Source organism: Amphiura filiformis, chromosome 18 (assembly GCF_039555335.1).
Source record: "Amphiura filiformis chromosome 18, Afil_fr2py, whole genome shotgun sequence".
Classification (NCBI taxonomy): domain Eukaryota; kingdom Metazoa; phylum Echinodermata; class Ophiuroidea; order Amphilepidida; family Amphiuridae; genus Amphiura; species Amphiura filiformis.
In genome coordinates this window covers 20022183-20253150 of record NC_092645.1, presented here as the reverse complement: position 1 = coordinate 20253150, position 230968 = coordinate 20022183, and the positions used below count along the sequence as shown (strand labels likewise).

Here is a 230968-nt window from a genome sequence, read left to right as displayed (position 1 = left end):
TGTCCTCTTTAGACAAATATGTAAAACTCATTTTCGACCTGGGTCGACATGTGACTCATTCCCCTTGATTATGTCACATACAGTATAATACAGCTTTTGTAAGAGAGAAAGTTTGTAATGAAGAATTGAGAAATATTGCAACAGCTAAACAATCACCGTTTAATGCTCTGGGTGCTAGCCAGAGCATGCCATAGAGCTTCAACATAAAGTCTAGAGTTTTGAGATATTTTCTCAAAATATCAAGAGCTATCTCAAGAACCACTGAACCAATACTAGGCTTGTTTGTACTCATTTTAATGCAATTTTCATGCTGGTTCCAAATATGGTAATGAAAATGAACAATTCTCAAATTGTTGATTTTTTAAAGAAAAATTTGAACATGTCGTCTGCAGTCAACACCCGCGTGAAGAGGGTTAAGAATGCTAAATTTGCTTTAAAATTGAAGAAAAAAATTTGAAAACAAAATCATGCTATAAAGTCAAAATTAAAAACAAGTAAATATGTTCTTTTATAATTGTATATTAATTATGTTATATCAATCAGTAGTTAGTTATGATTGGAGATCTGTCGAGTTAACATCGTATTATGGTTACATAAATATTAAATATTACTTCTACAACTTTACATCTGATTCCCTGTTTGATTCATTTATATATCGGTCATAATATATAAGTCTAATAAAACTCAACCATCATCTACCGCCTTGTAGACAACACCCAGGAAATTTAGCGCTTACAAGCTAAACCATATCTACTGACTAAAGAATGCATTATCAGATATGGTCATTTCTCAGCTCACCTACATCAGTTATTGGGGGTAAAACGTTGATTGCGGCAAATCTAATTATTCAAGATTTTAAGACAAGCGAAGTACTTAAGAATTGGCAAAACACAAGAAATTGCACGCACAAAAATTACAACATTGACAGTACTATAATTTTGCATATTTGTACTTTATGGATGGTGGTTCTTAGACTTGATGTTTCTGGAAGAAATAAAAAATAGAGGTATCAACTGACCAACCTTGTCTTTTTACCTGTCTTGGACTCAAGTCTAGATATACTACTAATCATGCTATGTACCTACAGGCCATTGCAAACTCATAGTTTATATATCCATGCCCATACATTCACATAAAGCCAGCCCATGCAGCAATCCTACAGAACCGATGCAACCTTCTCGACTCACACATGACGTACTAACTAATAGTACTGACTGCACCGTGCACTGGTGGTCGCTGAGTGATAACTTTGGCATCACTTTGTCGTGTTTGGCCAATCCGCTTGTCGCGTGCCAGCTATAGGCAGGTGTTTAGCAACATACCGTGTGTGGTGGACTTATCTATCGCAACGGGGCATCATTTCTGCTAGCCCGGTGTATGTATTACTGGTCTTTTCCGTGTTTATTTTACATGGAGCGTCCTGTTTTTTAAGAGCTTTTTACGATATTGGCTGTGAACTAGAAGCAGTGGAGTTCGTCTTTGCTATGTTTGACTTTGTGTCTGGATGATGTCGTTTGCTTGGTACTAGAGGGGACCACAAGTGGAAGACTTTTATTTGTTTGTTTGTTGGATAACTTGTAATTCTTCTCCAGTAATTTGTGATGGACTTTCCAGTGACAAGAAAGGTGGGTGATATTGATATATACTAAAGGTGTGAGTGAGTCCCGGGAATTCGAGTCCCGCCCGAGAAGCCTATGACAGGAAATTCCCTGCCCGGGTACCCGAAATTCAATGCATTTTGAAATCATTAATATTAAAAACACAAAACAACATGCAACTTTTTTTTAGGTCAACCATGAATGATCGTAGCATTTAGGTCTAGGTCCTGGGACACTACAAAACCGAAAAATAAATAACAACAAAAAAAAAATTCTTTTTTAAAAATTGTTTTTAGATTTTTTTTTTTTACAATGCGCCGGGTACCTTGGCACAAAATTACCCGAAAATCACACCCCTAATATATACGTGATTGTATGTAAATGGTGTTTGATATTGTGACTAAAGACTTGTGCATGGTACGAGCAAGGTGAGTGGAGGACTAGTTTGTTTATTGGATATCATGTAATTCATCTTCTGTAACTAATGTGGATGCGCTGACGAATATTTATAAGGTGGGTGGAAATGTTGAAAAATCATAAGTCCATCTTTGTTTGTGATTTTGTTTAGGAAAAGAAGTAAAATATGCATAATTTTTAAAGTGATTATGCATCTTACAAGAGCAAACAAATTTGCCACCTGGCATAGAAATTGACCTAGCTACAACCCTGCAAGCAAATTGGACAAAAAGCTTATTTGAAGGGCCTGCCCAATTTTGTGCTTATTTTTGCATTTTTCTCAAAAATTATAGCGCATTGGTGACAAGTAAGATATGTATATTATAGGGGCAAGGACTACAAGTACTGCACTGGAAATTTTATTTCAGCACAGGTAACAGTTGTGGAGTTACAGTCAAAAATGAGGGAAAACCAATATTTGATCAATAAATCAATAACTACTTGCCTTGAGTTGCTGAATTTTCAGTGCAGTAGTTGTAGTCCTTGCCCCTATAATATACATATCTTACTTACCACCAATGCGCTATAATTTTTGAGAAAATGCAAAAATAGGCACAAAATTGGCCAGGGGTGTAGTACCCCCTTAAGGAGAATTTACTCCTCCAATTTCTCAAAAAGTGAAAATGCTGTCTTACATACAGGCCATTTATGGTGATTGGTCACATATTTGCTCACAAAATATTGCCAAAATTGAGAGAATAAACGATGAGAATTTATCTTTTTACTATCCTCAATGCGGCAGAGAGGTTCTAAGGCAGGTCCAATATTTTGAGTAGTGGATGCCAATGCAACTGACTGCTTAGTTAAAAATGATTGTAATAACTATTTCATTTATCAAAAAATAAGTTACTGTCATGAAAAATCTTAACTTCAGTTGCACGTACAATGTACTGCGATGGAGTGCATGTATTACGCATTTGGCCTACAACGTGCTACAAATACGACCGAGTGTGTTCTGCAACGGCGCGACCGCTGTCGTCTATCGCCTCGTAAATGACACACAGGAACCAATGAAATTTAGCGCTTAGAAGCTAAACCACACCTGCTGACTAAGAATACATTACTTTTAGTCATATCAGCTCAACAACATCAGTTAGGCCCCCAAAAAAATTGTTTGTTTGTCCTCCACAGCTTTAAAAGAGGACATGCGGGCGGGCGGATTTTATTTTTTTAATTTTTTTTTTTTCGGATTTGGCGTATTCCTGGACCTAGCTAGAGCTAAATGCTACAATCATTCATGGTGACTTAAAAACAACAACATTTTGTTTCTTAAATATGCAGTTAAAGTTATGTGTTCATGTCATAGTCTTTTAATGATTTCAAATCCAATGTATTTTGAAGTCACTAAAAATAATAGACTATGACATGAACACAAGTTATAACTTTGCATATTGAAAATGTTTTTGGGGCTTTTTTTATTTTCATCCATGAAAGATCTTAGTATTTAGCTCTAGCTAGGTTCAGAGATACTCCAAATGTGAAAAAAAAAAATTGAATTTTACTTATTTTTATTTTTAAAAAATTGAAAAAAAAAATTTGGTCAGGCCTTAATCTGAGGAGGCAGTGGAGGACAAACAAACAATTTTTTTTTTGGCATTATTGGGAGTAACACTCTGATTGACAACAAATCTAAATATTCTTGTGTTATAAAAAATGCTATGCTCAAACAAAGCAAAGATTTGGTCAGTATAATTAATTTTTCTGATTTCAGGAAGTTGCCTTTGAAAAAAATGTCTGGTCTGATCGATCTGGTTATTTTGCTTAACAATAGTTTATTTCTGCAGGGTTTAGGAAATGAATCAAGGAAGCCACTGGTCACATTTATATTTCCATATGTATTGTAGTTATTGAGTTATGACAAATAATAGGCCAAAACAAAAGTTTTTGCTATTTCCCCCTCCAAGGAAAAACTATATTCATACCGTAAAACCCCGTCTACAAGCATATATTGTGCTTCTGATGAAAGCTACATTACTCCAGTCGCCATTATGGAGTTTGAGCAAATAAATTACGGATCCAAGCATATACAAACAAGTATTATTTTAAGACCGATCTATTGTATTGGTATATTAACGCTTGCTTCGAATTACTTAAGCTTTTATAAAAAACACTATATATGCTTGTAGACAGGGTTTTACGGTATTCATATTTTATTCATCAATCATATACATTAAGCATAATTTGATAAATATAATAATAAATAAAAGTAATAGTAAATTGTAAGAATATTTACAAATTGTATGAATGAAACAATGTAGTATATTGCAGAACATGATATGAAATCAGTTACAAGATATAATAATATAATTTTAACATATTTAAACGCGAATGTAGGCATACAAAATATATTACAATTTACAAATCAAATGTGTTTAATACTTTAATCAAACATGAGGATTAAGATGATGACTGATAAGGTCCCTGCTAAACACGGGAGCAGGTGGTGGAGGGACCTCTTGCACACGGGGGATAAAACCCATTACAATGAGCCTTGGGATCTCACATATTGAGATTCCTTGTGAGTGCATGTGAGGGGTCAGACGTTTGAATCCCAGGGATTCCAAGTGACTTCTTTCATCTTCTCTCCTTTTTTTATTCTTCTTTCCCTTACGTTAGCAAAAAAAACCATGGTTAGGGTCAGGGTGACTGATGAAGTCCCTGCTAAATGCAGAGTGTGGGGGTGTAGGGACCTCTTGCACATTGGGGAAAAGTGAAACCCATTACAACGAGTCTTGGGATCTCTCATATCTTTTTTTATATTTCTCAATATTTGAGCACAAACACCGCTAGCTCAGATTCAGCTCTGACTTGCTTTAACACTTTTATACCAACTGATAAATCAGAAGGAGTTAACAAACTTGGAATTTGTTTTCTTCAGATCAACTGGACTGTAACTATTGGCCAAAAATTATTCAAACTAGAAGAAGACACAATTACCGCAGAGAACAGAAGTCCAGTACACAAGTTCCACTACGTGCATTATTTATTTGTAATTTTGGCCGACGACACCGACATTAATCTGAAAAACATCAAAGTTGCATGAAATTGTAATTGGTTCGTGCTGTTTAGACTATAGACTAGCTATATCACAATAAAACAAATCCAGCTCTGAAAAAGGACATTAGATATATATTGTCCATCCAGTATTTTGACAACATTTTTGCTTCTGATACAATTTTACTGCTTTGTGCCAGAAGTGGGTAAGTGCAATAGCTGCCATGTGAAATCTGGCAATTAACAAAGAGTATACTGTAAAAGTGGAAATTTTCGTGGTACATTAATTTTAGCGCTTTTCATGTGCAACACAGCTACCGCAAAAATAAAAACACACGAATATATATTCTTTTAATGTATAGGTCAATGTAAGAAAACTCAAAATCGTGAAATTAAAAACAAGCAAATGTAGTTCAAAATTGGCAAAGCGCATAAAATTACACATGCGAAAATTTACAGTATTGCTGCCCTGTGAACATTTTGGAATTTACACACAGTATATTTTGCTCTTCTACACATGGCAGCTACACATGGCAGCTATTGCACTTACCCACTTATGGCACTGAGCAGTCGACATGTGTGTTCTTATTTTATTTCTGCTGGTATTGCATTACAAGGGAGACTAACCATGCCCATGGCTTTTTTGCTATCGGAAGTTATAGAAGAAACAAAAAAGGAGAGAAGATGAACAAAGAAGTCACTTTGTACCCACAGGAATCAAACCTCAGTCCGCTAGCATGCCACGCAGAAGATCACCAGCCTCTCAGGAGGATAAGAATCATTACATTGCGGCCCTCTTCCAGGACTCGATGATGCGCCATGTTTAATTCAAAATAACACCAGTTGTCTTCTACAAATCGTGGTGAGAGTATTATAAGAATTTTGCGGCTTCTCATTATATGAAGAGACAGTTCACCAAAAATTGGTCTCCCAGCGTGTATGTCTCTGGTCTTAAGACAAAGTCTGAAAGGTTCCTCTCCTTCCTTGACATTGGGAAGAAGTTCTCCATCAACCCAATCTTCATCGTCTATATGGTATGGAACATATGCATCGTATCGAGGGACACCATTCTCATCATCATCATCAATACGCAGACATGCCAACTAGTACGGTTTCACCGTATTTTGTACGGTAAAACGTGATAAATACGGTAGTACGGTCACCCCCAAAAAATACGGTATTCCAGAATTTTGACCAAAATAATAAAATGTTGTGTCTTAAAAAGATAAACAGCTGCAAGATTAGACTACCGACTGAATTGCTGGTATCATTTGACCACTTTCTTGGTCTGTTAAAGTGGTTGCCTACATCGTTTTTCTCTCGACTTTCGGTGATGCATGCACATTAAAAAATTATTATTTAATAGGCCGACAAGATGCTTTCCGAAATAATTTTCTTCCGACTTGCAGATTTTTCATGCACATTAATGTTTTTTATTATCCAGCTAATGCTATGTCTTCTGAAGGTATTTAGTCAACTATTTAGCTCTATTGGTGCAAAGAATAAGCATAAAAGAAGGTTTCCGACCTCCTTTTACTTCCGACTTTCGCACCATGCATGCACATTAAAGAAATATTTAATAGGCCTACAAGATGCTTTCCGAAATAATTTTCTTCCCACTTGCAGATTTTTCATGCACATTAATGTTTTTTATTATCCAGCTAATGCTATGTCTTCTGAAGGTATTTAGTCAACTATTTAGCTCTATTGGTGCAAAAGAATAAGCATAAAAGAAGGTTTCCGACCTCCTTTTACTTCCGACTTTCGCACCATGCATGCACATTAAAGAAATATTTAATAGGCCTACAAGATGGTTTCCAAATAATTTTCTTCTGACTTGCAGATTTTTCATGCACATTAATATTTTTTTATTAACCACCTAATGCTATGTCTTCTGAAGGTATTTAGTTAACTATTTAGCTCTATTGGTGCAAAAGAATAAACCTACAAGAAGGTTTCGGACCTCCTTTTACTTCCGACTTTCGCACCATGCATGCACATTAAAGAAATATGTATAGGCCTACAAGATGCTTTCCCACTTTGTTTATTCAGATTCAGATGATGATGATCAATGATTTTCTGAACTTGAAAGTTTTAACAAAGCATGCTTCTAACAACATTAGAAGTGACAAAACCCAATTTGTTTGGTCTACATACTTTATCCAACTTTGTGAGGTCAAAGGTCACATACAAGGTCAAAGGTCGACTGAGGTCACCAAATCTGTTAAAAATTAATTTTCAACTGTGCATCATATATCCGAATTCAGCTTGATCAGTTATGTAATTTAGGAAATATGACGACTTTAAGATGGCCGCTTTCCATGTAAAGTATAGCAAAGTAGCACTTTCAATGAGTGATAACTCGTAAAGGAAGCATCTTTCTGTATTGATTTATTACTTTGATGGAATGGTTCTTTGGTATTGCCAAATTTGATTGCAAATTTGTAAAGTGGGCCCCTGGACCCGGGCCGTTACGTGCTCGGTCACACAAGTGCTCCCTCTCAATTATGTGTTCTACTTTTGGAGTTTCTGGGGTTGGCAGGTATGCAAAAGGTACATATTTAAAAATACGGTTTTAGGGTGCAAAATACGGATTTTTGTTCTTCTGAGTACGGAAATCTGGATTTCAAAGTTGGCATGTCTGAATACGGTCATCATCGTCATCATTGACAAGAAAGTGTTGTTGGTTTCTTCTGTTGACAAGCAAGAAGAATCTGTACTTAATGTGCCAGCGATATCATGCAGCTACCACAACAACTAATACCAATGCAGCTATAGCACAAGTAATGCCAATAGAAATATGTTGTAAGAAGTGTGATTCACAATCACCTATGTTAACCTCTGTTATGCTAAAATCCAGTTTTGATCCTGGGAAAAACATTTATAATCACCAAGCAGATTGTGTTGAAGATGAACCATATTGTCTGTAAAAACCCAATTCCTTAATGCTTCCACATTGCAATCACAATGAAGAAATCACTGTATTGAATGTGAAAAGGTATGAAGCATGATCTGAATTTTTTTGATTTGATATCATTTTTATCTGCTATCTACAGTAGATAGCAGGATCAGTAGAATTGGCCTATTCTAGTTGAAATCCATGTGTGAACTTTTACAGGGAGAATGAATTAGAAATGGGGTTACCTGAATGGGTGACTCCATTTGAAATCTACAGTCCTGTGTGAGAGATTAAGGTTGTGTCTTCCGCATGGGGGTGTGTGGATATATACTGGAATAGCCCATCGGAATAAAATGAGTGATTATCATACCATCAAGTAGTTTCCTGTGTTTTCATTGGATAAGCACCCCAATTGACTGACATGATATATCTCGTATCATACCTGTTGAGCGCATCACATGCGGGTATCTACGCACCGGATCATGTTATTAAGGACATATGCATGCACGGTTCTGCATGACAACTCACACAGCAACAATTCTCGCATTTCACAATACGATGCCCCTCCCCCTTCAAGCATTGTAAAGATCTCATTAATCTTATAATAATTGCTTTGTCTCTGTGTTGTTCTTTTTAGTTCTAGGAGTATTTGCAAGTAAACTAATCCAACAGAGGACTTAATTTGAACCAATTCTTACCCCGCATATATGTTGAAGCTCAGGGGACATGCCACCCACCCCCATGAGCATTGTAAAGTTCTGATCAATCTTTATAATAATTGGGTTTTTTTTCTCTGTGTTGTTCTTTTCAGTTCTAGGAGTATTTGCAAGGAAACTAATCCAACAGAGGACCCAATTTGGACCGTTTGTTGCTCCGCATGTGCCAAAGCTTGAAACAACACCCAATAATTGCACACTCATATACAAGGTAAGTCTAATGATACTGTAATAATACGCAAAGACAGCGGATGGAAAATAGCATGGTATCCTTTTGAAGTCAAGGGGTCATTGCAACATCTTTTCACAAGTTGTTGCGTGACTTGGGATTCAGTAAAAGCAGAGTGAAATGGCTGTGCAAAATGTGAAGCAGCTGAATCTTGTTCAACATGAGTGAATTGAAGTAGTGGAGTAGACTGAAGACCAAGGGTGAAATTTAGCGGGAGACGGGAGCTGTTTGCCCCCCAGAAATTCTGCAATGGCCCCTCAGTCCATCTCATTTGTAGTTGACCAGGGGACACTTTTCCCACAAAACTGGCCCCCTGGATAGTGAACCAAAAAGTATCAAATTCAAAGCAACTAGTGCTTATTTAACCCATCCAGCATATCTTTATTTTTATTGGCCCCTGGTAATGGAAGTGGCCCTTGGTTCAAGCTCTCTTATTTTCACCCTTGCTGAAGACACTAATCAGTGAAGGGGTGAATAGTCTGACTGAACCATCATGTGGATATTAGGGTTAACATTTTGTATGAAGAAATGTATCGAGAAATTCATCATATCAAGACCAGTCAAAACTTAGGGTCTGGATGTTTCATCAACCATTTGTTGATTTCATCGCTGTTTTGGAGTGCTCTGTTATCTTGATCCAGCAAAACTCAGAGTTTGAATAGCATCATTATCTGTGTCAAAGTTCTTGTGCAACACAGGATCGTATAGGTGTGAAAGTTGATAGGCCCCCTCATCTCTGTTCGAAACAGAAACACTGCTGGTGAAATCAACTGATGGTTGATGAAACGTCTAGAAACATAAGTTTTGACTCGGATAAACTACAGACCGGATTAATTTATTAAAGAATTCGACATTTTAAATGCTATGCCCAGTATTTCATCATAAATGATGATTTATATTCTTGACGGTAGTTCCATTCATAATACACATTTAGTGGCTAAGATACGGCCCGAGATATGGTCACTTTTTTATCTTTTTGTAAGCAAGGCAGCACATATAGTCTGATGAATTTTGAACCTTCAGGTGACTTGTCATGAACTTATCATTTCATTAAGCAAGCAGCTCTTTTAACATGAACTGCCCCTGCACTCCCATAAATCTGTAAAAGGTCTGCTTTTTCTGGAAAAATATAGCAAAATTGGGCCAAAAATTGGCCAGAATGTAGATTTCTCTTGAAAAAGTCTGCATTTTGAAAATCCCACTCGTGAAAAATTGTGGCTACAAGCCTGACTGTCCAGTTTAAGGTTTGCATTTGCCGTTCCTAACCTTAAACGTCAAAATAAAAATCTGAAGAGGTGTTCCAAAATGATGCTACAGAGTTATTTAAGGGGGTACTACACCCCTGCCCAATTTTGTGCCTATTTTTGCATTTTTCTGAAAAATTATAGCACATTAGGGACAAGTAAGATATGTATATTATAGGGGCAAGGACTGCAACTACTGCACTGGAAATTTTATTTCAGCACAGACAACAGTTGTGGAGTTACAGTCAAAAATGAGGGAAAACCAGTATTTGATCAATATATCAATAACTACTTGCTTTGAGTTGCTGAATTTTCAGTACAGTAGTTGTAGTCCTTGCCCCTATTATATACATATCTTACTTGTCACCAATGTGCTATAATTTTTGAGAAAAATGCAAAAATAGGCACAAAATTGGTCAGGGGTGTAGTACCCCCTTAAAAAATATAATCCAAGCATTTGGCTATTTTAGTTGAAATCCATACACCCCCATGGAAGACATGAATTTCAAATTGGGCTACTTAAATGGGATAGCTCCATTTGAAATCTACACCCCCTGTGTGGGGAATAAAGGTCATGTCTTCCATAGGGGTATATGGATTTCAACTGGAATAACACAGTTTTGAAATCACAAGTGTACATACAATCAATGTGTATAAACCATCAGGCCTGTGCATGACTCTCAGCTACGATTATGAATTGTGCGCATTGCTGGCATTGTATTGAGCAATCTGCTGGGCTTCAAGTCGGACCAACATGAACTTTTTGTGTCCACCAGACAACGGTATCATGTTTCTGTACGGACAATCTATAATAACCTTCCCCCAGCTTTAGAGAGCCGACGAAAGGAAGTTGAAAAGGTTGAATGTTGGGGTAGCTATAAGTTTTTTTGTCAACTTAATATTGAGAAAGTTTTTCTTTTGCAAATGGCCCGAGGTGTTATTCTTTTCTTTCTTTTTTAACATATTTGAAGAAAGGATTGAGAATAAATATAAATGTGTAAAATGTGAAAATTGTATAGCCAGTATGAGATATGTATCGTTGCATTTTATAGCTACGAGGCATTCGTGGTATAGATTTTGTACATTCCTAGTTTGCCGCAGACATTATGGATAAAGTCCAGTTTCAAAAATAGCCGTTTACAAATTTTAACAAGTGTACATTTCAATGGGAAATGAGGTCATGGGTGTTCATTGAATTGATTTATAAAGATTCTCTTGTGTGCTATTTATTATTATCATCATTTTAAATTTTGAAAAGTGGCAATTTTATTTCATTCAGTAGTTATATTCATTGACAAAAATCTTATGGAATGTTTTAACATTCCTTAAGATTTTTTTATAAAATTTGTTTTTTTAAAATATAATTTAAAATTGTTTTAATTATGTTTTTAAAAATAAGCGTTTTTATTTAGTTTTTGAAAAGTAAGTGATGTTTCGATAATAAATGTGGTCAATATTCTGCATTATTTCAGGGACTTCCTTTTAAGGAGAGTGAGAGCAATCACTCTCTAGTATTCTCTCCTTAAATCTGATATAGCAGAGTCATTTTTAGCTCTCCTTAGTTGATCATTATCTCCTTACATTCTATTGTAAATGCTCTAAACAGATCTCTTTGAAGGCTTGAGAAGAGCTATTTAATGCTCTCCTGCAAATTCTAAAAGACAGTTCCTGTTATTTTGTCAGCTGATTTGATTTCTTGTCAATATTAATTTGACTAATTAATTTTTAATTATTAATTAGTGCCCTGAGGTTTGACATTTGCCCGAACCTTTCAGTCTTTAACACTACAGGTATTGTTGGTCGAAGCAGCCAAAAAAAAATCAATTTTCATTATTTGAATCAATATATTATTGAAAAATAACACTTTGGTGTTTTGCAAAAGTTCATTCTACAAATCGTATACTTTGCAAACTTGCTTAATTTATTGTTGTTAATGAGTTATGTACGTTTTACAAAAGTGTTGTTGTTTCAGCCCTCTTAACAACGTAACTCAAGAACCACAGAACCTATAAAAGTACATCTGTAATATTTTAATTCTTCTACACGCTCGCTATGAATTGAGCAATGCAGTTTTTCCCAGAGCTCACTACCATTCGTAAGATGCTGTGAACTACCAAATCACAACAGTTTAAAATAATTAGTAACCTTAAGCCACTTTAGTTAAAGCCTGAGTCTCAAAGCTTGTGAGAAATTGAAGCCTAATGCAGAATGCATTTTTTTTTTCTTTTTTTTTTAATATATATTTTTTTATAATGTCAGTACATGCTTTGGTACAAGCATTTTGTGCAAAATATTCAATATTTGTTGCAGATGTTGGAATAGTAGACAACACTGCTACATCATAATTCTCTTCTGTTGAAAACTTCAAAACATGTTGAAAACTTGAAATCATATAGGAATTTGAGTTTTATTTTCTCCTTTTTGTAAAAACATATAAATAAATAAATAAATAAATAAAATACAAATAAAAATATGAATTTCTTGATTTTCAAAGAGGATTTTACTACTGTGCATGACAATTTATGACATTTTTCAGTAGATATCCACGAACAAAGCTTATTCCCAAAATTTCAGTTGATTCCGATTTTGCGTTTGCGAGTTAAGCATGATTATGTGTATTACACTGCTCCATAGGCCACTGTTGTAATTTCGTTTTGGTATACCAAAATTTGGCGATATTTTTGCTAAACGAATTAATCTGCAAGAAATTGTTGGTACATAAACATTATGTAGCCAGAAGTATCCAATGGTATAAATATCTCAACTTTTTTTGAGAAAAGTGGGGGGATGAGGCTGTGGATCACGAAATGCCCTTTTAATTAAGATGGCCTTAACTGAATAGCACATACTTTGGTAAATTGTAAAAGAAAGTATCTTCCTCTTATTGTCTTCACAAGTTACTTCCTTTTATAATATAAAGAACAAAGTTTCACAAAGCTGTTGCAAAATGAAGTAACATGTCGGTGTAGTAAACATTAGATGCACCCTTTTAGGGTCCCTGATATCATGGTTATTTTAATAGAATACAGTTTGGACACAAAAAGCCGACTGCTCGGTGCCAGAAGTGGGTAAGTGCAATAGCTGCCCTGTGAACATTTGGCAGTTCACACACAATATATTGTACTCATCTACACATGGCAGCTATTGCACTTACCCACTTCTGGCATTGAGCAGTCGAAGTATCCATTTCTTTTTATTGATAAATTTTTTTATGACTAATGTCCAGTTTTGAAACATTTTTTTATGTTTCAAAATGGACAGAAGAAATCAAATCCAGCCGTCATATATGAATTGATTTTCAACTATTGTTGATTTAATGAAAATTTCTCATTTTTAAAGCTGCAAAAAGTGTCCATTTCATTACTTTAATGAAAAGGATGATCAAGGATGTGTCTATTTAGTATCAGTTATGAAAAGGAGCTGCAGATTTTAGTGTGAATTTCCAAATCGGCCAGAAGAAGGTTAAAGCTACTACTATCAAATCAAATCAAATCTATACACATTGATTGCTTGTATGATGAAAAAAAAATCACCCTTTTCATTTTAAAAAGTGTCAACTTCCTATATCATGTAAAAAGAGGAAAAAACATGAATAAGCGGTCAATAAAAACCAAGAAATACTAGCATGAAGATTATTGGAAATTCTAGTACACCCGTATTCGGGCACTAAGTCCGGCCGGCATTAACCGACCAATGGTCTTGGAAGACCCTGAAAAGAAGCACTTCATGCCCGAAGCTTGACCCACCGGTCACCGTTGGTCTGGTGAAAAACGTCTTAGTATGAAAAAATATTGCAATGAGTTTTATTTGATTTGTGGAAAGCCCAGTCCGGCCCAATCGTCCAATACCCTCCCGTCGGCCAATTGGCAAAATCAACAAGACGCCATATCGCAGTTCTATAACACAGTGGTGAATCAATAGGAGTGGACATAGAAGCAGTGACAATAAGATGGCCTAAGGGTGCTATGATGTTGGCTTCTATGTCCATATGTATAGTGAGAGATGAAACTTAGCTCCTAGTCTTTGTGTAGGTATTTTACTCTTTGTTCACTTTTTGAAACTTTTTATGGTTGGTTGTTTGGGATTTTTTTCAGGGTTTTGGGTCATTTTAAGTGTTGATTTGATTGAAAGCTGGTGTGGATTTGAATGGAAGTGGCTAGTTATAGTCTTTTGTGTGTGACTTGACTCTTCTTGTACCTATAGTTAGGCTTATTATTATTACAGTGTTGCAGGGGTCTTTAAAACAGTATAAACATATTTTGGTTGTGGTCAAAATGTTTTAATAATTTAAATGTCAGGATATATAAGGGTCATGAAAATGTTTTTTATACCTTTTATATGACAAAGCACTACAACAACGTTTCTAAAAAATGTTGTCAACATGTTATTGTAAAACAATTTTGGCAAACATTTTTGGCATATATTTTGCAAATATTAAGTTAGAATGTTTTGCAGCAAGTTTTCAAAAATAACCTTATCTAATACCCTTTATCAGAGATGTCACATTTCCGGATTTATCCGGATTTCCGGATTTTGGGGATTAAAAAAAAAATTCGGATTTTCAAAAAAAAAAAAAAAAAAAAAAAATTTTTTAAATTTAAAAAAAAAAAAATTTTTCGCTTTTGGAGTGGCCCTATTGTCTTATCTTTCTGCTTCACATATATCAACATCAGCCATATTGTCCATGTAATAAAGCCAAAAACTTTTTTAAGAGTGTCTCTTGTACATAAAAGTATAGGAAACTGAAAACTTTAAAGCATGTTTTCTGGAAGAAGGAAGCACTTTTTATTAAAAGTGTAGAACAAGCCAGGAGCTTTGAACTGTTCTTTTTACCCTCTGAAATGGCCTTTACTGTGGTGCTAAATGTGCAGAAACCATCTGGCTTCGGGGGGCTTCGACCCCTACCGGGGCTTCGTCCCTGGACCCCACGGGGCCCTTAGCGGGCCCCGGACCCCCGGCCAGAAAGTTAGCTTGAAAGCTTAAGCTCACTCTTCTGCTTCACGCCATAAGTTCAGGATTTTTTTGGGTCAGCCTGTGACATCTCTGCTTTATATAACCCAACACAGGGCCGTATTAAGGTGAAAAAATGTGGTTCTGTGGCCATCAAAATCTGGGGCGTCCAAAATGCAAATATCGCCAAAATTGGAACAAAGCTATCAAGGAAAAACATGACAAATTTCTCAAAAAGTGGGGCAGCCATGACCACCCCAGCCGCCCGCTTGCTACGTACGGCCCTTCCCCGACATTTCAATGTTTTCTGCAAAACATTTTGTGTCTGTTTGGTAGGCAACATTATGTCATCTTCCATCAAATGTTTGATGCCTCCGTCAAATCATACTAGTATCCATCCTGATAATATTGTCAAATCATTTCATCTATAAATGCCCTCTTTAAAATCTAGAATCCTACTCCAATATGATCTTATAAATTATAACCCCATGGGCACCACACTTCATGTACTCCATTTCATACAGTACCTCTGATTGATTAATTAGGCCAAAAAAAAAAGGTTCGTCTCAAAGCTTGCACGCGCGTTTGTAAAATCCCACGATTTGACAAAAAACAAATGCGGAAATTTTTTTATTTCAAAAAAAAAAAAAAAATTAAAGTTTTTTCCAGAAAAAAATCGGCGAAAATCAGATTTTTTTCTCAAAACACCATGAAAAAAAGTCGGGAATAAAAAATGTTAAAAAAATCGCATTTCGCATTTGTTTTTAAATTTCTCGTGAGCTTTGAGACAAATCTTTTTTTGGGGGGGGGGCCTTACATGTTTTAATCATCAGAGTAACCAATCAAAAGAGAGCTTTCAGTCCCACTTAAATTTCTTACCATGTCTCTGATTGGTTCAATCATAATATAGCCCTCTTTGCAACCAATCCAAATAGTCAATAGAGGCAGATAATCTAGCTGGTAATTTAGCCAGTAAGAATTATTACCATTCTTACCATATCTCTGATTGGCTCAATACATAATATAGCCCTCTTTGCAACCAATCAAAATAGTTCTTAGAGGCAGTAATTTTACCAGTAATGCCAATGGGGATAATAATTTTGACCATTCTTACCATGTCTCTGATTGGCTCAATACATAATCATAGCCCTCTTTGCAACCAATCAAAATAGTTCTTAGAGGCATTAATTTTACCAGTAATGCCAATGGGGATAATAATTTTGACCATTCTTACCATGTCTCTGATTGGCTCAATACATAATATAGCCCTCTTTGCAACCAATCAAAATAGTTCTTAGAGGCAGATAATTTTACCAGTAATGCCAATGGGGATAATAATTTTGACCATTCTTACCATATCTCTGATTGGCTCAATACATAATATAGCCCTCTTTGCAACCAATCAAAATAGTTCTTAGAGGCTGATAATTTAGTACCATATGGATAAGAGTGTAGGTGGATCTCTATTTTCAAAATCTACTGATGTTGGATGTCGGAATCAGCGAGACTTATAACAAGTATTGGTCACACAACAAAGTTACTTCACTAGCAGACTGAAGCATACAAATAGTTTGAAGTAATGGTATAAAAGTACTTGGCTATATATCACGTTTCTCCTCAAATTTGCTCTCTTGAAACCTACTCGAAACGGACTTGATTTGTAAGTTAGATGCAAGCTTTGCTGCATGACTGAAAAGCGCAACGCTGCATACCATCGTGCCCAACACCTCTTGAGAGGAATTGAGTGTTGCTATGGTAGTGCTGATTTGTTGACTGTGTGTGTGGACAATTGGGGTAATTCCATTTAAAATCCATACGCCCCCTGTGGAAGATTTAGTCAAAGTGTTCCACAGAGGGAGTAAAACTTTCAAATAGAATAGACAATTGGGTAACTTCCATTTGAAATACACACTCCTGTTGTGGAAGATATAGGTAAAGCTGTAAATAGGGGAGTATGGGTTTCAAAATCATTAGCCCTATCCAATTCCATTTGAAAAACATACTCCCTCTGTGAAGGACTATTCTTAAATCGGAGCGATTACTGAATAAGGTGCAACTCTACTAGTCTTACTACAAGACTGCCTTACCCCGTCCCTAAACTCTGTAAACAAGGACTGGACTCTAGTCTAGCAAGTTGTACCCTATTCGCTTAAACTGAACCCTTAAATCTACAGATTTCAAATGGAACAGCCCATTATGGGGTATGGTATGAAAAGAAGCTGTGTCGCTCAATGGTGTTTGATCACTGCAATTCAGGATATCCATATTGTAGTAAAATCATTCAGAGATGCTGCTTTATAGAACGGTGGAGTACCCTATTCAACTTTTGCACAGAATAACCTTTGCAGCCATATCACCTTTATGAATTCGTCGGTCGCAACACATAGTGGCGTATGTGAAGGACAAAATACGTTTCTGATCAAAACAATTTTGAAGGATATGCTACTAATAACGGAGTCGATACTTCACTGTTATCTCTCAGTGACCCGATTTCATTTGTAATTGAAGTTTAAGGTTTAAACTATTAAACTATATCTTTATAGTTAATAAGGAATAAATATTATAGGATAATAGCTAGCTCTAAACCTATACGCCACTATGTGAAACGGAAAATTTTGAAAATCACTCTACGCCACTATGTGTTGCGACTGACGAATTGTTGGTAGGGTAAACTGGTATCAATTGGTACACATGGGTGAGGTCAAAGGCAATAGGGGTGAAGAGTGTTGCCCAAGTACACAACTGATAACACTTTTCTAAAGGATTATAGAATTACCACTATCTCACAAAGCTTGCTACCAAATTGAACCTCTCAAAAATGGCTTCTATATAGAAGACTAAAACAAAACAAAATCAATGTAACTCCAAAAATGACTTGATTCATCTGACAAAAAAGACTGACCAATACTGCTCTGAGCATGCCACCTATGTGAAAGCATTCATGCTCCGTGCACCTGTCGTGCTGTATGATCTCACCCTAAAAGTTAAACAAACCATTACTTCATTTCTTATATTGCTACACAAATACAAAAGGAGGGGAAAGGGAAATGGCTGGCATTTGGAGTGAACAGTAAGACCTGATGGCTACTTTGGACCATATTGAACGAGATTAACAGTGAAAAGGTATAGAGAACCATAATAATATCATTCTCCGTGGCATAGCTCGATGGCCTACATTTGACCCTCTACACAAGGGTGTGGACTGCAGACGACAAGTTTAAAAAAAATACAATTTCAAAAGTTTCAGAACTACATTTTCATCACCATATTTGGAATCAGCATGAAAAGTGCATTAAAATGAGTACAAACAAGCCTAGTATTGGTTTCAGAGGTAGATAGCTTTGATATTTTGAGAAAATAACTCAAAATTTGGGACTTTTTATGTTGAAGTCTATGACTAGCATGCAGAGCATTTTAACATGCAAATCTCAAATGTTGCTTGACCTCAACTTGTTTGGTATAAGTTTTTAATACCCCACATATTCAGAGGTCATTTTGTGAATGTAGTAAGCATATTGGATTATGGAACTGTGACTTGGCAGATGAGTTTGTTTTAGATGCTAGCGTATTGAGAGCGGGACTTATGTGTGTTCAATATATCCTATAGTAAGATAAACACACACCGGGTTATATGCTATGTATCACTATGGTATTGTATAAAACACAGTGGTTTCACCCCAAAGCTATAAGTCACAAATGCTTAAAAATGTATTAAAAAATTTGGACAACATGTCTCGGATAACATAGCTGGCAAACACATTTTGTCATAAAGCAATTCATGTGAGCGTGCGATGAATGGACTGGGAGTATAGGATGAAGAGGAGACCGGTATTGATGCCTATGGTAAAAACTGATGCCCATCTTTTTTCAATAGGGGATGGTGTGCGAAGACTAAACATATAATATCGGCGGAGATTCTTGCCCTTTCTCTCTTCTTGGTCCAACAAAGTGGTCAGCTGTAACTCGAGCCGTGGCTGGAGCCAGCTGCCGTCGAGTTGATAGCGGTCTACTGTTCTCGGACGATACCCTTTTGAATAAGCGCGATAATGTGATACCCGGCTCCTGAGATTTCATCCGTGGAGCGACACTGCTGCAAATTGATCATGGCCAAACTACTTGATTTTCTATCTTTCTTTCTTAGGGAGTTAGAGCTATTCCTGTTGAAAACCATATACCCCCTATGGGAGATATGAACTGATTTCCCACAGAGGGGGTGTAGATGTCAAATGGAGTCACCCATTCAGGTAACTTCATTTCAAATTCTCACTCCCCTATATGGAAGAAGAATGTCATGTCTTACATAGGGGTGTAAGGATTTTAACTGGAATAGCCCAGTATGAAAATCAAGAATGAAAAGACTGGTTTTTGTGTGCCCTGTTAGGGGTGGGATGTTTAGTGGGTGTATATTTATGTTGGGAGGGGATGTGTTTATCTATTTATACTATTTATGTGTGAATGTGTATGCATAATGCACCGTGTAGTTTTATAATATATCTGAACCCTTAAAATCCACACTACCCCCGTGAAAGATTTAGGAAATATCTTCCATGGGTGATGTACAAATATCAAATTAAATGAATACATTAACAGCTCCATTTGAAACTCACATTCCCTCTATGGAAGATTCAGGTTGAATCTTTCACAGAGGATGTATGAAATTCAAATGGATCTGCCTAAAGTGTTCATTCCATTTGAAATTATGTGCCCTCTGTGGAAGATATTTCTAAAATCTTCCACAGGGGTAGTGTGAATTTTAAATGGAATGACCCATGATGGTGTGTGACAGTACAAGTTTGAGACCCTTTTCTGTTTTCATGGTAAAATTGAGTAACTTGCTGCTAAATGTCCCGGACTACCCATACAAAACTTAGGGAGCTAATCCTGGCTGTGATGGATAAACTATGATGTAGGGTTCTGCACCTGTATAGAACTGCATTTTCTGTAAAGTGCAATAATCTTAAGTAATTGCAGTACAGTCCCGGTCCCCGCACTCCGTGCATCCGCGGGTATTCATGCTTGTCGGTGAACTTTAAACACCCCTTTGCATCTCATTTCGCGAAGTTTTTAGGGGAAAAACACACCTTTTTTTAGCGATTTCGCGAATTATTTGCCCTTCGACAATACCCCTATTTTCGCTAAAACGCGAATGATATTTCTAATATACTTTTTTCTGGCAGAAACGCGTCGGCTGCTCGATGGAAATACCCTTTTTTTTCAATTTCGCGAACACATGGTTTGAAAAAACACCCCTTTTTTGTGTGTTTCGCGAATCGCGTTTCTTCATCTGAATACACCCCTTATTTCGCAAAATTTTCGACGAGCATGAATACCCGCGGATGCACGGAGTGCGGGGACCGGGAGTACAGTCCAAACTCTCTTATCTGGAGCTCTTTTATATGGATCTCTCTGTTATCTAGAGCTCTGTCAGAAATCATCAAAATGATTTGACACCTTAATTCCATGCTCTGAATTATATCTATATTGCATAGAGCGCTGGAAATACTATCTTTTAGTGTTATTACCCCATGTTGAAATCATCTGTTGTTGTCCCAATTTCAGTGCTTGGGACAGTCAATGCAGAATTACATGTAATAATACCCTTATAATCTGGATTTTTCACTTACCGGACAATGCTTGGTCCCATCATGGCCGGATAAAAGAGGTTCATGTAGGACTGTATATTAATCTGTGGCTTTTAAAAACAAAACAAAATTGAAAATAACAACAAAATTTATGCATGAATAATATTGTAGGGTTGCATGACTAAATCGCCAGTGGTCGTAGTCGTGACTATTAGCGTTAGTTGCGACTTTGACTATGATTTTCTGATAGTCAATTTAAACGACAAATGCCGACCATCGTGTCCTCGAGATATATTAAACAAGACAACTATATTACATATGTGGCAAACCGATCGCTTGGCATTCATACAAATGTTGCTGAAATTGTTTCTTATGTGTAAGTTTATCCATAGGCAGACCTGACCGGTGCATAGTCGTATTTGCCAGCAGTTAGATTAAGGGGGTACTACACCCCTGTGGAAAATTTGTGAATATTTTTGCATTTTACTCAAAAAATAATAACACACTGGTAACAAAAGTTATGTATATTATTGGGGCAAGGAATCCAATTACTACACTGAAATTTCAGTGCCTCAAGACAAGCGGTTCCGTATATATGATAGGAAATGAGGTACATCCTACCGGTACCTTATTTCTTATCATAAATACCGAACCGCTTGTCTTGGGTCACTGAAATTCCAGTGTAGTAATTGGATTCCTTGCCTTATAATATACATAACTTTTGTTACCAGTGTGTTATTAGTTTTTGAGAAAAATGCAAAAATAGACACATTTTTATCAAGGGGTGTAGTACCCCCTTAATCCATCAAGATCCATGTGCGGTCAGTGTGCAAATTTTGTAATATCTGTTTCAATACCCTGTGTCTTCCGGCATCATTCATTCTTACAAAATACCAATGTTGATTTTGGGCATGAAAATAACATTGAGATTTACTCACATTTTTGACCTCCAAATAGTCATCAATAGTCGACTAGCCATGACTATTTGATGTAGACTAGGCGACTATTAAGAACTTACAATGAAGTAATAGAAGGATGTGTAACTTTTGGTTTCAGTATTATCATCATTTCTCATTAATAATATTCATATACCGTAAAATGGGGTAACTTTGGACACTTTTCAGAGTTTTAAATCACTGCTTCCAAACATTTGACCGACCAAAGTTACCCCGCTGACCGAACCCCATTTTACGGTACATATTCTTTCTTTTCACTTGATATTTCTGTAATTTTGCTCTCATGCTCAATTCTAGATTCTCCATAAATATCATTGGGCTGTTTCAGTTGAAATCCGGATGAAACACCCCCTATGGAAGACATGACCTTAATCTCACACACATGGGTGAAGATTTCAAATGGAGCCATCCATTCAGGTGACCCCATTTGAAATTCACACTCCCTGTGTGGAAGATTAAGGTCATGTCTTCCATAGGGTGTATGCATTTCAAATGTAATAGGTAATTCAAAAGTAAAAGCCTATACTGTAGTATACTTTACTAATTTCTAATTTTACAACCAGAAGAGGACCAAGAAAGGTCATTCCACCCTGGCTACCAAAATAGGTACATAAGCCATACCATCCGAAAATGGGGAAATTAAATTTGTACAATTATTTTCTCTTTATTAAATCGGAAGGAAGTTGGAAATCTTTTAGTACAAACAAATGGAATGTGTGTTCTGCACAGTGCTGTGTATAGTTGGAACTGTTCGTTCCTTGTTAGATCTTTCCGGACTTTGGAAGCCTGCATTTTGTATTGTATAGGTTTGTATTATGATTGTGATCGGGATTGTGTGCGTGCATGAGTTTATTCTGTCATCATACTACTCGCTCAGAGAAGATATCTTGCATTTCCCATAATGCATTTCTCCCATTTTCAATTTTCTATAATGATTTGCTAGTGCAGCATGGGTCGATAGTGATACGTACCTCAATGAACATATCTTGCACAATATGTATATTTCTTGACTATCGACTCATGTTTAGCCAGTACACCAGGCACAAAAAGAAACTCGTCAGTTATAATCATCCTTGCTGTTCAATAGCTTGATAATTTTGGATTATTCTGAAATATACATTTTGTTAATTGGACTTTGCTTTCTCATTTAACACCCTGTTCGTGAAAAACGAACAAGAATTTACCAAGATATGCGCCTCCAAAGCCTCAAACCCCAAAATCAAAAGTTGCATTTTCAACAATTTTCAATGGGAATGCATCGTTGTATTGCACACAAGCACCACGGGCCAATCAATAAAGCACACAGTGTAAGAGGCACAATTGAATCGTTAAAATTGTAACTTTTCATTTTGGGATTTGAGAGTTTGGAGGCGCATATCTTGGTCAATTCTTGCTCAGTGTTTACGAACAGGGTGTCAAATGAGAAAGAAAAGTCCAATTAACAAAATGTATATTTCAGAATAATCCAAAATTATCAAGTTATTGAACAGCAAGGATGAATATAACTGACGAGTTTCTTTTTGTGCCTGGTGTATATTCTCAATATGAAAACAACGCAAAGTAATGGGAGTGTCATTTGAAATGACAGTGATGCATCATGTTGCAAAGGATTATGGGAATGGTAAGACATCTTCTCTGAGGGTAACTGTTAAAGCGCGTATGTAGAAAGAATGTAAGAAAAATGTTACAAAATGTATGGTTTTATGAATTAGTGCATAAACACTGCAGTTGTGTTTGTTTTTATGTTTGTTTCCCTGTACAAAAGAATCTGACCCCAGTTTTGTAAATACCAGAAAAAGATTTTTTTTTTTTTGCAAAATTTTTGACATCCTGAAATGTTTTTCAACAGGTCCAAATTTCTGCACATTTCTTTTAATTTCAACCTGTTTTGGGCCTTTTTAGCCCAATTTCACACACTTTTTCAGGTTTTTTCAAACACTTCAGGATTTTTCATGGATGATATTCTCATGCTTGAATAGCCCAATTCACACTTTCTTGGGCTATTTATTAAGCTATTCAGTAATTAGGCATGTATGTTTTGGCTATGACCTTTAAAAAAATTTTATAACAAAATGTCCTACACAACATAGGGAATGTTGTATACAATTTTCCTGTGAGATATGCCAAATTTAATATAGTGATAATATCTCACTTGAAAGTATTACATGGATTATGAAACTTAACTTATCTCATTTTGTCAAAAATGGCTGATCTGCCGGTATCATCCGAACAACAATTTTATGCTCAAGTTAAAAAAACACCAGTTGTGAATGCTTGGCAACTTGTTCAGGTAAAAAGACTTGATACAGAACACTAATAGGTGTTTAGGTCAAGAAAATTGAGACTAGGTTTTTGAGTGGCTCTTTATAAATACCACTTTGACTAGTTAGTAGCTTCAGGACACTCTATGTCCTGACTATGACCCTGTCGTTATTACCCCAAATGACAATTATGCTGCGTATGGATGGTGTTGCCAGAAATTCCTTCCAAAGCTATTGGGGTTGATAGAGTGGAACCCTGCACTGTGAGAATTGCTCATCTACTTCTGCATGTGCATTATGTGTATGTCTTACATGTCGGAAGGGGGGTTAGAGGGATATACTAAATTACCATGACCCTTTCGTTATTACCCCAGTTGACGATATGGGTGTAGATGGTGTTGTCAGAAATTTTTTTCAAAGTCAGGTATGATAGTTTGGAAACCTGTGAGAATAGCTCATTTTATTTTACATGTACATTATGTCTTACTCTATAAGGGGATGGGTATGGGGGGGGGGGGTAGAGGGAATATACTACAACCCTGTCGTTATTACCCCAAGTGATGATGTGTATAGAAGGTGTTGCCAGAAAAGGGGCATCAGGTATGATGGTTTGATGGAAAGCCTGTGAGAGTTGTAGTGCATCTTTTTTCTTCTGGGGGAAATGGGTTGGGTTAGAAGGATTATACTATGACCCTGTCGTCATTACCCAAATGACTAATTATGCATATATAGATGGTGTTGCCAGAAATTCTTTCCAAAACTAAAGTATGGTTTGATAGAGTGGAAGCCTGTGAGAATCGCTCATCTTCGTCTACATGTGCATAATGTCTTACTTGTCGGGTGGACGATATGTGTAAAGATGGTGTTGCCAGAAAATCTTCTCAAAAGCTAAGGTATGATGTTTTGATAGAGCCTGTGAGAATTCAGCTATTCATGTTAAAATTATCCATACACCAACTATGGAAGATTTGTCCTTAATCTTCCACACAGGGAGTGTGAATTTCAAATGTGGTTACCTAAATGGGTGACTCCATTTGAAGCCTGTGGAATGTCAGTGTCCATAAGGGGTGTATGGATTAATTTGGTTTTCAACTTGAATAGCCTGTTGCTCATCTTTATCTACATGCATCTATTTACACTGGAGAGGATATTTTGGAGATTTATCTGAAGAAGGTGCAACCTAATGCAATAGACAGATACCAAGAGTGAGCCCAATCGGGATGGTTTAACACCAATCTGGCAACACTGTACCCAGACTGATAATCTGGTGGAATTCTGATTGGCTAGCCAGGATAAAACTGGAGCTGCAGCAATGGATTCATTCATGGGATAGCTATTCACTGATTGATTGACTGGCAGTGCTATAGGGTCAGTCCATGTCGAAACAGATTGAGTGTACACCCACCCTCTTGGATTTTGCTCTCCTTTGGCTCAGGGGTACCTTTCATGGATCCCTAGGTGAGGTCACAAGAAAAAATTCAAATTCCATTTCGTTTGCGAATGGCGGGCAATCAAAGTTTGGCGACCTCGACCAAAAATGTGAATTTAAGGGGTCCAAATGACAAAGTGCTCTCTTTGAGGGGCACTTTCTTCTTAATTGAATCAGTTGTGATCCTCTTTTTGAATGTGGCCACTCACTGGCTGTGTCTGAAATACCTAATGCCAAAAAAGATAGATTTCGAATTTCGTTGGGATTTCAGAGGGGTCAAAATCAGCACTTCGTACTGTTCAATCAAATTATCTTGATTTTGAAGGACCCATGATAATGTCACAGTGCACTTATAGGTCCTAATTATGTTCAGAATGGATTAACCATATGCCAATGTCTATGAGCAATTTAAAAAAAGAGAAATTTCTAGACCCCTACAGAATTTTAGGCCACCCTAAAGTGGTTCAGCCACAAATGGCACTTAAAGTCGGCAAATTTTGACCCCTAATAACTTTAGGTGTACACCAGATATGAATTTCTAGTCTTTTGCATCTGAAAGAATGTAGTTTAATGTTACTAGGAACATCAGATTTGTTTTGTATTTTTTGCGTTTTAGTATTAAGTTGACGCTTTCAAAAATAGTCATTTTTGCCTAACATACCATGCATACAGGATACGGTACAAAATGCCAATTTTAGTATGATATTTTTTATATTTTTGATCACTTTATAGCCATTTGTATTATTTATCCTGATATTTCAAGTTGCTCTTGAGTCAAGTAATAAGAAAAAACTACTTTCTAATCCTCTGTATGGATTTTTAAGGGGGTCAAAAATGCACTTCCCGGCAACGATGCACATGCAAAGTACAGGTTATGGGGTCAAATTTTCAGAATGCTCCCAATTATGTCAAGTAATATATCAAATTACTCGTATGGTCATGAGGATTCCAAAAATGTATAGTTTGTTATGTGTCAGACCTTTCAGGAGGGCGCTATGACGAAATATGTTCTTAGGTTGACGACCTTTTTGTAAGTATCAAAACACAAAAAATACAAAACAAATCTTATGTTCCTAGTAACATTAGACTACATTCTTTCAGATGCAAAAGACTAGAAATTCATATCTGGTGTACACCTAAAGTTATTAGGTGTCAAAATTGCAGATTTTAAGCGCCATTTGTGGCTGAACCACTTTAGGGGGCCTAAAATTCTGTAGGGGGTCTAGAAATTTCTCTTTTTGAATTGCTCATAGACATTGGCACATGGTTAATCCATTCTGAACATAATTAGGACCTATAAGTGCACTGTGGCATTATCATGGGTCCTTCAAAATCAAAGATAATTTGATTGAACAGTATGAAGTGCTGATTTTGACCCCTCTGAAATCCCAACGAAATTCAAATCAATCTTTTTTGGCATTAGGCATTTCAGACACAGCCAGTGAGTGACCACATTCAAAAAGAGGGTCACAACTGATTTAATTAAGAAGAAAATGCCTCTCAAAGAGAGCGCTTTGTCATTTGGACACCTTAAACTCCCAATTTTGGTCAAGGTCGCCAAACTTAGATGGCCCGCCATTCGAAACGAAATTGAATTTGAATTTTTTCTTGTGACCTCACCTAGGGGTCCATGAAAGGTACCCCTGAGCCAAAGGAGAGCATAATCCAAGAGGGTGGGTGTACACTCAGTCTGTTTTGACATGGACTGAGCCTATACCTGTCTCTCTGGGCACTTAAGGGCATACAGAGGATTTTCGTAAAGGGAATTTTTGCCGGATTTCTACTATTTTGGTAACTCAGTTTCGATGAACTACATATAAGTACTGTTTTTGCTGAACCATGAAATGGTATCAGCCTATAAGAGTGAATGTTACTAGCTTACTTACTAGCTTACTTACTAGCTTACTTACTAAGTTACTAGCTTACTTACTAAGTTACTAGCTTACTGACTAACCATTTGGTCAGAAATGAACATATCTCTAAATGCCACGAAGAAGGTATGACCCCATGAGTGGTGTCATATGAAAGAGGAAAACATAAAGAATATAATAAAAATATTTCCAAACGTCGGAGGTCATCCAGGGTCACAGGGGTCAAAAAGGTCATTTTAACTGAAATTGCTCCGATTGAGCTTAAATTTAAATGCAATGATCCTTGTGACATTCTAAACATGTTTCAAACAATTAAAAATTTATTTAAGGTCATTAAGGGGTCATAAAGGGGGTCAAAGGTCAAGGTTCTCAAAATGCTCCAATTGAGCTGAAATTTAAATGCAATGATCCTTATGACATTCTTAACATTTAAAAAATATTTTAAGATTCATTTAAAGTCATTAAGGGGTCATAAAGGGGTCAAAGGTCAAGTTTTCCAAAATGCTCCGATTGAGCTGAAATTTAAACGCAATGATCCTAGCTATGACATTCTAAACATGTTGAAAATATTTTAAAATTCATTTAAGGTCATTAAGGGGCAATAAAGGGGTCAAAGGTCAAGTTTTCAAAATGCTTCAATTGACCTGAAATTGAAATGCAATGATCCTTATGACATTCTTAACATGTTTTAAATATTTTAAAATTCATTTAAGGTCATTAAGGGGGGTCATACAGAGGTCAAAAGTCAAGTTTTCAAAATGCCAGCTTCTCACGATCAAGGTATATTAAAACGGCAATTAATGAAACAGTCTTATTAAAATTAATACTATCCTGCACAGTATTGCTGCTTGATCAGATCGTCACAGTCATCCGCCTAACTTACCTTGTGCCCTTGCAAAGGCACAGTTGCTCTAGTTTATTTTATATTCTTTACTTTTCCTCTTTCATTAACACCACTCGGTGGTCATACCTTCGTAGCATTTCAAGATTATGTCCATTACAGACTCCGGGTGACAGTGGTATAGGCCTACCACAGTATACTGCCAAAGCCACATGGTTCAGCTATGGTGCGGTTATCGCTCTAGTTTATATGAACTGATAGCTATTAATGGTTCTTTTGTGGGATACATTTCACTTGTCTGACCCTTCGGAACAGATCCTTCTAGGATCAGGGGTGGGGAACACTTAACACAAATGACCATACAGGTATGCTCTCCTGGAAAGACCTTTGATTTTGGACTGCACGGATCCAAAAGACCACTGAATTCCCTAAAAACCCTGTGATTTTGCTAATATCACTATCAGCTCTTAAAGACCCCCAAATTGCTCATTCCTCGCATTTCTGCTTGTTTTTTCAGGCAATTTTCACCCAGAAAGCCAAATAAGACCCTCCGTTTACAAGTACACCGTCAGCTCCCAAAGATCCCACCATCTCCGAATTCTGGAGGAACATTGTCCTGTACGTCAGAATGGTCCACTTTTGGGAACAAAAATTAGATGTTGTTATTTTCATTATGTATTTATCTGGATCCAAGTTTTTATAAGTGGTAGTAGACAGAATATAATCTTACCCTTCCCAGAATCCTTTGCAACATGATACATCACCTTAGTTCATCAAATGACACTTCTATTACTTTGTCAGGTTCATATTTGTTTTCAAGTTGAAAATAGACTGGCTAAACATAGGTTGATAGTCAAGAAATAAACATAATTGAAGCTCTGGATGGGCTCTGCTCATTGAGGTACCTTTGTCACTATCGACCCATGTTGCACTAGATAGCAAATCAGTACAGAAAATTGAAATGGAAGAAATGCATTGTGGGAAGTGTAAGATACGTTCTCTGGGTAGTAGTGGTGTGAAGGTTCATGGTGATGCTTTTAGTGGTTAGGCCTACAGTTTAAGTGAATTTTTGTTTCTAGTTTTAGAGCTATGCAAATTACTTTTTTTTCATTGTACTTTTGGCCTCTTTTTGGTAGGGGGCTGCTGCAATGTAATAATATCAAATACATTTATACAAACCCTGTTAATACTTAGAAAAAGATTTGTAGAGTTGAAAAATTGAATATTGTGACTATTTTTACCCAGTCTAATTTGTCTTAAGACCAATTTATAAGTGCATCCACAGACCCAGGGAGGGGCCTACCAGCAAATTTACATAAATCTGCATATTTTCTAACCCACCTGCCACAAATTTCATATCCAATTTTAACTCACTTGTGCTTTTTAAAAACAAAGGCTAGCGTAATGTTTGTATTTTCAAACCTCACAACTATGCCATGTAGGTTTGACATTAAAGATAACAGCGGGCCATGTATAAGAATAAAAGATCGGGGTACTTACTAGGGTTCACAACATGCTCATCTATCTGGGCAAAGTTATTTACCCCAATACATTTGTACATTCATTGAATGACCTTTGAAAAACGTGGGTACAAAAACTCATACTCTGCAACTTGAGGTCAAATTTTAAACTGTGATTGTTTAATTGAGATTATTGAACTTTGCCATTGGAATGAGGCCATTGTGGTCTATAGTACTTGACACCTTGTAGTGGTCAACTTGCGACACCTTGTTTGACCAGCATGTGTGAAGGGGAAAAATGACACATGAACAGGGCTCTTGGCATGTTAGAAGTGTTTGGCCTATAACTAGGTGACATGTTCACCTCATAATGTTAGCAAGTTATCCGGCTTGCGCAAGATAGGCGTATCTGTACAGAGATGGACTAAAGCTGCTGTGTGTGCTACATCAACATGGTCAAAGTGACAAGTCTTCTTTTGAGAGGAAATAGATAAAAAAAAGAGAATGAACGGAAGGAGAGAAGATGAGATGAAAGAAGAGAAGAGAAGGAGAGTAGAAGGAAAAACAAATTTTATTCTTAAGAGAGGATGGCACAGACACAGAAAAGATATCGTACCCTTCCCAGAATCCTTTGCAACATGATATATCATCTCATTTCATAAAATGACACTCCCATTACCTTGTTTAGGTTCCCATTGTTTTCATTTTGAGAAAAGACTGGTTAAACATGGGTTGATAGTCAAGAAATAAACATATATGGCAGATCTGTTTATTGGGGTACATTTCGTCACTATCTACCCATGTTGCACTAGATTGCAAATCAGTACAGAAAATTGAAATGGAGGAAATGCATTGTGGGAAGTGTAAGATATCTTCTCTGGTTAAGACATTTAAAGTGAGAGGAGAACAGGGAAGGATGGGAGGAGAGATGGAGCACAAAGGAAATAAAGGAGAGAAAGTGGCAGGAAAGAAATGAGATGAAAAGAAGAATGCAAGAGGAAGAGAAGAGAGGAAGGAAGAAAAAAATGACGAGAAAGGACAAACGAAAGGACAAACGAAAGGAATTGAGGGGATTGAAGAGAAGTAGAAATGCAGAGAGAAGGAAGAAGAAGAGAAGAGCAAATAAATAAACATTAATTTTCACCAGGTTTGCCGTCGCAAATAATAAAGGAGACAAGGAGAAAAAGTGATCCCGCCTGGGAATCGAACCCAGGACCTCAGATTTACGAGACCTATGCCTTAACCACTTGGCCACGGGAGTTTCATGATTAGGCTGGTTGAAATTCGAACCCATAAGCGGTCACTTAAACTTATCTCCTCCCCGCAAATTTGCGACGGCGAACCTGGTGAAAATTAATGTTTATTTATTTAATTCCCGTCGATCATGCCACTGTTTTTCCGAGAAGAGCAAATGTTAGGATGGAAAATAGACTTAAATGAGGACTAGAAAAAGAAATGAAAGGAGCAGTGGAGAAATAAACGAGAGGGATAAAAAAGGAGAAGGGCATAGAGAAGAGGATACTACCCTCATCCCAAAAGGGAGGTGAACATCCACTTCTGCTCAAGGACAAAACTAAACAGTATAAATGATAAGGTATCATCGGAGAATGAAATACATCTGTTTAATTCAGAGAAGAAATACACTCCCATCAATGTACAGAGCACATCCAGATCTTGCAAAATGTGTTTCTTGACCATCGACCCCATGTTTAACCAATCTTTTCTCAAAATGAAAACAAAGGGAACCTGTACAAAGTAATGGGATTGTTATTTGATGAAATGCGGTGATAAATCATGTTGCAAAGAATTCTGGGAAGGGTAAGTAAGATATTTTTTCTCTGTTTAATATGTTAAAAAAATGTAGACGTACTTATACTGCCTTAAAACTGTCAAAACGACAGTACATGTAATGAACAGGGTGTAAAACAAGTAAGCAACAACATGAGCTGTACAAATTAGCTGAAGTCATTCATGTAGATGGACTTGACGGTCTGATGAAAAGGACGGGACATTTTGCTTCTCGGCTGGCCGTTGTAATATCACACTGACCACTTGACCCCCTCTTACACTTAATTCTGACCACTTAGAAGTGAACAGCTTTGATTTCTTAACACCTCCAAGTTTGTAAGCATTGGACGGTCGAGTTTTTATGCTCACTAGGTCAGGAGCGTACTTAGGGGCTGAGTATTTGCCGTAAGAAAAGTTTGTTTAGAGTTGCTGTGTGATTGCACTCGCCTAAGGCAGTCTAGACTAGCTAGCTAGCCGACCAGAGATGAAGCTCAGTGTTGAATGAATACTTATCTATTGGACGACGGAGATAATTAAAGTTGCGCAAACCCGCGTCATATGATTGTCAGTATACTTCTTTGAAGTTTAGAATCGCTAAAATCTCAACATTTTAGTGAGAAATTTTGTTCGAGTCATCTAGACTAGCTAGTTATAGTCTATGTATAGCGTTGAATGAATACCTTGTGTTGGATGACAGAGATAATTAAAGTTGCGCAAATCCGCGTCATATGATTGTCAGTATATTTCTTTGAAGTTTAGAATCGCTAAAATCTAAACATTTTAGTGAGAAATTTTGTTCGAGTCATCTAGACTAGCTAGTTAACTGTCTAAAGGTAAAAGGTATAAGGTTGAATTAATACTTTGTGTTGGACAACAGAGATAATTAAAGTTGCGCAAATCTGCATCATATGATTGTCAGTACAGTATACTTCTTTGAAGTTTAGAATCGCTAAAATCTGAGCATTTTTGTGAGGAAATTTTGTTCGGGTTATCTAGAATAGCTAGTTAGGCATCCAAAGATGGAATACTTTGTGTTGGACGACAGAATTAATTAATGTTGCACAAACCCGCGATATATCTTAGTATACTTTTTTCAAAGTTTTCAATCGCTAGATTTTGAGCATTTTAGTTAGGAAACTCTGTTTTGGTCATCTAGACTTAAAAGCTTGTTAGCTGACCAAAGATAAATGTATAGGGTTTGATGAAGGCTTTGTGTTGGACGGAAGAGATAATTCAGGTTGCGCAAACCCACGTAATATAATTGATGGTATTATACTCCCTTGAAGTTACAATCGTTAAATTCAGAGCATTTTAGTGAGGAGATTCTGTTTAGGTCATCTAGACTAGCTAGTTAGCCAGCCAAAGATAAAGGAATAGCAGCGAATGAATAGTTCATGTTGGATGACGGAGATTATTAAAGTTGCGCAAAACCTGCGTCATATGATTGTCAATAAAGTTGCACAAACTGCGCCATATGATTATCAGTATCCTTCCTTGAAGTTTACAACTACAAAATTGATTTGATTCTTGTTTTTAACTTGTTTAATATTGTCAATGCATTGTTGTTGTTGCCATTATTATTTTTACTTGATTGAACTTGCATATAGTGACTCAGGGTGGTGGACTGGTCTGCGTTTTGCCGGCTCCTTGTTTTTGCTCAGTTTTCTTTCTCCCGGCTCGGTATAGATAATCGATTTTGTGCAAACAGGCGTCATATAATTGTCAGTATACTTCTTTGAAGTTAAGATCTTTCATACCCTGTGTTTACAAGATTTCAGAAAAGTCTTCCACAGAGGGAGTATGTTTTTCAAATGGATTTGCTAGGGTTAAACATTGTGAAACCCATACTCCTCATGTATTATGGCTCACAACTGGCATGAGTATTTCTAATTGAAGTTACCCAGTTGTCTATTCTATTTGAAACCCATACTCCCTCTGTGGAATACTTTAGCTAAATCTTCCACATGGGGAGTGATGATTTCAAATGGAGTAGCTCATCTATTTATTTTCGTTTTAAAGCCAGCGTTAAATTTGCAATGCACGTCCACTGCTCTCAATTCACACACATAAAAAAATCACCAGTGGTTGCTTCCACTTCCCGTAATCTCCCGACGTTAAAAATTCACCCACTCAGGGGCAAAAATATAAATGACTAATTAGCCTCTTTACAACCATGAGAAGCAAGGTTGATTATATTTTTCTCGCAAGTCTGAGCACTCGTCAAGTGCTGTTCAGGATAGAAGTGGTTTCCCGCGGACATTAGTGTGTATAGCAATATTGTAAATTACACATTCAAATCAAAAAATTCTTGAGCTCCTATCATCTGTCATCCGTCTCATGTCTGCATCTTCACTAGTTCCATTTCATTTACATTTTCTCATATTCAACTTATCAAACATTATCTTGGGGATTCTTTGCCTGTCTTTCTGTCTATGTGTCTGTCTTCCTGTTCTCTCTGTGTCTTTGTCTGTGACTTTTGGATATACCGTAAAATTCCATCTACAAGCATATCTCTAAATGAGTATTATTTTGATGAAAGAGACAAATGGCAGACACTTTCCACAAAAACACTAAACTGTTATTCAGATTTCCTTTTACAAATTAAGCGTATTGCTTGCCGTCCAGCTGCCAGTATTATTTTGCACATGGTCCAATGCACACGCCTGATGTCGCGCACGTATACGCGATGGTTAATTTGTAAAAGGGAATCTGAATAATACTTTACAATAGATTGGTCTTCCAATAATACATGTTTGTACAGCTGCCTGTATCAGTAATATAGTTGTTCAAACGCCAAATAATGTTTTTGTGGAGGATGTCTCTCTTTCGTAAAAAAAAAACCCAAAACCAAAAAACAAATAAACACTCATTTGGAGGCATAATGCTTGCAGTTCTCTCTTTTCAAATAAAAAATTTGTTTTTCCTCCCATCTTCGTTTCATGCTGGATTTGACGTAATGGACATTAGGACCATGCCAGACAAGTTCAGCTCAGTGTTTATTGTCCGAACACTGTTTATTATTGCACAGTCTCTTGAAGCCGCAGTTAGGTGTTTATTAAGACGTTTGTGAGAGCTTAGTCTACCATTTTTATAAATCAATGTTTGGCATCTAATGTGGTCTAGTTGTTAACCTCATATGTGACTGGACACCACAAATCAGCCGTAAAGTCGGCCCCCGTCAATTTTGTTTTATTTTGTGTTTAGAAAAATATATCATAAGCTTTAAAATGGTATATCATTTGACTTCAAACGATATCCAGAAGCGGGGTTATGGTTTGTTGAACGCTGTTCCTTCAACAAAATTGTATCTTTTTTCGGTTCTACATGTGTCTCTTTTTCCACATTTCTGGTATTAAATACCAAACAGTCATAATTGTGTACATCCATATCAAAACGATGCACTTGTCTGCTGCTACATGTGTCTCATTTTACTTAATAGCTAGGAATAAATACCAGGCTCATCTCAAGTGGAAGTCACTTCAAATCATCCCCAAGTCAAATGGTTTAGGAATACATAGAACATATCTAAACTATGTTACTGGAGGGATGATTTGAAGCGACTTTTACTTGGGATAAGCCTGGTAATTATTGTTAGCTTTTATGTAAAATGAGACACATATAGCAGCCGCCAAGTTAAGCGCATCATTTTGATATGGATGTACACAATTGGTGGTCATTTCAAATCATCCCCAAGTCAACGAGGTTCAGGAATGTCCTCTCATTGTTAATTGTTGGTTATAGATACCTAGACAAAATACAATGCTTTGTTATCCACCAGTGACCACTTGAACATGATTTAGCCAAAGCAAACAAAGACAAGAACTATTTAAGGATTCTATAGAAATAGGTAGAAGCTTGTTATCCTCTTCAGCAATAGGATTATTGATTGGTTTAAACAGTGTTTGATGAGATATTTGTCACACCGAATTGAAATACCTATGAATTCGACCTTCGCACATTTTACACTGTAACTGAATACAATTTGCGGAGTTTACGGCTCATTCGTAGTGTCCAGTCACATATGGGATGGTGACAGAAACAGGCAATTTGGAAAAATACCATGGATTCTACTTGGAAGACCAATTCATATGTGTGCAAACATTACCGTACTAGTCTTGATTCAGCAGTCTTCGAGATAGCTTATAGAACTTATTACATCCACTTTACCAATCAGCAAATCAATTGTGTTTTTTTTTTCGATAAGGTTTTCAAAGACACTGACATAAGTCGTAATTTGTTACGCATATATCACAGGTGAAAAGTTGAGTTAGTCTGGGGTTGTCTTACACTATGGACCACGATGGCCTCATCCCAATGGCATTGTTCAATAACCTCAATTAAACAATCATTGTGCAAAATTTGACGCTGTTGTAGAGTATGAGTTTTTGTACTCAAATTTTCAAAGGTCATTCAATGAATGTACAAATGAATTAGGGTTAAAGAACTGCGCACTGATGAATGACCTTGTTGCGGATCCTAGTGTTAGTGGCTGACTGGCTGGTCAGATAAACCCTCCCCTCGTTAGGCAACTAAAACACAGCACAGTGGTTAAACTCAGACAGGCACGGGGATATGCTCATCTACCATGGCACAGTTCTTTAACCCTAATATCATTGTACACTCATAAAATGACCTTTCAATGCAATGGGTACAATAACTCATACTCCATAAGCTTACGGCCATATTTTGTGCTGTAGTTGTTTCATAGAGGTTTATAGAACTGAGCCTTAGGGATGAGGCTATTGTGGTCCATAGGCAGGATAGTCTCTCATCACCAGAGTCATTACGGTAAATGCGGCATTAAGCTATCACTGTCTTCTTTAGACTAAACACCAAGGTGCGGTAATAGTGGAGCAATGCTGGGTTGCCAGGTCCATTGTTAATACACACACATCTAAATATTGAATTGAGAGTGATTTTTGACATGGAAGATAAAATTGCAGTTAGCATGTTGGTTTCAGTCAGGGGTCAAGTTCAGTTAGGGGTCATTATGGGTAGGTCATTTATAAAAAAATTCAACACACACACTGATCATCAAATGGCACTTGATTTGGACCCAAGTTTCATATAGGGTGCACATATTGCAGGTTAAAGGTCATGTAGGAATCTGTTGGGTGTCATTTTGCCAAAAAAGTTTAGAATTAGACATACTGTCTACCTCTTATATTGAAAACATGTTTGGTCACAAGAACCCCTGACCCTGTTTAATCAGTATAATGCAGTTTGGGGTCATACATGTCACACTGGGGTCATTTAAGGTAATTCAATTATGGTACTTTAACCTCTCAGATCACTGGGACTGTTTGGCCATAACTTGACCATGCACAAATCTACTGTCAACCAGAAATAAGAGCTCATTTATAAAGCTGTGTAGTATGGCTCATGCCAGCAGGTTTACCATACAGGATATTTGCCCCCAATATTGGGTGCAGAGAAAAAGTCATCCAATTTAGCAACCAGCGCCGTTAGGGAGGACATCTTTCGAAAATATGTACACCCTTATGAAAATGCCGAGCACATTTTGAGCTTGTATACGAGCTTGTTATGAGCTTGTTATATATGCTCGTTCAGAGCTTGTTACGATCAAAAAAAAAGCTCGTAATGATCAAGAAAAAGCTCGTATTTGAAACAGAACGAGCTTATTTTTGAAACATTACGAGCTTGCATTTTGATGAGCTTGCAAATTACAAGCTCGATATTGGAACTGATGAGCTTATTTTGGAACAAAACGAGCTTGCACCCCAAGCGAGCTGAAACAAGCTCGCAGTTTCATTACGAGCTAATATATGCTCACAAATACGAGCTTGTAAATTACAAGCTCAATTTTGAAACAAAACGAGCTTATTTTTGAAACATATCGAGCTTGCAACATTTGTGAGCTGGAAACAAGCTCGCAACAGCAATTTCTATCGAGCTTACACAAGCTTATAAATGTAAGCTCACAAGCTAACTTGTTAACGAGCTTGTAACAAATGCAAGCTTGTTTCAAGCTCAATTGAGCTCCATATCACAAGCCAATATTCGTAATTTCTCGATTGTTGTCTTTTTCAAAAATCACATTCTGGCTAATATGCAGGTCAGCTGATGGGCATCCTGTTGTCAGGTCAAAGGGCTTCATGTGGTCCTACACCTGTAGGTATATTATGATGTTTAAAAAAAAATTGTGATTGACTATTGTAGTTGCAACAATAACAAGGTAAACAAACATCTGTATAAAGTTAAAGAACATTTAATTTAAAGAACATTTAAAAGGTACATCGAAATACAAAAAAGAGTAGGTGCAATATGCAACCTTTCAGTGCATCACCTACATGACTGATGTACATTTCCAGTTATTGAAATGTTTTTATGATAAAACTTAATAAATGCTTATTTTGCACTAAACTAAACCTATACCTACATTGTGTTTTTAGTTGATATATTCTTATGTGCAGTGACAGATAAAGCTACAGTATCTCAAGCTAGTTTGGGTGTGTAAATCCCGGGTGTAAATGCACTGGGTGTGAAAATTTAAGATATTTGTGTACAAAGTATAGGCCATGTGGGCAAAATCTGGGTGTGTATTTACAAATTTGAGTGTGTAAAACACACTCCCTACACGGCTGGCTGCCTACGCCCTTGCATCCAACGACCGACCTCGTTGAATTCACAGTTATGCCCGTACTGATACATGTGACACAGCTAAAATAATCCACCGGAAATCAGGGATCATAAAAACGTTTAAAAAAATCAAAATAAGGAAGTCAGTAAACTCAATGGCGAGCGGTGCGAATTTTGTCAGCCATACATGCGTGGGCGTGGTGAACAGAACTAGGGCATCCTCGGCGATCCTGACTTTTAGACCACCCGAGCTAAATACTTAGGTTAAAACCGCTAATTTATCAAATTAAACTTTCTCAAAAAGGTTTTAACTTGCTTTCAACTGTACACACGCATACCTGTTATTTCGTCCGAACATTACAAGCTTTATTTTGTTCCAAAATTCACGCTTTTATAGAGATATTTTTGACGTTAAGGGGGTACTACTGCCCAATTTTGAGTCTATTTTTGCATTTTTCTCAAAATTTAGAGAGGATTGATGACAAGTAAAATATGTATATTATAGGGGCAAGGTCAGGACTACAACTACTGCACTGGAAATTTTATTTCTGCGCAGACTTTCATCAAAAAGATTCTGCTAGCAAAATTCCCCCAAAAATGGTGTTTCTAGATCTTAGTCTCATGATGATAGCAGCTTTTTTAATGGAACTGCTATTTATGGAACTGCTATAGGCCTATGGTCAAGTGAAGAATAGAAAACATATTTATGTAGGTTTCCTTGACCATGTGACCAGCCTGTACCAATCTGTTCTTTTAAATTTCTATGTAAATATGCATTGTGTTTGGGTCCCGGTCTAGGCGAATTTGGCTGGCTATAGCCAAAATATTAAATTCTCGATCATGAGAGCCAACTTGGGTACGCACAGTTATTTACGCCGAGCGTACTACGCAAATACCGGCGCTTACGGCGCAAACACAGCTTTTGAGTATTGACCAATCACACGGTCGTTGCTGGGCAAGGTCAAGGTTCGGTCATGCAGGTCGCGCGATCGTGTTATTCTATGGAAAGTACATTGACGCAGAAGGTGCATCCTCTTATGATCGAGAAATTGTTATTTTGGCTATAGCAAATTAGGTTTGCCTCTCATCATCATCATGCTCATACCTACTTTTGACCTTGTTTTTTACCCCATCATAATTTCCTTCATTCTGGTTCTGGTTGAGTCGGCATTGCCAGACATGCTGTAGTGCTTCACCAACTTCGCGGTCAAAGGTCTATGCGCATTTAATGGCGTCAAGCGTCATGAAAAGAGCTAATTAATGAAGATTATTTTGAACATTTCCCGAAGCCCTGCCCTCAAGCATTTATCGAAGCCCTGCCCTCTTTCCACATGTTAAAATAAATGATGTTTCCAATACATTTTAACCTTGACTCCAAAGTGTTTGGCACCTTTTAACCATGATGTAAAACTAAACCTTGATGCAAAAGTAAAAAGTTAAATACCGTGCACAATGCGTGTAGTCCTTTTCACATGTTTATTTGGGTGGTCTACTAATTCAGGATCGATCGCAGCATTCTCTCAGTTTTCTTCTCCATTTTCCTTCATCTTTTTTCTAATCTGTCTCCTTCTTTTCTCTATCTTACCCTTCTCTCTCTCTTTCCATGCCCCCCTCCAGCTCTGTCTTTCTCATACCCAACCAATTTTTAATACATGACCAAAGGTGCCAAGGCTGACCAATTCGGCAGTTTTCTTGCGACTTCGTAATTTCAATTTAGCAAAAAAACCCTTAACATACACCTTACTTTTACATATTTAGGCAATCGTGTGATTCTTAAATGTCTCGTTAACCATTCCTTTTAAAAATACTCTACACACACCTGTAAATTGGTTGAATTTATGACAAATGCTCTTCAAAATAGTCACATACGTGCGTCGGATTCCATAAACTTCCTATGCAAATCGTTGCTAAGGCTTGTGCGCATGCGTGGAGGTTAACTTGTCGGCTCGTTCTAAAACTAAGATCTTTCAACATAATATATTTGGTTAGTAATCTTTTATAATGTACAATTGTTGTTTTAAATATTTTTTTTTTTCGCATTTAAATATATTTTTATGTCAAAAATTGTGGCAGTTTTTGTTTATTGTAAATATTTTTTTCAGCTGTAAAAGATTTGTGACAATGCCAAATTGAAAATCCAAGATGTCAGCGCCCAGTACTGTTGAAAATATTTTGAGCCAATTCAGGTTTGTATATATTGTAAACTCACATTTTCAGGGAAGGTAATGAAATGATGAGTGTTTAAGTAAGAGCTCCTGTACTGGAGCTTGTGTCAATTTGAGAATGAATGCACCATTCATTAATTTAAAGACAGCTGATGTCGAACTCAAGTAAGCTTAAGCCTTAAAATTGAATTGTGATTGATCATGTGATAAACAACAACTTTTTTTTTTTTTAAATGTTTTGTTGCATTTTTAGATAAACAACAACTTGTTGAATTTGAAATGATGCTTAGTACAGGGAACCCCCGGTCCCGGCACTCCGTGCAGCGCATCCACAGATATATAGATATTCATGCTAGTCGGTGAAAAAACACCTTTTTTTAGCGATTTCGCGAATTATTTGCCCTTCGACAATACCCCTTATTTCGCTAAAAAATGTTAATACATATATTGGAATTAAAAATGTAAAAAGTGATGTGATGACAGCTATGTCTATATGAATCATTCAAAGGAGAAATTGTCACTATCAAGTACAACATTTATGAGCTTACACTTTTACAAGCTCACAAATTATCATAGTAGAAATTTTACAAAAGTACAAAATTTACGAGCTTGTATGCGGTCATGCGAGCTCACATCAAATTTGCAAGCTCACAACATGTTTTAGAAATATGAAGTACAAAATTAATGAGCTTGTATGTGCTCATGCGAGCACGCGCCAAATTTTTGAGCTTACAAATTTAATAGAAATTTTACTTAAAAATGTACAAGCTTGTGTGAGCTCACATGTAAAGTTTATGAGCTCATGTGTGCTCGTGCAAGCTCACATATAAGAAACGAGCATTTTGAGCTCGTAAGGTTTGTGTGGGCAAGATCGCAATTGACTACTTGTGCTCGTAATTTGTTTGTATTGTGAGCTCGTGTTCAGTAAATATGAGCTCGACCTTTCGACCTCACGAGCTTGAAGGAGCTCAATGTTGCTTACACAAGCAAAATCAATCACATCTGAGCTCAAAATAAGCTCACTCGAGCTCGAAACAAGCTTATTCGAGCTTGTTTTTATGATTACATTTTCGTAAGGGCATTGGCGTTTGTTGACGTAGGGGCCAGCAAAGATTGTAATTGGTCGGTAACAAGTCTGGGCCCGCATACACATGCTCATTTATGAGAAGGTAAAAATAATTGTCCACTGCGTCCACGACGATGATATTCAACCCCTCAAGGTATAACAATAAGCAACCTTGTTCGTGGAACTTGTCTAAGTCGGTGCTTGTGTCATAATTTTTCAAGACAAATCTTTCCTCATTAGCCATGGAAGAAGTCTATGAGTTATCTATTGCTGTAAAGTGTTGTGTTTGCTGTAGACTTGATCAAGGCTTTGTTGGTAAGTGCGTTTGTAACATGATGGTGTCGCGAGTATTGTATACCTTGTAAAGCCCTCTTGTGTATTGACCCACTGGTACATTGATTGTATAGTTTAATATCATGAGAAACGAAAAGTGTACAATGTCATTTTGTCGCTTTTGGTTTTACGTAATGTAACCGTTTGACCAGTGCTGACCGCATTTGATCAAATGTCGCAAAAGATCCGAGGCTGGACGGTGAGAATGGCCAGGTTTATTGGAAACACAAACTTCTTTTGGCCAAATTTTGGTCACCGACCAGTTTTACAAGTAAACGGTTGCTAAAGTAGTTTTGGCCAATATTGAAATTGGCACGTATCTGTAAGGCATATTCTTAACCTTTTCAGTGTGTACATTGATTCCAGGCAGAAGGTTAAATTTTTTCAACAAAATTTTTCAAAAATGTCAGAAATTTACATTTTGATGTCTATAATTGAATTCTACACAAGAAATGCCTTCAGATGAGTCCAAACATGCCTAGAATTGGTTGAGCGGTTTTCTAGATATTTTCAGATGAATATCAAGAAATTTGTCATCTTTACAGTGTGTTACATGCATTTTATATAGCTGCGTGGAAAACATTAATTAAGCATTAAATGGAGAGGTTTTCTTTTGAGTGTCTATAGTTGCAAACCATCAGTATGAGTTTGTTTATTACGGGATTGATGAAGTAGTCGTAGCGGCGTGCGGCATGGCATGCAGCCGACCGGATAGGGAGTGATAAGAAGAAACTAATTAGGGTTTGAACAAACCACTGCAAGCTATGTGTTGAGAAGATGAACAGGACATTGCCATGTCTTGGCAACAAAGTTTTCTTAGGGGGCGTCATGAGTTAAGAAGTAATTGATTCTTTTGCTTTAGAAATTTGTGAATGTTTTTGTTTTTCTACTATTGTTTATTTATTTATTTATAACATTCGGCCTAAGCCAGGCAATGTCTTTTTAAATTTTAGTAGGAGGAGGGGAAGACAGAGGAGAAGGAAGGAGAGGAGATAAGAGAAGAGATGATAGAGAGGGAAAGAATAGAAAACAGATGAGAGAGGATGGAGAGGTAAGGGTATGGATGAGGAGAGGGAATATGGAGATTATGATAATGACAAGAGACCATAGGAGCCATGACATGCTCATCTATCAGGGTGCAGTTCTTCAACCCGGACAACCCCAATACATTTGTTTATTCATTGAATTATGTGCGACCTGAAAATTTGGGTACAAAAATTCATACTCTGCAACTTGAGGTCAAATTTTGCACTATGATTGTTTAAAATGAGGTTTTTGAACTATGCCATTGGGATGAGGCCATTGTGGTCCATAGTGAGAGCATATGAATGAAAGGGGCGGTGGAGAGGAGGGAGGAGGGGAAGAAAATGGGGAAGTGATGTTGGGGTGTGGAAATTAAATGAAGGGTGAGAAGAGTAAAAATATTGAAGGAAGCAAGGGGAGAGAGAAAGAAGAGTAAAGGAAAGGGAGGAGAGAGCAGAAGGAGTGTAAAGAAAGGGAATGGATGAGTGGTTACAGATGAGAGTGGAATAGTACCATAGCAGTGTGCGGCATGGCATGCAGCCGACCGGATAGGGAATGATGAGAAGAAACTAATTAGGGTTTGAACAAACCACTGCAAGCTATGTGTTGAGAAGATGAACAGGACATTTTGAGAAACAAAATCTGAATCTGAATGTCAAATTTTTCTGGAAAAAATTTAAAAAAAAAAATTTTTTTTGTGGAAATAAACAAAATTCCGCATCATTTTTTTTGTTAAATCGCGAGATTTTACAAATGCACGTGCAAGCTTTGAGACAAACCTTTTTTTTTCCTTTATTTTAAATGTTAAACATTAACCTTTGAGCAGTATTCCAAAATAAAACTCCATACTTAAATTGACCGAATATAAGCCAACTTCAGAATCATATCCCTGTATTAACAGAACGATGTGATTGTTTCCTATATAGTATCACAGGTCGTACCTTTTATAGCTCATGTAAACAAGAATGTTCCAAGGGGTATATGTCTGGGCCCTATTAACCTTTGCAACTAAACGACACAACACTAATAGCTGTAAGATTATAGGCTAGATTCAATTTAAACCTATCGGTGCTGATGTTTGATGGTACAGTCAACAAAATTGTACAAAAAATGATCAAGTTTGTGTTTTCTTATTTTCATGGATAAATGGTTACTTGCAAAAATGCATTCAAATGAGTACAAACATGCCTAGTATATTAGTATTTTGTTCAGTGGATCTATCAAATTAAATAATCTTAATAGCGGCTTAAGTGGCCGTAAACCTATCCGGGATGATGTTCAGCGGCGCATTCAACAAAACTCTATAGAAAAATTACTTAATTTGTGTACATCGTGGAACATACTCTTTGCGTGACTGTGCGTAGTAAGCTGTTGTAGGCAGATAACCTCGCAATATGGACGCGTAGAGTATCGCTGTACGCTCGTGTAATAGCATGATTAGTCGCGGAGTAACTAGCGTGGTCGAATGTTCCACGTTGTTCACAAATTTAATAATTTTTCTATAGCAATTTTTAAAAACATTTGTATACCCTTATGAAAATGCCGAGCACATTTTGAGCTTGTATACGAGCTTGTTATGAGCTTGTTATATATGCTCGTTCAGAGCTTGTTACGATCAAGAAAAAGCTCGTAATGATCAAGAAAAAGCTCGTATTTGAAACAGAACGAGCTTATTTTTGAAACATTACGAGCTTGCATTTTGATGAGCTTGCAAATTACAAGCTCGATATTGGAACTGATGAGCTTATTTTGGAACAAAACGAGCTTGCACCCCAAGCGAGCTGAAACAAGCTCGCAGTTTCATTACGAGCTAATATATGCTCACAAATACGAGCTTGTAAATTACAAGCTCAATTTTGAAACAAAACGAGCTTATTTTTGAAACATATCGAGCTTGCAACATTTGTGAGCTGGAAACAAGCTCGCAACAGCAATTTCTATCGAGCTTACACAAGCTTATAAATGTAAGCTCACAAGCTAACTTGTTAACGAGCTTGTAACAAATGCAAGCTTGTTTCAAGCTCAATTGAGCTCCATATCACAAGCCAATATTCGTAATTTCTCGATTGTTGTCTTTTCCAAAAGCACATTCTGGCTAATATGCAGGTCAGCTGATGGGCACCCTGTTGTAAGGTCAAAGGGCTTCATGTGGTCCTACACCTGTAGTTATATTATGATGTATAAAAAAAAATTGTGATTGACTATTGTAGTTGCAACAATAACAAGGTAAACAAACATCTGTATAAAGTTAAAGAACATTTAATTTAAAGAACATTTAAAAGGTACATCGAAATACAAAAAAAGAGTAGGTGCAATATGCAACCTTTCAGTGCATCACCTACATGACTGATGTACATTTCCAGTTATTGAAATGTTTTATGATAAAACTTAATAAATGCTTATTTTGCACTAAACTAAACCTATACCTACATTGTGTTTTTAGTTGATATATTCTTATGTGCAGTGACAGATAAAGCTACAGTATCTCAAGCTAGTTTGGGTGTGTAAATCCCGGGTGTAAATGCACTGTGTGAAAATTTAAGATATTTGTGTACAAAGTATAGGCCATGTGGGCAAAATCTGGGTGTGTATTTACAAATTTGAGTGTGTAAAACACACTCCCTACACGGTTGGCTGCCTCACGCCTTTGCATCCAACGACCGACCTCGTTGAATTCACAGTTATGCCCGTACTGATACATGTGACACAGCTAAAATAATCCACCGAAATCAGGGATCATAAAAACGCTTAAAAAAAATCAAAATAAGGAAGTCAGTAAACTCAATGGCGAAAGGTGCGAATTTTGTCAGCCATACATGCGAGGACGTGGTGAACAGAACTAGGGCATCCTCGGCGATCCTGACTTTTAGACCACCCGAGCTAAATACTTAGGTTAAAACCGCTAATTTATCAAATTAAACTTACTCAAAAAGGTTTTAACTTGCTTTCAACTGTACACACGTACCTGTTATTTCGTCTTAACATTACAAGCTTTATTTTGTTCCAAAATTCACGCTTTTATAGAGATATTTTTGACGTTAAGGGGTACTACTGCCCAATTTTGAGTCTATTTTTGCATTTTTCTCAAAATTTAGAGAGGATTGATGACAAGTAAAATATGTATATTATAGGGGCAAGGTCAGGACTACAACTACTGCACTGGATATTTTACTTCTGCAGACTTACATCAAAAAGATTCTGCTAGCAAAAAAAAAAAAAAAAAATGGTGTTTCTAGATCTTAGTCTCATGATGATAGCAGCTTTTTTTAATGGAACTGCTATTTATGGAACTGCTATAGGCCTATGGTCAAGTGAAGAATAGAAAACATATTTATGTAGGTTTCCTTGACCATGTGACCAGCCTGTACCAATCTGTTCTTTTAAATTTCTATGTAAATATGCATTGTGTTTGGGTCCCGGTCTAGGCGAATTTGGCTGGCTATAGCCAAAATATTAAATTCTCGATCATGAGAGCCAACTTGGGTATACGCGCACAGTTATTTACGCCGAGCGTTTCACGCAAATACCGGCGCCACGGGCGCAAACACAGCTTTTGAGTATTGACCAATCACACGGTCGTTGCTGGGCAAGGTCAAGGTTCGGTCATGCAGGTCGCGCGATCGTGTTATTCTATGGAAAGTACATTGACGCAGAAGGTGCATCCTCTTATGATCGAGAAATTGTTATTTTGGCTATAGCAAATTAGGTTTGCCTCTCATCATCATCATGCTCATACCTACTTTTGACCTTGTTTTTTACCCCATCATAATTTCCTTCATTCTGGTTCTGGTTGAGTCGGCATTGCCTAGACATGCTGTAGTGCTTCACCAACTTCGCGGTCAAAGGTCTATGCGCATTTAATGGCGTCGCGTCGCGAAAAGAGCTAATTAATGAAGATTATTTTTGAACATTTCGGAGCCCTGCCCTCTTTCCACATGTTAAAATAAATGATGTTTCCAATACATTTTAACCTTGACTCCAAAGTGTTTGGCACCTTTTAACCATGATGTAAAACTAAACCTTGATGCAAAAGTAAAAGTTAAATACCGTGCACAATGCGTAGTCCTTTTCACATGTTTATTTGGGTGGTCTACTAATTCAGGATCGATCGCGCATTCTCTCAGTTTTCTTCACCATTTTCCTTCATCTTTTTCTAATCTGTCTCCTTCTTTTCTCTATCTTACCTTCTCTCTCTCTCCTTTCCATGCCCCCCTCCAGCTCTGTCTTTCTCATACCCAACCAATTTTAATACATGACCAAAGGTGCCAAGGCTGACGAATTCGGCAGTTTTCTTGCGACTGTAATTTCAATTTAGCAAAAAACCCTTAACATACACCTTACTTTTTACATATTTAGGCAATCGTGTGATTCTTAAATGTCTCGTTAACCATTCCTTTTAAAAATACTCTACACACACCTGTAAATTGGTTGAATTTATGTGACAAATGCTCTTCAAAATAGTCACATACGCATCGTCGGATTCCATAAACTTCCTATGCAAATCGTTGCTAAGGCTTGTGCGCATGCGTGGAGGTTAACTTGTCGGCTCGTTCTAAAACTAAGATCTTTCAACATAATATATTTGGTTAGTAATCTTTTATAATGTACAATTGTTGTTTTAAATATTTTTTTTTTCGCATTTAAATATATTTTTATGTCAAAAATTGTGGCAGTTTTTGTTTATTGTAAATATTTTTTTTCTAGCTGTAAAAAGATTTGTGACAATGCCAAATTGAAAATCCAAGATGTCAGCGCCCAGTACTGTTGAAAATATTTTGAGCCAATTCAGGTTTGTATATATTGTAAACTCACATTTTCAGGGAAGGTAATGAAATGATGAGTGTTTAAGTAAGAGCTCCTGTACTGGAGCTTGTGTCAATTTGAGAATGAATGCACCATTCATTAATTTAAAGACAGCTGATGTCGAACTTGAAGTAAGCTTAAGCCTTAAAATTGAATTGTGATTGATCATGTGATAAACAACAACTTTTTTTTCTTTAAATGTTTTGTTGCATTTTTAGATAAACAACAACTTGTTGAATTTGAAATGATGCTTAGTACAGGAACCCCGGTCCTGGCACTCCGTGCAGCGCATCCACAGATATATAGATATTCATGCTAGTCGGTGAAAAAACACCTTTTTTAGCGATTTCACAATTATTTGCCCTTCGACAATACCCTTATTTCGCTAAAAAATGTTAATACATATATTGGAATTAAAAATGTAAAAAGTGATGTGATGACAGCTATGTCTATATGAATCATTCAAAGGAGAAATTGTCACTATCAAGTACAACATTTATGAGCTTACACTTTTACAAGCTCACAAATTATCATAGTAGAAATTTTACAAAAGTACAAAATTTACGAGCTTGTATGCGGTCATGCGAGCTCACATCAAATTTGCAAGCTCACAACATGTTTTAGAAATATGAAGTACAAAATTAATGAGCTTGTATGTGCTCATGCGGCTCGCGCCAAATTTTTGAGCTTACAAATTTAATAGAAATTTTACTTAAAAATGTACAAGCTTGTGTGAGCTCACATGTAAAGTTTATGAGCTCATGTGTGCTCGTGCAAGCTCACATATAAGAAACGAGCATTTTGAGCTCGTAAGGTTTGTGTGGGCAAGATCGCAATTGACTACTTGTGCTCGTAATTTGTTTGTATTGTGAGCTCGTGTTCGTAAATATGAGCTCGACCTTTCGACCTCACGAGCTTGAAGGAGCTCAATGTTGCTTACACAAGCAAAATCAATCACATCTGAGCTCAAAATAAGCTCACTCGAGCTCGAAACAAGCTTATTCGAGCTTGTTTTTATGATTACATTTTCGTAAGGGTATATTTGCAAAATGCATCCAAATGGGCTCAAACATGCCTAGTATAGTAGTAGTTGTGCAGTGGATCTTTCAAATGATATAACCTTCATTCCCAGCCTTCATTAAGCGGCGGCAAGATCAATTTCCCCCAGAACGGAAACCTTCACATCATATAGGCTTGAAAAACATTAAAATTGATCTTGATAGGTAGATTGCATGGTTAGATGTGTACACTTACATCATACCAATTAGGAGTAATTTTACTCATTTGCATCATGAAGATGTCGTGACCTAATCAAATTGGTTAGAAATCTTAGAAACAACAAGTTGAGTGCAGAAAATGATGTGTCGAATGTGTGCACATCAGTGTTGTAGCCTGGGAGAGGGTGGGGGGGGGGGGGAGGTGCCCTCTGTGGAACATGAAATACTTTGCATTCACCATCAACTGTTCGCTCAGTAGAAACATGCTGATAATTGTCAAATCAAAAATAACCAAATAGAAAAGGTTTTAAAGGCAGATCCAAGTAGAGCATGACCTGGTGGTGTTTTTGCTCAAATATTGAGACAAATAAAGCTGACGCACAAGAGTAATGGTATTGGTTCTATAAAAGCGATCCCAAGGCTTGCTATAAAGTGTGTCATATCCATCCCATGTGCATTTTTTTTGAAGAACCACAAGGCATTTGGAAATATAAATGTGATTATTGGCTTCCGTAACACCTTGAGAGCTACCTGCCAATCTAACATTGCCCCTGATTGGTCAATTATGTGGTATCTTCACTTTAATCACCAATCAGAATGGAACTTTGCAAATGATTCACCCCAATTTTTTTGTGTGATGAAATTATTCTAACAATGTTGCTGATTGGTCCAATTGGTAATGAAAACTTCTTTTTGGCCAATCGGCAGGTAGTATTCATGGGGTTAAAAGGCTCAAATTTGAAAAATATGGTTCCTAACATCCCAGTCACCTTAAACTTGGCAAAAAATTGTGTCATACATCAGATGATCTAATATGCATCTATCTCTGAGAGGGCAAATATTCAAAAGAACCGTGTCTAGCCGAATATTGCCCCTATACCTGTAACACCAATACTACATGTCGACTGCCAAGTGCCAGAAGAGGGTAAGTGGGTAAAAGCTGCCATGTGTTGCTCTGAGTATAATTGTGTGTGGATTGGCAAATGTTCACAAAGCAGCTATTTGCTTTTACCCCCTTCTGGCATTAAGCAGTCGAATTGTATTTATGATGAGTCAAAATGACCTCAATTCCAGTGGCATAGTTCAATAACCTACATTTAATAATCATAACTCAAAATCCGACCTCCAGGTTTGTAAATATGACTGGTAGTACCCTGGTAGTTCATTCTATATGAGTGTACAAACACAGTGGGTTGAAAACTATGCCCAAACAGATGAGCTTGTATGAGATTCTAGCAATGTGTATCGAGTAAGCTGTAGTTAAGGAGGTTAACCTTGCCCGTGTGTATCAAACGGGGAGAATTAGGCCCGAATTAGGGAAATGGTACCGCCGTTAGATCCCAGGATATGGAGGAGAGCGTCGCTTGATTAGTCCTGTTTTCTTGTGTCATTCTTGGTTCTGGCTGTTAGAGTTGATTATGAGATAAATCACGGTGCTTGTGCAATAAGCTTATAAAATGGGAGAATTAAAGTAACAGGTATACGGAGAGAAGATGTTAGAAAATGAAGAGAGAGTGTGTTCTTTTTTTGGGGGGGGGAGAAGAAAGGAGGGGTAAAGTGGCGCAAAAATTTGAAAATTTACATGTAAAAAAAACTGGAAAAAAGTAATAATAATACAAATTATAGGAGAATTAGAGTTAACAAATATGGAGAAAAGAAGTTAGAAAATGAAGAGTGTGCTGGGGGCAGGAAGGAGGGGGCAAAGGAAGGAGTACATTTTAGGGGTACAGAAATCTGAAAATTTGCAAGTAAATGAAAATTGGAACAAAAGTATAATATAAATATAAATTCTGAAATTAGTTTATAGAGAAATTGGAATAATGCATGATGGGAAGGTATGATGGGCAATTCCATTTCAAATCCATACACCCTGTATGGAAGACATGACCTTAATCTTCCACACAGGGAGTGTGAATTTCAAATGGGTTTTCCTGAATGGGTGACTCCATTTGAATTCTACACCCCCTACGTGGGAGATTTAAAGGTCATGTCTTCCATAGGGGGTATGGATTTCAACAGGAATAGCCCAATCTAGTTTGAAAGCTGGTATCACATTACTGTCATAGTCGCTTACGTAAAATATTAGTTTACGCCATCGGACCCTCGATAAATCAAACTAGAAAGAAGAAATTAAACAAATCAGGAGAAAAAATGATGCAGAAAAAAAACGTTGTTCATTTGAGTAGGCAAGCACATGATGAGGTGCTCAAGTTACGTCGCGGTGGTCATTTGACAATCAGCGACGTGTTATGGGCATTAAAAACGATGAGCAGCACGATGATGGATTAGAGATTACTTGATATTTTACAAAAGTGAAAAGATAATGTGATTTGTCATTCTCCAAAGAGAGCCTTGTTATAAGGATAGGGTTGTGCTTCGATGGCGATGAGCGACTGGATTATTTTGGAGTTTTAACAGAAATGGTTTAGTCTCAATTTACGATGGATAAAGTATTGTCTTTTGATGGAGATGTGTTTGTGGAGTGACCCATACTTAAGTTAGTGGTAAGTTGATAATTTTGTAGTCGCCAGACGAGAGGAAATTTTTCGATTTTTTTTGTCTGGGTTTTTTTATTGTCTTGTCTCATCTCATCTCATCTCATTTAGACTTATCTTGTCTCATTTCATTTCATTGACCTAATTAAAGAATGGACGCTAATTAAGTCAATGCAGTAATTACAAATGTGTACATCTGTATCAAAGCATGCACTTGTTGACTGCAAACATGCATCTCTTTTTACATAATAGCTAGGAATAAATACCAGACTCATCTCAAGTGGAGATCACTTCAAATAATCCCCAAATCACATGGTTTAGGAATACAGGGAACATTACTTGTGACTTGGGGATGATGATTTGAAGGGAATTTCTTTTGAGACGAAGACGAGTCTGGTATGTAGTCCTGGCTATTTTGTAAAAAGACATAGTGTCTATTTTTGGGGGTTGGGGGATGGGGGTGGTAAATGGGGTTTTTTTTTTGGGGGGCAACATTTTCCATAATTGGGAGGCATTTTCCCACAGTGGCGCCACCACTGTGGAAGAACACAAATGTGATCACATCAGAGGACTTGGAGAACACTAAATGACAATACAAGCCATGTAACATATTCTCTTCATATCAAGTTTTACAATGGCTGTCACTAACAAAAGTCCTGTCCACACAGAGGGCTATTTGCTCGAGCAACACGTTGCTGGAGCACAGACTCGGGGAAATCTGCCGTCTGGACGCTTTCGAGGATTCCAGTCCTCAAGTTTTTCCCCAAATTTATCCCCCAGAAATGTAGGGGATTTCACAAGTTCTCCGAGTGATGCTCAAGCTCTACTGCCGTGTGAACGATTGATTTTGTAATTCTTGAGCACTGAGCTTGACCTGTGACCTACTCATTGCACGATTGCCGTTTTTTTTTAAATTATCTATTCTTATATCTCCGATTTCATTCACTTTATATAGCCTACATCTCTTATATTTGATTTCAATTTTCAAATACCAAATTAATTATCTACCAATTCCAACTAAAGCTAATGAATTAATTACTTATAAACTTTTTGCCTTCAAAGTTTCATCTAGGCCTATAACATACTTCTCTGTCTTATTAATTCCCATTAATTCATACACTTTTAGTGTCTCTGAATGCAGCGACTGGATCCAACCCCATTATGATTTAGCTTCCGGTTGTAATTCTTGAGCTGAAGTCATCAGGCATTGCGAAACTCGAGGATTACACTGGCCTCGATGGAGTCGTGTGGACGCGCACCCGGGGATTGACTTGGGGATCGCAATCCTCGAGCACGCCGATCCTCGAGGATTCTTCGACCGTCTGAATACGGCTTATGACAAAGTTTGTGTGCAAATGTTAAGGCTCAAGGTCACCCATTGAATATCACTTTAATAGACTGAGCCCAGATAACTTGTCCATTATTATATTCTTCTCTGTACATGTATTTTAAAAACATGTCAAGGTTTCTAGACCAATATGCCAGATTCTAATTTTGTCTAAAAATGCTTCTTTTTCAGACAAAATAATACAAAAATAATACTATTTTCAATTGTGACTGTCAAAATGCATATCCTTTGCAGGTAATCCCTACTGTAGGCGAAGGTGTCAAACCTGCAATTAAAACTGCTGATTTGCCATTGGCAATGGACTATGGAAGGATTTTGTGTGGAAATCTTGCAATTTGATGACAGATATTTGAAATAGATTTAGATCCTGTCAAAATTATGGAAAATATTTTGACCTTGAATTTGATTGTGACAAAGATTTTGCAATATTATGTATTCAAGTTATTCTATACCTGAGATGAATATAACTAAAAGAGATAGGAAGCATTCAGGCAAGGCACTTTTACCATTGTCCACTGTGTACCATGTTTTACGTGGTATCATTATACAAATACCTCAATTAATTTCTTCAATTAAATTGTCACACTTTCTATTGTGCAATCACTAAAAGAACATGCTCAGTACATGCACAAACATTCAATTCTTAATATGAAAAAATTCAAACTCTTAGGTTGCATTAATTTGGCAGGAATTGTTACATAAAATGAGCCAAAAATCGAGAAATAATGTAAAGAAGTTTACATTACATTTTGACATAATTTAATGAATTTTGACCCATTTTATGTATAAATTCCTGCCCAATCAACGAACACTGAGTCCAATAGACTGGCAGACAGAATTATAGCCAGACAGACAGACAGACAGACAGACCGACAGACAGACAGATCCCCCAATAGTCAAACAAACATTTAATATCAGTACCTTTTGTATGGACACTTTCCCTGTAAACTGATATCCAAACTACATTTGTACATCCATAAAAACCAATTAGGCTTCATGCAGGCTTTATCCCCCCATGTCATACTGACAGGCTCAATTTGTCGTATCCAAGCGATTATGTGACCGCAAGACGGACGATTTGCGCTCATTTATGCAATGTGACCTGACGCCCTGAGCTTTGTCGTGCAGTCATTATGATCACCTTGACACAGAGTAGTGCATGATCTTGAAGATCTTATGAAAGGGGAGATTTTGGCTAACATTCTTAGTGGTTCTTAAATTTCTTTTAACATACTGTTTATAACTTAAAAGATGAAAGTGAAATATAATAACGGTATGCAGGCACATGAATACAGAGGTGAGAGCAGACACAAAGCTTTAGCCAAATTTTGAAACTTTATTCAATTTTCTTTTATAACTATAAGTGTAACTTATGTGTTAGCCTTGATCAAGGCTTCCTCCTTGCTTTTTCCCTATTCATGCTCTTCATAGGACCCATGTATAATCAGTGGTAGAAGTAGGCCTATCATATACTGGACTCTCTCAAATTTGTAGTCAGGTCAGATTTTTTGTGTAGGAGCTGGCAACATGTGAGCTAGGGAGGAAGCATGCCTTGTGGGCATGGTGGGCATTTTGCTCAAACTCAAAATTATGTCAAATAAATTTTTACAAAGTTATGATCATGATGAATAATTATTTCGAAAGAATAACTTCAAAATTTTGTAATAGAAATTTTTGGAATACATGTATGTATGTGGCAAAGCTTCCAAGAATTTTACATTCACTAACTATGGACGCCAAAGGACTTGAAGCAAGTCTACTTATGTGTCAGTGATGTGAACAATGGTTCCAATTTTCAACCATAACCATGGTCAATCTGAGCCATGTTTTAGTCATGGTTTAAGCTATGGTTTAGAAATTGGTACCACTGTTTAACCCCCGGGTTTAACCCTAGCCAATCATGCTTTAAACATGGTTTAACAGGGTTCAACCATGGTACTTTTGCCAAGGCCATGGCTCCCAGAATTTTAACAACAGAATGGTTATACACAAACCCCCCCCCCCCCCCGTTTAATAATTCTCCTGATCATACCCCTCCCTCTGTCCTGGTAATCATATTAAATCATTGTGCGAAACTCAAGTCTTCTGGTAACCAAAAAGATGCTGAATAAATGAAGTTTTTTTTGTCATACAATCACATGACTGCTGCAGATTTTGACCCAAAAAAAAGCATTCAAAAGTTTTATTTTGTTAGGTATGAGTATACACAATCAAGGATCACCTACATGAAAGCAGGGATGAGGCATGCCATGATGTCAACCTTGGTATTGGCAGCTATGTATAGGATAATGGCATGATTAGAGCGTGAGTGGGTAAGAATGGCTGAGCGCGAGCGCGCCATTCTTACCACTCACGCTCTAATCCGCGCCATTAACCGACTTAATACACACCTATGACGTCATGCTATTGTTTTACCGCTCCATTATTTTTCACGAATGGAGTGTTATTGAAATAGGTTGCTCTTTACAAATTGATCAATTACTCATTGATGCCGGACAATACACTAATATAATGATCGTACTAAATTTTAGGTGCGAGTGCAAAAATAGTCCGACTCAGCTTTATGTAAAATTTCTATAGAAATACCCATCATATCACGATCCAGGTGTTTAGTTCAAATCATCCGTAACCACCTTCTTGAATTATAAAGATTTAAAATGTTTGTTACACAAATTGAATAAACGTAGATTCGTAAAATCATTAAAGTGATTAGACCATCAATAGTTCTTTATGCCCACTTCTAATGTATTAACTGTTGAAGTAGTTGCGTTTAGGTCTCTATTTTGCATAATAAGGAAAATTGGCAAAAGGTCATATAGCATGTATAGGCTCATATGAAATGGTCATTACAGTTGTCAACCTCAAGAAAACTACACCTATCGCTATACCTGAGCAATGATACTCTTCTCTGTGAATCGAAGTTTACGATTTTGGAACAACCATGCAATTATGGACACTATTGTTTATCATGGATAATTTTGTGATGGAATCATTCCGAGGATATATATCGTTGATTCGCAGCAGAAGGACCAAAATCAGGTACGAAAAGGTACGAAAATTTTAAATGTACTACAACACATTTTACCTAGGCCTATTATTGTCCTTGAACTTTGTCGGCAAAAACAAAACAAACTTCGCCGCCTTGACGCTAAATAAAAGCCACCTCAACTTCCAGTCCCCTTCCGAAATCAAATGGAGCGTCCCTAACATTGTAATATTTAAGTACCGTAAATGGGGGTAACTTCGGTAAGCGGGTAACTTTGGTCGTTCAAATATATTTTTAAATGGTCATATTTCCGTACAGCAATATTGTTTTTAGTCATATTTGGTCTCAATTTGTTAAGAAATATATTTGGAAGAAGTCGCTCATGTCCAATTTCTTTGAAAGTTACGAAAATATTGGCATTTTTGACCAAAAATGAGCATTTTCTTACATTTTTTTCAGACAAAATAAAAATCGATATTTGTGAGCAAGGATGCGTGCTTGCTTAATTTTGCATGGGGACAAATGTCACAAAAAACAAAACCTTGCCCATATACAGCGAAGATCAATTTTTTTCATTTTCTTTTCTTCATGGAATGTAATACTCTGACCAAAGTTGCCACAAATGCGGGGTAACTTTGGTCAGGCTATTTTCAACCCCTAGGGCACCCTTTCAAAATTATTCAAAAATCTTTTTCAACTTCAAGGTGTAGAAGGGAACCCTAACGTCATAAAAAAGAGATAATTAGAAATATATTTGGTTTTGTTTGGAAGCAGTGGTTTAAAAACTCTGAAAAGTGCCCAAAGTTACCCGCTTTTACGGTATCGGATAGGCCTACTGATCGATGTAAGTAAATATTCAAGCATGCCAAAATACCATCAGATGAAACATCAGATATACTAATGACAAATAAAAATTATACAGAAAATAGACCTACTGTGGCTTTTATCATTATTAAACATGCCCGAAGAGAACGATTTGAAAATAAACAGATTCATAGGCCTAAATACATTGATACAGAATGTGTATTATGTATATGTAGCAATGTTGCCCAAAATATGACAAATTATTATGTAGGGCCTAAGCCACTGAAAACGTATAAAAATATAAAGAAGGAAAAAAAATGTTATAAAAAACAGTAAGCGTAGAAAGAAAGGTCCAAATAAATAAAAGTAAAGGCCTACAAGTAAAGCCTAAGTGAGGGTAAAACACATCTTGCATAATAAGTACAACGTACTTAGCCAACAATTTAACCTGCCCGCTTTGATCTTGACTTACTTTTCACAGATTGCATTGTAAGGGCTCGGATAGCGGCTTTTACGTATTTTGTTTGTGGCACCTAAGAGCAAATCAGACACATCCTTCTGATATCAAATAATTTAGATTTTTATTAAATTAGCGATACAATACACATTTTAAGGCAAATTATTAAAAATTGATATTTTTGAAATTTAACAGTCCTCAAAGTAAATTGTATAAATCTAACGATATGCAGTAAATAGTAGGAAGTTGGGTTGAACAGCCGTCAATCATATGAAAATTGTGACCTTCATTATTAAAGATATAGATTTTTTCCTCAAAACACTAAAAAATGTAGGTCTTTTTGGAAACAAATGTTTAAGTTCTATATGAAAGGTCAAATTTTCAATTGAGTCGGCTTTTCATCCCAGCTACATAGGCCTATAGTTTAATTACATATCATTAGATTTATAAAGTTTACTTCGAGGACTGTTAAATTTGGAAAAATATAAAAAATATGAAATTTTAATAATTTGTATTATATCTCGAATTTCACGAAATCAAAATTATTATTATTATTAGATATAGGGACAATCCTCGTATTCAGCATGCAATTCGATATGTCTGATGTGCTCTCAGGTCCCATGACAATACTGTGCAAATGTTGCTATCCGCTTCCTCAATTTATTGTATTAATGAAAATCATTTTCTTCTTGTTTTTCAGTATCATTGTTTTGCATGAATGAAGTGATGATAACAATACAAGCACTTTTCGCAAATACTTGCTTTTCAAAAGTGCAATTGATATTAACACTACATTCGTAAATGCCAGTACTTAAAAGAGAAAGGCATTTACGAATGGCGTGTTATTGTGATCATCGCCCATTCGTGGAAAATAATGGAGCGGTAAAACAATAGCGCGACGTCATAGGTGTGTATTAAGTATTAGTCACATAGTGCCATCATTGATGATGTTGTCATTGATGGTGAGTAATACCACCAGTTTGTGTCCCCAGTAATGTTTGTGTGAAAAGAATTTCCTTTGAAAACAATCAAACATAGAAACAAACAAACAAAGTTTGCACACATGCTCAAAACAATTCAAGTGCATAACAATAGTTGAAGGAGAGTGATACAGATCTGGCATGAACAGTGGCGTAGTTTGGGCCAACATATTGGGGGACACCAGGTCTGATGGGGGGGGGCACAAGCTGTTTTTTGGCAATATTACTCTGTGATTTTTTTAATTTTGCAATCGATTGGGGGGGGGGGACGTGCCCCTATGACACTATGCCACTAGTCCTGAAGTACAGACTCTGAACTGTATCCCACTTACTCCCCATCTTTCAATGTTGGAGGGTCCCACAGACCTAGTGACAAAAGGGCTTTGTCCGGCATTGTATGGGGGGGGGGCATTGTATGGGGGGCAGGGGCAGAGATTCACAAAGTATACCAACACTTTTTCCATGATTGTACTCAGGAACAAACATTGCCAATTACAAAAATGTTTGTTACTGTAATTTTGATAAATAAAAAATGATATAGGCCTACGCAGTGCTTCGCACATTGGAAGAGAACAATCAAGAACTTCAGGTGGTATTAATTTTGGGGTGGGGTGGGGTAGCTTGCGTTAAAGAGGAGTCATATTTTGTAAAAAAAAAATTAATTACCAAATATGACAGTTGATGCTTATTTTGCCAGTTAGTGTGAATTTTGATTCCAATTGTATTTAAAGGTTTTACATAATTATAGGTAGCAAATTTTATATTTGATGCAGTATAGAATTTTAAAGAGTACGAGCTTAGGTAACAATTTTGCCATTAGTCATTTGATTTTCAAGGATGTTGTCAAATACATATTGAGCTGTTTTATTTGAATGTGTCCCTATTTCAAATGCCCTTTGACAGCTTCACTTAGTTCAATCATCTGCATTCAGCATTGTCATCTGAAATGTTGATCCCATATTCAATCTATGATTGCAGGTGATGAGTGCAACCTGCTTGTAGTGCAGGACGATATATTCAAAAGTAACTCAGGGCTCAGTGGCACAATTAGAACTTATGTCCACTCCAGTATAATGTGTGAAGAGAGGAATTATTAGAATGATATTGATGGATCAGTAGCACAATGATCTGCTGCATGAATAATTACATAGATAACACAGGGCTCAGCAGCACAAGGACTTATGTCCACTTGCCAACCCTCTATTGAATATAGTACAAAGACCCGGCTCTACACAAATGCACAACATTTGTCAAGTATGCAGAATTCGGCAGTCCATCTAGGTGGTGCAGTTATGCTCAATTATATTCGCTCGCAGGCCATGGGTGGTCAAGCAGTGAGACATGTTTTGACCGATCTTTTTGTACTAGCTTGAGATATTGAAATTTAACAGGCAGTCAAAGCGCATGGACATATAGGCACAGAGAGAGGGGGAGGGAGGGAGGTAAAAGGGAGTATGTACATGGGCAACAAAGATTCTACATGCATATTCAAAACCCTTTTTTTTTTTTTAAACTTATGTGAGTTCTGCTTGTAAGTTGTGACTTGTAATCATCCTGAAGATCAAGTATTATGTATGAAGTGTAATATTATTTACAGACATCCAGACAGATTTTGCAACAAAGTAGGTTGCCCCATAACATTTTGTGTGATTATTAAAATAGATAAGTAGGCTGCTCCTCCCTTTGAGGTTAGTGATCATACAGACTGTTGTCAGATGATCATTTGACAATGATCTCTGTTAGGGGCAGTCTATAGACCACTTGACATCACTGTTTATCAACAAAGGAGAGGGACTCGTCTGTCGATATGCTTGAACGAGCCACTACACTGTTCAATGGCTTTCTTGTACTATATGAAATGTGGCGGGCGATTTAAAATGCATGTGCCCTTAGCAAACTACGATGCGTACGCATACTGCAGGGCAAAGAACAATGGACACTGCCATAATGCGCGCGCATACTGCCGGGCAATGACATCACAGGCCAAGTGGTCTATAGTGAACGGCTCTTCAGATCCACCACTTCTTTACCTTTCTCTGTTGACAAAGGGTGGTCTTTAGTGAACGCTCTTTTCAGAGCAACCAAAACTTTTACATTAGCAGATAGGCAAGATCTGCTTGTTCTCTATTGACAAGGGCCAGTCTTCAGTAAATGGCTCTTTTTAGAGCCATCAGTAGGCAAGGGGCAGCCTATATGTCTCATTCTTATGTACTTTGCCTGAAGAAGTCAGAGCTACTTCTGATGAAAGCTGGACAGTTCTAAACTTGTCTGATGGCAAACCTGTGAAAAACTTATCTAATTGTTATAAACTCTTGTCCTAAAAGCCTATCCCACAATTTAACAGCCATACAGTTTATGCAGAACAAAAGACATCTAAATTCTGAAGATATTTACAGACACCCGGCCAGAAAAAAGACATCATAGTCATAGTATAACCCTCAATAAAGAAAGAATAAATAGCTATATTATTAAGGCGACAGAGGCATAGCCAAATAAATGTGGAGAGAGAGAGAGAGGGGGTGAGGGTGAGAGAGACATTTGGGACAGACAAACTGGCAAAGAAAATGTGAGAATATAGTCACCGAGAGTGACAAAATCTATACTACGAGCTAACTTATACATGTATCTGCGTCCTACATTGAAACCCCATTGTTTGCAGACCAGAAGTGCCTGTATATCTATCCACTTCATTTTTTCTTGTAATCATCTTAATGCCATAAGTGTAATTTATCTTCCGGGGTCTCTGTAAACATGGTGAAATCTTGTTTGACCTACTTTTATCTATCCTCTATGCATGCATCTTCATTTGGTGGCACACCACTGATAAGAAAACCCAGTAATTTAATGTGTAGTGTTTTTACCTCAGTGTTTCTATAAACCTGTATTCAACTGCATAAATATGTGATAATTAGGCATATTCTCTTTATGATTATTGCATGAAACTTTATTTTACGATTATGCAATATTTGCACTTTTATTAACCCTAACGGGAAGTTAACCCGGAAGTTAAAGAAGAAACAAAAAAGGAGAGAAGATAAACAAAGAAGTTACTTGGTACCCTCAGCGAACCTTGGATCCTCACATGCCAAGCACACGATCATCGCCTGGTAGCCACAGGGGTTTCACTGGCCTGGTCAGCGATTGTGTCTTTGTATCACATGAGAGTCATGCCTGCACAGTGGTTATCCTTGTGTTATTTTGTGGTCTCTACCCGTGTTGTTGATAAAGGTTATGTATTGTATCACTAGGTTATGTTTTTATCCATAACATATTCAAAAAACAAAAATTTTAATGTATTTTTTAGCTTGAAATAATTTAGATCACATAAGGTCATCTCCTTCTGCTGATCATCTACTGTAAGTGGCTCAGGGAAACCTGACTGGTTTTCTTCATAAGTGGTGTGTCTCCTTGGCTAGCCAAGATGGGTGACTAGCCAGTTGCTTGTCTGGTGTGACAGGACTGTGCAAGAAAGACATGTTGGAATAGACACACAGCTGTATCAAATTATGAATTGTGAATAACAGAATGGTGTAAGCACAATGGCTGCCCATTGAAGAGATTCATCACAAATTCAAAAGTCGGATTAAAATGTTTTCATAGTAAAATTTCAAGAAAAACTGGCCTGTTTTCCAAAAATTTTTGGCAAAACTGTATGGAAAACAAGTGAGTTTTTTGTGAAATTTTACTTTGAAAACTTTTTATGGGTGCCTGTTTTAATAAACTGTACCATTTGTTAATGATAAAGTGTAATGTGATTTCACATTAGTTTTGTGAAAAGTAACAGGTTGTCTGATGCAAAAAGCAAGGAGATATTGAACCATTTTGGGGTGACACACAGGTACAGATCCGAGGGGGGGGGTCTGCTCCTGGCAGTAGGAAAGGGGAACCTCTTTCTTTCCTGTTTGAAACGAGCTTGGTAGCATCAATTGAATTAGGTCTGATCTAGTCTTTATCCCTAACCCCACCAACCCCAAAAAACTCAATTCACTAAGCAACTGAAAGCGCAGGTATCCCACATGCTGGATTGCATATTTTACATGTGGGTATAAAAATGTCGTTTTGTCAAACCGTGGCAGCTTCGGTCTGAGCCTATACAAATTCTGTACCAAGCCTATCAACTGTTTTCTTAATGTTCCTTTATGCTAGTTGTAATACCATTAGGCAGCTCTTACATCTACCCATGTCTGATATGCAATCAGATGTTGTCCTCAATACACAACCATGTGGATAAAATGATCAGTATTATTATTTCATTATTTTACAAGATGGAAATATTGCAATGACCTTATAGAGATGATGATGATGATGATGAAGTGTGGCAATAACAAACACAGTGCTGCAAGATTAAGTTTCTAAAAGTTACTACCAGTGACATAGCCAGGACTTTATTGGAGGGGGGAAAAGGGGGGAGACAAGACTTCTAATAGGGGAGGCACTTAGCAGCTGCCGAACGAAGACATTGTACACATTTCATGAAAATTAATGAAGCTCGAACAAAGCTATTAACACCCGGCTATTATTAAAGCCGGCGAAGGTCACTTGTCACATGATCAATTCCCTTTGTTGAACTAAGCGAGCGTACACATTACAAAACTAGCTTCGTCAAAACAACCTTTTTAGCTTCATTGAACGAAGCAATTTTAATTTTCGTCAAAAGAAGAAAAGTGCGTACACATTATAGGAAAAAACAATTTTTAATCTTCGTTTGAGGTTCATCGAAAGAAGAAAATTTTCTAATGTGAACAGGGTCTATATCAGCATATTAGAATAGTATAAAGATACCCTTAAACTTGAGGTTGTATATTTCTGGTCAGTGGTCACCTTGAACCATTGTCCAGCTGTTTGGTCAGATGGTGTGTCAAGTCCGATTTAGAAACAATTGTTGGTAAAAATAGGTGCTTTTTGTTGCTTCCATCAATGTGAAGGACACTGGGCTTTCAAGTATAGGATTCATTTGGCTGTCAACAGGACCAATATGATTTGATATTAATGCTGTGAATATTTGTGTCAACTTTTGACTGTAATTCACTGCCTCTTTCACACTATGGACCACAATGGCCTCATCATAATGGCATAGTTCAGCAACCTCAATTAAACAATCATAGTGGACAATTTGACCTCAAGTTGCAGAGTATGAGTTTTTGTACCCAAATCTTCAAAGGTCATTCAATGAATGTGCAAATCTATTGGGGTTAAAGAACTGTGCCTTGATAGATGAGTATGTTGTGGATCCTAGTGTCAGCCACAACAACAGTTTGATAATAATCTGAATTGGGCTATTCCAGTTGAAATCCATACCCCCTATGGAAGACATGATCTTAATCTCCCAGACAGGCAATGTGGATATCAAATGGAATTGCTCAGTCAGGTAATTCACACTGAGCCTCTCAGTGTGGAAGATTAAGGTCAGGTCTTCCATAGGGGTGTATGGATTTCAACTGGAATAGCCCCTTGTAGGATAGGAAATAGATGCATTTTCACTGAGAGCTATGTTTTACAAGGTGTTCCAATAAAAATTGCCGCCAATATTTTTATTTAGCTTTTTGGAAAAAAACCCAGAACTCTGCATCCTATGTTTTACAATGTGCTTTATGCCATAAAATGTAGGCCTACAGCGCGGTGTGAAGGGTATATTCCAAATTTATTCTGAAAACACTATATCAGGAATACATCTTATGTGATATTTAATTGATTTGTATTTTGGAAGTTCTTAATCACAATTAAGCCAAGATGGGGAAAGTAGCTATGGTTTTAAGATCATCGCCCTTTGGTGCAAGACCGGGTGCAAGAGGTCCTGGGTTCAATTCTTGCTTGGATATTGATTAATAGTCAAAATCAGGATCAATTCAGGAGTCTGCTCTCTCCATTGTTCATGTAGAATAAAGTTTTCTAACGTGAAACAGTAAGAAAACAACTTTGACCCCATGCGGAACGGTTCCGGGTCATCGGGTCAATTTTTCCCGGGGTTTTCCTGACCCTATGACGCTATTGGGCTTTGACCTATCAGAGCTGCTCTTTCATATCGCTAGGTCGCCATATCCGGGTCAGAATTTTTCCCGGGGTTTCCATGGCTCTATGACGCTTTCGTGCTTTGACCAATCAGAGCTGCTCTCTCAATTGCGCTAGGTCGTCATATTCGGCGATTTAATTTATTGCATTATTGGATTCCAGTCAGGATAGACGGAAATTTTTTTACTAAATCATGAGAGCACTCCATCCTTTGGAGGCGATATTAAGCCTTCAGTTTCATGTACAGAGTCATACCTGTTTGTACACATATCTCACAGGTGGAAATAAGTCGCCCTTTGGAGTCTATCTTGGGTTATCTAGGATTGTTGGAAAGTACTGAATAACAATTGTACTGAATAACAATTGAGCCAATATTTTGAGGTAAAGAATGTAGCATTTACATAATCAGAATTATTTTTGAAAGAATCTTATTTGCTGGGTCTTTCTTTTAAGGATACTTTGTTCAGAAAAGAAGGAAGTAGTATATGCAGTCATCAAGATTATGATAAAAACATTGAATCATATGACCCAAAATAAATAGCGCTCATGGTCGTAGGTTTTGAGAAAGAAATCACAGAATTTAGGTTTATAGATAAATTATGTTTTTGTTTATTATTATTTCCCCCAAAATTATCATATTAGCAGTTAGTCCTGTGGTCAAAATAAATGCCTTTTTCAATTTCTTTATGTTAATACATAAAGAGACAATGGTCAGGGACTGTCTTTTGGAATTTACAGGAGAGCATTAAATAGCTCTTCCGAAGCCTTCAAGGGGAGCTGTTTAGAGCATTTACAACATAATGTAAGGAGAGAATGGTCAACTAAGAAGTAAAAATCACTCCTATATCAGATATAAGGAGAGCAGTAGAGAGTGATTGCTCTCGCTCTCCTCAAAAGGCAGTCCCTTCAGTGGTGTGTTTGTGCATGAATGAAGATTTGAACCAAGCCAATTCAAAATGAAAATTATATTTTCGTCTATAGCCTTAAACAGTATTTTTTGCTAGGTAAATATGAAAAATTGGTTTTCTGTCAACCTTGCTCTTGTTTCTACTACCCCACCTTACTCATACAATCACAAAACAACAGAACACTGACAAAACTTGAGTCATGTGATATGGATTTTGGCAATAAACTTTTATCACAGTCTGTCATTACAAAGTTCTGTATTCACACTTTGTACATGTCGGTAATGAACTAAGCCTGCTTGTTATGGTGTAAGATATCATACCTGTAATTGGTAAGGTGGTTATCAAGAGCAGTGGTTAGTGTGTATACGTTTGAACTTTGGCAATGTTATGAGGCTGAGGCTATTCAGGGTTTGTATTTGAAATGGGGAGTGGAATAGGGTTACCGAAGAATTTGTTAGGCTAAATGATTGGTGAAAGGCTAAACATGTAAATCAAGTGTAAATTGTTTATCATAATTGAAGCTATGTTTGATTATTTTTGAGAAAAAAAGATTCAACTATCAATATGCAATCAGTCAAGATTTTAAACTGCAAGTTAACTCTCTCCACTTGGATGTGGACTGCAGACAAGTTTCAAATTTTGTTTTAAAAGATAAAAAATTTCAGAATTCAAAACAGCGTGAAAAATGCATTAAAATGAGTACAAACAAGCCTAGTATTGTTTCAGTGGTTCTTAAGATAGCTCTTGATATTTTAAGAAAAAACTTTGATATTTTATGTTGAAGCCTATGGCTAGCACACAGAGCATTAAGATAGTTGTATTGGGCTGTTCCATTTAAAATCTACACTACCCCTGTGGAAGATTTTGGAAATATCTTCCACAGGGGGAGTATGTTTTTCAAATGTAATTGGTTGGAGTTAATCATTATGAAACCCATATTCCCCCTGTATCATGGCTTTACCTATATCTTCCACAGCTGGAGTAAGTATTTCAAGTGGAAGTAACCAAATTGTCTATTCTATTTAAAACTTATACTCCCTCCGTGGAAGACTTTAGCTAAATCTTCCAGTACAGGGGTAGTGTAGATTTTAAATTGAATAGCCCATTGTTTAGCCAAGGGACCAGGCCTGTACGCAGGATTTCATTTGGGGGTGTTGATTTTGAAAAAGTGGACTTTTTTCCAAGGGGAAGGGCGATTTTGTGAAAAGTAGACCAAATTTGGACCTTTTTTGTCCAAAAAAGCGTAAAAAACCTGATTTTTTCAATTTTCTGAAATTTTGGGACTTTTTGTATACTTTTCCAAATTTGGGAGGGGTTTGCGCACCCCCCCCCCTGCGTACAGGTCTGCAAGGGACAGAAAAAACTCAGCAGAGTCATGCAGAAAGCCGCCAGCTGAGTCCAGCAGCAGCTGCGCACATCCTGGTATTGGTAGTACATGTAGTACTGTATACTGTGACAAGGGCAAATTATATTCCAGGGCAAATGTAGTTATTGATATTTTTGGTAATTGATAGAAATAGGATAATTTATTGAAAGATGGGTCTTGCTATTTCAATCACCAAATCATTTAATGTTGAAAGAATGAAAGTGTGCTGTAATACATTGATATAGAAGAACACATATAACATTCTGGCTTGATGATGGCTATTTGATCTCTTGATCAGATTTTAATTATTGGAGAGATAAAATTGATGGGAACTGTTTTCTTATCATCACATTTCTGGAGCAATGTGACCCAATACAAGTAAACCTTTTAAATCTAATGATATATACTTAAGGGCTCTGGTATGAGCGTTTGGAGAGTATATTTTTTTGGACATGATAGCACATTAGACATCGAATTGCATTCTGCATATAAAGAATGTCCTTCTGATATCACATATTTTGATTTTTTTTTAATTTGTGATATAATACCAATTTTATGACAAATTATTAAAATTTGATATTTTTTAAATTTTTGATATATGACAGTCCTCAAAGTAAACTTTATAAATCTAATGATATATACTTAAAGTGTATGTAGCTGGGATGAAAAGCTGATAATCAATTGAACATTTGACCTTTCATATTGAAGATAAACATTTTTCCCCAAAAGACCTAATTTATTTTTGGTGTTTTTTGGGAAAAGTACATATCTTCAATACGAAAGTTCAAAATTTTCAATTGATTGTCAGCTTTTCATGCCAGTCATTAGGTATTTATAAAGTTTACTTTGAGGACTGTTATTATCAAAAATATAAAAAATAACAATTTTTAATAATTTAGTCAACTATATTAGTCTTACGATGGAAGTATTAGGAATTGCTATCCGATTCCTGAACTTGGTCTTGTTAGAGCTTTATATTCATTACTAAGCACGTTCCTACAGTAGGAACGTGTTTGTTTGATCCTAACTCCTCCCTTCTATATTAGGAACAAGGTGACCATCCCACTTACGCTATCGGATTTATCAAAATATCGCAGACACATGACCATATTCTTGTTCTATTTTTGTAGCTGGGATTCTGAGACTAGTTTCCTTCCGGCATTTTTATGTCAAACTTGGGAATCAAACGCCATAGTTACATGTGTCTCCAAAATCATCTTACAAAAGTTGGTTCTTTGATGTTTTAGCAAAAATAAAGTTATAGAGGCGGCCATCAGTTTAGGCCACATTTCATCACTACCGGTATTTACACTCCAAATTTGCCTGTTGCATTACAACTTTCAAAGTGGTGCAAAATTGTGATCAACTTTATAAACAATAATGCATTCTATTGCATATGGTACTCCTTTGGGCTATTCCGGTTGAAATCCACACCCCCTCTGGAAGACATGACCTTAATCTCCCACACAGTGAGTGTGAATTTCAAATGGGGTTACCTGAATGAGTGACTTCATTTGAAATCTATACCCCTTGTGTGGGAGATTAAGGTCACATCTTCCACAGGGGGTGTATGGATTTCTATTGTAACAGCCCAAATGCTGCTATAGGCCATAATTGATTGTATCAACACATTATAAAGCCTTAGTAGGAATGTGTTTTTGTTTGATCCCAACCCCTCCCATCTGTAGAGGAAAAGCATGGACGTATAACGTGATATCGCTTGATCAAAAGTTGCAGATAAGAATTTATGTGAATGCAGTCAAGTGACCGAGACACATGACTACACTACGTTTCTATTTCTGTAGTTGGGTTCTAATATAACGGACACTGGGATCTACAACAAGCTCATCCAGCAGTTCAAAGTTCTTTTAACCTGTATATGCATCTACACTCATGAAATGACCTCTTCATATCTTGGGTACAAAAACTCATACTCCAAAAGAAGAGGTCAACTATTGAGCTATGGTTGTTGAATGTAGGTTATTGAACTTCGTGATTGGACATGAGAGTATGATAGCATGATTTCCCTTTGACACTTTATATGTCAAAGTTATGACTCAAACCTTTAGCCAAACACAGGCGAGCTCCACGTCTAAATATAGCCCCTCCCCGGTTTCTCTGCACTGCAGGTGGAAGTAGAGCTATTTCGAGACTAAAATATACTATTTAAGGAAATTTCTAATTTAGAAATTGAAATAGGCAAAAATACGATAAGAATGCTGTAAGCCGATGGGGACGACCTCGACCTGGGATCTTTTAGGATGTTGTAAGATTTCTGGCTGGTTTCCAGGGTCTTTTACGATGAGCGCAGCTGGGAAGTTTTGTTATTGTCAAGATGAAGGGGCTCGTAACATGGGACCAATGAAACGAGCAGCGGAACATGACAAAAGAAATAGGGAAAATTGAAATTATGGAACTTGGGCTGAAGTTTGGGAGCAACCTTTAGAATAGGGTATCCATCCCTAACCATAATGTGTTATTTCATTTGTAATCCATATACCCCCTATGGAAGGCATGACCTTAATCTCCCACACAGGGAGTGTAGATTTTAAATGGAGTCACCCATTCAGGTAACCCAATTTGAAGTACACATTCCCTGTGTGGGAGATTAAGGTCATGTCTTCTATAGGGGGTGTATGGACTTAAAATGAGATAATTCAAATCTAACCGTAAATGCCTACCCATAACCTCAAAAAACATAGCCCTAACCTAATATTTTAATCCAAACGTAACTAGAATCCTAAGCCTAAACTCTTAAAATGATCTACTCATTTTTGAATAGAAACTTCTCAAATTTGACAAGGGAAAGTAGTCGGATGGGGATATTACAGATTTTTCTTCAAAATGAACAAATTTCTTTTCAAAGTGATTCAGATATTCTCATCAATATGAAAAGAAACTCATCAAATTTGAAAAGATTGCCTTGTTATTTTAAAGAATGAATAGGTTCTTGTCAAAAATGAATAGAATCTTATCAAAAAGTACCAAAAAATAAATCTAGTAGTTTGTCTTGTCAGAGGGGAATAAAATAGAATCTTGTCAAAATGAAATGGGTAATCTTGTCAAATAATGAGTTGGGGATCTTGTCAATTTGTCAGTTACTTGTTAAGATAAAATGGAAACTATTCATTTTGATAAGATTGTCGGTTCTAAGTGATAATATATCTAGTCAAAATGAACAGTATATCTCATCAAAACGAATAGTTACGGGATCAAAAATAAATGAGTAGGCCTATAGGGATTCTATTTTTTTTTAAATGAAAAAATGAATAGTACAAATATTAGAGCGTAACCCTAATCTCTTAATTGTATATAAAGTTCTGTAACTTTCAATCGTCATTACTTCTCTGTCATTAAAGTCTGGGCACTAAGATTGACATAACTATAGGGGGCAGCAAACCACTTTGATTTGCAATGTGGTATATAGTTGTTAATGATCACTGTGGTTAATGATGTTGGCCTGATGTGACTGAAGCATTCATGCCCCCATGCTCATGTGGTGTTGTCGACGAAAGATATCGCGAAGTTTCAATGTATTGAAAAATATCAATGTTTTTGCAATATTGGCTTATCAATGCTTTTAATATATTAAAAGGGCATTTCGTGATCCACAGCCTCATCCTCCCACTTTTCTCAAAAAAAGTTAAGATTTTTATATCACTGGAAACCTCTGGCTACATAATGATTTATGTACAAAAAATATCTTGCAGATTAATTCGTTTAGCAAAGATATAATGAAATTTGAACGAAATTACAACACATTGTCTATGGAGCAGTGTAATACACATAATCGTGCATAACTCGCAAACGCAAAATCGGAATCAACTGAAATTTTGGGAATAAGCATTTTCCGTGGATATCTACTGAAAAATGTCATAAAAAGAGGATGCTAGGATCACGAAATACTCCTTTAATTAACATTAAAAACTTTAAATCATTCAATTGTCAATGTTCTTGATATGAAAAGGGAATTAAATAACACTTCATACTTTCTTGATTAATAAAGGGGACAAAATTACAAACAAATCAGTGAAATAGCATTGTTAAAAGTGACTGGTATGTCCCATGATTCGTATGATTTTAAAGCTTTGAAGTAAAAAATTTAAAATATGTTATATTTCAAAAAGTAATTTTGTTGACTTTGTGCACATTATGGTAGAGCACTTCAGAAATATTCAATGTAGTCGATGTTTATGTTTTATTTCATTGTCAATGCCATGGCCAATGTTTTGTTTTTGTTTTTGTTTTTTTGAACATCGCAACACCTTGGAACTTGTTATATTAAGAAGTTGTTCTTTGTGGGATTACACTTTGGTTCTACTAGTAATTTGAGACCAAGGCTCCCGCTTTCAAAAACTCGTGACTACTGTTAAACCTGGTTTCGAAATGCGGCGTTTGAACTCATTTTAATGCAATTTTTATGCCGATTCCAAATATGGTCATGAAAATGTACATTTCTGAAATGTTTGAATGTAACAAAAAAAATTGAAACTCGTCATTGCAGTTGACACCCTCATGGAGAGAGTTGAACAGTTTAATATGGAAAGTGGTCCCTTTGTTAACCTTTCGTTATAATTTGGATCTTCTTGGACATTATTACATTTGAACAAAATCCCCTTTTAGATTTTACTTCTTGTTTGTATTCTAATGCTAATAATTAGTCTAAACATACAAAAATAATGAGAAACCTACCAAAAAGAAGCAATATGCTCTTTCTGCCTCAAAATTATCAAAAACTTATTGAAACGGACAAAAAATATGTCTGTCAAGAAAAAATTTACAAAAATGTGCCAATAATCCAATACTGATAGTTAAAGACACTTGAAAATCAGACATTTACACAGAGGGTCTCCTGTTCTGAAATCCAATGCTGAAGAGAGTAACAACAGGATTACGTATCAGGACTGTACGGAGATGAAAATTGTTTGTTTTAGCCCCGAGTCTTTTATTTCGGTGTTCAACAAGTACTGAACGAAGATGCTACCGTAGTTGACCTAGATAAAATGGATAGAGTCAACCAGGTTCAAGTGTGTGTGTATATGAGTGTGATAATACTGTGATTTGATAGACTTTGGACAAGTCTATTGGTGTACCCTGAGTTTAACAAGAATTCCTTTAAAAGGGAGCTGTGGCATGGTAGTTCTGATTTGATGCATTATCTTCAAAATATTTAAAACAAGAATTCCTTTAAAAAGCCTGACCTAGATAAATGGATAGAGTCAACCAGGTTCAAGTGTGTGTGTATACGTATATGAGTGTGATAATATGGTGACTTGATAGACTTGGGACAAGTCTTTTGGTATATAGGAGTTTACAAGAATTCCTTGAAAAGGGAGATGTGGCACAAGTAATTCTGATTTGGTGCATTGAATCAACTTATAGATCTTCACAATCTTTAAAACAAGAATTCCTTTAAAAAGCTTGACCTAGATAAATGGATAGAGTCAACCAGAAGTGTATGTGAGTGTATGTGATAATGCTGTTGACTTGCTGGTAAGACTTGGGACAAGTCTTTTGGTAAAGGAGTTAAATAAGAATTTCAAATAGGGAGTAATTCTGATTTGGTGCTAGTGAATTGGCCATCTTCAAAATCTTTAAAAGGTAGATGCAGTAACATTTGAACGTGTCTAAAGGCAACTGAAGAACTAGTCCATTTGTGACATCATGTCTTGTTTATTTTCTTACATGGAATAAATTGTTTACCTAAACCAGCCAAAAGGCATGTGATGTCTGGTTCTTTGGATGCCTTAAGTTGGTTTTGTAACATGGTAGGCCTAATTTTTGTTTTCAGATGCAGTAAATCATGTACCTGATCAGATTTACAGTCTCAAATAATTTTAGTTCAAAAAAGTTATGAAGTGTGTGTTATTTTGATTTGGTGCAGTGAATCAAGTCATACATAATTGCCTGAATTGATATTGTCTTAAAGGGGGTCTCCGGCAATCATAACATTATACCTTATATGTTAGAAAAATAATTATCAAGCACGAATCATATGGTTTTATTTAAAATAAACTCGTATTGACCATAAAAACTAACAAAAACAGTCGGCTCTCAACACGCGATATTCAAAATTCCTGCACTGAAATAGTTTAAGTGCAATGACGTAATAATTGTTTGTGCTCAATTGTCGTCAGCCTTCATTGTATACCGACGTCATTGCACTCCACAATTTTGGTGCCCAGGAATTTTGAATATCGCGTGTTGAGAGTCGGATGTTTTAATTCGTTTTTATGTTCACTATGAGTTTGTTTTAATTAAAACTATGTGATTCGTGCTTGATAATTATTTTTCTTTCATATAAGGCATAATGTTGTGATTGCCGGAGACCTCCTTTAAAGTTTATAAAAGAATTCCTTTGAAAGGGAGGTGTGGTAATGACATATGTGTGAATTATGTTGATTCTGTTCATAAGAAAAGGGGGGAAGAAATTCCTCTCTATAATGCTTGGTGAGTCAAAATGTTAGAAGTGTGGTAGTTGGGAAACCTTTCATGAAGTGAGTCATAGCCACATGATATGAATACTTCCAGCTTTTTAACCTAAATGGATTGCTAAAGGGAATTACTATCAGGTAGTCCCTTCCTGTGTCCAAAAATAGGCACTCAGGGGAATCCCCATATGGGGATACCCCACTCTTGTAATAATACATTACCACAATACTCAAGAAGAAATGTCATTTTTTCTGTAGCTTATGTAGCAGTACATTATATTTTGCCATGCCACAAACTATGAGACACATGTTCCATTTTCCCCCTAACCACCCCCACCCCGTCCCCATTTGCGAAGAATACCCCAAGTGCTTCAAAACATTGCATCAACCTCCAACCTTCACACCTCAAGACTTGGCCAAGACTAGCAATGCAAAATCAACTAGTTAACAACGGAACACGATGAATGCGGTCAGTTGCTCGCTCTACATATGTAATGCTCACTGCTATTTCAAGAAACCAAAACGTCAGCTACTTGTTGCCCTCCTTCCATGTGATATTCTGCTGAAAATAAACTCTAACATTTTTTGTGTGTGGTGAATGAAAGGAAAAAGGAAGGGGGTAAAAGCATCACGTCGTGAGAAGTGAATAATGGGAGACGGAGCCTTAGAGTTTTAATGTGTGTTGTTTCCTTCAATGGGTGTGCTTGTATATTAAAGTACTGCATTTCCTTCCTATCGCATTTTTCAGTACACGGCTCGTTTTTTGTGCTCCTATGCTAAAGACAGGGCAGTAAGCACTATGGACCACAATGGCCTCATCCCAATGGCATAGTTCAATAACCTTCATTAAACAATTATAGTGCAAAATTTGACTTCAAGTTGCAGAGTATGAGTTTTTGTACCCAAATTTTCAAAGGTCATGTAATGAATGTGCAAATGTATTTGGGTTAAAGAACTGTGCCCTGATAGATGAGCATGTTGTGGATCCCAGTGAAGGTGGTTCTTTGGAAGTTCTACCATAACTTGTTACCAGGGAAAATATTGTACGCTTCCCCATAATGCATTTCTCCCACTTCAATTTTCTGTACGGATTTGCTATCTAATTCAACATATGGGTTGATAGTGACAAAATGTACCTTAATGAGGGCGAGATGGCCGAGTGGTTAAGGCGTTGCACTGCCGGCCGGGAGATACGATCGACGAAGGTTCGAGCCTTGGGCTTGCCTTAGGTGAAAATTCTCTTCCCTCCCAAAAAGTTTCTATATGGTCGGGAATCCTTCAATTAAGTTCTGTTAATTAATTTCAGAATTTAATTGAAGAATTGCGTCTCACCCCCATACACTGCTTAGCACGTGCAGATATAGGTAGTGTATGTGCTTCGTCCATGATTCGGAAGTCACGTAAAGCCGTTGGTCCCGTGCACAGGAAGAGTCAAACCCTGTGCACGTTAAGTGTCAGAGCTATTCGAAAAGAGAAGGGGGACCATCCCCGGTTCTGATATCTGCAAATTCAATCCTAGGTTCCAGGATCGTGCATAGGTAAAAAAACTGTGCACGTTAAGCCCATGCGATAATACTCAATTTGAGGTATGCACATATTTAGTAAGAAGAAGAACAGAGCACATCCAGATCTTGCAAACTAAGTTTACTTCTTTACTATTGACCCAGGTTTAGCCATTATCAATATGAAAACAAAAGGGAATCTATGCAAAGTAATGGGAGTGTTATTTGATGAAATGAAGCGATGTGTATCATGTTGCAAAGGATTCTAGGAAGAGTAAGATATCTACCATAACTTGTTACCTGGTCCCACGAAGACGGAAACAGGTCAAAAATGTTGCCTTGCTTTATTGACCAATCAGGACCCGTAGTGAGGTTGGAAAACATTCTTAGTGAAAATTATGGCATGGGGAAATGTGCGGCAGATTCAGAATGCATTTTCAGCCATTTTGGTTTATTTCATGGTTATAAGAAATGGTGTTTTTTTTTTCTCTACTAAGTGCTAATTGTTCTTTGTTTTTTAGCAATATGTTTTTTGAAAATTTACCTAAAATTTGTCAAATTTGGGCCTTTTTCATCTAATTTGGTTTAAAAACTGGTAGTTTTCAGAGTCCCAGTTGCACATCAGTGAGATGGACGAAATATCAAATTGTGTGAGTAAAAGCAATTTTGGTTTTGACAAGCAAAGTTAAGAATAATATTTTATCTGCTTATGTGTATTTTTCTTCCCTTTAAACTGTTTATGGTTTGAAAAAAAAAACCCATATTTTTTATACCTTGCGGGTTTTTTCACATAACATTTGAGCAATTGAGACTTTGCAGTATCTTATAAAGGACTTAATAATTAGTGAAAGAAAGTGCATCTGATATCCAAATTAACCATGTAACACAATCATCAGCCCATACAAAGTTTGTATATAAACCACCTGTTAAAGGGGAATTGCCACAAGGAATAACACACTGTATTCTATACACTATGGACCACAATAGCCTCATCCCATTGGCATAGTCCAATAACCTCAATTACATTATTATAGTGCAAAATTTGACCTCAAGTTGCAGAGTGTGAGTTTTAGTACCCAAATTTTCAAAGGTCATTCAATGAATGTACAAATGTATTAGGGTTTAAGAATTGTGCCCCTGATAGATGAGCATGTAGTGGATCCTAGTGATAGGATTTAACATACAAACCTCCCCTGAATACAAATTTTTACGAAAAATTTTAAGCCGATCTCAAGAACCGCTGATCCGATACTAGGCTTGTTTGTACTCATTGGAATGCATTTTGTGTGTAGATGTTAAATATGGCAGTGACTTGGTTCAATTTTGAATTTTTTTTGAAAAGTTGTGAAATTTTGAGTTGGAAGCGTATTTTGATATCTAAGACGAAGGGTTTAAAAGTGGGGTATCATGATTGATATTTTAATATTATAGGATGATTAAACATGAATTGATGTGTGGGATTTGGGGATTCTTCATTGTCCAAATTCAAAGTAAGGTAACTAGATCTTGACATGATTGGAGATATAAGCTTAAGGCAGGTCGGAGGGCAGCGTGATCTATAGGAACATTTGCCAACTTTCTAGAAATGCTCTGCCAAGCTGTAAACACAACAAATGGTATCTCAGAAGATGTTTCTGCATATCAGAGAGCCAAAAATAGTTAATTTCTTTGGAAATTAAGAGAAATATGGACCTAGTAAATAAAGGAATTGATGAAAATATCAGTAAAATATGGTGTTTAATGCTTCGACTTTTTGTTGAATTACTTTCAAAAGAGCCAGTATTTGTGAAATTAGCTTAATTTTTGCAAATGGCATTTTCCATCTTTTCAGTTTTCTACTGATTTAAAGAAAGAAATTATGTTTTCCGTAAAACAGAAAACTTGTCACTTTAACCCTCTCCACGTGGGTGTCGATTGCAGACGACAAGTTTCAATTTTTTTTAAATTAAAATTTCAGAATTGTAAATTGCATGTAAAATGCATTAAAATGAGTACAAACAAGCTTAGCATAAAATGTAGGCCCAGTACACAGCACATTAAATGCCATTGTAGTGTTGGACACACTCTACGATAATTTATCTTCCATTATTGAAACATGCTTTTGCACTCAGAGAAGCAAGTCTAGTAGCAGACACACTTAAGCATTATGCCATCAATGCTATCATTGATACATGTTGCCCAGAGGATAATTTAAGCCTTTCCCATCCATCACTGCATAAATAGCGCCACCCGGGAGCGCCACAAGTCTACGCAGAGAAGAGCAGACATTCAAAGTCAAGGTCAACGCTGAAAATTATAATAAACTCCTTTAATTCTTAATTAATTTAAAGGTTTAATTGATTTTGTGTGCACTGATTTGTAATGAGCAAGCAATTTGAAAATCAGCAGATCTAAAAATTATGTCATAGAAAATAATTGTGTACTAAAACACTTGCAAAGGATTATGGGAAAACAAAGGATCATGGGAAGACTACAAATCATCTTATTCTCATATGGCCATTGCACTATTGAAGCCATGCAAAACGGGAACCCATCCCCTCTAGCCGTGTATCCGAATTTGTTAAATATCCTTTATCAGACTATTATATAATTGCAATCAAATTAATTTTGGATTTGTTGTTATCCGTCACCAGACGAGGCAATCAGCGCCCTCGGGGCAGCCATTTTTCCGGGACCGGACAATAGCTGTCAAATTTCTCCAATGGTGAAATTTGCGAGACGATGATATGAATGCAGGAAGACACCTGCAATGGGAAGGTAGTCTCTGCATCGCATTGGGTCCATTGCAAAGGTCAAGTTATACTAATGTTAGTCTCTGCATCGTATTGTGTGGATCATTTTTTTAATGACAACACGATTTCATGCTGCACACTTTGAGTCTGGAAAATTTGTCTATTTACGGTGATGGGTGACAAAGACCAAAATGACAGTTGTCATTTCTATAGATATGTATTTCAACAGATTTGAAACATGAAGTGAATGGTGAAGGCTTTCTTCAGTGTAAGTTTGTCTTGCCCTTATACCAATGGCTTTAATATAAGGCAAAAAAAAAAGGTTTGTCTCAAAGCTCGTGCGCGCATTTGTAAAATCGTGAGATTTGGAAAAAGAGAAATGCAGAATTTTTTTTTATTTTAAAAAAAAATGGTTTTTTACTTTTTCCAGAAAAATTAGCGAAAATCAGATTTTTTCTCCAAATACCATGAAAAAAATAAATAAAATAAATCGCATTTCGCATTTGTTTTCAAACCACTTGTGAGCTTTGAGACAAACCATTATTTTTTTTGGCCTTAATGCTCTGTGTGATGGTCATAAGCTTCAACATAAACCGCCTATGTTATCTCAAGAATCACTGAAACAACACCAAGCTTGTTTGTACGGCAATTTTCATGCTTATTCCAAATATGGTTATGAAAATGTGCAATTCTGAAATTTTGTAATTCTTAAAGAAAATTTGAAACTTGTCGTCTGCAATCGACACCCGCATGGAGTGATGTAAAAATTTGAATTCTCATGGAGGGAAATTGAAATTAATAATACAAAATGTGACCGTACAGACGAATGAGCCGTAAATGTCCTCAATTGTATTCTGAGTTACAGTTAAAATGGGCATGAAGGTCGTATTCATAGGTACCTCAATTTGGTGCCACGTGTACCTCATTTAATGAGATACACGTAGCACCAAATTGAAATACCTATGAATATGACCTTCATGCCCATTTTACACTGTAACTCAGAATACAATTGAGGACATTTACGGCTCATTCGGTTGTACGGTCACAAATATTTCATGGCAAGATTAGAATAATGGCTGCCATTAAGAAATCAGGATTAGGATTATCACAGAGAAGATTTCTTACCTTTCCCAGAATCCTTTGCAACATGATACATCCCCACATTCATCAAACTCGCATTACTTTGCACAGGTTCCCTTTCTTTTCATGTTGAGAATAGACTGGCTAAACATTGGTCGATTGTCAAGAAATGAACATATTTTGCAAGATCTGGATATGCTCTGTTCATTGAGGTCATCACTATATCCTCCCATCTTCACTTGATAACAAATCAGTACATAAAATTGAAATGGAAGAAATGCATTTTGGGAGGTGTAAGATATCATCTTTGGGATTATCATATTTAATTAATTCTCCTCCCTAATTAGCAATCCATACATAATTTTTCAAGTTACAACTGTCTGAGCACCCCGTTTTCCATGCACTTGAACAACTAAATTCCAAAATAAATTTCGAAATAAAATAACCATCTCAACTTTTCGGGCTTCCATTAGAATGATTTGGCCCAGATATGTTTGCATTGATTTATGTGTGTAAAAATGACAAACATGTCATCATTTAAGTATAGGATAATGGCCAAGGATTAGAGCGTGAGTGGGTAAGAATGGCTGAGCAGCGGGCGAAGCCATTCTTACCACTCACGCTCTAATCCGCGCCATTAACCGACTTTCTTAATACACACCTATGACGGCGCGCTATTGTTTTACCGCTCCATTATTTTTCACGAATGGAGTGTTATTGAAATAGGTTGCTCTTTACAAATTGATCAATTACTCATTGATGCCGGACAATACACTAATATAATGATCGTACTAAATTTTAGGTGCGAGTGCAAAAATAGTCCGACTCAGCTTTATGTAAAATTTCTATAGAAATACCCATCATATCACGATCCAGGTGTTTAGTTCAAATCATCCGTAACCACCTTCTTGAATTATAAAGATTTAAAATGTTTGTTACACAAATTGAATAAACGTAGATTCGTAAAATCATTAAAGTGATTAGACCATCAATAGTTCTTTATGCCCACTTCTAATGTATTAACTGTTGAAGTAGTTGCGTCATGTTGCGTTTAGGTCTCTATTTTGCATAATAAAGAAAATTGGCAAAAAGGTCATATAGCATGTATAGGCATGGTATAGGCTCATATGAAATGGTCATTACAGTTGTCAACCTCAAGAAAACTACACCTATCGCTATACCTGAGCAATGATACTCTTCTCTGTGAATCGAGTTTACGATTTTGGAACAACCATGCAATTATGGACACTATTGTTTATCTTGGATAATTTTGTGATGGAATCATTCCGAGGATATATATCGTTGATTCGCAGCAGAAGGACCAAAATCAGGTACGAAAAGGTACGAACATTTTAAATGTACTACAACACATTTTACCTAGGCCTATTATTGTCCTTGAACTTTGTCGGCAAAAACAAAACAAACTTCTTACGCCGCCTTGACGCTTGAATAAAAAGCCACCTCAACTTCCAGTCCCCTTCCGAAATCAAATGGAGCGTCCCTAACATTGTAATATTTAATTACCGTAAAATGGGGGTAACTTCGGTAAGCGGGGTAACTTTGGTCGTTCAAATATATTTTTTAAATGGTCATCTTTCCTTACAGCAATATTGTTTTTAGTCATATTTGGTCTCCATTTGTTAAGCAATATATTTGGAAGAAGTCGCTCATGTCCAATTTCTTTGAAAGTTACTGAAAACATTGGCATTTTTGACCAAAAATGAGCATTTTTTACATTTTTTTCAGACAAAATAAAAATCGATATTTGTGAGCAAGGATGCGTGCTTGCTTAATTTTGCATGGGGATAAATGTCACAAAAACAAAACCTTGCCCATATACAGCGAAGATCAATTTTTTCATTTTCTTTTCTTCATGGAATGTAATACTCTGACCAAAGTTGCCCCAAATGCGGGTAACTTTGGTCAGGCTATTTTCAACCCCTAGGGCACCCTTTCAAAATGATTCAAAAATCCTTTTCAACCTCACGGTGTAGAAGGGAACCCTAACGCCATAAAAAAGAGATACTTAGAAATATATTTGGTTTTGTTTGGAAGCAGTGGTTTAAAAACTCTGAAAAGTGCCCAAAGTTACCCGTTTTACGGTATCGGATAGGCCTACTGATCGATGTAAGTAAATATTCAAGCATGCCAAAATACCATCAGATGAAACATCAAATATACTAATGACAAATAAAATTATACAGAAAATAGACCTACTGTGGCTTTTATCATTATTAAACATGCCCGAAGAGAACGATTTGAAAATAAACAGATTCATAGGCCTAAATACATTGATACAGAATGTGTATTATGTATATGTAGCAATGTTGCCCAAAATATGACAAATTATATGTAGGGCCTAAGCCACTGAAAACGTATAAAAAAAAAAAAAAAAAAAAAAATGTTATAAAAAACAGTAAGCGTAGAAAGAAAGGTCCAAATAAATAAAAGTAAAGGCCTACGAAGTAAGCCTAAGTGAGGGTAAAACACATCTTGCATAATAAGTACAACGTACTTAGCCAACAATTTAACCTGCCCGCTTTGATCTTGACTTGCTTTTCACAGATTGCATTGTAAGGGCTTGGATAGCTTAATGCTTTTTACGTATTTTGTTTGTGGCACCTAAGAGCAAATCAGACACATCCTTCTGATATCAAATAATTTAGATTTTTATTAAATTCGCGATACAATACACATTTTAAGGCAAATTATTAAAATTGATATTTTTGAAATTTAACAGTCCTCAAAGTAAATTGTATAAATCTAACGATATGCAGTAAATAGTAGGAAGTTGGGTTGAACAGCCGTCAATCATATGAAAATTGTGACCTTCATTATTAAAGATATAGATTTTTTCCTCAAAACACTAAAAAATGTAGGTCTTTTGGAAACAAATGTTTAAGTTCTATATGAAAGGTCAAATTTTCAATTGAGTCGGCTTTTCATCCCAGCTACATAGGCCTATAGTTTAATTACATATCATTAGATTTATAAAGTTTACTTGAGGACTGTTACATTTGGAAAAATATAAAAATATGAAATTTTAATAATTTGTATTATATCGCTAATTTCACAAAATCAAAATTATTATTATTATTAGATATAGGGACAATCCTCGTATTCAGCATGCAATTCGATATGTCTGATGTGCTCTCAGGTCCCATGACAATACTGTGCAAATGTTGCTATCCGCTTCCTCAATTTATTGTATTAATGAAAATCATTTTCTTCTTGTTTTTCGTATCATTGTTTTGCATGAATGAAGTGATGATAACAATACCGCACTTTTCGCAAATACTTGCTTTTCAAAAGTGCAATTGATATTAACATTACATTCAGTAAATGCCAGTACTTTTTCCCTGAAAAGTATTTGCTTTTCAGAGAAAAGAGAAAGGCATTTACGAATGGCGTGTTATTGTGATCATCGCTCCATTCGTGGAAAATAATGGAGCGGTAAAACAATAGCGCGACGTCATAGGTGTGTATTAAATTTAAATAAGTACCTCCTAAAAGTGACTGACTTTTAAGCCAGTGCTTAAAAGCACCCAGGGTGCTAATGATTTTGCTGCTTTTGCAACCAAGCAGTGTACCAATCCCCCCTTTTATTCACCAAATTGGGCTTCATTTAAAAACCACCCATCGATGTACCAAAATCACTGAAAAGGTACCCGGGGTGCTAATGATTTTGCTGCTTTTGCAATCCAGCAGTATACTGATTCCCCTCTCCCAGCACCCAAAGTGGGTACTTTTATGCACCCAATGACTTCATTTAAAACCCACCCATTGATGTACCAAAAATCACTGAAAATGTACCCCAAAATTAGCACATCCACATACACTTTCAATCAGGGCAGCCCTCGAATTAAGGATCTGAAGGGGCACGGCAACTTTTTTAGGGCAAGTTGATAATTGCCTTGGATTTTCACTGAAAAGGCAAGGCAGCACAGCAGTTTGTAATATTTCAAAAGGGCATCATGGCAACTGTTGAAAATTTGAGAAGGGCACCAAGGCAGTTTCTTAAAAGTGAAGAAAACACACACAAACATAGATAGATGATTATATAATAAAGGGGCAGGGCTGGGGCACCCACGGCAACTTCATTAGAGGGCACGGCAAGTGACTGCCTTGGGTAAAGGACATATTTTAAGGGCATTACGGCAGTGGGGGTGGGCACCCACGGCAAAATGCCATGGGTGCAGTGGGTTAATTCAATGAATCAGGGTGAACCTTCAGGGTAAGGAACATTGGGCTATTCCATTTAAAATCCACACTACCCCTGTGGAAGATTTTGGAAATATCTGCCACAGGTGGGAGTATAAATTTCAAATGGAATGAGCACATAAGGCAGTTCCATTTGAATTTCATACACCCTCTGAGAAAGATTCAACCTGAATCTTCCCCTGAGGGAGAGTGAGTTTCAAATGGAGCTGCTAATGTGTTAATTCCATATGAAATTCCTACTCCCTCTGTAGCAGATATTTCCAAAATCTTCCACAGGGGTAGTGTGGATGTTAAATGATCACTCACTTGCTTATGCTGTTAGGAAATGTCAAAAGAAAATCAAAAATGGTTCCAAATACATCAAAGCTCGATCCTATAAAAGGTTCAGCGAAGATTCTTTCCAACAAGAACTGTACAAAGCTAATTGGTGCGTTTTTGAAACTGATGACCCTAATATTGCCTGGGACAATTTTATTTCCATTTTTGTTCCCATTTGTAACCATCATGCTCCTTTCAAAAACATTAAAGTTCCTGTCAATCCCCCTCCCTGGATAAATAGTAAGTACATTGACCTCAGATTACAGGCAAATAAGGCTAAGGAAAAAGCCCAAAGATCCAAGACCCAATCTGATTGGGACTCATTTAGGAATTTAAGAAACTCTCTGAATATTTTGTCTGGTAAACTCAAACGTGATCATTATACAAATAAAATTAGTGAAGCTGGGAATGATTCAAGATCACTCTGGTCAATCTTAAAAACTATTTTACCAAATAAGACTAATAATAAGACTATCACAGGTATAAATAGTAATGGTGTGTATGTAACAAACAATAAAGATATTGCAGATTGTTTCAATTCATATTTTTGTAATGTAGGTCAAAGATTGGCAGAAGTTTTTGTTGATGATACATCTGGGACTGATAGCCACCTGGATGACACTGCCCAAAGAATACTCAAGTTCAGCGAAATCACAACCAAGATGTTTGCAAACAACTCTCCAAAATGCCCGCCGGTAAGGCTACGGGACTTGACGACATCAGTCCCAGATTACTGAAAGCAGGAGCTTGTGCAATAGCTGAGCCTATAGCTCACATTATGAACTTGAGTATTCGCAGTGGGGTTGTGCCATCCATGTGGAAGCAAAGTAGAGTTACACCTATTTTCAAAGATGGAGACAAGCTTGAAACAAACAACTACAGGCCCATTTCAATAATTTCAGCAATTATGAAGGTGTTTGAAAGATTAATTCATGATCAGCTGTATAGTTATTTACAGGATAACGATATTATGTCATGTGACCAGTCAGGCTTCAGACCAAAACATTCCACTCAAACTTGCCTGCTAGATGTCACAGACTACCTTCTCCAAAATATGGATGATGGTTTGCTCACTGGTGCTCTCTTTCTCGACCCAAAGAAAGCGTTCGATACAGTCCATCATGAAACGCTTCTTAGCAAGCTGAGCAAGGGTGGAATAAATGGTTTGGAGCTTGACTGGTTTAGATCGTCCCTAAGTGACCGTCTCCAAGTTTGCAAAATTAATGATGCCCAATCTGATATGCTCCCTGTCCTTTTTGGCGTGCCCCAAGGTTCCATCTTGGGGCCTTTGCTTTTTAGCTTATATGTTAATGATCTACCTTGTCTTGTTGACAAGAAACAAGCTAAAGTATGTCTCTATGCAGATGATACAGCCATCTTTGCCAGGGGACAGGGTGCATCTCAGATTGCTGAAATCCTAACTCATGAAATGGATAAAGAGGCTAAATGATTGTATAAAAATAAACTTACAATGAATGTCAAAAAAACTAAAGTTATGCTGTTTGGAACAAATGCCAAAATGGCAAGAAATTCTGAAGCTTTTACTGTGAAGATACAAAATGAAGTCTTAGATGAGGTACACTCTTTCAAATACCTGGGTGTTTATTTAGACCAATCACTTTCTTGGGGGGCTCACATAAATCATGTTAAGAACTCAGTAAGTAGAAAAATTGGAGTTCTTAATAGAACTAGGACTTTTCTACAAGATGACACATTAAACACCATGTATCAGTCTTTAGTCCTCCCATCACTCGATTACTGTGATGTTGTGTGGGGAAACGCTGCAAATAAATATATGTGCAAGTTGACCAGGTTACAAAATAGAGCTGGCAAAACCATTCTTAAAGCAAACAGGCGTTTCCCCACCAAATCCATGCTTGAGTGTCTTGGGTGGAAGGATCTTGACACTAGAAGGTTACTTCATCTCAATACTATGGTTTTTAAATCTATCACTGAAAATGTCCCTAGGTATTTGTGCAATATTTTTCATAAAGTCAGTGACAACTCCCCTACCAAACAAGAGGTAGTGAGCATGGTAACTTAGTTCCACCCAAAATAAGGATTTCCACTGGTAAAAGAACTTTTAGATACAGAGGAGCAATTTCCTGGAATAGACTCCCAGTTGTTTGTAAAAATCCCTTCCACCTAGTACTAAAAACTTCAAGCAGGTTATGAAAAAATGTAATTTTCTCTTTAGATCTTGTTTCATCTCAATTGGTGCATTTTTATATCTTTTTTATCTTGAAATGTTCAAATGTTTGTGTGCAATTTTCCTGACTGGGTGAACCCCTGACTTTTGCACCACTAGCTCTGCACCCTGGGGCATGGCCATGGGACTATTACCTGGCTGCCTGTGTGTTGGTAGTGACGGCATGTGGGTCTGGGAGCCTGACTGTGTGCTTGCTTTTGCTATGGGATGTTGACTCCTGGGACGTATGTTGTGCTGCCTGCGCGTGGGTAGTGTTTTGGGGCCCATGTGGGTGCTCCGATGGGTGGAGTGGGCGGTGGTGGGGGTCGGGCTTCATCCAATGCAGGTTATGAATAACATATTATTTCCTCTCTATATCTAGTTTCATATTAATTGGTGCATTTTTATATCGTTATTTTCTTTTGATTTATTTAAATGTTTGTGTGCAATTTTTCGGACTGGGTAAACCCCTGACTTTTGCACTTCTAGCTCTGCCCTCTGGGGCATGGCCGTGGGCCTAATCCCGACTGCCTGTGGGTTGGTAGTGGCGGCATGTGGACCTGGGAGTCGCCTGTGTGCTCGTTTTTGCCTTGGGATGTTGGCTCCTGGGGCGCATGCTGGGGCTGCTGGCTCATGGGTAGTGGTTCGGGACCCACGGGGTGCTCCGTGGATGGAGTGGGCGGTGGTGGTGGTCAGGGCTTCATCCAGGTCTTTACACTGGTATAGGTAGCTGGGGTGCTGTTGGAGTGTTTTTCGGGCTGACCCCGGTGTTTGCCTGCTGGTAGCATGTCTTGGGCGCAGGGATGTTCTTTTCCATTCAGTTATGTCCCTGCGCTTCTGTTTTGTGTTCTTGGATATGCTGGGTCAGATCTGACGTTGCTCCAGCTTTGGCCCCAGATACCTTAATCCATTGTGTTTTGTCATAAAAAAAACAAATAAAAAAAAACACCTTTTTCTCTACTGTTTGTATATTTCCGTGATGCTTTTGATGTAATGTGCAATCATATGACCTATGCCTTAAATGATGTTTTTATTGTATTGCTCTTGATGTAATTTGTTGTAATATGTGCAATCGTATGATATAATGTTTTATATACCGTTTTTATTGTGTATTATATGTATGGCCTTGTGCCACCTGGGAACCAAGGGAGAACAGTGCCAGTGCATTGATTGGTCACCCCAGGTTAAATAAGAAATAAATAAATAAATAAATAAATAAATGGAATAGCACATTATGTGAGATCAGATGGTGATGGGCACAGATACCACGTGGGCACAAGACCAGGACATATCATGGGTCTAATCAGCTTGTCCTTGAAATCCTGTTACTAAATCTTGATTAATCCATTATTAATCCTGTTTAATCCTGTAATTAATCCTGTTAGATAGTTCTGTTAGACAGGTGCTATTGGTCATAGCTATGTTATGATGATAAGAGATCGCTACTGATAGGATGAGTATGACTCAGGAACTCGCAATGATTAATCATAATCATTATTGTGTAAAACAAGTCATTTTACACGTTGTACTCTGAAATGTAATAATCACCAAATGTCCAAAACAAGGATTATTTCCCCTTCTTATGGAACTCCTGTTGGGATGTTGTGGGCTCCTGGACCAACATGGGGGTTGTTCTTTGAAACATGTTGTATGGGGATGCACAGACTCTGGGATGCTGACTTTCTCCAAACCCACTTTTTGCCACCCATCAGTATACCAATTTTTCACAAAAGGCACTCAAATTTACCCTATTTGGGTGTTTTTAGTTACACTTTTGCCCAAAATGTTGGTCTCCACTGAAAACCCACCCATTGATATACCAAAATCACTGAAAAGGTACCCCAAAAGGTGGCACATCCCTGTATAGCTTGCTTGGTAGTGATGTTATTGTTGCCTTTACCAGTTACGTCTTTTTATACCACCGGCGTGTCCAGGATCTTTTTCTGCGGGGGGCTCAGAGGGGTGTTCAGAATCATGCGGGTGGCTTAATGGCTAAAATTGCCAAAAAGTGGCTAATTTTACATGATTTTTAACTAAGTGCGGGGGTCTTCAGCCCCCAAAGCACCTCCCCCCGGACATGCCACTGTTATACCATATGAGATGAGCGTCATTGATAAAAGTTGACCAAATCTATGTCAAATGGAAGTAACATGAATGTTACTTGTTAATGATTATAAGATACACCTACCATTATTAGGGCATATTATAATGATGATCTTGTCAAATTTAAGCAGAAATTACAACAGAAAACAAAAACACTGTGTTTGTCAAAGTCACAGGGCAAGTTTGAGTTGGTAATCTTGGAGTATAATGTCTTTGCTGTGACCCCACCTTGCCTATTACTGTGAATGCAGGTGTTATTATATCATCCCTGATGAGCCTTTATCTTTTGTCAATGCTTCCCTTTCCTGATTAATTGCCAACAAGTTTAAAAGAAGCCAATTACCGTAGCTAGTGTTGCCAGACTCATGATTTGGTAGCCCAATTGGATGGTTTTCAGTGGTGCAACCAAAGCTTTCTTGTCCACCTGAGCAACAACAAAATATGAGGAAGATACTAAGGATTAGCTTTCTTGCCCACCCGAGCAACAGTAAAAATGAGGAAGAAATTTAGGAAAAATTAGGAAATGAGGAAGAAAGTGAATGAGGAAGATAGGAAAAAGAAAATAGAAGGAAGAAAGGGAAGATAGAAGCCAAAAAGGAGGAAATTGATGGGAAGGGTGAAGAGGGTTGAAAGAGAAGAGGAGGGAAAAAGTCATAGAAGACCCTGTATAAAAATAAACATCAAAATAGAAAATCTTAAATATTGAGGGGTCATAGCTAATCGCACACTTAATTCTAGATTGATATGAGCAAGTGGATAATTTTTTAGCTGCAGTGTGTTCCACACTTGTGTAAAAATGAATCGGAAGGATCAAGAAATGAGGGAATTAACTTAATTTGAAGTTGCAATTTTTAAACAGATTACGCAGTTTGAAAATACGGGAAGCGTAACATGCTCCACCCACCTTAAGTGACCGATGATCAGCATGTGCCATTTATCTATCCCGCCTTGATTGCAGTCATTTCAATTATGACACCCATTTAAACCTATTCCTTTATACAGTAAATGGTGCTGCAACTTTTTCAAATTGCTCCAAATTTCATTGAATCTCAGTCATATTCTAACTTTGTTTTGCCCAACACTCCACAACATGCTCATCCATCAGGGCCCAATTCTTTAGCTCCAATACATTTGTACATTTATTGAATGACCTTTGAAAATGTGGGTACAAAAACTCAAACTCTGCAACTTGAGATCAAGTTTTGCACTATGAGTGTTAAATTGAGGTTATTGAACTATGGCATTGGGATGAGGCCATTGTGGTCCAGTGCAAGTGTAGCATCATGCTGCAGCTAAGAAAATTCTCCAATGTGCATATACATTTTATTGTTTATAATTAATTGTGCTCAAATATATGACCAAAGTAGGGGTGTACTAGTGTTTATAATAATTAAATACCCTTTTGATATGTTTATAATAATGAAATACCCTTTAATTTAGCTGCTGTCATCTTCCAATCCTATTATTCCACATGACTGTCGGACAAGCAATTCTATTCTGCAAGACCGAGAAAATAAATGGAGCTCAAACCTAAACATGATTGTTTGTATTCCGATATATTTTTGTCATTTTATTTCACGCTTATTACCTCCTCTCACAGGAAATCAGCTGTTTATACACTGCAACAGTTTATAAGAATAGAATTCATTTTCAAAAAGGAAGTCGTACAGAAACTGTATGCCCAGAGAAGATAACTAACACTTCCCATAATGCATTTCTATACTGATTTGCTATCTAGTGCAACATGGGTCGATGGTGACAAATGAATGGTACTCAATGAACAGAGCACATCCAGATCTTGCAAAATATGTTGATTTCTTGACTATTGATCCATGTTTAGCCAATCTATTCTCAACATGAAATAAAAGGGAACCTGTACAAAGTAATAGGAGTGTCATTTGATGTAATGAGGTGATGCATCATGTTGCAAAGGATTATGGGTAGTGTAAGATCTTCTCTGCTGTATGCCGTTGCCATTAATACCATAAAAGTGGGAAATTTTTGCATGAACAATTTTTTGCACTCGGCCAATTTTTTAACACTTTCAGTTTTACAGTTCTAAGCTTTTCTAAGCGGATTTCCTTTTACAAATTAAGCGTACTGCTAACCGTCCAGCGCGTTGTATTTTCACCAGGTGCTACGCACACACTTGATGTCGCGCGCATATGCGAGATGGTTAACGCGTAAAAGGAACCTTGTAACAGATTATACATGTTGTTATTTTCACTGTAGCTGCTTGGATGGGAGTTAACGTGAAAATAAATGCTGCACGAAAAAATTTTTATTTTACAGTATCAAGGCAAAGACCTTTTTGAACAGATCTGCAGCCGATTTATACAAGAACAAGCTCACCCATCAGTGCACAGTTCTTTAACCCCAATACATTTGCACATTCATTGAATGACCTTTGAACATTTGGGTACAAAAACTCATACTCTGCAACTTGAGGTCAAATTTTGCACTATAATTGTTTAATTAAGGTTATTGAACTATGCCATTGGAATGAGGCCATCATGGTCCATAGTGATATTTAAAAAATTGCAAGAGCTATTATCCAATACTAGGCATATTTGTACTCATTTTAATGCATTTATTATGCAGATTACAAATACGGTCATGAAATGGGGAAATTCAACAATTTTTTGGAAATTTGGAGAGAAAAAATTACCTAACATGTGACATCTATGGGGGAAAGGTTAATAGGTTTTCATGCAGATGTCATGTCAATGATAGTGATCAGCTGACGCATCTGTCAGAAAAGTTTCTGTGATATAAACTAACAAAAAGAAAAAAGGACACAAGACTGCTTTAACCCCCTGAGCACTACATGCCGATCTAACATTGCCTCTGATTGGTCAATTACATGATATATTCATTTTAATCACCAATCAGATTGGAACTTTGCAAATAATTCACCTGAATTTTTTTGCATGGTGAAATTATTCTAACAATGCTGCTGATTGGTCCAATTGATAATGAAAACTTCTTTTTGACCAATAGGCAGGTAGTTCTCATGGGGTTAAATTACATAATCCTCTAAATCACAGGTGGGTTAAAATGGACTAATCATTACTTGACCGATGGTGCGCAGATGAGTAAACTAATTAATAAAGCATCGGGTATTATCTGATGGTAGCATCACTGTCCGTAGCCGGCTGGTCAAATGAGTTGACCGACCACTGGCACACGTATCATGCTGATTTACATACGACACACTGGGAATCTACTATCACTTGTTATATAGTAATATCATGACAAGCATCTTCTTGCTACCTTATCTACATACTCAAGTGCTGTTACATGCAAATAAGGCCGCAAAGTGTGTATGTATGTGTATACAATTATCTATCTGCAAACACTATCCATATGCATACAGTGTGTTAGTTAAGCTCAATTTCATCTCCAGCCTAAGGTTGCACGGTATGAGGGACAATTTGGCGTTGGACATCCGTGACTGGGATCTGGGTGCACATGGGCTTTAATTAGTAGCCTGAAAGCGTTGAAGCAGGAACGTGTGAACATTCTTGTCGGTCAAGCAAGCATATAAGCACAGACTACTGGTTACACGATGATCAAGTTATGGTTAGTGTTTACCGTGTTTAATTTACCATACAACATCAGTGACTAGTGCTTGGTTAGGATCACATTGGCTTTTGATGTTCCCTATGAGTAGTGTAGTGACTAAATGTGTGAAGATTTTGTCGGTCAAGCATATATAGAGCTTCAGCACTTATTACTATACTGCGACTCACGCAACTACTCATGGCTTGACAGTTAGCTATACGTAGGATTTTGCACGTGCAAGTAAGCTCTCAATATGTATGCATTATTAGACTAATGCTATATGGCTGTCTGTGAGGTTTTATTTTGGATCTGCTGTATGTAGCATATAGCTTTGCTCTAAATACTACAACAATTTACTACAGTGCTTCAGTCTCTATATTGGATCTAGTACTAGCGCATGTGACAGGATATATATGTGCATTTATGAATGGGACGGCACCGTGTGTACCAGCGACAAGCGTGAGTTGTGTTATCTATTTAGATAGTGTACTGTAAGAAGAGTGTAGTATGTGGTGGGAATGAAGGTGAATTTATAAAGCTTGTGATGTAAAATTGAAATGCAGGGCAAGTCAATGAGGTGAAGGTTATGGTTACATTGAAAGATGGCATTGAATATTTTGTGAATGGGACTATGTTTTATGTACCATGCTTTAATGTAGCTTGAGTATGTCCATTTTAGATGCTTGTGAGCCCATAGCAAATTTATATATAGATGAAATGGTTGGGATCTATGTGTGTTTTATATGTCGCTTTATGTCCAAGATGCTTTATGAGCCAAAATTTATTGTGATTTTACATCAGGCCTGCAACCAGGATTTATTTGAGAGGGCTGATTTTGAAAAAGAGGACCTTTTTTCAAAATTTGGACCTTTTGGACTAGGGCGGAATTTGAAAAGTGGACTTTTTTTTTCAAAATTTGGACATTTTTTTTACCATAAAAAGAATACACTTGCAAATGGGACTTTTTGTGTCAAAAAAGGGGACTTTTTAGCGAGGGGGTCACCCAGGCCTCCCCTGAATACGGGCCTTTATTACAAAGATGAATAGTAGGGTACGTTGAGTTGAATCAATCAATTTTATCTCTGCGTTAAAACATAGCAAATATTGCATTTTGCAACGAAAATATTTTCATCCACGAATCTGAGTACGTATCAGGCTAAAAAGTTGAATCATTGCTACGTGTAAAGTCACTGATTCATTTCAGTTTCACAGCAAAAATAAAGCAATTAAAAAAACCAGATAATAACAAAGGTATGTACATGGTGTGGGGTTGGCAATGACGAACCCCACAATGTCCTTCTAAACATTTGTGGAAGCTTTAGGATTTAAATGATTAAGTTTTGACATAAGACAGGAAAGAAGGGATTCTATAAGGGAATTATGGACAAGGTTGAACATGAGTGACTGGAGCATAAGGAATGTAGTCTTCATGAGAGGCAAATGCTTGGGAAACTTAGGAATCTTGGATCTTCAGTTTCGGTACAAGTTATTTTTTGGGGGGATGCAAGGGAGAAATTGGTGTATTTTATTGTTACTGGGAGTAAAGCCGGGGAGTAAAGCCCAACAAGCCCAATAAATCGTCCATTGCACGGTTCCTCCATAAATGTAAGGATAGCCTCGGAATGGCAATAAACATAAATGGAATAATTATGTAATGTAACGTCACATACAGGCCCGTACACAGGGGGGGTGCTGGGGGTGCAGTTGCACCCCCCAAATGTGCAAAAGTATACAAAAAGTCCCAAAATATGACAATTTGCGAGCGAAGCGGGTAGCAAAAATATCGGTTTTTACACTTTTTGGCCAAAAAGTCCACTTTTACAAAATCGCCCCTCCCCTTGGATAAAAGGTCCACTTTTTCAAAATCAGCACCCCCCCAAAAAAAATCCTGCGTACGGGCCTGGTCACATAATGTTATGTCACTGGTTCAATTCCCATTCATTTATGCTGCCAGATCGAGGTTCTCCTCGCATATGGTGGAACAGTGCAATGGACGAATGGCACAGCTTTATTCTGTGAGCTGTTTAATTCCTCAGTGAAGTCTTTACACATAGTCTACTGAAGAATATCTAAGGTTGGGGGAGCCACTGCAGATTTAAAGGGGGTGAAAGTATATTCTCATGAGTTTCAGTAATTAGTAGTACTAGTAAGACATGTAATAGCCTGAAAGGATTTTACAAGCAAAACATGAACAATCTTAAACTTTTTTCTTTGTGAATGGAGTGTTGGAAGATGGCTTGGAATGAAATGTCTGGGGAATGGATAGTTAGAGGCAAAAGATAATTCCTTTGTTTTGTATATTGTGAACTTCAGAAGTGGAGGATTAAGCGTAGGATATGACACAGGACATGGCAGAAAGGGTTTTATTAGCAAAATATGAACTATAGCATTATAACATTGAGTAAGTACAGGTTAGGTGTCATTTTGAAATATTATTTTGGAGGCAATTCTTCAATTAGCATCACAAACATGAAAAGTTTAAGTGAAGATGTACGAGTCCTCACTTAAACTTTTTTGTCTACAGAATTGCGCATGTGTAAATTACACCTAATTGGCATCGGTCAAAGTTTGTTGTGTGAGCAATCGGCTATTCCAGTTGATGCCCATACACCCCCTATGGAGACATGACCTTAATCTCCCACACAGGAGTGTAGAATTCAAATGGAGTCCCCATTCAGGTAACCTCATTTGAAATTCACTCTCCATGTGTGGAAGATTAAGGTCATGTCTTCTGTAGGGGGTGTATGGATTTCAACTGGAATAGCCCAATATGGACTAGATTTTGTAACTATGATGTTAAATCTGCAATCAAACAACCAAGATAGCCAGTTGGTTTATTTTAGCTTTTAAAATGGACAAGTATTATCTAATATTATTTCATCATATAAAGTAAAAAAATAGCAAAATAATTTTATTAAAAATTGACGGTAAATTGTACATTATGGCTTTTTTTTATAAAGGCTGCACGTGTGACTTTAATGAAGGCACATATGTATTATGGCTTTAAATAAAAGAATGTATGTACATAATTATACAAGGAGACAGGTTAAACTTTCTAGCGGAAAAAGAATATGCAAAATAAGAAACAAGAGAAATGTGACATTATAATAAGTATATCACACATGATGCCTATTGGGTTCTCATTCAAATGAGGTATTCCAGTTGAAATCCATCTACCCTCTGTGGAAGATGTGACCTTAATCTCCAACACAGGGGGAGTAGATTTTAAATGGAGTCGCCCATTCAGATGATTCAGGTAACCCCATTTGAAATTCACACCCCTATGTGGGAGATTTAAAGGCATGTCTTCCATAGAGGGTATATGGTGGAAGAGCTTAGTGTTGTGATAATATGCAACGCTAAATTGTGACATGATCTGGTCCATGGGGGCCAAAGGAGGCATTTTTGAAAATTGAGTTACTGTAATTATTACATTATACATACAATAGGCTATCATTTATTGAAAACACCAAAGGTTTAGCATACTTGGTTCTAATGTTATGACGTTTTTTGATACATATTTTCTTATGTATTTTATTGTTTTTTACTCCACATTTTTACCTTTATCTCAGTTTCAAATTTGCCGCCTTTGGCCCCCATGGACCAGATCGTGTCACAATTGTTCTTGAGTATAAAGTCTGATTCAGACTTCACATCAAAGTGCGATGTGCTGCTGCGATGCTTTTAAAACTGAAATCTGAGCCAGGTTTTTACAAGATCAGCGGTGAAAATTCTCATCGTGCGGTCAAAATTTGGTCGGCGATGAGAGTTAAACTTTCTTCAGCTTTCTTCGCATCGCGCTGCGATATCGTGGTCGTGCACACTTGCGATTGGCTGCTGGAAAACCTGGGTCAGCAGAATGACCATAAAAGGAGATGCAGACCCCATATGCTTTTAAAACATTGCAGCATCGCACGATGAATTTGTGTGATGCTGCAATGTTAAGCATTGCATCGTGATGTGGAGTCCGAATCAGACTTTAGGCTTGCTTTTATTTGTGAATTTAATGAAATTTACATTTACATACACATACATTTGTAGTGTATTCTTAAAAAAGTGTTTGAAGTTAAAAAATTTCAGTTTGTTAGTGTACTTGACAATATTATGCAAGAGGATGTAAAAAGATATGCTTAACATGTTAGCAAATTATTTTTCCCCAGTTTGCAAAGATATTGTATAATTCAAGTGCATACCATTTAATACACCCATAACATGAGTACGTCCAAATGTTGAATGCACTTGTCGCTTCAAATTAAATTTGCGTAAATCAGTCACCGCCGATGTTTAGAAAAGAAATATTTGCTCACTCTAATTTTACAATTGACAATTTAAATTAGGTTACAGTTACCATGGTAACGAGTGAATGTCTTAAGTTTTGGAAGTCGGGGTATGACAGGTCTAATTAACCAAGCGGGGTTTCGGAACAACACATGTTGATTTTTGAATATGTAAATAAACAGTTTAGCAAACATTTTAATTTGAGACATTCAAATTTATTTCAGCATCACGGAAAATTCAAAGGAGACATATTTTTTGGAGGAAAATGTAACATCTATTGCATGTATGTAAGTCAACCCTAGGATGGTCCCTTTCTCTTGTTCTGCCTATATGCACACTGTTATAAACATGGAACCAAATGGCACTGAGTACCATACAGACAAGTGGAAGTGTTAGTTCTTTTTGGGGATGAGATCAGATGAGGGACTATTCCAGTTGAAATCCATACACCCTCTATTTAAGACATTGCCTTAATCTTCTACACAGGCAGTGTGCATTTCCAATGGGGTTACCTGAATGGATGACTCCATTTGACATCTGCACCCCCTGTGTGGGAGATTAAAATCATGTCTTCTATAGGGGGTGTATGGATTTCAACTGAATAACCCAAAATTTCCTTGACAAAAGATAACAATTTTTATAAATATGTGTCTCCAGAGAAGGGTTTGAATGATATTCATAACTGTTTAAGTCACTGCATTTAGTCACTTCATTTTGGATAATACTTGGCCATGATATCAATCCGAAAAAATAAATAAATCCATATCAAAACCATTTTGTCCTTTCAATTTCGACAATATTTTAAATAAAACAATTCTTCTCACAAACCACTTCTATTTATATCACCAGGCTTTTATAAAAATCATGTTTTTGCATACTAAACATGTTGATGTGTGAGTGAAGGCATGGGATATTGATGATAGCTGCTGGATAAATTATGAAATTATATACACTGACATATTCTGAATTTTGCTGTGAAAATCAGCGGCAAGGATTTATTGTGAAATTTGTGTGGATAAAATTTTGAATATAAAAATGCTAATTGTGGGAATAAGGGTCAAATGCTATTAAGCCCAATGACATTGGGTCCATATGGGTCTGCTCTGAGTTTTTAGTGGTGATCAGGGTGCTAAGTCCCTAGTGTGGGTGATCAGGGTGCTAAGTCCCTGGAAGTGTGTGTAACCAAATTTGAGGTTCAAATATGTGTTAAAATTGACTTGTATACTATGGAAGTGATCGCAAGAAAATGCAGTAGCTATATAGAAGAGTTCAACATATTTAACACATTCAACACATTTATTTTAGGCCTATTGTGATGTTTATTTTGTGTCAGTTATTGGAGGAAGGGGAAGCCATCTCCTGATTGTGGGGAGCATTATAATCACACATACATCCTGATTGCCCTCCTTCCATTATGGAAATGTTAATTTTAAACCCAGTGTTTCAACTTCAAACATTGATATTTGAAAAGATTTCAGTGTATTATCCAGTAACTCAGAATTGTCCACAAAAATGAGATGTTGATGCATAGGGCAGCTATCATTTTAGTTACTCTGTCTCCGTACTGTCACTATGAAGTGTGAACTCACAACTGAGGACATTGGCACAGCATACAAAATACCATATCATCACTATCATCATCATCATCATCAGCCCGTCTTCGTCTGATTCGCAAATCATTTAACCATGAAATTCAACACCGCCAAATACGTGTTCCATTTTGCTGTTCCGCTCCACTGATGGGGAATTTTTGTATTTATCGTGGTCGTTTTGTCATACGGGGAGTGATATCTTATCCATTTTTTCACGTCCCACGTCGGTCTGGCCAGCTGAGATTTAAGTTGAGCATTAATGAATGCTAAAATGTTGTGTATTGGTATTTGAGAAGGCTGTATCTGATGAAATTTAATAGCTGCTCTGTGTGAAATTGCTGCCGTGTAGAACATACAACCTGTTTGTAGACAAAGACACCAATACTTTGTAATCATGAGAGTATCAGCGCTGATTCAATTGAATAGCTGCCGCTTTATGCATTATAGCTGCCTTGTGACTTTGTTTATTAAATACGAAGCACGTACTATAAAACCACTTAATTTCGTTTGGGATTTAATTTTGCTCTTTTCTCTAGAAGCATTAATTTGCTAAATTATAATTTATAATGATGAATTTGACAGATTTACGTTGAATTGTAAACATGAATTGCTGGATCAGCGGAATTGAATACACACAAAAATGGTAGTTATTGGGTATAAGTGAAATTAAGTACTAGTAAAATTAAAAAGCTTTACAGTATTTAGCATTCAATCATAAGAAATCGTATAACTACTTAGAATGAAAAAGAAATCAAACCATCCATGATTCATTAATCTAGAGTCAATAAAATGTTGATTTACTCTTGATGAGAGCTTCAGTCATTACTCTCCTTGGATTACATTTGCTCAAGATCAATTACATCCTTCAAATTTTAAATTTTGAAGTGTTTTCCCTTTTTGTAATAATTATCTTCTATCTGAGAGTTTATTGTGAAATGCGTTTTAGCGTTTGTTTTTGGACTTTAGGATATTTATGCAAGGTAGTATATTATAGTCAAATGCAGCAAACCTTTGACGAGCGCGACTACCGTGATGTTGCAAATTCGGCGCTAACAACGCGTACGGTGCACAATTCATTCATAAATTTCCACTCGGCAAAGCTCGGCAACAACAGATCACCTCAGCAGCCAATCAGAGACAAGTGCGTGCAACGCAGTAAATACGCGATGTATCCTTACAATACGCGCTCGTAAAAGGTTTACTGCATTTTAGTATAGCAATGCTTGTAACTCCAGGTTTTACCTTTCCTTATCAACCAATGTGGCTATTCCAGTTTAAATCCATACACCCCCCGTGGAAGACATGACCTTAATCTTCCACACAGGGAGTGTAGATTTCAAATGGAGTCATCCATTCAGATAACCCCATTTGAAATTCACCATCCCTGTGTGGAAGATTAAGGTCATGTCTTCCACGGGGGGTGTATGGATTTAAACTGGAATAGCCCGTTGCGTAAACATACTTTGCTGTTTTCTCACCCAGCCATCCTGACCCCAGCATCTTCAGTTTAATTCAGAATCTGTTTAATTGTGTTGATTACCAAGCTCCTTGTTAATATATTCTTTTGCTAAATGGGTCAACTACTTTTGACTAGTAGAGTCAAGCCATCTGTAAAATTGTATTTACAAGCAGTAAGGGTATACGGAGCCACAGTGGGAGAACATGGTAGATGCCATCTTTGTCATCATTGCTCTTAAGAATGATGGGTATCCATGTTCATCTAGTTAAATTGAAAACAAATCTTTGAAGGTAAACATATTGCACCTTTTTTGGGAAACTGACATTTAAACTTGAGTGCTTCTCACACCGCAAAGCTGGACCCAGGCCCATGAGCTTATGCTTATTGGGGGTGCTTATTAGGGGTGCTTATAAGGGACACATGTCAGGGAGTGCTAATTAGGGGGGAGAGATTAGAGCAAAATCTGATTACCCCTTTAAACCATAAGGCGATGGGCTATCCCTTTAAAGACCAAAGGGTGAGTAAATTAACATGCACTCTTCATAGGCTGGACCTCTGGGTCCAGTAAACAATGTTTTTGCATTGATTAAAACCATTTATTATTTGTCTAATTATAGTCACTTTAAAAAAGTCACTGTTATAATCTCTGTCAAGTATATATAATGGATTTTTTATACATGTTGAAGATATGGACGACAAGAACATTACAACCGATTTATGGGGATGTTATGGGGATGTGATTGTAGATGTGGAAAATTGGACAGACATAGGACTGAACCTGGGCATCTGAAATCATTGGAATGGTTTCATTTGTTGTGTAAAATGAAGAATGATAATTTGATTCACATGGATTTGAAGTAACCCATGTTTTTGTGAAAGTGTTTTTATTGAAGGGCTGTAATGATATAAAATTAGATTGATTGAACTATGAGTTTTAAAATATTGGATTCATCAAAACATAATAATACTAATAGTTGTATCATTGTGCCTTCAGAAATAGAGATTAGCATTAAAGTAGGCTACTTCTCATTAATAATTCTGTTCCCTATCAGGCCATTCCATTTGAAATTCATATTCCCCTATTGAAGATAATCTCCCACGCAGGGGGCGTAGATTTCATTCAGGTAGGGGTTATGGATTTCAAATGTTATGTCCCAATTTTGGGGCAATATAGTTGTATGTTCAATACTCCCAAGATCATTTGGAATTTGCGGAGTTTGCATTCACAAATGGCAGACTCACCGCATCTGGGGACTCCTCCTCCATCCCTGTCCTCTGCATGTCCTTAAAATGATGGAGTTATCAGTTGGGAATCGCTCTGACCAGCTGATGCAAAGAACGATCTAGACCTACACCAAGTCTGTGATCACAGACACCACTGTCACTATGTATCAATACCAATGATACCATGAGGGTAGTTAAACTTGACACAAGCTAGTCGGTATGTGCACAATCTGCGCTGCATTCCTGGCCGGCTGTATTGCCACTGCACTTTCCTTAGAGGTCAAGTTTATGTTGCCCAGCCATTTGTGGTGTCTTGTTGGTCAGACTCGTTTGTCTTGTCAAGGTCTGCGCTTGAACGAGCCAGCGAGCGATTAATTGAGCCGGGCCCGTGTTTACGCTCAAACACTGACCACTCAGTCAATGATGATGTTATTGCATTGAGAACTGTTCGTCCGTATAACCGATTATCAGTGTTCATGTATGACTATGAGAACATGGAAACACACATGTGATCGATATCATCATTATTTACATACTGTAGGACATTCTAGTTTTCGTGGATACATGAGGTATTGGTTTTCTGCAAGACTGAATGTTGTTTGTCACGGCGGTAGGATTTTATCATGCAGAAACGGTAAGAGTCGATAACATAACACTACATTGGAAATGAGTACTTGAGGGAACATTATATAAAGCAAAGATTATGTTATGCATTTACGATATGTGGTTCCGTCCAGATAGCAGTGGGTCCATGTGTCAGTGATGTTGTACCAACAAGACTGGCTGATACAGCTGTATACATGTGTCATGTGGTAAAGGTAGAGTCAATAGAGATACCTGAGATGATGCAGGAGATGAAGACATGTATGTAATGGTAAATGAGATATTGTCATCTTGTGTAATGTTGTATTGGATAGCTAGGGTCTGTATGTATGTAGTAGGGAGCTTGCTAGCTCCATGTGATGTGAGTGATGATGCCGGGTGATGGTGATTGTATAAGATAGTGTGTATTACAGCTATAGGGTTTATGTTATAGGAGGTTGAGTAAATGAATCACTAAGATAATAAACATGCTCATCTATCAGTACACAGTTCTTTAACCCTAATGGAACCCATGGTATTTTGCTATCGGAAGGGAATGAAGAAACAAAACAGGAGAGAAGATGAAGTCACTTGTTACTCCCCTTACAGACCCAAGCAGAAGATCACCGAAGATCACCGACCTGTAGCCATGGGGATTTCTCTGGCCTGGCCAGCCATTCTGTGGTATATAGGCCTATGAGGCTATGTGAAATGAATGCATGCGCAATAGTTTTCCTAGTGAGTTTTAGTCGGGTTGGGGTAAATCTCAATATGGTTATACACTCATAACGTGACCTATGAATGTGTTGGGTACAAAACTCATACTCCATAATTTGAGGTCAACTTTTGAGCTTTAATTGTATAGAGGGTGATGAACTGTGAGATGCTTCTAGGAGCAACTTTAATCTCACAATGAGCAGTCTCAAAACTGCATGCCCTAATGATCAATATATTTGTCAGGTTTTTGGATTCCTGTACAAATGCAATTTCAAATTCTAAAATGAGGCAGCCAGTTGGCATACGACTTTCATGCACTAACTCAGCGATTTTGCTCATATTGATTTCAATGTCGAAATGGTCTAGTTTTAGTGACAGATTAAAGCAGGGCACTCCAACTTATATTCTAGAGCATGACCCCATTTTTTTTAGAACAAGTATAACACTTGTTGCAACCCAATGACAAAATTATGTCACATTAATGGGTCACCTCATTCCTTGGTAGTGTTACAGCTTAAAGTTTGGAGCCCATGACCATATGGGTCTTGACCCACATGTTGGGAATCTGTAGTTTGGGAATCTGTAGTTTAGGTAAAACCAAAATGTTAGGTATCAGCTGATGTTATTAGGCCAAAAAAAAAGAAGAAAAAAAAGGTTTGTCTCAAAAGCTCACAAGTGGTTTGAAAACAAATGCAAAGTTTATGCAATTTTTTTTTATTCCCAACTTGGTATTTTTGTGGTATTTTGAGAAAAAAGTCTGATTTTCACTTGAATTTTTCCGGAAAAACTATAAAAAAAATTTTTAAATAAAAAAAAATTCTGCATTTTTTTTTTCAAATCTCATGATTTTACAAATGCGCGCGCAAGCTTTGAGACAAACCTTTTTTGTTTGGCCTTATATAAAACACACTGATTTTAGTCATTTGATTGACCAACTATTGATTATTGATTGAGTGCACTCAAGTGCAGTAGTCCATTTTCATTTGCACACAACTATTGCAACGCTAATAAATGCACACGTCATAAACCGCTAAGTTCCTCGTGCACTGACCACCTTGACTTGCCAATTCCAGGTGTGGGTGCTGCTTCTAAAATAAATTTAATTAAGATATTTTTGACATATATACTTTGTTCATTGTGTCACATGCCATTCACTAGGATCCACAACATACTCATCTATCAAGACCTCAGTTCTTTAACCCCAATACATTTGTACATGCATTGAATGACCTCTGAAAATTTGGGTACAAAAACTCATACTTTGCAACTTGAGGTCAAATTTTGAATTTTGATTGTTTAATTGAGGTTATTGGACTATGCCATTGGGTTGAGGTCATTGTGTCACATGCCATGGCAATACCAATGCCTCTGCTATTGCTCAAAAGTCAATATTTATAGCACACAGTACAAAAATATAACCTAAACGATAACATCCTGAAAAAAGAAGCATATTTGTGACGTCAGTAAAAAATGTTTTTGTTGGAAACTATTAGCTGCTATTCCTGTCATAATATTGAGGCCATTTAGAAGAAAGAGGTACAGATAGCACCCCAATTATAGGCAAAGTTTCTGTGCCATGAGGGTCAACCATTTACGCGATGCGTTTACGCGATGTGTTTACGTGAAATATGCATTAGCAGGTGCAAAGTGGGCATAGCAATTTCATCTCTTGCACTTCATGGAACAATTAGCCCTCATTAACTAATGATGCTGGACTTTGGCAGTTGATGCGTGATCCGTTTATTATAGTCTATGACGACAACGATGACACAGAATCTTATCATTCAAAAATGGTTAATTATGCATAACTGTCATGTGATGAAATGTGCGCACACAATCGTAGAACCACTGGATGAGTTTAAGATGAGTGTAGGTAGGTGGGAAATAGCTGCAACTTTTAGGCATTAAACATAGCCATGCCCACATACTTGAATGTACACACACATTTAGAGGTTAGTATCCAGCACAGGCTCTGTGCTGGACACTGTTACCTGTGATAATGATCTAAGATAACTCGCTTCGCTCACTATTCGAGGGCCATCGTGGTTTGCGAACAGAGCTTCCTCGCTTGCTTTGCTTGTTATTTGAGGGGCTTCACGGTTTGCATCTACCTAAATAAATTCCGCTGTGTATAGAACATTGTATCACGAATTTAAAAACAAGTGTAACAGTCCAAAATTGGCAAAACAAAATAAATTGATCACACATTTTTGCAGTAGCATGCAGTTGCAGAGATTCTGAGGCAAATTGTTATCAAATGCTGGAAATGATTCTAGAAACACTGCTAACAACTATCTAGAAACACTGCCAACAACTGTCTAGAAATACTGCTAACAACTGTCTGATCAAGATGACTTGAGTTCAACTGCTAGCAATTTGCTTCACTGGTATAACAGGCTAGCAACTGATTAATTAGAAATACAGGGTGTAACAATAAAATTTGTACAATTGCATTTTGACTTCTCAGGAAAAAACTAAAAAAGTTACGGCACAAATGGTATATGCAATAGACTAAAAAAAGATGTTTGGTTGATTTCTCTACTAGCTTGGGTTCAAAAGTTATGTCCGATTAATTAAACCGTCCAGAAAACGTGTTGGGCCACTTTTGCCATGTTAGCGTATATCAAGTTTGAACCGCGTAGATTGTGCTTATCATGATTAAACATCAAAGAACTGACACAAAAGAATTATAAGTGGTGTTTCTTCATATAATTAACATGAACTTAATAATAATATGATATTTCTTTAACATCTATAAATGAAGTCATGATATTTCTTTCAAATTATCTTATAAATAAAGTAATTTCTCATATCCCTGAAATATCATTGGTAAAACTGAGAACAGTTTTTACACCCATAAGTACAAAACAATAAAAATTTGAAATTAAGTTCAGCTGGGCTTCTAGCTGTTCTGGGGCGACCACTATTGCCAGCATTTCTATCAACAAATTTTACATACTCCTCATAGTTATATGTAATGAAGACTAGAGTTTGGAAAATGAGATATAAACAATCTTATGGTTTCTGCTTGACTCCATGTGCTAAAAATGCGCTCTTCAAACGTAAATTGGGGTTGAAGTTGTTGAGCTGCAGCTACGATTTCTAGTAAATGAGGTTGTTATGTCAGTGCTTAGTTGTGACTTTCAAAAACTCAAGGAGATATTCTATTATGTAATCATTTCTACCACTTCGAATATACCCCATTGTTTAAAACGACCTATCATAAGAGCACCGTCCAACTGGTCCATGGTTCAACTCTATTCACTTTTAGACAAAATTGACAAAAGTGGCCCAAGCGGTTTTAAGACTAGGTTACATAATTGGCTATATCTTCACTTGTATACCTACGATTTTATTGGAACAAAGCTTATCTGGTGGCTAAAGAAATTATCTTGATAGACATATAAATATCAAACCAAAAAGTAAGCAGCATACTTGTGTCATTCTATTTTCAAAATTGTACAAATTTTATTGTTACACCCTGTATATTGTTTTAAAAACACCAGCATGGCACAGCATGTACAGTGAGCAAATATAGATGCTAAAAAAGTTAGCAAAACTCCTTGAATACTACATGACTGGTTTAACTAACATTGGGTTAGTTTGATAAGGCTTTTAAATGCCCTATGTCAGTGTGTGAATTTGTGTGTTAAATTAATTGTATTAACTAACTATTGGCTGGTTTAACACATTCAGGAATCTATATAAGTGTCATTATACATCCCTGATATACTAGCGACTGGATTGACTAGCGACTGGTTTAAGTTTGATTCGACCATGACTGCATGTATAGATTAGGCACCGGAGTTTCGCGCGAGCGCGCAAAAAGCGCAAAAAATCACGATTTTGGGGGTCCATCGCGATTTTGGTGGTCCATCGTGAATTTTGAGAATTTTGCCAAACACACTACTTTTCAATGTAAATTCACCAATATTTACTGTTTACGTGAGTCCAGACCAGCACAATATATCCTCCTTTCCGTGATATGCAAATGTCCGATTTTTTCCATGACGTGTTACCATCTGTGGTAGTTAATTCTTTACATCGATCGTATGTATAAGTGACGTCATTAATCATATGCATAATTGATTGAACGAAGAAGGGTAGGATATAAGTCACAGAACGCACGCGAGATACGAATCAGTTTGTGACAAAAACAACATTTGGACGCCAAAAAAGTACAGTTATGCATTAAAATGTTTATTACAGTACAGTACAGTAGTAGCTTTTCACATAAAATTTGCATTGTTCACATCATGTATCAACTTCATGGAGAGAAAAACATCGGAGTAGCACGTGTGAAATAGGCAGAATTCGCATTCTTGATTTACTTGAATTGTGTGTGACTTCATCAATGGATACAAAAGTGGTGGAAAACGATTTTCGCGCTTTTTGACTTGAATTTTCAAGATTTTCGCGCTTTATAAAAAAAACGGCCGCGCATTTTGCCGTTTTAAATCGCGCGAAACTCCGGTGCCTAGTATAGATTATTTGCGGTGTTGGAATTAAGCATTTTTTTATGCATAGCAAAATTTGCTGTCATTACTTTTCTCTTGGTCATTCACATACTTCAGTGTGTAAGTCTATGGTATATGCTACTCAACCCCAAAATTGTGAAGCAAATTGATAAAATTGTGTAGCATTTTGCTACACGATATACCAGCTATTTCCAACGCTGATTATTTGTGTATACAATTATTGTATAATTAAGTAACGTTTGACTGGTTTAACATGAATTGGGTAAAGGAATCAGTTTTAAGTGAGCGAGTCCAAACTAAATGGCTGAAAATACACCCTGATTCTGCCGCACGTCTCCATACCCTCATTTCCAATCTCCACCCCCCCCCCTTTAAACATCTGAAAATGACATTTAAGTATATTGGGTGCAAAAGTTCATACACCACAACTTAAGGTCAAATTTCAATAAGCTATGATTAATGGATGGAGGGTTAATGAACTTTGGCAGTAGGAATGAGACCATAATTGGCTCATAGTGTCTTCACAGTGAAGATATCGTACACTGCCCACAATGCATTTCTTCCATTTCAATTTTCTGTACTGATTTGCTATCTTAAGTGCAACATTAGGTCGATAGTGACAACGAGTACCGCCCTTAATGAACAGAGCATATCTTTATCTTTATCTTACAAAATATGATTTTTCTTGGCCATAACCAGTCTATTCTCAACATGAAAACAAAGGGAACAATATAACAGGAGTGTGCATCATGTTGCAAAGGATTCTGGGAAGGGTAACATATCTGCTCTGATGTCTTCAGTTCCATGGTTAAAGTGAAACATTTTGCGCTACGTTTATTTTCACACTCGTCGTATTCTAAGCATCTGCGTCGAAAATAACAGCACATGAATATAATATATTCTTATTGTTTATACATCAACCTAGGAAGCTTAAAATCACAAATTTAAAAACAAGTGAAATGGTGGAAATTCACAAAGTGCAAAATATTAATCGCACAAACATTTCTACTTTTATAGCACTGTGTATTACACCCATCTAGAGGAAGAGCTGAAGGCTAGTGTGAGATACATTTTAGTTAAACATGCATGGATATGGTATTATTAATAACTGAGATCATTCATTCATTGATGGGCGCATTTATGGCATTATGTGTGTGTATAGGATCCACACACTGGGTTTATGCATGTATGATGTGTACGATATGCCGGAAGAAAAAGAAATACATATTTTAAGTTGCATATTAGGGAGAAAAAATTATGTACAGGTATTTTGTTTGTATGAATTTGCATTAAAGAAATTTTAAAGTTGGTTAATATTTTTTGTGAAATTTATAAAAAAAAGTGTAAGATAAATTAATTGGTATTGTATTGATATGCCTTTATGTTTGTTTAATTTTTATTGCAGATGGGTAAAATTTGTGAAAATTAAAACATTATGATTGACAGTTTGTACAGTGCATATAAATTTTAAAAAAGACAAGGATAAGGTATATAAAGTAACCTTTGTTATAAGCAATATTAATGTCAATTATATGTGAATGTAGGTTATAGCTATTTCAATTCACATTCAAGTTTTTAACACTCAAAGAACAGACCAAAAGATTTGTGATGTCCTATCAACCAAATCGCACAATTGTCTACATTGAAACTTAAAGGAGTATTTCGTGATCCTAGCATCCTCTTTTATAACATTTTTCAGTAGATATCCACGAAAAAAGCTTATTCTCAAAATTTCAGTTGATTCCGAATTTACTTATATATACATTCGAGTTATGCATGATCACTGATGATTATGTGTATTACACTACTCCATAGGCCACTGTTGTAATTTGGTTCTGGTACACCAGAACGTAATTCAAATTTGAAGATACTTTTGCTAAACAAATTAATCTGCAAGAAATGTTTGGCACATAAACATGTAGCCAGAGGTTTCCAGTGGTATAAAAATCTCAACTTTTTTGAGAAAAGTGGGGGGATGAGGCTGTGGATCACGAAATGCCCTTTTAAGATTGGTCCTTACCCAGCAAAATTATATTTTCTTACCAGAACCTGTTTGATATTATGGACAATGATAATGAAATCCATATTGCAGATAACTTGCAAGCAATTAGTATAGCCTTTCTGTGGTTGCTAATTTGCATGGTCATTTCAGGAAATGTGGGAATTTCCCGTAAACCATAATTATGAAATATTGTGTAACATTTGAACTCATCTTAGTTGCAAGAAATAGTTTTAAATTGCGTGGGTCACTTCAGGAAGTGGGGGCATTTCCCATTTAACCTTAATTATGAGGCATTATGCAAGTTCTGAACTCAGGTTTGTACTTTGTAGACCTTTTTATTAGTTCATGTAGTGTCTGTACTATACATAGTGAAATATTTTGAGGGATTAGTGCACAAAATAGCTGCCAAGTGTCATATTTTTAAATTTGTACAAAATAGAACGCCGAAATTATCAAATATCTATATGGCAGCTATCTATACAACCTTTTTTACTAATCTCTTGATTTAGTCGAGTGAATCATTTAGGGATAGCTGCCATGTATCATATATTTAGACGTGCACGTAAATTGAATGTAGAAATTGTCAAACGTCTACAGGGCAGCTATAGTGTAGATCATTACCACCTTTTTTGGCTTGTTGTACTAACCCCTTGATTTAGTCTAGTGAATCATTTTGGGATGAGCCGGGTGAAGGCTACGAGTTTGATTGATATGATTGAGTCAGTTGATAAATAGATCGAAAGGTAAAGGTCGTTCCGGAGGGCCTCTGCAGATCTTGCTGAGAGGGGGAAGGGTCATTCCTCCACTGTGAATATGTTGTACATTCCTAGCATTTGCTGCTACCCATTTATGCACTTGGGTGAAGAGAGGCAAGTGATTGGCTAAGCAAACGTTCCCTCCAATTGCTAAAGTTTTCCTCCAAATTTGAACATTTCTGTGGAAGAAGATCATGGATTGAACTTTTTTTTTCACATGATGATGAAGGAAGGAAGATTTAGAGCTCCTGTGAACTGCTGAAAGGCCTTCAGTGATTGGTCATCTGGAGGATCATAAAGATCCAACTTTGTTATGTCATATGTGCTAACATAGCCTGCTAGTGGTAAAACCGAAAGCTGTGTATTGAAGACAAAATAAGACATTTTACATGAATCTGCAATTTTCTACTCAAGTAGAGAAATTAGCTACATGTATTTGAATGGGCAGTCAACTTTGTCTATACTGTTGTTTTCCTTATTTTTTGCCAAATTTTTCATTTCAAAACTACCTAATGACACTTTTAATGACTTATCCTTCACTTTTAGGAAATTTATATACAATGATCATTTTTTTACATTTTCGCTGGGATTACTGAATAAGCCTTTAATTGTGATAACAAGTGTTGGTTTTAAAGATGAAAATTTTATCTAAATGGTTACATTTCAGCACATTACATCAAAGCTCCCAATGAGTGCTCCACTCCTTTTTTGACAGAATTGTTATTATTTTTATCTTGCAGACATTCAAGTGCGGCAAGGAGCAGAGTACATTAGATCTTAGTGATGAGAATGCCTGCAGTTGGATGATGTTTGTCCGCGCCGCCAACAACCACGAGGAACAGAACCTTGTCGCATACCAATTCAACGATGACATCTACTTTGCAACATGCAAGGTGAGTTAGGGCAATTTTACTGGTCATCTAACAGCATTTCGGATTGGTTGATAACTTGAAATGCTCATTTCAATAGCCAATTATGACCCGTCTTAAACTATTTATGGTCAAACTTGCATTTGCAGATGATCTTATTAAGACCCTCCTTGATTGGTTCAAAATTGGACACAATATTCATTTTGGCCAATCGGCAGGTAGTTCTCATGGGGTTAATTATACTGACAGGTTGGCACCAAGAAAGCCACTATTCACCTACTTGGAACTCTTGGAAATCCTGGTTTGAAGCCCGGGGTTTGAAGCTACATGTGCTGGTAGGGTATTCTAAACGCTGGCAGAGTATGGAAGAAATGATCTTTTGTTGGAGACCAAGTTGGACTTTGGAATTTTCAACACTCGTGACTCGACTCTTCTCAAATTTGAAATGACTGCTTGAATCTTAAATCCAATAATCAACACTTCAATAACTTGACTCAACTTGAGACTCCAGCCTCACCTCAGATGGCTCGACTCAAGACTCCAGGTTAGTGACTCAACTACAAGTTAGTGACTCAACTACAAGTCTAGCTCATAATCAGGCCTTTTTCGTAAAGAGCAGGGGATCAGCCCGGGCCTGTTGTCTGTCACACTCAGCATTGAGGTCAACTTGCGCTGCCCTTTGGGGCTTGGCAGCATATCGACCCGTGGCACGCTTTGAGGAATCTGAGTATTCAGAAAGTGTGGATAAATGCCCTTTTATTATTATTAGTATTATTAATCAGAGCTTCATGATTTGACTTGATGAAAGGCCAGTCTATTGACTACAGCACAAATCATGCACAAACCATTATGCCTTCAAAAATATTTTTGAAGGCCGAGATGCACAAACCCTCTAATCACCACAGGTCTTGAGACTACCCCTTCCCATTGATCCCGTAATATGTAGTGACCGCAGAGCCCTTGTGAGTCCATAAAGTCCAGTTTTAGTGACAAACCCTCTGATCACACAGGTCCTGTCACTGGTACATCTAAAATCAGATCAGAGAGGGTATGTTGTGGTTTTCACATTTTGTTTTTTAGATAACAACTTTATTGAGGACCCATATCAAGGCTCAGAAGCTTGGCTACTACGGTCAGTATGCACAAAAGAGTTAGACCAGGTCTTAAGTTATACCTCGTCTAAGTGGAATTTATTTTAATCAGGAATGGTCCTTTACTCTTATTTCCTTCCTAGAGTAGGAAGCAAATTCTAAAGATTTAAATGCAAATCAAAAATAATACAAAATAACTTAGCACAAATGTAAAGGAAAATGTTCTTTCTCCTAGAACTAAATTCCACTTAGACCAGGTCTAACTTCAGGTCTAGCTCGTTTTGTGCAATTGGAATTGAAATGATTTTCAGCTCGTAGTGTACAGGTCAGGAATGGTAGAGAGAAAACATCAGGCTTTCTTATGCTGAACGTTCTGTCAAATTAGATTGACTACTGTAAAAGAAACTTCACTAACAAGAGTAATGACACACTGTATGGGACTTTTGTCAGTTACCAGAAGCAACAAGCAAAACAAAGCACATGTGGAACTTTACAGATTTCGATGTGCATGCAGCTGTCTGCTACTCATAGCCTATCAATGAGCATATGATGGTGATGAGTCTAGTGATGTTTATGTTTGTTTGTTTACATATCTTATGAGATCATCGCGTATTTTCACCTGTTCGTAACTCATAGCCGATCAATGACCATGTGATGGTGATAAGTCTATCCAGGCCTACACTAGTCATAGAGTACTATAGCCAGTGTCCGAAATAAGGACACAATAATAGCATTGATTCTGCTTGTCCGTCAAATATTTTAGTTGTCCCCAAAATTTGTGATATTTTTATGTACAAAAAATCACATTTGTTTGATGTTTGTTTTTTTTGCTCTGGAAAATCCATCGTTAGCTTCCATATTTGCCACTCTGATCATGCGGATGTCAATTTTTGCTCTGGAAAAACTGTTGCCAGCTTTCAAATTCGCCATTTTGATCATACGGATATCTGGATCACTGACACCGCAGGTTAACTTGGAAGTGAAATGGTTATTTCAAAATATTCAGAACTGAACATGCGGTAGACCTTTCTTGATGATACAAGTACAAATGACATGGCAAGTCCAAGTTTTATCTTATTTATTGATTAGTCATGATTTTGGAGGTAAAGTAAAGTTGTTGCCCATCGGACAAGTGTATAGCTCATCATGGTTGTCCGCAGTGATTTTTGGACAAGCAGACAAGAGGATATTAGCTTATTTCGACAATACTTTGGAGCTCGGTGCTTAGAATACTATCCAGAGAAAGGAGTGAAGCCCTCAAGCTAACTTGCCCGGTCTATCCGGGGACTGGACTCAGGTGCTACGTGCTCGCCAAGATTGCGAGGGCCACAGAGTGCGGCTAAGAGACTATCACTATTATTTTGATCTGTGTGTATGTCTCTTTGTGTACACATCTTATGATCTTAGGGACCGTTCATAAACACTTATAAGGGGGGATCTGATGCAAAAAAAATTCATCGCAAACATTTTTCGGGGCCCCCTTTACAGACCTCAAAAATTTCAGGGCCCCTCCTTTTTTACAGGAAAATTATGGGTCAACCCCATAGAAAAGCATATAAACTTAATTTTTCCAGGAAAATTTGTGGTCCCTTACAATACCCCATGTTCTTTTAGGCTGTTGGCAACTCATAGCCGGTCAATGACTATGTGATGATGATGAATCTATCCAGGTCTTCAATAAAGTTTGTTCGGCTTATATTATATAAGGGGAAAAATAATACTCGTAATACAGTGTATTGATATAGAATGGCGTGCACACAGTGCTTATGCTAGTTGTGCTTTGCGTAATGCGTGAATGGCGCACGCATATGTGATTTTATGTGAGCTTGAGTTGGGACTTAATTGATGCGCGCAGTAACAAAAACTGAGTAATTGTCGCCTATTATAAGGCGAACAAGCTTTAGTCATAGAGTACTGTTGCTTAGTGTACTTAAGAACGAAGCACTCGCGCAGCCAGCGTGGGGCTGGACTAGCACTACGCTCTCACCAAGTTAGTCTAGGGCCACAGACTGTTTCTAAGAGAATACACTAGCACTATTATACTGATCTGTATGTTTGTCTCTTTCTTTGCATCTTACAAAATCCCATGTTCTTCCACCTGTGTGCTACTCATAGCCTATCAATGACCATGTGATGATGATGAGTGTATCCAGGTCTTCACTAATCATATAGCGCAATACTGTTATTATTCTTATCTGTCCGTTTGTTTGTGTACACATCTTACAAGATCTCATCTACTTTTGTGAACAATACTCATAGTCCACCAATGACCATATGGTGATGATGAGTTTGGTAAAGAACTCTTTACTTTGCATCTCAAGTTGGTGACATCTTTTGTTGGTTTTACGCCAGGTCTTCTCAACTTGTTTATTTGAAGTGCCAACTGGAAAATTTTAGCGATCCTGAAGTGCCAACATGTCAATGGAGGACTTTGCAAGGTAGAACGTGTGCATAGTGGGTAAGGTGCAGTTGTGCTTTATCGGGGGTCCATGGGGCAGCTTTAGGAACCTTCATGCATTGGCGGTGTTCAAGGTCATATACTGAGGTCAAAGGTCATTTGAGGTTAACTTGTAAAATAACATTATGTAAGACTTTTGGTTAAAATTTGGTCTCATATGAATAGTTTAACCTATTGCAACCAAACTTTAGCCATAACTGCATTATGGGTATCTTTATTGGTTTTATCCAAGGTCACATACTAAGGTCATATGTCATTTGAGGTTGACTTATAAAATAGGGGAAATATTCACATGAATATTTACTGTGCATGGTGTTCGCTATACACACATCTCCAGCGGATTACCTAGTTAGGACTGCCGTCCCTATTTTAATCCATATATCTGTCTGTTTATTTGTTTGTTTACTTGTTTACTCATATCTATAGAAGCACACCTGTCTAGCACCCATCACCAGTCAATGACAATGCCAAGTGATGTCACCCCGCTGTTTATTCATGTTATATTGTAATCCCAAGCTGGTCCACATCGGAATTTAGAGATTATCAAAATCTGGATAGTGAATGGATAAAACAGATCAACATATGAATGAATTGAATGAATTAACAGATGTATTATTGAATTACAAATCAAAACTCTGTTGTGAAAACACACAGGTTGATATTTTTGTGAGGTCATTATTTTTAGCTCACCTTTATATTATTATTTTGTATCCTCATTATTTTTAGCTCACCTTTTTAGATTAATTTAAGCTTGGTTGTTTTTTGTGCTGTTGCCATCAGAACTCGCCTGTAACTTGTCTAAATGCAGTGTTAACTTTTCTGTGCCAAGGTGTGGCGATTTGCTCGCCAGGACGTGGTGAATGACTCCCAAGTAGCCCAATTTTTAGGACCTACAAAAAGGGCCCAATACCCGAAATTTTGGGTGCCTTTACCCGAATATAGAACATTACCAGTTGGGAGGAAAGCACTTGACCAAAACTTCTGGAAGTTACTGACCGATCAATATTATGGTCACAAAACCCATTGTTAAAGGAAAATAAGTCAAATACTTAATATGACCCCTCAAATGCTTAGCCACCCTCTTCTTTTTTTTAGTAAAACAAACTTTGCAGGGTTTTTTTTAATTTACCATGTTTTTGCTTACCTTTTCCTTCTACACAGCCATTTTTATTTTGTTATTGATAACTGAAAAAAAGCCTGCCAAAAAGGACCAGTGTGTTGGGCTATGCGCTAGAGTGGCTTTCACATAATTATGTATGCATTTTTGAGAGACAAACCTTTTATTTATTTTTTTAACCATTGTCCAAATGCATGTTCATAATTATCAGGATTTACCCAAAAAAAATTGTTACATGTGCTTAATGTGTGGTGTTGCGATGGTCTCTATGGTGCTGTAGAGGTAATAAATGAGCTGAAAAAAAATTTGCACAGATTCTTTTCCATTCAATCATAATGGCTCAAAAACTTAATTGCACGAAGTTTAACTTCTTATAGCAGTTTAAAAGCTGGACTAAGATTGCTTCCAAATTTGTCCCGACCATTTCCTCAATTACAACGATGTTTCCTAAAGGTCGTTGCAGCATGTACCAATCAAGTACTCTTGGAATGGAATCAGCTGTAGTCACTTTCCTGAATATCCTTAACAGATGCTGTGTTCATATCGTCCTTCCCTGAAAGTATGGAAACTTTGAAGATATTACTTATTATAGGCGCGACTGTGTGAAGATGCACTTGGTACTTATTTTCAAAAAGCTAGTAACTGAAAGTTTGGAAACTTTGAAGATATTGCTTCTTTTAGGTACAAGTGTGTGACTTGAATTATTGTCAAAAAGTTAGCAACTGCCTATATGCAACAAACCATACAAAACTAGGGTCTTAAAGTGACAGATTTGGCACCAAAAAGGGGGTTATTTTATTTTATCTCCTAGGAAGTGTCAGTTTGTGAGACTTTAGACAATTTAGGGATCATATTGTGCCAAAATGCAATATATGTCACAATTTTGATATGAGAGTGCCAAAAAGTAGTCTAAATTAGGGTTAATTTGAATAAAAATTATCATTTTTAAAAAATTGGTGAAGTTTATCAATAATTGTTTCTGGATCGTTTTGAGAAGGGCATTATTAGTGATAACAATTTTGTTCAAAATGAAATTATTGGGTGAGAGGAAGCTGGAAACAGGGGACAACTTAACTTAGCTGCATGGGGGTGTCAACTTACTGTAGCTGCACGGGGGGGTGGAAGACAACTTAACATAGGTGCACATCCCGTCCCCTCTTAAGAGTTACTGAAATCCTAAGGTATTAGTACCAGTGTGAACACGGTTTATATAGTTTATCTATGCCTGTCCACTTGAGCTAATTATTTCCTCTTCAGGACTGGTAATTTGTATTAACATCACATCTGGTCACAGGAGACAAACATCTGTACCCTCTTCAGTCAACTCTCACTAGTTGTGTTCACATCGTCGGATGTACGCCCGGTGGAACTTGGTCGGCGTAAGCTAGGAGTAGCGGTAGGCGCTGCTAGGAGTAGTGGCAGTGTGAACGATGGTCAACGTAAGTTTCGCCAGGCGTACGTCCAACGATTTACTCCTAACAAAAGTCAGGAGTAGCGAGCTGGGTGTAACCTCCGCCAGGCGTAAGTTGCAATGTGAACGCTGAGCTACTCCTGGCACCCGGTGTAAGTTTGACCTTTTGTTGGTCGGAACTAAGACATTACATATTGCGTGGTCGAAAAAGGTCACAGAAACACCGGAAATGGTAGCCAATATTTACGCCGACCAGAAGTGAATGTTCGTGGAACTGGTCGGCGTAGTGCTAGGAGTAGGCTAGGCGTGGCCCACGCGGTAGGAGTAGCGAAAATATTTGTGGAATTTTTATCAATGTTAGCGTAAGTTTACGCCGGGTGTAACTCAAAATGTGAACACAACTACTATGGACCACAATGGCCTCATTGCAGTGGCATAGTCCAATAACCTCAATTAAACAATCATAGTGTCAAATTTGACCTCAAGTTGCAGAGTATGAGTTTTTGTACTCAAATTTTCAAAGGTCATTCAATGAATGTACAAATGTATTGGGGTTAATGAAATGTGCCTTGATAGATGAGCATAATTGTGGATCCTAGCGTGAAGGTTTTTTTTTCTTACAGATCATCTACCTACACAATAATGTGAAATTCAAATGTACTTTCTAAGTATTAAAATTTACATCTTTCCAAATTTTTGTGGCTGAATTGAAAGTAAAAGTTTACTTCAACTTTCTTGATTAAATTAACAGAATGTTCTTCTTGCCAAAACCAAATATATTTTACTGACCTGACAGTTTCAGTCAGTAAAATGGTTTTGGCAAGATCATTCTGTTAATTGTATTACAAACCTAATGAATTTTTTCAAGAACTTTCTTGATTATTATACCTGTATGAATATGCCAATATTTGAATATCGGCTGTACTTTGTGCCTCCTTCATAATGTTCATCCTTATCAGAGAAAGATGTTTAGGGAGTGTTCATAAATTATCTGGTATAGGGGGTTGGAAAATATAGAGGATCAAAATAAATTTGGGTCCTAAAAAGAGGATAAAAAAGAATTCAGTCCTTAATAGGGGGATCAAAATATTTAAGGGTAACTAAAAGTCCACAGTTAAATGTATGACAATTCATGCACATGTCAATTTTTTGCGTGCTCCATTCACATGAATGTTAAATAATACATGTTTTGTTTTCTTGTTTGTTTGTTTTCTTTATATGCATCTTTGTTTAGGACTAGGACCTCAAATATACTCATATGTCAGGAATCTATACACCCCCATGGAAGACATGACCTTAATCTCCTACACAGGGAGTGTAAATTTCAAATGGGGGTTACCTGCATGGGTGACTCCATTTGAAATCTACACCCCCTGTGTGGGAGATTAAGGTCATGTCTTCCAAAGAGGGGTGTATGGATTTCAACTGGAATAGCCCAAATCAGACCAATACAAAATGTAATCATGTTTGAGAATCTCTCTTTTATTAGTTACACATCTCTGGAGCTCATTTTGACAACAGTTGACAGCAATTTAACAAAATAATGTCTAAGAAACCATGATTTAATTACATTATTGTACCGATCCAACAGTATCATCACAATATCCTTGCGGATTTGCAAGAGGGAACCCCTATCATTGGTCCAATTTCTGCACGGAAAAACCATGACAGATTTTAGCCACAAGTGACGCTGGGCCAGGTGGGAATCCTCAACGCACGGCAAGGAGCGGGACATCACGATTAATAAAACGGCCAATTGAGGGACAACGTTGGTGACAAGGCCCACAGGTGGTGCTATGTAAACAGATTGATGGTCTGTGTAAATTGTTTTCTTATTATTGCTTCACCCATTGGGTTTTATATAAGCTTAACCATAAAGACAAGTCAAAAATATAAAGATTTCCTAAAAATTGAAGCTACTCTTTCAAGAATGTCTGATTCAATACTAGGCTTGTTTGTACTTATTTGAATGCATTTTTCATGATGATTACAATTATGTCCACGAAAATCCAAAATATTCAAATATTTTGAAAATTAAAAAAAACAAAACCTATATATATTAACTGGTGCATGTAGCAGTTTTGATATAGGGTTAACAATATGAAAAGCAATTGAAGAAAAGGAAATAAATAATAATTATTTAGAGGAAATGGCCGGATCCTCTCCACCTGCCATGTGGGTTTCAAAAGACATTTGGATTATGAAAGTTTACATTACCAGTACAGTGCATAGTGAGCCAGTTGTGTCCAGTTGGTCCAGTGTTAAATCCAAGTGCACTTTGTCCAAAATATTTTGACCAAAAGGGATATTTTGTCCACCCTGTATGGTCCATCAAACATTTGGTCCCAATGTTATTTTGGCGTAATATTTTTCTTTCATGTGTAGGGCTATTTTTTGGTTGATTGAAACTACATGTATATGGGACAAAGTAAGGTTTGGACCAAAATGAAGGGAACAAAATGTAGTTGGCTGAAACGCAGTTGGGCTTACAAGCACTTTGGGTCAAATCCATTGGACCAATTGTATGGTTTTCCCAAACTACTTGAACCTAGGTGCATGTCGTGAACCAAGGTGCGTGTCTTTTGCTGCTTTTTCCTGGGGAAAGTAGTTGGTCAAATGTTTCTTATTATGAACTTTAAATTCTGAGCTGTGAAAAACATTTTTACAAATGGTTGACATCTATGCTGCAGTATGTTTGAATTCTTATGAGAAGTATTTTCTCTCCCATGAGATGGTTTATGATAGGAGATCCTGAGAATGCAGTGGTTGTCCCCCAGCTCCCGCACTCCTTGTATCCGGGGGTTCTCATGCTCGTCTTAAATTTGCAAAATATGTGCTATCTGCTGAAGATACACAATTTCTAGATCATAATGCATGGTTTAGAAGATTATTTTATTGAAACATTTGATGAATTTAGTTGTACAGCTGCATTGAAAGCTGTTGTAATTGGGGTGTTTAGAGTGTTGTCACACTAGGGGGCAGGCAGGCGCTTATTAGGGGCAGGGTTCGCCGGTTTTTGCCGCAGGTGAAAAAAAATGTGGTTTTAACCGCGGTTTTAACCACTTGGCAAAAACAGTTTTTGCCGGCCAAAATGGCAAAAACTAAAATGTGATTTATAGTTCATTTTTTTTCATCTCAAAACAAATTATTAAGTTACAAAAGTAAGTTCCCGAGTGTAAAAAGGACAGATTTTGTAATTATAAGTAACATAAGAAATTAAAGCCATGCGTTTTCATTGCTCAAGTGCATTTAACCGAAATGTGGCATGTATCAAATTCAAAACTTTTTCATTTCAAGGACTTGATGAGACAAAAAATATGTTAAATGATTCATTAAAAGTTGTGTGTTACTGTTTATGAGCTTTCTGTGCCACTTTTTAATATTTGAGTGACTATATGCGGATTTTTGCCTTTTTTGCCGGTTTAAACCAGGCAAAAACTGGCAAAAACAGGTTTTTGCCACTTTACCGGCAAAAACAGGTTTTTGCCGGCAAAAACCGAACCCTGAATTTAGGGGAGGGGTGCTAATTAGATTGAATACGGTAAATAAAATGTAGGCCTACATGGGAGTGCAATTTAAGGAATGTGTGTTGCAGTACAACTTAAGAAATCATTGTATTGCGATAATGCGATAGAATTAAACTCAGAAAGGTTTGGTCTGGGATGTTGGGAACTAACATAAATAATGTTGAATGTCTTATGCACATACTACATGCAGCCTGTCTTGATTAATAGTCAAAATACAATGCAGGAACTATTAGTTAACGATAGGTCAACAAAATTAGTAACATTTATTGAACTGTACCTGGATATTTCTATCAATAAAAATGGCAATTATTATATATGTACATTAGGGAGCAGACAAGCCTATGGCACATTTGAGAGTCTTTGACTCGGTTATTGAAGATGTTTAAATATATGCTGTACACTAATTTTGTGGGAATTAATTTTCACATATTACAATATAACTTGCATTTTTGTAGGGATTTAATTTTGCGAATTTAGAAATTCTATTAGTATGTTCCTTTGAAAGTCGTCAATTTGCAGATATTAAAGTTTGCTTACTAGGATTTCTTGTACAATTTGTGAAATAATACCTCCCAAAAATAAATCAGTTTTGCAGTAAATTATAACCATAAATGTTTTTTTTTTGTATTTTCATTCATCCCAGTAAACTAACAAAAACAATTTGGGTTTCCAAAAAAAGTTTATTGTAGCTGAGTCCATACATTTGATTACTACTTGATGTATTTAAGAAAACCAGAAAAAGACAACCATAAAATGAAATTTCCATGCATAAATGTCAAAAAAAGATATTTTCATAATATATTTTCCGCACAGCCTGTTCATAAGTGAATTGAATGAAATCGGTGACAATTTTTGAAATCAATATGTAGGTGTTTTATTTTAAATTAGATTTTTTACAACATACTTTGAACTTGAGTTGACCCTGAATAATTTTTAATTGAATTCACATTTTACCATATATAGTAAACAGATTAAATAAATAAAAGTGAAATAAAAAATGCATCTCGCTTATCGATTTAGTAACGCCTGCAGGAAACATTTTTACCCCGATCAAAAAAATAGTATATCAATATAGCATGTCAATATAAGATAAAACAGTCCCATGTATATTTACAGCCACAGCATGGCTATTATAACATGCATATTAGTAATACACACACACACAAGCTCATGTGACAATCTTTTGACTAATAATAACAATACCGATAACAGCATAACTGCCCCGAGCGATAACCCGAAAATATAATAAAAATATTTGGCTCCGCTCGAGTCGGGGATAACGCACTGGGGCTAATGAGAAAAGAAAAGACGATGTCAGAGATAGAATTGCCCGATAGGTGATTGTGTTTCGGTAAGACGTTAATGTGTTATGTTTCATTATAGTAAGAGCTATTTTTTGTGTGAGTTCTTTGGATTGTGTACAGGGCTGACATTGGACAGGTGGTGGATACTGGTGATGTGTGCTAGTATATGGAGAAGGATGTCATAAGAAAAATTGAGTTGGAGGAAGGGAAGGTGTGAAGAAAATGAAGGGATGAAGGGAATCAGCAAAGGAGAAATGAGTTGAAGGGCTAATTATAATAAATCACTTAGATATTTGATAAGCTGTTCACACCCATCTAGATGAATTAGAAGTACGCACACACCCCTACCAGTGTGTTCCAGCAATCGTAGACCTTGTGTATTGATATCCAAACAAGAACTTCTGAATCGGTTTTTAATAGACATACTGAGGACAGCTGTGTATTATACACAATACAAAGTATGATCAGCAACCACTGTTGGTATTTTTAGTACATAACTAGCGGACGTATTTGTAAAATGCGATTGCAAGCTACCGTACTGCAGACATCTGCAAACTGAGGATTCTGCTCATTTGCAGGTAGGTCCATGAATGAAATATGAAAAGTCTTGTGCGTATCCTCATTTGCAGGTGCACACACACACCCCTACACATTTTCACTGACAACTGTGGACCCGTATTGTGTGTGTGGTTGTTAACAGTGAAACTGTATCCAAATGTGGACTTCTGTGATATTTCACCGCTAACCATGGACCTGGTATTACACCTGCGATAGAGGACCCTACTCCATATGCAAAGTTGTCTTACGACTGTGAACGTCCACAGTTCACTACGTGTGGTTTTTCACTACATAGGTGTGGGCTCAAAGTCCATGTTTGTTGGTGAAAACAAACATACCCCCTCCCCTGCCCCCACTCACACACACACATTTACTCCCACTACAATTTGTCATTGGGCTATTCCAGTTGAAATCCATACATCACCTATGGGAGAAATTACCTTAATTTCCCACACAGGGGGTATAGCTTTCAAATGGAGTCACCCATTCAGGTAACCCATTTAAAATTCACGCTTCCTGTGTGAGAGATAAATGTCATGTCTTCCATAGGGGGTGTATGGATTTCAACTGGAATAGCCGAGCAAAACTTAGCAATCAAATTGCTTTTGACCATAAGATTTCACCTAGTATTAAATATTCAATAATAAACCTGGCAAGTCATTAACAGAAAGGAAAGAACTCAGGTGCTGATTGGAAATTAGGAAATCTATTTAGGAATATGAGGACGAGACAAACTGTCAAATAACTTTTATAAGGTTTATGGGATGATGGTGAACCATAGAGTTTTGTATCGTGTAAAAATAGTGCCACTTAGTATGTGAGGCTCTTTATTTGTGTGCCTTTTATGTGGGATTTGTATGGGCTTGTAAACACCTACAAATGGGGACATTTTTTGGTCTAAAACCCACCAAACGGGGACATCTGATGACTGTGAACATTCCCTGTTGTAGAGACTGTCCTGTTACACCCCTATGGCTAAAAGTGCCCAATTAATATAATTAAGATGTCCCCAGTTGTGGGTGGGTGGTTGGTGTAGGACATGATTGTAGGTTTTAAACAAGTTTTGTGTGTTCTCACACATAATTGTCCCCAATTGGTGGGTTTTAGGCTAGAATTGTGTGTCCCCTTTTGGTTGTTTTAAGCAAGTGGCCCAATCGCAATTGATAAGCGGTACAAGAGGGGTGCATAGGGTTGTATTTGCATTTGTAAAGACCTGCAAACGAGAATGCACACCTGATAGCAGAGAAATCGAGGACACCCAGCAACTGAGGATGTCCTCGTTTCCGACTATATACCAACATAATGCATGTAATACCTGCCTCGTTTGCTAGTGTAGGGTTATGTCTCAGTTGCATGGTAAAAAGTCTAATAGCTCCACGGTTCGACGCTTAGTATTGGTGAGTGGTTCTTGGGTAGATGTTGCTCTTTACAAGTAGGTGTAAGCAAAGGTGTTTGCAAGCAAACGAGGACACACATTTGTTTTTCACATTTAAACCGTGGACCTCTCTGTAATGATTATGAGGGACCATCCTCGGTTCTAGGAGGTGTGCAAACGACCACAAATGCATGTGTAATGTATTTGCTAAGGGAGCGATCGTTATTTATGGCAGGGGGGAATGGGTAAATTTAGGGGGAACATGAAATTTTTTGTGGTCTTGAGGGGGAACCTGAAATTTTAGTTGAACCAGGAGGGGGATTGTTAAATTTTAAATGGAGAAAATTTGGAAAACAAGGGGGCAAAAAATTTTGAGCGGACGCGAGGGGGAACGCGAAATTTTTTGTCGATATTTTTGCCAAAACACCCATTCCCCCCCCCCTGCCGTAAATAACGATCGGTCCCTAAATATGTCCTCTATCGTATATGAGATATTACATCCACAGTAGCTAGGTAAAATTTCATACACTACAAAAAATGGTGGGAAATGTCCTCGGTATGTTGATTGAGTATGGATGCAGACAGCTGCATTTGCATAGTCCTAAATTGCGTCCACTTTTGGAGGCGGTTACACGGAGGTGCATGTGGTGGGGCAGGGGGTGTCATTCATTTGTGTGGGGTCTTTTAGTATCAATTAATCAAAAATTCAAGATTGCTTTTCTTAAACCACTTTAAGCTCTTATCAAATGAAATGAGTTGTTCCAGTTGAAATCCATACACCCCCTTGTAAAAGACATGACTGTAATCTCCACACAGGGGTGTATATTTCAAATGTAGTCACCATAATTACAGGTAATGCTGTTTAAAATTCACACTCCCTGTGTGAAAGATTCAGGTGAATGTCTTCCGAAAGAGGTGTATGGATTTCAACTGGAATAGCCCAATTTGAACAAGTATACAAGAAATCCTGATGATACAAAATAATAGTATAATATTGAACAACACTTTTGTAGTATCACTTTGTGGTATTCATTTTTGAACAGTCCACGGAGTGGTTATTTATAAACAAAATAAAATTAAGAAAAAGTAAGAATGCAATTACTGTCAGGTCAAATTCTATGCCTGCTCTGTATAAAAGTTACAGCAAACCTAAATTGATAGCTGTTAGCATGGAGAGGGAAATAGAATCGGACACTATATAGGGGGGCACCAAATGAGCACACCGGGGTTGCGTGGTAGAGGCAACTCGCGACCAATTAGCGTGGGGATGTGCAAGGGATTTGGCTAATTCCAAACGGAAATGAGAGATACACACAACTATTTCCCTTGCTTCCAGGTCCTGACCCTTATATTGTCTTTAATGCTCTGCATACTGGCTATTACATCTAGGCTTCAACATAAAAAGTCCCAAGTTTTGAGTTATATTTATTTTTAAATCAAGAGCTATTTCAAGAACCACTGAACCAATACTGGGCTTGTTTGTATTCTTTTTAATTAATTTTTCATACTGATTCCAAATATGGTCATGAAAATGTACAATTATAAGCACGCTTATCAAAGTTGGTGATGTTGCTTCTGATAAAGAAATTCCTACTGACAAGGATAGACGTACGACGTAATTCTGAAAGTTTTGAATTTTTAAAGAAAGTATGGAATTTGTCGTCTTCGTTCAATTCGACGCCTAGAAGATTAACCTTTTGCCATCTGGCCAAAGTTTGTTCGGCTTTATAGGCCAAAAAAAACAGGTTTGTTTCCTGTAGCAGGTCCAAAAAGTCAAATGCGAAATGCAGTTGTTTTTTTTGTTTTGTTTTTTAATCCATGTCTTGAAATGGGAAAAAAATGCTCTTTTCGCTGCAAATTGGAATGGGAATTTACAGTGGGTTTCTTTGACACAAAAAAAAAAATCATATTTATTCATATTTATGATGCTCGTTTGTTGTGTAATGTGTAAATGTTTACTCCAGTAGTGTTTTATATTATTTTTTTGCGCTTTTTTTTTCTTTGAAAGTGAAAAAAAAAATTTCAAATGCGCACAATAAGCTGTCAAAAACTAAATGAGCACGAGCTACAGGAAACAAACTTCTTAGGCTGGAAGCTGAGAGGTTTAGCCTATTTTTAACACAAATTTTGCATGAAAAAACATAGGTACAAGAACAAAGTCATAGGTAACAATTACATCAAAAAGTAAAGAAAATTTTTTTTAATTAACAAATGACAATTCTGTCGATCAAATGCCCCATGACCTGTGATTGGTTAGTAGCGTGTTTATTCATCTGGTGCCTTTGTCAGGGAAAAGAAATCACAGAAAATTGTGCCATCAGGGAAGAAAGTTTTCTATTACTAAAACCTAACTTTTGAGATAGTTTGAAGGTGAAAAACTAACCATAGAGTATGCTGTTTTTTTCCTCTGCGTTCAGAAATGTCAGTCGTAATGACAACTCGTAAACAAGCCGTCTCTGACTTTGATTGGCAGGTGACGCAAACTGGTATCTTTAATTCCAACTTCTAACAGTTTTTGTCACTCTCAAGTAGCATCGCAAAAATCCCATAATTTTTGCTATTTTTTAGAACAAAATTGTCACTGAAAATGTGAACAAATATGAATGCATCAACCCACAAGACAAATGAACGTGTCCGTAATCACTGCGCATAGCTACGGGTAGTGCGCTCCAATGCATTATACACTCCTGGAATTTTTCTAACGTTTGCCGGTCTGATTGGTTCTCATTTTCTTGGAGTGTATGAATAGCATTTAAATTAAAAGTAGTACAATTGTTTATATTACACATTTATCCTTGGAACACTTTGTAGTGAACTGCTAACTATATTTAGCCAAATTGAGTCTATTTATACACTAGGTGATCTTTCTGTAAGCTGTCAGTTAATTGCATTACTAAGTGATCAATTTGTTGCAGACACAGAATAAATGAGCATTTGTAATTTTGTATAATATTATATGTGCATTTTGTCCCGAATGGTAATTGGTCCTTGAGCAGCTCTGAAATGTACAGTAAGGGACGCACCATTAGATTCTCGGGGGGGGGCATGGGAGTTTGGGTCAGGCATTTTTTTTTTCACGGTGAAGGCGGCAGAATTTTTTTTTTTTGCCTCCGAAGGCAGAATTTTTTTTTTTCGCCACCGGCGAAGTATTTATTTTTCAATTTTAATGTATACCTTTATACAAAGTTGAGTGGGGGAATTTTTTTTTTTACTCAACAGTGAGGCGAAGTTTGTTTTTTTTTGTCTCACTAGTGGGCAAATTTCTTTTTTTCCCATGCCCCCCCTCTGGAAATCTAATGGTGCGCCCGCCCCCTGGAAATATAATGGTGCGCCCCTAAACACAGTAAAACAAGGTGTACTTGGCCCACTGCGGCCCATGAGCAAATCGAGAACCCCTGCAATAGACTTCCTGACCCGACCCGTCTCATCTTTTTGTGAGAAATATTGTGTCCGACCACAGCTTCTGTTCAGTACGATACGGTCAAGTCCATGGATTTTCAGGATTTAAGGGCAGCCTGCTGGATTCTATTTCAAACATAATTTTCCACATGTTGCCCTACTTAGATTTCTTTACCCTAATGCAGGCCCTAATGTCCCAAGTGCTTTTTGGGAACTGGAAAGGAAAGAATGAATAGAGATTTGGTTGTGATTCGAACCTGAGACCCCATGCGTGCCAAGCACTACATGTATAGGTTGGCAACCAGTATATGTCCGTATTTCGTCAAATAAACGCCCCCGGAGGCGTTACATTTCCCAAGGGGGGGAGGCGTTTATTCAAGGTCAATTTAAGAATGATAATTCCTGTTAAAATCATTAGATAAACTTAAAATTCACGCTAAAATGACAAACTATGAACTAGAAACACTGACTTCTGGTTGGCACTTCCGGGTTTTTGATCCAGATTTTCGCCAATTAATGACGCTATTATCGACCATGTGGGCAACTTGGTAAGCTTACTACACAAGATAGCATGGAAATATCGGCATTTTTTAAACATCTTGGTTGAAAAAAGTGGTGGGGGCGTTTATTTGAGGGGGGCGACTATTTGACGAAATACGGATGTAGCCATGTGTGTTTTGCCAGCCCAGCAAACGAATCTGCGTATGTATCACTTGGTGTGATTGCATCATTACATCACATGGGATGCATGCACGCACAGTGCATATATCATGTAGTACTTTGTAGTACCTCAGGGAGTGTTAGGGTTAACAGAGTCTTAAACAGAATTTTTTTGTGATTTAACACATACCCTGCTTAACTGCATATTATTAGTTCTATCATTTGCACCCATTCCAGATGTATCTGTATTTCATCAATAACAGATAGAGATAATTACAGACCTTGCGTGCACATGCTATATTTGACACTATTTTGATCCTATAATATCTTGTTAGGTTATTTATATAGATGCTCAAGTAGGGATATTCACAAGTGACAGATTCTCTGCAAGAGATATTAATAATTATTCATTACCACGCCCTGTTGATAACTTCAAATGTTTATATATATATCTTGATGATAAAAAGTTTTTTGAAAATTTCCTTCTCATATGCTAGTCTTTTTTCTGATGTTATAATACCATCATACAAGTGTCTACCCCTTGTAAAGATGCAAACAAGATTTAAGATTAATAGCGCTATCATTGTTCAACTGTTCTTTAAAATTGCAGTTTTACATGCCATCAAACAACCATGGTATGCACAGGTACTCCGTCGCTAAGGTACTTGGCTGGTACTGTGCAGTACTATGGGAGTACCACTGCTGGTGGGTCCTGTGCAGAAGCAGCATTGGTACTGAGTAGGTACTCTGTGTGTACATAGATTTTTAGTATCTATGGTGTGTACCAGTCAGGTACCTTGGTGACAAGTGTACATGTATATGTGCAGGCAACCACAATAGGTATCTTGTAGTGTAGGTATGAAATAATATTATGTTCCATTGAACTTTTCTGTGAACAACAGAAAACAAAGGATTTCATGCCTATTGAGGGATGGTGAATTACAAATGGAGCTGCTGCTGTGTTCATTCCATTTGAAATTCATACTCCCCCTGTGGAAGACATTACCAAAATCTTCCACAGTGGTAGTGTGTATTTTAAATGGAAGAGCCCAGTGTAGAGCTTATTTTCAACAGATTTGACCTGTCCAATATCTCAAAGATATACAAGATAAACCACACCTACTGACTAAGAATACCACACTAAATTTTAAAGAGTATTCTAGTGATCACTGGATAAAAAATATGTGTATGTATTCACTATGGGCCACAATGGCCTCATCCCAATCAGTGGCGTGTCCAGGGGGGAGCTTTGGGTGCTGAAGCCCCCCGCACTTTGTTAAAAATCATGTAAAATCAGCCGTTTTTTGCGATTTTAGCCATCAAGCCCCCACATAAATCTGAAAGAGGGGCTGAGCCCCCCCGCAGGAAAAGATCCTGGACACGCCGGTGCCAATGGCATAGTTCAATAACCTCAATTAAACAATCATAGTGCAAAATTTGACCTCAAGTTTCAGAGTACGAGTTTTTGTACCCAAATTCAATGAATGTGCAAATGTATTGGGGTTAAAGAACTGTGCCTTGATAGAAGAGCGTGTTGTGGATCCTAGTGATTGCAAAGTTTTGAAGTAGGGACATCATTTCCAGAGCTGGTTGCCAGGGCTGAAGATCCGCTAGTCAACGCTTTTGTCGTAGCAATTGACCACAGGGAAAGGGCGGTGGACCCTTAATTGGCAAAACGTTTCCAGACTTATGCCTGCACAATTTCAAGTGGCTAAATCATCTACCGAGATATTTGCAGTTTGTGTTTTCTGTCCGATTTTGTCCATCAAATTTGAGCCCCGTAAATCATGATGGGCAGTTACTGTCATCCCTCATGTGCAAAGTTACATCCATCAAAGCCATGATACAGAGTCATGTGAACTCTGAGCATTAGCATCGTTACCCAGAAGCGATCAGTTGTCATCTATATATGTTGTAATTAAATGGATAATGAACTGTACCCTCTGGTTAATGTGAGATGGAGTGATAGTTCTAGGTTATCAGAATTCTAGGTTTTACCGAGTCATCCATCTGGGTCACAACAACTCACCGTTTTATTTTGTATGATTGCTAAATGGATTTGTAATTGGTCCGTGCGTTTGACCATATCGCTGGTCATTTTTGATATTCCTTGATTGTGTCACTGCATTTTGTCCTCCGGAGAGTTGTGAACTTCTTTTAAGTAGCATGGTTTTCATTACCTAACTTGTTTGTGCTTGTACTAAACTTTTCCATAGGTTCCGGAAGATTTTTAATATTGGGGGCAATCCATATGAGAGAGGCCTCATCTGATATGTGAAACACTGATGGGTAGCAGCGTTCGAAATAGGGCCGGTCAGCCGGCCATTGGCCTGTAACTTTGTGGCCTGGCCGGTAACTTTTCTGACTGGCATCTAGTTGCTGGCCTGGCTGGCCGGTAACTTTTTAAGATCATATTCCGAACACTGATGGGTAGGTGCGTGATGGTGTATCCTCCTGCTGAAATACAAACATGTTGCCTTAAATTCTGAATTGGACTGTAAAATTATGAATTTTAGGCTTACATTTATATTGGAGGCCATAGAGTACTTGAGCTCATGTGGTTCCGGAGAAGCCACTGTTTCTTGTATTTGGCACTGTTTTGCTACTTCTTGCCTTAAATGATCTTCTGCAGATTTGCCAGTATACATGGCATTGCATAATTTGCAAATGAAATATGCTAAGGGAACAACCCAAAAGTTGGATCACGTCTTAAGAATGAAAGTGCTAGGCTCCTTCCCTCCCTGTTGTAAGTGTGAAAAATTGAAAATTCCAACCTTTAAAGATCAACTTTGACTGATATTTTGACTAGTTTTTAATTGGACTTTTGACCCCCACACACACATACAAATGAAAGGACTTTCATTTATAGGGCTTCATCAAACTTTTGCTTTGTTCTCTTAAGTGTCCACTGTGAAAAGATAAGTTTTAATGGTGTTTCAGAATTTTCTCCTGTATCATACAGATCATGTAATTTAAATCTCTTGAACGTGTTTTCTTCTATTTTGTTTTTGCTGCAGCCTGTTTCTCCACACACAGAACTAAAAGTCTGGTATGCAGCTGATTATGCCAAGGATATGAGTGCAGAACCATTAGAAAAAACAGGTTAGTATTGATTAAACCAGGTTAGTGTCAGGTAAACCAGATTGTTGTCATTGATAAACCAGATTAGTATAAGATGAACTGGAATGAAACTACAGCTATGTGTTCAGGACCATGAGAAAAACAGGTTAGATAAACCAGGTTAATTTTTGTTAAACCAGATTAATGTCAGGTAAAGCAAGTTGGTGTCATTGATAAACCAGATTAGTATCAGATGATCTGGAATGAAACTGAAGCTGACTATGCCATTGGTGCAGATCCATGAAAAAACAGGTTAATATTGGTTACCCAGGTTCATATTTGTTAAACCAAGTAATAGTATCAGGTTAACCAGGATGCTACTGTCTTGAGGAAGTCAAGTGGACTATAGCTGAAGAGACTGACCAAAGTTGAGCAGGTTAGATAAACCAGGTTAATATTGGTTAAACCAGGTTAGTATCAGGTCAAGCAGGACGCTACTGTCTCGAGGAATCCAAATAGACTATAGCTGAATGACTGACCAAAGCTGAGCAAGACATCATGTCATGGAATCTTTACAGAGATAGTAACGAACTAAAACCGTTGGCTCAATAAAGTGTCAAAGATGGCTCAGTGATGTGGTCAAAAAAATATGAAAATGTTTAAAAAAATATTTTAACCAAAAATTTAAAAAAACGTCCTCTGACAAGACATCATGTCATTGAATCTTTACAGAGATAATAAGAAACTAAAACCGTTGGCTCAATAAAGTGTCAAAGATGGCTCAGTGATGTGGTCAAATAGGAAGTTGTTCATTAGTCCCAATGGTCGTGATAGAAATGATGCGTGAAATGCAGGAAGTGTTCAATGGATGATAGCTGCTATATGGAAGTTATAAAATGTAATTCAAAACAGGTTTGGTGCTTGTAGGTGTGCCAAAAAACAGATTTTTTTTGGTTCAGGATTTATGGTAAAATAAGTTTCAAATTGGAAATATTAACCCCATATGCACCACTGCATCTCTTACAGTGCCCCTGATTGGCTAATTATGTAATATATCGTCTGACCAATCAAAATAGAGCTTTTAGATCTCTGAGCAATTTTAACTTCAGTCACTTTAGCTCTATACTGACATATTTAAATACGATATCTCTGATTGGCTCAATATATGATATTACCCTATTTACAACCAATCAAAACATTTCTTAGAGATTGGTAATTGGTGTCATGGGGTAATTTATGGTCAAATTAGTTATTAGATATGGGAACATTGGGCTATTCTAGTTGGAATCCATACACCCTCTTATCTGTCACACAGGGGATGTAGATTTGAAATGGAGTCACCCATTCAGGTAATCCCAATTGAAATTACCACTCCCTCTGTATGACATTAAGATCATGTTTTCCATAAGGGGTGTATGAATTCCAAACTGGAATTGCCGAGTAGGGCTTGTAAGTTTAGATTGATTTTCATTATTGATTTCTTCAAAGTTGTTTTAAACAAACTCTACCTGAGAAATTTTCAGGATTTTAGTGCATGAAAGTAATATTTTGGTAGACTTCTGAAACCAAAAAATTATTTGATTATCATTAAGGTTGGTCTGAACCCTGGAATTATGGAAACTTTCGGGCCTCATAACTTCTAAATTGTTGGTCTAAAGTATATAAAAGTATACATATTTAGAATGGCAAAGACTTGATAAGTTCATCTGTGAGGTCAAATTTGGGCCAAAATGCCATTTAACTTGCTCCCTGAAATGAAATGTGTGCAGATTACAGAGAATAAACATTGTTTAAGGGACCAAACCAAAAGTGTGAAGCCGTCCTATGAAAGAAGGTATGAAATGTTGATAATTCCAACCTGAAAGATCAACTATATTATTTTACAAACGTAATTAGACTTTTTGACCCCCTCCCACTAATGTAAGAACTTTTATTAAGAGAATGTCATCAAACTTTTGGGTTGTTCCCTTATGTTGCATGCACCTTAAAGGTCCATGTAACGTATGTTGCATGCACCTAAAAGGTCTGTGTAACATAAAGTCAGGTGACTGAAAGAAGTTGACCCAGAAGGATTAAAAAAGAATGAAAAAGGGGGACAAAAAAGAATATGGAAACAAACTGGGGGCTTTTAATTTATCAAATGAGCCAACTTGTATTCAGTTGAATGGAAAAACTAAATTGGCCTCAGCATAAAATAAAAAGTGAACTCGGTATAAATGGAATACTGACATAGACAGCAGCTACCTAAGTCAAATGCACTTCCATGCCACAAAGGTTTCAATAAGCCTTTCGAGGAAACCAACAGAAATAGCTGAAGGTACTTGGTGACTGTGCGTGGGTGCACGTCGCATGACACTGGCTAGTTGTACATCATGGTGTTGCCAACATTGTCTGCTATAAGGGCCCAACAATTCTTTTTTTATTATTATTATTATCTTCCCCACCCCACCCCATTTTTCTTGCATCTCAGAGGGGGTAGGGCTTATTATATTCCATATATCTAATCTTCCACTGAAACACAAGGCAAGCTATTAACAGCAAGCTTATAGAACAGGGTGTGTCATTTTCCTGTATATTTTTGTGTTACATTAGTTACATTTATGAATATTAATGGACTCATTTGAATAGTAACACTTATATTCCATGTATCCAATTGTCCACTGAAGCACAAACATTTACCTTAGTGCTAAAGCAAGGTGAGTCCTGTTGCTGTGTTTTGATTTTATTGGTATAAATGGCGCTTGCAACCTATTGATTATTTGCGCCAGAACCTGTTGCTGTGTTTATTTGTGCTTCATTTTTATGCATATTATTGAGATAATGCATATTAATGAGAAAATTTGCATAGTAAGATTTATATTTCACATATCCAATCATCTAATGAAGCACAGAGTCAGATTAACAAGAAACTTAGTGCTAAAGCAAGGTGAGTCAATCCTGATGCTGTGTATGTTTGTGTCACTTAAATTACATATTTATACATATTCAGGAGATAATGCATATTAATAAGATCATTTGCATATTAAGGCTTATATCCCATAAATCCAAATTTTCAATAGTAAGGCTTTTATTCCACATATCCAATCATCCAATGAAGCACAGAGTCAGATTTGACAAGAAACTTATTGCAAAATCAAGGCGAATCCTGGTGCTGTGTATGTTTGTGTCACTTCATTTATGTATTTATGCATATTAATGAGATGATTTGAATATGTATGAAGTCAAGGTGCCATGGTTTGTATTTTATCATATCATTTACATGTTAATGCATATTTATGAGATTTGAATATTCATGCTTATATTCCATTCCATTGAAAACACAAAGCGAGGTTAACAAGACACATAGTGGTAAAACAAGGCGAGTGTATTTGTATGTTGCATAATTATGCATATTAATGACCTTATTTGCATATATGGACCTTGATACCATTAGTCCAATCTACCACTGTAATACACCAGGTAGGTGATAAGCTCACTGTAGTGGCAACTCTGTAAAATAGCATTTAAAATAGATTATTCAGTGATATTTCTGTCCGGCTATAGCCAGTAGCCAGGCAGTCAGTCAGTCAATGTGATCACATACAGGAATCATATCAGTATGATCCAATATATACTCATATGCAATGGCACAGTTCAGTAGCCTCCCATCCACCAAACAGAGGTCAAAGTTGACCTCAAGTGTAAGGGGATGAGTTTTTGTATCTAACACATTCAAAGGTCAATCTTGATGTGTACAAGCCTATTGGGGTTAATGAACTGAGGCCTGACAGATGAGATTAAAGTGGATCTTTATGTCTCTCTTATTGGCAAGTGGACTTGATTTAAAAATGAGTGATGATTGATTCGATCAAACTTTTACGTGGAAGTAAATTGTTTTCATTTCATTATGAAGCCAGGCATTTTTTCACAGGCTATCATTCATGTTTTCTGGTGCAAAGTTTAAATCCAGTTATGTATTATGATGAAGTTTGGCATTTCTCTAGTCAGCTGCTACAGTGGAATTATGGTTATCTTCACCAGTCTTCTGAGATCAACTTGATTTTGTGGTGTGTTAGTCTCATCCACAGATTTTGGGTCTGAGAGTTCCCTCAGTTTGAAATGTTACCCGATCTGATCCACTCAGTCGGAAATCATGAAAATTGAGTTACTACCAATACTACCTTGCTTAGTACCTACACTTACAGATGTAGAATCCACAGGTCTCTTGAATACTTGGTTGCAAAGTTATGAACCTTTTATATATCCATTTTCTTATGTTTTTTATTGTTTTTTTCTCCTCATTTTAGCCTATATCTCATTTTCACTATTGCCGACTTTAATCTGATTGGACCAGATCTGTCACAAATATACTCAATGTGGAGACTAAGTTTGATGAATAGATTTGGTATGGTTGAAAAATGCTGATATTGGGCTTCTTTATTTGGAATCTTGATCTTAATCTCCCATACAGGGGGTGTAGATTTCAAATGGAGTTGCCCATTCAGGTAACCCCCTTTGAAATCCACACTGTCTGTGTGGGAGATTAAGGTCATGTCTTCCATAGGGGGTGTATGGATTTCAACTGGAATAGCCCTGTAGGGTATCCACAATTAACCGTACTACAGTGAATGATTGTTTTCCAGTAAACGAACCAGGCACATCATTAACAACCTTGACAAATTCGGAACCAAACGGACCTAACACAAATTCAACGACGTGCTACTATCTCTCCCACCGGCCCTCCGCCTCCTTCAGTGGTTACACCCACCAGTTCCACATCCATGGACATGGATCACGTGATGACGCCCGTGTCGGATATTACACCGATGGAAATCAAGGAGGAACAGGACGCATTGGAGGTAGGTGGTGTTATCATTTGGCTGTTCCATTTAAAATCCACACTCCCCTGTGGAAGATTTTGGAAATATCTTGTCATGCTGCTTATATAGCCCCCATAAATGGCTATTCCATTTAAAATCCACACTCCTTCATCAGAGGGAGTATGAATTTCAAATGGAATTAACACATTAGCAGCTCCATCTGAAACTCACCCTCCCTCAGTGTAAGATTCATGTTGAATCTTTCTTTGTATGAAATTCAAATGGAGCTGCCTAATGTGGTCATTCCATTTGAAATTTATACTCCCTCCTAATGGAGGAGTGTGTATTTTCAATGGAATCGGCAATTTATGGTGGCTATATAAGCATGACAACAAATGATACATGTCACAACATTGCCTCGTAACCAAGGAACATTCATGATCAATTAACCCTGACATTTCTTAATTGATTCTAATTAATGCTCCAACTCCCTATAATGGTCCCCAACACTCCCACTAACCAGTTCTGTGAAAGTGGATTTTTTCACACAATTAACTTTTTCCGCTTTTCCAATTTTTGAACTGTTTTCACTTGTTTTTAAATTATGCGAGTCCAAGTTTCATTATGTTGACCTATCGTATGGGTTATAGGAATATATTTGCGCGATGTTATTTTCTTGGTAGCTGCTTGGAAGTGTACAAATAAATGCAGAGAGCAAATTGTTTTACTTTTACAGTGCACAAAACATTCATACCAATTTTCTGCAGCCTATATAAATCCCTTTATAGCTTGCCTTTCAAAAGCAAAAGTAATGATTCCATGTCGCATTATGTAGAGTTTTCTAAAACTTTTCTATAACTCAAATTCCGTTTTGTGAATTGCAATACCAGTTTCCAACCGTTTTCAAATTGCAAAATTGCACCCTCAACATAGACCATTATTGTTAGCATGAATTTGGAATGTTTAAGGCAAAGCAAAGCTTAAAATGACATTAATTAGTCTGACAAAGTCTTCTCCAAGAAGTTAAAACATAAACTGGTTTTTCACCATTGAATTCCATTTTCTTTTGGCCAAATTTGTGGTGGTCATTGTTTGACCATATGGGCTTTATTAGGCCTAATGCCCTGAGGTAGTTTGGTCGGAGATGCCCTATTATGTGTTGCCGCATCTTGTCTCGCTAAAGGAGAGGCGCCTAGCATGTGGTATTTTGTGGTTTTCAGGGGGTTAGGGTTAATAAAATGAATATGGCAATTATTGATTAAAATGATTTTGTTCTATTTTTGTGTTTATATTCCTAGATGTGTTCTCTTTCCGGAGTCTTCCATGGGCAGGATAAAAATAACAACCACAGTGACAACCAGTCGTCCGAACCCTGGAAATGTTCAAACTGCAATCAAGTCTTCGGCACGTTTGTACTGCTGGAACAGCACACGTGCGAATCCAAGAAAGGCAAGCGAGGGCGCAAACCAAAGATACGAAACATAAAAGGCGGTGCGAGAGGCACCAACGACAAACACGCAATAATGAACACGACGGCGCAACACGACGGACAGCAGAACCAAGACTTGCACCAGAATAATAACGACTCATCGCAAAAATTACTATTGAAAGTAGACATGGATAAAATACAGGGTAACGGTAACGATAACAGTGGTAACGTGGTAAAGCCGAGAAGAGGACGGGTAAAGCGAGACGTTAAGACATTCCAATGTCCGGAATGTCCCAAAGTATTTCTTAGTGCGGACAAACTGAAAACGCCTTCGTATTATCATACGGGTGAACGTCCGTTCGAGTGCATGCACACCGAGTGTAAGAAGGCGTTTATCTCCAAGTACAAGTTGCTGCGACACATGACAACGCACTCCCCGAATAAGATGCACAATTGCTCGTACTGCGACAAAAAATTCCACCGCAAGGATCACCTGAAGAATCATCTACAGACGCATGACCCAAACAAGGAGTCGCACCACAGTTCTGGGCGAAAAGCGGCAAGGTGTACAACACCAAGCCAGGTTTCAAGAAGCATATCGCACTGCACGCCCGCAGCAGCCGGTGAGTTAGTCTGCAAAATATGCGAAAGATTTTGAGACTACGGAGATGCTGCTCCAACATATAAAGTTACATTCTGGTAAGTCTAACGGTTCGAAGAGAAGAAGCATAAGTCGCGAACATTGCGAGAGACGATTTTACAGCGGAAAGATGTGCGAAGGCACATGGTGGTCCACACAGGACGGAAGGACTTCCTTTGTCAGACATGTGGGCAGAGGTTCGGTCGAAAGGACCATCTGGTGCGGCATACGCGGAAGAGTCACGACAGCAACGATCAATTACGGGTTAAACTTGGCGAGCATCTACAAGCCGTAGGCGCCGCCACAGTGCAGCAAATGCTGGATATGCAGCATTTGCAAGAACAGTTGCAGACGATGCCGCCGCCACAGTTACCACCCCCTCCTCATCAGCAAAACACCATGGGGCAGCCCATGGGACATCCCCATCATCCCCACCATCAGCAACAGCTGACAGATCTCCTCAAAATCCCACCCGTCCCACAGCCGCGATCTTTCTGTAATAAGATGTCACCGAAGAAATGGCAGCAACCGCTGAAAATGCCACAGCGACCCTTTGTAACGGATAAACTCCTGGATTCGTTCGACACAACAAGTTTAGATATGCTCACCGGCGGCAGCAATAAAGGATCGTCAATGATGAACGAACCTTTAAACCCGACATCGGTGGACCTTGGCCAACTATTGGGCTTCCTACCTCTCAACACAGTGCAACAACAACAACAACATATGTCTCATGCTCCCCCAACCCCAACATCGCCACCTGTATCCCTTCATACCCCAAACACCCCTCCAGCTACAATGGCTCAGTCTCCAGTCGGCATGGGCCATCATCATCAACAACAACAACAGCAGCAGCAGCATCAGCAGCAGCAACAGCATCATCTACCTCAGCAACATCAGCAACAGCAGCACCAAGGTGGCATGCATGGGGATCAGCATCATATGCAGATGAACCAGCTGTCACCACCACCACAGCAGAACCATCATAATATGATACCACAGCATCATCAGCAGCAGTTACACTACGCCAATACACAGGCACTGCCCAGGTTTCACCAAGCCTTCCAGTGAAGAATGACTAGAGTTAGTGTGTATCAACTTAACGGTGGTTTGTCAAGCTTAAACTTGGTTATTGTGAATGTTAAACGTGGTTATGAATGATGTACATAAGGTGAAAACCAGAGTAATGGTTATGCCTAGGTATTTATAAGAAGTCCTCTGTGAATACACTAACCAGAGTATATATGGTGGTGTACCAAACTTAAACTTGGATTTTATGAATGTTAAACCTGGTTATGATTAAGTGATGTGCATGTTTTAGAAACCGGATAATGGAATGGTGAATGTTAAACCTGGTTAGAAAAGATGTAACCTGATGATGGTTTTTGAGCATGTGATGAAAGGTCAATCCATATTGGAACAGCGTTAATAAAATGCATTGCCTTTGTGTAGTGCCAGTGAAGCTAACCTAGATGTGATGGTTTAAGGACTTACCTAACCAGGTTTAACACCAAAATGTCATCTGGTTTATGATAAGAGTGTCATCTACAGTGATAATTTATTTTGCCTATTTTGTACCAAGCCAGCTAATGTGGATATAAAGTTTAAGGTCGTTATCTAATCAGGTTTAATACCAAAAGGTCACTTGGTTTATTGTAAAAATAAAAGGTACCACTGTGATATCAGGACTGGTTATTACCAATGTATATCTAAATTATATCCTAGTGTACATAAAATATAAACCAGTTTAAGTTTGCTTTTAATCAGGTTTAGTAACCGTTATTTACTGCAGCTTTTTTTAAACTAGAGTCAGCTGTTCCATTATGTATTATATATATATTATTTTTGTTATTATGAAGTTTTATCTTTACGTTGTTATGATGCTCAACCTGCAGAGTAAACGTAAGTTTTAGCCTCCTTCCATATCTATAAAGTAACATCATAGCCACAGACAGAGTCCAATAACCTCTATCCATCTCTGCATGCTCCTGTAATGTGAGGATATGATGTATAGTACCCAAAACTGCAGAGGGGGTCAGTGGTTTCATGAGAATCAAATGTAGGTCATTCGAACTTTGCATTTGGAATGACATGAATTTTTTGCTTAGAATAACACCATAGCTACTGCCAGAGTTTAATGACCTCTCTCGAATACTCAAGTACACATGCATTATTAGGTAGAGTACCCCAAACGTGGAGTGGGGTCAAGTGTTTTCAATACTCTTCAGTAGAGGTTGTTTGGACTTTGCCATGTGCATTGTGATTACTTTGTGGATATGTATTTTATGAGTAAGTTTCTTGTATGGTTGTGGTATATTTGAGTGATTTACGGAATAAGTGTGTGACTAACTAAACAAAAGGTGGGTTCAGAGAAGCGCCCTCTGTTGGTGGGGAATGTTTGTGACATGACATAGTTATTGTACAAAGCATAGTCTGTGTCTTGTATTTGAAGTGTGGGAGACTTAAAACCAAATACTTCCAACTTCAGAAAGAGCGTTTTACCAAAATTATTTGCATCTGAAATCAATCTCACTTTTAACAAGTTGATGTTTTCAGGAAAAATCTTGGAACATTTCACTAATTTGTAGTTGCAATATTTTCCAAAGACGAATATCGGTATTTATTAAGAACATAATAACTATTGAAAGTAAAACTTATCTAAAAATTGTAACTCACCAGGGCGCTCAGCATAACGCTACAAAGACGTCGCCAAACTTTCACACCAGTGGAGTGGCATTCTCTGACTTAAAACAGTGTGCAATGTTTTTGTCATTTGATGACAAAATTTCTTTTTTTATACGAATGTTAACATGACCGATGAGTACTTTTTTATGTTCATGCAAAAACAAGAGTTCATTAATTATTGAATAGTCTGTGTTGTCATAACAATGGGATATTCCAGTTGAAATGGAAGACATGACCTTATTCTCCCACACAAGAAGTGCGAATTTCAAATGGGGTTACCTGAATGGGGGCCCATTTGAAATCGACTTCCTTGTGTTGGAGATTAAGGTCATGTCTTCTTCTATAGGAGGTATATGATGGATTTCAACTGGAATAGCCCAACTTTTTTTGTACAGATTAATTATACCTCATATATGTGTGTACATGTTGTCAGTGGTTAAGATATATGTTTGGAACCGTAGTTCCCATATATGCGTTTCTAAACCGTGTTGGTTTACAAAGATAGTATGAGAATATTTGTTAGTGGGTTGAACTTTTTTTGCATTGTTTTTCTTTTGTTATTGAATCAATATTCTTCCAAAATTTATATATGTTTACAGGGACAATTAAACAAGTTTTTTGAATTAATTAATTAATTGCCTGGTTTGTGAACTTGCATTTGTTTACGGTGCGTGACGAGATGTCCGAAAAACTGCTTTCTGTTGCGGTGCCTAAACATATATACAGTATTGATGAGTGGTACATCTCTCTGAGCCTGTTTAAGAAAGATGCTACAAGATAGCCACTTGGGTGTTAATACAATACACCAGAGTGTATAGTTCTACACAGTAATTAATATGCACTGTGAACTGTGCAGAGAGATGAGCACATCATCACCAGGGTCATTCTGCAGTTTTGGTGAACAAAGGTAGAGAATCTGAGTAACCCACACTGTGTGGCGCCCCCTTGAATATGAAGCAAGATACGCACTATTTAAGTCAAGGTCTATACTTAGGCGTGATATTTGAATTCTGGTGCCTCATGTATGAGGGAGAGTAAATAAGTGTTAGATATTCACGTAACGTACCTTTGTCCCGAAAACCGTGGCATGACCCGCCAGGTCATTTGCTAATAGTTTGGCAGGTGCTGATGAAGTGCTTCTGGTGTAAGATAAGAACACTTATCAGTAGATGTATGACCTCCTTGAACTAGATAGAAAAAGCTTATATGCAGGTACTTTTTCCTTTTCATGCCTTTTACGTAGTGTTACACCCTCGACATTTTGTCCTTTTACTTCCCCCGACCCACACATCGATGCAAGATGGCGTCTAGGGTCGGGCGGAAATTGCATTCTTTAAAATTTTTATGTGCAACTCAGGTGTGTCTATCGTCTGCCATTTCTGTCCGATCCTAGATGAACTGTAACAAAGTCACGATGAGATTCCGAACTTTAACCTTTAACTTCATCAAGTGTCCATTTGTAATGTTGAGTTGTAAAGGTCAGAGGTCGTGAACTTGGTGTGATTTTGCTATACCAATGAATGCAAATTAGATTTTGTAGAACTTATGCAGGATGTTGTGTCTTATTTTCTGGTGTGAAAAGACTGCCGAATTATGCAACCTATAAAATACTTAATTTCTTGAATTAGAAACCTAGATATCAGTGATTAATGCATAGTTGCCATTGTTACAGTTACATGTTAATCATCCATTGATTTATGTGAACCTAGAAAGATCATTTTGAAAGATTCTTAGAATTATTATTCCACTTCAGTTCACGATATTGCTTCATAAAAGTTCTAGCCAAAAATCTAACTTGCATTTATTAACCTTTTAAACCTTAATTTTATGCAAATCTATGCATGGACATAATTTTAATAATATACATTGTACATTACATTTTATTATTACTGTATAATAAGTTTTTGAATACCTGAATAACTGTATTGTTCAATATGTTGCATATACTTAAAAAGCTCTGTGTTTTAAAAGTATTACTTATTGCAAGAAACTCTCCAGTTTAGTTCGGGACACAGTATACTATTCCTATCATGATCTCTTTGTAAACATAATTGGGCTATTCTGTTTAAAATCCATACACCCCATGATGGAAGACACAACCTTAATATCCCATGCAGATGGTGTCGATTTCACATGGAGTTTACACTACCTGTGTGGAAGACTAAGGTCATGTCAGGGTTGTATGAACCCCATTTGAAATTCACACTCCCTGTGTGGAAGATTACGGTCATGTCAGGTGGTGTATGGATATCATCTGGATCAGCCCATTTTTCTGGTTATGATCGAGACATGGATAGCAATTCAAGTATATTTTGTCCGCACTTTTTTTCCTATTTGTAGATTCAGGATTTGGGATAGTGATTGAAATGACATTTCAGACGGGCTTTCAGTGTGTGATAATATTCCAATAAACGGTTTTCATCTACTAGTTTTCCTGATCAAACTATAATAACCTATACTCTGTTCGATATCTAAAAAGGCAAAGTGTAATGATGCTTGACAATGATGCAAAGGTCATATCATAGATGAGTTATCAACCAAGAGACACTTAATGCATTTTGCATGGTAGGTAAAGACCATCGTTGCAGAAATGATGGATATATATGTGAGAACTTACATGATTTTCAGTTGACCTCGGTCACCTGATTAGTCATGTGATATTGTCTAATCTTATGATAAGTCACATGACGGGCGTTACAACAAACGTGTCGAAAATAATAGCAAGAGTAGATGGTTATCATAACTTGCGCCTACAACACAACATCCAGAGTCGTGCGTAGAAGCACCATTGAACTTTGCCTTTGAGATGAGAATGACTAGGTATTGCGTTATATTCCTTCATTTCACTCTTATTTTATCGTATGAATTGACATGTTTTCTTGTTTTTGTTCTGCTTGATATTGACATGTAAATACTATTACTCACTGCTGCAACAATTGTCTTCCCGTTTGCCAAAAAACTACACGCACCCCGATTTTGTTGTCAACATTAAATTGCCCTCTTTTTTGTTACTTTTTAAACTAAAATTACGCTTGTGGAAGAAATTAGCATCTGTTAATAGCATGTTTTCATAGAATTTTGCTCTCATCAAATGTAATGCAATAACGCTGTCGTTTTTAAAGAAACAAATTCCAACGTTGTCGTGTCATACTTTTTATTCCTCATAGGATTAGAGGTAGATGAATTCAACAGGTTTGTTTTGTGAAAAAAATATAAAACGAAATTTGTCGGCTGTTGCTGAATTGACATAAAAAATGGTTGTAAATTGACCTGTAATATAGGATTTTGTCCCCTTTGCAATAATATGCCCTTTATAACCTTGACGTAAAGAGAAACAACGGACCTATGATAATCATATTAACGTTGAAATATCTGTAAAAATATCTTTCCATCGTTCTATTTTACAAACCGTTCCATTGCATTGTGTGTTCTGTGTGTCGTATTGCCAAAAAATTAATCGTTTTGAAAACATTTTACATGTTTTTTCTCTCTTTCACATCTTTTTCTCTGTATGTATGTGCTTTATCTGTACTGATCTTCGTAAAAAAATGATAGAATTATAAAACAACTTATGCAAGAAATCTTTAACGTATGCATGAAAATTTGTAAATATGAGTCCTTGAATTCATTGAATTATAAATTTAAAAAAAGATGAATCATGATGAAGGCCCTAGTATTGACCCTTGGGGAACTCCCACTGATGGAAGTCCTTGTTATATATGAAAATATCAATCTCGTAATAACTCATTGTATCATAGATAGTAAAATCCCTTATCGTGCCCCATTCATCCCATTGTAGGCCCCTTTTTTGGTGTCATTATAACTCGGTGTTCTAATTAGTAAAAGGAATACGTCATGTATGTACGATGACCTTCGAAGCAAATGGTGTTGACATTTCAGATGCTCTGTAAAAAATGTATATGAAAACGTTTCATGAAACTGCCAACTATATAACAATATATGATGTTAATATCCAAAAGTCATGGCACTTGGACAAAAAAAATTAAGTCCAGAATTGTAATTTTATCTTCCCAGGGAGTAAGTCATTATTTCAGTGAAGTTTGATTTTCTTTATACAGTATTGAATTGTCCCACTTTAAATCATATTCTCTTGAAGAGCAAACAAATCCAGACAGTTCAGCTCATTGTTAAACTGAACTGAATTAAATTGTCCCAGTTTAAATCATATTCTGAAAGAGCACACAGTCCAAATCAAGACAGTTCAGCTCATTATTGTTGAACTGAACTGAATTAAATTGTCCCAGTTTAAATCAAATTCTGAATGAGCACACAATAGATATTGGGACAGTTCAGCTCATTGTTGAACTGAACTGAATTAAATTGTCCCAGTTTAAATCATATTCTGAAAGAGCACACAGTCCAAATCAGGGCAGTTCAGCTCATTATTGTTGAACTGAACTGAATTAAATTGTCCCAGTTTAAATCAAATTCTGAATGAGCACACAATAGATATTGGGACAGTTCATCTCATTGTTAAACTGAACTGAATTAAATTGTCCCAGTTTAAATCATATTCTGAAAGAGCACACAGTCCAAATCAGGGCAGTTCAGCTCATTGTTGAACTGAACTGAATTAAATTGTCCCAGTTTAAATCAAATTCTGAATGAGCACACAATAGATATTGGGACAGTTCATCTCATTGTTAAACTGAACTGAATTAAATTGTCCCAGTTTAAATCATATTCTGAAAGAGCACACAGTCCAAATCAGGGCAGTTCAGCTCATTGTTGAACTGAACTGAATTAAATTGTCCCAGTTTAAATCATATTCTGAAAGAGCACACAGTCCAAATCAGGGCAGTTCAGCTCATTATTGTTGAACTGAACTGAATTAAATTGTCCCAGTTTAAATCAAATTCTGAATGAGCACACAATAGATATTGGGACAGTTCAGCTCATTGTTAAACTGAACTGAACTGAATTGACTTGTGTAGCCCAAACCTGTGTTAATGATGCAGTTCAGGAAAAAAAAATCTTTCAACTTTGAATCTAAAATTTGCATCCTCAATTTTGGAAATGATTATATATATGGAATAACAACTTTACATGCTTAACAATGCTCAAATTTACAGAAGCTTTATAAGCTTTCTGATCACAAAAAAACATGTTTATGACCTTACATATAACATAGTAATTTTCTCTAGTCACCCCTTAAACATGTATAATAGAACTTGACCCCATAAATGTTGTAAATGTTAACAAGACCCTCTCTATAGTGATAAAGAATGAAACTATGAAATTATCCTTGGTAAATTATGTAACACAATATACCTATCTATTACTAGGGATCACAAATCGGTCCCGAAAAATGGTAACAAAATATGAACCCATTTTCCAACCATCATCTTGTGTCCTTACATGTACTCTTATCATACGTGATTCGTGTTATGGTGACTTGCAAATGAGCAAATCGTATCTGTGCGTGCGTCATGTCGTCTCCTCTGTGGACTCTTCTGTCTCCTCTGTGCATTTCTCTTGGTCTCTCGTGTTTCTATTCAACTACAAATCAAAAAAACCTTTATTACGATGCAAGCAAGTACAAAAACGCTTCGCCGCTGTGTTGTTGTGTCGCTAAAATATTAGAAATTGTTCTGCATGCTTGGGGTCTTACTGCCATTATATGATACTTTATAACTTGAAATCTGGTATGTCTTCATTGGTGTATATTCATTATTCATTATTCATTATTTCTGCATCAGCAAATCTGATTGAACATGACTAATATTAATTATTTGAGGTATATCAATTGTAAAGAAATCTGAAGCTGTTTTTTATCATCTTAGGCCCTACATGTTTAAGGGTAAAGGTGAATAGTATTATACTAAAATTTGACCTCGCATTTTGAGGTTAAAGGTCATGAGTACTTTGCCTGTATAACTGAATCTATGGGCTGAACGTATAAATGATTGTGTGTTTTTTCCCCTCTTTTCCTGAAAAAGTGCAAAACAGGCTTCTTTATTCACCATAAAACCTCATGGTTCCATGTGTGTTCGTTTTCTGTACATTGGGACTACTTGGTAATCATAGCTTTAGGGACCAGCCAAATGATTCTCTTCTGAATATTCATAATCTCTTCATGAATATTCATTGTGTAAAAAGTGTGCAATATCTCAGGTTATCAACATACAAAAGCTCAATTACAGAAAGGAAAAACAATGGTTTCATTATAGATTATTCATTATCAGGGACTGTTAAATAGTTATTATAAATAATGCGTAACACTAATTAACATCTGTTGTAACATATTCTCTATTCTTATTTTGTTAGTTTGTGTATTCAGCCTGATTACATGATTGATAAAAAAGTAAATTATGCATAATATTTTACTGTAAACCTTTGTCGAGCGCGTACTACTGTGATGTTGCAAAGTCAGAGGTAAATTACTCGGCAACAGCAGTTCGCCTTGGCAGCCAATCAGAGACCAGTGCGAAAATATGTGATATAGGCGTGAAATACGCTCTCGTCAAAAGTATACAGGAAAAGATTATAATCATGTTGGAAATGAATTTACATGGATGGGCATTATGTACACAACAAGCTTCCTCAATGAGTAACCTTAATGACTACAAACCTACACAGTACCTGTCTGGAATATCCATACAGTTTACACATAGTCTATAGGGTACCCTAGAGTTTGTGTGCTTCATTTAGTACTAAGTACACTTATTCAGAAGATGTCAAGAATGTCCTAAGTGACGATGCAATACTCTATTTGTGGTAATAATATAGATTAGGTTGCAAATAAACTTGCAAATATGCAACTTTTTTGTCATATAACAACATTGTTAAAGCATGGATTTCACAAAAATACCACCACACTCAAAGGTTCCCTTTGTCAAAAATAACAAAGACACCGGGCTGTAGATTTCAAGTGGAGTCACCCATTCAGGTAACCCCATTTGAAATTCACACTCCTTTACTATGGGAGATTAAGGTCTTCCATATGGGGTGCCTGGATTTCTGCTTTATGATTTGGTGGTGCATCGTACCTCGAGTGGTACCCAGGAGGACTTAAGGGGGTACTTGCAGCTTTTGGTGTGTGCTTTCTGTAAGATGTCTGATATAGTAATAGTATGGTATTTAAAAATGTTGGAAATAATGGGACTGCCACCAAGATTCAGGGTTTAAAATGAAGTGCTCCATTGTGTACTCCTGCCACCAAATAGGCATTGAGTACTATATGGCAGGTACTGTGATGAGTGATCGACCAATGAAATGGGTTGTACTTGCGGAAGCAACATGAAACAAGTCATTTGATTGGTTAGATCTCAGTAGTTCATCATTGACATCAGGACTCATTGAGAAGTTTGGCTATGGGAACCAAAATAAAGTTTAACATATTGATTTGTGATTCAGATATGATTTTGTGATGAGTGATTGACCAATAAATTGGGTTGTACTTGCAGAAGCAACATGAAACAAGCCATTTGATTGGTTAAATCTCTGTAGTTCATCAATGACTTCAGGACTCGATTCGAAAAATGAAATTAATGTTATGGGGGGAAAGTGATTAAGTTAAGAAAGAACAAAAAAAGTTGTGTACAATATTTAAATGAGAATGTATACAAAGATGCATGCAAAAATAATGTATTTACAGATCGGGTTCTTGTTGAATACCAGTGACATCATAGTGTATTCACATAGTGGTATCATGAGTATTCAATAGTTATGCCCTGAACAAACTTGTATCCACAAATATTATATGGAATATCTTCAAGCATGGTGGCCACAAGAGTAACATTATATGTTGGGTCAGTACTTATTGATAAGATGTGTGATTTTTGTACAGTTTCGGACAATTCTATAACAGAATTGATGAAAAAGGTTTCCTTTTTTTCTCTTATTTATCTTTATTATAATAATATACTTATTCCAGGTCATGATCAGATGTGTATAAGCTATCCACCCTTCTGTGATCCTCCTGTTTTGATTTCTCACCCCGGTGAGAAATGGATGAAGCTCATGTTACTCCTATTAATGGAAGTAACTGGAAGCTGAGGTTTGGATCGCTCCAAACTGTAGAATAGGGGTTTAAAGGAGGTGTGGATAGTTTTTCATGTATATTTTTGTAATGCTGTGATGGATAATCAGGTTGAACTCATCTCTGTACTAATTGAAGACATGGCTTGTGTGAACAGACTATAGTTTACATTGTATCACTCAAAATAATGAGAGGGATTGTTATAGCCCCACATGTAACTTATGAGTGCAATGTTGAATGCTGAATGTTCAGCGTAAAGTACCACATAATTTGTAAGGAACACTCCCATAGTCCACCACAGAAGTTAAGAACACTTGCATAGTTCACCACAGAATTAAAGAACACCTTCATTGTCCACCAAATAATTTAGGAACACTTTCAGAGTTCACCACAAAAATTAAGAACACTCTCATAGTTCACCACAGAATTTAGGAACACCTTCAAAAGTCCACCACATAATTTAGGAACACTTTCAGAGTTCACCACAAAAATTAAGAACACTCTCATAATTCACCACAGAATTTAGGAACACCTTCATAGTCCACCACATAATTTAGGAACACTCTCATAGTTCACCACATAATTTAGAAACACTTTCAGAGTTCACCAAAAAAATTAAGAACACTCTCATAGTTCACCACAGAATTTAAGAACACTTTCATATAGTCCACATAATTAAGGAACACTCCGTTCACCGCAGAATTTAGGAACACTTTCAAAGTTCACAGAATTCAGGAACACATTCATAGTTCACCACACAATGCCCATTGCACCAATTCAACCACAAAATTTAGAAACACTCTCATAGTTCACAGAATTTAGAGGAACGCTTTCATAATTCACCATAAAATTTAGTAACACTGTCATAGTTTAATATTGCATGCTTTTGTGACATGGCTTTCTCTCTATCAAACCACTGACTGATGTGCAGCAATTATTACTGCAATGTAATTTCAAAATTTGGAATGTTGCATAGTGCAGTTATCATCAAGCAATGGTAGCACTCACAGTAGAACAAAAAAGAGGAAAACATTTCATTCATATTATAACTACAGTAGTGAATTATATATGTTACTTAATCAGGCATATCCAAACCTTCTAGAACCCTTGGCATTTGCAAATAGCACATGATTTAAGTTCTAAAGAAGTAATCCCCTCGAAATTTAATTCATGGGAAATTAGTACTTCCTCATAAAAATAGTATTACTGCAATTTGTATAAAACATGATTTAAGTAGGGATTATGCAAAGGGAAAGTTCCTGTTTGACTGAGGAGTGGTAGCCGCTCATTTATTGCCCTGATTTCGTACTCAAATTTTAATCACAAGTTCCAGATTTGGGAAAGAATTATGATTTGTTATGATTATTAATTATATTTTATTTTTATCGTGGAGGTAATGTAACAAGAGCTGAACTCACAAGAGAGGATTTAGATCTAATCGGGAATAAATTTTGGATTAGTCCAATAAGTTGATGGCATTTAACCTACTTAGGCCCTCTAATGAAGGCCCCCTGTGGACTTGTCTAACCTTAACCCATTTAAGTGCCCCGTTCGGTGCACTTTCAAGTATGGAATTGAGTAAAACAATCTTCATACATAATCCGAGTGGGCCTGAGTTGCTCTATTTGGCTATGACCTGTTTTCATGTAGTTAGTGATAAAATCTAAGAATTTGAATCGCATTAAGAGAAGATCTCATATACTTCCCACAATGCATTTCTTCCATTTCAGTTTTATGTACTGATTTGCTGTCTAGTGCAACATGGGTAGATAGTGACAAAATGTATATCAATGAACAGAGGGCATCCAGATCTTGCAAATTATGTTTCTTTTGGAAAAAGTTTGCAGACAAACTACGAAAGATACGATTTATTTTATTGTATTTGTATTTTCTTTATATTGATTTGGTAGTTTTTCTTTTCTTTTTTTCCTTCAAATATTGGAACTCTGTGAGTAATTAATTGAGTGAATGACTGGGTATAAATAACAGAATGATTCTTTATGCTGAAGTTTTGAAAATATTGGAACCGAACAGCTGAAAGTGTTACGTTCAACACATAGGGAATGAGTAATAGGTGGGTCCTATGTATTGCCAGAGACAATGACCCCAAGATTTTTGGAAGTGTGAATTGGTTAAGAATTTTATTATTAAAAACAAAAATTTAAAAATTTAAAATATGTTCCAGCTGACCAGCAGAGAACCAAAGGATGATCCAAAAGAACTTGAAATGTGACACACATCCAAATGTGATGCACATCCATGCATCCTGTGTTGAAGCTGACAACATATGAAGAGCTTTGTTGCAAAACCCCTTACATCCACTTTTGACTTTTTGAGAAAAACAGCGTTTTTTAATTGTGCAAGTATTACTGGTTCAATTTGATTCAATTTGGGTTTGGATAAAGTGTTGATGAATAGAAACTAAAAGAATAGGTTTGGTACAATTTTGAAGCCTCCCTATTTATTTTATATCGCGCTTTTTGTGGATGTAAGGGCTTTTGCAACAAAACAAATTTACCCCTTTTCTAGAAACCACCTTTGCAATCATATTTGAGCCCATTTGTTTGCACTACTTTATGTAACTTGACTAATGCTTTCAAAATCAAAAAGAAAAATTGAAATATCTCATTTACTTTTTGAATTATGAATTTTAATTAAATTCGGAAAATAGCATTTTTGAGTATTTCGAAGCTACACCTTTTGTTAATTAAAATGATTTTTTCAAAAATAGTGACCCAAAAACAGTTCCCTTTGGTTTTAATAGGTAAAGAACATTCCATGCTACTAGTATACATCAAAAATTAAAACAAAACAATTCTATATTCATTTTATGTTCAGATTTCGAAATTCCCTAAGATTTCCCAAACGGAAATATACCATATCTCCGGAAGGGAAAGTGGTATGAAGGTCATCAAACAACCATCAAAATGTGTATTTTTACCCACACTATTATGTCATGTCAACTCAATTTCAGCCAAAAGTGGATGTAAGGGGTTTTGAAACAAAGCTCTTCATATAAGGGAATAACAACATTATGAGAATGGTGACAATTTATAACTGCTATTGAAAGATATAGGTAATTCCACATCGTCCAGAAGTTCATAATTATTGCTATAAAATCCGTAAGAAGTGAAAAAATGTCTATAATTTCCAGTCAAAATTTCCTCCCTTAGCTATCAAAACATAGATCATTGCCATGCTAGTTTCCTTTACAAATTTTGTGAACCAGCATGATTATGTAGTACTTTGTCAGCATTCAGCATACAAAATATGCACTAGAATCGGATAAAATATAATGCTAAGAAAGCAGCGGCTTTGGCCATGTCATATTGTATTGTATCAAACCCCCTCTCAGATCCCATAACCTTTGACCTTTGTGCACCATGTCATGTCCACTTCTCTTTCGATGATTACACAAATATATGCATGTACTGTATTTAAAAAAAATCTATATTCTCTAAACAATTCAGAACTCCATACCGTAATAGACTATTCTGGTTGAAATCTATACACCCCGTATGGAAGACATTACCATAACCTTCCACAGGGAGTTTGTATTTTAAACTGAATAACCTGAATGTGTGACTCCATTTGAAGTCTACACCCCCTGTGTGGGATATTAAGGTCATGTCTTCCATAGGTGTATGGATTTCAACTGGTATAGCGCAATGTCTATATTGATAAACCCCAATAGTGAATGATGAACTGGACTAAAAAAGAATTCGGCGAATGCGCTATATGGATGTAAATGTAGACATTACTGTAGTTGTAAAACGTATAGCTCTAAGAGATCACAGGCATTGTTTCTTGAAATGAGGTGGAGCAGTATTGGTAAATAATTCACACACCAAAGTTGCTCTTCTTAGTACAGCTAACAGGAGAGCAGCTCTCCTTAGTACAGCTATCATGAGAGCAGCTCTCCTTAGTACAGCTATCAGGAGAGCAACTCTCCTTAATACAGCTATCAGGAGAGCAGCTCGCAGTACAGCTATCAGGAGAGCAGCTCTCCTTGGTACAGCTATCAGGAGAGCAGCTCTCCTTAGTACAGCTATCAGGAGAGCAGCTCTCCTTAGTACAGCTATCAGGAGAGCAGCTCTCCTTGGTATAGCTATCAGGAGAGCAGCTCTCTTTAGTACAGCTATCAGGAGAGCTGAAACTGTTTTCTTAGCTCTTATTCAATCTGTATGGAGGGCTGTAAAATGCTCCTATGGGGTTTGAAGACGAGCTGTTAACAAGAGATTTTTACAGCTCTCCTTGAGTTTCGAGCAGAGCTGTTTTAAACATTTGATTTAAAAGCAAGAATATGTGAGCAAACTGTGAAGCAGAACTGGTGAAGAGCTTTCAATCCCATTCCAAGCTTATATACATGTAGAAAGATGGGTCATTAATGTGAACACATAAAATCTGTCACATGATATTTCAGAATTCTAATTATCTGTGTCTAACTTGAATCAAAAATCAATGCCTGAGATCACAACATTAGAAATTCTCTATTTGTAGCACTCTTACCTGTAACTGTAACATTATAATTATGCATGTTGAAATCTAACTAAACTGCGAAAGGGCGGGCTTCTGAGAGCATAGGCTTTTTAATCATGTCTTTAGTCATATAATCAGGGATTAAGGAGAAAAAAGTAAGGGGAAAAGATGTAAAGGTGAAATAAAATTCAAAACTCCCAGTTGATGGCCTTTCAATGTAGGAAATGTGTTTCTTTTCTTTTTTTTGTGGGGGGGGGGGGCATATTTAAACAAGTATTCAATCTGAGTATTATTAATTTGTATTCACTCTCAACCATGCCTTGAGAAGAAAAACTGTAAGCTTATGATCAATAATATTATTTGAAGCTTAATTTATGGTCAAAGATACGTATTCAAAGTATATATCGCTTGGGCTGGCTACTACCTTCAAGTTATTGTGAAGACTTCTCCATGACAGCACTGCTTTCAGAAATCTGCCCTTCACATGAACTATTTACTTATTATAAGGTAATTTATGCCTGCTAAGTCTCAGCCACTTGTAGCCCTGCTTTGAGAAATTTGCCCTTAATTACTGGCTATTCCAGTTGAAATCCATATGCCTCCTGACATGACCTTAATCTTCCAAACAGTGCGTGTAGATTTCAAATGGAATCATCATTTGAAATTCACACCCCCTTTGTGGAAGATTAAGGTCATGTCTTCCATAGGGAGTGTATGGATTTCAATTGGAATAGCTTTTACAGGATTCATTTTTTGTATATTATTAAAAAAACTATCGTCAGTTGCTGACTCAAGCTTTTGTCAATGTACCTCAGTATATTTTAGTGTATATTCTTTACGTACACAATTGTACAGTGTTAACTGCCATCATGATGAGTATGTATATTAACAGTATTATATAATGTAAAATAAACCATATCTATTTATGTTATTTTTCCTACCGGCAGCTTTTTTTAATACAACATAAAAAAACAATAAAATTGTATAAATATGCCATATTTATTATTATTATTATTATCATTATTATTATTATTATTATTATTACTATTATCATGTTGTATATGATAACTTGTTATATTCTTACTTTTAAGGATAATTATTTATATTATTACTGTAGAACCTGTATTTAGTTCAGAAAGGAGACGAGGATGTAGAGTGAGGGCGCTGCTTGAATTTAAGAATCGTTTTTTCCATCCAATCTCATGGTCCAATCACAGTGTACAATTATATTGATTATGAAACAAGCAATTAAGTCCTGGTTTGAATTGTGGGAGACGTTATGAAACCATTACGATATTTGAAGAAAAAAAGGCTTTTTGAAGGCTGTGTTTGTGTACAATGAATACATAATCCTGCACGGTGGCTGATTTGGGACTAAATGACCTATGACCTATACTGGAAGTGAGCATTTCCGATATTATTTACTATAACAGATTACACATTCTCCTTTTAATATCCTTGGGTCAAACCGGTTCCGACTGGTGGGGATTCATAAAATTACACTGTGATCGGGCTCAGTAGGCTATTCCGGTTGAAATCCATACACCCCTATTATAGAAGCACAACTCATGTCTCCCATAGGGGGTGTAAGGATTTCAACTGGAATTACCCAATCAGGGCATGCTTGGAAGACGTTTCACCGTATTCTGTCAAACATCGCATTCTACATCCTGTACGATACACAAGGTTTTGTATGTATTCAAAGATTATATGCATGTGACCCAGGGTTTGTTAACTTTGTTGAGGCTAGTTAACAAGGATACATATTATGGTAACTTTGTTATTACAATTTAACAGACATGTATGTGTTATCCAAGCTGACTTTGTTATTCCAAGTTAACATATATACAAGCTACATCAGTTAAGTATGTTACTACGAGTTAACAAAGGCATGTTATCCCATGTTAACAAGGATACATGTTATGTCAGTTAACTTTGTTATTTCAAATTAACAGAGACATATGTTATCCAAGCTGACTTTGCTATTTCAAGTTAACAGCAGATTTGTACTGTCTTAAGGAGCAAAGAAATGCTGACAAATTAGTATGTTATAGGCTGATTTCTGGAAATGAGAATGTTAATAATTAATATTTAATTAATCATAGAGAGCATTGGGACACAGTCAAACAAACTTGTAGTCACAGTCTCAAACCATAGAACCTACATATTACACAGGACAAAAGTCATAATAAAATTTGATTTCCATTTTCATTTTAAACTTTCATAGCAAGGATTCAAATAATGGACTTAACACTCAATGTAATGCTGAGAGCTGAAGCCTTGGGCCACTCACAATATGAAGACATATTTTATTAACATATTCTCATGAATTGTCATTGTTTATGACGTACAAAAAGCCTTTAAAAATGAATGATGACCAAAGTCATGGTAGCAACTTTTGCATTTTACTTTTGAAACAAATATTTTTATACCTCAAGTGAATTCAAAATAACCTTGCCCAGGATAAACATAGTATCGGGCGTGACATGCAGTCTTTTAAGATTGTTGGTATAGTTGGTGCACATTCTTATAACCTGCAGTTAAAGTTCCAGTTCAGGAGAAGGGATAGGAAATAAATGTCATGTTTCTTGCAAAATTATCCTTATTATAAAGAATAGTGATGTACTATTTCCAGAAATCAGCCATTATTTGCTATAATTTGTTGTGCATTAAAAAAATATAAGCAATGATTATAAAGTCAAAAACATCAGTAACAATGGCATTTTATTTGCTGCACCATATCGTCATTGGGCTATTTCAATTGAAATCAATACTCCCCCTGTGGAAGATTTTGGAAATATCTTCCGCAGGGGGAGTATGAATTTCAAAGGGAATTAACACATTAGGCAGCTCCGTTTGAAACTCACTCTCCCTCAAGGGAAGATTCAGGTTGAATCTTTCTCAGAAGGTGTATGAAATTCGAATTGAGCTGCCTAATGTGTTCATTCTATTTGAAATTCATACTCCCCCTGTAGCAGATATTTCCAAAATCTTCCACAAGGGTAGTGTGGATTTTAAATGGAATAGCCCAATTGTATAGCGATATGTTTTGAATTGAGATCAGAAACATTATACATTATGATATAACTTTCGTTAGTTTCCTTCTGTTGTTTTTGTATACTTGCCTTTTTTTTTAATACTCAATTTTTTGCAGTCTTCGGACGTTAACAGTGTGTGGAGAAATTCTTACAAGTTATCGTTGTTGGGCTATTCCAGTTAAATTCATACATCCCCTGTGGAAGACTTGACCTTAATCTCACACACAGGGGGTGTAGATTTCAAATGGCATCGCCTATTTAGGTAACTCCATTTGAAATTTGCACCCCCTGTGTGGGAGATTAAGGTCATGTCTTCCATTGAGGGGGAATGGTTTTTAACTAGAGTGGTCCATGGCAATCATTGCATACAAGGTTCTGGATATATAAAACTTATATCACCGGGGCCTTGTATACAATTTGCCAATTATCATTGTTATTATTATGATTATTATAATTATCAACTGTATTGTAAAGTACAATTTTGCTATTTTTTGGTAACATTATAGATTTTGATTGCTTGCATTTGAACATATTACACATTTTGTGTGTCATTTTTTTCTTCGTATGATATATGTTAATGGCAGTCCTGTTGCGGGCTATGTTTACCGTCTATACTTGATATGATAAGCAATGCTCTCCTGTATTTTTGAGATAGTAGATATATTGTTCATTAGCTTATTTCCTTGAACAAGTTATTAAAATTTCAGAGAGTGCATTTACCTCTTCAGGAAAAATTAAACAATAAGTAAATTCTGTTTACCATATAAATGTGTGTGTTTTTTTCTTCTATATTTTTCATTTAGACATTAATTTTATGGCTATTAAATGTTAGCCTGGAGTAACTTTCATTATGGGCCATAAGTTTGTATACAGAGAATAAAAGAGATGTAAAATAATAATAAAATGTGGAGATATGTGTACTTTGCTGACATAGGACCATTCCAGTTGAAATCCATACAGCCCCTATGGAGAACATAAACTTAATCTCCCACACACAGTGCGATTTTCAAACATTGTTACCTGAATGGGTGACTCCATTTGAAATCTACAGCCCCTGTGTGGGAGAGTAAGGTCATGCCTTCCATAGGGGGTGTATGGATTTCAATTAGACTAGTTCATTCTTTTAAATTGATTTTCAACCTTAATTGTCTGGTGTCTTTTGCATCCACACCCAAGTAGTCTTTTAATCACCCAAAAAAAACGCTACAAATTTGACGAAACAACAGGTAATATTTATGTACAAATTAATGTTAATTTGGTTATTCCTTTTGATGTCCACACTCCCACTGGAAGGTTTAGCTAAAGTTGTCCACAGTGGGAGTATGGGTTTTGAATAGAATAGACAATTGGGTAACTTCCATTTGAAATACTCACTTCAGTTGTGGAGGATATAGGTAAAGCCATATATAGGGGGAGTATGGGTTTCAAAATAGTTACCAATTCCATTTGAAAAACATACTCCCTCTGTGGAAGATCTTCCATAGGGTATGACAGATTTCAGATGGACAGTCCATTTTTACTAGCTTTAACAACACTTGTTTTTTAAATTCAAATTGCATTATCTGTATATACGGTGCACTGGTTGTACATGGTTTCAAGATTGTGCATAGTTTTTACAATATACATAACACATAATTTTTTAATCTGCACAACTAGAGAGATTGAAGCAGTACAAGGTGTAAACATTTGATGTATGTGTGTGTTTTTTATTGCATATTCAAATTATCGGTAGATTTCTTTGATTGTTGTATGGTCGGCAGGTCTCGAATTTTAATTTTTGGCGGCACCCATTTTCAAGACAAAGAAGGGCACCAAAGCCAATAAGTGATGAAAAAAAGTTGACAAAGATCTGTGGCACCAAAGCCAAAACTGAAAAAAAGGCCCTGGTGGCCTCCCTGAAATTCGAGCCCTGGTGGTCGGACTTCATACACACTGCAATCCATGATAGTCACTGAACCCATTGTTGATTTTTTGGTACTTTTTGGGGACTATGGATTGGTCTATTAAAGTTGAAATCCATACACTCCCTGTGGAAAACATGATGTTAAGCTTCCACACAAGGAGTGTGAATTTTAAATGAGTTTATCTGAATGGGTGACTCTATTTGTACACCCCCTGTGTGGGAGATAAAGGTCATGTCTTCCACAGGGGGTGTATGGATTTAAACTGGAATAGCTCACTGAAAGCAGGCTTTGTGAATTTGGGTAGCAGTGTGGGTGTAATTGTCAAATATGGACATGTTTCATAGACTTGACACAAATCTTCTGCCCTTACGGCAAGACGAGAGGTAGACTGTCCCCAATCATTGCCAAGACTAGTCTATCTATAGACATAAATCTATATGAGGCTAGACTGTCTCCAAGTCTTGACTTTGTTTCATTAGATTTATGCCTAGGAACCCGCCCCCAACTCAACACAAAATTTGGCAACCATGAGAGTTACCAAATTTTTCAAAGACCCCTTTGCAATGATTTTTCATCAAATTTACCCCGCCTTTTTCATACAAAACCGAGAACAAAATTTGGCCAAAAACGACCCCTTATTGTGGTTTTCAATGACTAGCTAGAATTTCAAGCACCCCTTTTCAATGACACTAAATATTGACATAAAATTACCTGATTAGCCCAAATACCCTTTTATCCAAATTTTGAGGACAGTGCAGATTAAATACCCCCTATTTTGCTGATTTCACAGTCAAATTTTGTGGACAGTGCAAATTAAATACCCCCTATTATGCCAATTTTGCCGTCCTTGCTACTGGTAAAAAAATTACCCCTTTTCAATGCTATTTGGTAACTCTTATGGTTGCCAACTTCTGTGTTGAGTTGGGGGGCGGAGTAGGAATGGTTTGACTCTATCACTGATTTGATGAAGCACATGTCTACCTTGTCAGTCCAATGTATTTTACAATTGCGCCAAAGTAAGAGTGTGGTATTATGTTATTGAAGAAACAATGGTTTCAACTTTTTTGGTTGTTGGGTGATTTAAAGACTACTTTTTAGAGGAGCAATATCAACATTATAACTTGATGTAACAGACAAGGTATAGAATATTACTTGTAATCAGTGCTTATATGCTTGTAGTTTATGTTGAATACATTATGCATATTCATCGTTATGCAAATTACATTACAATGTTCCATCATTTTGCTTCCAGATGCAAGCTTTATTTTGTCTTCCGCTCAAACTTGATTTTTGCACTGTAAGCATTGTAACGAAACGCCTCATTTAAAAAGATGTAAGTGTATGTTCAAATTTCATACCACTCTGTAATGTGGTGTTCCTATACTGTATACTGGTATTGATTATTATGTAGTACGTATGATTGATTATTGAATCTCTTGTACTCGAAGCAATGCTTGGTACATTTGTATGTACACAAACTATATGGCCCATATGCATGGTTCCATCACAAAAGTACCACCAATTTTTTTGTTTTTCTGAGAATTTGAGAATTATACTCCTCCATTTGCTTACCATTTGAAATGGCTCTATCTCATGTTTGTCTCTTCGTCTGTCCGTATGTCAAATTTGTTCAAACAAATACTTAACTGGGTTACGGGTATTTTACAGTTTTATGCAAAATTCAGTGTCGTCTGCATGTGTGTTAAGTATGTCGTGATGTCGCTCAATGCATCACATATTTTGAGCCATTCTTTTTGATATATGCATTTTTTTGTCGACGATGGAAACTCTCATGTTTTCCAGGATGATCCGTGCAGCCCTGTCCGCAAAGCAATTTTTCTCTTTTAAAAATGAAATCGTAGAGGCTGCTTTTTAGTGATATAATGTACTTGTAGTAGTAGTATGTAGATTTTCAATCTTCTCTTCTTACAAATGGTTTTTCCAATTGAAATCTAAATACCCCCTATGGAATATGTATCACCTGTGTGGAAGATTAAGGCTGTGTCTTCCATAGGGGTGTATGGATTTCAACTGAATAGCCCAAAACGTCACATGTCATTAACATGTATGTGCTGTCACAATTTAAATCTCGAATTGGTAACTTTTTCTGTGACAACATGTTTCAATCAATATCGCTGTACTAAAAGTTAATTATTCAAATTACCCCACAAAGTGGCTCAAGTTGGTCAAGTGAATGTTCTCTAAATAAACTGAAATAATGGGCTATTCCAGATGAGATCCATACACCCACTATGGAAGTCATGACCTTAATCTTCCACACAGGGGGTGTAGATTTCAAATGGAGTCACCCTTTCAGGTCACCCCATTTGAAATTCATGTTACATGTGTGGAATATTAATGTCATGTCTTCCACAGGGGGTGTATGGATTTCAACCGGAATAGCCGGCCAAATTTACTGAGCTTTGACCCTATTTAGATATTTTAATATCCCCCAATATCCCTCAGTATCAACACAGTTGAACTCCTTTATAAGGTACCTCATTCAGGACAGAATCTGTGTATAACATATGAAGCACCTACAGTGTATCCAATAGAGTGCCACATGCCATGGAGTACTTCCAGTGCTCCCTAAAGCAATAATGTGTGATTTCCATAAAGAATAGATTCCTGTTTGTTTTCCATAAAATGTTAGCTTTCACTATCACATATTACGAGCTAAACAAATGAGGTAAAATAAAGACAATCGCTATTTTATGCCAGCACTGCGCGATCATTATTGAGCAGAGTTTCACGCAGTGATGTATAAATAAGAAAATGATGAATATCGATATATGCACAGTTCATACGTCAATGATTTACACATGCACAAGACATTTTCAGATAATCACTAATATTTTAATCTGTAAACACAATGAATAAAAAACCAGGATCACAATTTTATTATATAAACTCTTAAATTTTACTCTAATTAAAGCACTTCAGGCTTATTCTTAATACACCATTGGGTATTACATTCATTCAAAAAGTAGATATGCAAGAAAAATTGAGTTTATCATGCATATAACATAGAGACAGACACCACATAGTTAAAAACATAGCTCTCAAGAGGCCCACTGTGATACCCAAGCAGTAACCATGTGGTACCAGCAGTGGTACCTTTTAGGTGACTGAAACATTTGTTTATGGATGATCACCACACTATTCCATTTGAAATTCATACACCCCTATGGAAGACATGACCTTAATCGCCCACACAGGGGGTGTAGATTTCAAATGGAGTCGCCAATTCAGGTAACCCCATTTGAAATCCACATTCCCTGTGTGGATGATTAAGATCATATATCTTCCATAGGGGGTGTATGGATTTCAACTGGAATAGCCCATTGAACAGGTGGTTTTAGGTGAGAGCAACCATGGAGTAGCTTACATAAGGGTCCCCTTTAAAGGAGTTCAGCTGTGTATGTAGACCTATATGGAAGCAGTGTGGCAAGCACCCCGTGTATAATATCTATTGTAGAATGTAGTCTCTGTCAAAATTCTTATAACATTTACTAGTATTTGGAGTGACTGTGATTGCTATGGCTTTTTAGGAGACTAGACCTTTAATCTTCACTTTGGAATGTTTCACAATTTATTGTAACGTAGGACCCTCGCATAAAAAAATAATATCAAGAATTGGAAAAAAATGATAAATCGCTATATAGCAGCCAAAAATGCAAGCAATGTCATGCTATAACAGTGTTATTAAAGATTAATGAAAAACCTTGTATGCAAAAAAAAAACTTGAAAAGGTGGATCTTGTTCAAATGAATAAAAAGTCTACAAAACAAAAAATGATGAAATTGTTGGAGTGTCTGTGTGTGTTATTCATATTGTATGGGTTTGAATGAGGTATTCCAGTTTATATCATAAGCATGACCTAAATCTCTCATACAGGGGGTGTAGATTTTAAATGGAGTCGCCCATTCAGGTAACCCCATTTGAACTTCCTGTGTGGAAAATTAAGGTCATGTCCTCCATAGGGGTGTATGGATTTCAACTGAATAGCCTATTTTTTTCTTAACCAGAGGATTTGGTATTTATAATTGAAGACCAAATTATAAAAGACTAGTTTGTATCTGACGTCCTGTCCACCAGACTGAAAATGCTGTACTGCACAAGTCAGCAACCAATCACACCGTGTGCATCCCCCCAGGACTTTTTTTAGCTTCCTTTTATGGTCCTATAACACATTCAAGATGTTAACAAAAAATATTTCCCGGCATTCCGGCCATATTCAAGGTTAAAGGTCAACCCAGGGGTCAAATTTCAAAGTTGCTCAAATCTGGTTAACAAGCACACCAAATTATTTCTCTCATTGCAAGGATTCAGAAAAGGTATAGTTTGACCTACCTGCGACATACCGTTCTTGAGTTATAAGCAAAAAGGTCAAATTTTGGGCGGTGGTCAGTTTTTTTCTTGGAATTTGGGCCAAGCCAAAAGCATGCACAGAACAAGATTCAAATACCGCGCCGAATTGTTGTAATTGGTTGAGGGACAGCTGGGATCACTGAGTTAATACACTAAGAATAAATATGCCAATCAGAAGCACTCTCTGCATTTTATGAACTGAATTATATTTTTCATTTTTATCAAATGTTTTTGGTGGGGAGTATAATTAATTTACTATTCATCCATTCACTATCCAAATTCACAATACCTACAAATCTATATAATGAGACCTTCCAAAATAGTGGTACCCAACTTCTACCGGATTATTTTTAAAGTGTTGAGAAAAACCTTCCAATTTCAATAGAATTTCTGGTAAACTCTCACTCAATGCTTTGAAAACACAAAAATCCCGTTAGGTCTCAGCGAATGTTAACACTTTTCTTTCATGACTTTCTTTGAAAGTGGATATTTTTTCAAATAAGTAACAAAAACTGGGTGTCTAAGTTAATTGGACAGACAGTCTTTTTAATTCGGTCTAATGAACATCCCAGGATGTGCCATAAACACAGGTTTTATTTTTGGCTATTTGGTATATCATTGACCCCTTTTTCTGGACCAATTTTAGTATGTGGATGAGGTGGGTGGTGTTTCAAAATGCTCAGATTTGTTTCTGAAATTATAGCCCAATTTAGCCTAACTGCAGCCAACATTTTTCAAAAGTTCTAACCACTTAAACTATACTCCTGTTTAGGAACTATTCACAAACACTTAGGGGGGGCTAAGAATACATAATGGTGCCCCCCCCCCCCCCATCCCCCCAATTCTTGAAACAATTGAGCGAAAATTTGGACAAATACGGCCTACCATATTAATTTTGGTTACGGGTCTTAAAATGATCTTTCAAATGATTTTGTGCCTAAATGCGCTCGAAGCACGCGAAAATTGTTAACATCAATTGTCATTTATAATGGAAATTCCCGACTTTAAAAAAACTTAAGTTTTAAATTGGGTTCCAAAAATAATTTGAATATCTAACTTCATGTACTCTTTAATATTAATTCATAACCTCCGCGTATTACGCCATATGTGCGTAAATCTTGAGATTTGGTTGAGTGATGAGTTAAAAGTGGCGGTTATGAATTCGGTTAATAACTTTGCATCGGGCATTGTTAAAAATCTAAACATTTTGCTTTGGACCTCGGTTCCAAAGGCAAAATGTTTAGATTTTTCACAATGCCCTCCAAATAACTAATGCGCAGTTATTAACCTATAATTAAATACCTCTTGTATATATCCATTAAGCACCTCTTGAATATTTATTGACGTCGTGAATATTCAAATATACTTTAATACTCATTAAGAATCTCATAAATATTCAAATACAGCTCTTGAATACATGTATTCATGAAGCACTTCAAATGTTTACATTTTACCTACACGCCTCATTTGAAGTGGTTCTTCCTCCTGAGCGTTTTGACACCTTTTTTTTTAATGGAAATAGGTTAAAAAATGAGAGAGTGCGGGCAAAAACAATCATAAAGTAGGTGGGATTTAAACCTCTTTTTTCCACATTTACAATCATTCTGAGCAAGTATTTGTCTTTTAAATGACCTTCTGTATTCATTTACTTGGTTTATTTACTATGTCTGGGAGTTCATTTAGACATTTTTTACTAGATTCAAATTTTTAATGGGGGTTTAAGATCAACTTTGGCGGGTCTCGGCTGGGCGCAATTACCTGGCTGGTGACTGTACCCATCAAGTGTCATGCCTATCCTTGACCTTACCTTAGATGACCATTGGTGACCCCTAAATGGCCTTCCAAAAATTGGGCTCTAAATGGTGATTGTACCCACCAAGTTTCATGCCCATCCGACAGTTTTTACTAATTAGACCTCAGATGATCCCGGTGATCCTGAAATGACGTTCCAAAAATTTGGTTCTAAATATTGATTGTACCCACCAGATTTCATGCCCATACGACAGTTTTTCACTAATTTGACCTCAGATGACCCCCAGTGACCCCAAAATGCCCTTCCACAAATTCTAAATGTTGACTGTAGGCCTACCCACCAACTTTCATGCCCATACAGGAGTTTTTAGTAATTTGACCTCAGATGACCCCGGATGACCCCGAAATAACCTTCCAAAATGTGGCTCTAAATTTTGACTGCACCCACCAAGTTTCATATCCATACGACAGTTTTTAGTAATTTGACCTCAGATGACCCCAGGGTGACCCCGGATAACCCGAAATATTCGTCCAAAATTTGGTTCTAAATGTTGACAGTTTTTGCTAATTTGACATCAGATGACCCCTGGATGACCTCGGGTGACCTTGACCCACTAACCAATACAAACTTGTTCTTCCTGGGGTCAAGATGCACCCACCCACCCACCAAGTTTGAGTAACGTACGAAATGACCTTCCAAAATTTTGGCTCTAAATGTTGACTGTACCCACCAAGTGTCATGCCCATACGACAGGTTTTAGTAATTTGACCTCAGATGACCCAAAATGGTTCCAAATATTTGGCTCTAAATGTTGACTGCACCCACCAAGTTTCATGCCCATACGACAGTTTTTGCTAATTTGACCTCAGATGACTCCTGGATGCCCTCGGGTGACCTTAACCCACTAACCAATACAACGTTTTTGTGCCTGAGGTCAAGATGCACCCACCCACCAAGTTTGAGGAACGTACAACCACCAGTCTCCGACAAAAAGAGGCGGACAGGCAAACAAACAGACATGATTCTGGTGAATTATAGACGAATCCAACGAGCCAAGTGATGGTCAGAATTTAGTCGGCCATTACTGGGTCCCGTCTGCACCAAAATGGTGTTGTTACTGCACAATATGGGTGGATTTAATCCGCTTAAAAATTATTGTTGAATTGTATTGTGTTGTAAACTTTCATCATTCTTTTGTCTACGTGTAACATGGGTGATGGAATGCAGTTTAATATCCCCGCCAAGGCCACATCATTTCACATTTTAGGTGGGATAGACCTAAGGCTACCATTGAGGTGTAGGAATGCGCGAAATTGGATTCGTCTATAGTATGACTGACCAAGTAATGGATTATCAACGAAACGAACGACCACCGAAGTGAGAAAAAAGTCAAAGGTCATTTGGAGTCAGATCGCCATAGATTGTCGCAGGTTCATGAAATTTGGTGGGAACGACCACCGAAGTGAGACAAAAAATATCAAGATCATATTGGGGTCATCCGGGGTCAAATCGCCATTGTCGCAGGTTCATGAAATTTGGTGGGAACAACCACCGAAGCGAGACAAAAAAAATTCAAGGTCATTTTGAAATCATTCGGGTCAAATCGCCATAGATTGTTGCAGGTTCATAAAATTTGGTGGGAACGACCACCGAAGTGAGACAAACATATCAAGATCATATTGGGGTCATCCGGGGTCAAATCGCCATTGTCGCAGGTTCATGAAATTTGGTGGGAACAACCACCGAAGCGAGACCAAAAAAATTCAAGGTCATTTTGAAGTAATTCGGGGTCAAATCGCCACAGATTGTTACAGGTTCATGAAATTTGGTAGGAACGACCACCGAAGTGAGACCAAAAATGTCAAGGTTATTTTGGGGTCATGGTCATCCAGGGTCAAATCACAATAGATTATGATGCAGGTTCATGAAATTTGGTGGGAAGGACCACTGGAGCAAGATTCTAATTTAAACTGACTGAAATCTTTCACCAAACCATGAATTCTTCGGTTTTTACAAACCGCGAAAGACGGGTGACTGCCTCCCCAGCAAACACAAAAACGTTTTAAAAACGTTTTAAATAAGTTCTATTTTGGCTTTTGGTTTAGGTAAACACGTTTTAATAACAGTTAAAATCTCGGGTTATCTAAATGTCATGATATCGTTTTAAAACGCTGTGTATAAAACACACTACAACAATATTTTTAAATGTGATTGTAAACTATTTTTGCAAACATTTTTGCCAAATGTTGTGTCAATACTTAAATAACATTATGTTAAAATGTTTGAACCCAGCAAACACAAAAATGTTCTTAAAATGTTTTTGTCAAAACCTTTTAATAACATTTAAATGTCGGGTTATATAAAGGTCATGAAAACGTTTTTAAAACGTTATTGAAAATATTTTTGGGCAAACATTTTTCGCAAAATATTTTTTCAACCCTAAAATAACATTCTGTTTAGAATGTTTTGTATAAAGTTTTCAAGAATGTTTTTGGAATGTTATTAAAACGTTTTTATACCCTTTATATAACCCGACATTTAAACGTTTTCTGTGAAACATTTTTGTTTGCTGAGCAGTAGATTATCAAAAAATGTTTTTTAAGGTTATGAAAACGTTTTATTCTCTTAATATACCCTTTATATAACCCGACATTTAAACGTTTTCTGACAACCTTTTATAACCTTTTGCGAATGATGTCGAAAACGTTTTGTGTTTGCTGGGTCGTCTCTAATGTTACACGTAGTAGGGCATAAAACTTACCTTTATAGAAAGAAAAGTAGTCAAGGAATGCAAGTATAAACACAGCTTTGGTGTCAAATAAATAACCAAAAATCACTTTAGATAAAGAAAAATTACAAAGGCCACATTTTGAACTGGGTACGTTTTTTTAAAACATTGGACCCAGAAATGTAGTTCAAAAACGTTCAAAAAATGTTTCATCCTTGACTATTATTATCCTTCGAAAATGTATACTTTTGTATGTCGTGCGTGATCGACATTTTAAAACCACTGGGGTTCTTTGCCTGCTCCCTAAGTGACCGCTCACAAACACTTTTAGGGGGCTGATGCAAAAGGGGGCCCATAAAAGTTTTGACCCTCCGAAGGGGGCTGAAAAAATGACCACACATTTTCCTGGGAAAATTTAGTTTATATGCTTTTCTATGGGGTTGACCCATAATTTTCATGTCAAGGGGGGAGGCTGCAATATTTGAGATCTGTAAAGGAGGGGGGGGGGGCGAAAAAATTTCGCGATGAAATATTTTTTACATCACCCCCCCAAGTGTTTGTGAACGGTCCCTAAAGCTGAATTTATACTACATCACTGAGCGATAACGATTGGTTTCTAGCCAATGAGGTAGAGCGCGTTTTTGCGTTGGGAAAAGTGTGCTACCTTATTGGTCAAATAAATACCAATTGCTCGTAGCTCAGCGATGGAGTATAATTCAGCTTGAGTTGCAAGCCGCGCTCAAATTAAACTAGAGCTACTGTGGTTCAAGACCCACGAATATCAGGCAGCTGCTGACCTCATTTGACCTTTTCATGTGATGCCTTTTTCATGTTGTGCATACCCTCATATCAAAGATGCTTTGCACAAAGTTTAAGCCCAATCGGACAAATTTTAACATGTGACCTCATTTGACCTTGATTTGCACTAAGTTTAGGCGCATTAGGGTTCATTTTAACATTTGACTTTTTTATTTTCACCTCATATCAAGGATCTTTGCACCAAGTTTAAAGCCCAGTTTAACATTCTATCTAATTTGACATTTGATCTTGGGTGACGAGGTTGACCTTTTCATGTTTTTTCATATCAAAAATGCTTTGCACAAAGTTTAAGCCTATACGGGTCCATTGTAACATTTGACCTTTGACCTTGGGTGACCCCAGGTTGACATTCATGTTGGCATCATATCAGGGATGCTTTGCACCATGTTTAAGCCCAATTTGGGAAAGTTACCATGTGACCTCATTTAACCCTTGACCTCGGGTTGTCCCCCAAGCTAAGGTACAATTTATATTAAGCTTTGGCCAGTGGTTCTTCTGACCAAGTCTGGTGGTCATAGCATGCAATTTAAAGGAGTATCATTTTCTAGATTTTCACAAAATTACCACTAATAGGCCTAACCCCTATATAACCTTTGACCCCTATATGTGTACAACTTACATTAGGCTTGGGTCAGTGGTTCTTATGACCACGTTTGATATAAATTGGATAGATTAAGCCCATGTTTATTGGTCAAGCTATGAGAAGAAGCAGAAGAAGCAGAAGATTTGCCTGCTCAACAATATATCAGTGTGGCATTTCATGCGACCTGATATAATAAACAGGCTTCTGACACATAATGGTTTCATACTCATAGTTTAATTCTACAAGAAGAGAAATTTCTCATCAAGACTGAAATAGAGTAGAAGCTTTGTCTAATCACAGATATGTCTAATCATAAACGTTTGAACGCGTAACGAACAATAAAATTGTGGCATTATGATTTATAGATTTCCGGCAGTGTACGGCCCAGTGTACGTGGTCTTTGAATGGTCACATACTAACCGGACTCGCACGCGGACAAGCGAGTATATATAAGAGATGTATATTAGTCAAGAAGTGACAGTGATTAGGCCTACTGTAAGGTATATCTCATAAAATGTTACAATTTTGTAGACTAGAAGAAAAAGGAATATGCCCTATGCCTTTTAAAAAGCTTTTTTGTTAAAGAGGAAGCCCCGACAGAGCAGTTATTCTGGGGTGAACCAAAGCTGTCTGGTTATCAAATTAATCAGCGACAAGGTTATCTCTGAATTTAACAGGTGCTAATTAATGTTTTAATGTTATTGCATTGCATCAATTAGCACCTGTCAAATTATCCCTGATTAATTTGATAACCAGGCATGTTTGGTTCACCCCAGAAGAACGGCTCTGTCGGGGCTTCCTCTTTAAAGTGACAATCAATTTACTGAGGCATGGCCAACTTTTCCTGGTTTAATTTCTATACACTGAGCCATAGCAAATTCAAGAGGTGCTGCTCACACACGCTAAGTATAGGGAAAAGTGGACCAACTAGGATTTCTTTACTTATGTAAATCAGCTTTGACCTATAGACATTGCTATAATAAGATGGGGGTAAAAGCCTGCTTTCTACTGACATATCGTGTAAATAAAGAGATCACTTATTATTTTTATCATTTTTGTTTGGATTGTAACATTTTGTGAAATACACGTACATGCATATCTCATTCCGTTTACCATGATACACTGGTCGTAACATCACCAAAATAGAGGTTTCGTGGTAGCTCGTGGTAAGGCGCGCACGTGGATCCACTTAGTGGATCCCCGGGTCGGATCGGAGATAGGGGAATATGACCTAGAGCTACCTAGAACTGTTTGCAATATTGCAGATGGTATGCGTTCTAAAGTAGACCCAAGTAACTAAAATGTTAGTAGACCCCAAGGCGTAACGATAAGTGTAATTCCCGCACAGGTGCATGGTTTTATTGTGATGGGGAAAACGCCCAAAACTTTTTTTTCTCTCACGGGGGCTTTCATTTGCACCGAAAACCTCTATTTTGAGGATGTTGCAATACGTATGGTCAGTGTAGGCCTATAGAAGACTATAATTAATTGTTTTAAAGACTTTTAAGTTAATATAATTAAACGTCAAGGGCGCTGTTGCTGTCCTTGGTCCCACTGCGTCACGTTACCGCAGACCAACTACCCTGAAATGAAAATAAAAATAATATAATAGTAATAATAATAAAAGGGCCACATAAAATTAAAAATTCGTTTCACGTCCCCACCGCCTGGAAAAGTGAGGAAGGATGGAGGTGTTTTTCCCTACGTAAAATTGACATTGCTAGCAGTTTCCAGCATAGGCACTACTCAAGTATTAAAAACATTTTAAAAACTTAAATTTTAATATGAAAATTGAAAAAAAATATGGTCTGATCCCAGAAACGAATTATTTCTGGCCTTCATGGCACTATGATGACACAAAAACTACAATGAAGACAACCAAAAATACATAGAAAATCAATCAAAATAATATTGTTGGATGGTTGAAGCATAAGACCCATGCATGTCAAAGGGGGAAATGTCCGAAGTTGGGGAAAACGGCAAAAGTTTAAAAGTTGCTGAACGTCGCTGCATTAAGTAGGCCTAGACAAGATATCTTACGGCCTAATAATCAAGTAAAATAAATCATAAGCAAAATCTTAAGGGATCAAAAATGAGCGTTTATTGCGTTTCGACAGTATTTTTTGTGGGACATGAGAGCACCTCAAACCTATCGAATTGCATTCTGAATACGAAGCATGTCTTTCTGATATCAAATAATTTTTATTTTTTGAAAATCACAATATAATACAAATTTTATGACAAATTATAAAAATTTAATATTTTTCAAATTTTTGATATATAACAGTCCTCGAAGTAAATTATATAAATCTATTGATATATTCTTAAAGTGTATGTAGCAGGGAGGAAAAGCCGACGGTCAATTGAAAATTTTGACCTTTCATATTGAAGATATGGATTTTTTTCCCAAAAGACCTAATTTTTTTTTTTTTGAGTTTTGGGAAAAAAATCCATATCTTCAATACGAAAGGTCAAAATTTTAAATTGATCGTCGGCTTTTCATCCCACCTACATACACTTTAAGTATAAATATTCAGATTTATAAAGTTTACTTCAAGTACTGTTAAATATCAAAAATATCAATTTTAATGATTTGCCATAAAATGTGTATTAAATTGCGAATTTCAAAAATCAAAATTATTTGATATCAGAATGACATTCTTCGTATTCAGAATGCAATTCGATATGTCTGATGTGCTCTAATGTCCCAAAATAAATACTGTCCAAACGTTCATACCCCCCACCCCTTAACATGATTAGTGATATGTGATTTTGTACATGATAACTATGTTACTCTAGTCCTATAGGTTACGCATGGCCAATAATAAATGTAAAATGTTACGCACGCTGTGTATTTATCATGTCGACCCGACCCATCCCGAACAATTATTTGGAACGATCCCGCCCGATTCGGACCTATTAGGCCTATATTTTTTTCAGCACACCATGCACCAGACCGGGTGGCTGTCCGAGTTTAGGGACGCACCATTAGATTCTCAGGGGGGCATGGGAGTTTGGGTAAGGCAGAATTAGTTTTTTTTTTCGCCGCCTTCGGCGGCAAAGTTTTTTTTTTCAATTTTAATGTAGGCCCTATACCTTTATACCGAGTTTAGTTTTTTACTCATCAGTGCGGCAAAAAAATAGGCTCGCGAGCTAAATGCAATAACTCCATGGCAAGTGCGATTATCTTGACGAATGTATTTGCACGAGTATATTATGCGTCATATACTTTGAGTGTAATAATAATAATAATAGCGACAAAGCACATATCCACTCAATTAAGAGCGCTCAAGGCACTAAAACAAAACAAACAAACAAAAACTAACAAGACAAAGAAAACTGGAACTAAATTAAGAAACATAACTTAAGAATTACAGAATGTCTCTGACATAAGATGAGTTTTTAACAACTTTTTAAACACAGTTACATTTTTAGCAGTTCTGATATAAATAGGCAGTTCATTCCATAGACGTGGAGCTGCGGTTGCAAATGATCTGTCACCCCATGTGCGGTTGGATTTTCTTTCTTAATTGAAGAAGTTGCATGTTTCCAGATCGAAGCGTACGGGTGGGAACATAATGTAAAAGGAGTTCAGATAAATATAACGGAGCAATATCATTAATACATTTATATACAATCAACATAAGTTTAAAAACAATTCTTTGTGTGACAGGAAGCCAATGCAGTTCCTTTAGGATTGGCGTGATATGGCAATATTTTCTGGTGAAAGTAAGAATTCGAGCGGCAGTGTTTTGAATTTTCTGAAGGCGATAGAGTTGGTTTGCTGGTAATCCATAAAGAAGTGCATTGTTGTTATCCAAACGAGAAGAGATGAATGAGTGAATAATTTGTTCAGTAGCATCGCGACTTAGGTATTTGCGGATCCGGCTGATGTTACGTAGTTGAAGCGCTGAACAACGAATGACATTAGAGATATGAGGTTGCATGGTCATGTGAGTGTCAAAAATGCACCTAAATTGCGTGCTTTGGAAGATAAGGCAATTGCAGAGTCACCGATGCAAACATTTTCAATGTTGATTTTAGAGAGCTGTTGGTGGGATCCAAACAGAAGAAATTCTGTTTTATCATCATTTAATTTCAAGAAGTTTGATTTCATCCAATTACGGATTTCACTGATACAAATTTCAAGAGAAGCAATTTATTGCAGAATTAGCACTATGTTGAGAAGATTCAAATGATAAATAAAGTTGCGTGTCGTCCGCATAAACATGATAATTCAATTGATGGCGAAGAATGATATTCCGTACAGGGTAGGTGTAAATGGTAAACCACTGAGGTCCAAGTACAGAGCCTTGAGGCACAGAATAATCAAGAATGGTAGAATGAGAAGTAGCATTGCCAATGCGAACATATTACGGCCTATTTGTAAGGTATGATTTACACCAGTCCAGGGCAAGATCTTGAATGCCAAGATAATAGTGAAGACGGGAAAAAAGAATATTGTGGTCAACAGTGTCAAATGCAGCACTTAAATCGAGAAGAATCAAAGCTGTGATTTGGCCATTGTCAAGTGATGTGAGAATGTCATTATTAACTCGAAGAAGAGCAGTTTCTGTTCCATGGGTAGTGTTTATAAGCTGATTGATAGGGATCTGATAGGGAAAATGTATTGATATGGTTTGAAATTCTGTTAGAAACAATTCTTTCAATTGTCTTTCCAAGAAATTTGAGATTGGATATAGGTCGGTAGTGTATTAAAACAGTAGGCAATATTAATTGCTGCATTAATTATATTAGTTTAAATATTAGGGAAAATATCTTAAATTTTAAAAACACTGTCAGGGCACTGACCATGTAGCATTTAACTGGTCAAGAAAATCAATCAATTGAATTTATGTTGTGGTCATTTTTATCGTGGTTCCGAACACAGAGACTATGATCCAGTTGACCTAGAAACAAACGATTTTGACGTCCCACGAATGGAGGAGATGAGAATGAGAGAATAAACTTATATATAACAATATCAACGGGACTTTATAGTTCTGTAATTTGAACTTTAAAATCTACCTATTAAATCAACAGTTGAATTTTACAATTTGTACAGTATTTTAAAGCATGATTATGATATTAAGTGCGAGTGCGTGTTTCCCGTGCGTGTTTAGGGGAGAGCGGGGAGTGTTCGCCCTATTTTTTTCTGACCAGCCTAGCGATGTCAATTTTAAGGTTAGGGATGACCTGATTAGCCCATGTGAAAGCCCTATGTCTTAGCTATATACGGCCACAATCCCAGAACTATAGGCCTTACAATAGCAACAGGATAGAGCAAACAAAAAGTTTTGCAAAGTGGCGAACTTGCCCCATATTGGGGCAGGTTCGCCCATATGGTGGGGTAAGTTCACCCTAATCACAAAAAAGGTTTAAACATTGCATAACAATAACATATTCAATGCAAACATTTAGCAAGAGTATACAGGGCATTCATTCTCTTCTGGGGAGTCCCTAAATTTGTTGCAAGGTTCGGGTCAGGGTAAAATTTAGGGGTCCAAAGTGAGCTTAAACGTATCATGTTTACAACTTCGGGGAGATTATGGATTAGGACATAAACGGTGGTATGTGTAATACTGATACCACATAACTTTAAAAAACATGCTTTTCAGTAGTTTTACCTTGTTTAAGGTTACACGAAGAAACGTATAAAAAACGTATAAAAGACGTATAAAGTTGTTCTCTAAAACCGCGTTTTCTCAGCAATCAAATATCGCAGTGAGTCAAATGTTGGTGCATGGATGTATCTTTACATTATTTTTGTGTATATATAAAAAAATTTAGAATCCGTTTGAAAATCCTTCGTTTAAATCATTTTTACGCACCATGTTCACAAGATCAAAAACACGTTCCATGCAGTTTTTTTCAAATGTTCGCTCCGTATAAAACCACGCCGAGTGATTGTTTTCTCCTTTTTTTGTATTGTACTACAAATCGATTAAAGAAATAATGTTGCCATGGGGAAGAACCAAATATAGTACCGATCAAATTTAAAAAGCCCGTTTTTGGGGAACATTTTCGAGAATCTTGTCTGAGAAAAAACTGTTTTGTGAAATTATCGATATCTTGATAACGGGGCGTTAATTTAGACATCTGAATACCTACATTATTTCTCAACATTCTGCCAATTGCTATCCCATTTGATTTTCACTCCAAATTGAAGCTAGTATTGCAAAAACGAGGTTTTTCCTCCATCAGTTCGTTCAAAATTTCAGCGCCGACATGCGTGTTTATTCTAAGAGCCATTGTGCGGACGCGATTGTAATCAAGTAATTACATCAAAATAGTTACATATCCGCTTCGAGAATAAGAAATTGCGTAAGCTGATGTATGGTCCAGTGGATAGAGCGTTGGACTGGGAATCTGTTATGAATAATTTTTGTGGGTTCGAGTCCCCATGTGGCTGAATTTTCTTTCCTTTTTCTCTCTTTTCTCATTTTTACTTCCTTTCTTTCCTCTTTTCTTTCTCTTTTTCTTTTTTCATTTTTTTTTTTCATTTCTTTCTTTCTTTCTTCCTTTCTTTTTCTTTCTTACTTTCTTTTTTTGTTTTTTTTCTTTCTCTCTCTCTCTCTTTCTTTCTCTTTTTCACTATTTCTTTATTCTTTCTTGCTCCTTTCTTTTTAGTTTTATTTGATTGATTCGCTGACTGCAGTGAATCGTGATTGATTGTTTTTCACCAGAGGTTTTCACTTTGAATATTCTTCCCAAATTCGATTTGCAAATAATTGCTTTTTGATATTGTTGTTGATGTTATTGTTGTACCCTATTACATTGTAATCAGGGGAATAGCAGCATTGATTTATTTCATCAAAGATATCAAGGCTATAAATTCAAAATCAACACATTTTCCAGGGCGTAGCTTGACGAAGTGCCCCAATCAATTTTAAAATTGATAAAATCCTTATGAAAATTGCCGAAAATGGCTTGTACCCCTCCCCCGGCATCCGACCCGGCATGTCGCCCCTCATGTAACCCCCCGCCCGCCCCCGACTCACGAGCTCCGGGCACGAGCTAAGCCAAGTTTCATGTCTTGACCGTGGATCAATATTCTATTGTAAGTAGGCCTACGTCCCAGTACGCTTGTTCATTTTCTGCATGGCTGTTTCTGTTATGAACTTACGCCCCTCTGAAATCAAGCGCATGAAAAACTCTCGGCTAACCTTAATGGTATAATTATCAATATTTTGCATAATACGCTGATGGGGCAGGTCCGCCCTCCAGTTTGGGGTAAGTCCGCCCAGGGAAGATATAGGGCGAACATGCCCCATCCTTAAAAGGGCGAACGTGCCCTTGTGCACATTTTTGTATTTTCTTCAGGGTATGCAAAATACAAATCGAATAAGGAGTTTATAACTGCATTGAATCTTTAACAAATCCCATATGTTCCCAATACAGATTTCCATTAAAACCATCTGTATTTATGTATCAATGATAATACAATATTATGAATGCAAGAAAAAATTACGTTTTGGTGTAATTTTTTGTTTTGGCTGCAGTTCGATGAACACGTCCCTATATGTCGCGTAGCTAATATGAGAAGTTTATAATGACCTATGTCACCTAATTTTGCCATCACCAAATCCCCCGATAGCCGGAGTGCTGAGAAACAAGGGGTGGGCGAACCTGCCCCTAGGGCGAACACTCCCCGCTCCCCTATGTTATTTTAGATAAAGGCCTACGTGTATTTCATTTGTAAAATGCTGAATATTTTGTAATGGTGTCATCTTGTATGCCCCCCCCTGTTTTTAACCCTTTATAATTAATAGAAGCTCGATTATTCTCATTTGATGTTTTAGTTATTTTTTTTTATTTTTTTATTATTTAATATTATATTTGGGTTCATTTATCATAATTTATGGCAATGATAGTTTTAAAATAGAACCCAATTTTTAACCTATGATTTACATCATGCACATGAAAAAAATACCTGTAACCTATAATTATTTTAACACCACAGGATGTATATTCGTACTTTTTTGAAGGTAGGCCTATATATATCGAACAGACAAGTTATTAGTTATGTGAAAGTAGTATTTCTAGTATTTGAGCGTGAACGTATTATCTAAAATCTATTGTTTAGCGTGCGGGTTTCAGATAATGCATTGTTTAGCGTGCATGTTTATATAATTTGGGCTTTGAAGGATAGTTCGCGAAAATAATGCACGGGAGAAGAATACATAACGATGAATAGAAACCGGCACCAGTAGGCCCCTACACTAAGTTGCGCCGCCGCGACAATGTATATACCGGCCTATTATGATTATGCTTGACAATAATATTCTCACTCAGTTCTCACATTGCGGATGGATAGGTTTGAATTATTTATTTTGATTTACACTATGTTGTTACTGATCGGTCCGATCCGGGCCGGAAGAAAGAACTTGGCCTTATCATTTGAGCCGTATCTTTTAATATTCTGGTTCAAACGTTTCACAGTTGATGCCAGTGTACCCACCCCAACTTGGCGCATATCTATAGGCAGGCCCGTACGCAGCCTATTTTTGGGGGTGCTGATTTTGAAAAAGTGGACTTTTTTTCCCAGGAGGGGGTGCGATTTTGTGAAAAGTGGACTTTCTTCCCCAAATTTGGACTTTTTTTGATCAAAAAAGCGTAAAAAACCTGATTTTTTTGCTCGCTGCGCTCGCAAATTCTGCAATTTTGGGACTTTTTGTATACTTTTGCAAATTTGGGGAGGTGCGGTCGCACCCCCCGCACCCCCCCTGCGTACGGGCCTGTCTATAGGCCTACATGCAAGGTTTAGGAACCTATCACATGTCTCCAGTATAGCAAAATATGTACAAGTATGATATTCCATTTGCACATTAAGCACCTCCATTTTAAAGCGTGTTAGAAATTGTACTTAGAATGGTAATACATTTTCAACCCTTTACATTTGAATTAGTGAAATGACCCAGCAAAAGTCTAAGAAAGCCTTATCTTATTCTATTTCCTACCTTTATACGGGGGGTATTTCACAGAAGGTTCCTGTGAAGCCACTATGACATCCACAATAATACACGGTTGCATCTCCACTACCAATCCATTCTATGGAACCTCCGTTACCACAGTCAGTAGAGGCAGACAACTCTGAAAATAAATTATAGGCCTATTAGACATACGCACAAAACATTATTTCAGTTTATTGTGCATTCGTTTCACACGTGTCTCCAGTATATAGCAGCATTATGTACTAAAACTACAAGTACAATTTTTATTCCATATGCCTAAGCAACGCCATTAGAATGGCAATCATTTAAATCAGAAAATCACTTGTCTACCCTTTTATCTTATCATTTTGAGTTAGTGAAATGACGCAGAAAAACAGCGTGTTTCTATTAAAGGGGCATTTCGTGATCCACAGCCTCATCCCCCACAAAAAAAGTTGAGATTTTTATATCACTGGAAACCTCTGGCTATACATAATGTTTATGTGCAAAATATTTCTTGCAGATTAATTCTTTTAGCAAAGATATCGTGAAATTTGAATTTCGTTCTGGTGCACCATTGTCTATGGAGCAGTGTAATACACATAATCATGCGTAACTCGCGAACGCAAAATCGGAATCAACTGAAATTTTGGGAATAGGTTTTTTTCGTGGATATCTAATGAAAAATGACATAAATAGAGGATGTTAGGATCACGAAATACTCCTTTAAGTCCCCTGTATTTTACCAGAAAAATTGTTCGCCGTCAAATAGCGGCGAAAGACGGATAACGGTCAGTTTCCATTGCACGTTGTTTACTGGTAAATACTCGAGGCAGCGTCGATTGACACGCCTCGAAAGTTTGTTGGCGAACTTGGATTTTAATATTGTAGTGTTTTCTTATTGTTTGGCTAAAAATGAGGTAGCAAACTCGAGAAAAGGAGAGTGTAGAATACGTGTTTTTTTTAAAGAAATACTAAGTTTATCTCACCTATACCGCCACAGTTGACTCCAGTGAAGCCTGAAGCACATGTACAGGTGTAGGCATCTGTTCCAGTCACACAAGTCCCTCCATTTTGACATGGGTTAGCACAGTGAGGATGATCACAGCGTTTGTTGCAAAAATAATCTGAAAATCAATTATATTATAATTGACAAAATATAAACTATTTCAATAAGTGGTGTAAAGTATTATATTATAAGAAAAAAGTAAGGAAAATCTATAATTGTGCATTCAATTTTGAGCAATTAATTTTGCTTGCACCGGGTCAAAAAAATGGAGATATTTATATAGCGCTTTATCCCATAAACAGACTCAAAGCGCTTTACATTTATTCCGCCGTCATTAGAATATGTCGGAACCACGTGCAGCCTACAAGTGGCACAGGGTCCATCAGTACAACGACTGTGACTACCCCTAACAGCTTCCCATTGCACCTGGGTGGGGTGAGGCAAGCGAGGCAAAGCGGCTTGCCCAAGGGCGCAACACGGTGGTGGGACGGGGAATCGAACCCACGCATGTCGAACACTGAGCTCTCAGATTATGAGTCCAAGGCCGTAACCACTGAGCCACCGTGCCCTTGCCCGGGTCCCACCAGGATTTTAAAAAAAACACGCTTCAATCATTTAAATGCTACTACAGGAACTAGTTTTCAGGAAGCGAAAGACTCTGATCACCAACTCGGATTTATACCCCCAATCTACGCCTATGGCAAGCCTTCCAGGTCATAACGTGCAGCTAGCTGCGCGCAGCTTATTAAAAGCTACGTGCAGCTAAATGACCAATCAGAATCTTCATTCTATTCACATGATTGAGTAGTTCGCTGCACGTGGGATAGTATACAAATATTGACTGCTTTGAGGGGCATGGTTAAAATTATAGGCCCGCGGTGATCTCAAAACCATGACTATGCCCCGAGGCGTAGCCGAGGGGCATAGTCATGGTTTTGAGATCACCGCGGGCCTATAATTTTAACCATGCCCCGAATAAAAAGCAGTCAATATTTGTTTTATATACCAAATCTTAAGATTCTTGTCATCTGTTTGGTTAAAAGCATCGATTTTGGGAAGAGAAATTAATAGTTTCAAGGGAGTTTCAATGCGAACGGCATACAGATTACAATCTGCGATTTCTGCGTAATTATAACGCGTGAAAACATTAACGCGTGCGTAATATCATTTTACGCTGGAAAAAACGCGCAGTTTGATCTTGACGCACGTGACCGGTCCATAGTTCATTTCCATGGACCGGTCCATAGTTCATTTTGCGGGCATAGTTAATTCAATGACTGCACTTTCAACCAATCAGATGACAGGAATCTATATATGAGGTATATAATGCAATTTATCCTACGTTTATGTAAGTTCAAATTCCTCAAGAATATCAGCAATAAAATGGTATGTGCGCTTTGTTCATACTTATGCTAAGGCGCTATATAAATCCCGTTTATTATATTTATTGTATTGCTAAGTAATAGGCCTACTAGTATCTGAACAAAATGAGGATTCTATTTACTCTGTCTATATTAATTGCACAAGCTACGGGTTACAGTGACCTTCGCTTTCCCTGCAATGTCTTTACACAGCGCTGTGTATAAATAATAGGCCTAGTTGTTGTTTGACCTTCAGATCCCCTACACTGCTTTGTACAGCCTCGGGTATAAAGTATGCCATTAAACACGGTGTAAACTTGGACACACTCCTGATAATAGGCTGCGTTGTGTGTCATTTAAGCCAGGCATTATCAACATTGTTCTCTTGGCACATGCTGTGATTTGGCCTCCTTACCCGCTCGTTATCTAATTCCGTAAATTAATTACAAGATAATAATTGTGAAAGAGGATAGCTAGCACTATACCACGCGCAGCTAAGGACCCAACCACGTGACTAAATTGACGATTTTGATTTGTCAAACGGCTGCATGTAGCTTTAAATAAGCTGCAAGTAGCTACCTGCATGTTATGACCCTAATGGCTTGCAATAAATGCCACTGACCGTTTTGAGGCTGTCCACTGCTTTTTGCAATCACAACAAACACCAAGCAAAGCAACGCAGCCTTGTTGAAAACGCCCATCTGTAAATAATTAATAGGAGTACAGGAATATTCACACAAACACAAAATACGAAATGAAAGCACCAGTGACAGCATCAAGAGTTTTTCCAAAGGTCTAATAGAATTCATGTGATAAAAAAAAAAAAGCATTTTACTTAAATTCGACGTTTTTGCCCCACTAAATGGTAGAATCATCATTGATATTTTGTCGTGACTGGTGAAGCTCACAAGCCTGGGGTGGGGAAATGATTCTGATATAGATTGGGCCTACACATGCAAACTGATGATTTTACATATAATTCTGAAAATAATTGCCATTAGGCAAAAAAACATTTGTTGTGTTGCCCTCAAGTGAGAAAATGGGAAAAGTTGGGTCGGACGGTCGGATTCGCTTTTTTTTTCAAACCTTCAGTTTTTTTTAAATCCCCTCAAATATTAAATAATGCTTCTTCAATTAGGGGACATTTGTCAATTTTGACTTCTGGATACCTGTTAGACATCAATTAAAGACTAGTCTTTCAATAAAATATTAATTTTAAGTGAAAAACATTGATTTTTTGAACAAATCTGTAAAAATCATCATTCAAAAAAAAAAAAATTATAACTGCGGCAGGTCCTGGACAGTACCTGAATCCAGTCAGAAGCTATCTCATTGGGCGATGAAAATATAATACGAAAAACATAGAAATATCCAAAACTATGGAACAATTTAGAGTCTCATTTTTGTAAGGAATTTCTATCTGGAAATCCCTCGGGTAATTCTGGCTAGAAATACCCGAAATATCGAATCATGCTGTAAACATCTAAACATGTTAAACACCATCTGATCTCTTCACTCTACCGTGCACATGGTATAACAATATTGATTAATCGAAACAACTTTGTGAGAGATCAGTGTTACATGTCTTATTGGCTTTTAATGTGGCGTTCTGAAAAGTAAGCGTGCTAACTAGGAATTAAACAAAATATTAATTCCATACAGCTTAAAACACATAGCAAAGACTTGCAATTAATGGAGTTCACATAATTTTCTTTCAGACTTGAAAGCAAGTATACTTCATATGTACCTGCACTTGGTACTATATTTTATGATAATGATGATTTTACTAGAAGTCTCTTTTGCCTGCTCTTTGGAGCCTTGCAAATGTATTAAGTTATGCTACTCTGCGCATAACATATTCTCAAACGAAACCCACTCATATCGGCAATTAGCTATACTTTGTTCCAATATCATGATTATCTACCAAAATTGGAACAAGCTAAATCCGTTGCTACTAAACATACAGCTAGCAAGACGTGATTTGCAAGCTGTATGCAAGCTTATATACAAATTCACGTTTCTGGAGTTACACTCCGTCATCAGTTGCGCTGCGAAGGTCTAGAATGGTTCTAAAACTGACCCATGTTTAGATTTTGAACATAAATTCGATGTGTCGAATTATGTATCGGTTAGCTTTTACTAAAGCTCTCACGAAATACTACAGCGCCATGACAATGTCATCTTGCGCCGTAATATTGAATAATTCCAGACACTCTATAGGCTTACTACTTTACTTATTCATAGCAGTACAACCTATACTAGTAACATGCTACTTAGTTGAAGAATGTCTATAGTTGAATTATATCGTTTTTCTTATATAATATAGGCCTATATGGTATATCATATAAAAGCATACAAGAAAGCATAGATTCCGAACTTGGATCTATACAAATTTCAGCACGAGTATCCATTTTTGGTCTTTCGTGTGATGATTGCTAAAAAATGCATATGGGGTATAATCTTCTTCCACGGTAAACCAAACAGCTTCCGTGGTAAACCTTATAGCGCCATCACTTGGTGAAAGTACGTTATTAGTAGGCGTGAGTTAAAAGCTATCTGGCTAGAACTATTGCGACTGTAGGGGTGAGCTTGTCTACAGGTAAAAAAAAATACTCGTGGCGGTTATATTATACACGTCTAGTTTAGGGCAAGGGGGGAGGAGGCTAGGCCTACTACGGGGATGTGTGGCATATTCGGGATGCATTTTGGTTTATTGATGGCACTCAATTTCATGAAAATTTGGTTTAAGAAAGATTGTTTTTATTTTTATTTTTTAAATTAATTTGTTTCCCAAATTTTTATCGGAAAGTGTGCCATTTTTTAATTGTTTCCATGGCGTGCGATCGCTGTCATAAATAGAGAAACTGACATGTACATTTCTTAACAGAAATTAACATAATATATTACCGACATTATACGTTTTCACAGATTTTACAGATTAGACACTTAAAAGTGACCACCTAAATAACATATTTGAACTCCCATGGCCACCAAACACAATTAATAAGTCAGATCTCGAATGCTATATCATAACCCTTTCCTGTATAGTTTAAATAGGCCTATTAATATAATTTTTAAATGCTATTTTATTATTTTGTTATCAATTGAAAATCTAAAATAGTATAAAATCGTATATGATGCCTTAAATTAAAGTTTAAAACGTTCTTCCAATATCAAAAACTATTATTAAATAATCCCTAACATCTCAGACAACACGCCCCCCTCCCCAACACACACACCTACACACACCCCCACCAACAACCACATGCCAAGTCTTGGCGAAAGTCTACCTTGTACATACATGCATCGTGCAACCGCGCGTGCACCATCCAGCATTGCCCCACTAAAATACACTACCTTATTACGAGCAATGGAATAGCCCGTCAATCATGCACAGTGGTTGCTCCTGGAAGGAAGATTATACCCGATATGACGCGGTTGCTCATGGAAGACAAGAAGGATTATACCCCTTTTCAAAAAATGACCTTCCTGTCCTTAGGCACGAATATCCATTTCGGATCTCTCGTGTTAGGACAATAACATGAAAACAAAATTAATGAAGTCATGTTAGCATGATATTAAAGCTCAAGCTTGAACTTAAAAGCACATTCTAGTATTAGGCATGTCCACTAAAAATTGAAGTACTTTTAAATTGATTCAGACCTAACTTATTGGATGGGAATTGATGAAAGAAACATGTTGGCGTTTAAATAATCTTAATCGGACGTTTCATTCCAGAGATATGGCCTTTCGAGTGTCACGGTTTTATATATTATAGGGCTGCTAGAACATGTTAAAAAGTTAAAGTCCAAAAAGGAATACTAACAGAAAGTGCAACTTTAAGGTACTTTTTCTTAATGTATTTATTAACTATCTTATCTGGAACATTATATTTGCTTATAACAACATGAAAATAAGATCATCCTGAAAATTTAATCGATTTTGTTGACATACAACAAAAACTATAGACCTCAAAACCCATGGTTTGTTTGTTGAAACCTCAAGCATGATCATAGATGGCCGCCATGGAAAATATCTCCATAGAGGAGATGAACAATAAGTGCATTATTTCAAATGAAAAGCGGTAGTCTTAAACATTGTTCAATCTTTTAAGGTCAGCACATTTTATCTTCAAAATTATTATATTTCATCATGGCATAAGTTTGGTAACATTAATCACTACCAATTTTGAGAAATTTGCTCCAACTCAAAGGTTATCTTTACAACATTGAGCAATACACTGTGTGCATGGAAGCCATGATGGTCCCCGGTTTTTATACTCCCTATGAAATGGACATGGTAGTGAGAAGTGCACAGGGAAGTGCATGATTTGAGATGGGCCGCGGTAGGCTTAAACATTCTTAAATTTCTTAACATCCTACACATTTTGTCTTCATAAATAGTTAAATTTTATGAGTATGTAAGTTTGCTTGTCTGATTCACTCCAAATTCGGAGATAATTGCGTTTGAACACCTGATGCACGGAATGGTGTCACTTCAACCTGTTGTAGTTCTCATCTCATTAAATTTTTCATTAAAAAAGTTGATCTCTTCATGCAGGAAGGTCCTCTCTATTTACTGACCAAACAGGAAAAAGTTTGGTGAATGTTTTCTGGTGGAATCAGGAATTTCTTGAAACACCCTGATATAGGCCTACATTTGGATCAAAACAAGTATGTACGCCATTTAACATGCCTGGGATTTCTTGTATCGATCAGTTTCTCCATAGACAATACGTGTGTGAGTGCACGCACACAGTAAATGAAAAATCGTTCTAGTGGAAACTGTATTGAGAGTGGGCATCCCTACTAGTATATACTAACTCCAGCTCTACAGGTACAGAGCTGCTGTATCATCAACGCCGAATATGCAGTGCAACTTTTATCAAGTGTGGTTTTCATGGCCGGTCTTGTAAACAAGCCAGCCAATCATAGTGAAGACCACAACTTACACGTTATTATAACTCACGTGCGGTTCCATTCAGGTTATCCTTTTAGCATTGCATATAGTAACAATCAACGCTCTGCAGGGTCTATTGTTCTATTGTTTCCGATTAGAGCGCTGACATATTGGAAAATGTTGCCAATCAATATTCATGAGAGTGTACATTCAACGTCCAGTTTGCGAAATTGGGTGAGTTGTGTTTGGTAGGTGTGAAATACATCTGACTGGGCGTTTTAATTACGTAACGAATAAAGGCATTGACATCATCGAATGGCTGCCCAGTGCTGTTATGTGTTTAGTTATTAGCTGTTATTAATTAGGCCTAATAATTATTATTAAATGTATTCATCATTCCTTTCTTTTCCCTTCTCTGTACTTATTCTTTCCTAGGCCTACACTTTATCACTCCCTCGCTCTCATTGTCCCCTCTCACCCTCCCTCTTTCATTCCCATCATTTTCCTTATATTTCTATTTATATACTTGTCTTTATTATATCTTTTAATTTCTCCCTTCCTCCAGCCCTCTCTCATTCTCCATATCCCCTCCTCCCCTCTTCCTCCCTCCTCCCCTCCCAAGACTTCTCACAGAGGTGAATCTGTCCCTCCCCAACCCCCTCCCCTCTTTGGGTACGCCACTATTTCTATACCAATCTCCTTCTTAAAATAAAATTAAATGGAAATTTCTGGCTTATTATATTCAGCGAAACGAAACGAAACGAAACGAAACGAAACGAAACGAAACGAAACGAAATGAAGTTCTCACGGCTATTGGACATTATGCAGATTGTCACAGCTCATCTTGTGATACCAGTTGTTCCTCACGGGTGCAATGAGTCCGCATTGTTGATTAAGAAACACATTTCTCACGGCTAATTCTGAATGAATTATGAATTGATTTTGATTGCAAATTATGCAGATAGTCACAGCGGATGTTTTGATACTCATTTCAAAGTTGTCATTCATTCCTAGCAGGTGCAGTGAGCCCGTTTCGTTGATTATCACTTTTGCCAAAAGTGATAATCAACGAAACGAAGTTCTCACGGCTACTTCTGAATGAATTATGAATTGATTTTGATTGCAAATTATGCAGATAGTCACAGCGGATGTTTTGATACCCATTTCAAAGTTGTCATTGATTCCTAGCAGGTGCAGTGAGCCCGTTTCGTTGATTATCACTTTTTGCCAAAAGTGATAATCAACGAAACGAAGTTCTCATGGCTTTTTTAAGCCAATTATGGAATCTATTTAGAGTGGAAATTATGCAGATTGCCACAGCGCATCTTTTGATACCAATTTCAAGGTTGTCACTCACTCCCATCAGGTGCAATGAGCCCGGAATGTTGATTTAGAAACACAGTTCTCACGGCTATTTATGAATGAATTATGAATTTATTTCGATTGCAAATTATGCAGATAGTCACAGCGGATGTTTTGATACTCATTTCAAAGTTGTCATTCATTCCTAGCAGGTGCAGTGAGCCCGTTTCGTTGATTATCACTTTTTGCCAAAAGTGATAATCAACGAAACGAAGTTCTCACGGCTACTTCTGAATGAATTATGAATTGATTTTGATTGCAAATTATGCAGATAGTCACAGCGGATGTTTTGATACTCATTTCAAAGTTGTCATTCATTCCTAGCAGGTGCAGTGAGCCCGTTTCGTTGATTATCACTTTTTGCCAAAAGTGATAATCAACGAAACGAAGTTCTCACGGCTACTTCTGAATGAATTATGAATTGATTTTGATTGCAAATTATGCAGATAGTCACAGCGGATGTTTTGATACCCATATCAAAGTTGTCATTCATTCCTAGCAGGTGCAGTGAGCCCGTTTCGTTGATTATCACTTTTTGCCAAAAGTGATAATCAACGAAACGAAGTTCTCATGGCTTTTTAAGCCAATTATGGAATCTATTTAGAGTGGAAATTATGCATATTGCCACAGCGCATCTTTTGATACCAATTTCAAGGTTGTCACTCACTCCCATCAGGTGCAATGAGCCCGGAATGTTGATTTAGAAACACAGTTCTCACGGCTATTTATGAATGAATTATGAATTTATTTCGATTGCAAATTATGCAGATAGTCACAGCGGATGTGTTGATACTCATTTCAAAGTTGTCATTCATTCCTAGCAAGTGCAGTGAGCCCGTTTCGTTGATTATCACTTTTTGCCAAAAGTGATAATCAACGAAACGAAGTTCTCACGGCTACTTCTGAATGAATTATGAATTGATTTTGATTGCAAATTATGCAGATAGTCACAGCGGATGTTTTGATACCCATTTCAAAGTTGTCATTCATTCCTAGCAGGTGCAGTGAGTTTGTTTCGTTGATTATCACTTTTTGCCAAAAGTGATAATCAACGAAACGAAGTTCTCACGGCTACTTCTGAATGCATTATGAATTGATTTTGATTGCAAATTATGCAGATAGTCACAGCGGATGTTTTGATACTCATTTCAAAGTTGTCATTCATTCCTAGCAGGTGCAGTGAGCCCGTTTCGTTGATTATCACTTTTTGCCAAAAGTGATAATCAACGAAACGAAGTTCTCACGGCTACTTCTGAATGAATTATGAATTGATTTTGATTGCAAATTATGCAGATAGTCACAGCGGATGTTTTGATACCCATTTCAAAGTTGTCATTCATTCCTAGCAGGTGCAGTGAGCTCGTTTCGTTGATTATCACTTTTGGCAAAAAGTGATAATCAACGAAACGAAGTTCTCACGGCTACTTCTGAATGAATTATGAATTGATTTTGATTGCAAATTATGCAGATAGTCACAGCGGATGTTTTGATACTCATTTCAAAGTTGTCATTCATTCCTAGCAGGTGCAGTGAGCCCGTTTCGTTGATTATCACTTTTTGCCAAAAGTGATAATCAACGAAACGAAGTTCTCACGGCTACTTCTGAATGAATTATGAATTGATTTTGATTGCAAATTATGCAGATAGTCACAGCGGATGTTTTGATACTCATTTCAAAGTTGTCATTCATTCCTAGCAGGTGCAGTGAGCCCGTTTCGTTGATTATCACTTTTTGCCAAAAGTGATAATCAACGAAACGAAGTTCTCACGGCTACTTCTGAATGAATTATGAATTGATTTTGATTGCAAATTATGCAGATAGTCACAGCGGATGTTTTGATACCCATTTCAAAATTCATTCCTAGCAGGTGCAGTGAGCTCGTTTCGTTGATTATCACTTTTTGCCAAAAGTGATAATCAACGAAACGAAGTTCTCACGGCTACTTCTGAATGAATTATGAATTGATTTTGATTGCAAATTATGCAGATAGTCACAGCGGATGTTTTGATACTCATTTCAAAGTTGTCATTCATTCCTAGCAGGTGCAGTGAGTTTGTTTCGTTGATTATCACTTTTTGCCAAAAGTGATAATCAACGAAACGAAGTTCTCACGGCTACTTCTGAATGAATTATGAATTGATTTTGATTGCAAATTATGCAGATAGTCACAGCGGATGTTTTGATACCCATTTCAAAGTTGTCATTCATTCCTAGCAGGTGCAGTGAGCCCGTTTCGTTGATTATCACTTTTTGCCAAAAGTGATAATCAACGGAACGAAGTTCTCATGGCTTTTTTTAAGCCAATTATGGAATCTATTTAGAGTGGAAATTATGCAGATTGCCACAGCGCATCTTTTGATACCAATTTCAAGGTTGTCACTCACTCCCATCAGGTGCAATGAGCCCGGAATGTTGATTTAGAAACACAGTTCTCACGGCTATTTATGAATGAATTATGAATTTATTTCGATTGCAAATTATGCAGATAGTCACAGCGGATGTTTTGATACTCATTTCAAAGTTGTCATTCATTCCTAGCAAATGCAGTGAGCCCGTTTCGTTGATTATCACTTTTTGCCAAAAGTGATAATCAACGAAACGAAGTTCTCACGGCTACTTCTGAATGAATTATGAATTGATTTTGATTGCAAATTATGCAGATAGTCACAGCGGATGTTTTGATACCCATTTCAAAGTTGTCATTCATTCCTAGCAGGTGCAGTGAGCTCGTTTCGTTGATTATCACTTTTTGCCAAAAGTGATAATCAACGAAACGAAGTTCTCACGGCTACTTCTGAATGAATTATGAATTGATTTTGATTGCAAATTATGCAGATAGTCACAGCGGATGTTTTGATACTCATTTCAAAGTTGTCATTCATTCCTAGCAGGTGCAGTGAGTTTGTTTCGTTGATTATCACTTTTTGCCAAAAGTGATAATCAACGAAACGAAGTTCTCACGGCTACTTCTGAATGAATTATGAATTGATTTTGATTGCAAATTATGCAGATAGTCACAGCGGATGTTTTGATACCCATTTCAAAGTTGTCATTCATTCCTAGCAGGTGCAGTGAGTTTGTTTCGTTGATTATCACTTTTTGCCAAAAGTGATAATCAACGGAACGAAGTTCTCATGGCTTTTTTAAGCAAATTATGGAATCTATTTAGAGTGGAAATTATGCAGATTGCCACAGCGCATCTTTTGATACCAATTTCAAGGTTGTCACTCACTCCCATCAGGTGCAATGAGCCCGGAATGTTGATTTAGAAACACAGTTCTCACGGCTATTTATGAATGAATTATGAATTTATTTCGATTGCAAATTATGCAGATAATCACAGCGGATGTTTTGATACCCATTTCAAAGTTGTCATTCATTCCTAGCAGGTGCAGTGAGTCCGTTCCGTTGATTATCACTTTTTACCAAAAGTGATAATCAACGGAACGAAGTTCTCATGGCTTTTTTAAGCAAATTATGGAATCTATTTAGAGTGGAAATTATGCAGATTGCCATAGCGCATCTTTTGATACCCATTTCAAAGTTGTCATTCATTCCTAGCAGGTGCAGTGAGCCCGTTCCGTTGATTATCACTTTTGGCAAAAGTGATAATCAACGGAACAAAGTTCTCACGGCAATTTCTGAATGAATTATGAATTTATATCGATTGCAAATTATGCAGATAATCACAGCGGATGTTTTGATACCCATTTCAAAGTTGTCACTCACTCCTAGTAGTTGCAGTGAGTTTATTCCGTTGATTATCACTTTTTACCAAAAGTGATAATCAACGGAACGAAGTTTTCATGGCTTTTTAAGCAAATTATGGAATCTATTTAGAGTGGAAATTATGCAGATTGCCATAGCGCATCTTTTGATACCCATTTCAAAGTTGTCATTCATTCCTAGCAGGTGCAGTGAGTTTGTTCCGTTGATTATCACTTTTTGCCAAAAGTGATAATCAACGAAACGAAGTTCTCACGGCTACTTCTGAATGAATTATGAATTGATTTTGATTGCAAATTATGCAGATAGTCACAGCGGATGTTTTGATACCCATTTCAAAGTTGTCATTCATTCCTAGCAGGTGCAGTGAGTTTGTTTCGTTGATTATCACTTTTTGCCAAAAAGTGATAATCAACGGAACGAAGTTCTCATGGCTTTTTTAAGCCAATTATGGAATCTATTTAGAGTGGAAATTATGCAGATTGCCACAGCGCATCTTTTGATACCAATTTCAGGTTGTCACTCACTCCCATCAGGTGCAATGAGCCCGGAATGTTGATTTAGAAACACAGTTCTCACGGCTATTTATGAATGAATTATGAATTTATTTCGATTGCAAATTATGCAGATAATCACAGCGGATGTTTTGATACCCATTTCAAAGTTGTCACTCACTCCTAGTAGTTGCAGTGAGCCCATTCCGTTGATTATCACTTTTTACCAAAAGTGATAATCAACGGAACGAAGTTCTCATGGCTTTTTTAAGCAAATTATGGAATCTATTTAGAGTGGAAATTATGCAGATTGCCATAGCGCATCTTTTGATACCCATTTCAAAGTTGTCATTCATTCCTAGCAGGTGCAGTGAGCCCGTTCCGTTGATTATCACTTTTTGCCAAAAGTGATAATCAACGGAACAAAGTTCTCACGGCAATTTCTGAATGAATTATGAATTTATATCGATTGCAAATTATGCAGATAATCACAGCGGATGTTTTGATACCCATTTCAAAGTTGTCACTCACTCCTAGTAGTTGCAGTGAGCCCATTCCGTTGATTATCACTTTTTACCAAAAGTGATAATCAACGGAACGAAGTTTTCATGGCTTTTTTAAGCAAATTATGGAATCTATTTAGAGTGGAAATTATGCAGATTGCCATAGCGCATCTTTTGATACCCATTTCAAAGTTGTCATTCATTCCTAGCAGGTGCAGTGAGCCCGTTCCGTTGATTATCACTTTTTACCAAAAGTGATAATCAACGGAACGAAGTTCTCACGGCTATTTCTGAATGAATTATGAATTTATTTTGATTGCAAACTATGCATATTGTCACAGCGGATATTTTTATACCAATTTAAAAGTTGTCACTCACTCCTAGCAGGTGCAGTGAGCCCGTTTTGTTGATTATCACTTTTTGCCAAAAGTGATAATCAACGGAACGAAGTTCTCACGGCAATTTCTGAATGAATTATGAATTTATATCGATTGCAAATTATGCAGATAATCACAGCGGATGTTTTGATACCCATTTCAAAGTTGTCACTCACTCCTAGCAGGTGCAGTGAGCCCGTTCCGTTGATTATCACTTTTTGCCAAAAAAGTGATAAATTCTAGTTCAAAAGAACTGCTTGTATCACAAGGGATTGATTTATACCCAAATCACGGATGGTTCTTCCATCTTAAGGTAGAAATGACCCCGTTTCGTCGAATATCAATTGGGGGGGGGGGTCCAATTGATATTCGACGAAACGAGTCAATTACACCTACTTGTGACTTCATTTCAAATTCAATGATACTTCAAAACAACAGCTTGTATCACCTATTCATTTCAAATTGAATAGGTTCAAAACAACTGCTTGATTTATACCAAAATCACGGATGGTTCTTTTATCTTAAGGTGTTAGGCACAATTACCTCGGGCCTTTCCTTTCAATAATGTCCACAATATCACGCTGTGCGCATTTTAATGATAACTTAAATATTATGGTCGTTTGTTTTTAATACTGAAATAAAATTGAATTGAATTGAAGGTGGAAATGACCTCGTTTCGTCGAAATCAAGGGGGGTCCAAACTGATTTGTTTGAAGGATGATGGTAACTGCACATTCTTTGAGAGTTGTTCTTTTCAGGTTTTATCCTAACTGAAGCAGGTCCTTAAATATTGTACCAGAGAAAATCTTTTCTTATCTTCCCAGGGCATACTTTAAAGATGCTAATTAGACACTTCTGTTTGGTAATTAAATTCACTTCATTTCGGTATTAAAAACAAACAAAAAACCATTCAAACAAACAAACAAAAACACGCAAAACATACAAGCGAGTTATACTTTAAATCAGAATGAGTTTCATGCAAACTTTTATTCATAAAGTAACTAATAAAACAAGGACGTCTATAACAAAGTCACGTTTTTGCAATACCATACAAATATATATACATTGAAAACAACTGTTTCACAGCTTCAAATCTCAACCACTTTTTAGGTGTAGCGTCTTTTCATTTCATCAATGTGGGGTATGCCCCAATCGAATCACCAATTTTTACATTCGGTATTTTCCATAGAACAAAATGGGGTATTGACATACTGCGGTTTATGGTCACTGAATATATTAACAAATTCGGTAATTGGGTTGTTTGATTTCTCGAGTACCTATTGTGTTTTATTTTGAACTCATATCAGCAGTGTCAACAAAATATACCTAAATTTTCAAGAATGTTAGGTTTTATTGACAATATTAAATGATAAATCACATCTCGGCATCCACCCATCCAAATCCCTGAAAGGAATTGTCCAAATCCCTGCAAATATTAATAACATACTCCTACTCCAGATGACAAGATCTGAGCAAGGCAAGATCCAGCAACTTGCAAGGTTTTAGTTGCCTGATTAGAAAGTTATTACCTCAACATGATTTTTGCTTCACATATCAATGCAATGACAACGATACAATCTAAAATCAATCAAGCTAGTTTCCAGTCACCCAGTCCCTGCGAGGGTCTAGTTGTCCAGACACCAATCAAGCAAAGCTCCAATTGTCCAGATCCCACCATGCCAATTCTATTCATCCAGATCCCTGCTACCAAGATTTTAGTCACCCAGATCCATGCAAGATCCTCTTATCCAGATGTAAGCAGGAAGGGTTTCAGACATCCAGATTCCGCTATGCGTGGTTTTAGCCATCCAAATCCCTAAAAAGAGATCTATTTGTCCAAATTCCAGCAAACGAGATTCCAGATGACCAGATCCCTGCAAGCCATGTTCCAGTCAATCAGACCCATGCATGGGAGGTTCCACGTGTCCAAATTCAATCGAACAAGGTTCTAGTTGTCCAGATTCAGCAAGTAAGGTTCCAGTCATCCAGTTCTCTGCAAGATATGGATTAGTCATCTAGATTACCCAAATAAGGACTCTAGTGGTCTAGATCCCCAGCAAGAAACCAAGTTCCACACATAAGATCCCTGAAAGAAAAGCTCTTATCATGTTCACCTCAGCAAATAGTAGTTTAAATATAAAAGCAATATAAATTTCAAGCAATGCAAGGAATAGCTAGGTTCCAGTCCGCCTAGTCCCTGTGAGGGTCTAGTTGTCCAGACACCAATCAAACAAAGCTCCAATTGTCCAGATCCCACCATGCCAATTCTAATCATCCGGATTCCTGCTGCCAAGATTTTAGTGACCCAGATCCATGCAAGATCCTCTTGTCCAGATGTAAGCAGGAAGGGTTCCAGACATCCAGATTCCGCTATGCGTGGTTTTAGCCATCCAAATCCCCTAAAAGAGATCTAGTTGTCCAAATTCCAGCAAACGAGATTCCAGATGACCAGATCCCTGCAAGCCATGTTCCAGTCAATCGGACCCCTGCATGGGAGGTTCCAGGTGTCCAAATTCAATCGAACAAGGTTCCAGTTGTCCAGATTTAGCAAGTAAGTTCCAGTCATCCAGTTCCCTGCAAGAAAGGGTCTAGTCATCCATATTCCTCAAGTAAGGACTCTAGTAGTCTAGATACCAGCATGAAACCGATTCACACATAAAGATCCCTGAACGAAAAGCTCTAATCATGTACACCTCGGCAACTAGTAGTTTAAGTATCAAACCAAAAATGTGGACGGTTGTATTATCTGGATTAAAATAAGGATCTAATTTCCTTAATCCCAACAACTTAAGATCTAAGCTTTAAATATAACAGCACACTGAATTCCTTTTGTCCAGATCCCTAGTGTGATCAAACATGCAGGAAGAAAGAATCCTGTCAATTCAGTGCAATGGGTATCACAACCAGTATTTTCTATTTCATTCACATGTGGTGAAGTTATCCCTTATAAAAATGTTATAAGGCTAAGACAAAAAATATACTGTGTTGCCCTCCCAAGTGTAAAGTGCAGAGGGTCGGACGGTCGGCAAAAGGTTTTTTGGTTTTTTTTACAAATGCCAATTACATCTGTGTATGATATATATGTCAGTGTACACACACTGTGAAAGTACCAAGCTTATAGGCTTCTGATCTTTTCAGGCTTTTGCTTGAAATTCAGACACAAATTATTCATAAAAAAGCCGGTCCTTTTGGACCGGCACTTCTATCACTTCAAAATCATTCCACTGTACCAGCTTAACATTTTCATTAAATTGTCTTCCTTTCTTCATGGTCTTAGGTGTCAATCTGAATGCCATGTTGTAATCCTGAAAAAAAAGGGAAAAAAGAAAGAAATCGTAGTATGAACTTTTAAAAATATATTTGCATATCACTCAGATTAACAGATTAAATCAGATTCAGATTAAATCAGATTCAGATTAAATTTATTTCAAATTCGTGACCCGTAGGCCAAATTACATGAAATATTACATTTGCATTGTTAACATTAAAAGACATAAAAACATATAAAACATACATGAAAACACCATAAAATTACTCAAAAAATTAATTGCACTTTGAGGCAAAATCTCACACTCACACATCTCACACACCCCTACATCTCCACACACACCCCTTACATACACCCCACCCAAACTATCAGCCCTCCATATACACACCCCCACAAACCACAGATGCACTAAAGAATTTAATTTAATAAAACAGTAAGTAATAAATAACATAACAAAGTATTGCACATAAATTGGACAAGCCAAATTATAAGGAACAAATTGAATACATCAAGATAAAAATGCTGTCATAAAATCACAGTTAAACACAATGTTGCTGTCATAAAATCACAGTTAAACACAATGTACAAAAACCATGGCAACCAGATTTCACTTTATAAATTCTAAGATATAAAAAAGTTCTAGTTAGAGTATGTCATATTTCAACAGATAGTGGACGCCAAATATGCTTTAAAAACCGCTCTTTTGTCGCTTAATTTGGGTCGATGCATTTTGTTTTTATTGGGTGCTTCCCCAACCTTCCAACTTCTTAGATTCACCTTAGGGGCTGTGCAATAATTATGAGCCGGGGGTAACATTTGCCAAACCTGCTTGCCCCTTCTCGGTCTACTAAAAAATCTTTTTCCCGCCCCTTTGCACATGCCAAATTCTTGGGATCCCAATTTCCAAATCCTAAATGGTCTATATACATGTTGCGAGCGCAGCGAGCAGGAAAATTTGCATATTTAAGCGTTTCCTAAGCCGTTTTTCTAAGCCCTTTTCGCGCGTTTTATTTAAAAGGCGCCCCATGAATGTGTGCCAAAAATCGCTTCCCCCCCTTCTCGGCTTGCCAAAATTGCTCGCCCTCCCTTTTGGCTCGCCAAAATTTCTTTTACCCTCCCCAGGGCTCATAATTATTGCACAGCCCTGTTATGTTGTCACAATCACACCACATGTTGTTGTGGTGTGCTGCCTTATAACATGTGATTGATCATTGTGAAGTAAAGTTAAGATCATCATCATTCATGATCATCCTCCACATTCCCTATATATTTAACTTGTAAACCTGAACTTGCAGTATTAATTCTTACCTGGATATATTCACAGCCATGCATGAGGCACTGACAATGTCACAAGCTACTCGGCTTTGAACGGCTGCACTCCCAAGCAACGGCGCAAAATAAATGATACAGCTCGTCGTACTACCAAGAGAGGGCGCACAGTACTAAATCATTTATTTATCTAGTAACAAACACACGGCGCATGTGCGAGCCGGGAAGTTCAAGCGTGTGAAAACGAAGCTGAGAGATGTAAACATGACCGAGAGCAGAAACGACTCGGTGCAGAAAATCACGTCTTTTTTATGAATCTAAACAAAATTACAGCAATCCTTTCACGGAATATAACGCCAAAGTCATATCTATCACATGTCAAAAAGAAGCTGAATTTATCAGATAAGCGAGAAAGGGTCGAAATTTCGGGTCAAAAATGTTTTCAAAAAAAAATCATATTTTTGTACCCAATAAATGGCTATAAAAATCCCATACACCAACAATCTGCATAATTCCCACTCTAAATTGATTTCATTATTTGCTTTAAAAAGCCATGAGAACTTCGTTTCGTTGATTATCACTTTCTGTAAAAAGTGATAATCAACGGAACCGGTTCACTGCAATAATTCAGAAATAGCCGTGAGAACTTTGTTTCTTAATCAACATTCCGGGCTCATTTCACCTGATGGGAGTGAGTAACAAACTTGAAATTCGTATCAAAAGATGCGCTGTGGCAATCTTGTTCCGTTGATTATCACTTTCGGCAAAAGTGATAATCAACGAACGGGCTCACTGCACCCTGCTAGGAGTGAGTGACAACATTAATTGAAATTGGTATCAAAACATCCGCAGTAACTATCTGCATAATTTACAATCAAAATAAATTCATTCAGAAACAGCCGTGAGAATTGTGTTTCTTACTCAACAATCCGGGCTCATTGCACCTGATGGGAGTAAGTGACAACCTTGAAATTGGTATCAAAAGATGCGCTGTGGCAATCTGCATAATTTCCACTCTAAATAGATTCCATAATTTGCTTAAAAAAGCCATGAGAACTTCGTTCCGTTGATTATCACTTTTGGTAAAAAGTGATAATCAACGGAACGGGCTCACTGCACCTGCTAGGAATGAATGACAACTTTGAAATGGGTATCAAAACATCCGCTGTGACTATCTGCATAATTTGCAATCAAAATAAATTCAAAATTCATTCAGAAGTAGCCGTGAGAACTTCGTTCCGTTGATTATCACTTTTGGCAAAAAGTGATAATCAACGAACGGGCTCACTGCACCTGCTAGGAGTGAGTGACAACTTTGAAATGGGTATCAAAACATCCGCTGTGACTATCTGCATAATTTGCAATCAAAATCAATTCATAATTCATTCAGAAGTAGCCGTGAGAACTTCGTTTCGTTGATTATCACTTTTCGCAAAAGTGATAATCAACGAAACGGGCTCACTGCACCTGCTAGGAATGAATGACAACTTTGAAATGGGTATCAAAACATCCGCTGTGACTATCTGCATAATTTGCAATCAAAATCAATTCATAATTCATTCAGAAGTAGCCGTGAGAACTTCGTTTCGTTGATTATCACTTTTGGCAAAAGTGATAATCAACGAAACGGGCTCACTGCACCTGCTAGGAATGAATGACAACTTTGAAATGAGTATCAAAACATCCGCTGTGACTATCTGCATAATTTGCAATCGAAATAAATTCATAATTCATTCATAAATAGCCGTGAGAACTGTGTTTCTAAATCAACATTCCGGGCTCATTGCACCTGATGGGAGTGAGTGACAACCTTGAAATTGGTATCAAAAGATGCGCTGTGGCAATCTGCATAATTTCCACTCTAAATAGATTCCATAATTGGCTTAAAAAAGCCATGAGAACTTCGTTTCGTTGATTATCACTTTTGGCAAAAAGTGATAATCAACGAAACGGGCTCACTGCACCTGCTAGTAATGAATGACAACTTTGAAATGGGTATCAAAACATCCGCTGTGACTATCTGCATAATTTGCAATCAAAATCAATTCATAATTCATTCAGAAGTAGCCGTGAGAACTTCGTTTCGTTGATTATCACTTTTGGCAAAAAGTGATAATCAACGAAACGGGCTCACTGCACCTGCTAGGAATGAATGACAACTTTGAAATGAGTATCAAAACATCCGCTGTGACTATCTGCATAATTTGCAATCAAAATCAATTCATAATTCATTCAGAAGTAGCCGTGAGAACTTCGTTTCGTTGATTATCACTTTTGGCAAAAAGTGATAATCAACGAAACGGGCTCACTGCACCTGCTAGGAATGAATGACAACTTTGAAATGAGTATCAAAACATCCGCTGTGACTATCTGCATAATTTGCAATCGAAATAAATTCATAATTCATTCATAAATAGCCGTGAGAACTGTGTTTCTAAATCAACATTCCGGGCTCATTGCACCTGATGGGAGTGAGTGACAACCTTGAAATTGGTATCAAAAGATGCGCTGCACACCGTCATCATCCCTATATGTTCGTGTTAAGAATTGCCGTGGTAGTACGATAAATCCTCACGTTTTTCAACAAATACGCATGGTGATTTTGTTTGAGATAGGCCGTGCGACTCAGGCTATGCATACAATTTGAGATTTTGAGAGCCGGCCACACTGTTTCTATTCTATGTTTTACGATTTTCGCATGATCAGTATATGGCTGGCCGTAACCGCCACAACGTGGAGCTGCTACGCGTAGCTTGCTTTTCGCTTCGCGGAGCTAAATTGACCAATCATGTTAGATCTTTTCATTACGCGGAGCCAGTTGATGCATCATCGTTCCAGAGAGAGAAAACTCTTGCCAAAATTAATGTTTACTATGTGGATTTTAAATGAATCGAATGTAAATAAACCACCAACAAATTCTTAATGACTAAATTCGCTTCACGTAATGAGTAAGTCGTACTTGATTGGTCAGTTTTACCTCCGAGTAATGAAAAACTCTGACATGATTGGTCAATTTGGCTCCACGGAACAAAAAGTCAGCTACGCGTAGCAGCTCCACGTTGTGGCGGTTGCGGCCTACTATATCAGTATCCCATATGATATTTCTATTGTAAGAAAATTTTATTTGTTGTCACGTAAATCACAGGTTTCGTTTAAATGTACTAACTGGAAATTAAATGTACTAATTAGTGAGGACCGGTATTTTGCTGTGGATATGTTTAACTGCAATTTTGATGTAAAACATTTGAAATCCTGGGTAAAATTTTGATAATATTTAACTCTTTGAGAAAATTATTTTATAAAGGAATGCTGGTAAAACCAGGTGCAATACAATGTACATTATTGACACACTATCACGCTCTTTATCTTCGTCAATAATAGAATAATCGATTTCAATCGAATTGAATGCATGAGTTTGTAGTTGACTACTGAGCGACCTAAGCGATCGATTGCTAGCCAATCAGATAGAACTCCTTTTCTTGCGTTCAGTGAAATACCACTCGCCTGTCGCTCACTACCACTCGCCCGTCGCTCACCAACGGAGTATTAAATTTATATTTATCGTATAGGACGTCGACGGTGTGCGCTGTGGCAATCTGCATAATTTCCACTCTAAATAGATTCCATAATTGGCTTAAAAAAAGCCATGAGAACTTCGTTTCGTTGATTATCACTTTTGGCAAAAGTGATAATCAACGAAACGGGCTCACTGCACCTGCTAGGAATGAATGACAACTTTGAAATGGGTATCAAAACATCCGCTGTGACTATCTGCATAATTTGCAATCAAAATCAATTCATAATTCATTCAGAAATAGCCGTGAGAAATGTGTTTCTTAATCAACAATGCGGACTCATTGCACCCGTGAGGAACAACTGGTATCACAAGATGAGCTGTGACAATCTGCATAATGTCCAATAGCCGTGAGAACTTCATTTCGTTTCGTTTCGTTTCGTTTCGTTTCGTTTCGTTTCGTTTCGTTTCGTTTCGCTGAATATAATAAGCCAAATTTCTTAAAAACAACCTTTATAGGCCTATACTTGTACTTACATGTATACGTATAGCGATTACCATTATAGTGTAATAGAGATATATGGACTGGACATGGCAGCCTTCATACATTCTAATGTGTATCGATCAGCAAGAGCATTCAATTTATTTAAATGAAACGCCTTATGTCAGGTGGGTGGTAAAGATGATTGCATCGACAGCTAAAGCCTCCTTATAGTCTTCAGACCCACACAAGCACACATTTGGGATACATAAGTACAATGGTACCACTTTACACATGACTGCCCTTACACATGACTGTAGTGTGGTCACTTATTGATACTCGCCTGTTGTGTAGAGCGTTAATATGATGCCGGATCAGTGACCTATTAAATGGCGGAACCCCGTTATTCGAAACAATGGTACCACTTTTATGAATAGCCTGTCGCATCTTCTAATCGGCATCAAACGAACAAAAGATTATATAATCTATTGCGACTCTATTTCTATTAAAAGCTCTTTGGTAACAATGGTATTCCTGAATGGACAAAAACAGCCGCCCACTTGAGTAGGCATAATGCTTGGCTATTTTATGACATGATTAAAAGACAGTCTCGCCTTTATAGTCATCCGTGGGAATTTTTTCTGTCTGAAAAATATTGACTTTTATAAATTAACTTTATCATAAAATTCTGTGATAAAATTCCGCTCCAATGCAATTTCTTGTCTTTGCAATTGTCTTTTCTAGTTTTTTAGGAAAAACAGTCATCACGATAATTTATACTAATTAGGTACGTTGACTGCCACCTGACGATGTTAACTAGTAAAATACGCCAAATCTAGGCGTAATAAAAATGGCGGAGATGAAACTTGCCATATTGGAAATAAACACCCTTTCCTTGTGTGTCAATTCCAAAATTCAAATTACATAATAATTTATATAATTTTTTATAAACGCTTCTGCCAACTATTATTCGACGCATGACCCAGAGATTTTGATCATATAAAATGAAGTAAAACTATGCCAAGTCTAGGCATATCAAGAAATGCGAGGATAAGACTCCGCAAATTAGGAAAGTAAACACACTTTTGATATGTTTTCATGGAACATATAAAATTTGGCTTGCGTGTTTATTCCAAACATATAAACAATGAGAACTGCCCATGAGATAGTCCAACTTTCAACGAGGGATTGACTATCCACAATCCTATAGGATCGTGTGTCAATACTACCTGTCCCCCCTGTCAAACCCTGGCCTACTGCAAGCGCAATCATCCATGATGTGATTGGGAAATCATCGAAGCACATAATTATAACAACTAGCGGTCACCCGTCTTTCGCGGTCAGGGTCTTTCGCGGTTGGTAAATTTTGTACATTTTGTGTACATGTACCGGTAAATGTTTTATTTAATGTGATTAATGGTATGAGAGGAGATGATCATTTAGAACTTAGAAGTATAATATTTAGTATCTTTTCCATATAAATCAATGGCTTGAAATTACAATTAGATCATGTCTTGCCCTGTGGATGCTGGTCGCTCTGATATTTAAGATTTTTATGCATTTGTTTCTACAGTCCTTTTTAGCCCATTTTGGACAAATTTGTTGTACCTGTTAGCTCATTTTTATCATTTTCATCCACCTTGAAATGTACCTTGTTGCCCCCGCCTCCTGCAAAAGTCCTGGCTACATCACTGAGCAGATGAACAAAATTTTATTCACATCCCTCTTGGCCCCCTGTGGCCTGCTGGCTGATCTGATATTTTAGATTTCTATGCATTTGTTGTACTTTTTATTTGTTAGCCCATTTTGGATAAATTTGTCGTACTCTTTAGCCCATTTATGCCACTCCTCCCCCATGAAATTTGCCTCGCCCCCCCTCTCTCTCTCTCTCTCTGAAAAAGTCCTGGCTACACCACTGTGCAGCTGAAACAATTTTATTCACATTTCCTTACACTCTCTTTCATATAAAGTTATGATCATACCTGATCATACATTATGCTGCATTACTCGTCGATGGTCGATAGACGTCCCAATAAATCGGACTTAGTCACCGGTCAGTTCTACAGAATAGATCTCCAAGGCTAACGATGGTTAACTAAGGAAACATGTTAAGGGGTTGTTTGGAATGACAGATGAGTCAGGGGTCAAAAACAAAATTTTTACCTTTTTGACCTCAGCACATGTGTATGTATGATCTGCCATACAAAAATTAAAAAAACAATACCTCAAAGTATCATTTAATGTTTTTTGTCATAATCACGCTTTTCTACAAATTTCATCTGTTTGTACCGGGGGCGTGTCTGTTGCCAGGTAGGCCTACATGACAGCATAGACACACGTTACAACCTTGAATAATAATACAGAATTGTGACGTTATATTCTTCTTAACCTATCTTAGAACTGCCTATTATTTCAATTGTTATACTGTTCTGGTTGGTTTATTGCATATACTGTATAGAAATTATGCAATATGACGTCGAGCATGACAGAGTCATCTTCATTCAAATAAAATTCAGGTACCCGTAAGGTACCACGGAGCAATTCGCACGATAATACAATAAAACAGATGAAAGGTATGAATGGCTGTGGAATCGAATTGCAGACCTGTCCCTCTGTCACCTTAGAACTGCATCTCGTAGGCAATGGTAGGTAATAAGCCAACCGGAACGGTATAACAATTGAAATAACAGCATGTCTTGGTCTCAATTCAAGATGTGCAATTTGGACACACCTACTCGTTGGCTGATTTATACTTCAACAGTTCCTCAAAGCTATATCAGAAAAGCCACTATCTCATTGTTCATTGGCCCGCAGTATGCAGCTCGCCCCAGGGCACTCAACTTTAGAATTGATGGGTATATGTGCCTACAAGCGTCGCGAAGTAGGCGCATATCAGTACAAAACGTTGGGTTTTTTTTTATATAAAAAAATTATGTAATGAAAAAGGGGTCATTGGGTATAATATTTTGAAAACTGAAGGTGCCTGGTCATCGGGTATAGTCGGCTTCAAAAGAGGGGCATATATTGACAGGCACATACCGTCACCTCTAAAGTTGATGCCCCCCGGGTGCTCGCATTATATTTTGTTCATGGCTCGGCTTTTAAAACTCCCACACATCACAATAAGGCTATTGAAACGTGTATAGAATCATGAGCTAATGATAGACCGGCCCCTGCGATTAGTCGCGGACCCGAGCGACAATATAGTAAACACATCGAGTTTATAACACAAGTGACGAAGTCGTGAATTATGGAGGTTTCATTGAACTTCTACCAGCAAAATATGGAATAATACTAACACAAGACACCAATCGAGATGATGATACCAGCCATAATGGAATGCTTGTATTTGACCTTCTTATGAATCCACTTTCGTGGCGAGAAGTTAAAAGGTAATGTATATTTCAAGAAATTTGGGTTCAAAAATTCCGTATCAGCTCGTATCATCAATTCCGTAAATATGGCGTATAGAGGCACAACTTGACAATAAACTGAACTATTTAAACGTAAAGGACGCACTGGATACACATAAATTTGTGTTTCCTTGCTGGCGGAATAGTTGCAAAACTCTTTTTTGTCAAAAAGTTGGACAATTTATGAATTATGATTGGCAAAATAGCGAAAGGAAATAGACTTTTCCAACCATGTAAAACTACACTGGGTTGTTGACATGGTCGACAAACATTAAGGCATATGCATGTTCCTAAAGTAGGAGGTAAGTACTATAATTAATTGTTTAAAGTGCTCAACATACCAGCAAAAAGCCATAGGGTCATCAGAGTACAGGGACTTTGTGAAATACTAGGTACCAAAAAAAAGTGCGTGAGCCGATATGCAACATCAAATATAAAAGCCGATTTACATAATTTCCCATGACCTTACAGAAGTGATCGTGCTCAAATATAAAACTATAGAGTTTGGTCCTTGATATGCACCATCAATTGTGTACTTGTGATCAATATTGCTAGGCAAACAATCACAGCAAACATGCCAAAATCCTCCCATTTCTCCTCCATTTACACACATATAAACCCATCCCTTAAAGAACATCAAGAAAATTTACTAAGTTATTTATTTTGAGCTCTTTCGAGACGAGTACATGTAATGGATATATTCTGTAGATTTAGGTTTTGTCTGTGACTGCTAATGTGAGGCCCTCGTAGGTCGTACGGGGCTCAAACTCGGTGGGTGGGTGTAGTTCTGTCCTGGCAAGAAGAAGTTTATGTTCGTTAAGTCATCCGACCCGGGGCCCCCTCCAAGGGGTCATTTGAGGTCAAATGACTAAAAACTGTCATATGGGCATGAAACTAGGTCCTACGGGGCTCAAACTCGGTGGGTGGGTGTAGTTCTGTCCTGGTAAGAAGATGTTCATGTTCGTTAAGTCATCCGACCCCAGGGCCCCCTCCCAGGGGTCATTTGAGGTCAAATGACTAAAAACTGTCATATGGGCATGAAACTAGGTCGTACGATCGAGGCTCAAACTCGGTGGGTGGGTGTAGTTCTGTCCTGGCAAGAAGAAGTTTATGTTCGTTACGTCATCCGACCCCGGGCCCCCTCCCAGGGGTCATTTGAGGTCAAGTGTCTAAAAACTGTCATATGGGTATGAAACTAGGTCGTACGGGGCTCAAACTCGGTGGGTGGGTGTAGTTCTGTCCTGGCAAGAAGATGTTTATGTTCGTTTTAAAGTCATCTGACACCGGGGTCCCCTCCCAGGGGTCATCTGAGGTCAAATTACTAAAAAGTGTCGTATGGGCATGAAACTTGGTAGGTACAGTCAACATTTAAAACAACATTTTTGAAGGTCATTTTGGGGTCATCCAAGGTCACCACGGGTCATCTGAGGTCAAATTAGTAAAAACTCATATATGGGCATGAAACTTGGTGGGTACAGTCAACATTTAGAGTTATAAGTTAAAATCATTTTGGGGTCATCCAAGGTCACCCAGGGGTCATCTGAGTTCAAATTACTAAAAACTGTCGTATGGGCATGAAACTTGGTGGGTACAGTCAACATTTAGAGCCAAATTTTTGGAAGGTCATTTTGGGGTCGCCAGGGGTCATCTGAGGTCAAATTAGTAAAAACTGTTATATGGGCATGTCACCATCAGCCTGGTAATCGCGCCCAGCCGAGAACCGCCAAATATGGTAACCGCCTAGTCTATTTTAAATGCATCAATGACTATGTTCATCATGTCATTATTGTATCATTCTCACATACATTAGGAAATGAATTTGGAGAATAGAGGCATTGCATGTGACATATCATCCCGTAAATATGGCGGACTACTCAAATGCATTCAACAAAAGCATGATTGCAATCAAATAGGTTGATGACAACATTTGATTGAATGGACTGCACTCCGCCATAACTACGGTGAAGGACACCTGCTCAAATCCTTTGTTTGGAGCCAATCGATAATTTCATGCAGGGCCTCTATACTTTCTGTTAATAAAATACTATGCTGACCTCACACTCCAGTAATTTCAGATCATTGAGCTCAGTAATACATCAAAGAATGTCTTCCAATTCATGAAAACAAATAGATAATCTGCATATCGGATTAAAAGCTTGAGGCATTTCAATTGCAAGGCCCATTACTTATACACCAACAACAACATAGGCCTACAAGTGTATATAATGTAGCATGTGCACACATTATCATGTTGTGGATGGTGAATCAAGCTGCAGTGCCTACACATTCCCAAATAAATGCAGTGACCAACCGGTGTTCACTCATGATTGACGTACTGATCATTATGTATGATTTAAACTCATAGGTTTTGGCAATTTGGGAGGGGGTGGGTTCAAAATGACCCCATAGGATTATACGGGGTAAAAATTTCAAATTGCTCAAATACCCCTTTCAAATATATCAAATTATTTAAATAAATAAATAAATAAATAAATAAATAAATAAATAAATAAATAAATAAATAAATAAATAAATAAATAAATAAATAAATAAATAAATAAATAAATAAATAAATAAATAAATAAAAAATGAAAAAAAAATTGAACAAATTGTAGCGTAGCATTAAAATCATAATAACCATTGCTGGCAGGCGGATTCGAACTAACGATATTGACATTACCAGTCTGATGCTCTAACACTGAGCTATGCCATCATCTAGTAATTAGGGTCGAGTTTTTAGCGTATACAGTGTTTGTCTGTGATAATGCCGTCTTGTGAAATAAATAAATATAATATCTCAATTTTTAATTTAAATTTATTTGATAATTTTCTAACCTATATTTTCTTTAGAGCAGGGACAAATATTTCCCCTTTTATCCAATTTGGCCGCTAAATAAGAATCTACTTCTTTTATTACTGATTTAATTCCGCGATTTGTTCCATTAAGCAATATCAAAGATTAATGTCAAGCATCTCACAACAGATTTTAGTTGGCTTAGTGGTTTTGCACAGTGCTTTTTAACCGGGAGGTACCGAGATCGATTCCCACCTCTGCCTGCAATTTTTTTCAAGACTGGGAAATAATAACCTGACATTCGCCGCTGACATTCGTACTGCAGAAGCGGAGTTGTAACTTGTTAAACTTTGCTCCTTCCGTAAAAGGGTCCATTATTTTGGCACTACATTATTTCTTTTTTTCCACATTGCTGGTATTAAATATGAAATGGTCATAATTGGCGGTCACTTCAAATCATCGCCAACTGAACGAGGTTCAGGAATGTCCTCTCATTGTTAATTGTTGGTTAACCCACCACTTGAACAGGATTTAACCAAAGCAAACAAAGACTTAAGCTTTTTTACAAATGCTATATATATAAGTATAAGCTTATTATCCTCTTCAACAATAGGATTAAAGATTGGTGCTTGACTGGAATTACGTGCTAGTGTCATTGGTTATTGTTAAAAGGCAATAAGGTGTGTAATTGCAATATTTCCTCTGAATAGGAAAGACTCTCTACCTCGAACCATGGATGCTGGTGGTTCGAATTAAGCCCGATCCTGACTCCACTTCGCAGCGGTATGCGATGCTGCGATGCTTTTCAAACATCTCAGCATCCCAAGATGAAATTAAAATGTACAGGTGGAGTCAGTATCGGGCTTTAGGAATCCAAACCCAATTCGAAATGATGCTCTTGAGAATTCAACAATATAAATAATGGTAGCTCTATTATAATACACATTAATGATAAAATTCCAAAATATAATACGTTTTCTGTCTTTGCTTGTCACGTGGTAGGCCTATGTTGAAGTTGCGATTATATTTTTAAATAAGTTTCAAATGAATAACAACAAGACAAGTGGCCGAGTGGTCTAAGGCGCTAGGCTCATAGAGTATAAGCCGTGCGCCGTGAGTTCGAACCCCGCCTCTGCCAAACTTTAAAAGAAGTAAATTAAAATTTTACTTTAATTTTAATTTCATATATCCATTACTCGTCGATACTCGAAAGAGCGAAATAAATAACTTTGAAAATTTTCTTGATGTCCTTTAACATGTTTCCATAGTTAGCCATGGTTAGCCATGGAGATCTATTCTGTAGAACTGACCGGTGACTAAGTCCGATTTATTGGGACGTCTATAGACCATCGACGAGTAATGATAACATTAAACATAGGACTACCACAAAGCAGAGTGGGCCTATTCATGGTGTGGTTTGGCAACCCTGATTAATTTGTCCTTCAAAAGTTTCACTATCCATAAAAACACAGAATACATGCTAATGTTGATCACTTAGTTGAATAAACAATAGATGTTAATTGAGTTTCTACTGTGTCATGTAATAGTTGCTTCTACTGTGTCATGTAATAGTTGAGACTACAGGCATAATATCCTCACACCAATGACAGGATAGAAGGCCTATGTCAACATTCAGGCTATGTCAACATTAGTGTATTGTGTTGGCATGAAAAGTTCTAGCATGCAGGTGCGCTGCCACTGCCTTTGCCCTGCCTTTGAAACTAATTAACATAATTTGACACCCTTAACGTAAACAAAAACAAAATTGGACGTTTTATTGGGGTGCGGACAACTTTACTCTACGCAACGCAAAAATCCGTTTTCCGAAATAATGTCAAACGTAGAAGTTTTTAGCCTTACCAATTCGCAAACTCAGTAATTTATTATAGATGCTGGCCGGACCAGTGAAACACTTAACACTCATGGTAATAGCCTGTCTTGTCCTGGGCGCCAGAGGGTTCCGCCAAAACTGACCACCTCCGAGCACTTTTTAAAAGTTCTGAGTTGAAGGGATGAAGTGTTTTGGAAGGAATTTGGTACATGTTTATATATCAGATTTAGGTTAAATTGTGGTGGCAAGGCTTAAAACAAGTTTGTTTCCTGCAAACTGCTCGTATTTCAAGTGTAGGCCTACTGCATTAAAGCCTTAATGTACGATCTTTTAAATTTTTAGATTTTTCTTTTTTTCTTCTAAAATGATAATGCAATCATTATGAAAGTTCCCAATACATTTGGACGCGAAAAACATTGGGAATTTGCAAAGAAACAACATCATAAACTTCACCTCTATCACTCGAAACATCTCGCACTATTTGGATTAGGACAGCGAGTGCGGCCTCAGAGTTAGTCTCCTACGCGGCCTGTTTGGTTACGCTCCCTCCACATGTGGAGGGAGCGTAACCAAGCTAGTTTTGTAGGAGGCTACGGTTTGCGATCGTGGCCGACATAAAGTCATAATCTAAAAAATTATGACTTTATGTTGGACCAACAGAAAATCGTCCCGTTTTACTACAAATAGGACGAATTTGACAGTTTGCTTATAGATTTAAGTTAGAACATGTGTAAGTATTACAAATATGCCAAAAAATAGGTTTTGAAAAAAATAAAGGTAAATTCTGAAAAAAGATCGTACATTATGACTTTAAGGGGGTACTACACCCCTGCCCAATTTTGTGCCTATTTTTGCATTTTTCTCAAAAATTATAGCGCATTGGTGACAAGTAAGATATGTATATTATAGGGGCAAGGCCACAAGAGATGTAAAAGAACAATCATGGTTATTTTTAATTGAAGTAACACATGTCCACGCTTCTTCTGCATTTTTGCTTTTCAGAAAAAAATAATAAAAGGGGTCATGACGTTGACGTATGCAGTAGAATCAGTAATATCTTTTCTAATAAACGGAAAAACTTTACTTGGTTTCTTTCCTAGTTCAGGTTCAAACGCTATACCCAAATTCACTTAATCGCCCGAGTTGGGCCACTTTTTGCCATGTTCGCACGACGTAAAATTAACTTTCATCATGTTCACGCGTATCGTTAAAGATTACAGAACAGATGCAAAGATTTTTCACTTAAAGGAGCATTTCGTGATCCACAGCCTCATCCCCCACTTTTTTCAAAAAAAGTTGCGATTTTTATACCACTGGAAACCTCTGGCTACATAATGTTTATCTACCAAAAATTTCTTGCAGATAAATTCGTTTTGCAAAAAATATCGTCAAATTTGAATTTCGTTCTGCAGTGCACCAGAACGAAATTACACACAGTGACCTATGGAGCAGTGTAATACACATAATCATGCATAACTCGCAAACGCAAAATCGGAATCAACTGAAATTTTGGGAATAAGCTTTTTTCGTGAATATCTACTGACAAATGTCATAAAAAGAGGATGCTAGGATCACGAAATCCTCCTTTAATTGATAATAAATAATATTATGATATTTATTTCAAATTCATAAATTAAAATACCACTTCAAATGCCCAATTATTTAAAATTACCCATCTTAAAAAGCTGAAAGAACACCGACCATGCAGATGCACTCTGGACCAGATGGTTCACGAGTCAACTCTATCAGTATTACTTTCGCCATGTTTGCTACACAAAGACACGAAAGTGCCCCAAGCTGTTTTAGGACTACTTTACACATACAACTGGCCGTATCTTCGCTTGTAGACCACCGATTTTTATATTGAAACAAGCTTATGTAGTAGCTTAAGAAATTATCTTGATGATAAAACTCAATACAATTACCGGTAATAAGTGGGATGTTTGCCTAACACTATTTTCTAATAGTTTGCCTAATACTATTCATTCCCAAGTATGCGACTGAAAAATGAATCGTCAAATTTGGTTTCGATTCATCTATAGACTATAAAAGACAGTGTTATATACAAATCGCAATATAGTACAAAGAAACAAAATAACATGCATGTTGCACTTACCATACTTCTAATAGTTCTCACTTCAACGTCGACGGGAATGCGATTGAAATGTTCCGATTTGCCTTTCTGATAGGCCTAATACTAATTCAGATGAGCTGCTTGCCACGTGAACGTCTTGTTTGCAGGAAAGTAGACAAAATTAGTAAACAGCTCCAGTTATAAGCTTTTGCAGCATCCTGGGTCCACTTGCGGGCCCAGAGCCCGGGAGGCGGTTCTCATCGCTATTCACTACACCAATCACCAATGAAAAAATTTGATCAATCGCTACCACTAACGCCCCGCCCAACTAAATTTCCATACGAAATCTGAGATTTTTCAACAAAAATTCACAGGACCGTAAATCAACCAATCAGATTTGTCAACACGTGTGCATTTACGATCTATTATAGGCGATGCATGCAGTGAAAACTAAATTTGATTTTATCAGTTTCTTTCTTTCTTTCTTTCTTTCTTTCTTTCTTTCTTCTTGCTTTTTTTCTTGCTTTCTTTCTTGCTTTCTTTCTTTCTTGCTTGCTTTCTTTCTTGCTTTCTTTCTTGCTTTTTTGCTTTTTTCGTGCTTTCTTTCTTGCTTTCTTTCTTTCTTGCTTTTTTGCTTTCTTTCTTGCTTTCTTTCTTTCTTCTTGCTTTCTTTTTTGCTTTCTTTCTTTCTTTCTTTCTTTCTTGCTTTCTTTCTTGCTTTTTTGCTTTCTTTCTTGCTTTTTTGCTTTCTTTCTTGCTTTCTTTCTTGCTTTTTTGCTTTCTTTCGTGCTTTCTTTTTTGCTTTCTTTCTTGCTTTTTTGCTTTCTTTCTTTCTTTCTTTTTTGCTTTTTTGCTTTCTTTCTTGCTTTCTTTCTTGCTTTTTTGCTTTCTTTCTTGCTTTCTTTCTTTTTATAATGGGAGAAAATTCCATACAAAAATGTTGAAACAGCATAATAATAACTTTGATATTTGGAACCCTACAATTATACATGCTATAATAGCTGCGTCTTGCACCGTACCGATGCACTTCAGAAACCCTTTCAATTTGTTCTTGCAAATAAGATGTATAGGCTTACATTAAATAACTTTACATAAATTCAAATTTTAGGCGCCTAGCATAAACGGAAAAATTTAACTCTATATCTTCAACACTTAATAAACAATTGGGCCGATCCATTTAAAGACCACACTCCCCTGTGGAAGATTTTGGAAATATCTCCCACAGGGGGCGTATGAATTTCAAATAGAATTAGCATATTAACCAACTCTTATACCCTCCTCCCTCTGTGGAAGATGCCGTTTTGAAGCTTTCTCAGAGGGTGTATCAGATTCAAATGGATCTGCCTATTGCGTTCATTATATTTGAAATTTATACTCCCTCTGTGGAAGAGATTTCAAAAATATTCCACGGGGGAGTGTGAACTTTAAATGTGATAGCCCATTTTACAAATGACATGCGTGTAATGAAAATAATGAAATACAAAAGCAAGTGTACCCTGTTTTTACCCAAATCTCATTATCATTATAGCCTAGTTCATTATCATGTCTAGTGTATTTTATTGTCTTATGAACAAGATGAGAATATTTTGTCAATTAATTAAGTAAATGCGTTTTTGTCATCGTTAGTATCAGCAAAACCAATGTAAATTCTGATCAAGCCGGAATGAGCCATATTTGCACAAAAGTATTAACGAGATTTGTCTAAAAGAATGGTACAATATGAATTCTCTTGTAGTTTATTGTTTTTAGTAATGCACAAAAGCATTAACGAGATTTGTCTTAAAGAATGGTACAATATGAATTATCTTGTAGTTTATTGTAATGAAAATTGTCATTTTTGAGAACCATGCTCAAATTTGAATAATATCAGAATAATCAAGAATACAGTATAACCATGCATGATAACTAGTAAATTTGCTTGATAATATCACAAATAATCACAGCTTGCACCATACAAGAAAATTAAGAAATCCGAAAGTAGGACTATATTATATCCAGACCCGTGATTATATCCCAAAATATTGTCAATATTTTGAATTACCCGTAGGCCTACACTGTATATACAGGGTGTCCCAGAAAAAATTACCGAGTGAATAAAATTGAACGTAAGTCGAGAAATATACATCAGAATCAAAAAATTTAAAATGTAGCGCATAGCTTATTTAATTATGCATCACACATATGCCATTGTCGATTTTTGATAAATAAAAATATGTTATTAAATCATTATGAACGCATTCAGTTGAACTCGATATTAGGTATAGGCCTACTGGTATTATTTTATTACGTTTAAAAACTAGTAAATGGTTATGAGTAGCAAAATACATTTTTGCTAGCATTATGAAAGCCTTTTTTGAAGCTCAAAGACATGTATGTAGTAGATAAAGGGTGAGAAACAGACCATTATCAGAAATAATGGGCGTGTTGTTCATGACTGGTGAGATGTTAGTTGGTTTGAGGTTGAGACCCCGATAGGGGTCGAAACCTCAAACCAACTAACATTGAGCCAGTCATGAACAACACACCCATTATTTCTGGTAATGGTCTGTTTTGAACTCGTTTATCTTACATATACAACGAGCAAAATTAAATTGTTTGCATCAAAATATGTATATATAATTGTTTAAAAATAAGTTTAATGCCAAACTGTACTTTCTTGAATTAAAAACACTAACACCTCAGACGCCAGCATTATCAAATCAATAATAGTTATTGATCTCAATTTACATTTGTATTTGAAGTGGTTTGGTAGGTTATTAATCCGCTGGAGTGTATTCACCCCGTGACTGTTGTTATTCAAATGATTAGTGAATAATGCAAAGAGTTGTCAACGTTTGTTCTAGGGTTTCAACACCATGAAATTTATATTTTAGAAAAATGTGAGTAACCAGATTTTTGAAACACCTAGTAACGTGTGTCCAATGGTGCTCCCCATTATGGGTAGGTCACAGTAAGGCTTTGCACTCCCAGCCTCTTGACTTGTAATGAGTACCGCAGGTTAGTTGCAAAGCTCCCCTGGTCGGGTAGTATCCCGGGGTTCTTGCCTAGTAGCTAATTCGCATGGACCGTTGAGCGTTTTTGGGTTGGGCAAGGATAAAGACAGATTCCCTTCTAGAAACTAATGGCAAGTTTATATACATGTACTGAGTATACATTCAACGAAACGGTTACTTTTCATTTATGAGTATTACCTCGTTATGCTAATTAAATTTTAATTTGCATAAATTTAACTATCTTTATTAATTGAGCACCAGTGGTGTTCTATAAAACAGTATTGTTAATGTTATACGGACTGCAGTAGCCCTCTATAATTTTCTCTTGCCATGTAACATTTGCATTTAAATTGAGCTGTAAATGCATTTGTTTTCTATTTGTTTTCCTGAGACTAGTAACGAACTCAGATTCTACATGTATGTTGTGATCCTTTCCATAGTGTTTCTAGAATGTCCATGGTATTCCTTTTGTTTAGCTCGCAGCCCGAGACCGTTATCTTGAGCTATTGTGTTGATAATGGTCTCTGGGCAGCTAGACACCTCCATTACTCTAGGTAACGGTGTGGGCAGCGAACCTTAAACAAAAGAAATACAATGGATAATCTGTGAATAGAAAAGGGCTAGACGTATATTGTAAGGTATAGTCTCTATAAGAAAAGGGTATATGTCTGTATCCCACTGATAAGGTCTAATGATAATAATAAAAATAATAAATAAAGTATTGAAAGTCACTTTAGTTTATTTACCCTGAAGTCACACACAAAGAGCACACACAAAGTCTCAAATTAAAAGAATTGTATTTTTATTTGCGAGTTTATTCGCACACCGATGTAAAAGTCTGTACTAGTGACCACACATCGTTATTTCACTGAAAATTCACCCCGGTCATGGACAAAAATAGTGTAAAACACAAAATGTTTGGGCGCTACAACTTGTACAGCCCTTTTCACCCTGATCATGGACCAAAAGAGTGTAAAATACATACAATAATTATGGGCCCTCCACTTATTCAAACGGTTACTGCTTGACACCCCCTCCCCCTACCTCATGGCCTACCAAAAAGGCCCCCCATGAATGTGTGCCAAAAATTGCTTCCCCCCTTCGGCAGGCCACAAATTCAAGTTGCCTACCCATCCAATTTTACCCTCCCCCAGGGCTCATAATATTGCTCAACCCCTTAGGGGCAGTCACTATTTACGCCAGGGGGGATGGAGGATTGAAGGGGGAACACGAAAAAATTCTATTATGATTGGGGGAACACGAATTATATTTATTCCATTTGGGGGGGACATGAATTTTTCCCCCTGTTTTTTAAAAAAAAAAACCCACTGTAAAACAGGAAAAGCAGAGTGACAGAGCGGTAGTACATGTTGATATTAAAGCATGTGCATATTCACTACTTTATTTTAATCTTTTGACAGCCTTGGTGGCATGACATGTTTTCTTGGATTACATGTAACATAAAATACAATGTACAAACAAGGCTGATTCACTACTGATTTTTACAGTGAAAGTCAAAATTGTTCCCAGGTTTGTGAAAGTGCAGGCTACAGGGCCTCGTTCTTTTAATGTGTAAAATGTGCAAATACTTGCAATGTACGTGCATGTTAGGTGCTACGCAATTATCACCATGGCCCCGCAGCCAGCACTTTCACCACAAGCTTCGAAACAAATTTGAAAGTATTTTCATTTTTGCTTTTGCTACAAATACAGATGTTGTTACTACTATTCTACACCTACAAAACAGCACAGTACACTCTTTCAAAACCATTAAAGTACAAAATACAAAATGTATGTGCAAATCTGAAAGCAGACGGAGAAAAAAGTCTTACAGCCTGACTAACCCAGGAAAATATTAATCATATACAAAAGTATCAATGTACTAACCCACAATTCTAAACTGTTTTCTTGAATGAAAAATGTGTATTATTGATATGATCCAAAAGTAAATTGAATTTTTAACCAGTATATGAAGACAAATATAATTATTACTATTCAAATTTTAATCTTGACAAAAGGACAGATCCCACTACTTTTCTTGGCTTGTAAATTACTTTTTGCTGGGGCATGGGGTACGTCAAACCTAAATTTTGTGAAAAATACAAAATGCTGTCAAGTTTTACCTTTCAAAGTTATGTACTCAAATCATACATTTTTGGAAAGGGCAAGAGTGTTAGACTCAATTTCCGTCATCAAATTTCACACAAACCAATGATTTTTCCAATTAGGCCAAATTAAAAAATGTTTGTCTCAAAGCCCCCGCGCGCATTTAGCAAATGGACACGCATTCGATATCCCACAAATCCAAGTTTTCTTTTTTATTTTCTTAATTTTATTTTACAAACATCCCGAAAATCCTGAAAATTTACCCAAACGTTTTGCCTTTTGACATTAATTGAAAAAACATTTGAAAAAATCTTAAAAAAAAAAAAAAAAAAATAGCAAAACAATAAAGTTTTTGAAAAATAGGTGGGCTTTGAGACAAACAATTAATTTAAGTTGGCCTTAATAGGCCAAAAAGAAGCAAAATTTAAATTGTTTTATCAACAAATCTAAATTTTGACAGTTTTCATCAATATCTTGAAAACTAACCATTTTTGTGGTGGAAAAAGTCCCTGATCCTAGACAATTGCTTTATAATAAAGATGAACTTCAGTGTCACATTCTTGCCCCAAAAGAGAAAATACAAAGCAACTTTAGAGGTAACATTGTACAAAATGTGGCCGGGGCCATGAAGGTTTATCAATAGAGTAGACTGAAAATACACAGGTCAAAATTGGCCTGCCCTTTTTAATTTCACCAAGTTCTTCTGCTGTAAATAATAGTATTCAGAATTTTCTCTTCAATAAACAGTGTTGGAAATAACCAGTAAAGCGTAGCAACAAGCTGCACCCTGGGTATGTACACAGCCAGAATCTTCAAAATCAACTGGCAACACAGGTATAATGTTAATCACCTTGAGTCCTACTTGTAGCACCTCGAGTCGCTTGGTACACATATTAAACCTGTGTTGCCAGTCACAAGAATCTGCCTGTGAATATAGTACTGTGATGTTTAATACATGTACAGGCTAGAGTTCTGTGCACCTGTACTATACTTTTACCAGTAACTTAATTTTATTTTTCTGTTTATATTCCATTTGTGATTTTAAAAAGGCCAAGAAAAAGAAAACATTTCTTGTACAAACTTATTAAAAAACAAGGGTACAGTATACAGAACTCTTTCCATGATTATGAATACTCATAAATTTCATTATTTTAAAAGAGAGACAATAAAAGTACAAAGTAAAAATACATGAAGACCGTAGTATTGTTTTTGTTAGGGAGGGGAACCTGAATTTTTTACCTGCTCGATGGGGGAACCTGAATTTTTTCTGAAGCCAACAGGGGGAACATGAAAAATTTGAGGGAAAAGTTGGAAAATCCTCCATCCCCCCCCCGGCGTAAATAGTGACCGCCCCTTACATGTACAATCTCTCTAAAAGGCTATGTTTACACCGTTTACATATTGGAAAATGATTAATGCTTACAACAAAAATTGTGTTTCAAGGAATTGAGTTTTTGAATGCTTTCAATTTTATTTAAGAAATCCATCCCCATGGATTTACAATATACACAATACTAGCAATCTGGTATATTATCCACTGAAGATAGCAATGTACGTATTATGTATGGATTTTAACATAATATACTCACTACTAGCAACCAGGCATGCTATCTACTGAAGATAGCAATGTATTATGTATTGATTTGAACACAATACACACTACTAGCATTCTGGTATGCTATCTACTGAAGATAGCAATGTGTTATGTATTGATTTGAACACAATATTGTGATGTGCCCTCAGGAATTTAATTTAATTATTTAACTTTGTTTACAAGCTGAAAGTGTGTCATGAGAAATATGAGACCAGGGAAGCACCTTGGAAGTGATCATGCAAGAGTTTGTGTGTTACGACATGTTTTAGGGGAAAACCCTTAAATGCTGTAAAGAAAGTGAATCAGAGTTATTGATATCATAGGGGATTCTCCGTATTGCTCAATGTTCAGTGTATGGTCAGAACCTGTCAAAGAAATGGGGTATTGACCTGGTTCGGTTTGTATTTACAGATATAAGATGTTAGCTTTAGGAATAACATAGAACTTTGATGATCAATCATCATTTAGGAGTTGCAAATGATTTCTGAATTGGATCGAGTTTGGTATTCCAGTGTGCGTTGAATGTGTGCTTGGTAACTTTCCACTTACTGTGCGTGTAATTTGATTCTTGCATGCATAGACTGTGACGTAGCAATGAGAAAAAAAAGGCATTATACCTCTAAGACCATATTATAACAAAAGAAAGTATGGTACACCAAATGGGCAAAATTTTGTTGTACAAGACCAGTATATTTGCTCATAGTTTAGATGTTTCATTTTCTGTGAGGAAGATTTTGTAATTATTAACTGATTAGTATAAACTTTCTTTCATTCTTCGCTTATTTCTTTTTCTTTTTTTCTTCCTTTCACTCTTTCTTTATAGATGTCTGTCGCTTGTACGTACAACAATTGGACGAAATAACTCAAAAGATACACTCTACCAAAAGCCTGGATGTCAAACATCTTGTTCGTACATCCTTTGTATCATGAGATGATGTCATAAATTTGCATATTCATGAGATGACGTCAAAAATTTGCATAGTGACGTCATTTAGTTGCATTCATAACGACATCTTATGAATATGTAAATTGTTGACGTCATCTTATGAATATGCAAATTGATGACGTCATCTTATGAATTTGTAAATTTATGACGTCATCTCATGAATATGTAAATTGACGTCATCCCGTGAATATGCAAATTTATGACGCCATTTCATGAATATGCAAATTGATGACGTCATCTCATGAATATGCAAATTGATGACGTCATCTTATGAATATGTAAATTGATGACGTCATCTTAAAAATATGCAAATTGATGATATCATCTTATCATGAAATGACGTCATAAATTTGCATATTCACGGATTTACTAGATAGCTACTTCATCAATGCCAATACCAGCAGTAGATAGCTACTTCATTAACTCCAATATCAGCAGTAGATAGCTACTTCATTAACACCAATATCAGCAGTAGATAGCTACTTTATTAACTCCAATATCAGCAGTAGATAGCTACTTCATTAACACCAATATCAGCAGTAGATAGCTACTTCATTAACACCAATATCAGCAATAGATAGCTACTTCATTAACACCAAGATCAGCAGTAGATAGATACTTCATCAACACCAATATCAGCAGTAGATAGCTACTTCATCAATACCAATATCAGCAGTAGGTAGCTACTTCATCAATACCAATATCAGCAGTAGATAGCTACTTCATCAATACCAATATCAGCAGTATAGATAGCTACTTCATCCATACTAATATCAACAGTAGATAGCTACTTCATCAATACCACTATCAGTAGTAGATAGCTACTTTATCAATACCAATATCAGCAGTTGATAGTTACTTCGTCAATACCAATATCAGCAGTAGATAGCTACTTCATCAATACCAATATCAGCAGTAGATAGTTATTTCACCAATACCAATATCAGCAATAGATAGCTACTTCATCAATACCAATAGCACTCTAGATAGCTACTTCACCGATACCAATATCAGCAGTAGATAGCTACTTCATCAATACCAATATCAGCGGTAGATATCTACTTCATCAATACCAATATCAGCAGTAGATAGGTACTTCATCAATACCAATATCAACAGTAGATAGTTTCTCCATCAATTTCAATATCAGTAGTAGATAGCTACTTTATCAACACCAATATCAGCAGTAGATAGCTACTTCATCAATAACAATATCAGCAGTAGATAGCTACTTCATCAATACCAATATCAGCAGTAGATAGCTACTTCATCAATACCAATATCAGCAGTATAGATAGCTACTTCATCCATACTAATATCAACAGTAGATAGCTACTTCATCAATACCACTATGAGTAGTAGATAGCTACTTTATCAATACCAATATCAGCAGTTGATAGTTACTTCGTCAATACCAATATCAGCAGTAGATAGCTACTTCATCAATACCACTATCAGCAGTAGATAGCTGCTTTATCGATACCAATATCAGCAGTAGATAGCTACTTCATCAATACCAATATCAGCAGTAGATAGCTATTTCACCAATACCAATATCAGCAGTAGATAGCTACTTCATCAATACCAATAGCACTGTAGATAGCTACTTCATCAATACCAATATCAGCAGTAGATGGGTACTTCATCAATATCTATATCAGCAGTAGATAGCTACTTCATCAATACCACTATCAGCAGTAGATAGCTACTTTATCAATACCAATATCAGTAGTAGATATCTACTTCATCAATACCAATATCAGCAGTAGATAGCTACTTCATCCATATCAGTATCAGCAGTAGACAGCTACAGACTTGACATTTAATATGGAGTATTTTTTCGCTAAATTCCAAGACTGGTCTGGTAGGGGTCTGCATAAACCGCACGGGCTAAATACTAATTGGGGTGTGTCGGGAGATGGTGTAAAATAATTGTTTGACAGAAAATATACTTTGCATTAGTTACAATTATAGCGCTCATAATGTAGTGAATTAGCCTAAAATGGTGGATTTCAGGAGACTGAATTTTATTTTTGTGGGGGTTAAAATTTCTGAATTTGAGCAACTTCATTCTGATATTATCAAATTTATTGAGGTTTGAGGCGATATTTACTAAGCCTAAATACCAATAAGTGTTCGTCAGAATTGAAATGCACTTGTAATCTGCCAGTTTTGAAAGTGGGAGGAGCTTTAAAAATATCGCTCGAAAAAGTGGTACGCACTCAGGAAGTCTGAATGGCCCCTGGAACCAAATGTTATAAACGTACTGTAAATAAAGAATCAGCATGAGTTCATTGTACAACAAGGAATCCGTGCAGTTGTTTTGTACCGTAAGTTTATAACATTTGACCCCAGTGGGGCCATTCAAACTTTCTGAGTAAGTACCACTTTTAAGAGCCCAATTTGTAAGCTCCTCCCATGTTCAAAAAATTGGTACATTGCAAGTGTATTTCAGCTGTGATGAATGCAAACTACTGACGAAGTTTAAGAAATATCACCTCAAACTCCTATAAACTTGATAATAACTGAAAAATGTTGCATTAAGTCCGAAATTGTGTCACCCGCAAAGCTCAAATTCAGCCTCCCTAAATCCGCCATTTTAGACAAATTCACTACATTATGAGCACCATTGTGTAAACTTATAAAAAAGCTCATTATCTATCAAACAGTTATTTTACACCATCTCCCGACGCACCCTAATTAATATTTAGCACGTGCGGTTTATGCAGACTCCGTCCAGACCAGTCTTTGAATTTTATGAAAAAATATTCCATATTAAATGTCAAGTCTGTACTTCATCAATACCGATATCAGCAGTAGATAGCTACTTCACCAATACCACTATCAGAAGTAGACAGCTACTTCATCAATACGTATATCAGCACTCAGCAGTAGATAGCTACTTCATCAATACCACTATCAGCAGAATATAGCTACTTCATCAATACCAATATCAGCAGTAGATAGCTATTTAATCAATACCACTATCAGTAGTATATAGCTACTTCATCAATACCATACTATCAGCAGTAGATAACTACTTCATCAATAGCAATATCAACAGTAGATAGCTACTTCATTAATACCAATATTAGCAGTAGATAGCTACTTCATTAATACCAATATCAGCAGTAGATAGGTAGGCCTACTTCATCAATATCTATATCAGCAGTAGATAGCTACTTCATCAATACCACTATCAGCAGTAGATAGCTGCTTCATCGATACCAATATAAGCAGTAGATAGTTACTTCATCAATACCAATATCAGCAGTAGATAGCTATTTCACCAATGCCAATATCAGCAGTAAATAGCTACTTCATCAATACCAATAGCACTGTAGATAGCTACTTCATCAATACCAATATCAGCAGTAGATAGCTACTTCATCAATACCACTATCAGTACTAGATAGCTATACTTCATCAATACCATACTATCAGCAGTAGATAACTACTTCATCAATACCACTATCAGCAGTAGATAGCTACTTCATCAATACCATCTGCAGTAGATAGCTACTACATCAATACCATACTATCAGCAGTAGATAACTACTTCATCAATACCAATCTGCAGTAGATAGCTACTACATCAATACCATACTATCAGCAGTAGATAACTACTTCATCAATACCAATCTGCAGTAGATAGCTACTACATCAATACCATACTATCAGCAGTAGATAACTACTTCATCAATACCAATCTGCAGTAGATAGCTACTACATCAATACCATACTATCAGCAGTAGATAACTACTTCATCAATACCAATCTGCAGTAGATAGCTACTACATCAATACCATACTATCAGCAGTAGATAACTACTTCATCAATACCAATCTGCAGTAGATAGCTACTACATCAATACCATACTATCAGCAGTAGATAACTACTTCATCAATACCAATCTGCAGTAGATAGCTACTACATCAATACCATACTATCAGCAGTAGATAACTACTTCATCAATACCAATCTGCAGTAGATAGCTACTACATCAATACCATACTATCAGCAGTAGATAACTACTTCATCAATACCAATCTGCAGTAGATAGCTACTACATCAATACCATACTATCAGCAGTAGATAACTACTTCATCAATACCAATCTGCAGTAGATAGCTACTACATCAATACCATACTATCAGCAGTAGATAACTACTTCATCAATACCAATCTGCAGTAGATAGCTACTACATCAATACCATACTATCAGCAGTAGATAACTACTTCATCAATACCAATCTGCAGTAGATAGCTATACTTCATCAATACCATACTATCAGCAGTAGATAACTACTTCATCAATACCAATCTGCAGTAGATAGCTACTACATCAATACCATACTATCAGCAGTAGATAACTACTTCATCAATACCAATCTGCAGTAGATAGCTATACTACATCAATACCATACTATCAGCAGTAGATAACTACTTCATCAATACCAATCTGCAGTAGATAGCTATACTTCATCAATACCATACTATCAGCAGTAGATAACTACTTCATCAATACCAATCTGCAGTAGATAGCTACTACATCAATACCATACTATCAGCAGTAGATAACTACTTCATCAATACCAATCTGCAGTAGATAGCTACTACATCAATACCATACTATCAGCAGTAGATAACTACTTCATCAATACCAATCTGCAGTAGATAGCTACTACATCAATACCATACTATCAGCAGTAGATAACTACTTCATCAATACCAATCTGCAGTAGATAGCTACTACATCAATACCATACTATCAGCAGTAGATAACTACTTCATCAATACCAATCTGCAGTAGATAGCTACTACATCAATACCATACTATCAGCAGTAGATAACTACTTCATCAATACCAATCTGCAGTAGATAGCTACTACATCAATACCATACTATCAGCAGTAGATAACTACTTCATCAATACCAATCTGCAGTAGATAGCTACTACATCAATACCATACTATCAGCAGTAGATAACTACTTCATCAATACCAATCTGCAGTAGATAGCTACTACATCAATACCATACTATCAGCAGTAGATAACTACTTCATCAATACCAATCTGCAGTAGATAGCTACTACATCAATACCATACTATCAGCAGTAGATAACTACTTCATCAATACCAATCTGCAGTAGATAGCTACTACATCAATACCATACTATCAGCAGTAGATAACTACTTCATCAATACCAATCTGCAGTAGATAGCTACTACATCAATACCATACTATCAGCAGTAGATAACTACTTCATCAATACCAATCTGCAGTAGATAGCTACTACATCAATACCATACTATCAGCAGTAGATAACTACTTCATCAATACCAATCTGCAGTAGATAGCTACTACATCAATACCATACTATCAGCAGTAGATAACTACTTCATCAATACCAATCTGCAGTAGATAGCTACTACATCAATACCATACTATCAGCAGTAGATAACTACTTCATCAATACCAATCTGCAGTAGATAGCTGCAGCAAATGTAGGTGTATATTTACACAGAGATGCCAGGAATGACAGGGCCACTTAAAATGCAGACATTTTGTACTGTATTGTGTTATTATTGTGCAATTTCTGGCTTTTGACAGCCCAAAAATACAAATTAGACAATACCTTTTAACCCAGTCAAATAAAAAATACCACCCACCACTAATTGTAGCAGAATCCATTTCACATGCGTCCATCTCCCAAAAGCTCATACAGAATCATATCAAAAGTCCCGGAAAATCCAAGAAGTGGAACAGTGTCTATTTTGCATAGATCCAAAATGGCCTCTTATGCATGTATGCAGAGGTGAAATTTCAAATTTGGTCAAATCTTGTTTAAAACCATAACAATGTATTCCTCTTGTTATAAGGATTTAGAAACAGTATAGTTTGACCTATCTCGGATGTAAATTTCTTGAGTTATAGAGGAAAATGTGAAATGTCAAAATTTGGATTTCACAAGGGAAAAAAATTGAAAAATTCTCTGATTTTGATTAAAAAAGAGGTCTCATATTGCTTCGCTTGCAAAACGATTTATAAAAAAATAGTTTGCCATATCTAAGGTGGTTTGTTACCTTAGTAACATAGCAAAGAAGATCAGATTCCATTGAACCCTGGTGTCTTTGTCCTTTTTGTGTGATGTTACTTATGTAACAAAACATCCAAAACAATGTAAATTTTCTCATTTTGATAATTTTTTTTCAAAGAAACAATTGAAGACCAGTTGGATTAAAATTGGAGCATATTTCAATTATTGTAAGCACACGTGGACCCCAAAATTGGACCATTTTTCTGATAAGAGCAACACATTGAGATGGTTTTCAACCAGATTTAAACAACTTTGAAATTTCCCGGGGAAAGTTCACCCCCTGTATAAGTGGCCATTTTGGATTTATGCAAATCGGGCACTGTGCCACTACTTGGATTTTGGAGGACTTTTGATGTGTTATTTAATATGCTTTTCTGAAAAGAATGGTGATTAAATGAATTCTGTTGCAACTAATGGTGGTTTAACCCCGTATTTTTCTTAATTTGACTGGGCTATTTGCCAAACGACCAAATCGGCAAGAAAGGTTATGCACACATGTGTATGTATGTTTGTAATTTTGATATAAAATTGGCAATATTTTAAAACTCATAGGAAGCCCAATATATACTGAGCGTTATACCAATATTAGCAGTAGATAGCTACTTCATCAATACCAATATCAGCAGTAGATAACTACTTCATCAATACCAATATCAGCAGTAGATAGCTACTTCATTAACACCAATATCAGCAGTCAGTAGATAGCTACTTCATCAATACCAATATCAGCAGTAGATAGCTACTTCATTAACACCAATATCAGCAGTAGATAGCTACTTCATTAACACCAATATCAGCTGTAGATAGCTACTTCATTAACACCAATATCAGCAGTAGATAGCTACTTCATTAACTCCAATATCAGCAGTAGATAGCTACTTCATTAACACCAATATCAGCAGTAGATAGCTACTTCATTAACACCAATATCAGCAGTAGATAGCTACTTCATTAACACCAATATCAGCAGTAGATAGCTACTTCATCAATACCAATATCAGCAGTAGATAGCTACTTCATCAATACCAATATCAGCAGTAGATAGCTACTTCATTAACACCAATATCAGCAGTAGATAGCTACTTCATTAACACCAATATCAGCAGTAGATAGCTACTTCATCAATACCAATATCAGCAGTAGATAGCTACTTCATTAACACCAATATCAGCAGTAGATAGCTACTTCATTAACACCAATATCAGCAGTAGATAGCTACTTCATTAACACCAATATCAGCAGTAGATAGCTACTTCATTAACACCAATATCAGCAGTAGATAGCTACTTCATTAACACCAATATCAGCAGTAGATAGCTACTTCATTAACACCAATATCAGCAGTAGATAGCTACTTCATCAATACCAATATCAGCAGTAGATAGCTACTTCATCAATACCAATATCAGCAGTAGATAGCTACTTCATTAACACCAATATCAGCAGTAGATAGCTACTTCATTAACACCAATATCAGCAGTAGATAGCTACTTCATCAATACCAATATCAGCAGTAGATAGCTACTTCATTAACACCAATATCAGCAGTAGATAGCTACTTCATTAACACCAATATCAGCAGTAGATAGCTACTTGAATTCTTTTTTTTTACCCAACCACAGTCATGTACGATCTTTTCAATAAAAATAGGCCCTGTGGATTGGGGGATTTAACTTAAAATGTCGGCAGTAAAATCAAATTTGTAGATTCAAGAACCATGACGTTTCTTCTTTAAATTGGTATACAAATCATCTCAGATTCTGTTCACGCGTCACTGAGATAATTGGGTTTGTACAAACAGACCCATTTTTGGACCATTCCGATGGGGCAATACACATAGTGTGCTGCATTGTACTTTAGAATGGAACAAAGAAATGAAGTAAACTCTCAGTCTTGCTGGGTAGGAGTTAAAAAGATCAACCAACCAATCAATGTGTTTCAATGTTTAGACCCCTAAATGCCATTCGTGAGATTCATTCTAGGAAAGAACCCCTTCGTGTTAATGAAGGGGAGCTAGCCCTTAGCTGCTGCGGTAAGACGACTCCCCAGTACAAGGATTTCAATGTTTGTGTATATAACATGTGGCGCAAGCGCGTTAAAATTTTTTTTATTCGCGTTTAAGCAGCGCGTATTTAGCGAATAACGTGTTTTTCTGGTCGCACATGAGTATGAAACTTAAGGCCCTGTTGTTGCTTGAGAAAATGTTTGAAAAATATTTTAGAAGATATACTTTCATATATTGTTAACCCAAAGAGAAAGGTGTTAAAAACGTTATTTGAGATATCAATTAATAGGTTGATTTTTTAAACTCGAGTTGTTCATTTCTTCCTATCATTCTAAACTACAATGTAGCACATTAGTGTTTAATGTGCAAGGCCAAATAAAAAAATAAACATGTTTCACGTCCCCTCCCGCTTCCTTTTTTGAGGTTTCTTTCAATTTAATTTTAATTTTTGAAATTCAAATATAATTTTTCAAAAAATATGTCTAGGAAGTAGAGATGCTTTCTATAGCCTTGCTATTATACAAGAAACACTTTTATAAGGTTTTGTGAAAGTTAAAGGGACCTCTCTCTCAGAACAACAAATAACAAGAGGCCTCCTCCTTTTCCCAGGCATTATTGTATACGCTAAAACAGCTCTAATTATAGGTATTTACACTGGTTTTGCAATAAAAAATAAAAAGCCCCCTCTTCCTCTTTTTTTTCAAAAACCCGGACGTGAAACATGTTTTTTATTTTACTTTGCCTAATGCCCATGGAACGGTACAATCCCAATTATCTCAGTGACGTGTGATTTTGATGACTTGTACACCATTTTAAAGAAGAAACCTCATGGTTCTTGAATATAATATATTACTGCCAACATTTTAAGTTAAAGCCATATTATAACATTTTCATACAAAATAGATTAGCAATACTTTGCCATAAAATGTTAGTTTTTACTGTCAGATATATCCCCTTTTATTTTTGAGCCGAACAACTACGGCAGAGCAAAGAAAATTGGAATTTACTACCAGCGCATATGTCGCCAATACGTACCACTCCTTCGGTCATGTTATGGTACGGCCATTTGTTGTGTAGATCACCGTCGCGCACGCCGTGTACGTACTGTGTGTTATGAACATCGTGTATGAGTTCGACTAATAATTCCATCGTAATAATAAAACGCTGATTCAGGCGTTTTATTCACAATCTCGGATTTTGACAAAACTACAGCACCTAGAGTCTTGATTTTTTCAGGGTATATTGGTTTAATAAAGTACAATATAATCGTGTAAAAAATTAATTTTAAAAAATCAGTGAGGGCGTCCTCCTCAGCAAATGTTATAATATGGCTTTAAGTCCCAAAATCCAAAGGGCCTATTTTTATTCATCCTGTATACCAACTTACACCTAAATGGAATCAGAATCAACTCAAAATCAGACTCAATTTGGGAATGAGCTATTTTCGTGGATATCTGCTGTAAAATGTCATAAAAATAGGATACTACGATTAAAAAATACTCCTTTGAAGGGGCATTTCGTGATCCACAGCCTCATCCCCCCACTTTTCTCAAAAAAAGGCGAGATTTTTATACCACTGGAAACCCATTACTCGTTGACTGCCGATAAACGTCCCAATAAATCGGACTTAGTCACCGGTCAGTTCTCATGATAGATATCCATGGCTAACGATGGTTAACTATGAAAACATGTTAAAGGACATCAAGAAAATTTTCTAAGTTATTTATTTTGAGCTCTTTCGAGTATCGACGAGTAATGGATATATTCTGTAGATTTAGGTTTTGTCTGTGACTGCTAATGTGAGGCCGTCGTAGGTCGTACGGGGCTCAAACTCGGTGGGTGGGTGTAGCTCTGTCCTGGCAAGAAGAAGTTTATGTTCGTTAAGTCATCCGACCCCGGGGCCCCTCCCAGGGGTCATTTGAGGTCAAATGACTAAAACTGTCATATGGGCATGAAACTAGGTCGTACGGGACTCAAACTCGGTGGGTGGGTGACGTTCTGTCCTGGCAAGAAGATGTTTATGTTCGTTAAGTCATCCGACCCCGGGGCCCCTCCCAGGGGTCATTTGAGGTCAAATGACTACAAACTGTCATATGGGCATGAAACTAGGTCGTACGGGACTCAAACTCGGTGGGTGGGTGTAGTTCTGTCCTGGCAAGAAGATGTTTATGTTCGTTAAGTCGTCCGACCCCGGGGCTCCTCCCAGGGGTCATTTGAGGTCAAATGACTAAAACTGTCATATGGGCATGAAACTAGGTCCTACGGGGCTCCAACTCGGTGGGTGGGTGTAGTTCTGTCCTGGCAAGAAGATGTCTATGTTCGTTAAGTCATCCGACCACGGGGTCCCCTCTCAGGGGTCATCTAAGGTCAAATTACTAAAAAGTGTCGTATGGGCATGAAACTTGGTAGGTACAGTCAACATTTAAAGCAGCATTTTTTTAAGGTTTTTTTGGGGTCATCCAAGGTCACCACGGGTCATCTGAGGTCAAATTAGTAAAAGCTCATATATGGGCATGAAACTTGGTAGGTACAGTCAACATAGAGTTATAAGTTTAGGTCATTTTGGGGTCATCCAATGTCACCCTGGGGTCATCTGAGGTCAAATTAGTAAAAATTGTCATATGGGCATGTCACCATCAGCCTGGTAATCGCGCCCAGCCGAGAACCGCCAAATATGGGTAACCGCCTAGTCTATTTTAAAACTGATGCATCAATGACTATGTTCATCATGTCATATAGAGCGTGTTTATAGTGAGCCAGATTATGCGGTATTTAGCTGGACTGCCACGCAGTCTATATTTGTTTATGTTTTACTAACCATTGCAAATCTAGACTACGCGGTAGTTTAGCTAAATAACGGAAAGATTGTCTCACTATAAACACGCTCATAGAGGCCTTGCATGCGACGTATCATCCCGTAAATATGGCGGACTACTCAAATGCATTCAACAAAAGCATGATTGCAATCTACCGTGACAGTTCGTCTCACACACATAATCCTGCACTATACGATCAAATAGGTTGATGACAACATTTGATTGAATGGACTGCACTCCGCCATAACTACGGTGAAGGACACCGGTTGAAAACCTTTGTTTGGAGCCAATCAATAATTTCATGCAGGGCCTCTATTGTATCATTCTCACATAGATATAGAAATACTAAATTCGTTCACTATCTATATTTTTACTTCTAGTAGAGCTCCAATCTAAGGGTTAAAGTTATGTTTTAGGTTAGGTTAGGATTTTTTAAAGTACCCAGTACAGTGAACCTTATGGTACAAATGCGCGCGAAAATTTTAGCATAGGCCTATTGAAACTAAACTGGTGAAATATGGGACAAAAGTGGAATAAATTCGCGCAAAGCGCTAAAATGGCATTCTGTGGCTATAAAATGGCCAAATATGAGGTTAATTTCGACACAAACCAATACACAGGCGTCAATATTGGGGGGTGATTATATTGACCATCCCCTGGCAAAATATTGTGGCATTTATCCCCCCCCCCCCCCCGATGTACGCCTATGTAATTTAGAGCCCTGTGACTCCATCGGTCTCCCTCTCCTCTCTCTCCTCCCCCCCCTCCTTCCTTTTTTTTTCTTCCTCCCCTATGCGATACGTAATCTATTTCCTCTTCTTTCTATATCTAACCTCCTTGGGCCTACATATTAGTACTGATAATAGATATATCATACGCTGGCGAAATTACGTAATTAATCGGATTAATTAACATACTGAGAAATAGGTGAAAACAATTTTGACAAAAGGAGTTGTCCTTGTCAATTTGTAGACATGTACTTTTGATTATTTACATAGCTTCTTCTCCAATCACTGTGTAAAACATCCATCCAAAAATCTGATTGCTATTATTATATGGATGAATGGACATATCACAAAAGGATTGCTTATCTCAATAGGGCATGTACTTAAGCATTTTTTTAACTGACCGGCGTTATTGGGCGTTTTATCGGAGGTCACCGAGTAATGCCGAAGATCAAAATCGATTTTATGTATTGTGTATGTATCATAGGACGCTCGTATTAATTGTCTCTATGCGCTTGAGAATTCAACAATATAAATAATGGTAGCTCTATTATAATACACATTAATGTTTTAAGCAGATAAAATTCCAAAATATAATACGTTTTCTGCCTTTGCTTGTCACGTGGTAGGCCTATGTTGAAGTTGCGATTATATTTTTAAATAAGTTTCAGCTGAATAACAAGAAGACAAGTGGCCTAGTGGTCTAAGGCGCTAGGCTCATAGAGTACTAAGCGTTGCGCCGTGAGTTCGAACCCCGCCTCTGCCAAACTTTAAAAGAAGTAAATTAAAATTTGACTTTTTTAATTTCATATTTGGGAAATGTGACTGGGAGAATTTATGTATGGTGTGGAGTGGTGTGATAGGGCATGTACTTTAACTGGCCGGCGCGGTCCGGTGACTAAGTCTTTATTGGGCGTTTTATCGGCAGTCAACGAGTAATGCTCTGGCTACATAATATTTACGTAAAAAAAAATTCTTGCAGATTAATTCTTTCACTAAATATATTGCCAAATTTGAATTGCGTTCTGGTACAACACATTGACCTATGGAGTAGTGTAATATAATCATGCATAACTCGCAAATTCAAAATTGGAATCGACCGACATTTTGGAAATAAGCTTTTTTTCTTGGATATCTACTGAAAAATGCCATTTAGATATCTATTGAAAAATGTCATAAAAAGAGGATTCTAGGATCACAAAATATCATACAAAAACGCAATTTAAATAAGTGAATTCAATCAAACACCCCTCATTTGTGGTTAATGCTTAATATCTGAATTTGTATTAATTTTAGTGAAAGTAATTTCAGCAAAGAAGGCAAGTGGGATAATTTCCCAATTTTAGACATTACCCATAACTAAAAAGCTGCAGTGTATCTGTATATTAATACATCGATCTAAAAAAAAAAAAAAAAAAAAAGGTTTGTCTCAAAGCTCACGAGAAATTTAAAAAAAAATGTGAAATGAGATTTATTTTTTTCCCCGACTTTTTTATGGTATTTTGAGAAAAAAGTTTGATTTTCGCCGATTTTTTCTGGAAAAAACTAAAAATGTTTTTTTTTTTTTGAAATAAAAAATTTTCTGCATTTCTTTTTGTCAAATTGTGCGATATTACAAACGCGCTGCAAAGCTTTGAGATGACCCTTTTTTTTTTTTGCCTTATAGGAAATGAGTCAAAGATGCCAAAAATGACATTTATATTTCCATAGGTCTTGAGTTAAGGCCAATAATAATCAAAACAGTAGTTTTGGGCATTGTCCACCTCCCAAAAAATCATGCACATAGGGTGGAAATAACACCCCTTGTATCAAGGCTTGGGAGGACCCATAGTATGGAATGGTACTATGGGTCCAATATTTGAATGCAAACACCACTTGGTTATGCTGGCCTCCAACCCACATTAACACAAGAACCTATGTACTTGATTTGGCTACTTCTCAAAGTTGTGACACACAAAAAAAAGGAAATCACAAAGTCAATTTAATTTTGTAGTTTTGGATGTATTATTTACAAGTTCTTTTATTAACAAGACCATAATATAAACATAAATCTACAATATTTTACAATTTATCCAAATAGAATAAATATCCTAAAACAATGTTACACCCTGTTCAGAATTGATGGATATTTTCTTACTTGACCTTTTTAAAAAAAAGTTGAGATTTTTACACCACTGGAAACCTCTGGCTACAAAATGTTTATGTACCAAAAATATCTTCCAGATTAATTCGTTTAGCAAAAATATCGTCAAATTTGAATTTTGTTCTGGTATACCTGAAAGAAATTAAACAGTGGCCAATGGAGCAGTGTACACATAATCATGCATAACTCAAAACGCAAAAATCGAATCAACTGAAATTTTGGGAATAAGCTTTTTCATGGATATTAAAAATAAATAAGGAACTAGTGACATCTAACCTTAACAGGGTATATATCAAAATCACAGTGAAAAACCCACAAATGGTACTTAAAGAAAATAGATAACAATTTCAACTAGCAAAAGCCCTGATAGGTAGATATTGGGTTCTTTTTTACCACATTTAGGTCTTTGACCAGGTTCATATTGGGCTATTCCATTTAAAATCACGCACAACCACTGTGCAAGATTTTCGAAATATCTTCCACAGGGGAGTATGAATTTCAGATGGAATGAAGACACTAGCAGCTCCAATTAAAACTCTCCCTCCCTCTGTGGAAGGCTCAGGTTGATTTTTTCTCAGAGGGTGTATGAAATTCAATTGGAGTTGCCTAATGTGTTCATTCCATTTGAAAATCCATAATCTTCCACAGGGGGAGTGTGAATTTTAAATGGATTAGCCCATTTTAGTCCTGTTTGGGAGTGACCCTAGTATGGTAAAAAGGTATGTCATCAATTTACATCACTGACAATTTTCTTCTTTTGCCATGGCTGAGGACAACTTTTCAATTTGACTCACATTAAAAGTTTATGTCAAGCATTAACAGCTAGGCATTAACAGCTAAAATCTAGGAGATGATGCTGACAAAACTTCGGCCAGGCACAAGTGAACCTGGGGGTCGCCATAGATAGTTGGTCCGGCATTTTACACGACAGGCAAGTGTAGCAAACAATAGGACGTATTACCATGATTGGACCCGGCCGTAACAAGGTCTTTTATTACTGTAAATCATTTTTTGCCATATGTTGGTTAACTATACAGGGCTAATAAGCATCTCTTGTCTTTATAAGTTACATCCTTCTACCATGTGAGTTTCATCGAAAATCTTGACCAAAGCTATAGCAAAAAGAAGTAACATGTTACTGAAGCAAAAATATAGAATAACACTATTACCATATTTGGGCTTAGGATTACTTTCAGCACAAGAACACAACCATATAAGGGGGCTGGCATTTTCTTGAAGGGGGGGTCACAAAAAATGTCAGTGACCGAGTCAATTTTTATGACCCCCCTATCGCTGGTCGAAAATTTTATGACCCCCCTTCCAACTACACAGACTCAAGAAAAATTATTCATTGCCGGAACCTGTATTTTTGGGACCCCCCCCCTCCCCAAGAAAATGCCAGCCCCTAAGTATAGCTCTCCTCCTCAGTTTTTCATACTTAGGGATGAGCTGCAAACCCAACCACTGGTTAACCACTGAGACACTGAGAACCAGTGATCGGGCCTGGTTTCTACACTGTTCAGAAGGATAGAAACCAGGCCAAATCACCGGTGCTGTCAGGGTCCCAGCAAACACAAAAATGTTCTTAAAACGTTTATTCAAAACGTTTTCATAACATTTAAATGTCAGGTTATATAAAGATCATAAATACGTTTTTAAAACGTTAATTGTTAAATATTTTGGGCAACATTTTTTGTCAATAGTTAAATAACATTCTGTTAGAATAATTTGCATCACATTCTCAAAAATGTTTATGAATGTAATTAAAATGCTTTTTACCCTTTATATAACCCGACATTTAAACCTTTTCCGTAAAACGTTGTGCGTTTGCAGGTTGAATTTTGAAGCCATCCCTCATGATATATTGTAAATCGTTGTTAAATCCTTTTTGTGGCTGCAAAAATACAACAACCACAAAACAACTAACATTTTCTTTCTTTATACATATAAAACATTATTTACACTATCTACTTACATGTCTATATTACAATATAGTCTGTAATTACATATCACCATATATAAAAAAAATTGTTATGTTGCCCTCAACCGCCCGACCCTAAATCCTGAAAAATCAGGGTCGGCATTTTTTTTTTTTTTTTTTTTGAATGATGATTTTTACAGATTTGTTCAAAAATCAATGTTTATCACTTAAAATTAATATTTTATTGAAAGACTAGTCTTCAATTGATGTCTAACAGGTATCCAGAAGTCAAAATTGACAAATGTTTCCTAATTGAAGAAGCATTATTTGATATTTGAGGGGATTTTTTAAAAAGCTGAAGGTTAGAAAAAAAAGAAGAAAAAAAAAGAAAAGAAATCCGACCGTCCGACCCAACTTTCCCATTTTCCCACTTGAGGGCAACACAACAATATTTTTTTTTTTGCCTAATGTTAAACATCAATTCCTTTGAGTTTGAGTATGGATAAGAGACTGCAGTGTAATGATGATGGATGGAAATCCTACAATAATACTCTGTCAGAAAAACGAAAATGCCACACCACTCTGATTATTGTGGAAAAGGCTTTTATGACAGGAGTTCATAACAATTAAGATTTTTACCAGGTTCGCCATTGGACAAGATTGGAACTGTCAAGCTTTCTCTGTTGACAAAGGGCGGTCGCCAGTGAGTAGCTCTTTTCTGAGCCACCAAAACTTTCATATTATCAGACAGGTGAGGTCTACTTGTTCTCTGTTGACAAGGAACAGTCCTCTATCAATGCACTGCTCTTTTCAGAGCCATCAGTAGGCAAGTACATGTACTTAGTCCAGAAGCAGCCACAGCTACTCCTGACGAAAGCTTGACCATTCCGAACTTATCTGAAGGTGAACCCGCTAAAAAACTTACTAATCACTCCGATTATGCCATCAGTTTGTGTACTTTTCCCACCTGCAAAAATGTTTCAAATTCAATTTGAAAACAAACATTACATCCACCAAGTTCCTCCAAAAATATTAATGAATGTAAATGTTTACCCTGTATGTTTTTAATAACCTAAGCTGAAGAGTGCAGATGCTTTTTTTTTTTTTTTTGTAGGACCTAGACCTAAATGCTAGGATAATTCATGTTTGACAAAAAAAAAAAAAATTTGCACGATGTTTTGTGTTTTTGA

At 36.9% G+C, this 230968-nt stretch overlaps 1 protein-coding gene and 1 long non-coding RNA gene across 2 annotated transcripts; one reads left to right on the top strand and one right to left on the bottom strand.

Annotated features, from left to right (window-relative positions):
• Positions 1-8762: 8762 nt before the first annotated feature.
• LOC140139017 (uncharacterized) lies at positions 8763-147728 on the top strand. The gene is given in 10 exon segments (XM_072160799.1): positions 8763-8874; positions 107801-107953; positions 127847-127931; positions 132494-132727; positions 133477-133496; positions 133987-134667; positions 134670-134729; positions 134731-134762; positions 134764-134876; positions 134879-147728. Coding segments are annotated over 9 exon segments (2265 nt in total). The 5' UTR covers positions 8763-8874; positions 107801-107863; the 3' UTR covers positions 135829-147728.
• A 17629-nt stretch (positions 147729-165357) lies between these two features.
• On the bottom strand, positions 165358-206699 carry LOC140139970 (uncharacterized). The gene is made up of 5 exons (XR_011857188.1): positions 206471-206699; positions 177045-177123; positions 175042-175179; positions 174080-174212; positions 165358-166702 (listed from the first exon to the last, which is right to left on the bottom strand). It is a non-coding gene; the product is annotated as an uncharacterized lncRNA (long non-coding RNA).
• Positions 206700-230968: the final 24269 nt, after the last annotated feature.